The 288,358-nt window shown below is 33.1% G+C and overlaps 14 protein-coding genes across 17 annotated transcripts; 8 read left to right on the top strand and 6 right to left on the bottom strand.

Moving 5' to 3' along the window:
- Positions 1-18,362: 18,362 nt before the first annotated feature.
- On the bottom strand, positions 18,363-19,981 carry LOC131853416 (large ribosomal subunit protein bL27). The gene is made up of 3 exons (XM_059204299.1): positions 19,796-19,981; positions 19,549-19,712; positions 18,363-18,706 (listed from the first exon to the last, which is right to left on the bottom strand). The coding sequence occupies exons 1-3, from the start codon at positions 19,845-19,847 to the stop codon at positions 18,503-18,505; spliced, it is 420 nt and encodes a 139-aa protein (XP_059060282.1). The 5' UTR covers positions 19,848-19,981; the 3' UTR covers positions 18,363-18,502.
- A 1,007-nt stretch (positions 19,982-20,988) lies between these two features.
- LOC131853408 (cytochrome P450 4d2-like) lies at positions 20,989-35,454 on the top strand. The gene is made up of 11 exons (XM_059204289.1): positions 20,989-21,170; positions 21,631-21,737; positions 22,169-22,259; positions 25,774-25,959; positions 28,767-28,836; positions 31,020-31,216; positions 32,089-32,198; positions 32,907-33,040; positions 33,713-33,813; positions 34,341-34,520; positions 35,241-35,454. Exons 1-11 carry the CDS (start codon positions 21,020-21,022, stop codon positions 35,393-35,395), a joined length of 1,482 nt encoding a protein of 493 aa, XP_059060272.1. The 5' UTR covers positions 20,989-21,019; the 3' UTR covers positions 35,396-35,454.
- A 1,472-nt stretch (positions 35,455-36,926) lies between these two features.
- Positions 36,927-39,203, top strand: LOC131853409 (transcriptional adapter 1-like). The gene is made up of 3 exons (XM_059204290.1): positions 36,927-37,441; positions 38,002-38,366; positions 38,736-39,203. The coding sequence occupies exons 1-3, from the start codon at positions 37,046-37,048 to the stop codon at positions 38,884-38,886; spliced, it is 912 nt and encodes a 303-aa protein (XP_059060273.1). The 5' UTR covers positions 36,927-37,045; the 3' UTR covers positions 38,887-39,203.
- Positions 39,204-39,337: 134 nt separating this feature from the next.
- LOC131853419 (ATP-dependent RNA helicase SUV3 homolog, mitochondrial) lies at positions 39,338-54,253 on the bottom strand. Its single transcript, XM_059204302.1, is given in 19 exon segments — positions 39,338-39,755; positions 40,310-40,476; positions 40,910-41,212; positions 41,732-41,864; positions 44,095-44,218; positions 45,179-45,317; positions 46,066-46,164; positions 46,772-46,920; positions 47,116-47,295; positions 48,271-48,464; positions 49,119-49,225; positions 49,897-50,031; positions 50,771-50,910; positions 51,320-51,411; positions 51,875-51,952; positions 52,635-52,827; positions 53,209-53,377; positions 53,495-53,615; positions 53,762-54,253. Coding segments are annotated over 19 exon segments (3,219 nt in total). The 5' UTR covers positions 54,183-54,253; the 3' UTR covers positions 39,338-39,480.
- Positions 54,254-54,773: 520 nt separating this feature from the next.
- On the top strand, positions 54,774-79,796 carry LOC131853418 (eukaryotic translation initiation factor 5B). Its single transcript, XM_059204301.1, has 18 exons — positions 54,774-54,983; positions 55,070-55,129; positions 55,848-56,005; positions 56,522-57,693; positions 57,774-57,941; positions 58,416-58,550; positions 58,916-59,134; positions 59,422-59,535; positions 60,081-60,308; positions 60,875-61,057; positions 61,682-61,843; positions 62,091-62,221; positions 62,771-62,903; positions 63,171-63,278; positions 64,103-64,267; positions 64,939-65,046; positions 66,481-66,642; positions 78,256-79,796. Exons 1-18 carry the CDS (start codon positions 54,937-54,939, stop codon positions 78,361-78,363), a joined length of 3,561 nt encoding a protein of 1,186 aa, XP_059060284.1. The 5' UTR covers positions 54,774-54,936; the 3' UTR covers positions 78,364-79,796.
- A 50,519-nt stretch (positions 79,797-130,315) lies between these two features.
- On the top strand, positions 130,316-137,534 carry LOC131853411 (protein sprouty). 2 transcript variants are annotated; one of them, XM_059204291.1, is made up of 2 exons: positions 130,316-130,519; positions 136,351-137,534. In XM_059204291.1, the coding sequence occupies exon 2, from the start codon at positions 136,408-136,410 to the stop codon at positions 137,053-137,055; it is 648 nt and encodes a 215-aa protein (XP_059060274.1). In that variant the 5' UTR covers positions 130,316-130,519; positions 136,351-136,407; the 3' UTR covers positions 137,056-137,534. The 2 variants fall into 2 exon arrangements, with proteins under 2 accessions (XP_059060274.1, XP_059060275.1); XM_059204292.1 differs by lacking the exon at positions 130,316-130,519 and adding an exon at positions 130,528-130,846.
- A 35,500-nt stretch (positions 137,535-173,034) lies between these two features.
- LOC131853412 (retinal rod rhodopsin-sensitive cGMP 3',5'-cyclic phosphodiesterase subunit delta) lies at positions 173,035-177,059 on the bottom strand. The gene is made up of 5 exons (XM_059204293.1): positions 176,781-177,059; positions 176,067-176,098; positions 175,379-175,530; positions 174,173-174,309; positions 173,035-173,527 (listed from the first exon to the last, which is right to left on the bottom strand). The coding sequence occupies exons 1-5, from the start codon at positions 176,849-176,851 to the stop codon at positions 173,446-173,448; spliced, it is 474 nt and encodes a 157-aa protein (XP_059060276.1). The 5' UTR covers positions 176,852-177,059; the 3' UTR covers positions 173,035-173,445.
- A 606-nt stretch (positions 177,060-177,665) lies between these two features.
- On the top strand, positions 177,666-190,689 carry LOC131853421 (ubiquitin-protein ligase E3A). Its single transcript, XM_059204303.1, has 16 exons — positions 177,666-177,932; positions 178,138-178,354; positions 178,903-179,033; positions 180,741-180,913; positions 181,634-181,819; positions 182,389-182,504; positions 182,867-183,083; positions 183,895-184,064; positions 184,642-184,804; positions 185,386-185,520; positions 185,832-186,034; positions 186,699-186,880; positions 187,259-187,427; positions 187,911-188,078; positions 188,333-188,488; positions 190,264-190,689. Exons 1-16 carry the CDS (start codon positions 177,898-177,900, stop codon positions 190,600-190,602), a joined length of 2,760 nt encoding a protein of 919 aa, XP_059060286.1. The 5' UTR covers positions 177,666-177,897; the 3' UTR covers positions 190,603-190,689.
- A 700-nt stretch (positions 190,690-191,389) lies between these two features.
- LOC131853407 (uncharacterized) lies at positions 191,390-204,561 on the bottom strand. 2 transcript variants are annotated; one of them, XM_059204288.1, is made up of 17 exons: positions 204,316-204,561; positions 203,978-204,128; positions 202,952-203,057; positions 200,893-200,951; positions 199,303-199,514; positions 198,519-198,617; positions 197,942-198,046; positions 197,594-197,672; positions 196,793-197,010; positions 196,248-196,482; positions 195,938-196,039; positions 195,181-195,321; positions 194,153-194,452; positions 193,766-193,879; positions 193,190-193,339; positions 192,489-192,718; positions 191,390-192,105 (listed from the first exon to the last, which is right to left on the bottom strand). In XM_059204288.1, exons 1-17 carry the CDS (start codon positions 204,345-204,347, stop codon positions 191,970-191,972), a joined length of 2,469 nt encoding a protein of 822 aa, XP_059060271.1. In that variant the 5' UTR covers positions 204,348-204,561; the 3' UTR covers positions 191,390-191,969. The 2 variants fall into 2 exon arrangements, with proteins under 2 accessions (XP_059060271.1, XP_059060270.1); XM_059204287.1 differs by lacking the exons at positions 191,390-192,105; positions 192,489-192,718 and having other exon boundaries at positions 193,220-193,350.
- Positions 204,562-210,453: 5,892 nt separating this feature from the next.
- Positions 210,454-212,060, top strand: LOC131853370 (uncharacterized). Of its 2 annotated transcripts, none has more exons than XM_059204236.1 (3): positions 210,454-210,772; positions 211,101-211,239; positions 211,582-212,060. In XM_059204236.1, exons 1-3 carry the CDS (start codon positions 210,645-210,647, stop codon positions 212,005-212,007), a joined length of 693 nt encoding a protein of 230 aa, XP_059060219.1. In that variant the 5' UTR covers positions 210,454-210,644; the 3' UTR covers positions 212,008-212,060. The 2 variants fall into 2 exon arrangements, with proteins under 2 accessions (XP_059060219.1, XP_059060220.1); XM_059204237.1 differs by having other exon boundaries at positions 210,683-210,937.
- A 611-nt stretch (positions 212,061-212,671) lies between these two features.
- Positions 212,672-251,014, top strand: LOC131853215 (phosphatidylinositol 4-phosphate 3-kinase C2 domain-containing subunit alpha). The gene is made up of 34 exons (XM_059204047.1): positions 212,672-212,823; positions 212,959-213,091; positions 216,665-216,794; positions 219,844-219,969; positions 222,757-223,388; positions 224,600-224,773; positions 226,298-226,482; positions 226,851-226,941; positions 227,426-227,566; positions 227,922-228,016; positions 229,597-229,831; positions 230,235-230,407; positions 230,719-230,841; positions 231,044-231,143; positions 231,660-231,864; positions 232,145-232,357; positions 232,764-232,879; positions 233,769-233,947; positions 234,443-234,609; positions 235,321-235,454; positions 236,568-236,656; positions 236,997-237,170; positions 237,488-237,645; positions 239,561-239,648; positions 240,051-240,180; positions 240,861-241,016; positions 241,372-241,522; positions 242,005-242,161; positions 242,398-242,531; positions 243,010-243,117; positions 244,378-244,578; positions 248,497-248,690; positions 249,283-249,428; positions 250,279-251,014. The coding sequence occupies exons 2-34, from the start codon at positions 212,977-212,979 to the stop codon at positions 250,540-250,542; spliced, it is 5,484 nt and encodes a 1,827-aa protein (XP_059060030.1). The 5' UTR covers positions 212,672-212,823; positions 212,959-212,976; the 3' UTR covers positions 250,543-251,014.
- On the bottom strand, positions 245,151-257,839 carry LOC131853213 (DNA ligase 1-like). Its single transcript, XM_059204046.1, has 3 exons — positions 257,719-257,839; positions 247,563-247,739; positions 245,151-247,132 (listed from the first exon to the last, which is right to left on the bottom strand). The coding sequence occupies exons 1-3, from the start codon at positions 257,807-257,809 to the stop codon at positions 246,204-246,206; spliced, it is 1,197 nt and encodes a 398-aa protein (XP_059060029.1). The 5' UTR covers positions 257,810-257,839; the 3' UTR covers positions 245,151-246,203.
- A 2-nt stretch (positions 257,840-257,841) lies between these two features.
- Positions 257,842-287,697, top strand: LOC131853216 (heparan-alpha-glucosaminide N-acetyltransferase). Its single transcript, XM_059204048.1, has 10 exons — positions 257,842-258,242; positions 262,546-262,676; positions 264,245-264,360; positions 278,027-278,183; positions 281,661-281,865; positions 284,244-284,411; positions 285,310-285,431; positions 285,611-285,780; positions 286,232-286,418; positions 287,104-287,697. The coding sequence occupies exons 1-10, from the start codon at positions 258,048-258,050 to the stop codon at positions 287,396-287,398; spliced, it is 1,746 nt and encodes a 581-aa protein (XP_059060031.1). The 5' UTR covers positions 257,842-258,047; the 3' UTR covers positions 287,399-287,697.
- On the bottom strand, positions 272,150-274,324 carry LOC131853212 (juvenile hormone esterase-like). The gene is made up of 3 exons (XM_059204045.1): positions 274,142-274,324; positions 272,655-273,862; positions 272,150-272,345 (listed from the first exon to the last, which is right to left on the bottom strand). Exons 1-3 carry the CDS (start codon positions 274,322-274,324, stop codon positions 272,150-272,152), a joined length of 1,587 nt encoding a protein of 528 aa, XP_059060028.1.
- Positions 287,698-288,358: the final 661 nt, after the last annotated feature.

The following is a 288,358-nucleotide window of genomic DNA, read 5'->3' as shown; positions in this document are numbered from 1 at the left end:
GGCTCTAATCACTTCTATTGGCAATTTATGTTTCTTATTACCGTTATTCACTTTTTTATTATATTCGTCAACACTATCAAGAACCTTAAAAATTAACCCTCATACAGAATTGTCTAAGTGAGAACTAAACACTTATTTGCTACAACATTTCGCTACACCTTTCAAAATGTATTAGGAGAATACAAAATTACGTTGGGGGTTGCCAAGTATTTGGGTACTTGAAAGAGAATTGCTTAGAGGGTTGTGTAAAGTCTAGCGTTATAATACAAATATTAGGGTTCCGTCCTCGTATTCATGTAAACCACAACAGCACATATCTCTTAATGAACGTGATTATAAATATAATATACCTACATAAATATAGGATACAAGCAAATAAATATAAAGTACCGTATTAAAAATTAAACCTTGTAATCCGTATATAATGTAGACATATGAATGTGTTACGACCAAACGGCTGAACGAATATCACTGAAATTTGTGGAGAATAGATTATAAATAATGAATAAATGCTATACTTTATATAAAAAAACAGACAAAGTCGCTATAAACACCTAAGTATTATAAATGCGGCGTATCGTATCTTTGCTGTTCAACTGTTTATTCGTGTAAAAGAAACAAACGTTATTTTTAAATGCCTATTCCTTGTCATTAATTATAATGAATAGAATAGAATAAAAAATCATTTATTCAAATAAATTTACATTGAAGCACTTTTGAATAGTCTTCACATTATTTTTTAATCTTATTTAACCAGCGCTCGACCATATTTTAGGGAGCCCAATGATCCGGCCCACCACGCCGCCACATGTCTGGACATTTTAGTGAGCATGACTACTCAAGACACTAGACCACATCATAGCTACTTACAATTGCCATCTGATAGGTGTAGTATTCTTTTTAGATAAGAATGCATGCGGCAATCAATACAAAAACCGTTACGCTTTCATATGTCTAAAACAATTAAATCAAGAAAGCAATGAAATTAATAAATTATAACGTGCTAATAAACTAATTATATACTTGATATGTTGTCATCTATGAATTCGTCTATCCTGTAATAGGCTTTCTTACACAAAAATTGTTTAATATAAGATTTGAATTACCTCTCTGTCAGATTTAGAGCAGATTCTGGCAGTTAATTACCAAATCTTACGCAATTATCACAGAATGAATTACTGACTTTGTGCAGACCGCATTTGGAAAAAAAGCTTATTTTTATTGCGTAAGTTTCTACTTGCACAGTTTTTAAGTTTTTTAAAACTCTCTGAATTCTTCCGTGTATACATGATATTAAATACAAAAACATAATATACATGAAATGTAAATAGTTTATTCGTTTTTTTAAATAAAACATTTAGAATAGCAGCCCTAATAAAGCTATCTAGTAGGTATAAGAACAATGTATAGAATGTAAGAGACAGACATCGTGTTTACAGCAGTAATTGGATTTAGTATCCATTGACAGAATAAATGCAGTCAACATAGAGTACAGTGTGACTTATTTTTACATGAAATAACAAGGTATGGAGAAATTACATCTTAGACTTCAGTGGTTGTACCGTATGAGGAGTAACTACGGACGCTAATAATTGTTATTTTATAGGCTAAAGATTGATAGTTACATAAAAATAAACATTACATTATGATTTGTCGAGCACATAAGCTTTTTCATGTAATGTGGATTTTCATTTGTATATATGGAGTGAGGTGCCCTTTGTCAGCTTCAGGTCAGTTTTTGACATTATGTTTTTACTGCATGATGGCCTGTGGTTCTATTAAAGATCACTTGGGGGAATTTAGTAGGTATTTCATACATACGCCCGTATATTTATTTATTAGTTGTAAATATATTAAAACCACAGATAAAATGATATTATATAATTAAAACCCACCTGATGAAGCCTATTTATAAGTTTCACTAATGATCATACAATAAATATAAATAATAATAATAATAATAATTTATTCAGCATCATAGTATGTACAGAGTAAAAATATAGAAAACTTAAAAACTAATAATTCGCTATGAGCTGTAAGGGCCTGAATAATACAATAAATATATTCATTCATTCATGAATATCTTGTTTATATTAGATAATAAATTACAAACAGGAAATGTTAGATTATTTTGTATATTTGGATTAAATGGATAAACTAAAAAATTCATTATCATCGCGTATTAATAAATCTATGTACGCAATATTTAAATATTCTCAATATGTAAGCAAAACCGCTGATTACAAAAAGTTTCAGTGTAAGGTCTAAAAGAATAAATTTCACAGTTTAATTGTATGGATTGTACAATTAAACTGTGTAAATTTATTCTTTTAGAACTTATACTGAAATATACTGGACATATTATTTGCCATAAGTGCATGGTGCATAAGTGCAATTTTCACTTTATTGGACGTATGAAAAAGGTCAGTCAGAAATAGAATCGCCGGCAGGCAATAACGAAACGATCTGAGTTAAATATGCTAAAAAAGTTTATAACAGAATTTTATAAGGGTATAAATTGTAAGAACTTAATTAAATTTCTATTCCCAATCTACACTACTATTATATTTATTTAACAAAGTGAATTCAGTTTAAATGATAAATCAATTTATGAAACATTATACTGGGAGTTGGTTTTATTAAATATAGTATAATAATATATCTATACAAATTCAAATTAAAAAATCATGTATCATGATTTATCAGTCATGTAGGACATTTTAGCCGCTTATGATCGTCAAGTTTTTACATTATAATTTTTTTTCCCTACCGTCCAGTTCGGTAGATAGATCCAATTGAGAAGAACTGGCATGAAACTCAATTGATTTACTTTTTTTTTTAAATCCAGTTTATTTACAATGCATAAGTATTTATATAGGTGTCTATGTCTAACATTAAATGAAAATCCCGAACATGAAAACTATTGCCATGCACGCTCGTCATTCAAATAATCGTTTAGTGAGTAATAGGCCTTGCTTAGTAAATATGATTTAACAGATACTTAATTTATAATATTATCTACGACACTTTTACTCTAATTTCATGTCCTAAGCTTAAAGAAAGTTAAGACAATCGTTGATAACGACAACGGAAAACAGTTTTTTCTATATGTACCTTTATGGATGTGTATTGTAAATCTGCTGAAAGTTAATAACAACCTTGGGGAAAGCCTCTTTATATTATACTAGTTGTAATTTCTTTAGTCTAGTCTCACGACAATCCCGACTTATCGTTGTTCCTTGACAACACTTTCCCCTGGGCTTACATATGACAAACATTACAGTTCATCTGTTATAGACCTTGTTATAAAAGCTATTAGGTTTAATTTTCTATACTTCTGTCACGAATAGGCTCTTGTGAAAATGCAGCACTGGATTTATAGCACAGCTTCACAACTTTTGTAGTCGTTTTCATTTCACACACTACTAAGTTGACTGCTTTGTTTTCGCTTTTATTATTATTTTTCTAATTACGCCACTACAACGGGATATTTACGATCTGTTTATTTCTTTACTGTGTAATCTTATTTTGTGGGCATATAACACTACAATGTACGACAGTACAAATTAGGGCAGAATCGCTTTACAAATCAAACTTTTTAATTATCTATATATTTTTCTTCTATAACATTCTTGTTACCAACCAACATTTATATTCATGAGATGATTTTTCTATGATCTGGTCTGCCTAGTATTTACAACAAAATTTCTGCTTAGCTTGGGACTAGTTGGAGCTGTGTAAATTATCCAGGGTTATTATTATTGTTATTAGAGGCATGTGCATTATTTCATGATCTTCCATTAAATATATCTAATGTGACTATAAAGGTCGTACCCATGTGAATTATTTATCTATTTTTAAGTAATACTCTGGTGGAATCGCGCGAATTCACATTAGCCGTTGCTATCGCGGTGTTTCTAATGCCCGTAACGTATGGGCGGCTCCCGCTGAGAGAGACATATAAATTGCATACAAATGCCGTTCCTGAACGTAAGCTCGCTGTTCTAGATAGTTTGTTGATGGCTACACCAGTTTTACAGCTGATACTAGGTTTTCACTATTGATTGGAACATCTACCTATGTCACTAAAATGTATGCATGCGATTTTAAAACTTCACTTACCTATGTTTTTGTAAACGTAAATTGGATTAAATGAGAAACAAAACTCTATCATTTCATTAATTCTTTGTATCATTACCAAATTATATATAATATAGATAACAAATTGTATCATTTCAAATTTAATTTAGATGTAAACTGAATACAATATTTGAAATTATAAATATTGATATATGTACATATTTGATAATATGGCTACGATTTCCAGAAACTATTTTGATTATTTTGCTACGGTTATCAAGTATTTAAATTGTTTTGTGATAAATTAACGAAACATACTTTTTTCAAATTTTCACAATTATAATTAAGTTTCATTTGAATGGAATGAAATGGAATTTTAATTCGAGTTTTCCTTCTCTTGTATGGCTGTGAATGTGATTTTTCTTTATTATCATCTTATAACATTATTGAGATTAATATAATTGATGACACATTGCATACATTTTGTCACCACAGACAGGACATAAAGTATTAAGTATAAATCAACCGTCTGCTAGGTAAAATTTTTTATTGTCCGCCCACTAAAACAAAGACATCACGTGCCAAGAGATGATAAAATAAATTTTGAACATCCCCCATTACAAAGCTAATGGGCTGTATCTCGAAAGCTAGGGAATAAAAGATCCGTCGATTAGAAACTTTATGTTTGCAATTTTCCGCAGTCTCCCCCCGGAGTCTTAAAGATGTTCGTACAGATTATAGAAATTTACTTTAACAAATAAATAAGAAACTTCTATAATACTCATAACTCTTTGCAAATGCATCGCTCCCTCAAACCCAACGACTTCATAAAAAAAGTTGATATAAAAAAGTCTTCTACTATGAACATAGACAATGGACAGGGGAATAAATACTACCCACATTAATGTGGCGGGAAAGTTAGGAAATAGACTCAATTTTCAATAGATTGGTAGGTTAATCTGTAACTGGAATCTAAAGACTATATATTAACTAAATGGACCTAGGTGAGTAATATATTATTGTACCCACTCGATTTTCCATTGCGTTGAACTTGATCAGCTGCAGTAATACGGTATTGTCGACTGATTTAACCGCAGATCAAAGGATGAATTCCAATTGATTTAATACCTGGAACGTACCTGTATGGGTTTGCTAATTAGCCACATAGCTTTTTGCTACTATTAGGTATAATATTATAGACATAGCTGCACTACTTGTTATCTGGCATTGTTTATGAACTACTTAAATATTATTTGTCAAATATTTTGAAATAGAAATAGAAATAATCTTTATTCAAATAAACTCATTACAAGCACTTTTGAATAGTCATATTTTGATTCTACCACTCATTCGGAATGCAGATTCATCACAAGAAGAATGAGCAAGAAACTTGTGTGTTGCTCTTTTCAATAGATGTTTTTTTTTTTATATAAATAATTACAGTGTAACAAGTAAGAGGCATGCGACAATCAACATAATATTGTCAGTGCTATGTATTTAAAATTTTTCTACAGAAACATTATTATCGTTAACGAATTCTTCAATTTTATAGTAAGCCTTTTTGCAAAGGAAGTGTTTTATTTGACATTTAAATCTTTTTTCTGGCAGATTTATAACAGACTCTGGTATTTTATTGTAAAACCTTACGCAATTGCCATAAAACGAGTTACTAACTTTAGCCAAACGACATTTAGGTAAAATCAGTTTGTTATTGTTACGTAAGCTTTTATTAGTGCAATCACTAACTCTTTTGAAACTGTCTATATTCTTCCTGGCATACATGATATTTTCATAAATATATTGAGAAGCAACGGTGAGGATATTTGATTCCTTAAAGCACTCTCGCAAAGACTCCCTGGAACCCATGCTATAAATGGAGCGAATGGCCCTCTTTTGTAAAATAAATATTGTATTTATATCAGCTGCTTTGCCCCATAACAAAATACCATACGACATAATGCTATGGAAATAGCTAAAGTACACAAGTTTAACGTCTGTTAATTGTTTAATTCTTCTTACCGCATAAGCGGCGGAACTAAGTCGACTCGCTAATTTAGTAATATGAGCGCCCCATTGCAACTTGGAATCTAATGTGATACCTAGAAATACAGTATCATCCACAAAATTAATAGGTTTATTGTCCAACGTGATTTTTGAATCTACCGGCCTTACATTGGGGAGAGTAAATTTGATACATTTAGTTTTATTTGCATTTAGTAACATATTATTAGCTGTAAACCATTTTAAAACATAAGAAAGAGCACCGTTTACTTCGTCCAAATCATCAATATGTCGATTGACTTTGAATACTAATGAAGTATCATCAGCAAACAGAACTATGTCAGCTATCTTTTCTACCATATAAGGAAGATCATTTATGTAAACTAAAAATAAGAAAGGACCTAAAATAGAGCCCTGAGGAACACCCATTTTAATACTAGTTCCCTCAGACTTTACACCATTTATTTCGACAACTTGCATTCTATTATTTAGATAGGATTTCATCATGCTTTGTGCTTCATATCTAATACCGTAATGTTCAAGTTTGAGCAAAAGTGTTTCATGTTCAACGCAATCAAATGCTTTTGAAAGATCACAAAATACACCGACTGCATCCTGAGACCTCTCCCAAGAATCAAATATATATTTAATGAGAGCTACACCGGCATCAGTAGTTGATTTACCGGCCGTGAAACCAAATTGTCGACTGTGAAGCAGTTTATTTACTTTAAAGTGTTGCAGCATTTGATTGAGCATAATTTTTTCAAACACTTTACTCAATACTGGTAAGATAGATATAGGCCTATAATTACCTACCACAGTTTTTTCTCCTGACTTAAAGAGTGGAGTTATTTTGCTATGTTTCATTAAATTGGGAAAAACACCATCAGAAATACATTTATTGAAAATAATTACTAAATATGGAGCAATAACATCTATAGCGGTGTTAATAAATTTAACAGACATGACCCAATGGTCTTCAGTATTTTTTAAATTTAATTGTTTAAATGTTTTAGTAATTGTAGCAATGTCAATAAATGTAAATTTAAATGTAACCGGACAAGAAACAACATTGTCAATAAGGAATGATTTAGCTGTACTAGGAGAAGAGTCCAAAGAGGAAGTAATATCAGTTGGAATATTAGCGAAAAAATTTTCAAAAATATTGACTATTTCTTTTGTGGACGTTACTAGTTTATCATTATAATTTAACGTAAAATCGTTATATGGACTTTTAACTTTGCCAGTTTCTTTGTTAATAATATTCCACACTGTCCTTATCTTATCCTTGGACTCTTTAATTTTTTTATTTAGATAATTAGACTTTGCTACATTACATACCTTTTTAAAAGTTTTTGAGTATCTTTTTACATAATTTACGAATGTACTATCGAAACGGTATTTTTTTTGAGCATATAAATCAAATAATATATTTCTACTTTTAAGAATTCCCTTTGTAGCCCATTCTGAAAATATTGTTTTGTTAATAATACTGATAGTTTTTTTGTTAAAAGCCTTATTATATTCGTTAGAAACAATATTGAAGAAATCTGTATAAAGTTTGTTAGGTTCATTAGATGGAAGATAAAAATCTAATTTACTACGAACTGATATTTTAAATTTATTTATCTTATAACTAGTCAAGTCTCTTTTTAATAAATTAATTTTCCCAATTTTGTTTTAAATATGATCCAAAAAATAATTATCAAAAAGATCTCGAACTCTTGGAATTTCTTATAGATATTAGATACATATATGCCTAAATATATATTCTGTATATAAATAACTTATATATCAATGTATATATATTACCTTGAAATAAAGACGCTTTCAGACGAGTTTTAAGTGTCTGTGAACATCTTACACGTATATTAGGATTAAAAGCAGCCTTATTTTAAAAATTATAATGTAGATATAACTAAGATTTTTGTATTTAATTGTTTCAGTTGGTAATTAAATTATAATTCACAAGTTTAAAGATAAAGCAAAACCACACAGCCTAATCTTGTGTATTATTTCTTTAGAAAAATACTAAATTTTATAAACCCTGACTACCTATGTTAGTTTTATCTTCAGAACAATAAGTTACTTTTTTTAGTTTCAACATTGTATGAGTTGATTTCCTCATTCATAATTAATGGACTTGCCATAATGCAAATAGTCTTTATAGAAAAATGAAGTTTTTAAGTGAAACGACAGCCTTTTCGGGATCAACGTAGCGATCAAATTAAAAACGATGGAAATTGACGTTCGCCCTGAAAACATATAAATCTGAAGGCTAGCGGAAAATTAAAAAGCCTCCCGAGGCGGGCGCCGTTTGGCACGGCGTCGAACCAACAATAATCAAGCAATTACTCATTAGGTACCTACCAGGTATATCTATAAACAATTAGATCTTTTATATATTTTTTTTAAACATATAACAACTCATTAAATAGTTTGGCATGATAATATAGACGTAATGACTATTTTCTTTTTACAGATGTAATTATTTTTATTATTATGCTATTATATAGCTTTATTGACGGCATATTTTCAACACACATTTTTTCACACTCCTGAAGGAAACCGATATGTAAACATTGAATTAAAATAAATAAAAGTAGTTTTTTTATGTAACTGTAAAAGTTAACAAGTTGTTTAATAATATATAACATACATCGCTGTACATATATACATGAATAGCACTACAGATATCATATCGTCATGATGACGCTCATGATCCAATGCAATGCTTTTTCGGAGAACTAAAGTGTTATGCCTCCACATATCGGCTATAACTCATACATGTAACAAAAACACATGCCTTATTAAACAGATTACAAATCAAGTTTCTTGGCTGCTGAAATCGATACAGAGCTAATCACGCAGACCACTTTTATACAAACTGTACCTCATTAAAGATATGTACTTAAATCGTTATTTTCGCAGCCTACTATTATTTATTTCATCGAAATTCGATATCGAACTTATTATATCGTTTTGGTTAATGATGCACTAATGCGTTTGTACTGTAGCCATTACTACGAACTATTATTATATATTCTGTACTATTACGCAGGGTGCCTACTCTTTATAGGTCTGTAGTACAGGTCGGGTTATTTTATCACAATATAAGTATAAATGTATACGTTATATACCTAATTGCTTATAGATATTTACCTCAATTCTATGCTATTAAATGGTGTTTATTTAATTAATTGTTATTATTTTCATGTAACCTATTATTATTAGAACTCCAAATAACCTACCTATTTTTAAATACCAATTTGTGAAGGTGGGTCTATGATGAATACTTGTTATTTAATTCATAAAAATAATTTCTAAAGTCTACTCAATAAAATGAAACCTTAATTTTACGAACATGTTAATTCGATTAAAAAAATACAGTATTTATTAAAGCATAAATCATAATCGCTACCAAAAACAGACATATTCGAATCGGTTTAGAAGTTACTTGCGAAACATAAGCAAGAATTGATAATCTGTTTTTTTTTAAATGGATGCAAATAACACAAAAACAACAATGAAATACTACAATACACCACACTATAATACTTAAGTATACCTATATATAACTTAAAGCTGCCTTCCCTTCATAAAGAATTCCAGCCGGAGTTTCTCGACTACCATCTTTAGATTTATGGGAACCCGCTGTCCACCATATTGTTCCAAATTTAAAAATATCTATCTCTCCCGCCAAATACAACAACACTATCTGAATGCACATTCGGCCTGGCATTGAGTGGGCTTAAGGGACTTACCATTCCAGATTTTATGTTTTCGGGTCGAACAATGGGATGTTACCTTGATCGCGTTTGCAAAAATAACTTCATGATAATTTAATTTTATATTTTACACACAGAGCGAATTAATTTAATGAATAAAATAATTGAATAATCCTTCATATTAAATGGACATGTACCTACATTTCAATTATCAATATTACGTTTAGGAATAAAAAGAACGTTCAATACTGGATGTAGTTTTACTTACAAATTCTGTTCGTAAATAATTAAGAATGATTTAGAACAAGCAGAGAGAGGTATCTGTCGCTTTAAACGCTACCAAAAGTAAGTTAAATTTATACACTTTTTGAAGTTGGTTATAAATTACCTCTAAAATGCACGAATAACCGAATGTGAACGAGTTTAATTAATCGCCACAAAAAATAGACGATTCAATTCGAAACGTATAAATTTAAAAGATGGCGGAAAATTAAAACAGCACCCGCGGTGCTTCCGCCTGAAAATAATTTAATATCAAATATACAATGTTACGTACAACGCAACGCACAACAGGAAAATATGGAATAATGTTCGTGTTGATGCCAAAAAAAATGTTACAAAAAGGGAAATCTATATTTTTAAACTAGAGTAATAAAACTACAGTAAAAAAAAGGTATAGCGTTACGCTATTATACAGTTCATTATTTCATATACTTACTATTTATTTATTATTAAATACTATTCACTTTTAACTTCTTTTAAGTAGTTGCCGATAGCTAGTAGATCCACCCCAGCTTCGTGCAAGCGTGAGTCATTCAGAAAACTCTTTTTATAAGAAAAAAACAACAGAAACCAAGTCATTAACCGATAATGTAACTTTTCGTAAATAGAAGAATTTAATTACATACAATAAATAAACATATAGTATAGCTTAAAATTGAGTATTTTCTCTTCATTTGTTAGTTTAATAATAGTATCAGTTAGGTTATTGCATGATTTAAATAAATTATAATAATGTTTACTATATTCATTATAAATAATTAAAGGAATAATATCTAAAAAATAACTGTTGTAATGTTATGTCACAGAGTAACTCAGTGATTTTACATACACATGAAACAATGTTGCGTTCCACTGAAACGTGGCGGAAGATTAAAGACTTCAACGTGCCGGCAATAAAGAAATTAAACGGAGAAGCCAGCAAACAACTTAATTGAGTTAACCTGTAAATGTCATGTCGCAGTCAACCCTTTTTTAACTCGTGCGATTTTCACACGTTTGTTTTCGTTTCGTTATAAATAAACCTTTCATACTTATTCTATCCCGTATTTTATGATAATGATTTATATACTGTAATTATGCATACATATATGAAACTAATGTTAAATTTTTTTGTCTATGGTTTACATGTAACTTACACCCTTAATCACAATGAATTAGAACTACATAAAATTTTGATTTTCTAAATATAATGGATCAATGATCAATGATAACAACAAAAAATAATACAAGTATTTTTTATTTTTTTTATTAACTGTAATGGCAAGCAAGCTTACGTGATGGTAAATGGCAACCAATAACTACATTCTTAAAAAAGATACATGTGATAGTACCGAACTGATGTACTGCTATCCTGGTGAACTAAAATGTTATTTATGCCTATTAGTACCGAAAATGCCGTACTCTGTAATATCACTGCCATATCTCAACACCGAAACGCGCTTTCAAAAAAGGAAGCTTGCTAAAATGGGTGTACTATGGTAAACGACAGACAACTCTTCAAGTTCTCTCTCTTTTAACTCCAGTACAAAATCTTCCTTTGATAAATGAGGAACAAATCATTTAGTTGTTATTCTTGTACGTATACTACTATACTATTATTTTTATTATGTTTAAAACTACAAAACGCAAATTAACTTTAGACATACGACAATACGACAATAAACACGGGGCATATCTATATGTTTACATTTGGCTAAACATAAACATGAGAACTTGCATTTGGCTGTAATAAATGAGGAAATATCTTCCGCAACTCCATAATTTTACATTTTGTGAGCATTTTTCCTTCATTACACATTTTTCAAGACAAGAGTCTAATCTCCAGCCTGCTGAGGCACGCCCTGACTGTCTCAGAGAATTAAATTATGCCTTTCCATGAATATTAGACTCGATGTCGTAATCTTTTTGCGTTATTTAACCGAGCCTCCCCAGTTACACCCAATGAATCTTGATGTATAATATACAATGAATATAAATGGTTTAAGGTAAACAAATATCAATCAGAATCTGATGGTTGTAATATTCGTAGTAGAAATTAATAAATACGTTACTACATGGCCATATTTATAAAATTAGACTATTTCATATTTACGTATTAATAACTACCGAAAAGTTCACATAACATTTGTGTACAAGAAACTTATACACAATTTTTTTATTTTTATTTAAGGAGAAGCTTAAACTGTACACAATATTTTTTTTGTGTAGAGGGCAAGCAAGCACTTAGGAACCTCTATGAAAACTTAGAAACTAGAGAAATCACAAAAGTTGTCACACTTTTTGGAAGGAAAAATTTATGATAGACAGGGCCGCCCCTATGTGTAAAGTACACGATACACACCGGTGTCTTAAAGTTAATGCCTTATAGTTAAGTAATAAAAAGTATATAGGTATACAAGTCTTCCAAGGCCACATTAACGTCGCCGATTTAATTTTATACTATTTGAATTCAACATATTTCAGTCAAATTTTGAAAAATACATGAAACCAACGACAAAAGAAAAGAGTCTTCATATATTTCACACACAAGCGCATCCTGAGGTCGGCGCGACCCTCACAGTAGAGGATCACTATTCATTCAGATGATCCGAATTGAGTGTAGAATAATGTTTATTAAAATTTCTGTCATATATTCTAACTCTGTGATATTTGTACTTTGGCGGGGTATATATTTATCGTATTGTGTTTTTGATGAACTATTCTGTGCTTTTTGTTTGAAATGGTACAGGATAGGTTGTATTTTTTTTCTTCAATCTTGTATAAGTTTCTGACACAAAATTTTTTGTGTGTAATTTTATATTACATAAGTATATCTCAATGTTAGTTTTAATTAACTATCCACTGAACGCATCTTATAAAACTAAAGATTTTTATTCTGTAACTTTAACAAATATCACCCACAGGGAAAGTAAATAATCACGCCAATGCATCCATTCAGGCATGCAACGCTTCAGCCCTTAGGTAGAGAAGTTTTTTATCGTACAGTCGAGATAAATGTCCGGTTAGCGGGGGTCCAACGTTGATTTATACGTGGATGTCCATCAGAGCAACGAATTACGAAGGCACCGATGTAAATCACTAACGTTGGGCCGAGCCGATACGGCCCTAATACGTTTTCGATATAAATACGAATTCGAAATTGCGTGGGATTCAATCCTTTTTATTCTAGACGTTTTTAGAGATTCGTGCATTCTCACTTATTTACGTTGCGTTTTAGTAGCGCATTATATTTAAGGCCTTACTAAAAACACAGATAAGATTTTCATGAAATATTAGATACACAAATAGTTAATATTTGCATGATAACGTTCGTTACATACCCTGAAATTATATATTCAGTTACTTGAAATTAATAAAGTATACTGTACGTAGGCAGGTTTCTAAGAAGTAGTACTATAATTTTAAATTTAATAAAAAAATCTGTTTATAAAAAAGTTAAATGTACAATTTGTTCGGAATCTAATTTGAGCAGAGAAAAATAAACTCGACTCTAGCTCTTTTTAAATGTGATTATACATGGAAATACCTAATACAGACAGATTATATTATCTGTACCTATGTAATAAAAAAAGTTGCCATGAATATTTATAATAGGTACTTATATCCCATACAGTTTTAAGATATAGGTATATTGTATAAGAACTATATATCAAATATTAGGAATACGTACCTACCTGTTCAAATGATGTCAATGTCTCACTCTACTATAAATATTGAGGATTAAAACATTAAGTCAATCAAAATGTTATATAAGTACTCCCCTTGAGTCCGATGTTTATTGTAACAGCCGATGGTAGAGGCAGTTAATTGTTATCGTATCTTTCAAACTTTCTTGTAAAAATTATGACTACAATATAACAAAATAAATAACTAACGTAATATATGAATAAATAACACTATATGTTGTCAATCATAACATTGTTTATATTTTGTTTAGAATTATATAACTGAGTCAAGTTTTGAAGTAAGTATATATGAAAAATTCTACCGTTTAAAACTTCAAAACTTGCTTTCAATGCTAGTTGCAACACAGTTTAGGTATATACATATATGTAAATGTAAACAAGTTTACAGAGTTGAAATATTTCATTTTCAAAATATACCAAGCGTTCCATATGAATAAATATTTTTTGATTGGATTTATTTGTAATCAATAGGAACTCAAGAAATATCCCACTACTTTTTAAAGTACATTCCACCTACAGATAGGTAAGTCACCTACATTATCTGTGTGTGATATGTATTATATTTCAAGCGAACAGCCCTGCTTAATACACAAGTATTAAATAAAATTGCAAAGAATTATATATGTTTCCTATAATTGTAAAAGTGATAATGATAATTACAAGAATAGTGACATCACTCGAGACTTTCATTACGGAAACACAGCGAGTGTTCGGCTTACGCTGTAATTGGAACGGAACGTCTACACGTCTCGTTTGCACGTAATAACGACTTTATTTTAATATGCATATAGTCGTTATTTGAGTGAGATATCTGATGCACAAATGTTTTGCTTTTAAAAGTGCTTTGGAAGCCGAGTGGAGGCTCGAGCGCTTTACAATCGGAATAGGGGTGAAAAATGGAACGTCAGACTTGTCTTTCAGGTATAAATGTCTGTTTTGATATGGAAACTTTATACAATGAAATTGCAGATTGACTGAATAGGTACTATTAGCTAATTTTCTGACAACTGTGATTATACAGTTATAAATTTCAAATATCCTACTAATACTTGATATAAAGAAACGATGCATTTTATCAGTTTTTGTGTATGTAGTGGGTAACTGTGGTGTGGGGTCCATTGTTGAAAATTCAACATTTAATATCAAATCAATCATTATTTACCTATACATGTGGGAAGTTTTAGACGCCTATACCTGCACGTATTTTTTTTGTATTAATATTTTTCCCTAATGTCCAGTTCAATATACAGATTCAATTGAGAATAATTGCCAAAAAACTCAATAGAATTTCTTTTTTTAAAGCCATTCTATTTTTATTGTTATGCACTAACACATTATGTACAAAATACTTCATATTCCAAAAATTAATCAAATAAATCATCCGTAGAATACATGACCGTGAGCCATGATGACATTTTCAAGCAAAAAGTTTAATTTAGCACTTGAGTTATACTCAACAGCGGGTGTGGGCGTTATTGGGCAAACAGTACAATATGGCTGCCGAGAAAAATTACTAGTGGGAAATCTTGAGCACCCTTCGACTGCACCGAGGGGAATGGCGCGAAACTACGTGATCATGTGTCATATTTGTTATTTTTCATGTGGTACAATACTGATATTGTTATGGATTTATCATTGTATATAGTCTTTATATGTATACTAAATGATTAGTCGGAGTAAATTAATGAATCTATAATTTAGCAGTATATGACTAGTTTTATAGTATTTTATTTTGCTTGATTAAAATATATACTTATTGATCTTCTTGATTATTGTTGTGTTGACCCTTCTTTGGTTATAATTATCTTATCTGTGGTTATATACAATACAAATCTTGCAATCTACGGTTAAAAATAATAAATAGAACATGCGTCTTCAAATAAATAGCGTAGTAGTTGCAAGTCAAAATATGTATTTCTCTTATTACTATGGGGTCGGCGTAGCAATCATAAAAATGATGAAAACTCAACCCAGCGCCTTCTAAACAAACAAACGGCACGTAGTGTTGAAGTCAGTGCGTTAGTATAAATTATCACCCTCCTAACGTTTTCGTCTAATATGATAAATGTCATAGGGGAAGTTAGAAAGCTAATATTAAGTAGGTACAATAATTTTCAATAGTGCTTTTCATATTTTCATTTTGTTGCCATTCTCCACCAGGCGGGCCGTCAATTGGTCATTCGAAATCCTTGGTAAAAATAACCTACGTGTATATAATAAAATATTTAAATATATACAGAATTCAATAGCTCAAACAGTGACATATACCTAATTCCATGCTAACACGTAAATAGTATTTTTTGTACTCATAATACACATTAGATACCAATGGAGACATACTCGTTTTCATATTGATAAATATTTAAATTGAACGGGGACCGAACTCGCGAACATTGAAAATGAAGGCTAGACTATCATGTTAATCGTAGACAGCCCGTGAATCTTAATACGATTGTCTAAAAAATCCGTCACCGCTCTCATCTACCATCTCGCAGCATTTGCTAAAACTATTAAAAATAAAAATTGTCTCTGATAATTTCTAGACGTAACCCGTTTTTACATTTCAAATTCACAAGCGTACTGATAAGCTTCTGACTCTAGGCTGGTCCGGTCAACATCCGGACCGGCCGGACGTCATTACAACTCCGGAAAATCGGCAATCTCCTCTCCCTACCTGCCATTTTTTATGCTCCCTGTTACTTACATGTGGCGTCAAATGCAGCTATAACTGTACGTACCAGTTATTCGTACCTTATTTTGTGTTCCTATATAAATTAGTAGTTAATATACTTTTCGCTAAGAAATAATTCAAACCTAAGTGGTCTAGTCATTTTGTACCCCGCTTTCCGATGGTCACAAGTTCGATTCCTCGGAAGATGCAAACATTTGTATTCATTAGTATGATTGTTTGAGCCGCTCTGGGTATTTTCTACGGATATTAAGTAAATATTTACAAAAAAAAATAATGTTTATATCAGTTATCTAGTACTGATAACACAAGCTCTACGTGGGACAAAATGCATTAATGTATTTGTTTGGCATTTCACATAAAAAAAGACACTTAAAAAACGTTTGTAGTAAAACTCGAACAGCTGCGAACTCTACTAATACCTAGTGAAAATAGTAATGCCATAAATTACATAACAATAGAAACCGGCATAAAGACAAATCAGCTGAACCCAGCTGAAGAGAATATTTTCTAAAGCCATACAACATCCTAGTCGGCAATATTTTGCGATTTATACCCACGGGATATTTATTAGACCAATAAAATCTGTCCTTAACTCACGGTTAGCTTCCCATTTTCTTCATATATCATGACAGCGAGTTTACATTGTACGAGTGTAAAATGCACGATTTAGTACCCATATACTCATACGTACCCATTACATAAACAAACATATTATAGGAAAACTTTCTGCGACCTCTTAGGTTTAACGGTTTAGCACACCGCTTTGCTTCCAATTGTCGCGAGTTCGATTTCTCATACGATGATCATTTGTATTTTTCTTATCTAGATGCATTCTATATCTATATTAACCATCTACGAAAATATATTTAATTATTACTGAGAGTAATCAGTATTATTATATATTATGCACAATATTATACCTATATCTTACTAATTCATCATATGATAATAAATTCAGTCTAACTCTCTCTTTCTCTCTCTTACTAGCTACACGGTGGTGGGGTCAGCTTTCTTTATTCTTCTCCGCCACTTTACCCTGTCCCAGATATCGCCCTCAGAGACCTCGCACTCTATCATGTCTATTTGCTAGGGACATGATAGTACTTGGCACATGTAGGCCCCTAAGTAGATTTAGCCCGGGGGGAAGTGGATTGTTAGTAATGTGGATTGATAACCCCATTGCTAGCAATGTACCATGTAAGGTCGACCTCCACGCGGTTCCCCCTGGAAACCACCGTGTTAAATTCCTGGTGAATTTGTCACGATGGGCCAACTGACCTGACCTCAAGCTCATCTTATCATCCTGCACTGGTGCCCCGCCAGCGTAAACTGTTAGCGCAAGCGGGTGCACCATTCCATTATCATCCACAAAAAAAAAAGTATATTTAGCCCAGGTCCCCACATATTCACGATCCGCCCCTGTCCTTAACAAAGATATGGCTTCACGATTCTTATTCGCTTTCTTCACAATTACGATATAGTAATTGCCATTACTTACTCGTTACTTAAATTTATTTAAGTAATGAAATCTCTTAGAAATAGCAATACACAAAGCTATGTAACTCCCACTTGCCACTGTGTCACTAAAGTCATGATATAAGCACGATATAGATAATATCAGCAAACAGTACTGTTAGGTATCTTGCAAAATTCATAAAACAAAATTATTTATAGCGCCCTCTCTTAACATTACAGTAAAGCTAATATTAAACTTTTCAACATCTGCTGTTTTGACATGCAATTTCTGTTAATGCAAAGTTCCTAAAACATTGGTTAGATGTAGTTGCATTATATTTAAATGATGTAGAAATATATGACTAAAAACTTCTGTATACTCTTCTCTCTTCTCTTGCAGTGATAGAATTACGAAAATAAAAAACACAAGAACTAAGTTAACTATATATTGCAAAATTATGACTATTATATTAATTATTTACAGATCAACTAAACTATTGTAATGAACACTGATTACTTTACTTAGTAAATTCAACATAAATTGTTACTAAATAATAAATTTGTATCCATTACACTGTTTACACTTCATCGATAAGCTTGAATCTCTGATGCTGAGGTTCTGGTATAACATTGAAATATTTCTTCAATATTGTCTGTTGTCCACGGCCACCATAGATTCTCTGTACCCATGTATGCTCCCAATTGGGATCAAACTTCTCACATGTCACCACTACTCTACCTGGCACCATAGCAAAGAGAGTCCCATTGCGACCAAACCCAACCTGTGTAACAGAAACCAAATAAATTAATAGTTTTTTTAACATGTTACAAACCGCACCCTCACTGATGGGTCACTCTGCAATGAAAGTAAATTTACACATTGGCACTTTGAATTATACCCATGGCCACTTTAATTGAAATAAATCTAGGAGTTAAATAATGTCCACTTCAAATTATTGTACACTAAAAAGATATTTAATAATAGTATACTAAAAAGATATTTAAAATATTTAACAATAAAAAATGCCAGTCCCTATGCGAAAAATAAGATTTTTCAATGTGGTGTCCAACATGTTAATGATTTACTTTGTTGTCTCACAGTCGCTTTCCCCCCAGGAAACCATTATTAAACATAACTGTATATTCACCATGATGCACTGACTGATCTAACTTTAAACTCAGGGGAAAGGGAGTTGTTAGTAATGAGAATTGATGACCCCATTGCTATCAATGTCATATTAAATTGACCTCGAAAAACCCCATCCTGGAAAGCATCTTGGTTAATTCCTAGTGACTTGACCATGATGGGTCTAACCAGACTTCATAGTCATCCTATCATCCTCCAAATGTATACCAATAGTGCAGATGGGTGCACCATACCAAATTCATCAAAAAACATTACATCCTCATCATATCACTCTAAACTCATGCCCACCAGCATAAACCATGAGCGTAGATGGACAAAACATTCCATTATCGTCTTTAAAAAAAACTTATGTTGTCCCACTTCTAGGCAAAGGTAGCTACTATTTATCTCCATATTACATTATATGAATAGCAACAAAAGCTAACCTAAATTTTGTATTAATTTATTTAAAAAATAAGGTTATTAATTTTCACTCACATTCAATCCTGGGTGAAAGCGAGTCGTTCTCTGTGTAGCCAGCATGTGTCCTTCTTGAACAAAGTGGCCATCCTGCACTTTCCAACCTCTACGCTTTGGTTTTACTTTGCAGCTGGTATTTTTTGTACTGCCACCCGTCTTCTTACTTGCATTCCGTACAAATTCTGTAAATTTTAATTTATATTACCAAAATAAACATGTTAAAATGTAAAAGTATGTATTTACATTTATATTCTTAATAATATACCTTTAAGAACAGAAGCACTTTTATTTACACCTACAAGAAAATTGAATGACATTTTAGGCGACAAAAATATTGAATCCGACAACAACAATGTATTATATTAATTAAAATATAATTAATTTCGATTATTCAATAAATTTTGCCGACAAACTAAAATTTAAGTAGTCTTTGACAACTGCTGACTACTGTGTTGACATTTACTGTCTTGCTTTAGAATAGTCGTAATGTCAGATTCACAGAGCACATTACATTCCTAAAAATATATACAATCTATGGCCTTTTTAGCGGGAAGTGAAATAGAGCGGGAATTTTAAATCTGTGACATATTGTTACATTTCTGTATTTTTGTATTAAACATAAAATTTAATTTCAACTTACCCTGAAAAACTGTCCGACTCTGAGAATCTTTGGTTTCTCAATGGACGATGATAAGTGCAACGTTTATAAAATGAATAATTAATTTCTGCAATATCTTGAGGATAGAGGAAATTTAAGTAGGACTAATTTTCACGGGGCCTAGATTAGCTAATATAGCACTGTATAATAAATACTAAAATTAAAGAAATACTGAAATCTAAATGTAGGTATGTAACGTGACCATACGTCCCGTTTTGGACGGAACCCTCCCTTTTGTGGGTTCACCCCTGTTAAACCTGGGACTGGTTGTTAATAATGCGGACTACATTTTTAACAATGTATCATGTCATGTTGACATCCACGCGGTCCTCTATGAAAATTCTCGTTGTCAATTCCTGGTAAAGTTACCACCCTACTGACTTCACTTAATGCTCATTCGATCATCCTACACTATTATTTCACCTTATACCTACCGTCAGCGTAGGCGGATGCACCATTTTATAATCACCCATAAAAATCCTGTAACCATGAAATTGTCCTAGGTAAGAAAAATAATTAGGTCACATCGGTCAATTAAAAAGGATCTCGTCATCTTTCATCATAGTTAACTATTGATGAAATCGTCCCAATTGACAGACAGTTTAGTAACTTATATCGTATTTCATTTTTCTTCCGTCACGGTACCCCGTCATCGTTTATCAATGCAGGCGTGATTACCAATCTAGTATTATTAACAAAAAAAACTACTTATATACATAACTAGATTCTACAATGTAAATATGCAATGCTACAACTCGTTTACATTGTGAAAAACAATTAGTGTTATTTTTGCCAACATATCACACAGACGTGCGCAAGCGCCGATCAGAAATGATCACATTAATATTATTGTTTACAGTGTTATTCGTAGCCTTGATATCATTGATTAATTTACTTATAGACAGATATAAATTGAAAGTAAAAGGACCGTTCCCTTTACCGATAATTGGGAATGCTCACTTGTTTATGGTAAATGCATCAGGTAAATTTATTCTAATTATCTTTGAGTACTTACGTACAGACTTAATTCAAAAACAGACTTACAATATCATTTTATTTAAATTTGGAATACAGAACGGTTAATCGTTTTCTAACATTTTTTAAGTGTGTAAAATTAAATAAATATATTTATGTGAAATTATTAAGAACTATCTTATACATATAAGCAATAAGAAATCGACAATTTTAAGTATTTTAGGTTCTAACGGTATAATATAAGAAATTCATCCATATAATTCTTGAAACTAAGAACTTTAGACCAATTGTGATAACTTTTGAACCTTTCATCTTAAATTAGATCACATGACTTCGTTTTATTCCTATAATGATACAAACTATTCTCTCTAGTCAAGGCACATCTATAAAAAAGGAGAGTGATCGTTATGAAGACAATTTATGTGAAAGAACTTCTTACCTTATTTTTATGACTACTATTGTTTCAGAGTTCTTGAACTTATTTGTGACATATTCGAAAAAATATGGAGACGTTGTATCTATTTATCTTTTATCTGAAAGATACATCATGATGCTGGACCCTAAAAAAATTGAGGTATCTAAACTATTAGCCATAGACAGCCATCTGTAAAGTAGTAATAAATAATAATTAACTTTTATGCATTATTGAAATTATAGATATTAACAATTTTATGCCCGTAAACCGATTTAAGTATAATACCTAAAATATTTGTATACTTTTTCCAAATTTAAACGCATGCTACAAGACTAATACCCTTTCAAATAAAAATCAATCATAAAAAGCCAAATTTACATGTAGGCTTATACCCACATGACTTTATTACCTACAAGATTTTTTTTATTAAAAAAGATATAATTATTTAAAGAATGGTATAATCAGTTTCTCAAATAAAAATCAATCATCAATAGATTTAAATAATTAGCATAAAACGTTACTCCTTTACGTTATTCAACATTTTGTTTTATTATAGATGTATAATTAAGAATTTCAATTTATTTCTGTAGCCTCTACTCGCTAGCACCGACTTAATAACAAAAGGCAGATCATATGAATTCCTAAAGCCGTGGCTGGGTGAAGGTCTTCTCACTGCTAGTGGTAAATATGTCACATAAATACAATTATCATATAATATATTCCTATAATAATAACATTGGCGGCATTAATGGTCTTCATGGTCGTTGGTTCGATTCCTCACACGATACAAACATTTAAACATTTAAATTTATGTACCTATTATAAGCGAAAGTTTAAAAATAAGTACATACATTTGTATTCATTGTATTATTGTTTATTTTGGTCTGACCGTTACTATATATGTACAAAAAATCATATTGAAGTTATTATATAAATTTTTAGTGCCCATAACACAAGCTTTGCTGTTATTTATAGCACTACAGAAGTAGCTAGCATAAAACATAGGCCTTGCATGCTCATGATGATACATTTACATTACAACATTACCGTACTAGGTACACTTATTTATATGTACGTGCACTAATAGGTACCTACTGCAGAATCCGTACCGTTGCAGTAGGAAATACGGCATGATATTGTACGATTTTACTATCGCGTTATAATAAAGAAGACATTCGAATGTCTTTATACGTTTTCTGAATTCCATAATGTATTCTATTATATCCCCCAAGCATATTATACCAATACACAATAGCACGATCTACATCGTATCAAAACATAGGTCAAACGAGACTAAATAAAATTTGTCATATTTTTCACCAATTTTTTAGCAGGATTTTGTAATATCAGTATCCTGGTCACGAGCAGCCCCGTGACCTTGATTTTGATTACGTAACACTATTATTAAACTTTAAAATACACTTTTGCTGTATACGAAGGACTTAGTTATTCTGACGGCTACGATAGTCTATCAATTTAGCATACAGCCTTCATTCCGGTGGTCGCGGGTTCCATGCTTCGAATGGTAGGTACAAAAATTTGTATTCATGAGTATTTAGTCTGGATTTTTCTATGTATACATATTATGTTTGTATTCATAAAAAAATTTCACATTACCATATATTTGCCACACGCGAATGGTATAAGAACCTTAACAATGTTCAATAGTTAGTTTATCTCAGCGCGTTATCAAATTAATATAACTGAATTGTACTTTTCAGACATTATAGTGCCCAATTAGCATAATATTTATAACTTATCTATATACCTATGTATGGTTGTTTTCATTATTATTAATAGGCAAATTAAACTTAGGGCATCCAACTTAATGATATTGAGAAACAATATGTACAAATATATATGAAATATTACAAATTAATAGATAGAATATTTTTATTTGCAATATACAGTAAAGAAAAGACAAATAATGTATTATATTGTACAAGTGTGTAACTACAATAATATGTATATAAGATATCTGAAACATATATAAGATTGATATATATATATATATCAATCTTCCATCTTATATGTTTCAGATATCTAGCAAGCCTTCTAACATACTGGAGGGATGGGGAGGAAGTAGTTTTAGTACTGTAAGCCGAGACCCTAGTAGCACTATCAATGATAGAGTGTGCACGCTGTTCTCCCTGAAAACCATCATAGTTAATTCCTGGTGAATTCCCTACGAACTTCGTCTTCCTCTGATGCTTTGGCAACACTAAAAAAATAACATAGGTACTTACGTCATAGTCAGACATCAAAGTTAACCTTTGACCGACCTCTCTTTCCTGATAAAAAATGTAGAGTAGGTACCTAGTTTCATTTCTGAATTAAAATATATAAGTACTTACTGGTTTTGATAACATTATTGGTCATCATTAAATTGCAATTGGCCTACATGCACCGCTGGAATCCAGCTCGTTAACTGATAGCTTGTGCTTGCTAGTTAATGATATAATTCAACATCGAACCTCGCTTCGAGGGGCACGTCAGGAGTTGGTTAGGTAAACCAATTAGGTTAAGGGATGTTATTTTAAGATTATGTTCTTCCATGTGAATACAACCCATAGATATCAAAAGAAGACATTGAATGCTGAATAGGCAAATAATATTATAGCAGCACCATAGGTACCAAAATATCATTATATTTACTTGAAGCAAAAAATTTGTACCCCATTTTACGAAAAGTATACGTTACGTTTATAAAGTTACAGCGGTGTACATAGTTTATATAGAGATGGAATGCAGAGTGCTAATAATTTTTAAATTCTGCAAAAAAACACATGAAATCAATAAAATCTTTACATTTCACACACAACAATGTATTTTACACACACGCGTATATACTCTTTTCTTTAATTGTTATTACTGGTTCAAAGTTCTTTTCATATTACTTACTAGCTGTTCCCGCGACTTCGTCCGCGTGGGATTTAACTTTATTTTTCTAAAATAAAAGGAGCCTAAGTTACTCCTTATTACACCAGCTATCTGCCAAAAAAAGTCCCCTGAAAATCGGTCCAGCCATTTCAGAGATTAGCCGGAACAAACAGACAAACAGATACACAAAAATTATAAAAAATGTTATTTTAGTGTATGTGCCGTATTTGTATTCATGCATATCGTAAAAAACGGTTATTTTAATATTACAAACTCCAATTTTATTTGTATATATAGATTATAGTCGAATTACGACCACTGGGCAACTACTACCTAATACATAATTGTTTTCTAAATACATTTCATTTAATGATTTATATTTTACAATCGTGTTTACATAATTAATATTTATCTGTTAAAATATTATTGTGCACACACACAGTTTATATAAGTAAATATAAAAACATGGTTGAAGTAGTCATAATGACGACAATTAGTATAAACCTGTTAAATTGACATTGTATAATTGTTATACACATTTGCTTTGGTCGATATTTATAACTTACTCAAATATTATTCTTGTTTAAAATTGCACACGTTTTAATACGTGTAACTATTTATAAAATAAAATAAATTAACTGTATTAAGTACCTATATTCAAGTTGCCGGTAAGAGATTGCTTTAAGTGATAAGGCTGTCCTTTGTTTAGCGCATTTATGTTTCTCATAAAATTAATATAAATCTGTAATTGAATATGACAATAATATATTATTGTCATTATTAAATTTTAATTAAATAATTAATCTTTAAAATGACATAGAAGAGTGCAGTCCCAAACTAGAGTTTTGTACTAGACAACTGTCAAATACGAGGCCAAATGCTGAAAATAGAGTGTAACATATAATACAACACAAGGTCTAATAAAGACAACTGATAGACACATACATTAATTTTAATTTTAAATAATTATGACATCTAATAAATGCCAGACAAAAATAAACAGGCTTACCTATTTACTTATTAATACAAATGTTTGTATCGTACGGTTGTCTAAATATTTATATATGATAAATTCTTTAATCACCAATTACAGACACATATCCAAATGACAGAAGAAACTTACATCAAGCTCGTCGATGAATTTATTTATTAATTTCTCATATATGTTTAAAAGTGGTAAGTAATTGTAGCGTGTATAACAACTGTAAATACAAATCAGGGAATAAACAACTGAAAATCCTTTCAGGAAATATGAAGGTAATTTAGACGAAGCCGCGGGTAACAGCTAGTAAATAATAAAGCTTATATTGTCCAGGTGAGAGATGGAAAACACATCGAAAATTCCTGACACCAACATTGCACTTCAACATCCTGCAGAACTTCTTGCCGGTGTTTTGCAAAAACGAGCGGATCCTGCGCAACAAAGTTAGCAAGCTGGCGGACGGAAGGCACGTTGACTTGTTCCCATTGATTGCTTTGGCTGCCCTCGATAATGTTACTGGTAAGATCATTTGGTTTATAATATTAGTTATAGACAGTATAGGAATACGATTTTATTTACATGGTCGTGCTATTAGCTGACACCATGTTATACCCATCGCAGCTATTTTTTATCTTCAATGTACAAGTATAGGTTTAACTAAGACTTGAAATCAATTTGAACCAGAACGAAGATAATTTTTACATGTTTGCCAGTGTGCTTCTCCTCAACCCACCCTCCGAACTGCAGCTGACTTTCTCTAAGCTTTATACTACTATAAACTTCATACTACAACTTTCTTAACCATCTTAGAAGTATTTGACTGGGAGAATAAAAGCCACTAGCTCGCGGATTATACAATAGGTCTCTTTTAATGTCTCACACAAAACTATTTGAATATTATCTTTGAAACAGATATTGTTTTTTAATGCAATTGTTTTCCTTACAAAATAGGTTAAAAAAATTATTCAGGTTCTGAACACCACTTGAAATTGCATTTGCAATTTAATAAGTTTTATTTTTCTTATTGTTTTCTAATTCTTATATTTTAGGAATTATGTGTCATACTTTAATAATAATTTATCAATTAGATACTAATATAATTATTTAAATTAACATATAATTGCCATTTGATGTACGTTACGTAATATTTTCGATAATTCTAAACCGATTAAGATAATGTTTTTGAATCGACATCGGGATTACCGCCGCTATATTAGTCTTCCTTAATTAGTATCCTTAAACCTACATTATCTTAGTCATTTTATGAAATTAACATTAAGAATACCTATGTTTTATACCGATTGACATTTTCACCATACTAAGTATTTTTATTTATCGCAGGTAGAGTGACTGAGAAGAATTGTATCATATTTTTCGGTTAATAACCTTTATTTACCAAAGAGTATTAGTGTTAAAATCCGTTAATATAGTTATTAATTTTGGTTAATTGTAAAAAAATTAATAGTCTGAAATTTATATATTTCATACTAACTATTATGCTATATTTTTTCCCACGATAATTATTAACCAAAGTCATCCGATATGAATCTACAGGATTTTCTATAACTATGTAATTTGCCAGGCAGATGTCATGCAGTATGACAATTACGTACAGTAATTGCAGTACATTATTCAATGATTACCTACAAAGTATAAAAAAATGTTAATCAATAGACAAGATTATCTACAACATGGCTTTATTAGTTACAATGTCATATGTTTGGTATAACCAGTTTATTGTAAACAAGGTTTTTATAAACCAGAGAGGCAGAGAGGTCAACTGGTGACTTAATTAAACCTTTTGAAAGTGTTATTACAATCTCAGCTAATAGATGATATAAATCCACTGTATTGTACATAAGGAGCGTTACGGTTATAGTTGAGAGTAGGCAGAGTAATTACAAAATAAGAGGCATATCTTAGTCGTCCGAAATGATAACACCTGAGTGGTACACGGGCGTCACGAGATAACGTGATGTACATGGTGCTATTCATAAATATGATAGTCTATGGTTACCACTTACCATCTATGGGAAGATTCCCTTCTTTGCCATACCAATTACGAAATCAGACAGATGAAAAAACATACTAATGCACTTATAATTCGATTCTAATATCATAAAAAACATAATGATAAACATTTATAAATAATCTCAATAATTATAGTTCGTGCGTTATAGAAGTTGCAGATGACAACTGATATTTTATAGTATAAAAGTACTGTATTAAATGTATTTTGTTATGTATCTTATATATAAAATTCGCGTGTCACAAAGTTAGTTAACATACGTTAACTAACATTGTGACCGGCGAATATATATATACTTTTTCGAAAAGTATATACTCCTATATTTTTTATTTTTTATATGCATATTCCGTATGTCTGAGAATCGGCTACTATCTATTTTTCATACCCCTGAGTGATAAGGGTTGTCCCTCCATAACATTTTTTTTAATTTTTTCGTCAATTTTTTTTCTTTGTATAGTATCGTATTAAAAGTACAAACAACGCTAAAAGTTTCATGCTTCTATCTCCAAGCCCTTTTTTAAAGCTATTAAAATTATTAGTACTTATATGCCATAGCAACTTTATCAGGGCAGCTAGTAAGTTTATAATGTAATGTTATCTGTGGTATAAGTTTCCCAGACTCTATTGTTATGTTGAATAAAGGTAAACTTCGTAGATCACCCACGTTTTAGTCATTTGTATGCATGTATACATTCACATTATAATTCTATAATACCTACTACGCGCTGTCTGTATGTAGACATAGGTACCTAATATATATGTATGTATATATAACATCTTGTAGGTCTGCTTGTCCGTATATAGACCTTACCTTAAAAACATCTTATCAATTATAAGTAAGGTAGGATGTTGAGGAAAATATATTTTTTGTGCCCGAGGTTTCACCCGCATGAATGAATTCTCTTTTATAATCTATATATAGCAAATATTGACGTTAGAAATCTAAATTCTTCTTAGCAATTACAAATAATTCGAGGCTGTTATTTATTTCATTTTTCACATCTTTGACATTATATTAATCTTTGATATCATACACATACATACATATATATTCTCATTACATGATTGATTAACTTTTGTAGCAGAGAAAAAGTATAACCAACATCCATTCATCGCGGTTATAATTAGTAAGATTCATTAAAAAAATATTTTTTTACTAAATAATTATGAAATATTATGTTGGAATTGCCAAAGAGATAACAAGTTCAATCCTATACTGTATCTACTAGAGATGATGATAAAATTAATAAATTACGTATGTACCTATATTATTTGTTTGTTATTCATTTATTTACAGAATCAATCATGGCAGTGGCTGTTAATGCGCAGACCGATACGGAATCTAAATATGTTAAAGCTATAGAGAAGTAAGTAGCAGTCATTTATAAAATGAGACCCCATGTTAAACAAATAATAATAATATATATCTGGTATATGTCACAAAGCGTAACAAACCATCAAAAGATGAAAGCAAAATAATAATATTGTAACCCAGAAGAGTTCACACAGCGCCATGTTGTCCGAAGTTAAGCGTAGCTTGTGTTATGTGTACTTGACATCTTATATAAATATTTAAATATTTTTTTGTAAATACAAACATTATACATAGAACCACCCAGACCGATACAAACATTCATACATATAAATACAAATGTTTGTACCGTGCTAGAAATCGAACGCGCGACCGTAAAAAGTAAGACGGTGTGCAAAACCGCTACACCAGGCCGCCTTCCTCGGTGAATGATCTATCGAAAACTTAATGAATTTTCAATACCGGAGATTGCCCCTAACATCCTTCCAGAAACTTTACCTAATACCATATTAGTATTTCTGAAATAAGTAGATTCATGAAGGTCACAACACCACAATGTATTTACATTGTCACTGCTCATTATACCCGCCTGATAATTATGCTGTATTATGAACAATTTGCAATTTACGTCGTCTTTGTCTATATTATCTACTAAACGTTTAATTAAGTCAATTAACACTCTGGCGATTAATGTACTTTTCATTTTGTAAGAACAGGTCTGATTATGTAAAGAAATATTTATTACTAGTTATTCCCGCGACTTCGTCCGCGTGCAATTTAACTTTATTTTTCTAAAATAAAAGATTTTATCTAAAATAAAAGTAGCCTAAGTTACTCCTTCTTACATTAGCTACATGCCAATAAAAGTCCCGTCAAAATCGGTTCAGCCATTTCAGAGATTAGCCTGAACAAACAGACAGACGGACACACAGACATATTCATATGCATGTAGTAAAAAACGGTTATTTCAATATTACAAACAGACACTCCAATTTTATTGATATGTATAGATGTATAGATAAAGTATATAGTGAATATAAAAATCTATTATCGCATGAATATTACAAATAAAGTGTTTTATATGAATGTGAATGGCTATAAAGGCAGAGGATGGCCTATGTACAAGATGATATGGTAAGAAAAGGAGTGAATAACGAGGTGACTGCGAACAGATCTCTGAATGAAAAACAAAAACATATTACGCTGACTTTAAATGGAATGAGGAAAAGGAGATGATTATGATAATTATGATATGAGATCATTGATTTACAAAAAAATAATTAGGCAGGTAGTTTATAAATCCTTTACGGAAATATAAACAAAATAAATATTAGTTTTTCTGAATATATTTCCATATAAAAAATATTTATAATCGTATGGCAAAATACCGTCAAAATCTTAATCAGTAAAAATATTATATCTAATCAGGTAAAAAACTTAGATTCAAAATAGAATTAGTCATAGGTTCTTTACATGAAAGTTAAGTAAATGAGAATCCTTCCTACGCCATAAATATAGGCTACTATGGTACTAGTAAAAAATGATTGAACAATTAATCGATTGAAAAAGGTTAACGTGGTGATTTCACAAAATATAATCAAGATTGTTTCGGCCAATAGAATCGAGAGCCAGCCAATAATTTGGTATCTAGAAAGAAGTAAGTCAGTAATATTTTTATGCCATTAAAATAACTAATTCACTGACATCTTATGTAAAAGTATAGGTAAATCATAGATAAAAGAAATGACTACGTACATATTATCTTAAATAAAAATTGGTTTTTCCAATCTTATTTCTAATTGCATAATGTGAACCTTAATGTGATAGTTAATAGTATATCATCGTTACATAGTATAAAATGAAGTGGCTTCCGCTGTTTGTTCTCTTATATAATTTAAACTGCGCAACAGCCTTTAATGCAGTTTTAGCAATAGATAGAGTTATTGATAAGGGAGGTTCATATGTATAATAGCTGTGTCCGCCATTTCACTTGCATAAAATTTATAGCCTATGTATTATTCTGATATATAACTTGAAAGAGTAACAAACATCCTTCCATCCATCTATCCATTCATACTCACAATCTTTCGTATTAATAATATTAGTAAGGTGTGCACCCGAAGAACGAAGTCAAGGCGGGTAGTTAGTTTTATATATACGTTTTACAACTAGAGAGAAATTTTACAAGTTAAGTAGCTAAGATTAAGTTGTAATAGATTATATTCAAATATTTTTCAGGGTCTCTCAAATAGCATCTACGAGGATGCGAAATGTATTAGCCGGAATTGAGTTCACATTCAAATTGTTACCTATGAAAAAAGAACAAGACAAAGCATTGGGGACACTCCATAAACAGTCAAATAATGTAATTGAGGCCAGACGTCGAGAATTAGAAAAATTAAACACAGTTCGATTGAGCGACTCCTCGGAATTTGGTAAGAAAACAATAGAAACACTAATTTAAATGCCACTGATTGAAGTATTCCTCTCAAATTTTTGAGGTTTTTGTGTATATGAGGGAACATAATAAAATGTGTCTGAGGATTTGTAGGGCAAAAAAAATGAGGTTTGGTACTCATCTATATAACCCTAAAAAATATTTATAATGCAAACCTTTTATTTATGTAATAATAAAGGGACATGTATATATATAGATATGACACGAACAATAATTTTTCAATTGAGCAGCCTAAATGAAAGCCATCGCTTTCGTAACACCAACGAAATATAACAAAATCAAAAACTGTTATAGATCAAACGGCCTAAAAAGGATTATTAGTGGCTTTTTGAGATAATTTGAGGTAATACTTAGAAAGTCATCTGCAAACACTGTTCATTGCATATCAATTTTTGTTTTCTATTATTTTTAATACTTACTGTTACATACAATTAAATTCAAATGATAATGAGACTATGTACATTGTACGATATCTCTAGAAACTCTCCGTTAATTCTTTATACAATTGCTTCATTTAGAACATAATCCTACATAATCCTTTAATCAAAATGACAGTGTATAAAAGAATCAAATAAGTCGAATAAAACAGATTAATTGATTATGTATTGTAATTATCTATGTCTGTCTTATTTTTAGACTATTAATGTCTATAAAAAGGTATGACAAGATTGTTTACAAAAAGGAAATGAAAAACAAAAAGTTACAAAAACAACGAGGCCGATGAAACTAGTTTAAAGTATATTTTAAAATATAATTGATATATCAAAAAATATTAGTTCTATATACATAAAATATGAAACAATGCGCTATCTGGACATGAAAAATATAGGAGAATAACTATTGTTGTAGGTATCAAAAATAAACATGCTTTCTTGGACCTACTACTGCTAGCAGAAGTTAATGGTAAAAGCATAGAAGATGAACATGTCAGAGAGGAGGTTGACACTTTCATGTTTGAGGTACCTATTAAATTATATTAAAATACTTTATTTTTATTAAAATGGAATGGAAAGCAAGCTGACTAGATAAACACCAAAATAATTCATGTGTATCTATATATATATATATAAATAATACGCATATTTATTGCTAATAGTATCAAGCTATCAAGTATCTCTGCTCTTCCCAGGTTGACTGCGAGAGAAATATAAATATAATTTGTATGTATATATATATTTGCTTTATAAAATATGTCTATTGATATATCACTAACTTTGCAGCGATGGGAACACCGATAACAAACAAAATTAATCCAGTGTTAACATTGCTTCGATGTTTCAGACTACTCCCCAATGGGTTCTAGAAGAATAGGTCAACACGCCACCATACCTAAATCAAAATTGCCTCATTGCCTTAAACTAATCATTCTGAGTACCAGTAATTACGATATTAATTCATTCATTCATAAATTTAAGAGCAACTCTTTTGTTGGTGGAGCTCTTGCCACTTTCTACGATCTTCCATCTGCTCTTTAAACCTTGATACGTCACAACTCCAATTCTCTTTCATTTGCTTGAAGTAGCTGTGCCTTGCCTTTCCTCTCCCCCTCTTTTCCTCTATCTTTCCCTTATAATTACTTTCATAAATTCATCGTACCGTATCAAGTATACTAACGTTTTTCCTCGTCTAATTTTATATATTATTAATAAACAGTATAATCTTTTTAGGGACACGATACTACAACGTCTGGTATAGTATTCACCCTCTTCTGTCTATCTAAGTACGCTGACATACAAGACAAACTGTTTGAGGAACAGAAAGAAGTTCTTGGTGGCGATTTGGAGAGGGATCCAACTTATTCGTGAGTGGGAAATGTTACAGTTAAATAATTTAAATTTTGATTCATTGATTAAGTAATAATAAAAATAACCCAGAATAATTCATATAGCGCCATCTAGTGCCAAGCTAAGCATAGCTAATGTTATGGGTACAAATAACTGATATATATAAATACATAAATACCTTTTTCTTGTAAATACATAATATACATATGAAATGACCAGACTAAGACAAATATTCATACTTTTGAATACAAATATTGGTAGGTACTGTGCGAGGAATCGAACCCGTGACCATTGGAAATAAGAATAGAATAGAAAATCATTTATTCAAATAAACTTAATTTAAACACTTTTATATAATATATGTAATAATATATAATAGTCAACATTTTTTTTAAATCTACCGCTTATTCGGAAAGCTCGTCTCGTCACAAGAAGAATAAGCAAGAAACTTGTGTACTAAACCACTGGACCATCAACCAATTATCATCGCTTATTTGACTCAGTTTCAAATTAATGTTTGAAAAAGATAGAATATGTGATAACACGTGATTCCACTATCTTCCTGTTAAATTTCGTAAGATCCTTTCAGCGTTTAGTTTTCAAAAAGGTAGCAAACAGTCAGTCAGATTGACATGTTATCGCATTTATAACATTAGTGTGACTAAGCTCAACCTTATTTTGTTTTACAGGGAACTTCAACAAATGAAATATTTAGAAATGGTCATAAAGGAATCCCTACGGCTGTATCCGCCAGTTCCATTGATTGAAAGATCTATAACTCAAGATAGTGGTAAGTATACGCAAATTATGTATCCAACATTTTTTTTATATCACAATTGTGCCAAAACTATACGGCCCATCTGATGGTAAACGGTTATCGAAACCTATAGATAACTGAAACTCTGAAATATAGACGGAACGAAATATAATTCACCAAGAAACTGTCAAGCGATTTGGCGATAACTGTATATATATAAACGGTACATGTAAAAAACTACATTTTGTTTATTGGTATCTGCCAGATTTGAGCCCATAACCTCTTGGACATTATTCAGGGTAATAAACCACTAGGCATGATGCAATACTATATATAACGAAAATTGTATTGTGTAATTTTAATTGTATTTATTACTTCAAGGAATTATATTTTATTTTGTTTAACTACCATTAGCACATGAGAGACAGAATTAAAGAAAATAAAATCTATAAAATCAATTTAGTAATGAAAATGGACTTAATATACATATTATAGACATAATATACGTAAAATAACACCTAAATCCATAAAATAAAAGTTGTGTCTTTCTTCTTTTACAGATTTAGATGGCCTCAAGTTACCAGCCAATACAGCGGTGATTATAGATATTTTCCATATGCACCGACATCCAGACTTGTACGACGACCCGCTAGAATTCAGACCGGAACGTTTCCACCCTTCAGTACCGAGAAGTGCCTTCAGTTGGTTGCCATTCAGCGCTGGTCCAAGAAATTGTATTGGTAAGCCTCTGCTTCTTCCTTATATATTTATTTGGGGTCGGCGTAATATGTTTTTCTCTTCCGTTTATCCCTGTTCGCAGTCATCTCATTATTTACTCCCTTTATTGGTAACTACTATACCTAATTAGTTACCTTAACATTCATATACTATGAAACGAGATAAGGCCCTCCCTTAACTTTTGACGTTTAAGAACAATTCACGTAGCGCCATCTAGTCCCAAGCTAAGTGAAACTTGTGTTCTGAACACTAAACAACTGATGACTTTATGTAGTCATACATTTCGTATATACATTCGAAACATTCAAAAATAGGTACATAGAAATAAAAAAATCAACAAAGTTTGTCTTTGTATTAAAAAAGTCTTAGAGGGGTCACTAAAATAAAAACAAAATGGATTTTAGGATCTCGTCCACCCTTCATGTTGTGACATCTATTTCACTTTTAGTATTAAAACACGAAACTTTTATTATTAAAATACGACCAGATGAGACAATAAGCGAGGAGGGTAAAAATTACTAAAATCGATGTTATTTAAGTTATGCATTTTTTATATTTTATGTAGTCGCTAGTAGTAATTTTTTGAGGTAATTGATAGTTTATCAAATACCTCAAGAATATATTTAGATTAAAAGTATTGACTTATAATAATAAATGCTTAGGTGTTGTCTATGTCTTCTAAATATTAGATGATATTCTTAATAATTATTTAATATTTACAGGACAAAGATTCGCCATGTTGGAATTGAAAATTACCGTGGCTGGAATAATAAAACATTTCAAGCTGTTGCCCACCGACGAAGAACCGAAATTAACAGCCGACCTTATTCTACGATCAAGCAATGGAGTGAAAATTAAATTTAGTCCAAGAACTTGAGTATTTTATAAACAAAGAGCAATGTACAAATGTACATTAAAAAATGTTAAGATACACATTAATTAATATAATATATAATAAATAAGGGATATATTTTTTATTTTGACCTTAACTTGTCGCTGTACGTGCTGTAAGTATTGTATTCTGTCATAGCATACCAGAATATGCTAAATTAACACGAACTTACTATCATAACTAGACTAGCCAATACATTTCGTTGGTTAACGTTTTCTTCCATAATAAATATTTATATAGTCATTTGCGTGGTACGGAATGGCGGCGAAAATAGGTTCATAGCGGGGGGAAGAGGATTGTTAGTAATGTGGACTGATGATCCCATTGCTAACAATGTACCTCCACGCGGTTCACCCTGGAAACAACACAACAAACGGCTGCATCATTCCATTATCATCCACTAAAAGAAAAAAAAAATAGGTTCACAGCTCGCTATGTAAGTTGTAATCAAATAAAATGTAAAAAGCAATGTACACTGTTAGAGGACGTAGGCAAGGCTTTCAAATCTTCCTAAATGGCAAGGTATGAGAAGTACCATGGGAGTCACATGATGACGTGATGTTTGTGGTGCTGTTGATGTACACAGGCAATGGTAGCCATTTACCATCAGGTGAACTTCAGATATTAGCACTTAAAAAAAAGTGTTTTTTTATGAGTGATTCAATCCATATAGTATTTAAGCAGATTGAACAAAACATCTACCCTTCATGGTTTTACGACATCACTCAATAATCGTATCTAATAGCTTATAAACAGCACATATATTAGGGGCAATGTTATATGAATGTTTAAGCTTCTTCCCTTAATATTTGAAAATATTAAGGGAAGAAGCATCTAAATTATCATCATCATCATCATTACATGGTAAAAAAAAACTGCTGTCGCTATCTGTCCCTATGTATGCTTAAATCTTTAAAACTACGCAACGGATTATGAATCGGTTTTTTAATAGATAGTGTGATTTAAAAGGAAGGTTTATATACATATATAAACCTTCCTCCTTCCTTCCTTACTATATAATAATACATGTACACCCGTGCGAAGCCGGGGCGAGTAGCTAGTTAACAATAAAAAAAACATGTTAGTGACATGACACAGGTCATTCGCAATCCCTAAGGGGGGAAGTTTGAGATATCGGGACAACCTTTGTTTTTACTATATTTTTTTGTATATACATTATATTTTGTGATTTAACTTTTTTTTGGTATTTTATATCATTAACAATATTTTTATTCCTCCAAGTTTAATTTCATGTTATTGAACCCACACTTAAAAAAGTAGATGACACGGTCAATATTTGACATTTTGATTGATATATTGACATTTCGTTGACAATACATCAATTAATATGTCAAATTACTTGAATTGTTAGTAATATGTCAAAATAGGTACATAATATTTTATTACAATCAGTATAACACAGCAAATAATAAATAATACCACGCGGGCACGCAGGCTTTTCTTAAGTTGACAATGTTAAAAAATCACCATTATACACACAAATATTAGTGTACAAATATTACGAATAAAAGAAGCAAATAAACAACGACAAATAAAATCAATTATTACTTTTCTCAAGTGCTGTGCGATATTTAGATTTTGTCGTTTAGAGTAAAAGTAAAATTACTTAAAGAAATGTCGTCGGATACACTGAATGTCGTCAGAAGAAAGCTCAACGAAGCATTAGGTGAAACTTCATCGAAATATTTCAACAATATGAAGCAGTGGTTTCGAATGAAACTCACGAAAGAAGAGTTTGATTCCGAAGCCCGTGCGATGCTGAGTTCAGATCAAGTGCATTACCACAATGAGTTTTTACTCGCTCTTTTGAACAAAGTCGAGGGATTAGCCGAAGCTTCTCTAACGATAGCTCAAGAAAAAGCGAGCTCACATAATAGAAATAGCAGAAGGCATAAAAGAAGTTCTAGAACATCTGAGAAAACTAACTTTGAACAAGCTGATTTATTGGAGTACTTACCGCCTAATTCTCCTCCTGGTGCTGGCAGTGATGGTGTTAAATATGCTTCACAGGTACGCATATAAATATCTATTGTAATGTATACTAGCATTTAGTCTATTGTATTAAGTATACATTGCATGTTATATTACACTGTGTAACATTTAAGGATGGATAGTTTGTACATTGAATATTTTTCGTTTGAACTATCTTGTCTATTTTGTCATACATGGTAATATTTCTGCCATTATAGTCAGGAATATTCTCCACATATTTTCTAGCTGATTGTTACTAAATTTTGTCATTGTTTTAGTGTGTTTGAGTATACATATTGTATCGAGCAATAAACTATAATTCTATATGCTATACAGTCTGGCATTGAGTTACTATGAATCTATGATTATAAAGTGACTATACTACATTTATTATGTACATTGTCATAGGCCTCTACTTTTGAATCAATTTAAATTATTTAAAATTAAGTTTCTGTATGATCATTTTCCCACAAATTCTCTTATGGCATAAACAGAAATAATTAAGTGCCAATATGTCTTCATTAATCCACACATACTTCTTTTACTTGATCAACTGTTAAAACTTTTTAGTTAAATAATTATTTCATTTTCGTTTACAGGAGGTATTCTTACCAGACCATGCCCTCGTAGTTGGCCGTTTCATGCTTGCAGCATGGGAACTAGGTCTTGAAGGAGCTGATGACGAAGCAGCAGATATTATTGTTGTTGCTGTTCAAAACTTTCTTAAAAATGTCATAAGTGCTGTTGTATCACAACGGAAAGGCTACAAGATACGTCATAGACATTTTATGTACGATATTGGTTGTGATATGCCAAATATGTGGCTACGTAATTCTTCAAAGTTGTATGATCCCCAGTTTGAAGGGCGAGTGAATGTTGATGATGGTGCTGATGCACTGGGACCAAGATGTCCCCCTACAATAGATGAAGTAGAACAATCAGCTGCCTTTGAAATTGCTTGCAGGTAAGTACTTTATTTTATTTATGTTCTGATTTTTTTCTTTCTAATTTGTATATTAGGCAACCAAGCTTTCTTCGTCATCTTATTTTTATTATATCATCACTTCTACTAAAGAATATACCTATATATATTTTAGCCCAAATGTGAAGTTAGGTTAAATTTCAGAAACAAATCCTTCTACCCTTTCCAATACCAAAACCCAACTCATTGTCTGGGTAGTACTGCAATGTTGCACGTTTGTATTACAACATAGCAAGTAAGTAATATCTCTAAGTTAAGAAATGAATACATTCATCGTCAGCTCTGACCAAAATTTTCAATTATCTAATGGGTGGTAAAAAGTATATTAATGATTGGTATTTTTTGTTTCAGCGTACCAAACACAGAACCTAATGATGATAGGTTAACTATAGATGAATTATATAATACATTACTAACCCATAAGAATACAATAGCATGTCATTCTGTGTATGCAGTCAATATGGAAAGGTTGGCTCTGATGCTGAATCATCCGAGCTATTGATTTAATAATTAAAATAGTATTATTATAAAGCAAACGTAAACACATGCCATTAGACTTAATTTTAATTAAATAATTGCCTTATTCAATAAAGTCAAATACTGAAAAATCCTATTCTTATAGTATTTGTCCTCTTTTATTCTTTTCTCTGAACTATTTTACTATTTATATTTAAAAAGTGAAAGTTATAATAAACCTGTATTAATCTATTGAAGTGTTCATATTTTTCTTCAAACTGAAATAATTAAAATGACTTTGTAAGATGTTTTAATTTTAATAAAGAAGGTGGTAACTGAATTTGTAATAACTAGGAATTCTCTTCATTATTATGTAAATACAATTTTTTATATAAATGTTTGTATTTTTTATTAATCATTAATAGACTCACTGAAATGTATTTTAAAAATGGTTATTCTATTATAATAATAACAATAAAAATAGTATTGTACTGATTTATAAGCTCCATTTATCTAAATTAAAACATAATAATATACATACATTAATTAAAAAACCACACAACATTCAATAAGTCAATTATTCAGTGGGTTCATATACTGTGGTTGTATTTACACTATACTTCAGGTATTTGAATACTTTTTAATCCTGTGACGGTGACGACGCAGGCTCAGAAGGTGACTGGACAGTAACACGAGGTAATCTCTGTACCGACTGCGGAGACCGTTGCGGTGTTCTCTGCGGGGACACCCGTCTCGAGCCAATCTCCTGCACCTCAATCGACTCTTCGCGGGGAGGGCTGCCCAAGAACCTCCTCTTCTTCCACGCGAGGATTCCAAGCAAGCAGAGAATCACGGCGATCACTACAGCTCCAAATACGATGCCAGTCACCGATGCTGTTGACAGTGTATACAGTCCTAGGAAGATTTATGGTTCAATATACGTTTTACACAAAATATTCCATAACCAATATTAGTACTAAACATGCTTACTGTACTATATTAATTAACAAAATCCAACGGCGCGTTTGTTTGTATGTTCGCTATTAGAAGTGTAGTGCAGGTTAAATTTTGGAATACTGATCAATGAAGTGACAGTATCGAGAACAAAGTATAGCAGATATAATACTCTGACAATAAATAAAAGTGAAGGTTGGTTTATTGAAAAACAGACTTAAAATTTTACTTCTAAATTTTATTATGAACTTTGTGATATATATAATGTTTAAGCGATTTTATATATTAAGGAATCGCCGTTTATCATTAAAGTCGTATAAACAACTTTCATCAAAAAACAAAATGAAAATATATTTCGATCTTTACATACTAATTAGATCCCGAAAATGCGCAGTTTAAATAGAAAATGTTCATCTTTTAAATCCGTCAAAACAATGTTATTCCTATAAAATGTTCATAGCATTATGTACGAGAATGTCTGTACCATATTTTGTTGGTCAGTAAAACGTAAATACCTTTCACCTCGAGCGTGATGGTGTCAATGTACTCTTTGCCATCGTCAAGCCCGGCTCCACAGGTCCACGGACCCACATCCTCATACTTCACTTTTCGTATAGTTACTGCGCAGTCTCCACGGTCGATACTTCTGTTTAGTGGATAGTAATATTTACCCAGAATTGCACTGAAAATAATTAAATAAAAAATGTTAAAGTATATATACATATAATAAACAATTTTTCATATATCATCTATTTAAAAAGTTACTAGGATACTGAACATACCTAGGTACTTGAGAATGTTTGTATTATCATAAATAAATGTAATACCTAAGCAATGCTCTATGTATATCGGAATGGGATAAAATATAGAAAGTACATATCTATAATATGTATACAATTCAGTTACAAAAGAATAACACTATAAACAGTATCATTTTAAAAGTATTTATCTACTTCCTACTGTTTGGTACAAATCCATCTATTTTATGCATTATACATGAAACTACAATATTTACCGAATATAGGTAAGCAGTAAAATCCTCTATTTTTCCAGTCGACTAAAATAAGTAAAAAAATTCAACAGAGAGAAGAATTGAAGAATAAATACGTACGTACTTAGAAATATTAACAGCTGAATTAATACTGAAGGCAACCCCATTCGGAGGCTCGAAGCGGCAATATACCAATGATCTCATTCCCTCAGTTGTAGCACATTGCAAGGTTACTTCTCTTCCGTGGAACACTGTTATATTTTGCTTTATGGCGGCCACTCGGTTCACTATTCTTACTAATATCTTCTTCGTCATTTCCACGCCAATGGCTGTTTTGCCTATATGACATTTCCATTCGCCAATATCTTTATTAGTTACACTTATTTTAGTTGAGCAACGTCCCAATTGAAGTTCAGCGCCTTTAAAGCTAAAAATAATGAATATTTTACTAGCAGAGCCTTTTCAAAACCGACTAAATAGATATAAAAATATTTCTAGAACTGTACCACCTGTAAGATTTAATAGTGAATAACCTATGAATCTACTTACAAAAAAATATCAAAATCGGTCGAGCTGTATCAGAGCCACCTACAAACATTTTATTACAAAGTAATCCGAAGCATCCGGGCTGGGGAAGCTAGTATACTTTGCAATAAGACGATAGATGTGAGATAATAAGATATATCATAGGAATAAGAAATTATTTTTTGGTAGGTCAATTTATTATTAGTTTTATATATAATTGACCCCATTACTATCAATGAACTCTGAAGTCGAATTCCGAATAGTTCCTCTTTAATTCATAATACCTGCTAAATTTATTATGATAAGCTAACTAACTTGATTTTATATCAATTCATCCGTTACAAAGAAGAAACTGAATCACAATAAAAAAACCTAATACCTATTAACCAGGCGTTTATTATGCTAAAAAAAGGCTACTTACGAATATCTTGTACCACTAGGATGCACAAATCCACAATACGATATGGGCACATTGGTCTTGCATTCAATATTAACCTTCTCGTTTTCTAATGCAAGTATAGTTTCTACACCATCCACATCGAATACCCTGTATGCTTTAAAGATGTTAAAAATTAAAATCCTTATTTACTTATTCACAATAACTGTACAAACCAAAATAAAAAGCACGTACCGTAAACATTTAATGTGTTATCACATAATATATGTATTAATGTAAATGCAATCAAATTTCGGTAATACATTGTATTTATTATCTTACAGTGGACCGGTGACACCAGTATAACACTGCCGGCCGCAACAAACTACCCTCTAATAACGGCGATAACAGCAGTGTCAATAGGTCCTTATTTTACGGTGGGTTCTCGATAAGAACGAGACATGCTTACCTATCAAACTACAAAATAAATAGTATAATTGCACTTAATGTGTTCCATATCTAATAAAACAACATGTTATTATTTATGGCCTGTATGGTATAGCGGTCGCTATTCCTGTCACAGTACAAACATTTGTATTTGGGTGTATGATTGTATGTATTGGTCTCGGCGTTTTCTATCTAGTTATATATTTACAAACAAAAATGTATCTAAATATTTTCAGTGGTCTAGTACCCATAAGACAAGTTCTGTTTATCTTGAGACTAGATTGCGCTTTGTGAATGGTCTTGGGATTATTGTTATTATTATTATGTGTGTATTTTTTTACGAATGATAAAAATATTCAATATTTTTTGTATATAAAAAAACTATCAGGGTTGAATAAAACAATACGAATCACTTAAATCAGTAGCAATGTAGAAATGCAGTACCTAGTTGCGATCGCTTATTGTTAGTCAGTCAGTTGATAAATATTCCTCCTGATTTTGTGTCTAAACATTACAGTTTTGGAATAATTTTCGGACAATATTTAACAAAAGTGTTGTTGTATCTATTATTAGTACAATTGAATGTAAATAATCTAAATGAATTAACGTTTGTTACTATAGATAGATACATAAGCTCGTTTAGATAAGTACCCACAAGTTCCGGCGTCAAGTAATTGGTTAACAATTAAACTTGTAACAAATATTGACTATAGATAGCGATCATGAAAAATAAAAAATAACTTTTATGTAATCTTTTCTTTTATACCTAGTTACGCTTACGTGCATTGCCCAAGTTTCACCTTCGAAGACCGTTTAACCACGTTTAGCAGGAGACCTGAACCACATTACTTCCAGTTCCAAAACTACTTTGTAGATAAAATCTGCAATGTTACGTATGCATTTTTAAGGATTTGGACCTTGAGGTTAGAATTGGAAATATAAGCATTTTACTCTAGATTTTTAGCTTATTACGCTAATAATGTATCCATGTCTAGGTGAATTATAGACTTTTAGATATACCTAAGTATTTGTCCAGAGTCATGTATATATAAGCGCTAGAAAACAAACGGACATAAATCATTTTTCCGCTTTATATTATTAGTAGGAAGATACATTTTCAGACCCAATTAAAGACCTTAGAAAAACTTTGCTGTTGGTTCTAATTGTCTCTGTGTTAATGTGAATTCAACCTAAGTATCAAGGAGTAAATAGACAACTAAAAATTGTTTCGTCTGTTCTTAGCCTAAAATGGTTAGGAAATATTGTAACTATTATATGACCGGCAATTTGATGACCTTTGATCTGTACGTAAGCAGTTCCAAATGGTACTATTCTCATTATAACGTAATAATAATCATAAAAAGGTCAAGACTGATAAAACATTTTTTGTTCGAAAAGTAATTATCATAGGTACTTTATTATATTGATAAGCACCAAAATCTATATTTAAATATTCTAATTCAGATTCATTGTAACATAATAATATATTGTAAAATTGTTGCTTTCTATATTGTAGAAAAGCCGTCTGAGTAATTTCGTCTGACAATTTTAGTAGTATATAAGTGGTTAGCGCAACTACTAGCGAATATTTTTATAACTGTATAGCAAACAAGCTGTCGATCTGATGACGCGGTAACCGTCGCCTATACACATGAATAGCTCTGTGGTCACATTACGATGTGACAGATAAAATATCGCACACTTATAGTTTGTATAGAGGTGTAGATTACTATTTTTTTTTAATTATACATTACATCAATAAAAATAATTACATACACTACCTTTTGTTTGACAAACACGCATATGTACTCTTTTTTTATTGTTAAAGTCTGGGCGACACACTAATACATATTGTATCTGTTGTTCCGTTTTATACTAATATCTGAATTAAACGCTCTTTATAACGAGTTGAGACAATTTATTTCACATTCATACATCTTTCATAATTATAACTATACAACATAATTTACACTATTTATATCATTTCCTTCTATTTCTATTGATTTTCTTTTTACTTCTGTCTGCTTTTGTGTCCGTGGACAGTTCTTGTTGTAATTTCTTCAACATTTGTGGTGTTATTAAGCCCTGGAGACAAATATTTTAATTTTAACAAAATGTTTGACTATTCATGATATGAGCTATAGTTGTAAATTATTCCATGTTATTTATAGTAATAAAATTAATTTCTTATTGTAGTAAAACGATAGTTATTCCTGTGGCCTGGAGCGGGAATGCAACAACTATATATTAAAAGTCTAATAACCAAGAGTCACAAACAAGTCAAAGTAACATATACAAAAAGAGGTATCAATATAAAAAAAATGGCAAATAATCTGCCCAACAACCCCAAATGGAATAATCAAAGACATTTTTTAGTTGTTAATGGAATAATGCATCCTCCTGCGCTAATGGTACACAGTGTCAGATTATAAAATGATCATGAAGTCAAGTCTGTTAGGCCATTGTGGCGAATTCAATATAGTAACCAAGTTGGTTTCTAGGGGAAACCGCGAAGTCAAATTGAAATGGTTTGCTAACAATAAGGCCTTTTAAAACATATTTAAGCACTGCTGAGTTCAATACTAGATGACGCTGTGTGAAATATCTATTTTCTATTTTTTCTAGAAATTATACAGCTTATTTAGTATTACATTATTAATAACTAGCTACTCGCCCCGGTTTCGCCCGGGGGTACGTATTATATATATAAACCTCCCTCTAAGATCACTCTATCTATTTTAAAAAACTCGCTTCAAAATCCGTTGCGTAGTTTTAAAGATTTAAACATACATAGGAACAAACAGCGACAGCGACTTTGTTTTATACTATGTAAGCCAATAATAGATACTTCATAAATTTTTCAATACGTGTGAGCAGAGTGACATTATCAGTTACATTAAATTTTACAATATAAAATATAACAATGTTATGTGTAACAAAAAACAAACTAGATCATTTCATTATACAGTTAATGCAGTTAAACAGGTATGCATTACTACTATTACATATTTATTATTATTTTTATTCATTATTATTATTACATACCCTGGCAACGAGCATTTCGGACAATTTGCCCTTAGAGTCATCACCTCTGGTCTGCATATATTTTAGAGTCTTCTTATTCACACTTGACTCTGCAGTATCGGGATCTTCTCGGAATGCTTGTTCTGAATTACGCAATAACCTGTGAAAGAAACAAAAACTATTATATTTCTATCCATATATAAATAAATGCTACCCCACGGGAACTTCGCCTTTGTTTTTCGTTGATGATATGCTCCTATTGGTAACGGCTTTAAATGCACTATATATAGCCTTTAGCCTTTAACGTTTAACATATAGGTAGCCTTTTTCGATGAATGAGCTATGCAACATTAAAATAATATTTCAATTCGCACCGCTAGTCTGAGAATAGTGCGTTTAAAAAAAACAAACTTTTCAGCTTTATAATATTAGCATAGACGTCTAGTAATGCGTAATGCTATTTAATTAAATAATTTAATAACCCAGAACAACAAATTAATATGACTAAAGGATAAGAATAGAGTAGTAGCAGTAGTGTAGCAAGAAAGAGAAAAAAGATTATATGGCTCATCGCAGCTTGCCTATAGTATTGACACTACTTGACGAATATGTACAGAAATTATAACAAAAAATAAGTATATAAAACTACAATATATTGTAAGTAAATCGTTAATTTTCGATACAATATAGGATATATGTATAATTATTGAGCGGCACCAATTCCTATAAGAGAAAAACAGAATGAAAATACATAAAATCTTATATTACCGAAGATTACTTGTCTGGCAGAGGAAGGAAGCAGCACTCCTTTTTCTAGGTTGTGTGTATTACATAACCTAAAAAAGGAGTGCTGCTTCCTTCTCAATACTCATTTGTAATACTTTTTAAAAAAATATAAAAATAATTACCTGGTTATTTGGAATATTCCTTGTTGAATGATAGCATCTAATTCAGTCTCCATATCGCGCACCAACTTTATATCCGGGAACATATCCGAAAACCGGTAACTGCAAAAATTAAAACAATATGTTAAATGACTGAGTATCACCGAGTTTCTACAATAGAATTCGTTACTAAAGTTTTAAAAAAATAACTACTTTCAAATCATATTGACGGCCACGTTGGTCTAGCCGTTTAGCACACCGCTTTACTTCGCTGATACGATTACTCGCATGGTACAAACATTTGTATACACATGAATGTTTTCATCTGGGTGTTTTCTATATATATTATGTATATATGTATTTACAAAAAAAAATATCTATGTATTTATATCAGTTGTATCAATAACACAAGATGGCGTTCTGTGACTTCTACTTAGATATTATTATTAAATTACAACACGTCATTAAAAAGTTATTTAATATCTCTGTACTAATTTCGTCGTCATATATTATATATTTATGCTTATTGTTCATGTCAATGTTTTTTCAAGCTTTTCTCTTATGATTTAAACCATATCACACCTTATAAATCAAATTAACACAAAATTTAATTATTTTAGAAAATACACTTTACATGATTAAATTTAAGAGTAAATTTTACAAAATTTATAATCTTATAGATAATAATAATCATGCAACATGAATAAAATAAGACACATATAACAATTACCTCAACCACAAATACAACTCGAGCACGTCGAACACTGACTCGAGATGTACCAGATCCATGATAGTCTTCGGCGCAGGCATCGGCCACTCCACCGCGTTACTTATCCAATTCTTAGTGATTGGCTCGTTACGACTGTACTGTCGCACCATCTATAGAAATAAGACAAAAATAATTGTTGATTGTTCAGTACAGAATTTTACTAATATTATAAACGCCAAAGTATGGATGGATGGAAAGATGTTCGTTACTCTTTCATATCATAAGTCTGTAATAGACCTACATGAATAAAGGTATTTTGATGTGATTTCATTTGATTTCTACATGCAAAGAATTTCTGAACTTGCCTTAAGGAAGGTCGCGCAAACGAACGGCAGCTTGTTATTGATGGGTGCGCAACAGAATACGTAACGGGCCCGCAACGGCAACGGCACGTGCTGAATCATCTCGGCCAGAAATTTGAATGCTTCGGTATTACACATGAAGTATAGCGAGTCATCCACTGTGCATAAGTGAACAAATATATCCTGAAATAAAATGGGCTTTATCAGGCTCTTGTTTGTCTTATGGCTAATTGTCGTTTACTTTGAGAGTAGTGAAATTTTATGTAGAAATTTAAATAAAATTACGATGTCTCTTGTCGACGATAGTTATGACGACTAATTGAAATATAATAATAACAATAATCTCAGGACAATTCACACAGCGCCATCTAGACCCAAGTTAAACTAGTTAAAGCATGTGTTATGGGCACTAGACAAATGATACAAATACATGTTTTATATTTCGTTAATACATACATATTACACATAGAAACTCAATACAAACAATCATACTCATGTATACAAAAGTTTGTGCCGTGCGAGGAATCAAACTCGCGACCATCGAAAATAAGGCGGTGTGCTACACCGTTAAACCACCTAGGCATACATACCCAGATATAGCTATGTTCTCGTATAAATCATCCAGAAGTATTACATTTAAACAGTATGTCAATCTTTTAATTAAAAAAAAATCGAAACTAATAATATATTTAAAATTTTGCTTATAATTATTTGTAAAGTTCTTTTCTATGAAATTGGAGTGTCAAACAAATAAGCGGTCCGCCTGATTGTAAATAGTAACCGTTACTTATATACGTGACAACAACCGAGGAAAATCATCGTGTCACAGGTTTCGTGTTTATATTCCTCCGAGTTTTATGAAATTTTATATGTATACTCAGGTCTGAGAATAGGTTAATAACTATTTTTTATACCCCTAAGTTTTCCCCTGAGGAGGCCTCACCTCAAAATATGTTTTTCACTTTTTCGAAAAAATTTTACTTTCTTTTTTCTTATGTGGCATTAGAAAATACATACAACCCTATGTTTTCACCCTTCTACCATCAACCACTATTTTTTAATAGCGATTTAATTTTATGTAGCAAAACTACGTTTGTGGGTATAATATATTAATCACATTTCTTTTTTTGCCAAATGTTTATTATATGTCACACTTACCATAAGGCTACTAAGACTAGCGTGTGGCAAATGGTATGCATACAACTCCATTTGTTCTGCTGTGGGATGCAAACCAGCTTGTAACACAGGGTCAGGTGATTTTGACAGCAATGTCTTGAGGGTTGCCAGATCTTCAGATTTAAAGGTTGTAACATAGCCAGTCTCCCAAGCGCTGCCGTATCGGCCCGCTCGACCTGTTCAATATATTGAATACTAGATGAGTTAACGATTTCATTTGTCTTTTTCCTCTATAAACTGATAAAACAAAACAAAATTTAAGAAGAGAAGCTTATAACCAATATATTAGTAATCTCTTTACTTTAGCTGGTCGCGAGTTCAATTACTCGGACGATGCAAACATTTGTATTCAGATGAGTATGATCTGGGTGTTTTCTATGTATATTAAGTGCGTATTTACAAAAAGAAAATATTGAAGTTTTTCCATCAATTGTCTAATAGCCATAACACAAGCTCTACTTATATTAGGGCTAGATGGCGCTGTGCGAATTGTTCTGGGTTATTATATTATAAAGTCGCACAGAAATCGGATAAGCTGTTTTTATTAAGTTGTATGCAAACAACTAACAGATAATAGACATAATAGACAAAGATCTATAGAAAATGCGCAAGAATATAGAATAAGAGGCCTGTTACAAATTGATACATTCTTTCTGGGATTGGTATAACCACATTGTGAGTAATATTACCATGTCCAACAGGTTTTCATTGTCCAATTCTTCACTGATGCCCCGCGAGCATATACCATTAGGGCAGGTGGGTTCTTATTCCGTATTTATACTTTGAATAAAAAACATATTATGCTGCTTTTTCTAAAACTATTCAATTACCTGCAATTTGTAAAGCTTGCGATATACTAATGACATCCATTTCTTTGTCACCATCCTCATTAACTATAGGTTTAATCAATGAGTAGAAAATTACTCTGCGGATGCTCCTGTAATTGTAATTTTAAATAATTAAGATAATAATTGAACTTGATTCACACAGCATCATCTGGTAGACCATTAGAAGTAATGAGATGGCAAAAACTAAAAAAGTATACCCAAGTCTAACAGTACTTCTTAAGTTAGGTTAAAGTATTTTAATTTTATTACTGTTAATTTTTTTAAGTATCCCGCCCTAGGAGGTTTAAATCCAGCGGCCCAGGGTTATTGCCTCCAAAGATGATATCGGGGCAAGGGGTTCGCCCCTAGATCCCAACCTTCACCCCTAAGGGTTGACGTTGATCAGTGTGTGTGTGTGCAGGTAATTTATACCTGATAAATAGAGTTAAGTGATGACATTTCCGTATATAAGATGAGAATATACAGGATTGAACGGATCTTAATTAAATTAGACATAAAGATACATTGAATAATAAGGACGGACATAGGCTATTACTTATTTTTAATAAAGAGCAGACAAAATCAGAAATAACAGATAGTACACAATAAAGTTGAAAAATTTGTTTAAAACAGCGATAGGCAAATTTCTAGCTCTTCTAAACTTGAATTAATCCATTTCAAATGAGTGGTTAATAAAAACAAATTATTGAAAGATGCTTATTTTAAAGTTAATGAAATGAAAAAGACTATTTTTATTCTAATAAATAGATTTTTTACTTACAAATTAATACCAAGACCAATGGCATCTGTAGCAACCATCACTTTGCAGGAACTTTCAGGGTCATTAAACTTATTGGCCTGTGCTAATTTAGTTCCAGGCGGTAAACTACCATATATAACAGCTACTTCGTGACCCCTAAAACAATTATCTTCATTGGGAAGTGCATCTATATAAAATGGTATTGTAAGAACAAATTGCTTGGTTTTTAGAACGGTACAAAAGCTTTACTAAATTCTTTATCGGCAGGTCATTTGTTTATATTCATTGTGTTAGACAATTCATAATATACAATGAGGCAAGAAATTTATGTAGACCAAATATCCTTACACGGAAAGACTTTGTATACTGTGCAAAAAATACAGGGCGCAATAAATTAAATTCAATAGATTTATATGAATGAAACTTTTTTCTTTATTTTTTTTTAATTCAAAGATAGGTACAATGATGAATAACTATTTCATATACAATTCTCAGAATTAGTTTTATTAAAAAATGCTATGACATTTTATTACCAATTAACAAAAAATATGTAATAATTTTCCGTATGTTTTAAAGCCACAATCGCCATACTTGCGATAACAAATTCATTTGTGTATAGAGCGATATTGGAAGATACATACGCGTTATACACAACATGGAAAGTGGAACTATTTACTGTATTTTTAGAGAAAATTCAAATCATTTAGTATTACATAACTACTACTACATATAGTGAAACGACGATTATTAGATTATAATTATAGTTTAATTATGTGTAGTTTCAGTACTAGAATTTTCTCCCGATGGTAAAAAAGTCATTCCGTATATTGAAACACTGCCCAAAATATATCATTACATTTCTAACATTGGATACCTGCCTCAAGATAAGACTGACCTCTGTTCTATAGCTCGACTTACACTGTAAATGTCATTTTTATTAAAACAAACTATACAATCTCCGGGCTTTACATTATCTAGGGAACCAAGTGCAGAATCTTCAACTTTCAGTTGCGTCAGTCTTTTGTATGTTTTTACCTGAAATAGAAGCAATAACATAATATGAATACTATTAAATACTATTATTAATTACATAAGAAGACTGTATTACTACTAGCTTGGTTAAGACATTTACCTTGGTAAATATTCGGTAAAGGTACAAAACACATATTTTTATATTATAAAGAGGTAAAATTTGTATAGAAGAAAAAAAAAAGAAGAAAGCTATATGCTATAGAACATAATCAAACAGAGCATGCATATGATGAAAATGTTGCAAAAAAAAGTGGCGTAGACCAAATTCTACTAATACCATAGAAATGAAAATGAGTTTGTTAGTTACTAATATACATATTATACCATATCTATATATTCATGTGGAATAAAAAATATGTTTGTTTATATAGGTACCTAAAATATATAATGTCAAACTGTATGAATGATTTACCTCCATTTCTACGCCTGTGGTGTTACAAATTTCTTCTACAAGGTTTATAGCTCCAGCTTCACCACATAAATGAATTTCTTCCGCTTGAAGACCTAATTGAAAATACTAATAACAGTATAACCAGTATCAACATTTTCATAATCTTAAATATAATACCCACATATTGCTAAATTGTCTTATTTTTGTATACAGTATCAAACTTATAAATTCTGTTAATGTTTCTATATAATTTTAAATTACACAGTTAATCAGGAACAGGTAGGCGTTTTTTTACAACTTTTAAAGCCACCAGCAATTTTTTAACAATAAAATATTAACAGTTGGGTGTAAACATGGAATATTAGTATATTTAACAGAAATGCATATCACAAAGTATTATTTTAGTTAAAACTTGTTTTTAAATCTCAATTGTTTTCTTACTACCAGTGTTATCATTATCATTATCTATTGCTGAGTAGTCACATGCATTGCAACTAAGTAATGTTTTAATGATATAAATTAAATTACAAATAAATTAAGAAAAAATTACACCTATAAGATAGACTTAAGTGTTACCTAATATAGCTCTTGTCCAAGCCCACCCTCTGCCTCTGTCACCAATCATTTGAATTTCATCTATAATAGCAACCTCATCTGTAAAAAATGCATTAACAATATAGATTATTAAATATGTTGGACTAATAGATTTATGATGAGTATCAGATAAACTCTTAAGGTCCTTACTAATTGGCAAGTTTGTCATATATTACTATACTATATATAAAGACCTAACACACACTTTTAATTCAAAGAATTTCTATTTATGTATTTTACACACTAAAATGTTATGAAGATTAATTATCAATCCCGGCTCTGATCTAACAATGAATAACCTTTTAAAAATAATATTAACATTTATCATTCACATTATCTTGCTTCAGGATACACAGAACTAAGGGTTAACAATATGTCCTATTACATTTACTCAAACAAGCAATGTAATGTAAGTAGTAAGAATAAGGAAATATTTGTTTCATTATGTAAAACTGATAATAGCATGATAAAATGTGACATTCTAAAACAACTGCTACACATTTCTATTATCCATAATAATTATCATACATTAATACATTCATTTAAGTATATTTCTGTTACATTTCCTCTCTTTGTTACCTTTACATAACTAAACAGAGGTATAAATCATAATAATAAATTAGATATAAAGATGGATTGTATGAAAAGGCCAAAATATATTTTTAATGCTAATAGATATATTAGTTAACAAAAAGGCAGATTTACTGCAGTATAAATATTTTCCTATAGAATTCTTACTCACAAATATGATTGAGTGATGTCATTTCAACTGTACAGGCAGTGTGACTAGACGGTGTTAATTCAGATTCATCCTGAATTAAAGATTTATTCTCATCATTCTCATGTATATTGTTTGTATCTTCTAAATTGTCAATCATATTATATTGAGATGCATGCCTTCTCTCCTCTCCTGTGATTAGATCACATGGGGTACCCTGAAAATTCATTACAAATTGATTGTGTATAAAACAACATATTAGTATAAAATAACATAGTAAGATAAATGATGAGTGATTAGTTTCCCTGATGTGATCTCTCCTCAAATGTTCTTAAAATAATAATTATGGTCATAATTTTTAAAAATAAAGCTATATAAACAATTCAAATGTAATACAACAACAACTAGTAAAAATGTATGAGATAGAACTATTAATGAATGTTTTCATTATATACAAATATACATCTCATTACATTAATTATTAATGGACTACATTAACAGTAAATATTAAGTTAAATTTACATGTAATTTGAATATATAAAGCAGTGCTTTTGAACTTCTTGGACTAATTATATACTTGAAAAGTTTTAAATATTACCTTTTTATTCGATTTATGATAAATTTCAGTTGCTAATAATTTCAAAGGGCCACAATAAACTCCTGATTTGGCAGTTAAAAACCTTTCCATAGCATGGTATGTTTTTCCAGAATTTGTAGGCCCTGCATGGAATATAATTTTTCTGTTCATACTACGAGCCTGAGTATACCTAAAATAAAAAGTTAATGAAGTATGCTATTCTAGAGTTTTATTGAATTAAATACAAAAATATAAAATAACATTTTACATTTTCTTGTAAGAAAATTATATCTACATTCACACTCACCAATTGGCTGGTGTTCTTAAATCTGATATTTTCTTTAAGTCATCCAAACAATCTAAATGAGGGAATGCTAATCTTGCATGACGGAGAAAATATGGAAACAAGTCGTCAACATGTCCAGCACCTGAAATTAGAGTTTATAACTAAACTATGACAAACAACAATAAAAGTTCCATAGAAATTAATTATTTAATTAATTAATTAAAAAATTTTAGGCTGTCTTAATAAGCGTAAGCATTTAAATGTTTAGCATTATAAATACGATTGTACCTTGTAAAATATCGCTAATAGTTATATGTAAATCTGGGGGCAAATCGTGTTCTAAACAATGTCTTCTAAAGGACAAAAATGCCTGATGTAACAACTGGTCGTCTAATCCGTTATCAGATGCCAATACACGTATCTCCGGTTTCTGGTAAAATCTGTTTAAAATCTTTAGCAAGTCCTGCTTCTTCAAACGGCCTGTAAATTCTTCTCCTATATTTATGTCATCAGGATTCGGCTTAACGGGTACTGGAGTAAAAAGGGCAGACGGATTCCCTCGATCATGTTTCTTGGTTCTCATAAAAATATAACCTATACCACCTAATTCATTTTTACGGGCACACAGAACGTTATTTCTAAGAAAAGGAGAAACACAATTTTGTAAACGTTCAGTGTTAGTGAATATTCGTGTAAATCCTTTATACATTTTGAAAAATTGTAAATAAAGGAAACTGAAATTTTACTTCACATTGCATTTCATTGCAATTTGCCCTTAAAAAATTGACAATGACAATTTTGACAACTAGAAAATGTGTTAAAAGTCCAACTGCAAAGTAAATGACATTTCGGGGTTGACAGTAAACCTATGAGAATCTCTTACACATATTTTTAATTTTTATGTATATTTGCTAACTACAGTATAAATACATGTTTGAATTATCTGCAATCCAAAATATTATTAATTGATGTACAAAGGTCAAAAATATTAATGGAATATGTTGGGTAACAAAAATAATTCGAATAATTGGGACTTGCAATTCATCCGGGGCACATTTTACCTTGGTGCATTTTATTCTTAAAACTTTTGACTGTTTCTGTGTGCTGAGACGGCCTTATAAAGTATTTTCTAATGAAACCGTTTTTCTATTGTAAAACTTTTCATACCATTATATTTACTTTTTATGACGCTAATACTTGTCACAGTGAAAATTAGACTTACTAAACTTGACATATTTGACAAATCAATTTGACATAAGTGACTTCAAGTCTTGGATTTAACTTCAATTTTCCCTTTCTGTGACGTGCCGAATGTGAAATAAGGACGAACACGAATACTTGATCGTTTTCGGCTCTTTTATTACAGTGAATTGATTACGTTTCACATGATAGAAATTACTAAATATACCGAAACTGAACACTATATTATAGGAATTGTGACTTAATATCGATTCGTAGATAACATGGGAAAAGCTAAAAAGGGTAAGAAAAATCCCAGTGCGGATGATGGGTAAGTTTGAGTGTTACATATGTTTCCAGAGTTCATTGCTAATGTGTATGATTTGTCTGTGTGTAATAAAGATATATATATTTCAGCGATAGTGATGTAGAAACAACAAACATTGACAGCGTGAAGCCGGCCCAAAAGGGTAAAAAGTGGGTACTTTTTTTACTCAATTTTAGGTTAACTGTCTACTGCATTTTTACCAATCTATATTTATGAATCCACATTAAAATATAATATGATTCATATCAACATTATTGTTGCATCACACTGTGTAATTAATTGTACCATGTTGCACCTGCATTCATTAAAATGAATTTGTCAAAATCTGTTTGTTATAAATACACCTTTACCTTTCACATTACTTTGCTACAAATGTACTTAAAAAGTTTATAGTATGTTGGAGGGAACGGGCCTTTGTTGCATATGCAGATTTACTTAATTCGAAAGCCAGGGCTAAATGTATTAAATTGTACTGTATATTTATGAATAAAAAGACTATTATTATTATTATTAATTTGTTGTATAGCAAATCCTCATATTAGTACAAAAGCAATTACTTTGTGTATGGCATTGGCAATGATTATCTTTATTTTTCATATAGTTTTTTAAGTGACTAAATGAAAATACCTTTTAATGTACATATTGATTGTAATATATTCAAACAATAATAATAAATTATATTCAGTAAACAATATAGGTAATATTTTAAACTTAAATTCAAGTTATCAAACTCATTTAATTTTTTAGTAGTTTATTATTACCCATGCAAAATTATTTATATATCATTGATTAAATATAAGCTGCACCAATTATATAAACATGAAAACTATTGAAGCTGTCAACCCATAATGTTATTTAAATTTTTAGAATTCCTGTAGAATCAGATGAGAGTGAAAGTGAGAAACCAAAAGCAAAAGCGAAACATAAGAAATCCATAGATGAGGATGTTAAGGAAGTCACAAAGAATATTAAGAATGTGTCAATTTCAAATAAGTCTCAAAAGAAGAAAGATATTAGTAGTGAAGGTACATTCTCATATATTTTGATTTCATTGAATTACATGTTATTTTGTGGAAGTCCATTTCACTACTTAATGAAATTATGTTATTGTATTTAATTCCACTCACCGCCTTCATTCACTCACTTCACTGACCGAATGGTCAGAATTTTATCACTATTAGAGAAGGTCAATACAGAAGTCAAGTTTCCGGAAAGTTTAATGGAATTAAACAAAATGATATAAATTCATTAAGTAAATAGAAATATTTCTTTCACAACTTATAAATGAATATATTATTATACTGGTTGTAAATAATAATTAAATTGTTTTTTGAAACAATTATAATTTAAGATGTATTAATTGTTAACAAAGTTTGTTAACATTAAATAAATTTTAATTTTAATTCCCACACCATATAAATTGTTTAAATAAGTGTGGATATTGGTAAATGTGTTTATAAAAGTAATTAACATTCTTAGACAATATTAATTATTATAATGACATGTCATAATAATGTGCCAATCAATTGTTACTTTGATAGATGAGTCTGATGAAGAACCAGAGCAAAAGACAAAAAAAAACAAGAAAAAGGATGAAAAGAGAAGTACTTTTGCTCTTCTAGAAATAGAAGATGCAGATGTTTCCCCACCTGAGGCACCACCTTCCTCAGATGATGAAGAAACAGTTAAAAAACCAAAACAAAAATCTTCCCAAGAAAAAAAGGAACCTGCTGGTAAAAAGGGTAAAAAATCAAAAAGAAAGAAGGATGATAGTGATGACGATATAGAAAAAGTACTGGCTGAACTGGAAATGGAATATGCTGGTGTTAAAAAAGAACCTAGTGTTGTTCCTGATGCTGATAAACCAGTAGAGGCAACTGAAGAAAAGTCAAAATCCAAAAAGAAAGGTAAAAAAGACGAGCCGAAGACAGAACCAGAAAAAGATGCTGAAGAGGACCATGCTAGTGATAATGAAAATGATGTAACTATCAAAACAGCAGCTCAAAAGAAAAAAGAAAAAAAAGAGAGGGAAAAATTGAAAAAGCAGGAAGCTAAAAAGAAAGAGAAAGAACAAGAAAATAAACAAGAATTAACTGAGAAGAAACAAGCACCAAAAACAACTGAAAAAATAGAGGATGAAACTTCTAAGGCAGATATTAGTCAAATTAAAGTAGATTCGGAGGAAAAAGATGGAGAAGGCGATACACCAGTCACAACGGAGGGAAGTAAAAAGAAGAAAAAGGGTGATAAGGGAGAAAAAGAAGATAAGACCAAAAAAGGAGGTCCAACTAAGAAAACTATTGCTGCTATGCAAGAGGCTCTGAAAAAAGTCAAAGAAGAGGAAGAGCGTTTACAAAAAGAAGAAGAAGAACGGATTAAACAAGAAGAGGAACGTGAACGTCAGCGATTAGAAGCTATTAGGTTAGAAAAAGAAAAGAAAGATCGAAAAAAACAAAAAGAGAAGGAGAGAAAAGAAAGACTTAAAGCTGAAGGCAAATTACTCACTCCAAAACAAAAGGCTGAAAAGGCTAGAGCTCAAGCATTGTTAGAGTCTCTGAAAGCACAGGGTGTTGAAATTGGATCTGCAGAGAAGAAACCTCCAAGGCCAGGTACAAGAATAAAGCCACAAAGACTTAAAAGTCAGTTGTCACAAGATGCCCCAACAACTCCTATTGAGGATAAGAAAATGCAAGTAGAACTAGAGGATAAGAAGGTATGGAAATCTGTATTAAAAATTTGTGTTATTTTAATATGACAAAATAAGAAACTCAAGTTTTATTTTTTTATTAATAGGAAGAATCACCAAAATTAGAGGAAAAGAAAAAGGAATCTGAAGATGAATCTGTGAAAGATGCATGGGATGCTGAATCTTCAGAAGAAGAAGCTGAACCATCAAAGCCTGAACCAGTGCCATCACCAACAAAGGAAGAAAAGAAATCTGAGCAAGATAAGGCTAAAGAGGTATTGTTCTACCACTTTCATGGTTTTTATCTATATAATTTATGCTATTTTTCATAATGTATTAGATGATAATAGCCATTTAAAAAAATACTGCTGTGGCAACCTCAAACAATAGGATGAATACAAAAGAATTCCAACTCATGTTTCTTAAACTTAAGTCATTACTTATTTCAAGTTAAAAATACTGGGTGTATTTTTAACTTGAAATAACAACTAATAATAAAGAGTTACAATCTATTTTGATAGAATTTCATAGTACTTTGTACTTAATATCTCCTGTGTTGAGCAGACATAGTGATGTGAGTATGATAAAAAAATGAAGAATAATTTCTAAAGTTGTTATGATTTAAAACCTTTAATTTAATAAATGAGGCCGATGAGGAATGATACTGCACATAAGCTTATTTGAATAAAACTTTAGTTTTAAGCAATTATTTCGTCATTTGATAGTAATCATGTAATATCAATGTTTAGAATGAAGATGATGAAAGTTCTGAAGATGACGATGAAGAAACCTCTGATGAGGATTCTAGTTCCGACGAGGATTCTGATGACGATCAAATGACTGATGTACAGAAAAAGAGGGAGCTTATTCTGAAGAGACTGGAGGTAAATAAGTATTTTTTTTTCTCACATATTGAATTATTACTTAGGAATTTTAGCTCTTTTGTTAGGACAAAAAGCGACATTTTTAACTGTCGTCATTCTATACAAATGACGATATCATAAATGATTATACTGAAAGATGTTTACTAAATTGTTGTAAACAATGATAATTACGATATTTGTCCCATCTTTTAGGCATTCCATGTATTATTTATGTATCTGGGTGGATGCTGTGTTCATCGCCCGATAGGGTGAGAAATTTAGTGTAAATTTTAAGACTTTGGCACACTACAATATTGACCATTACTTCTCGTGTTGCTTCTCCTGCCCAATCAAAACTAATATGAACCTGCAAATGTATCTTATAGAAACGTCGCGAAGAGAATGAAGCCAATAAGGGCAACAATCCCCTCCGCGCAGCGGTGGTATGCGTGCTTGGTCATGTCGATACTGGTAAGACCAAGATTCTGGACAAGTTGCGTCGTACCAACGTACAAGACGGGGAGGCAGGTGGTATCACACAGCAAATTGGTGCTACTAATGTACCAATTGAGAACATCAAGGAACAAACTAAACATGTTAAAGGGGTATGCTTTTTCATTTCTACATTATTAAATTTATTATTTTGTTTAAACCCTACTTTGAAATAATAAAAATAACTTGAGAGTTATTTTAGTTCAATACTGTTAAATTTTATTTGTATTTTATAAAGAAACTTTAATTATTCTCGTACGTTTTAAATCAAATGTATACATCAATGATACATTGACTTGATTAATGCTTTTATAACTAAATACGGGAACTAAACGAACTTCTACTGTGTTCTCTTACGCAACTATTTTTCCTACTTCATGTGATTTTAATTTAATTACAGGTCAGCGAGATACTATTCAAACTACCTGGTCTGCTTATTATCGATACTCCTGGCCACGAGTCCTTTAGCAATTTGCGTAATAGAGGTTCTTCTCTTTGCGATATTGCCATTCTTGTAAGTAGATTATTTTGTACATATTAATAACTTATATTAATTAGTAATTTATCATTCCTAAACAATAACAATTTTCGTTTCTTTACTGTCTAGTGATAGAATGATATTGTATTTGACAACTTTCTTACCCAGGATGTTCTAACAACTGACTAACTTTTGTATTACGAAAAGATGACGACTTCATACTGGCAATAGATTAATAGATTAGTCCTAAATTAAGTATGCTAAGGAAAAAAATAAATTGCGCAATATTTCTAATACTACCTCAAACATTTGAAGTAATAGCCATGGATTGCCTTTATGTAATTGTTGTACTTATTTAAATTGTGTTATTACACATACTTTTTCTTTATTACCCTTGTTTATAAAGCTTTTTACTTTTAAAAATTGTAGAAATAATCAATTATGTAATTTAAAAAAAAAACAAAATAATACGAATACCATTAGAGCAGTCGGGTACCTACATCAATTCATCTATTTAAAAATAGCTTGTTACGATAAACAAATCAAAAATATGTTTCACTAAACTTCATTTTTTCCTGTAGGTAGTAGATATTATGCACGGGCTGGAGCCCCAAACAATTGAGTCGATTAATATGCTGAAACAAAAGAAGACACCGTTCATCGTGGCGTTAAATAAGATCGACCGTCTGTACGACTGGCAGAGCGCGCAAAGGAAGGACGTTAGGGATATACTGAAGATGCAACAGGCTAACACTCAGCTGGAGTTTGATAAGCGGAGCAAGGATGTTATCCTCCAGTTTGCAGAACAGGTATGCTTGGATGACCAATATTGCATTGAATTTTTATTATAACTTGAAATGTAGAATCTAAATCTCAAGATTAATTTTCTGTGATTGGGACGGCAACAATATGACGGGCCACGTAATGGTTAACCACACACCCTTGTTTGATACTAAGATATACAGAGATGAAAAGGTAACATTTCATGAAATAACATTCAAGCGTTTTATTTAAAACTAGCTGTAGGACTTCATCTGCGTGGAATTTAACTTTATTTTTTTAAAATAAAAGTAGCCTAAGTTACTCCTTGTTACATTAGCTACCTGCCAAAAAAAGTCCCGTCAAAATCGGTCCAGCCATTTCAGAGATTAACCGGAACAAACAGACAGACAAAAAATATAAAAAATGGTTTTTTGGTATATGTACCGTATTTATATTCATATGCATGTATTAAAAAACGGTTATTTCAATATTACAAACACACACTCCAATTTTATTTATATGTATAGATTGTATATGAGACGTCTGTATAATAAAACTGTAATATGTATTATAATCAAAGAGCACATAAAACTGACAAATATACCTTGGGCAGGGTCTGAACGCAGCATTATTCTACGAGAACCCAGACCCGCGTACGTATGTGTCGCTGGTGCCGACATCCGCTGTGACAGGCGAGGGTATGGGCAACCTGCTGGCGATGATCGTGCAGGCCTGTGAGGGACCACTGCACAAGCGGCTCGTCTTCTCGCAACAACTTCTCGCTACCGTACTCGAGGTATGTTTATGGTTTTTTGTCACAGGAATAGCCAAGAAATAAGTGGTCCACCTGATAGAAAACAAATGATGTGTACCATAGGTAGTGAAAGGGAATTAAAGATGCAACATCGTCTTTGTATCTTTAGCTATATACCCTTCCTAAAGTGGAGATATGAGAATGAGAATGTTTTCAGGGTAAATCAGGTAAAAACTGGATTTTACGGCACCAATGTTGTTATAAGAAGAATATCTAAAAAAATGAATTATAAAATTAAATAGAAGAATCGAGAAGAAATTAAAGAGAAGATCGCTCCACTTTCTATTTCCCATTAATTTGCTGTTTCCTTTTCTATTGTTTATGTCTGTCCACAGATATCTCGTTTTTCGTTTCCAATTTCGTCATACATGCATAAAATTGTTTCTCATTACAATATCAGAATTGAACCAATGGATATCCTATATAATTCACAAATATAATAGACTTGCCATTATTTAATTTACATATAGATATAAATTTATATATCTATAGAGATCTTTTAATTATATTCATCCAATAATATTCTTTTTTACAATGAAATATTAATTGAAAGTTCAACTATCAATAAAAATCATTATTAATGGTTTATTTATTGTCAACAACCAGGTGAAAGCCATCCCAGGTCTAGGTACTACAATTGATACAATCCTGATCAACGGCACGCTCCGTGAGGGTGACACCATGGTGCTGGCGGGCACTGAAGGTCCCATTGTTACACAAATCAGATCCTTGCTCATGCCGCAGCCCATGAAGGAGCTCAGGGTTAAGGTAAATGTTATTTATCTGTATATTTGTATAAGCAAAAACATTACGTACTTGTAGCTTATATAGAGAAGGATTGCATAATGCTAATATTAATCCGCTATACCACCAATCTATTACACCAGCAACCCTTTACGACTGCAAATATTTCAAATAATGTTTATATTAATATTAAAGTTTTAAAGTGGTGAACAAATTGCCGTATGTGTAAATTGCCGAAACATGTTTTTTATATTTTTTTTGTGTATTACAGAACGCATACATTGAGCACAAAGAAGTAATTGGTGCACAGGGTGTTAAAATCGCCGCGAAGGAGTTAGAAAAATCTATTGCCGGTCTCAATCTACTTGTGGCACAGAAGCCGGATGAAGTTGATGTATTGAAGTGAGTTGAATCTATAGATAAAACAAAATATTAAAATATTTGTCTGGTTGTTTTTGCTAAACTCGGAAACGACTGGATCGATTTTGACAGAACCTTCACTTGCAGATAGCTAATGTTATGTGAATGTATGTATACACATAACATTATTTAGTATGTATGTAACTTAGGCTACTTTTATTTATTTGAATAATATACAAGTAAAATTCCATTACGAGAGGAAATCGCGAGTAAAAGCAATTTTATATTGACCGTCATAGCAACCTCGATGATCTTAGTTGTTTAGCATACCAATGGTCTTACTTCCGATGGTCGCAAGTTTGTGGACTCGCACGTTGCAAAATATTTCATGTCATCAACATATAAATAGAAATGTGTTTATTCAAATAAACTTAATATAAGCATGTTTTAATATTTATATAATTTTATTAATTCTACCGCTCATTCGGTAAGCAGGCTCTTCACAGAAGAACGAGCAAGAAACTTAAGTGTTTCTCTATTAAGTTGTAACTTGTTTGCTATGCTGATATATTTAAAAAAATATCTTTGCAGGGAGGAAGTGGCGCGCGAGCTGAAGACTGCGCTGTCGTCCATTAAACTGTCGGAGCGCGGAGTATACGTACAGGCCTCCACGCTAGGTTCGCTCGAAGCGCTCTTGGAGTTCCTTAGGACTAGTAAAATTCCTGTAAGTTACTTTAAGAAAATTTCGTTTTTTTTTTAATTTCGAAATAGCTGCAGCAATGTTTCGTATAGCCTTGGAAAATTACATTATTGGTTTTTGTATTCTTGTATTTTTGTATTCAACAACGAATAAGACTATATCAAATGACAAACAAGTACAGATGTATTTTATTTGTCATTTTTTCTATTAGTTCTTGTCAGTGAAACTTTTTTAGAAATATGTAATTTAATGTGAATATAAAACGCGTATTACATTTATGTATGTTCACAGTACTCCGCCATCAGGATAGGACCGGTTGTAAAGCGAGACGTAATGAAAGCGTCCGCCATGTTGGAACATGATTCTCAGTACGCTACCATTCTAGCTTTCGATGTTAAGGTAAGTTGTATATATTTAATTATTATAGTGAAAAATGAACATAATTGTTATAATATTTTAAGTTTTTCGCCATGTTCCCGAGGAATTTCTAACGCGAAATTCTGTTGCCGCGACTTAGCACGCGTGGAAACGAACTTTATTTTTCTAAAATAAAAGTAGCCTAAAAAAATTGTTACTCCTTACTACATCAGCTACCTGCCATAAAAAGTCCCGTCAAAATCGGTCCAGCCATTTCAGAGATTATATTTCTGACCTGGAACAAACAGACAGTCAGACAAAAATTGTAAAAAATGTTATATTACACCAATATAACATTTTTTGTACCGTATTTATAGGCATAGATTACACTTATCTTTTAAATACTACAACATATAGTTTCTACAGAATTCCTTTTAACCGTATCATATAATACTGCTTGTAATATGCATAGCTGTAAGTAATTGTAAGTGGAATCATTTAGACCGTTCATGTGTTAAAAATCTCATTTATTATATTTAGCAAGATGTATGTAGAGGGCCTTCTACATACAATTTGTATTAGATCCCAAACACTATCTCTCCTACATTAATGGCATATTTTTCTGATATAAATATTCTAACATTGTCTTTTACAATATCACTTCTTATTTTATTATCAACTATCTGTGGCCGCTGTTTCACCCGAGTCTAATATATAGCCTCTGTATAAGGTATATTATTGCAAAGTTTAATTAAAATCCATTGAGTAGTTTTTGCGTGAAAGCATCCATCCACACTCACAAACTTTCGCGTATATAATTTTAGTAAGAAGAATAATTGTAAATTTTAAATGGTACACCATAATAGATCGAACGCGATGCTCAAGAGATGGCGGACCAGCTCGGCGTGAAGATATTCGCGGCGGACATAATTTACCATTTGTTCGACAAGTTCACCGCATACCGCGAGGAACTGAAACAGAAAAAACGTGAAGAATTCAAACACATTGCTGTCTTCCCGTGCAAACTGAAGGTAATTTGTCTGAACTAATATTTGGTTGTAATATCCTAATAAACACAAAAAACTTAAACTATTTTAAACATTCTTTCACCTATAGATAAAACATGTTTATAATGGATGATAATGCAATGTTGCATCCGTCTGTGGTAACAGTATACGCTAGAGGGAGAGGGGGATTGTTAGAAATTTGGACCCAATAGCTTGTGGTGTACCATGTCAGGTTTCACCTGGAAACCATCCTGGTAAATTGTCATTTGCCTAGATGGGCTAGCTAACCTGGCTTCATGCTCATTTATCATTAGAATAACAAATAGAATTAATGACCCATCTGATAGTTGCAATCGTGGTCTATATACAGGAAAAGCACATGAAACAACATCAAGTAACGCCCAATTCACACGTTATGTGATATCATAATATGTTTAAACTTAACTTTTCAACATGTATTTTGTTGGTTAAAATATAATTAATCACAATTACCACATCGACGCGATTTTAATTTTTAAGCGTGTTAGACGTTAGCTTCGTTTTAAAAAATAAGTGACATTTCTTTTCAAAACAATCGTTAACATTTGAAATGTTTACTGAACTGATTGAAATGGTAATAAAAGTGTGTTTCTAGTGCCTTTTTGCTTTTTATTTTACAACCGACACAAATCTTGAATAAATATTGTTATATGCAGGTGCTACCTCAATTCGTCTTCAACTCTCGTGATCCCATCGTCGCTGGTGTTATGGTGGAAGCTGGAATTGTGAAAGAAGGCACGCCCATCTGTGTACCTAGTAAAGAGGTAATTTTTCTTTTTTATTGCAATTTGAATCATGTTCATATAATTATTGTAACACTCCTGAACAAATAATATATTGAGTATATTGTCTGTTCAGTATCAGTATCAGTTTTATAATAATTACATGAATATTAATCTATTATCTTGTACAATACATAAGTGTTAAATATACTTGATGTAATTATTATAGTGAAAAATGAACATAATTGTTATAATATTTTAAGTTTTTCGCCATTATTATACATGAATATGTGTAGATTAGTTTCGAGGAATTTCTAACGCGAAATTCCTTCCTTTCGTTAATTTCCACGTTTTATAAACCATTTTTATTTATTTATTTATTCTTTTGCGCACAAAATTGTATACATGGCGGCCTTTAAGTCTAATGGCATTCTCTACCACTCTACTGTCGCGCTGATGAGAGATAGGGCGGCGCAATTTAATAATTGATTGTAAATATAAACATATTTTCTATAAATAAAAAGTTTATTGGTGAAAATTTTGAATAGAATTTTTTTAAATGTTAATTAAGGGCAACATTGATAAGTACTTACGTATAGTTATGAAATCTGTATATATGTAGGATATGAATAAAGTATCTAAATTGTAACATGCCACCGCTCGTATCATACCTAATCTGTCAATCGACTAAGAAACAGTTTGAATGAAATACTATCATTGTCCAAACATTGTAATTGTCTAAATGTTATTTCGTCTATAATCGAAATGCCTATAACCAGCGAGAACTAGCGCTTACATCTTACCAATGCCTAAAGCGCAAGTTTGTATGTATTTTTATAACTCAATATTGGTATTTGAATATAGAAAGGTAAATTACTATTATTTATTTTAGTATGCTCCCTTTGATGGGGTCTCTATCACCCTCTATCTATCTAAATCTATCACCCCATCCAAACCTTTGCAAGTGAAAATTACATCATTATTATTATATAGATTATTATTAAATCTTAATTACAAAAGTAACAATATGAATTAACATAAGTATATATTATTTTAAAAGTCACTAACAAAAAATGTTAGGCATGTACTTACACATACACAAATTGGGTGAATGCTTCTATCTATGTATTTCTTATCAACAAACTTCAATATTCAAGTTGAAAGTTAAAGTATTTTTTTAATAAATACAATGTATATAGTAACTCAAAAGGATCTACAGCGTATATAGAATACGATTCAACATCCTCATATACTTCAGGAAACCTCGACTCGAATTACAAACACAATTTCAATTTATTATACGATCAAAAATAATTGTATAAATAGATCTCTAGGAAAGTTCTAGATGATAACAATGTTCCAGTTTTCAACTGTACTTAATATGGCACGCCATCGAGAAGTGTATTAACAATTTCATCGTTATTGTGATAACCACTAGGGTGAATATGAATTGATGAGAATTGTGTTGTTGTACAGTTTGTGGAGCTGGGTATAGTGACATCAATTGAAGTGAACCACAAACAAGTGGAGTCGGCACGCAAGGGACAAGAGGTCTGCATCAAAATAGACCCGATACCCGGCGAGTCGCCGAAGATGTTCGGCAGACATTTCGACGAGACTGATATGCTAATCAGCAAGGTAACTATTTATAATTATCATTATAGTAATCAGGTTTACCGGACTGCTGAAAAACAAATAGTGTCACTTTTTATACCATCTGATGGTAAATGGTTAACGTAGCCTATGGATGCCTGAAACACTACGGATGTCATGTGCGCGTTGCCGAATATGATTAATATACATATTTACATTTTATTTTCTCTTCTATGAAGTATGGAAAATTACAGATATGATATTAAAAAATATATCACATACTTAAAAATCGAGTTTTCAGCTTTATTATTTCAGCAATGTTTTTGATTTGAAACTAAAGTATTTGAGTAATGTTAAGTTAACTCTATCTTACTACTTATAATTCTGCAAAGTTTGAAGAAAATTGGTATTGGTCGTTACGATAATGAGTGTCATACAAAAGCTACCCCTTACTCACCGCGCCGCGAAAAATTATGAGTTTTTCCTTTCATATAAATTTTCTATTTTATGCCGAATACATTTATCCTCGTTTTGAAAACATGTACACGCTGAATATATACTATGTAAATATACTTCTTTATTTATTATAGGAAAACCAAGGCTATACTGTATATATATTGAAATAATTTATAATACAAACTAAATCACTAACAGGCTTTCACAAATAGCAACAGAATAATAGTTTTAAATACGACATCACTATACATAAAGGGAACACAAATCGATATTACAAAGTGTTAGGAAAAAAACAAGATTACAGCAACAAATATTTAATGAGTTTATATTAATATATATTCATACCTGAATATGCCTGGGTTAGATATATTCTTTTTTTTATATATATTTCAAAGAAGGGGTTTATAAAATTGGTGTCTCGTTGATTTAATATTATTAGAAAATAGACCCAAGTCAACAGTTTTAAATGGTCTGTTAATATTTATAATATGGGTCATTAGTAGACTGAAATAAATAAATAAAATAAAATTGTTGCTAGCTCGCCGAATATTTTTTTTAGTTTATAATTCGTTGACACTAAGGGAACAGTGGGCTAATTATGTAACTTCGTTCGCAACGATTTTCGTATGTAACGTAGTGAAAATGACGTCATCTGTCAATAATGCGATCATATAGACGCCATTTGACGCTGTCAACTAGCATTGCAACGTAAACGCAACTTTACATATCGATAAAAATTATTTCTATCGAATGTCGATTTAGTAACCTCGTTGCAACGTCACGTAATCGCTATTTTGCCGAAATGACAGCGTGGAATTGAAACGGTTTTTACATTATGAGAAACAATTTAGAAGGTGTTTCTTTTGGTTACAATCTTTAAAATATCAGCATTAGCAGCATTATTTATCTTGTTTTGGTAATTTTCAGTATTACATATATTTTTATTATATTAAATATTACGTAGAAAGTCGTGAAAAGGTTTTAAATTTATTAAAATGGGAAAATTGTCACGACTCACAACACGACATCAGTGTTGCCAATTCGATATTTTATTTTCGTCCCAAATCACATAGAATGTTGTATTAACTAGAGTAAATGTTTAATATAAAATTAGGGTTGATTATGATATTAATATAATTAAAAAACTATTTCAATGAATACTGTGCTCTGTGAACGGAATACAACGTTTATGATGCTCTGTGATTTGTTTAAAGTAAATAAATTTATTTGTTTAAAGTTTTTACAATTATGTACAACTTTAAAAAGATGTGCCCATATCATTTTAAATTTATATGGATACCTACGTACTTACCTAGGTATCTATAGCAGAAAAGAAAATTTAATTTGTAGGTTAGATTAATATTATTAATGATTATAAATAGTTTGTATAAAATATGCTTTTATATTCAAAATTATTAACCTTATTTTTTCATTAGAATAGAATAGACTTTCTTTATTTTATTTTATTAAATGTCTATTAATAAAATTAAAATAAAAGAACAAGTGAACGCTGCAGTATATTTTGTAATTTTTGAACGCAATAAAAATTGTTTCAAATCAACCAACTAGTGTAACAACCCAATAAATTAAAATGTATCCCTCTAAAGGTATAAGCTATCTAATGTACTGACTTTTTAAATTGGTCGGATTAACAATATTCCGCTGCAACTTCATAGTAGTGTTTTATCGATAGAAATGATTTATGTTGCGGTCATTCGACCTTACTTGATCGCATTTTTTAAATTGAAATGATTTCATATTGCATCACAACTTCAACAGAAACAATTTCATATCGTGTTACATAATTAGCCCACAGATAGAAGGAGACTATGTCTTGTAATATGAGTCAGTTTTCGGCGCCTACAGCGACATTGTTCCCATGGCAGTTCACACAGCGCCATCTATTACCAAGATATATACATCTTGTCTTATGGGTACTAGGCAACTGATATAAATATTATTTATATTGTTAACCGTGTCTTAACACGAAGAATTTTATGGTAAACTAGCTATCCAGGCAAACTTTGCTTTGATATATACATTAAAATCGCTATTAAAAAATAGGGGTTGATGCTAGAAGTGTGAAAATTTAGGGTTGTATGTATTTTTTAATTACACATAATAAAAATATACAAATAAAAAATTTTGCCAAAAAAATAATGTTAGGGGTGGACAACCCTTATCACTTAGGGGTATGAAAAACATGAGAAACAGACAGTAGCCAATTCTCAGACCTACTAATTATGCAAATAATTTCATAAAAATCGGTCAAGACGTTTCAGAGGAGTATGGTAATTAACATTGTGACATGAGAATTTTATATATAAGATAAAGCTATTTTGCTCGACGACGAACATTTGAATCATAAATACATTTTATTTATGTAAATACTTACATTATATACATAGTACACACCCAGACCGATACAAACAATCATACTCATGAATACAAATGAGTTACTGTGTGAGGAATCAAACCCGCGACGATCTGACGGCGGTGTGTTAAACCACTAGATCACCGAAGCCGTCAAATATATGGCACTTCTATTTGTGTGTCGTCGTGTTTCGAAATGAATACATTCTTTTAAATTGGTTGATATATTCAATTCAAGTGTAATGTTTAATCAATCGTGAATGTTGTCGGGAGACTTGTACCTACTATTGATGCTCGACTATAACAAATATCTTGTGTAAAAAAATAATTTCAATAATTGTCGTTGCCATTTAATTTGGCGCCCCTATTGCCATGGCGCCTGTGTAGGGCAGACACTTCGCACACAAGGGCGGCGCGGCCCTGGGTTCAATTATACATTGATCCCTTCTTTGCGATAGGTTATTTATTTAAATAACATTAATGCCCATAATTTCAAAGTACTTGTGGTGGACCTAACACCATGCGGCATCATCTACCAGTCAACCGTAGGTGGTGCAGAGAATAATTGTTGGCGGTGCAAATATAAATAAAAATGATGTAATGGACAAATATGTATATGAATACATAGCTACATATATGTATACACACATATACATATATGTAGCTATTACTATACATAAACAATAAATAAATACATATCTAATAATCTGACAATGGAATATCATTCACGGCCACAAATTATGGAAGAAGAAAAAATATTTTAAAAAAAGTACATCAGGTGGTGAACTGATAACCACTTCAAATCGTACAAAAAAGACAGTATTGTTTTCCCATTTGTAACATTTTTTCCAACTGCTTAATCGGACGATAGGAGGGACGGAAGGACTCATGGGGCAGCTTAGGCCAACTCCCGACTGACGGATACGACTTTAGTCTGAACTCTGAAGGCACCGCTGGGGATTCGAAGTTCAGTTCAGGCCGTCATAATTTCGATCCCTGTTTGAATCGTACGGGGGACCGAAGGTGCCCATTCGTAAAATTGTATATCGTATGCATTGTTACTAACAAATGTCCTTCTATACTGAGAACAATTATGTACGTTTATAATCAAACTATGATATCACTCTGTTTTCGTTTCGGAAGCACTACGCTTGGAATTTCTTCTCGGAAAACTTTTATTTATATAATAGTGCATGTAACTAGGCAGATAGTTGATACCAGTCTCGCGGCAATGACTGGCGATTGCGAGTTCCGATCGCGCATCTCGATCGCTTTCTAGACTTTCAGGCGATATGCACTACAAAATATTTTGCATTCTTTGTGTATGTGAATAGAATTCAGAATAGTCTACAAGTTTAAGTGTGAGGTATACCAGTGAAATTACATAGTACGGAGGCACGATCTGTATGTGTCATCACATAATATACATAGGAAACACCCAGACCAATATAAACAATCATAGAAATGTTTATACTGTGCGAGGAATCGAATCCACGATCATCGTAAGGCGTGGGTGTGGTATAACCTCTGGACCACCGAGGCCGGCCGATCCTATACTCGGCAACATTATCTGGCAAACCCAAAAATTATTTTTTCTAAATTGAATGTTTGAGGTATGTTTTTCTTTTTATTATTAAATGTCTGTTTGATGTTTTCTAATAAGTGATGGTATCACGATGGGATAACTGACCTGACTCATGCTCATCGTATCATCCTCCACTGGTGCTCCGCCAGTGTAAACCGATAGCGCAGGCGGACGCTCCATTCCATTATCATCCATAAAAGAAAAAAGTGATGGTGATTTTGTACAGAATCGTCTCATGGATGTCTCGCCCATAGTGTTTTGTAGGCTGTGATTCGGTAGCAGGGTGGCATACGGTAGTGAAACTGTGTATGAAGTAGTTTTCCAGAATTTGTAACTCAGGAGAAGTACTAGCATCACATGATGACGTAATGCCAGTAGTGATGTTCATAAATATATGCTACAGTTACTCCTTACCACAGAAGTTATGGCAGTTTGATATCAATTCCAGTTACATAAAAAATGAATTGAAAAGTGTTTTTAACCAACTACAAAGAAGGAGGAAGAGGTTCTCTATTCGGTATTTTTTTTTAATTAGTATTTAGTCCTATTTTATTTTAGTTTTCGGATTCAGTTTTTTTAGAAAATTGTTAAGACAGAATGTAATAGAGAACATATAATAGAGAAATAAACAATTATTAGTATGAAGTATTTTACTTTGCCGGGTTAGTTTTACTCTTGTGTGTAGATTTACTTCGTCTATAAATACCTATTGTTCTGTCACTGTTCATTCTTGATTTTATCTGTATATCGAATTAGTTGACGCGGGGGCGGCGGTCTGTGGCCTATGACTGATGTCGAACGCATCACTGAACGGGAGTGTTGCCAGATGACTATCTAATTATCGCCTCAAAATGTTTGCCTCCCCAAAAAGTAGGTTTTGAAGAAAATCATCAGAGAAAGTTGTCTAATCTGACGACCTATTTTTTTGTCAGCTTGTCTTTGGTTATTGAATACTTCGATGGGTTTGTGAAACTGAGGAATTTTCTTTACTTAGTTTCTTGTTTAAAATTATGTGTTCTTATTTTTGTAGGTCAGTTACTGGTATTAATAGTTAGTAGTACAGTCATTTCTTTTTTTGGGGGCGCCACACAGTATTATAATTCAATTTCCACCTCACAATTCCGTAAACATTTCTTCCCAGCGTCGTCATAAAATTCCCCAAATACGGAGAGAAACAACCAAGTTGGCAGCATTCTTGAATGGTGTCCTCAGCGTGTGATATTGATACTATTTCTGGTGCTAGACAAATGTCACTGATTGACACGCTATTATTGGAACACATTCATATAGGATTATTTACTTGTCCGCCGCAATACCTAAACAGTATGTTTGCAATCGAGAATAGAACGGAAATGTGTGTCGCAGTTTGTTTTGTGCTGTTGCATCTCGGTTTACATTCTCCATGTTATATTTGTGTGTAAAATAACTATAGAGTTTGTTACAATCCATTTAATAATAAAAATATATTAATATATAAACAACTAACAAATTATATAGTTTTTTCCTTGAATACATATGACCTTCCACCCAATCCATCCATTGTTTTGGTTGTCCTCTCTTTTTCAATCCACGTGTTAAATACTCTTGTACTCTACATAACATGGCTCTCCTCCGAGCCTGTGTAAAATTCAATTTCTGTTATTTACGATAAATTTGAACACAATATTCTACATGCAGCTGTATGTTTGGAGCGGTTAAAATATCCGATTTATACTAATCAAACCTGCATCAGCGAACATTAATGATTAATTCATAATTTCATGAAGTCCAACCCTTCATTAGATATGTTATGAACTTTTTTTTTATACTGCGGTCTAAGAAATTTTATATTGAATATAGTGTTCAGACTATATTTCTATATTTATAAGGCTGTTGATAAAAAGTTTCTAAAATAAAAATTACTCGGTTTATTCATTTCATTTTCCACTTCACTTATTTATCTAATGTGTATTTTATTATTTTTTATTGACTGAACACATAATGAACAGTTCTCAGAATAATAAAGAATACTGTTTCTAAGTGCTCGCAAATTCGTAATCGCAGTTACTTCGAATTGAAGCTTTCTCACTCTCACTTACAGCGCTAAACGCTTCACTGCGCTCCATCTCCAGATTCTCTCGGTCTCGCAGATCAAATGACGTCATATTTTGGTTTTGCTATGGTCCAAATATATTAGGTGTCATATTAAAACCGATTTAACAATTATGACAAAATTATAATATAATCAAACACCTATTGCAATATAAAAATAATCGAAACACATTTAATTTTAACCTAGACGTAGCCTGATATGGGTACTTTTCTTTCTTTGTAATAGTTTGTTGAAAACAAAAACACAAAGACGAACATGCTTCTACGTCACTAAACTAGCCAGTAATGGGCAGCTTTATTTTATGTTGGACTCGCGCATTACAGTTCCCTACAAAGACATTATAAGAAAAAAATACAATGTATTGAATACATTAGATATACAGAATCATACAGAGAATGATTACGAGAATTATTGAATCATTACGAGAGTGATCATGCTACTACTAAAATCTTGGTTTTTGAAACTCTTAAATTGTAGCAATAATAGAATAATTGTTATTGCCATTTCCATCATTGGATAACTAATCTGCGATCTGTGCAAAAGGTATTATCATAACGTGGTAATTTTTTTTTGTAAATACAGTGCAAACTTTCAAATTACCTGGATACAATCCAATTAAATATTTTGTTACATCGATGTAGGTTGAAAATAGTGAAATGATTGTAATATCTCAAAGTCGTGCAGTCCGGATGTTTATAATGTTTTATTGATATGCAGTGAAAGAATGATATGTTGGATAAAAGAAATACATTATATTTGCGCCTAAACCCAATTGAGGAATTTTCATTCATGGTTGCAACTCTACAATATCAATGCAAACAGCGGTTTGCATCAATGGATCCCCTCCCCACACATCCATTGATCGCATGCAGCAGGGTGAACGAAGTGCAGGGGAGGGGGACGGTACAGGTCACTAGGTCGAGGGGAAGTTGACATCGCGGGACGAGGGACACTCGGTGCAGCTTGAGATATTGCTAATAATAGTATTGTATGTACTTATTGATGTATGTATTCGATATCGATGCTGGTGACATTATAAAACATACATTTGGGTATTACGCTGTAACTAGTGAAATAGCTAATATAAATGCAGTATTGTGTGTAGATGATCAGGATATCTATTATTTAATAATGACTGAATTGTTATGGATATAAATGCATTTAGGATTGACTTATTTGATACGATTAAAGATACATTATAAAGCGATGATTTGCAATGAAATTCAAACAAATTAATAGTATATTAGCTTTATATTTAGTTGTTTCTTTACTTTGTGTGATCGCTATTTTGAAGGTCACGGTAACACATTTTAGCACGGTACGAAATGAAGTTTCAGATTAGATGATTCGTCGGTCAATTGAAAGCGGTCAGTTTTGGTCTTGTTTAGAAATTTCTCTCCAGAATCTTTGGTACTTGATTCACAAGAGTTTATCGCATCAAATATTTTAAATCAAATTAATATTATTTTGTTATTGTCATTGTTCATATTCGTAACACATTACATATTAGTAATGGTACTTTTACAGTAACATTACATTTATAACTAATATATTAGTGATCATTAAAATATTATTACTACATATACCATTTTTTATAATTACCTTTGAGATGAGTTTGATGATGAGTTTATAAATCCTTAATTTTATTCTAAAAAATTGGAATCAGGCTATTTACTTAATCGTCCAATTTAATATTGCAATTACATTACTTTTACAATCCAAACATCAATATAGGTACACTTAGGGTTGCCCGACCACCTTCTACCGAGTCACAGAGCTATACCTTTTTTGGCCGAATATGCTATAATTATCCCACTGTATGTATTTCTGTACATATAATAGTCGCCCTTGTCTTGTCTCCGATATTTTTGTTAATAACGTGTATGTAATGTTCGCGTGAACAACATAAAAGCCGATTGAACTCGGATGTTCCCCGTCACCCGTGCGAAGGCCGCAGTATTTTTGGATCGTGACGTCACAGCTTTCCATGCGTTAGGTGAGTGTTTGTTCACGGCTTGATCATGTCCACATTCACTCCCAAAAGAGTTTCATTATCCAACTACTTCATGAACAAGTGATTAATGAGCAAAGTTATATACATTATTAGTTTTACCAGAAAGCTCCCGCTTTCGAGGCTCGTTTTGGAATTGGCGAACTCGTTTTGCGAACATCTCTATTGCAACACTAGTTTCCTAATTTGTTTAATCCATCATAATGTTTGGTGAGAGTGGACGGGTTTATATATTTGCTGTATCTATGGCGTTGAGATCGATCCGAACCTTTCTTTTTGCCAAAGTATACTTTGTAAAGTCGTCTGTATGAGTATCTAAGTTCTATTTCAGCCGCAGCTTGTTTTATGACACGTATTTTAGTGAAGTAAGACAAATAAATTACAGGATAAAAAGGTTTTAGTCTTCCGGAATGGCAACAGATGAGTGGTATCACGGGCGTCACATGATAACTTGATGTTCATTGTACTGTTCATGCAAAAATTTGATAGATAGTGGTAACTGTGACCTATATCCACAGTTACCACTATCTATCATTTTTGCCATTTCAGTTACATTAAAAAAATTGTCTTTGGTTGGATTTAGAGTGTTTCGATAACTCGTACTCGGTGACACAGAGCCGGTTATGTACGTTTCTAGTATTCCTTACTTACATAGCTACTTATATATTAGTTTTAATAATAAGATAATCGATTAATTCCGTGCGTTCGCTAAGTTTAGCATGTGGGCGGCTATGATTGATGGCTGCTTTTGACGTCCTTGTAGCCACCATTGCTAAATATATAAGAAAATTACTTATTCATAAAGCTCTATCATTTGATGACATCTAAGCCATCGTAGGCTATACATTGTTTTATGACTCTTGTAGCTAAGTATTTAAGGGTGGGATTGCTATGTTATCGGTAGAAAACGCAAGGAGGCACACATGCGAACAGTTGCGTGTCGCCGCATTCTCTGCACACACGCTCAATGACCGGGTCAAACTCATTCTAGGTGATCCATTGATATTTCGCAGTACGGTTTCATTGATGAAGTGCCTACTTATACATTTATTATAGTTATAGAACACTATATCGCTGTAAAGTAAATTGTTTTTATGACAATTTTGCTTTGTCTCTCATTATGAAAGATTAAAATGGGTAGACTTGAAATAGAAATGCAGTTATAAATGTTACTAGTTCGGTATAGTTATTTTGAAAATATTAATATAGAAATTACAATATAATAAAAAAATAAATGAATATTGAATAAGAAATACTTTACCTTCCGGATATCAGTTAGAATGGGAATGGGAATGTATTTCAATAATTTCCAGAATACCTAAAGTAAGGCTTAGTATTATGTGCGTAGGCTTACATGTTAATATTGCATTCAGTCCAATAGTTTTTATGAACCTAAAATATAAAAGATCGATATTTATTCATCTGCAGCCCCACATGAGAAATTATATAAATTAATTGTTTCTATACTACACAAGTAATATCGTAAGTTGCTTCTTACTGTTTTATTGTAATAGAACCAGCCGTCCATGCAGTGGTTGACACATACATAAATTACGTTATTTATAGTTTAAATTCTTCTCTACTCAATCCTATTACTACGATGTTATGGATCATAAAATCGAACTTAAACAAATAAACACATATATAATTGTAATGTCCTTGATTTTTATTATTATCCTGTATCAAGATAATTTTCCTTATACTATAATTTTAAAATAAAATCATTCTACATGTATGTACATACATTATTGATTGATTATCACCTAATATTATGTCTTTTTCACTATATTTACTTAATATGGTACCATATTTATACCTGCGTCGAATGCACAGCCTTCATTCACTGTTCTAAAAATAGACATTCAATATTCCACTGTAATGTGGTTCCTGGGCTCGGCCCAATGCCGTTGCCGAGGGCCCCTGGAGCGGCTGCAGCGAGGTCGCAGCGGCGCGAGGGGTGCTTCTGACCTAGTTCGCTGCTTGCACAACCTGTCCTATTTTCTCTATGACGTCATAGCCCCATTCACCTCCAAGAGCTGAATCGATGCGCCCCAAAGTGGGTCGACCTGAATGAACCACTTGTACATTCAACGCGAGTCGCTATTTTTGGCGTGTCAGCCTCCGGAACCAGTTTTTGCGGATGTCTCAGTAGGCTGCAATTAAATTTTGTCATATAACATATAGTTATGGCGATAAGTTTACAATTTTTACTATATTTATGTTTTATTTATGTAAATTGTATTCAATATACAACTTCTCCTAGATGAAAATGTCTCATGCTCCAGTTATATTTAGTGGTACAAGTGACACATCCGGAATATTTTTAGATTAATGCGTTTGTAGTTTTCAACCGATTTAAATAAGATGGTGATTCAAGGAGGCTGTATGTTTTTCTGTATATTTCTTCGGTTATTCCTCTTGAAATTGTGTGGACCTTATTTATTGTATCATTACTGTGTGAGGATTTTAAATGATTTTCTAATGAAATAAAACTATAATAATTGTCTAATACAGACATTTATGGAAAGTCAAATCTACCGAAGAACTGACTAGAAACTTTGTTTTCAAATGAGATTGTACATAATTATAAGAATACAGATTGGAGTTTAAATTTAGGATATTTATTAATACAACGGCGGTCTGTAGTAATTATTTATACAACGTTTCTGAATGACAAATGCGCTCGTTGGTTGGATTCGATTATTTATATGTAAACATAAGAAATTTATTGGTAACATTGCTGTAACAATATTTATTTCACCGTATGCCTCGTTTGTGTTAACAATAATGGCAATGTTATAATTCTTTTGTAAATTAATTAAGCAATGATGTGGATACTTAGTGTCGACATTCCTTGAACTGACATAAAACATACATAACATATAACCTGTGTTCATTTTCATAACGTATTTTTCAACAAATGGTTTAATTTGAAAACTATTTAAAATGATACATAAAATATGTTTTGTATTGTTTAATTAGTACATAATTTCTTGTGGTTAGCCCATTTATATGCACGCGCACACACTCGCATACCTGGTGTATGCATGTGTATTATACACAGCATATACAAAAATATCGTACAAATCATAGGTATATTAAACATTTTGTTTAATGAGTAATGTTTGTTTTTTGATACAGATATCGCGTGCAAGTATCGACGCCTGCAAGGACTACTTCCGCGACGACCTCATCAAGACGGATTGGCAACTCATGGTGGAACTGAAGAAACTCTTCCAGATCCTCTAAACATAGCCTAGTGTTGAGTAGCCCGAAACGTTCTAGAACGTTCGCAGAAATAAGGATGGGTCGGCTCCTTTAAAATAACGACTGTGTTACCCACAAAATTATTTGTTTATGTCCAACAAAACCTCTCTACTAGTTTCTATTCTGTTTAAAATGATGAAATATACCTAGTTGTTCTAGCTTTTGTCTATTCCATCTAACCTCAAATTATACGGCGTCATCACAGAGGTTACTTCTTTTACAATGTCCTAACTTGTTTTCCTAACGTTGTCGTGAAATATTAAAAAAATGTACCGCCATGTGTTGTAAAATCTCGAAATATTAGCTAGAAAATGTAATGAGAGTCACATTGTACATATAGTATTATACACATTTTATTTATTTATTGTCGTTGTCAACCTTAAGTATCTTGATGTTTGGACCCGATGTATGTTTTAGTGCGGAAACGAATATCTCAAAATTATGGTTCCATTATTTTATACAAAACTGTCATCTGTACATATTCATTATGAATTTATCTACAAAAATGTAATGCATGCCAATAAAATAATGTACCTTGAAGACTGTTACCCCACATGGGGGTAGTCGGAAATTATTAATGATTATAGTGCAATAAACGATCTCGTTGGTAATTAAATGTGTCTTTTGTAGGGCAATATCTGTTTCTTCAGGGTGCTTTCTTTCAGAATTTTATATGATGTATATCGAATTTTATTATTCCTTTCAGTAGTTTTATAATATCTTTCAAACTTGAGATGAAACGTTCATAAGACCTATAGATACCGCATGCGAGGCAACAGATGCTAATTACGCATTGCAATATGCGTTAAACCATTTTTATTAAAATTATTTTCCAAGTATAGTTATACTCTTGTTGCTTCATGAAGTATTATGTAGGATATCTTCTCAATGTTAGGTGTTTAACTAATACTATTTTTGTAAATGTTTGTTCATGTATTTTTTACCCAACACCTATAAAGTTACTTCTATTGGGACATTATTACATTATCCAAATTAGTTAAAAAATATCTCAATAATGTGTTCCGTGGATTTGCAATCATAAACATCCCTAACATTTGCAAGTATTGTCCCTTTTGTACTAACACCTAAATGCGGTATTCTTGGGTGGAAATCTGATGGAAATTGAATGCACTGGTGTGAATGTTGTGAATATGAGTTGTAGTAGGTCGTATATTGTACAAAATTGCGGTTGAACAAGATGAACGGGTAAGTATTTCTTGTAAAGCATATGATACAAGCTGGTCTTGAGTGTAGAACGCAGGACACGAGTCCATTGTGAAGGTACAGAAGGTTGTATTTTATACGTAGGTATTTTCCCTTTTTGAAATGCTTTGTATTATATAGATGGAATCGGACATATTCTTATATTGAAGAAATTTTATTAAACTACTTAATATATTTTCGTCTTTTTTTGTCTCTCCTCATTTCCTACCATTTTGGTGTTGACATTCTGTTGACAACCTTTGCATCATTAGAGATGAGTAACGCAATATCAATACAATAAAAAAAATATGGATATATAAATATATAGATCGAACAACTCGGGTACAATTTCTAGGGTAATGGTATGGTAATTAAAATACCAATACAATGTTTTCTCAATATGCAAGTACAGAATCTAACCTGAAATATATATCAAGAACTAATAGAAAATAATTGTCTAATAATAAAACTAGTATTACAGAATAATATATACTATAAGAATTGAACATGAACTACGCTTACATATGTAACAAGTGAAATTTGATGTACCATAGAACTGTTTTGGACTACATCACAGTTCTATTATTGCGATAAATATAGGATGTAAAAGAATAGAATAGAACAAAATAGCTATAATATATATAAAATATATATATATATATATAATATAATATAAAAAAAATGTTATGACTATTCAAAAGTGCTTCAATGTAAGTTTATTTGAATAAATGATTTTCTATTCTATTCTATAAATATGAAAGCACAGCATACAACATGCCATTCGCGAACAATATCTTTATATTTTTCTTAGTATAAAACTAAGAAGAGCCTTGATATATTGGCCGACTTCATGATCAAGCAATAGTGGAAGGCTCTTAGAGCATGCGAGTACCTCTTCACGAATCACTGGTTATAATATTGAGGGACAGCATCACAATGCGACAGTAAAGTATTTATTGGTTTATACGTTTACTCGTAGGTTTTTAACTACACAGTAATTTCAGTAATAATATAATTAAATCATTTAACCAAACCATTTTTCGTGATGATTACATAATTTAATTTTTATAACGACTTCTTTGACGTCAAGCAAATTGTTAAAGTGAGTTAAGGCATAGGAGCAACTAGCTATGTATTTGGTAATATTTTCGGTTTTATTGGTCATAAATATATATAGCTGACGGTTAACTATATACCTTAGATTGACCGTCAACATATTTACCATTCTACTTGTATAACTGTTTTTTTTCTGCCTATCATAACGTTAGCTTTTGTATAACGTCAGGACAAAGAACACTGTTCTACCAATTTCAACCCTAAAATAACAGATGACTCTATGTTATTTTAAAGTTGAAATTGGTACTACATTAATATGTTTTAATTATAAGCATACACCAAATAACACGACACGACGATAGCGCCTTAGTTCTTACTCGCAACATATGAGTGATGCAATAAAACTTCTGATACTTACTAATTATTATGGTCCAGTTGTCATTGTCCATCAGATACATAAAATGTATAAATATACATATGTGAGTGGAACTTGATCCAAGTTTCAAGTTGCACTATATAATATATGCATACCTACTCACTGAAGTAGGCGACTCTATATGTGTACTTAGGCAATGACGACGTAATAGGTTCGAAACCTAGCTGGATGTTGTTTGTCGTCAATAATGTTTCGCCCGGAAGGCCAGCAGTCCTCATTCCATTCCTGGGGAAGACCAATGCCGTGCAAGCTACATCGTTGGTTGGGTGGAGCAAGCACTAGCCGCTCCACTTTCCTGATTGCGCTTCCGCGTGACATATATTATGCAATATCAAATTTTCTGAATAATTTGATAGGAACAATCCATCTAGTTACCATGATCTATACATTTCAGGAACTTCTTCAAAATATGCACAAGAAAAATGTGTTCTTGACACAAATGCAATTTGAATTGGTTGCTATGGTAACGAGCTTTGCGTGGGCAAGAGGGTGGCGTTTTCAGGGTCTAGGTCACGCCCCGGGCTGGAGGGCGCGTGCGCGGGCTACAGAGCTCGCTACAGGAACCAGTTCAGTTCAAACCTCGCCGCACACTTCCTCATGGAAGGAACTTTCCATGCATATGTTGGAAGTCGAGTGATAGAAAAATATTTCTCTTCGATCATCGAAAAAGTGTTTTGTGCCTGTGATTGTTACAGTGAAGTGATTCAAAATATTACACCATTTTTCCTATCAGTGGTAAATATTATATTTATGATATTTTAGAAATTAATATTATATAAAATTACTCAGTGTATATCAAGGTATATCAAGTAGATTTGTTTCCATTTTATCTAATCTAAGATCTTACCATAATATAAATTATTGTGTCACAAGTTCAATGTCGATTAAAACTGTATATTTTTTTTTAATTATTATGTTTTTTTTATTTTAAGTAGAACAAGAAAAGTTAAAATTATTTTCTTAATGAATAACTAAACCTCTTTCTTGATGTGGTACTAACCCAAATTAGCCTACCTTTAAGTTTTGAGCTCTTCCGTAATCACAAAGAAGGGAAGTCAAAGGTGTTTTTTTAAATTCTCATAGATATATTTTAAAATAAATGCATATTCAATTCAAAAATAGTCGATTTAAAATGCTGTTCTCTTTATAATCGGTTAAAAATATTTTTTAAACTTCATGACTGATATCCCTTGATGTTGTTTAACAAATTAACAATAAAATATTAGATAATTATGATTAATAATTTGGTTTATATATAATTCGACATTAAATATTTGGCCTAATATTTACCTTAAACTATAAATAATTCATGAAAATGGATAGAAATAAACCATTTTATTGCTTACCAGACTATATAAATTGTGATGATCAGAATATTAGGTATTTAAAACAATGTTGAAACAAATAAATTATCTATAGCTTTATAGATACACATATGTAGGTAGCATTTACTATTCAACACCATCAGATGGTGAGCCCCATCAGATGGTGGCGTTCATCTTTACATATAATAAAATAGTAAAGGCATTATATCTCCGTGAAAACCATTTGTTTATCTGTCTGTGTGATAGATAAGATATCACATAATACTAGAGGAATTAAGATGAAATTTTCACTGAATATGTTTCTAAAGAAAGATAAGAAAAGCTTTCCTGAGCTTGCATAGTTTTGTGAATACTTTGAATATGCCATCAAAAATTTTATTAATTAAATTATATATTAATATAATTAAATAATTATACTAAACAAGTTGCTTTAAATATTTTATTTGTCCTTTGATTATCATTAATAGATCGTGATTTACAAATTCGATGCATACTAAGTTGCAAGCACTACTAGTTAGCCTTATTAGTTTAATATAAAAACAGTTAATTCCCGTTATTACCAAATTTCTATTCAAATTAGCCGTATCATTCCTGATGAGTCCGTATCACTTCTATCAAAACTGATACCAAACGCATCAAGTCCCTTGAAATAGATATCTATAATATTATATTATTCTAGCGACCCATCACGGTTTTTCACGACTAATTAATTTAACTCTATTCTTTCTTATTTATGACATAGACAAATACATAGATTCGTACGTACGTACAAAATAATACAAAGGCTGAAGAAACAAATAGCTGTAACTTCAAATATGTTCTTATTTCTACATATGTATGTCTGTTCAGGTTGCGAACACCGATTAGATTTTTTGATTTTTTTTCAATAGAATATGCTGGTTGTCACTGTATTCTCCTATATTTGAATTTAAATGAAATTGTATTATTGTAAATATGTACAACATTTAAAAAACGAGCTGAGTTTCTTGTCAGTTCTTCTCATCTCGAAATCATTCCGAACTGACGGTAGATTTAACATATCATAAGAGTCTGTAATAGACCTATATGAATAAAGATATTTTGAATTTGAAAATTTCAATTATTTAACTGCTGAGTTAATGTTCGAACAGTGCACCGTAAAGTCAAACACAGTGTAAAGCAACGTGATCAATGACCAGAGTTTCCAAACATATGTAACAATTTAGTATTGCTAGATTTATAGTAGATATCTACCCAGTGTGATTAAGTCAAATATATATCAATTTTGGTAAGAATAAATAAATTAATGAAACGATAATAGGAAAGTACAAAAGTAACAATAATAACAACAAAGTCCTAAATAAATGCGCTTGCAACTTCGATGAAGATATAATTAATTATCTGTGTTTGGTCCCCTTGTAATTACACAAATACAATATATACATTAATGATAAAGAACCGCTCGTAGCGTGCCGATAATAAAGGCACAAGTACAAAAGTGGAATGAAGAGACAAGGCCAAATCATCACTTCATCTGTCGTCATGAGTTAGGCGAAGTTTCAGTAGATTTTCGGCCACGTGCTAAACGTCGTTCATTCATACGCACAAATGAATGGAGCTCTGTGCGGCGACGTGATGTCGCAGAAACAGTCGGCCGCGCCCGCGCCGCTTGCCCGCGCGCACTCGCGTAGCGCACTCGTCACAGAACAGAGCCACGGCCGCGAACCACCTTCCTCTACAGACAACGACACTGTGCTACACCACAAGTGCCTACACACCATCAGTAACCACTTCCCTGTGTGCCACGGAACCTCGCAATCTCTCTCGGTGCGTCCATCACCTTTCTTTTACAACGAACTTTGCTGACCTTGAACATGTGATATGCATTTCAATTATCATATCGGGCTAGTCTCTTAACGTTTAACGTGATGGACAATTCACTAATTGAAGATAATTTATTGGATCCATAACCGCTGTAAGATGCTATTAATTGAATGACTAGCACCCAATTCATCGTGTTAACTGGTGTTGGTTGTTACACAAATTACCTCTCTGTCTTTATTACTCACTTCTGTTAAGATATACGTAGTTGTAGCACACATTAAAATAATAAGCGGAGTTTCAAAGAAAATGTAATACCTAACAGGAAATTAAAAGCTGTCCGCGTGGTAATTGGGTAGCAATAGCGGTTTCGTGTTGCAATTAGATACAACGCACACCAGAGAACGCTCGGGGCAGTCAGGGCGTACAGTCGCAAGCCGACACCCTACACCGGCTCGTCGACATTGCGGCAGTGCAGGAAGTAGATCTCATCTTGCACTACGATTGCTATTGAGACAGAACGACCCGATGCATATCTGTACAGACGTATAATAAAAAGAAAACGCGTGCCAAATGTGTTTGGCAAAAAATGGCGTCCGGGTACTGTTGCGATGATAAGAATCACTTTAAGGGCTACCAGGAAGATACCGCTGTTCGAAAGAATAAATCCGTTATCTCGTTAAAATAAAAGCCGATGCGACGGACCTTTTAAAAACTTTAAGACGTTTACCAACGTGGCGCCAGTTGTTTTTTGCCAGATAATGTCGGATGTGGAATTGTAGTGATTTTTAAACAGCTAGTCCCGTCGATATCAGTCACTTAGCACGGTTTATGTACCGATATCTTAAGTAGCGCGGTTGTTTTGTCCTTTAAGAATAATAATAACGAACAATCGGTTTGTTGGAAGACTACATTTTTTGTTGACACTGAATGGTAGTCGCATTACTTTCGCGGAAATCACAACAAGATACTGTTTGTTTCTACAGCAGTATTCACTATTTATAAATATAATGGAACATACAATCGACCAATTTTCTAGAAATAAGAAGTCATTACCTACTTTAACATAACAAGTACAATGGATTGGATAATATGTAGATATTAATTTGTATGATTTGTTGGAACGACTTCTATGTGTTCAAATTAAACGGTAAGATATTGTAATTTTTGCACACAAAACATATTCCGATACACTTTATGTTATCCATTACCGCTTTCAAGCTGCTCGCTTTATTTCGGTTTGAAAATTACGAAATTACAGAGTATATGGAGATATAACTAGTTAGTCTTTACTCTTTAAAGGCCAATGCGTAAGGAGTAGCGCGGGCGTTACATACGAGTAGTTAATGTATTGTCCATATTTCGTATATACCTAGGAAACGGTTGCCACTTTTTATCACATAACAGTCATATAAAAAAAAACAAGTCTTTAGAAGTGGCAAAGCAGCTACATAATTTACATATACAACATATAAATCTATGGTTTTCGCGTGTACATGGTGTTCTTTAATACTAATGTCCATACAATGGACTTTTCGACGATTAGTCGTCATACTGGCGACTAGTTTGATTTCAATTAAATAAAATATGTTTTTTAACAAAACGTAGAAAAATTTGACAAAATTAGGTATTTCCATAATTTTGTATTAGGGTAACGCTTAATGGTACGTAGATAAACTTTAATATATTATTTTGTACGTAATAAAGAATGAAGTGTAAATGTTTAAAAATATATTTTCATAAGTGGCTTATACAGTTACAAATATTACAATAATATTTAGTAACACATTAATAGCTCTATATAGTTTTGTCTATTAACATGAATAATTTTCTACGACTCTATCCTAGTTTAAATACAACTGACAATGTGATATTTCGCTGTATAGGATACATTTTGTTTTAAAAGAGCGTTATCAAAATTTCTTATCTACTATTATTAGCTGAGTTTGCGTAATAAAAATATTTCAATTCAAAAGTTTATCTGAAATTTATTTTAATAAAGATTATTTGTATTCTTATTTATGAGTATTTAATATCATTCATAAGGCATTACTTCAATGATCAGATAAGTAATAATGAAGATATTAAAATCCAGTGGAATCAAATGTTTGATTTAAGAATTAAAAAAAATACTTCATTAGAAGAAATAATGCTGAAACAAACAGCAAAGTTTGACCAAAGTGGACCTTGTTATTCATATGCCATAATCAGGGTTTCAACAACATTAACTTGTCACTCGTCAAGATATATCAAACATGCTTTAATATTTGATTTGCATTGTTTTATTACAAAAACATGTTATGTTATTATGACAGAAAGGATTTAAAAAGACAAACGCATAAAATATAAAAAATGGTCGTTTCAATTTTATAATGAAAAATAACTGTATTACTTACTGACATTACTGTATCTTAATCTCTAACTTCACAAATAGTTTTAGTTTAGTTTCAGTATAAGAAAGACTACAAATAAGCCAGTTTTTACTAAATATTATATGTTCTCCAAATTGTATATTTACCTAATTATAACACTAGTTATATAAATTACTAAAATATATGTTAATGTTGAATGAATAGTTGTATTTGGCTTCTAAAATGAATACTTATAATATTTTGTACAAAATGTAGTAATTGTATTCTTACTAGATAAATAAGTAATAGACTAAGCAGGCGAATATTTAATGATATCTAGTGTAATAGACCTCCTATAAAACAAAACAACTTTCCCAAATGATCAGACCTGTTCAAATCCCAAACAAAATTTTTATTCATTCATATTACATTAAAGGATAACATTGCTAGTTAGTGATGTGGATTAGTAGCACTATTTTTTTATTGTATGATAATACTCTGGTGCACCCGCCTGAGCTAACGGTTTACGCTGGTGGTGCACCAGGGGAGAATGAGACGATGAACATGATGTCATGTCAGTTAGCCTATCGCAACAAATTCACCAATCACTTATCATAATGGTTTCCAGTAAGAACAGCGTCGAGGATAACCCGACAAGGTAATTGCTTGCAATGGGTTTATTAGTTCACTTTACTGACAATCCTCTTTCCCCCTTAGTCGCCCTGCTAATAGTGTATACTGTAAGGTTGACCACGCGGCTGGAAACCATCGTTGTTAATTCCCAGTGGATTTGTCACGATGGTCTAATCGATCTCACCGCATGCGCATCTTATTATCCTCCTCTCGCGCTCCGCCAGCGAATGGCATTACTGCACGTAGTCATTTATTATTAATTAAATAAAAGTTTCTATAAATATATCTTCATTTCTGAGCGATTTGAGCGGTGAAAACAAATGATTCTGCGACCACTAATAGGCACATTTAAAAGCTGAAATATAGAGTTGTAAAACTATTCAACACGTTATAAAAGTTACGTTAGTAAAGTGCAATTTAAAACATTTGTTACAGAGCAGAGCATGAAGATGCGAAAAATATTTTTATTTAATTATTTGTTTAAGGTAACTTAATATTATTTAACTCCAAAATAAGAAAAGCTTGTGTTATGGGTACTGACAATGAAAAAAAATAGAAACGAATACAAACAATCATACTCTTTAATACAAAAGGTAGTATCGTATGAGGAATCGAACTCCCAACTATCGGTAATAAGGTGATGTGCTAAACCACCAGGCCATTTAGGCTGTCATTATTATTACTCGAACCCATATGCGCGCGTGACTCGGGAGCCGTAGAGTGCGAGGCGAGCGGCGAACGTCGCGCGGCCGGACAACGCGACCTCGTCAGATAAATCTATCAATGAATATGATAAGGGGGCTCGTGTCACGCAACCGGAGGAAGTGGCCCTGTTCGCCTCCTGCACTCTGACTGAACTGAACGCATCCCTATCGCTCACAACACACGCGAATATACACAATGCTGTCTGTCGAAAGCATGAACTCACCGAAAACAACCACGAAACACGGTTTCACGAGATCTGCTTAATTTGTTATCTTTGTCGGGAAATTGATGCCAAAACAAACATGCTCATATTAGCTAACGCGATTTTATTTAGGTAAATCTATTAGTATAGTGAAGTATGAATTAATAGTCTTGTAAATTTATCGGACTCATTTGCCTGGTTATTCTGAATCTACCTGAGCTTTGAATGTAAATAAACCATGGTATGTAGATAAGTCTGTGTGTAAATATTTAGCGCATAATGCAGATAGGTCTGCCAGTCTGTTATATAAGTACGCAAAACTGAGACTAAGAGTCACGTAGCCAACGCCCCAGATTGAACGCATTATCTCGTTTATTCATCGGGTTCTTCGATATTAACAATATCTTATTATTTATTGCATGTGAACACAACAAAATACGTACATAACTATCACATCGTTTTATGTCATAACTCTATCCAAGTTGTTGTTATGAAATTGTAATAACTTGCAAAGATAATCCCATTGCATCGTGCATATGCGCGTCTTTTCAAATTAGATTTGCTTCCATCGTATCTAGTATGTAATCTATCTATCTGGTCTCTGTGTTCAGAGTCACAGCCATGCGCTTTTGATATAATTAGACTGATCTTAAAAAAATAGAAAACCATTAAATTGTTTAATATATATAATATTTTGTATAACCATATTTTTCAGAAAAGAAACAAAATGTTTACGTACTCGTAGGTACTCTACCCACATACAAATAAAAAGTTATAACTATAAAACGAACTGTCTCGTGACATACATATTAACGATATGCAAAACAGAGTGTAGGCTGCATTGCCGTTTATGTAGTGTCCACTCCATCCATTTGCAACAAAAATACCTAAACGTAAACAAATCGTTATTGGTTATACTCAATTCTAGATGTGGTGATAACTAAACACTGGTAGGCGTTACAAAATTGACACGATGAAGGACAATGTCTGAATGCATGAACTCTATTGTCCTTTGATAATTTATGAATGAGTCAGTTGAATGAACAAGTATTTTGACCGAGGTAGACTTTGTGCGAAGGCATCTGCGTGGTTGCCTCTGTTATACCTTCATTTCATCCACTAAGTAGCTCGTTTTGTGAGATGTGTTTAAATTGAAGGTTACTACATAACATATTAGTTCTCCGGAAAGTCAGTGGTACCACGGACGTTATATGTTAAAGTATATAAAAGACAGTCACCACTTACCAGCACTGAGAGTTTTTTGCTATTAATCAAATAACAAATATTTAACTAAATATATAACGTCATAATTTCTGGCGAAAAATACAATATTCATGATTTTTTTTAAAGTTTACCGGAATATATATATATATTACAGGGAATGGAATGCCATCAGTGATTCATTCATTTCCACTAAAAGTGATAACTATCTATTGTCTACTAATGTTACTAGACGATAGACGGTTATTTTCAATAGAATAGAATAGCTATTTTTATAGACATAGATTCAATAGAAGAGAATAGACAACTTTCAATGCGTAGTGCTCATGACGCCTTACCTCAGTTACGACTTTTAAGGACGAAATGCCTTTCGTAAGGTTCTAAGATTGCATGAATGGTTTATCTTTTACATATAACGGTACAACGCATCCATTGTTACTTGTCGGCAAGAATTGAGATTTCCTAAACTCTACCTACAGGAAACAATCCTACCTAGTATAGATAACAGGTTTGAATAGTCTTTTTTACGACAAAACTAACAACCCAGCAAGAAATAGCACACAGCATCTGCTTTAAGAAATTATAACCGATTAGCGTATGCTTTGAATTTCTGCTATATAAGATGGATTACCACTATTATTGTTACCGTGCTGAAACAGTTACCTCTTAGGATTTCCTGTAGTCTTTCTAAACATAGCAATATGGTGACTCAATGGACTAGGTTAAAGTGTTTTCTAGAGTCAAAAACACTATCGGGGATATATAACAAAGTAGGAACTATCGGGGAACTAACTTAACTAACTTCTATCGGGGATAGACACATCATACTATTACTATAACAATATATCCTATGCCTAAAATTTATATATTCAGTGCAACAGTAATAATGTACATTTTGAAACATGCTTCAACTTAGATTACTTAACAGTTTTGGATGCAAAACAATGTACTTATAGTATTTAATTATATACATATATCACAAACCAGTAGTACAACATTATATTTGATCCAAAAATCTGCTGTTTTATTAATAATAAGAATCAACGACACTAACGAAATATATATTAAAAAAAAAAACAAGAAGAATACTTAAAAATTCGGCAAATACGTTAACTGAAAATTAACTATGTGGTAGTTTGGTCCAGACATGAAAAAAATATTATGTGAGCATTTCAGAATATATGATTAAATATTTTCTTAACATATTTTCGAAACAAAAGTCTCCAGCTGGCGTGTTAATATGGTGTATAACACACGGAACGATTACATAACTATCAGGTGCGTTGGTCCACTTTCCACCTGCCCACGACTCCAAGTCTGTGGGCTAAGAATTTGGTGCTAGTCAGATAGTGCCGAGTGCATCGCTTGCGAAACGAACCTGGAGGTGGAACCAGTAGAACTCTTTACGTAGGCTGCCAATACCATGCTACCCACGGTCGGATTTAATAAGCTAAACCACATAATATTAATATCACCAGTTTCGTCGTTGAATAGACGCTATTGAATTTAGCCTTTTATGTTTTTTATGGATCGAGTTGGTTGCATGTATGAAATGAAAGTGTAAATTCTTTAATATTAATCGTGACATATTATATGGCGTAACAATAATATTGTGATTGTATTTTACATTTTTTATGCATTTTTGTTTTCTTTTTTTTCTAACTATATTCTTCTATCTATTTCTTGGTAGAAATCATAGATAAGATAATATTATACAGTGGAAATTTATACCTACGAGTTTTTGATCCCCAATGTCCTGGCGCAAATTGTGCTAAAGTTATGTACCTTGTAATACTATAAACAGTGATAGTTTGATGAAAAATTATGTCTTTTAAACACATCTAATGAAAATGTTCCTAAAATATTAAGGTCTAAGCGGGGTGGAGATATTATTGGTGACTATACTAACATGTCAGGTTAATCTCTAACGGTTCACTCAGTAAACATTGTGGTAAACTCCTGATGAACTCACCATGATAGGCTAACCGACTCGAATTCATCCTCTTCCTATTATTCCCTACCTGTGACCCGGCGAATACACATTCCATTTAAATAAATATATAGGTATATGAATGCATTTAAGCTGCGCTTGCGCTAGTCAATTTGCCAGAAAAAAATTCAAATGTGTCATAAAATATTTTCTTTGTAAAAAAGATTATTATAAAATTGAAGAATTTATAAATGATAATAATGCTATTGTAGAAAATATTTAACTTAAAATTCATAGCGCTGACAATGTTATCTGATTGAACAGAGATTAAGTGCGTAGCGGTTTCTATGTTGATTGTCGCATGCCTAATCCTTGTTGTTAATTAAATATAAGTAAATCAATATTTATTTAATAGAGCAACACACAAGTTTCTTGCTTATTCTTCTTGTGATGAATGCGCATTCCGAATAAGCGGTAGAATAAAAAAACTTGACTATTCAAAAGTGCTTATATTAAGTTTATTTGAATAAAGATTGTTTCTATTTCTATTTTTATTTCCTATCGCACTATTTCCATATTCTTGAGGTATCATTTTATGTAGATATACTTTTTGATATATCATTTTTATAATAACATTTCATTTAGAGTTTTTTTCAAGTGTGCAATACTAAAATACAATATCTTGGTATATATAAATTAAAAATACTAATTTGAGGAAAACTATTAAGTCACGGGGAAGGATTAGCACTATATAAAATTCTTACAGAGTAATTTCTTGCAATGAGGCTATGTCCCTACATAATGGCCTGCAAATTGAATATCAATGCTTGTGTAACTGTCAGTAGGTGGAGCTACATTCTCTAAATAAGGGTATGCATTATAGCTATTATGAGTTGGTCGTGGTCACAGATATCGATTTGAATAAATGTCGCAACGTACTTTGTGTGTCAATTTTTGGTCTTGTACCATATTCAAGAGCCCATTTCATATAATTATTATTTGTCTTATAAAAACGTTAAAGGTTTTAGAAAAAAAATATTTCTAATTAAAACAAATATCATGGTATGATGACTGTTATCAGTTATCACAGTTGACGTGGTCAGAGACATTGGATGACCACAACACACGGTTCACACGTGACACGGTAACATTTCCAAATTTACTGGCAACAAAAGTGGCAAGGTCACTGGCATTTCTTCGAATTTATTTTGATGTACGTTTACTCCCTTAGAGTACTTACTGAATCTTGTTTGACTGTAACCCTACAGTTGTTAAACTGCACCATTTCACTGTGGCACACAAATTTGTGATGTCAAGAAACTAAAAAAATAAGGAGTTACTAAGTATAAATTTCATTCTCAAGTCCAATACAAAGCTTAAGGACTGTCGTTTGTATGGTAAATAGAAAAAAAATCATTAATACAGGTTTTATTTCTAAAAATAATAAACTTTATAATATTTATATTACTACACTATTTCCACTTGACCCTACTATTACACTCGTATAGTGACATATTTTTACAGGTTTTTTACAAGCTGTAATCTCCACCTCCTCCACTCCTCTCCACTTTAAAATTCGAATGCAAATTGAGAACATGGTTCTACCAGAAGAATAGAGTCATTCAAATTTTTTTTATTAATAAATAGCTTGTTCACTGTTAATAGCTTGACGATAAGCTTAGTCTTCATATAAATTTAGCTATTTGTGCCGTCTATCTTCATTAATTAATGTGGTTATGGTAGATATAGGTGCGGCCCGCTCGTTTGTTGCTTTACCCGTAATGGTACAAATATTAATGCATTCATTAATTAATTTACCTATTCATAGTGATAGCTTTATAGTATCTGTCGTCTAACAATGTATTGTTTTACGAGTATTATCTGTTATTACTTTAGAATTGTTCCATATATAACTGTATTAATTATTAATAATTTTATAAATTATTTACATATACTAGCAGTCGCCTAGAGGACGAGATTCGACTATAATTTGTTTAAATTTTATTGTGGTTCTATTACTAAACACTCCTTCTGCATATACACTTTAATCAAACCAATTTCATACTATTAATCCACGTAATTTTTAGAACATGGTATCGCTTTTTTAAAATAGGGATACACAGTTTTTGCTCTACGTAATATAATGATACCTAATAATTATAAAATACTACATAACATACGTATAGGCGTTTTGTTTTCCTATGAAGGTTACTTCTTCATGGATGATAATATATTCGTGCCTCCGTCTTCTCTGATGAGTATAGGTAGAGCCTGATAGGGTTAACATTTAGTTAAGGCAACATCACCGTGTTATCCTGACATGGTACATAGCTAGCAATAAGGTCAGTATTCCCCATAATTTACAATCTCTAAATTCTATGTATCTATACTCACGCTTGCATTAACAGTGTGGCGAGACACCAATGAAGGAAAGATGACGATAAAATGAAATCATTCAGTACATCGTGATGAATCCATTACTCTGTCTATCAATTATTATGGTTAACGTGATGGTTGCCAGGAAGGTCAGACAGAGTAAATTGCTAACATGAAGCGAATCGTCTCCATTGCTAACAATATCCTTCTCCTGTAATAAATATTTGCATTTCTAGTATTACAATGGCCGCCAATTATAAAGTTTCAAAGTAGCAAAAGTTCAGTTGTAGCTACTAATAAATAAAATCATAGCATACAGCCAGACAAGCACTGGAATCTTATGTTAACGATAACATATATTTTCAAACTTATGGTTATCATAGGATTTAAGTTATAAAACTTCATAATAAAATTTGCTGAGAAAAAAGATGTAGTCATTAGCATAGTATTGCAAAAGATTTTGTTATTATTTTTAATTGAAGTTCGGAACTTTAGTATCACCACGTATCTCTACGAATAATCGAATATTTAAATACAGACTTTCTTAAGTCCGCTAAAAATAACATATTCATATTTGATTTACATAGGTATAATTTTATTGTAGTACTTTCTCTTATACCATATTATAAGGCTATCTAGAACAGAACAGAAAAATACATATGGAATGAGCTTAAGTTCAAAATATTTCACAGAGATTACAATATTATAGGTCTTCAAAATGCGAATATCTATATAATCTCTGTATTGTGAACTGCTTAAGCAAGCAAGTCAACTCCCCGTTCTTTATTGTTTTTTTAATATATAAATAAATAATGGAAATAGTACGTCATTTTTATTCAATTAAATTCAATATAGGTAACCTAATCAGTTTCAAATAGATATTTTGGCTTATATTATCACATTTAGAATGGAGATTTGAGTGAGATGGTCATAGAGAGAGAAAATAGTCTTATTCGTATGGTCTTCTTTTAAACACAAGTTATACAAATTTAGATACTTACTATTTTATGTGAAAATCCACTACAATACAGACGGTAATGATAAATACATAAAACAATATTAAAACACCACTTTCCCTGCTTTTTTAATGTTTAGTAGGTATAATCTATATAATATAATTTTAACAATTTCCTATCGTTATGCAAGATGCATCGCGAAAACGTCGTAGGTTATTTTGTTATTCTAAACAGCTAGCCGTAGATTGTAACTCCTACTCTGCTTTAGTCAAAATTGCAAATATTAGTCAAATGACTAACATAATATCAAAACAAAAAACTATAAACATGCGATAAATTGAAACGCATTCATATTCGGAACATAAAACTCGATAAATACCTACTTGATTATAAAATTACACAAATATTTATTCGATATAGGTAGGTTGTGACCCTTGTATCACTTTTACAGCGCTAGGCCAGCCCAGTTGTCTCCTTCTTTCCATATCAGTATTGTTAATGATGTAGTCCTACTCATTTATGAATACTCAATAAGTATGAGTCATTTACTTTAAATACATGATAGCTGTTTCTTGAGTATTATAGTGCACGTGAGTTTGTTTTAGACGTTTAGACTCAAACGCAAAATAAACTGTAGGTAATGAGAGACATATAGAGGAGGTGTCGTTGAATCTTCTTAAATGCAACCGGAAATGGTAGACATGTTTTTTATTAGATAATAACCACATTTACTGCGGACACAAGCGGCAAGTGAAAACGCATTAAATTAGAAGTAATGTTATAGATTTTTTTATAATTCTTCTATTTCTTCTGAGTGTTTAGCAATATTTAGTTTACATGTTATTATAACTTGCCTTTCAACTACCTACACCACGGATATGTGAATATTACGCCACAGCGTGTCTTCTTCGTATTAGTATGTATCTAAAATACGACATTGGTAACTGGACTTGTAAGTTTATTTATCAAAATTTGTGCGACTTTCATGTAATGTCTAGGAAATTCCATAAACGGATGGCCTTTGAGTATATATAAAATATAAAGTCTGTTGCAATTCAGATTTAATAGAGTATATTTTCGTTAATTATATTATATTATACATATGTATTTTAAAATGCCTAAGACTAAGTTTTAGTCTAAATAAATGTTATGAGGAAGAAATATTTCATTTTTTAATTGTAATGGTTGTATTAAAAATTATTCAGAATCAGAAAGGTTTAAAAATTATTTCAACTGTGGATCTTTATTTTCCCCTAGAGATCTCTACAATTATTGCACCTAAGTGAGGCAGTGTGCGTATAAGTTTTCTGAATAATTTATATACATATTATAAAATAAAAAGATTTTTCTCATCCAAGAACAGCTGGTGTATGACGTCATCCCGGCATTTAGAAATCGTATAGGTATCATACCCCGTAGATAGTGTATTCACGCGCTCTCTTAACTCATAAATAAAACGTAATTCACGGGAAGGAGTCAATTAGACGTGGTTTTGCGTCAGTCAATTCTATCAGTCATTAATTGCAAATAATTGATGGAGTGTTGAAAGTAGGCAATCCACTTCTTGCACCCACCAGCCATCATATTAGATGTTCAGATCAGATGTCCGGGAATAATACGTCAAGTGTAAATAAGTAGGTGCGTTACATTTTGAAACATTTAACACTATTGTAAAATTTAGGCAATTCATTTTAAGTTTTGCAACTGTACTTTTAGAGAATTGAATCGGATTTTATATCATTTTTGAATTTTATAATTATATTTTTGTAACATTTTATTATATGTCGCTGTCAAATACGTCGCATTTTCTTTTATCTCCGCATTTTTCCTCATAAAACCTTCGACTCCATCATCAGGTACATCAGATACCTCCTCTTCAGTACCCATAGCAAGATTCACGTATATTATATACAATCCATCTAGGAACCCAAAGGGCCGCTATAAATATTAGTGATGACATGTTTCAAATATGTTGAAATCACTAATATTTGAAAAATCTTAATAGGTATTGGTGCATGTCGATACATATAAATATTCTATTGAGCGTACGAACTGGAAAGTTATTATTTAGACCACGTTCAGGTTTGCAATAATCATCCTAAATAGACCTTTGAGGATACGGTTTAGACATCATCATCATCATTTCTGCTCGGAAGACATCCACTGCTGAATAAAGACCTCCTCCATAAATCTCCACGACGCGACGATCGCTCCTGCGCTGCTCGCATCCAACGCTTTCCAGTGATCTTGGCCAGATCGTCGGCCCATTCCATTCGTCGGTTATTTTTTAATATTAAACCATACTTTCTTTAGCTATACACGTACTTGTAGAATTGTACTACAACTCTCAATCTCAATACTCACAGACATCTAATAATGTGAGGCAAAGTATGCCATTAGTCATTCACCACATAAATCGATTGGATAGGTCAATCGCATAAAACTCTATCAGTTAGTTTTAAATCCGGATTTGAAAATAAACACGACAATGTGATATTGATATCATGATTATTGGACGTGTGATATCATTGGTAGGCAAGCATAACAAGTAATATATACGTACATAATTAAGCTGTTAATATATCTACTGCCATATTAGTCGTTAAAAGCAGATTACATAATGACAGTTATAGATAATACCAATACTTTATTAGCATTTTGTGAAACGAAAGCAACGAGGCCGCTTGAAGCACCGTAAATGAGTTGGTAGTACAGGGGTTCGGACACCAGAGGGAATTTCTAGTCGCTTAAGAAATGTAAATTGTTAATTTGTTCTGTGGAGTCTACCTGGTACCTACTTGATTTGAAATTGCATTTTACTTGTTTAATATAAATACGTTGCATCTACTTAAAACAACTGTTTATGAACGAACGTTTCTCATTTGTTACTTAATAATATTGTACACATTTCACACATACCTAATCTCTTCATAAAACTAATAGTTTATTATTATTCTAATGTTTATTAAAAATATAAAACAAATTTGTTGTACACACGTGGTTGTGAGGAGTTTTTCAGTTTAGTTGTAAGTAGGACACGTACAACGTTCATGAAATACACGTCGAGGAGGATAATGATTACTAGTGACCCGTATCATAATCAGAGAAAGGATTGAGCCGAAGTGGAGTTCCAATATTTCGTGGCAGGGCACAGGGTCGTCGACCGCACTGTTCAACGTGAGTGCTATTTCGAGGCGCGCGAGCGTCGACGAGCACGCCCGACTCCGACCGATTGAACCGATCGCGCGGTACCCGTGGACGCGTAAACAAACAACATGGCCGAACTGTCATTCATTAATTCATTCATAAATGATCATTGTATTTGACAAACTAACTCAAAACTCATTATCTACCAAGTCCTTGAGAACACTGTGCTGTTGTTTACCAGTGGTAGTTATTTTTGCTGTGAAAATAGCGTCATTCTAACATAAGAGAAGCAAAACAATTCGATTAACAAATTATACATTACATTACGCGTACATACCTACTTCCTTGTTACGTATTATAATCATAAAAATACTCATAACCGGACGTAACTTCAGTTGTGTGGATAAGTAAAATTTGTTTTGTTGGTTAAATTATTTTATGTAGTTAGTTTTGTCCGAGCATGTCCACACTTAGGCACGTGATTGGACTATTTTCTATATGAGTATGGTTAAGTCAGTCAATAAAGACTGATACCGAAGGCCAGATGACAACATAGATTATACAGACCACACAAAACGCATCCTGCTACTCCTAAAAGTTGTTATTCAATATTTTTGACATTTCGTTCCATAGGCACAAGAAAGATCTTTAGCTTCTTTACAACCATTGTTTAGTTGTGCCTTTGGTAAGGTGTTAGAACTAGTTTAAATATCTAATTAGTAAATATTAGCCAATCAGTTCTGATTGGATAGCCCAACAGGCGGTCTACTCTGGAAACTAATTTCGATTCAACGACATTATATTGCGTCGTTACGCACCTTTTTATAATTTTAAATTATACTCGAACAACATAATTCTACGTTGTCAATTATAGAACTCACTGACATTGTCTGAATTTATTTGGTTTTGTCTAGTTTATAAAAGAACATTACTAAAATGGATTGAATAAAATCGATATTAGTCATCTCAATATCGATTTTATTCAATCCATTTTAGTGCAGTTTATTAATGTTGCCACTGTTTTGTCTGAGTAGGATGCGTGAGAGTTTACCGTAAATTGTAGCCTACCGGAACCCCCACTTTATTCTGTGCGCAGCCTGCACTGTTGGTAATAAATAAGTATAATCATTCTACTTAATTATTTATATAATTTGGCCCTAACAATAACTTATTTTTGATTAACTTAACATTTGATTAACTTACAGATTCTTCAAATCAGTGATACAAAATCTTATATTATATTTATCTTTATGATTAGTCATTAACTACAACTTTCAAAAAGTGCCAAAACTAGTTATGTATTTATTCCTATAATTTCTGTTCGTATCATTTTATAGCAGAGCAATATGACCAGCTTCTATCTGTGTTATCCAGGTATACTGAAACGATTGTTACTAAGTATTTGTTAACTATTCGTTAACTGTTAGGTACTAATTTTGTCTGCTTTTATGTGAGATAAAAATTGTATATGTCCATTTTTATGTGAAACATTAAGATTCGTTCAAACAGACATACTTTTGTATATATAATATTAATATTAATTTTAACAAAATATTTAATAGCGAATATCGCTTCTAGAAACTTCATAAACCATTGACATAGTGCATGTGAGCTGCTTTTTTTTAATTTATTCAACATTATTCGTAATAGTCATAACAATATTTTATAATGTCATAGATAGCATTTATAAACAGGGTAAAATTTTACGAGTTCAAGAATATGTTCAATTATATTCCACAACAATAAAAAAAGTATATAAACATGTTTTATATACTCTTTTTATCGTTTTAGTCGAATCTTGAGAAAATAATCTAAATACCTTAAAAAATAACAGTTATAAATACTAATATTTAATCGTTCGATCGATCGTCTTTTCCCAATAAGTATATGTATTTAATAAGTACTACTTGTATCGATAGAACGAAATGGTTGCATGGTACAGGATGTTTTGAAATAAATTGGAAGCTAGGATCGTTATTCATATTAGTTTCGTTAAGATACAGTGATACAACTATGTTTTGCGTTCCCAAATAGTAAAGGAAAATATATAATGAACATAAATTCTTATAGGAGATACGACATAAGAAACAGTAACTCTCATCAGTTATTTTATAATGACGTATATTAGATATATTAGATAATATCTGGTTTCATAAATCGCACATGGGTTGGCTAAGCATCCTAAGACATTATTCAATACACCATTCACACATATGTACACAATTTATTGTGTTATATTTTAAAAACAAAAAAAAACTCATTAGACTTGCCAGTAAGTACAATAAGAACTAAAAATTAATGATAGTTAAATATATAATTATTACATACGCAGTAAAGCAAGTTGCGTATAAAACTAATGACTTTTCCATGTTACTAAACACTAGTAAGCGATACTGACAAATAGGGATGTTAATGTAGTTTTAAAAAGTAAAATTATTATGTGCTAGCTTCCAATACGAAGCCCCGGCTGCTCACGGGTGAGCATGTATTATTATATATTTAAACCTTCCCCTTTCTACTCTATCTACTGCTAAAACTGCTAAAATCTGTTACGTAGTTTAAAAGATCTAAGTGAACAGACAGCAGAAGTGACTTCAACTATGTAAAAATATCTTGTTTGGCCAATATTTTTTTTATTACCACTACATTTCTGTAGGTCTGCAATAATTGTTCCATTTTCATAGATTTTACAATATTTTTTCAAGTTATTCTTAATTTTTATGCAACAACTGATGGAATATAACAAAAAACATTTAAAATTAAAAAAAAAATCATTTAACACTTTAGACCTAGATTTGTCCAGTCAACCCATGTGCGATTTACAAATCTCCATATAGGCCAACATTGTCATTATCAAACAATAGTTGACAGTATACATTTCTTATACTGTATCTTAGACTACTGTTATAAAATCAGAAAATTCATTGACTAGAAATTATGACACAGCGAGTACTGTTGCTTTATATGTGATGTGAGTTATATTTACTTATCATGTTTTCGTGAACCAGCGCCATGTTCACGTACCTAACTAAATTAAAGATAAACTTGTAACCTTTAAATTTTGTCTCGTAGGTATTAAATTAAAATTGTTAATAGTATGTTTATCTATATTGTTGTTTTACTAAAGAATTATTAACTAAAATTCCTTTCGTAAAAACGTGCGGTGATTTGTTAAACGATAACACACGCAAAATGAAACTTTTCTAGGATATGCAAAGAACTTTTCTGTTGATATTTGTACTAACTTTATTAATAAATTAAGATAATTATCTAAAATTGTAGTAAGGGAAACTATTTTCTCGGCTTTTATGATAGTACCTCCACTATCTACAGCGTCAAGGTATGTCATTTACGGCTTACCTTTCATCTCGTCGTGGAAGTATGGTATACTATTAGTTATTATATTTAACATCAATATGAATTCAATAGGACAAACGAACGATATTTTGTAACTGGCTGTTACATGTGACTTGGTCTAATTACATTAAAATCCGTTCAGTCGTTACATTGTGAATGGACCTATATGTAATATTAGCGTGTAATGCTGTTGGCCTCAGCTGGCCTTTACAGCTTCACGGGACGATAGGAGGCGAGTGCAGATGGCACTCTAAACCCGCGGAAGGACTTATGGAACAGGTGAAGGCCATCTCCCGCCTGACGGATAGGATTTTAATCTGAGGGCATCGCTAGGAGTTCAAACCTTGGTTCAAACCGTTGTAATTTCGATCCCCGTTTGAATTCGATGGGGGATTGATCGGAAAGTGACGGACAGTGTGGTAACCAAAGTATAGTCTGAAAGCAGGTAGTAATTAGCAGGGGTTCAATTTTATAAACGGTAGAATATTTTAAAATATAGTCCAACCAATTTATGTCATCAGGATGGACTTGAACGAGATGCTGGAGACATTCGTTAAGATCGAGTCGAACTCGCTTACAAAGCATTCCTTACATAATTTATTGTTATTATTAGCGGATTTCAAGATTACATTATTAAGTTACGTTAAGTTTTTTTTTTAATTATTAAAAAATATTTGTTTTATTGATATTAAATACAATTTAATTATAGCTATATACATATATTTAATAAATAACGTATCACCTATTTATAACGATTCAAATAATTAAGTCAAGCTTTGAAATTTTGCCGTCTGCTATAGAAACTAATTCCGATTCAATGAGATTGGATTGCACTTACTAGTATATAGTCTTGAATTTTACATAATACAACAACATATTATGTAATTCCATATATTGTTGTCAATGCAAGGAATTGCCTGACATAGAGCTAGGAAAATGCAAAGCAATAAGCAAATAGCAAAATACGTACTTATCATTAATTTAAATGCAAATTATATTATATAAAATACTTTAATGTGTATATTTAAAATACTTAATACAAAATATTTTAAATTCGAAATGTAAAGCACAAAATACAAAACATCTAGCGTTAGGCCAAAATAAATCAGATCAACGAATAAAAACTATCATCAAAAATATCTAAATATACGTTAAAATTATTCTGTAGTACAACGCTGGGATGTAAGTTTGGCTTTAAGTTTTTCTTAGTAGAATTTGTTTTGTAGTTTTATTTTATATATATAGGTAAAAAGGAAACTATCGAAAAATAATAAACCAAAAAAAATAAACCAAAATAATAAACCGAAAAATAATAAACTATCGCATGTAGGAATAAGAAATACAAATAAAACGGAACTAGATAGAATGATGACTAACACTGTAGAAACGCTGCATGAGTGGTTTCAATCGAATGGTATTGTATTAAATGCCGCTAAAAGTATTTTAATGTCTTACTCCACCAGACGTAAGAAGCAAAATTCTGTCTGTTCTGACAACACATATAGTCAAAGTACCACATTTTTAGGATACACTATTGATAGTACAGTAAGTCATGCATCACATATCGAAAGATTATGTAATAAATTAGCATCAGCCAATTATGCTTTGAATAAACTGAAGCAAGTATTATCAAAAAAAGTACTGAAAACTGTGTACTTCGCATATTTTCAGTCTTCATTGTCATATGGTATTACAGTCTGGGGTAATGCAAGTCTCATAGCAAAAGTCCTGAGGCAACAAAAAATAGCTATCAGAATTATATGCGGAATCCATAGACGCACCTCTGTGAGACCGTATTTCATTGAACAGCGTATAATTGACAGTTACATCATTGTTCATATACTATTCCTTGTTAGACATACACGAAAAGAGCAAAACACTGCGTAAAAAGGCGGATAACCATAATTACATGACACGAAATGGACATAAATTAGAATTACCAAGATTACGACTTACAAAAACAATAAAACGAGGTATTTACTTAAAAATAAAAATGTACAATAAACTATCAAATAAAACAATGCAATTAACATCAACAGAATTTAAGAACAAAATAAAATCATATTTCGAACAACATCCTTTTTACAATGTGACGGAATATCTGAATTCCAATGTACAATTATGACATTTTCCATTAAGTGACTTTTATTACTATGTTATATATTATTTAATTTATTATTTTGAATACTTAAAATTGTAATTGTGACATAATTATCTTGAAAATGTAATTACTATTGACATGCTGTTGTGTAACGAGATTTGTTACATTTGTGAATAAAGTAATATGAAATATGAAATACATTTAATACGAATATATGTATATCAGGAAAACGATTGACAAAGCAGTGTAGTACAACAATGTTCTATTAAAGAACTATAAATACAATAAAAAATACAGTTCCGATTAGCCAGACATTTGCTTTAGATTTGCCTACAAAATGCTTTTATCATTACCCAATATGGGTATTGTATAAAATCAAAATAAAGTTTTTAAAATTTATAATATTAATAATTAATTATATTTTTATAATATCGTTATAAATTCCGACCTGTTTCCATTGTAATCAATTAGCTTAATCTACAGGAACAAGAAATATATATTATTAGGTACTTTTTACAAATAGATTTGATTAAAAAAAATATTTGTTGTCGTTAAATACAGAGAGTATGGAGTAGTTGTATATGAACACACAGAACGCAAATTATTCAGATGATGCCTCTTCATTCAATAAAATAAAAAGTTATACTTTGATACGTAAAAGAAAAATATATTGTGGATTGTTGAGAACATTGTCAACCTTAGTATTATAAAATAGAAAAAAAAATCTTCTCTATTTTAGAAACTAACAATTAAAAATATTTTCCAATTTGAACTGAAAAAGAATTTTATCTTTTTCAGTGAACTACAGTTGTCCATTAATAGGAGAGTGAAATATCTTTTTTTTTCTATTTTATAATACTAAGGTTGATAATGTTCTCAACAATCCACAATATATTTTTCTAAATGCTTTATATATAAATAAATTTTATCAAGATACTCAATGCTTCGATTATAATCATTTAAACAGGCCATACCTAAGCAAGCGTGGCGTGGTGTTACTGAAGGCGACCATTGTTCTTGACATGTGGACCCCATGGCATCGTCTGTAGCCTGTAGCCAGGGATGCCAACCGTACGAGAATCCTCGAACAAATACGTGATTTTTAGCCTTAGATACGAGGATATATTCATCCGCTTACTAGCTTATGTACGAGATTTTGATCTATGAAAATGGTTCAAAATATTAAGATATACAAGATTAGAGAGCCAATACGAGGTTTTATCACTTTTTTTATTTCTACGTACGAAGCTAAATGTTTTAATGTTGGCAACCCTGCGTGTAGCGCACATATGTAGCGCATATTAGAACACGCTTTTGTGTCGTTTATACCATGTGGCTGCCGGACGGAACGCGCTGCTTTTTGTACCATTTTTTTTAACAACAAAAACATATTGTTAAAGAGAAAACCAGATTTTACATTTGGCTATTATTGTAATACATAATACAATGCCGACAGTGACCATCGAGTAGTAAATTGAAAACAACAATCGTAAATTGTACGCCTAATGAATCCCTAGGACAATCAACAATTTATTTATACAGGGTAGGCAGAAATACTGGTGCCTTTTATATCTTTCACTGCTACAATTGCACATAAGCTTGCAAGTTTCAATGGTCCTATATGATGGTTTCATCTAAATTCATATTATTATTTTTTTTAACATGATTTTTATTGAATGAATCAATGAATAGTACTACGAAAATATGGAAAGTTAATTTTATTTAACGCTAACAAAGTATACATATTTGTCAATTCAAGATAGGTACATTTTAAGAAAGGCGAAGACGTGATGCTTACTACATATTGGAATAACACAGACATTAGACAAATTACTAAAATAACAATAGTATTTACCTAATACACAATAAGCAGTCATACTATAGAAGATAACAAACACACATACCTATAATACTCACATACTAGTACCTCATATAACATATTAATCATAATCGTAAAACCTAGTATTGTCCCACTGATGACCCACGGTAGACTGGCTCACCCTTACTATACTGACTAGGCAAAGAAGCTATAGCTCACCGAATAGACTTTGTCCCGACTTAATGTTGAAAAACGCGGATCTTCACTACAATTTTCTTAATTTTTCTTTCCGTAAGAACGATCTACAAATTATTGGAAAAAAAGATAAATATAATCGGTTGTCGTTGAAATAAATGTAAGTCGTTATTAAATGTTAGTCGATATTAAAGTTAGTACCAACCCAATAAAAAAAATAAAATGTTTAGCCACAGATATGTGACTAGACAACATGCGAGATCGACACGCTCTTGGTCGATTTTATGAAATTCCATTATAATCTTTTACAATATCAATTATTAACATGAGTTTGGCTGCTAGAGAGGGAATACCACAGAATTGTAATTATGTTAGTAGTAGTATGATACGATTTTCAATGTAACTCACATTGAGAATTATATGATACTACTTAAAATTATTTCGAAGAAAGTTGGTTAACACTAATATTCTCGTATTTATCAATTAATATGATGACGTGATGATATTAAAGAGAGGCGAACACTATTTACAAGTAGCGGCTAGCCACGTCTCAGCGCCGCCGGCCGCGCTGTACGAGCGACGTGGCAGTTGAAGTGTTGCCAAAGATCGCTTATCCGCCACAACGCTTCCTGTTTACCGCGCCGTCTGACCACTACGCATCAATGGGACTTACCAACACCAAAATCTCTTACGTCGCAATTTGCGTCTGCTTCGTACTGGTACTGAGAAATAATGACGCCATCAGGCCTGGTAACTATAATTCACATATTAGAGTATAATAATCGGTAGTTGAATTCGTAAAATAGTTAGACAGATAGATAATTCCAATGTATCATTTTTTACACTTATAAAATTTGCAATTAATAAAATGTATTGCGTACCCGGCGTTACACGTGGTGACTTATTGTAAAAATCACTACATCTCTCTTCAGAATTAATTACTCGCTGATAATACATATATCATGAGTGAAATATTTTTTTAAGTAGTAGTATATTTTTGAAATTATATTATATAATATATATAAAAGAAAATCTACTTTATAATATTAATTTGAATAATTAAAAAAACATGTAATATATACATAATTTTACAAGAATTCAGCATGCAAGAATTCATCTATAAACACTTTTATAACTACCGACTTAATTATTTTATACCGTACTACAGAGGGTCTTAAATTAAAATCTAAAGACAATTACACATATTATATAAGTAACGTCCGGTCACTATCGATCCGTGAACAGGACGTTTGTCAGCGTCGAAATATCAGTAGTCCATAGATAATATTATCATAGTAAATATGTATACCATTTATATAATGTGTATAATTGTAAACGACACTGAAAAAACTTTTAAACATTGTAAATCTATAGACATTCATTCCATTAATTCGTTTTTGCCCCACTTTGCATTTGATATTCTGATATATAAATGTATTTCATGTATATAAATTTGTAATATCGAAAAATATTACAGGCCAATGGTAGGTTATCTCTAACCTATTGGTCTGTAATATTTTTCGACAATCAGGTAAAAATAATGTATAAAAAAAGAATGATTTCGATCAAGAAAGCACGAAAGACCTAGCTCGCAGCGGGGGTGACTGCATGATTCGTATTACGTCGTGACTCTATCTTGGAAGACTGGCGCAATACAAAATCCTTTTTCCCGACCATGCTGCACGTATACGTCTTGTAACTGAGCTTAACTGTATTAGTGATGAATATAGGTACAATATTCCTAAAATATTAATTAAAGGTATTGCTTAAAAAATGTGTACTCAATTTGAATGATTTTTTATAATAGGTACGTATAAAACAGCTTATTTATGAAACTTATCTTTGACAATTTGTTTCCAAAGTTCATAGTTTCAGAAATTCTTTTCTTTATTTATTTATTTCTCCTCACAAACATAGATGGCAACAAATACAAGTAGTATTTTTGATAATTTATTGGAGCTGGTATCTGAAATAGGTATAACCTGTAATACAGATCATCAGGTCCCCAACCGAATGTACAATTAAATAAATTATAATGCTTATACTACAACGCTAATACTACACGAAATCTGTTCTTAAATTTAGGTTTTTAAGAAAAACGACACTTACACCAGTCTTTTACGCACATATAGGTCTTGCGTAATTAACTTACGACAGATAAATATAAACACAAGTAAGGAACTCATCTTATTTTATGCAAACAAATTTATTGTGAGTATATTGCAAGACATACGTAAGATTTTATAACTGTAAAGAACACTTTATATTATTTAATTAATGCAATGCATGTCAGATACACCAATATTTTCATTAATAAAAAAGAAGTTAATTGACACCACTTAAAACGGCAAATAATATCTTGTTTCATACAAACAAGCTGACGGCCCAACAAGGAAATTATCGTCAATATACTCAAACAGCACCAATCAAATGTATTTCTAACAACTTGGTGGTGGTCTTGGTATTTGTTAAAATGCAATGCTATAATAAAATACCAAACTAAATACAAACAAATTGTATGGTTGTCATATCCAAACTAAGAGATCAATTAACAAAATAGTCCGGTTATTTTACCACAATGTGCCAATTTACGAATTATAAAAATATATACATATATATATTAAAATGGATCTCCATACCCAGTTTGCGCGAATAAACGTATCGTAACTACAACACACAATATGAAAGATCAATCGTGCCCATTGCGATTTGATTTGTTATTAGTAAACATTTCACGAATATACATATTCGACGGGACTTTAGTAATGTTATTTCATATGTTGACGTCGTGTAAACATTTTGTCATAAAATCATAAGTGGCGAATATCCTTAGAATGTCCTCGGTAACTTATTTGACATTGGGCTGTAAAGTCCAATATCTATCTATATAAATAAATAAATTGCCGAATGTTACATATATTCGGCAGTTTACTTAGTACACCACTTTAAAACTGCACCTATTTGGCTAAACCTGGGCTCACATTATTAGGTTCAGTCCGGACGACCCGTGCTGACGACACCGATTACAAATTTTCAAAGAGAATAAAGCGTAGAATGATATGTTTCCGACTCTTATTAGGAAATGTGTAGGACTTTTAGTCTTCCCATTTTGTTTGTAATTGTCAGGATTAACCTCATCCTGACAATTACAAACAAAATGAAAGAACAAAATGTTAAAAAATTATATAGAAAAGTTACAGATTTAGTTTGGAACATCTTCATGTAAAAAAGTACTTACATTGCTTTAACTATTAAACATTGCGTAGTTATACTGTAAATAGAAGATTTCGTTTCTTTGATTATTTAATTGATTGACGATTGATTTAAACACGAGAGCGATGTCTGGACATGCAACTAGTTTGGAATAACTGCTATAAAAACTCATATTCCGATCGAGAGTTCCGCGTAACGGATGGCCTTGGTGGATGTTGATCAAATATTTTTTCTCGAAGTGGCGACCGCGGCCGACACATACAGATAACACACGGTGGCGCGTTATCAGAACGACTACCCAAAGACGTTATTACACCACTACGCACTACCATCACTCTTGCTTTGCAAAATTTCCGCGATTTGTACCTCGATCAGATTATTTCTCATATGTTAAGATTTATAAAACATCATAAATACCTGTACAATTATTTTTATAGGCCTATTTATATATTAGTAGATATTGTATATCAATAGGTGTCTATAAATACTTATATAATTATATGGTTATATTTATGTCCCTATAAGAGAATGAATGTTGCAATAAAGATGGAGGAATGTTGATGCGGTTAAATATCTATAATCTATTTATTTTTTATATAGATTATATACTTAGTCTATACATATAAATAAAATTGGAGTGTCTGTTTGTAATATTGAAATAACCGTTTTTTATTACATGCATATGAATATATATACGGTACATATACCAAAATAATATTTTTTATCATTTTTGTCTGTCTGTCGGTCTATTTGTTCCGGATAATCTCTGAAATGGTTGGACCGATTTTGACGGTACTTTTTTGGCAAGTAGCTGATGTAATAAGGAGTAACTTATTTTACTTTTATTTTAGAAAAATAAAGTGAAATTCCACGCGGACGAAGTCGCGGGAACAGCTAGTATAATCTATATATACAAGATTTAGAACGTATAAAAGAATGTTGTATATATCAATAGTAATACCAACAATATTTAAGTCGTCATTTTGAAGAAAACCATCCGAACGAAGTCTAACCGAATAGACACTGCCATGGTAAGAAACGAGCATGTGTGCTCACAACCACAAGCATGGGATAGGCTTAACGGAGGACGCAATTATGATGATTAAATGAAACTGGTTCTACGGCGACCGTCTCGCTGCCGGGACGTCGACGTGTAGAAGTCATTCTACTTAGCTTTAGTGAACATGGAATATATTGCACCAAGGCTTTCAATACATTGGTTTAAATAATGGTAGGTAGTCAATTATACTTAAATGGAACGTAATTTCGAGTATATAGATGATTTTAAATCAGCCGAATGTAGTCCGGTCTATGCATCTACATCCAAAGCCAGCTTCCTTGATTTGTTAATCATATTGAAATCAAAATGATATTGTAGAAATTGGAACCTTAGATACTTACTTAGGGATTTTTAAAACAATTTATTTACTAAATAAAATAAACATTAATTTAAAAAAATACCCGACATCGCGTCACCTCTACAAATCCATTACTACAAACATATATTATAGTGTTTGAAAGAAAAAAAATAAATGGAAACTAAGTAAAAATATGAGGGGCGGCAGCTTCAAAGCGACGCACTAACACACATCAACAGAAACATGCTAGCGAGTAAAATAAACTCCAATTACTTCAATAAATAATTCGTATATTAGTATATTTACATTATGGAAAGAAGTCAGGGAACATCTGTCTTTCTGCTCCAATAGGACAGTACAAAAATTGATGTAGACACTGTTTCTAACGTAAAACGTGCATTTCTGAGGAAGTTTCATTAACAAATGTAAACATTTATATTTAAACCTATAGAAAACTTTCGGCAGTATGCTATTAATAAATGCATATGCACGGACTGATATTCTAAATTATTATAATAGCTCGCATACTGACAAAACCTAAACACACAAAGTATCTTATTGAGTAAGAAACAGGAATGAAGTTTGTCTGATTTAGATGTCTGTTGAAGACGTTACTTTGAATATTAAAATGTCACCTTTATACCAATAGAAGCGATAAGTAAATATATATTTATCTGCTACAAATCACTGATAATGTAGAGGCTACATATCGACGACCGTAACTGTTTATATGACCACTATTTGGCATCCTTTATCGCGTTATCCTTGAAGTTTTTCTCAGCAGATTATAACAGTACAATTTGTTCTTTTATATCAATACACGTTTATAAATATTTCATGCCCTTAATTCTATATTTAAAATCACGTTCACCGTAAATATTTATTATTATTTATCGTGACATGTAAGATTAAAAGTTTGTAGGTTTATACCTGCATGAAATGCTTATTATCTAGCCATTTATGTAGGAAGATATAATAAATAGCATTTGGCCAATTATGTAGACTTCAAACAAATATGTTTTTATACAAAGAAACTTGTACGGAAAAATTTACTATCTATCACACACATCACTAAAGCTAATGACTTGTCTCTAATCTAACTACTACTCGGATCTGATTTGAATTTCTAGAAACTCACGGCATCAGCACAAACAGAAACGCGTGATAGAAGTACCGGTAACCTATCGTATGATTAAAGCGTAAAAAAGGCTACTTTACGAAACAATTTCTATAAAATTATTGTGTATTAGATCGAAGGTTCATGAAAAGGAACAGCTTTGCCTGAGAAACAGATCTATTTATTAATCGAATATAACACACAATAAAAAATATTTATATTCTATATAAAATGATTCACACTCGGCAAATCTTTAAATGCATCTTGGAGAACGACATTATAAAATTATATGGATGAATGCACATAATATACAGCACTCATAATAAAATTGTTCTTTGTATTATGTACGTAGGGGTTAAGTTGTAACTCGTGTTAAAATATTTCTCTGGAAAAAATGTAAGAACACCGAAAACAAGCGAAAGTTCCGCATAACATAGACAAATAGTAATAAATATACACCATAGTACTAAACTGATAAACAGGGTTCTAGAAATGACATAGACATCAGTTTCCTGGGGTGATTTGTATTTCACCATTGTAAAAAAATCAGTATAGGAATATTCTTGATGGTAAGGGTGGGCGTTCGGAACTAAAAACGCGATATTTCGGGCCATTATCACGCGCCCACGCCGCGCTATGGCGCTATTGGCAGAAAAATGTTATAAAAATACATCGTCGCAGTTCACACTGTTTCATAGACGGGGTCAGCCACTGACATTGATACTGACTAGTAATGAATGAAAATAAAATAATGTTTCAAGTCTTTATTACCTCAACTGATGTCTTAAACGATGTTTTGTTTCATACTGTATCTTGCTTTCTACCAAAATAGAGTTTACGTTTCTGACCTCTCGAAGTAGTTTCAAAATACTAGACCTACTTACGCTGTTCATTATACATAGTTTTTTGTGTACTACACAGGTGGCAAACAAGAATACAGCCCATCTTATGGTAAACGGTTACCGTAGCCTATGGACGCCTGAAACACCAGAAATGTCACGTGCACGTTTCCGACCCTTAAGAAATCTTAATATACCATTCTTGAAAAACCCTATGCTGTCTCTTGAGAAAACCTTGTTTTGCTGCAGTTCTCCGAATGCAATGTATAGTTTTAGAGTTTGCAGAAGCTATTATATAAGCGAGAACTAAAGCCACTGCATTCTATTAAGTCTATATGTAAGCAGTACTTCTTCAATTTTATAATAGAATCTCTGTTAGGCAGGCTAATGAGACCAAGACTAATTAAATATATTTTTAATGAACTAAAATTTAGTCAGACTTCAACTAATTGCCACATTGGCAATTTGTTGAAGTCTCTATATTAGTAGTAGTAATAGTAGATATATATTAGTATCTGAGCAGTACTATTTATTTATCTTTATAATTTCATTTTCTTAGACAAGAGACAGATTGATCGTAATCATACTAAAATATACTATTTTCCCAAATCCTGGAGTGGATTCTATGAAGACGCAATAGCTTTTTCCTTGTTCAACATTATTATTTTAACAACAGCTTTGTTTTTTATTCCACCTGGACAAAACTTTTTTACCACCGTGATTGTTTGTAATGCTTTTTAATTGCCGTGTATGGTCATAAGTTCTTATTTATTAAGAATTTACGTTTAATATCGTAAAAAACTACAGTCAACACTCTACACTATAACAACATTTTGAATTCAAATATGAAACTAAGATGAGAAAAAAGTGTATACTGAAGTAATATAATGTTGAATGTCGTTGTATATTCAGTATCATTCACTAGAGTTATTATTAAGATAATAACTAGTTTCATTACTATCCTACAAAACAAAAAAACTGCTAGAGGACTTTGTGGTTATATGTAACTACAATATTTTGAAAATCGAGTCTTTATTACCCATTAACTTTTTACTAAGAGATTTTCTATCATTTCTTTTTAATAAGCGACGGCCGAATACCTTTTAAATTCATACAAGTTAATTAAAAATACATTTAATATGTGAAAATTTGCTGGTATGGTAGGAATAACTTATCTGGTTGTTCTAAACGACCCCTATAACTCGTAGATCTTTTTAAACAATCGTTTTATCTGTATTTCTTATCATTATGACTGAGAACTGAGAGACAAACGTAATGGAAGATATGTGTTCCAGGGCAGTACGTTCTCTCGCCCGTTTCCGGTGGTTGTTTACAAAAAATATATATATACTCGTTGTCCAAAGCGAACGAACCGACCGGCCGAGATACTTGCTACGATTAAAAATCGTTACAACTTCCGTTCGGGTCCGAGACTCTGAGCGGAGCCCCAGATAAAAAAGATAAATAAGAAAAATAACATAAAGATCGATACGGTGGAACGCGCTACCTGTTTTTTCACCGTACTAGAGCTTGCGTTCACTGCGCCACTGTTGTGTGCTGTCCGGTCTTACTAGTTACAATGTCACCATTTTTTAAATCCAATATCTAATATTTGGTAGTTTTTATTGGTTATTACATACTGTTAATTCGATATATACACGAGTATATATATAATAACTATGGAAACTGTTGAAATATCTAAATAGAATGGAATTAGGTATTACATGCTTGTAAAATGTATTTGTAGCTATATCAATATAAATACACTTTTATGTAATAATTTTTCGTTTAAATCAAACAAACGAAATTAATAATAACTTGAATCTGGCATTAAAAAAGCTTCCGAAGATCTATGTTCGGCGATGATTAAACTAACGTTTTATGTCATCTATGAAGCATATTTCTAATAAAATGTTATCATTAATGAAAATTCTTTTACGATTTATCACTTTCTGAGGCGAACTCCGAATAATCCATTAGACTTCTTAAAAAATAACGGTCAAGCGTGAATTTCTCTTATTCGGATCTAATCTCTTTCCGTCATTTTTCATTTTATTATCTGGTTGAATGAGACTCATTTGATTTTCCAATACAAGCATTAATTATATTCGAAATATCTATACGTATACACGATATTTTTATAGCGATTGGTTGAGTGTATTAATAACGAATTAATATCAGAGTATCACACCGGTTAACAGATTTTATCAAAGCATAATATGTGCTACTGATTGAAGTACTTGATAACATATATTAACATACATACTTCATATGGGTATTTCAAAAAAGATTTCTCTATCTAACTAGAGTAGATAGGAGCAAAAAATCCGAAGTAGAGATAAGTCGCCAGTTGTTAAACATAATAAATAGTAGTACGTGCGTTAATTCATAACACTTTAATATTGGAACTGTCGCACTTTAATTTACAAAATACTTCTAGCATTTAACGACAAAGTAGGTATTACCAATAACCAACTCATGTATTGAGTTGATTGTTATAAAATAATGTACCTGGAAATAATGATAATTCGTGCAGGGGTAAATAAAAAATAGCAACGAAATTGATTATTACCCTCTCCTGAATTGTCATTTTTATGCGTAGACGATGCCATCATAATAATTACGACGATTATATTGAATTAATTACATTCAAGAATGCGGTACCCTAATGAAATGGTCACCGTAATGATGACCGATTCTTTAAAAGATTTATAATACTATATGATAGCGCCGCCGGAGTGAATTAGCATCACCATGATGTCATGTATCCGGCTGCATCCATAAGAGGGGCTATAAATCGAACGGGTTAGTTGTTTTACTTTACTGCAACCGGTAATGGAAGATATCAGATTAATAAAAGATGTCGATGAGAGCAGACGAGATGCACAGCAATTTCACGAGTGGTGCGCCATAATAATTAAGTGTTCGAACGGCGTGTCGTGGTGTGCGTGGGCCAACGCTGAGTGGATGCGGCGCGGGCGCAGAGCAGGCATATCAAGTCTGGTAACTATGCGGCGTAACTCCGGTAGCGGCGCAACAGGTCTGCGGCAGGAGAGGGCGCGGGCGCGGGAGCGGGGCGGTAGGAAATCCTTTGCGCACGAACACACACTACCACACAGCGGCCGAGTGTGTGCCGTCCGGTTTTCTTTGCGCGTGAGCGGTAATGCGGACACGGCTTACCTGTAGTGGTGTCTATCGAGTTATCGATCAATGAGCTCGACATCGGCTCGAACTCTTGCCTGCATGCAACTCATTGATTAACGCTATGAACGTGGAATTGTTTATTCATTCATGATGAATATTTTTATTTCCAATAAGCTTTTTTTGTAGTTGATATGTTGAAACTACATGTTGACCTTCTTTTGGCAGTCCTGCATTGTTGTTATAATTACAAACGGTCTGCTTCACAGCTCTTGTTATTAAAGTGTACTACTGCCTTACGAAGAAGTAAAATAAAAATTGGGTAGATTAAAATATATTTTTGTTTCTCTTCATCCGATCACACACACCGTTTGTTAGTGGAGATTTACCTCATTACATATACAATATGACAACTCCAACTTACTTCTTAACCTTCCTTCCTAATACCTAAATATCTTCGTTCAGTTAATATTTTCATTCTCGTATTTCCTTCCTGTTTATACTTCTATGGTAATGCTCATGAATTGGTGCCGTAACAAGAGTTGTTGGCTGTCAAGTCGTTAGTTATTATTCTGTTAAATTCACTCTTATTTTTAGAAAGTTTTATATCAGGGAAAACTGACTTCTAAATTTCGATACAATTAGATAACCAAGGTACTAAATTATATTATTACTACACATACTACGAGACTTGGAATTAATGAAAATAAAGTTAAATTTTCCGCAGCCTCAGTATTTATAACTCTATGAACATGAAATAAAAAAAAAATCTCTTATTAAATGATGAACACATTTGCTATGACTGAATATGAATACACTCGCTATGTGTTAATATATATATGGAACATCCTTCCGAGAACTACAATGAAATCCATACAACCAACCGTTTTGCGTGATTGACCAAGAAAGATCCAAAAGTCTACATAAATTATTACATTCAATATAATTAATATCAAATGCAAGCAGAAATACATATTTTTTTTTATTAATACATTTTGTAATGTGGTATATATTTAAGTCATTGTTAAATAAAACAATAGTAACTGTAATGATTATTTTCATATAAGACAAACTAAAAAAACAGCTGTATAACACAGTACCTTTGTGTACAAACAATATTATGTTTTGGTTTATGGTTTGGTCAGTTTGGTTAGTAAGTTAATATAATAAAGTATCATACTTCACTGTAAAATAGTTTTTATTTTACAGTGAAGTATGATTCTTCCTAAAAACTAATAAGTTTTTGATATCATATGTCGGTAAATAAACAAGATTCATTTCAGTCCTAAGATTGCTTATTGCACAGAAACGAGTAATAATAATATTTTTTATTTTTTTCAGGTTAATGTTGCTTGTCCCCATGTAATAATGTAGGTGAGTGGCAGTAACTTTACAAAGTTTTCGATTTAATTCCATTGATTAGTTAGTTGCATTAAGTGATGTAGATATTATCAGAAGCCACCAAGCAGCTCGCTTTGTAATATTGTTACGGTGGTAGGGTGAGATTGGGCAGTGAAATTACAGAATAAGAGGCATGGTATCCTAGTATTCCGGAACGTTGATAAAACTATATTCATGATAAAATTATATTCATTGTGTTCTTACATAGGCGATGGTTACCACTTACGATCAGGTGAGCCGTTAGCTTGTTTGCCTCCATTCCAATTATATTAATAAAACTTAACTGCATATCTTCATGCGATGAAAATTCTATGCCCTTAACAATTCCAATTCTTCTCTGTGGATTTTATGATAACAAGTTGAATAGTTTTTAAGGAGTGAAAGCATAAAAAACATACTGACTTTCACATTTAAAATATTAGTGAAGAAAATATTCATCATATTATCTTTTTCATGATGGATTACTTAATAAATTACTAATTTTTTTAAAATTTTGTAGTCTTTATTTTATTTAATTGTAAAACTTAAATGTTACTATACATAACATTTTTTTTTCATTAGTAATATAATACACACACAAAGTAGGTCTACCATAAACAACAACTAGGTACTAACTTAGTAGGTAATTAATTGTTTATGGTAGACCTACCTTCTCTTCTGACTACAGTAGGTGTAATTAATTTCATAAATTCAGGTATTGTTTTTACTAACACTACATTAATAATTTTTATTACAAACGACGTAACCTTCAGTATTTAGATATACGATTTTAAAATAACCATGAGAACCAATGATTGCCACCAATGATTCAAATAAGTGAAGCGACGAAAGATAGGAGGTTAGCGCATGTGCCAAGTGAAAGTAGTTTGAATCAGATCAGAGCTTTTATGTTATGGTAGTTCATGAGAATTAAACCAGGGAGTTATTTTAAGGGATTTTTATAACGAGAATAGAATACAAACAATCTTTACTCCAATAAAATAAATTTTAGGCATTTTTGTATATCAAATTTTGACTGCCAGCCACTCTTTATACATATAATTAGTAAAAAACACAAGATTTTACCATTTTTATTTTTATCTTCTAAATAAAAAGTGGTTTGGATCCCGCGATTTTGACTAAAAATAAATCGTGTTAAGATGCCATGATTATTACTAATTTTACGTATAAATAATTACCGCGTAAAATTTAAAATAGTAAGCCAAAAAAAGGGTATTTTAATTATGACAAATTTTGGAAAAAGCCGTAATCAGATATAGGTATAGATTTCATTTGAATAACATTATATAATTTCAGATATTAAGATTCTTAGATCTGTAGTCACTAACCTAATATAACACGAACATTGTCGTCTACAAGTTCGCACTTTGCAATTACTCAATGAGAACTGAAAAACTCTAATCAGACTACAAAATTAGTGTATTTGAATAAAGATCACAATGGCGATGGTAGCGGCTCGATTGACAACTGAAAGCAATTATTGCGAAGGCCAGACAGAGCAAATTCGGTTGAATGTGTGCTACCACGTGTATGGTATAAGTTTGGTAGCTGTAGAGGGCAGGTGTGGGTCGAAGAGTAGTGGTGGGTTTGGAATTTGCGTCGTCGACGTCGCCCGACGCGTGGGCGGCAGCCTGCCCGTTCGCCCACGGCACCACACCTATGTCGTACTAACACTGATGGTGTAAATCACTATTCCATAATCTATTGTAAGTTCCCACCAGGTACTAATCACTACTGTTAGATTTTACGCGTTGCATGAAATAATAATCCATTGAAAATCAAGTGATTTAAATAGCAGAGGGTTCTTTATTTAACCTTTAAGCAATATCATTTTCATCGTATAAGGATAGAAAACAATAGCACACGATGCTCTTCTCCTTCACATTCTGGATGTGGCGTGATGAGCTGTGATGAATGTATATTTAGATAGACATAATATACATTGATGATGATGAGATCAACACGAGTAAAACGTATGTATTAAACAAGACAGAAAGTAAGTACATCACTGTCTTCATTTGTTCATTACAGGCGTATAAATGAGTTCGTCAGTCAAGAATTTCGAAATTGAAATATACCTGTAGTGGTTAGGCTAAACAGCCTTAGCCTTTTTAATCACGATAGTGAATACTCTATATAGAGATGTACTCGCTTAAAAATCTGAAAGATTACGCAAAATCTAAGGAACAATTGATAAAAAAAGAAACGCTTTAAACGGCTTACAAAATTATCCTAAATTATAGGATTGATTGTAAAAGGTTATCCTTTCCCAGAAGCACATTCCTGCGAAACCTGTGGGAACAGAGAACATTTTTTTTATTAAATTAGTAACAGGCATGAATAATAACAGGTTATTATTATACTACAGGATATATTTATAGGAGATAGGAGTTAGCATTATAAGTATTTGTAGGCCTATTAGGCCTATAAAATAAAAATAAACCCTTCTCTATTAATACCGATCAATTAATTATGAATAATAAAATACATAAATAAAGTCAGAAAATTTTAGATAAGCGATGACTCTCGGGAGATTAATAAATTAATTTAAGGTCTACATAAGGTGTGCCCGCGTATTTATCTGCGATCATACACTGCTCTATGTTTTACGAAATTACCGCTTGATCTTGAACTCTCGATAGATTCTGATTTAATAAGTTTGTACACTAGCTTAGACTATAGTTCGTACATTTTACCCTGATGAGATATTTTTTCTAGAATGGGTCATTTAGTTTCAATTATATCGCTTATTGTACAAAAACTATTTCTATTACTGTAAGTTAATACACAATTTAAATAGCATGTGATGTGTTGATTACATGTAATAAGATTTATAGATTGTTCATTTTTTGTCTGTTTACTAGCAAATATCGATGACTACTGTTTCCATTGGCCTGTTTATAACGTATTATAATAAGTACACCACTTACAGTTATTCTCAGAATTATTATGAGAAAACAACGCGGTTTAAAAATAAGGAAATTCGTTTTTATAAAAACAGTAGTTTATTCCGGAAAGTAGCACTGTTGCAAAAATAGTAAAAATGCAAAACATAATCTGTAAAAGCATGTGTATGGAGTTGCATCTATATGTAGTTAAATACTATATATTCAGTTAAGAATAATATCATCTAGCGTACAATTCCTGACCGTAAAGAAAGTTATTTTGTGCACGGAAATAAAAAGAGTACTGTACTACTATACCAATTTCAAATCTTCAACTCGGCGAGTACCTAAAACCACTGTGGAAACTATTATGGTATTCTACAGCGACGTAGCTGATAGTAGTACCTAACGATTCAAAATTTCACTATTCATTTACGAAATTGTGATCTATTTCGGACTGAAATAAAGTAGGTTATTGAACAACATTGTACGGGCGGTTCCGGCATACACTGATGACGGAAAGTGATGTCATTGGCCCGACTGGGTACTGTAAACGTTCCACTCGTTCTGTCACTGCTACTTTTGCTTTTAGAGTGAACATTGTCCGTCCTGGACACACGTCATTACTTTGGTATTTTCTAATCACAGGCAACTTTAGTGGAATGTAGAAAAGTGTCACGGTAAAATGATGGTTTCTAAGAAGTTTGAAATTCTTTTTATAAGATTTATTGTTTGATCAATTAGAGTGTGGTATGTGGCGGACTGGCGGATCTGTTCTATGGGAAGTACCCGTTAGCGGTTGCCATGGGATGTTATCTATCTTATTCCATTAACAACAAGACTTTTTGGACTGTCATAGATTAGGATCGGTACAGTGAACGTCAAATCCGAATCCATAAATGATTTATTACATTTTATTTAAATAATCATAACCAGGCCGATTATGATAATATTGATATCCTTTAGGTTATTTATCGTCTATACATGTTAGGTGTTAGTGACATAATTGATGAGATTTTCAAAACTGATAATATGTATTTTTAAAAATAGACAAATTAACCTAACTAACGTAGGCAATATATACGTTTGCAATGGTCTATGACATTATAGGTACAAAGTAAATAAGACCAACTATCGGCCGCTATTTAACAACTATAGGATAGAAAATATTGTACTTTTCTGATAAATTCATTTAAACACATCAGTACAATGTTTATATCAGTCAGGCTTTCCCGAACGAGGTATCTGAACGAAATTAAAAATATATGGTCACATTCGTAACAATTTATTTTATTGATTCTCTATTATTATCTTAGACTACTGAATCGAAATAAGGAAATAAACAATGTAATGAAATAAAATATACGCTATCTTCGTCATTAAGATGGCTAAAAAGAATTTGAAATCTTTTTAAAATTTTGCAGGCTCATCGAATTAAGTATGTTTAAAAAACAAACAAACACTAGACTGTTGCAATTTTTTTCTAAATGCAATTTACACAAAAATATCAAAATCAATATTACCTATTAAAATTAGATAATATTATATTTATAAGGTACTAATTACGGCTAAAATTATCTGTGAACATACATCTTGCATATGGGAAAACTTTATAAATAAATTTGCAGAGAAAATTGTTCTACTAATTGATCAAGGCCTTACAGAACGTATGATCCTAAACTCTGGGTTGCTTTTTGAGTAATCGTCATGGTCCAAAATTGCTGAGTCGTATTAGCAAAGTTCTTTAAAGTTGTACTACTACCTATTACCACTAGATCAGGAGGAAACACGTACAGTTGCTAATTCTATAATTATTGGTAACGACTAATTTTGGATGCTACAAAGTAGTTTAGTTAGTGATGTGCCAATGTGAATAGTTCATTCAAATAAATATAAAATTTTGTATGATTGTAAAATGAGATCTTTGAATAATTATAAAAATCTTTTATCGTGTCAATAATTTGAATGATTCATTCGAATGTTTTCATTTATGAAACGGATAGGTACTGATCAAACGAAAGAGGAAACAATCAAATACCTACTACTTTACATTTACGATGAGAATTGTTATTCCAACAATGAGTAATCGTTTGAACTGATTAGGAAATAGTTGGAATGTATAATTCATATATAATTTCTGGAACAATCGGCCATCTCTAGTCGCAATGGCAAGCAGTGGAGTGGCACGGCGATGGAGCAGAGGGCCGGCGGCGGAGCGGCGGCGCGGCGGCAATCGGCGTGGACGCGGACGGACGGCCTCGTGGAAGGTCGACCGCCTCCCCGCACCATCCGCACCTCCCCCTATACAGTCTCCACACGCCCTGCTCCGACCGCTACGTGGAATTTATGTAATTGCCGTCAATTAAAACAAGAATATGAACGCACCATCTTCGGCGCACATGACATCGTACCTCCGGCACTAAACAAAAAGCAAATTCTCAATATTGCAATATATACAAGAATTTAGACAAATAGTAGATACGTTTTCAACAGTTATTTGATTTAAATTATCTTATAATAATTGCTACAGACCAATGAGGAACAAATCAATGCTCCTTTCCACCGTATCCAACGGCGATAATAGGACACAGTAACCCTACAGGATATACTATATAACATGTATTACTGTTCGTTATAATATTAATTTTGAAACTACATTTAATGAGCGGTCTATTCGTTTACATTTAATCATTTTCGTCACCAGTATCATTTAGGCTCAAGGCTCCTAATTTTTACTTGTGAGTACCAAACTGTCAAATAATTGTAGAGACGCGTCTTTTTCATTCTAATTACACGAGTGGCGAATATTCGCAACTACACACCCGCCGGCGCGGCGCGGCGCGACTCGTTGCTTTACACCACATGGGATGGGTTAAGTTCTAAGGTCATCGAGTGCGCGTGCTATGAATGGATCGACCCCGACAAACATTCATTCAGCAAGTTACCTCATTGTCTGCTTTGTTTTTTACACAACATATTTTTTACTTCGTATAAATATATTAATTCCGGCTAACCAAACGTTAAGGAAAATTAAAATCACCAATGCTGGACATGTTACGATATTTTACAGTAGAACAGATTAAGGTTAGTATGTCTGATAAAAAAGTAACATCAAGTTTTGTTTTATTCCAACACTCTCAATACAGATAAAAAGTAGTCTACGTATTAATTAGATAGAACTAATAATGTTTCTAGCAATTCTTGTGGACAATGTCTGTAAAAACATCTTAGTAGGCCAGAGTTCAGTTAAGTTCTGTTGCAATAGTTTCCATTTCCACGGATGTATTTTGTGGCTATCTTAGTTTTATAATGAAACTATTAACTAACCAAGAATACTTATTATTAGTAACTATTATTTCACTGCACTGCATGAGAATGCGTGATATTTAATAGACTTTAAATTACCGATACGTAGACTCAGGTATATATATACATAATTGTATGTATATGATAACTACAGCAAGAATAATACTACAAAAGTCATCCTTATTTAAATTAGACACTGATTTTTTTATATGAACTGTTAACTGAAAGCGGTTTATTTTATGATTGTTTTTAACCATATCGTTTTTCTGTTATGTCTGATTTCAAAGTCGAAACACAATTCGATTTGTATACTCAATTGTCAAATGTTCTAGTACAGAATCACAAGTACATATGTCAATATTAACATCTTTCAAATAAATGGTCTCAACTGCAGTAGTTACCTAAAAAAACCTTTTGGTAAAACGAAAGTTTCATCAGTAAGATCATATTTAATCCTACATGGTTCATGATCCATAAATTATCTGATGTTACCGACATTAAGTACTGCATCCAACAAAACTTATCCTACATTAATACCATAACTAATCCAAAACAAAAACAAAATTCGAAATTAAAACAAAAATCCTAAAAATCAACTAGCGAAATCATGATTATTTGTTCATGAATTTTTATTGCAACTAATATGGAATTTTATGGCTTTTGAATTAAAAATATAGCGTAGCTTAATGACCAATAAAAATAAGGCTGCCAAATGGAGCTTCCTAAATCAGGGGTAGGTAGGTAGGTATATAGGTGGGGGAGTATATTTTTACGTTACAAAATTACGTTAAATAATTGCTAACTGTAAACGTTTTGCTATTATTATTCAGTTTATTAACTCTATCGAGTTACTTCTATGTTGTTTTCTTACAAATAATGTCACGATTCGAGATAATTAAATTCCTGAATTTTTGTGATGTTTAAACATTACTTCAAACAGTGAGATGACTTGTCTTATATTAATTGAGGATTGTAATTACAGATTTTAATACCCTTTTCACAGTAGCATGTGGTCAAATTTGCATGCATTCGTTAGCAATCAAATCATTAAAGATCCTAAAATTATTAATAATATAATAACCAACTATAAGCAATATATTTTCATTTATATGATATCACAGCAGGTGTCGATCATAACGAATATAAACATTAAGTTGACTACTTAATAATATATAGAAAAACAAATTTTATATTTTACAATGGATAAATTCAACATTACTTAATATTATGTAAATATTTATAATTTATAATACGGGCTATATTTTATTTAAAAAATAGAGCCTTATACAAATAAGTTCGCATGCAAAGCCGGGACGGGACGAATATAAGACGTGAAAACAGTCTATACACGATATGATAGAAGTTTTAAAAGTTATGTATATTTAAACAGATATAAATACTATTTTGTTGTAAGTTATCTTATAAAAAATACAATTTATAATATCACGTTGCTAACATATTGACAATGATAATTATACAATAATAACCATGACATCAAAAGTCAATCCTAATAGTGTTGCGTCATCAAAAAAAGTTCCGTAAAGATATAATTCTCTCCAAATTTGACACACAATATTCGCGCGTTAGAGCACTAAGACTAATAATTATGTAAATATTTAATTATACACGAGTAAAACCTGTTTAAATATTTTATTTCCATGTCCAAAGTTATGATGTCAAAGGTTAAAATGATTAGCATTAAAATATTTTATCACGGGACAGGATATCGTTCATTTGTAACGACTTCCTGAATTATTTATCTCAATCTGAAGTATTCATACCGATAGTATCCATTACTACTCTCCATTTACGTTTTATAAATTGTAATTTAAATTATTGAGACTACTCTTTCTTTTTGCGTCTTTGCCAGAATCACAATCATTCAGATAAAGTGATTCGTCTGGCGTATTGTTTTTATTTAAATCTTTATTAACGACATTTTTATGTATTTATGTGGTTACACAGTAAATGAAAAAATAAAATAGAATGGTGACACCATTATTTTTCATGACTTGAATGTCGTAGGAGAATAGAAAGAGAAGACAGAGAACAGAGCATAAAAACATTGCCAGAAAAGTACCTTTTCCTATGGAAAAGGTAAGCTTGGGATAAAACCCTGATCAGCGTGGTTATAACAGGCTAAACACTCTTGTGAGATACTAAACAATGGAATGATTGTACTGTCATGATGATAATGATGATTATTTTTAATATTTTGATGATTTTGTACAATTTTTAGCATTTATAAACGAACACTTGAGTTTTGTTAACTCATTTTATGACTTAGGCTGGGTTTATTTGATGACAACGTTCTTATTCTTTATTGAAATTTTGAATCTAAAACTGCTTTGCAAAGGGCAATTTCTTTAGTCACATTGGTGGTTCAGTTTTAGTGTTTAAGCATAGAGCAATTATTACTACCTAGGTTTTATAAATTGGCACTGCCCTTATGACAATTGAACCAAAATTAAATCTACCTATCTAATAACTAGTAATGATTTTAAAAAAAATCATCAGTTTATTCCCAATAAAAAAAAGTTGAGGGCAGTTAGTGGGGCACTGAATGTACGCAAACAACTATTGGCAAATATATAGAAATAAAAAAACTGTGTTGTCACAAATAACTATACATTTTGTTCCTAGTCACTAGTTTTTTTAGTTTCAGCATTTTATGGTTTGTGGTAATTATTAAGACGGTAACGTTCGTCTTCTTTCTTTAAATTTTAAAACAAAAACAAACTTTAAATTACAACACCTTTTAATACCTTGTCGTTGGCCAGTATTAATTATTGGGACAATATATCCAGTTCGTTCAATCGCTCTTTTTATTCACGAATATTTTATCTGTGGCCAACATCCGGTATTGTGTTCCAACGCGCCCACAACTCGAGTACTCGGGCGTAGTTATCAAATGATTTGGGTACACAATACGATAATAAATTTAGACAAACAACTCTCATAAATGAACTATTTATCAACTCTTAAGCTCGCAAAAGATAATTAATGTTGAAAACAAACTACTTATCGTTTTAAATGACTGAACGTGTTAAGTGTGAATGAATTTTATAATCGTAAGTATTTTTACAAATATTTTATAGCCAATTAATTAAAATTACAAAAATCTTAGTTTCATACAGAATTTAAATTTGCTTATGAACTTTGCACTAAACAGATATAGACTTTAGATAATTGTGTGACACCTTGATATTTAAGCTCATAGATTTATTTAAGGCACTTATAGTAATATATAATCAAATTAAATCTTTTACGATTTCGGAAATACGAGACTTTGCAACAATGCTAACAGACCACCCGTAATATAAGATACTGATTGTTGTTCAAACTATTATTGACTTTCTGTATATCTCTGTCTATAATTAAACATATATTACATTTGTAACCCTGATGCAAAATAATGAATCCAATTTATACTATACAAAACACTACACTGTAATTAATACCAAAAGGTAGTGATGTATGCAAAAAGGTAATGATGTAAAACTCAATATTACTGTAATAGAGTGTAAATAGTAAGTACCTAAAACAAAAATTGCTACAAGCTAAAGATCAAAATACATATTTTTAGAAAACTCTTCTAATAAGGACAAAATAGATTCCTATCAATTTTGTTAATAATATAAATATTTAGTTATTACATTCCAATGTACAGTATACAGTTCTAAAGTATATCTATAAAACATATGGAATCAATTTAACTGCATAGGTGCAACCAATAGCGGATGGAAAGTGCGGGCGGAGGCGGCTTCCGCTTTAGTCGAGTCGCGCCGCCTTCAGAATATCAAACGAAACCTGATTTCTATCGAGTGGGCCTGAGATTATAACGCCTACTCTACTCGTACTAACAGTGTATTTTCTTTCAGTTGTAATTATAGTTGTTATAAAACAGCCTAAATTAGAATGTTCTATTATATGTTATGTGTAGTGCTTATATCATACCGAGCCATTAATTAAATTTCATATTTATCAAAATAACAAAATGTCTAATATATTGAGATGCTAGTTAATTTCAATCAGTTGAAAGTAGCTTTCATTATTTTCTTATACATAGCTATATTTCAATGAGAAAAATATCTATGAACTAATAAACTAATGTGAATTTTGTGACTTTGCTTGAATATAGAGTTCTGCACACATTTGAAAAAATATCTTGAATGTAATGATAATAAATGAAATGTACTCCATCGCATTTCAGTTATGGACCGTTATCACTAGTATATCAATATAAGGACATAGACAATAGTAAATAATAAATTAATTGAAATTATAATGTATGTGATTTATATTAAACCTGTACAATAACTAGAGTATACATAACTGTTTATAAATATGATTATATATTTTTCAAGTTTGTTTATAACTTTATAAATGAGGAAAACAAAAAGAAGTAGCTAATGGTTGCTCATTTCCTTGTAATACAATGAGAAGGCTAAGGTGTCGTTTTCACTATAGATGCCCATTTAGGACACCCATTGTCACTTCCATTGTTCGTCCATAATTGGTCTCATATTTCGCAACAAGTTGAGTGATGGTGCTCGCAATTACTGGAAGCATATAATGCATTGAGGTTGCATTACATTACAATGTTTAGCATAAACAATCTATAATTACTCTGGCATTTACATCAATGGGTCTCAACTTCTACGCAGATGTTTCTGCGCCTCAGGTAGGCACACAATCTTCTCGCAAATCTTTCAATGGGTACTCAACGGAAGTTAAAAAACCGTTAAGATGAGAACAAAAAATGGAGCAACTCCAATGCTGAGAACAAACCGGAACACGTTTACACTAGTTTTTATTTATATACTTTCAGAAAAATATTTTTCACTAATAAGATCATCGAATTTAGGGTCGTATATGTATGAATTATAAATATAACAGAATCATGAAATTAAGATGTAACAGAATTATTTATATTGATTTTTATGTGTTATATACATGGTAATTATCGTTCAAAATTATAGACAAAGTTTATCTGTTTGTTTTTTACAGTCTCACAGCAAAGGTACAACTTTATAAGGCTTATTATTGACCTAAGAATCCACTTGTTATGATATTGGTAGATATTACTCATGAAACATAGTAGGTATAGTAATTTTTTTGAAGAATTACTAGTCAAATAATGTAGGTATATACTAGCATGTTCATTGCTTCCATTTCACAAAATTTGATATTAGGGTTTTACAGTACTAGGATGTGCCATCATAAACCTTTGAATGTCATCAATGTCTGTGTTTAAAATCATTCAATTTCTCCTGCCTCAGTTTAATGTTTTTGGGTAACATATCTACACAATATATAAAAACGTTTCAACATGTGACTTGTTACGTGTGGCTACATTTTTACAATAGAATTAAGACGAATGAACAGTTCAGGTAGATATTTTTTGTTAAGAAATAGTTATTCTATCTCACTATCCATTCACGATTACAGTGACCGCTACCCTTTTTGTTCTAAGTTAATAACAAAGATTTCAATCAATGGGGGGTGTATATTTAAATCTTTGGTTAATATTCACAATATATTCTCCCCTCTTGATTTTCTCTTCACTGACATTAATTCTGTTTAGTCTTACTTAAATAAAGATACTGAACGGATTTTGATGAAGCTTTACAGTATTATACCTTATACACCAGAAAAGCAGAGACTATAGTTTAATAGGATTAAAAGGATATTACGTTGAGCGAAATATGAAAAATGATAAATGTCAAGTGAGTGTGATGCAGAAGAAGTAATAGCGCAGGTCAATTAATATTATAATAAAATCATTATTATAATAATAATGGCTTTTATTTGTATACAAAGGTGTAAGTAACATTAAACTTATGTAAGAATAGGTATTTATGACGCAGTTTGATCATCGTCATAGCGAATGACTAATTTGCGAGTACAGCTGCTCTAAAAAGTACCAATTTAATACAGATGACAATGTCAGTCATATTTGATGTCGATTGCGTGACGCATTCTTGAGCAGATATGGCACCAAGTATGGGAGATCAAACTAAGAGAACAACGCAAGAACAACATACAACAAATTTAGATAGAAACAATTAGATTTTGGTTACATGGTAGTTTTTAATGTGCAGCGGATTATGTATATTATTATAAATCCCAGAGATTATATATTTATATCAATTATCACGTTAGATCCTTTATATCACCAGTCTGGAATAATTGGGAAACCTTGTTCTGGGAGCATACTGCTATAAAAGATTTGGGGATCTTAGAAAAGTAAATTAGCCCGAAAGCTTTCCCATTGAAACGTTATTGAAGTTGTTTTGCGACGTAAACAATCGATGTTGGAAATGCATCAACAAATGCCTTGATAGTATAGTAGTAGCCTATCTTAAGATTATCCAAGAAGAATAGTCAATATATGTCTTGTTCGGCAAGTTAATTTGGGTGAGGTATAGTAAAAAATGAATGAAGTCGAATAATGCTGAAGACATTTGAGCAAGTATAAGGGTACTGACAATACCTGAGAAGATTACATCAAAGAGAAGACTACGAAAATTAATAAAAACACAATTAGGTATTAAAATATTCAAGCATGTGGAGTACTTAGTTTTAACGTATTCGATACGCACATACAGCTGCCAATAGCCGGTTTCATTACATAATCGTAATTTATAATTAACATTAGTTTATGTAGGTACTAAAATGTTTAACCAATACTTTAAACAGTCACAATTATAACGCTGTATCCATGAGTTTCTTACTTGTAACATTCTTAATCAAATTATCGAAAAAACATTATCATGTATGTCTGTTGAATTGAGACATTTTATAGAAGATAAAACTAAGGTTTAAGTTCAAAAGTCAACTGATTTAGGTATAGTATATAGCGTGGAATATGTAGGTATTATCTAACTTGTGTGTGAAACGTTATCAAATCGCAAAATTTACTGTACCTCAAGAAAACTCTGATTGATTCTCTCAACGTATAGGTTTATACCCGGGCGACGTAAATTGAAAGCAAAGAAACGGCTACCCAAATACTAATCAAGGCAGGAAAACAAGAAACGATGCAATATCAAGGTTTAATAATAAAATATGATTTTAATGACAGTAGTTTGTAGTGTAAATTAGAACCACAACCGTGTGGTGGTGTGTGGCGTGGCGTGGCGTTATCGTTCGTCCTTGACACAGAGACACCGCGTGTACAACGCGCCTTATTGTCGTTGCAACCTTGCGAAAATTACCGCCCGCGATAACAGACGCCGTCGTCGTCGTCGTCGGTTCGTCGGCACGACGCCGCGCTAGTCTTTTTAACACGCGTATGCCAAAATTTATTTGTGAATGAATGAGAGCGTTACGTGTCCATGAATTAAAACATTGCCAACCTAGAATGCCCTGACTTTGAATACTTACAATGATTAATGAAATAATAATCATTCAAGCTTTTTTGTTAATCATACGTATGTTATATCTATACGGTTCTTGCAATCTAGGGAAATATCAGTTGCGTGACCAGACAATCTGATCAGCTATGAAATGCCAGTACATAGCTGATGCACCACGAAAGTGGGCGGTATCCCGGTGGCGCGACTCTCGCCGAAACGGAAACCCAATTCCCGGATGCGGCTGCGCGGGGGGATCTCGCCGGAAGCTTGGTAAACGAGCACATCCGTTGCCGCCGCCCGCGCCGCAAAATTTGGCACCGCGAGCGCTCGCAGCCCGCTTCCGGCCTCCGCCCCCCGGACCGCTAACGTCGCTCGCCCGCGAAAATAGCGGCCAACCGCTCCGTGTACGCGGTTCATTCAGTATGGCCGCCTTCCATTCATAAAAAGGCGAGCCGCGGGTGGCATGAAGAGCGGCGGAGGGAACGCGGCCTCTCCCGCCGACCCGCACCCGCGGCCGACGCCAGTGCGGAATGTGCCTGCGAACGGAACGGTCGTTTCGTCGGAGCGTAGCGCTAGCGCTCCCGGTTTTCCTTTAAAATGTGTATAAGAATAAGTGCAGTGAATCCGCACGAGTTCGGAACGGTTACAAAAAACGTCGTCGTCGAGATCAGGAGTAGAAATCAACGAAGAACTTCAGCGAGGAAGTGAGTAGCGGCCATATTGCAGTGATAACCGCGCGGCGGGCGGACGAGAATCGAGGCCGGTGCGTGGGCCGCCCCCCGCCCGCGCCAGGTGCCGCTCCGGACCGCGCCGGTCTTATGAACCTTCCCGTGGATTTGCGCGACCGAAATTCGGTGGTTCTGTCGTATTTTTGTGTGTCAGTGAATCTTCCGGCGCGGTTTTGGTACGGCACAATCGTCCGCCCGTCGGCGGTAACAAGGAGCTCAGTGCTGTGTGTGGGACCAGTCGGTCCAAGTGCCCTTGTGTAACGAATGTGTGTAGGAGACGTGTGACCGTGGAACGTCTGTTTCGTAAGTACTTATGACATCCTGACGTGGGACACCTCGCCCACCGAACGATATCGTGAAACTACAAGAGAATACGTCTCGAATCTGATTTGAGCTGGCCAAGAGTCATTACTATTGGGGATACGTAGCTAGGAGTAGGTAGTGATTACCAGGATTGCAAGGAAATCATTCTAACATGAATGACAGAGGCAGCGACGCCTCGCCGCGCCGCCTGCCGACCGCCGACCGTCACACGTGCAACGATCAGCGCCCGCTGCGTGCTAAGAGACAGTCTTTAACTAACGAGTTAATAATAATGCTTTCATTTATACTTTACTTCTATTGAAACGTCGTTTGTAATTTACACTCAACTAACAAAGCGCTATTCATAATCCTAAACAGGCGAAGGACTAATGAAGCCAAACATCGTTAATTAATATCAAACATCAATTCACCAATGTAAGTTCAGTTAAAACTTTATTGAAAGTATGTCATTTGAATAATAACTGATATTGTTCAGCGTGTACACGAATATATAAATTTTCAAGTTATTATAGCAACAATTGGATGAATTTCGACAAAAAAACTTTGATAACTGCGAAGGCAGATAAAGTATAAATTGTAAACAATTGCAGTAAACTGTTAATATCTTGTAACGAACTCGACTGATAACGCCTATATTTAGACAAAACATAATATGAACGTTATATTTAAATTAAATAACATCGAAATTCCTCTTTTTGAATTGTCAAACGTATTGACAACCCAGAAAAAATCTGAATGTGAATATCTTCAAAAAATACAAATAAACTGCATCCACATTATAAAGAATCAAATAAATATAACCTCAAAAATAACTACCTAGGTTTAATGCAATAATAAATATTATTGACGAATATCATAGGAATAGTATTCCTAGTTATTTATAATAAGTAGTCAGGTATACAAAAATTCAAAATTTAGTAGGTACGGTAATATTACCCTTAATGATAGACATGTTTAAATCAACACTTACCTACGGTTGCTCTACAAATAAAATATGAATAGAAAAAGTGAAATCATAACATGCTTCATAATTTACATTAAATTAAAATGTATACAAAAATTATGCTTAATTACAAATTATACGAGTGCTAAGAAAGAAGGTTTAACAATCAAAGAAGGTTTATCATATTTAGAAATTTTAATATGAAATTATATCATACAGTCTTTAATTGACACCAGCTTATACTACTCATAGTATTCGAATATTATGATAACAATCAAGGAAATGGAAAAGAAGATATTTAATAAAAATCGCAACTAAATCAACACTGTTCTATAATAATTTGTGAATAGGATCCCTTCTATTTCTTTATGTAGTTGAAATGGCAAAAAACAATTGACAACCGGTACACCCGTACACAATTGAATGTTAACACACAAGCTGTCGTGTATTGCCATTCAGGATCAGGAGGATTAAGACTGAGATTATGCCTACGCCTCCTTACTCTGATATTTCCCTGGCATATCATATTCTTCAATCGAAGCAGTTTACAATACGAACTGCTTGGGTACTGAGGCTCCACGTAGTGGATTTACAGAGTACCTCGTTAATAATACTTACAAACTAGTGGAAGCATAAGTAATTATATTAAACGTCAATTAAATAGTTGACAGTAAGTAATTAACCTGAACATCGAAACGCCAAAAGCTCGTGATGGAAAAAGTATATCTAATACGGAAAGAATAGCAATCACAATAGATTGAAATGAATAATATAATTTAGAAAAAGAATGGGTAAACTTAGCAAACATAATATTTACAAACACTGTTTGCCTTGAGTACCAACCAAACCCATTTAAATTTAATTTGGAAAGTAATAATGATGTAATGGGAGCATTCCACATCGTTGAAAAATAACTACATTGTCTATAACGATTTGCCAACAACAATAACACCATACGATACTCAATGTAAACTTTCACCGAAACAACTCACTCGGAATGTAATTGCATATACGTATCTATATATCTATCTTTTAACAACTACATTTGTTTTTATATGTGGCTAGCAATAACTAAACCATAAAATAGAATCAACTAAACTCTACTGCTAAGAATATTTTCAGCATGGCAGGAAAACTAAAAAGTAATAGTAATATATCTTCAAGATTGTCTTTACAAACGGGGGTAGTCAGAGACAATATCATCTGACCACGTTGTAATGAACGCTTATTATATTTCGCTCTGTATATTTGAATGCAACATGGCAGGGATCGAGGTTAACGCCGTATCTCTGACTGTACTTTCGTTTGTATCGGTGTTTCCATCAGTGAAGATTCTCTCATAAATGTGAAGTTTTTTGGTATCTGGCAGATTTGAACTTTGAACGAACAAACGTGGTTTAAATCGGGATATTAACCACTAGGCGACAATGTCAAATGTGCTCTTGGAAGAAGAAAAAATCTAATATTACCACGATACATTATTGTCAAATTATCAAGCAAATTAAAGAAAGACAGCAGACAGAAAGCGTCGCTCTTAAATTATGAATGAATGACATTATTATAAGGAATACAGGGACTAATATGACAATATTAGAAGATATAAAAAAATAATAGAAGTATATATATATATATATATTATCAACAGATCGGATAATTAATATTCAAGTTACAGATGTCATACTCATCATGATACAGCTGTCAACATTGTCCAGTGTATAATCTCGAGACGATTATAACTAATAATTACATCGCTATATACCACTATATAATTTTCCTACGATCTACTCACGACAAATATGTACTTATAATTTTCCAGTTAAATCAATATTACGCTGAATTGAATACTATACAATATATACTAAGGTTATAAAGAGAACGGATGTTTTTATATGGAAAGTAAACCACTGCGCTGATAAATTCTATTACCATTTGAATGACATTATGATTTAAGCTGATTTAAGCTATATTTTATGTTTGTATATACAAAACTCATAAGGTTTGAGCATCTGGGAGAAGTCAGGGGCGGGAAAGTAGTTTGTAATAAAAGGAAATGTCTAAAAACGGTAGTAGCTCAAATTTCTGACAGGAAAGTAAACGCATCTGTGTTAATTTATAGTTTTTTTTTGTAATCAATGTGATAACTAAGAATGTATACTTTATACATTCTTACATTCTTTTTATAATACTTAGAACATAATAAAAGTGCTAAATACGATAATAAATATACTTACATTATATCAAGACATATTAAAAATCTAGAGTACATTTAATCTATAATAGACTTTAAAAACTGACTAACAAACAACCCATACAGAAATTGTAAAGTACGTAATAGATATACAGTAACTCTATGTTAAAATATATACTCAATTCCAAAACGAATTCTTTAAATAAATTGGCAACGATATTGCGTACAGACAATAAAAAATGCCGTCGAACTCTGAACTTCCTTTAGCAATCGGTTGACAAAAAACTGTGTTAGGTTGTGGTTTTTTTATGGATATCTAGAATAGATATATAGAAAATATTTACATTTTAATGTCACGCATTACAAGTTTAAAAAACCGCAAAAGTACGTATATGTAAAATCAGGAAAGTCTTTGTTATTAAAAGTACCAATAGTCTCTTCGATTAATCTAGAAACAATTGTACTTTTTGACTGACAGTTCCCCGTGATTCCACCTACATGTTAAAATAATTAGCCAAAGGTAGTGTCCGCGTGATAATCTATCCTCACACCTACTTTTATTAAGATCAAGTACAAACAGACAGACTTTTGCATTAATAATATTAGTATCAAAAGCGAAAGAAAACTGTTTAGATGTTTACTCAGGCGTTGTTTTAGGTAATCTTTAGTTAAGCAAACTAACATACTCGTAAAGAGCACTATTACATTACCTTGCGATAGGATGTCAAAATTGGATTACATTTCATTCTATATTTTTTATTCATAAATAAATTATTAGAAGTTAATTTCACTTACTTTAGTCGAATAATTCTCATAATATAATCGGCTCAAATTCGTTGTTTACTTAAAAAGTGTGCGTGTATGTTTGTACACGTATACTTTACTGTTACAATGGATGTTTTTAAAGTCTATTAATTAAATAACTTAAATATTTGTAATTTAGGCATCCTGTGATACTATTCGTTTAGGACTCATTATAATAGTAATAATAATTTAATTATAGTAAGCCCAAGTACCATTGCTGTGCACATTTCTCTCCCCATAAACGATAGATATTAGCCCATTAAATGTTAATCAGGCGACTGGGTACAAGATAAATATCAGGATTTCCTTCTTCTGCACTTTTGAATTAATCTCGAATATTCTAATAGTCACTTAGGACAACCTTGAAACGAAATGAGTTAGTTATATTATGTCTATACTGCCACCATATTGAGAGTTAGCTTATTATATTATCCTTAAAACTAAAAAGTCAGTATATACCCAGACAGAACTAATTTTTCTGATTTGGAAATAATTTTGTTTTAATCAAAGGATCCTAAACCCACGGATAGCCGATTTGAATGATTGTTGACATTCTAAGTAATAATCACATTTGATATTTTATTACAATAAAATTGTTCTGTCGAGTATTGTAATGAGTTATTTACAAAAGAAATGTGCAGTTCATAAATCATGCATCATACGATAGCGGGAGAAAACATACCTTATATGTTTCATAAAATTAAAAACCAGTGACTTTAGTTGGGTAGAGATGAGTTACTGAATGGTTTTATATATTTAACTAATTTTTAAAATAATATTTTTAAGGTTAGCATTAACAGCGTTAAACATACTGGCCTTTATTTCCTTTTATGTTAGTTACCCTACACTACCTAACACTTATTGTGTTCTGCAAATTAAATAAATTTGACTAATAAACATTCATAAAATATATCTTTTCAAAATGAAAGAAATTGTGAAATTTAAATTATAGTTCATACGTTTATTTTTGGTATTTTGGGCTATTTCTATTTCGGGCTGTTTGGGTTGTGATCAGAGAATTATAAGGCTCTGTAACAGTAAATTATGTACAAGTACAACCCATAAATAATTATAAAATAACGGCGTTACTTACATTACCAATACGTATCAAAATCTTAATAAAACGTTAAAAGAGCTGATCTTTATACAATCTTTCTACAATTTACATGCTTACATGCATGCAAGATCTTTATACAATTTACATGCCGATAGCCACTTGCATCTATTGACTTCCCGGTCCTACAACACTTGATGGTGTTACTCCATCTAGTAGCGGCATATCTATATACTGCGTCTGCTTGTACGCGGTTGCTATCGTTATTTCAAATAATTTGACGTTATATTTTACGGACTAAATTAGTTATTTTAGTCCTGCGAATTGTATTCTATATTTACCGCGTAGCGAAAAGCATGGCACTTTCCACGCCTCCCTTAGTGATTTGACCGTATGGCCGGTATGGGATGAATGATAATGTATGAATGTGATTAATGTAAATTAGAAATCCCATTGTATTACATATTTATTAACTGAACTGTATTTATTTACAGGTGGGGACGATGAGGGAACAGGAAGGCGACGGCCCGGAGAGCCGTTAGCCGGACTCGATGGATGAGTATGGCGGGCCGGCGGCGCCGCCCCGGCCGCCCAAGCCGGCGGCGCGCGTCCACAGGCCGACGGGCGCGCGCCAGCCCACCGTGTCGCTGCTGCGGCCGCGGCCCGAGGCCGAGCGCGAGCGCAACGCCTACGTGGAGGCTCCACGGCGAACTCATACTGCGCCGGTACCCCACACGGCTCATGCGGCTGCTCACCAGCCGCTCAAGCCGGTGACGACGCAGCCGGCCGCCGCGGCCGATAAGCGGCGCGCCGGCGCCCTTCCGGCCGATTCTATTGTGTGCGAGACGTGCGGCCTTTGCCGCTGTGAACAATGTGCACGCCCACGGCCACTTCCCTCCCGCTGGCTGTGCGGCTCGTGTCTATGCAGCGCTGAAGCGTGTGTTGACTACGCGTCGTGTATGTGCTGCGTGAAGGCGCTATTCTACCACTGCGGGAGTGGCGAGGAGGAGGCTGGCGAGCCGTGCGCGTGCGGGCCGCGGCTGGCGTGCGTGGGCGCGTTGACAGTGCCACTGCCGTGCCTGTGGCTGTACTGGCCGCTGCGTGCGTGCGCAGCTGCGGGAGCGGCGGTGTACGCGCGCTGTCGTCGTTCCGGCTGCCGCTGCCCTGAACCTCCGCCGCAGCTCTCCAGTATTATCTAGTCCCGCCGCGTGCCGCCCGCGCCCTCCGAAGCGCCGAATCGAGCGGCGCGAGTCGCGACCGCGTTGTACAAATATTTATTGGCGAACGGAGAGCTTCGGACCGCGCGGGAGTGGACTCAGTGATCGCTGTGCCTGGTCCGAGTGGTGTGTGGTGGCGCGGGGCCGGCGTCGGACGAGAGCCCCGCGCTCACTGAGTGAATCGTCTACGAGTACCTTGTAAATATAGTCGTATAGTGTGAATGTACGTGAACGTGTCGCCCGAACGTCGAAAGTCTCAAATTTTCTTGAGACCGTAACGTGTCATAGAAAACGTTAACGTTAGTATTTTGGGTTCCACACAAATCCAGAGAAGATTAAGAAATGAGATATAAAACATACTTATAAGATGTAGATAATTTACCATTTATTTATTAACTGAATTTGTATTTATTTGTAAATAAAACGACAACATTATATTATAAATACGAATGTTTACTACATCATGCTTGTTTTTTCTATCCCTTTTTTGTATCAATGCTGATTCTGAGACCACCTAAATGATGACAAATCACTAAATTATATAATGAGGTAATGAGATGAATAAATAAATAATAGAAATGACATAATATCTAACAATCATATAACATAGTCTAAAATATTAGACTTTAGTTGTGTGCTCTATCTTAAACTATTTATTGATAGAGCATATTACTCTTTTTAACCTTATCATAGTACAGATGCAATATGCAATGTGATGTCATTTAATTATTTTTTAATCTAGGGATAAAATAATATCCTTCCTATCACTACGATGACATCTTTGACAATCGGAATTCCAATAAAATAATTTATATATTTATATAAATAGATTCCGTTAATGTAAAAAAATCATAAAAAAGTTCCTGATTATATCAAAATGTCTCTATGAAGTCACAAGGTTACTCTTAAAGAGTGAGTATAATTAAATATCTGAACTATATTTTAAAGATTCCCATTGACAATATATTCAGGATAGTTGGCAAATATCTTGATTAAATATACCTGTGCCATCCAATGTAATGAACAATCTGATATATTGATAGATCATGAATATTTATTTTATATATTGTAGCACAAAAATAAAATTTTACCTACTATGTATACAGTAATGGCAGAATTAACTAAAACTGCCCTCTTATGATTTATATGTGATTGGTATTTTGACCAAGTACTTTTGCTAGCCATCACATTCTATTGAACAAACAATATTCATGTTAATTGATAAAGTATGATCTTTTTTTATTAAGTGAAGCTTTAATGTGCAGAAAAGTAATAAGTTATATATTATTTACTAGTCAACCATAGAACAAATATAGAAAAAGCGCACATATTAATTTTTTGCAATATATTCTGTAAATAAATAACTCATGTCTATAAAAAAGACACTAATGCTCTAAAATGTCTTAAAATAGATAGCCAGAAATCTATAACAACGAAAACTATACAGTACTATCTCATCTTTTAATTCTGTCACCAAGAAGCACGCTTGCATGACAGTGCAAATGTTGGGTAACCTAACATATAACAAAGGCTAAGCTTAGGCCTCTTATACCATTTACATAGAACTTTTTGAGGCAAGACCAAATGGTTATCAACTTTCTACATGTAAGTTACGTTTCATGCGATTTCAACTTGTTCAATATTATTTTACACAGTTTACAGAGGCTCTGTTTGATTATTCAACAAGTTTTTATAATGTAAAATAACTAAACATGCTTAACGAATTCAGTTAAACTAGATACTAACCTGACGGCGGCTGCAGCATTTCATAATAATCCATTACAAGAAATGAGCATGTGGCAAGTAAAAAATAATGAATTCGAACCTCCTCCTTTTTTGAAGATGGTTATTTTTAAGAATGGAGAGAGTTGTTATAGGTACTTACCATTATTTTAATACTGCAGTGAACGTAAACAAAAGAAAAACACGCAACTGGCAACGTAGTTAATTATATTACGTAGCTAATTATCATCTTCTAGTTTGCTAATTAATGTGGTAATATATAGCACAACATAGTAAGGATGAGAGAAAAATAGCTGTACATATTATAATTAACTAGCTACCCACCCTGGCTTAAACTAAATTATCTATTGCTAAAAACTGCATTAAAATCCGTTGCTTAGTATAAAAAATCTATGCGAACAGACAGCGAAAGCGACTTCATTTTGTATATTGTAAAGATTATGCGAAAATTAAATATATAATTTTAAATAATAACACACTAAAAATTGTTTTAGTTAAATGTCAAATGTCAAAATGGCGTAAAAATACTTTCATTGGGATATTTTCTCAAGTATTTTTAATTTGAAGAAAGTATTTACTTTTTAATTTTAGAAGAATAAAAAGAATCAATAATCGATGATAGGATATCATCTATTACTAATTATTTATCTAATTAATTATCGATTACTGATTTTTTTATTTATTGATATTACTGATTTTTTAAGACAGAAATTCAGCTCAATGTTCATTGAAGCAATTTGCCAGATAGGAACTCACGTTTTTTTAATTATTTTTATAGTAATATCCGCCTCTTCCTTTGTGACGACATCCTTTTGGCCTATCTTTTTTCTTTTTTAATTATCCTGTACATGTATCCATTGCATTTTTTTAAAATTAGGAACTCGTAAGTTTAACCCCACCCAACTACTCTAATGATTTACGCACTCGTGAAGGATGTAAAGATGAGCAAGAGGTCAGTTCAGTTAGCCCATCATGGCAAATTCACCAGTAATTTATCACGATGGTTTCCAGGAAGAACCACGTAGCCGTCAACCTGATATGGTACATTGATGGCATGTGATCAGTCCACATTACTAACAATACTTCACCTTACACCTAGGAACTCAGTGCAGTTCGTGGTGTTGCATGTATATATATAGGCGCCGATTACTACTTACCGTCAAGAAGATCGCCTGTCTCATTACATAAAAAATTATAACATAATTTCCAAATATGTTGCATAAGTTAACTAAACAGCTTCAAATAATATTTAAAAAATCAGTATCTGTATGGTATAAAAAGCTTGGAACATATATTCGAATTAAAATTTGTCCAAACATTTGTACTACAGTTCCGAGAGTCCAAATGTCAAATGATTGTTTGAATAAAACTTTGAAGATATGCCTGGCGCCAGAGGTAAGGACAACAAGTTTAATGTCGCCAAAAACTGCAGTTCCTGTACTAATAACTAATTTCTGTAGTACCTAATCACGTTTATCATACTAGTGTGTGGCACGAGCTTTATTTGCGGTATCGAATCGCACCCTCCCCACAAGTATCCCATCATTTCTCAGCGCAAGTATACATTGCTCAACTAAAGTCAACTATATGTATTAGGTATATCGAGCTATGTGGCGCGTAGCGGCTCGCCTCTTCCTCTCGCGTTGTCGCTATCCGGCCGATAAATGCCCGGAATGTTACTTCATGATTACAAACATGATAATATAAAGAAAGACGAAACATTACGTTATTATATGAGAGTTATTAAAATATATATCATCATCATCAGCCCACTGCGGTCCACTGTTGGACATAGGTCTCTCCCAAGGCACGCCACTGGGCAAAATATATATATTATTATATGAGAAATATTGTTTAGGTATATTTAATAGGTATTTTAGGATGGAGTTTCGTAAAAGATAATTGGAGCAATATTTTCAATAAATTCAAAACTTTAATGTGAAATATGTAGTACCTACATTTTTATAACTTAGCGTTGTCATATGTGGTATTAGGTACTGCCTATTAAGTATACCACAGATGACATATTAGTTATTAACTTAACTAATATATTGCACACACAAACATAAGCCTGAAGGAAACGTGCATGTAGTTAGGTGTTCAGGCACACGCTTTTGAATATACTTATATGTTTAATTTGTTAGACATAAATACTCAATTAAGTATTTAATAATTAAAAAAAAACATTTTTTCCAGTACTTACTATTTGACAACTGAAGCTGCTATTATTTTCGAAATGTACTAACTCAATAATTAATCGATTTTTAATATTTATAGTTTGTTAAATTGTTCACAGGATTATTCATTCATTCTACATGTATCAGAAAAGGTGTTTATTTTAAAAATATATAAATATACTGTCCACCAGGGTCTACACACTGTTTTAAAAATCGGTCACGATATCGAAGCAATAATGAGGAATGCCATAGATCATTTTCTAAATCCTCTTAGATCCATATCTAGGGGAGAATAATGAAAATAAAAATTATTATTGGTCCATACCAATAATAATTTTTATTTTCATTATTCTCCCCGGCAATTTGCCTACACACTAGGAAGTAACAGTTACTTGGGGGGGAAGGGGATTGTTAGTAATATGGACTCATGACCCAGGACCATATTACTAGCAATGTACCAGGTTGACCTCCACGCGGTTCTCCCTGGAAACCATCGTGATAAATTCCTGGTTAAATTGTCACGATGGGCTAACTGATCTGACCTCATGTTCATCTTATCATCCTCCACTGGGGCCCCGCCAGCGTAAACCGTTAGCGCAGACGGGTGCACCAATCCATTATCATCTATAAAAAAAAAATTGAGGCCATGTGTGGATGCCTTTACATTGTTCATGGGTTAGGTACTTTTATGACCAGTTGAGTAGGTAGGTTCGACAATGTTAGGTCGTTTAAATTGGGACAACAGATGTTGACAAGCTGTCGACGGTGATGTTTGATTGCCGGATGGGCCTGGTAATGTGATAAAAGGATATTATTGGTTATCGGACTTCATAGTAGGGATGTGATAAAATCATTGATTAAGGAAAACATCTATTACGAGTATTATTAATATAATGTTTTTATCGATTTTAATATATAAAGTTGACTATTAAATTTCTGTTTTTTCGCAGACGATTTTTAATCAGTTTTATTCATCCAAATAGCCTTAAAAAAATACCAAGGTGGTTTTTAGACACCGAGTTTCTAAGCAAAAATGGGGTTGTGAAAAAAATTTTGAATATTGGATACTTGATTTATTACTTTAGTATTTACTAATTACCTATATATTATATTACACATTGTTCTCTATATATTCTATTATTATATTATCAAAACAATCGAGTAATCAATAATGGAATTTTTTGCACAAAATCTCACACCCCTATTTCATAGAAACGCTAAGTACCATATCGTTAGGAAAGGGATAGGCAATATATGCTGTCAAATAATGACGTTATTTTTCTGCTATATTTGGTAGAGTGGTACCAAATTATCTGCGTTGCAAACAGGGGTTAATATTAAATGCATACATTATTATATACATGAAATATGATACAATTTTATTATGTTTTTCATGAAAAAAAGATCTTAAGTAATCATTTATTTTAATTTGTGTAAATTGTCCTTTAAGTTAAGCTGTTGCCGCTTCAGCCTTCTTTAAGGATATAGTACTATCCTTATTACAGAAATTACAGGATACAGACTTTTTAGTCCTTTGGAATGTCAAACCCAAAGGAAGGGTAGCACATCAGTGATCATATATGTACGCGACAGTTGCCAATAACTTCAATCGGGCAGATATCTTATTTGGCATTTCAGTTAAATAAAAAAAAACAGAATATTTTATTTGCAATACAGTAAAGAAACAAATAATATACATATTACACATGTATAGTTACAATAAAGATTAAGCAAATTAAGAAATTTTAGAGAGAGAATTGAATTAGAATGAATGTAACAAAAGCCTTTTTTTGTTTTAAGCACAGCTATTAGAAAACTTTTTATTTTAGCTGTTTGTTCTTTTTATACTTATCGTCAGACAAAACCCCTTACGTAGTTTAAATGCCGAGTGGCATTGGCTTCTATCATTTGATCATGCACAGTTATTTCATTTAAAAGATTTTTGTGAGATATTCCACGTTATAGAAGGTCATACATATTATATCTATATTTAGTTGTATAATTTGATTCTATATTTATTAGAAGGAAAACTGAATTTTGTATATCTACATAATTATCATCACGAACAAACTAGACTAAACAAACGTTGGGCAGACGTGTAATACGAAGACATTAGCACTTTTTGTTTTGCGTAGGCGGCACATACATATATTCATTCATTAAATAGGTACATGTATGGGTGCGTACCTACAAAACTTCTTGTGCTATCATTCACGATCGTATGTAATCAGATTTCATCGTCTCCCCGTAATCCTTAATGAGGGTTTAGTACAGCATTTCAAGAAGGGTTTACTTCTATTTTCGCTGTTGACCGCAGGCGGTCTTTACAGTATACTGGCATAATTCCTTCCGCGAGTTTGTCGCCTTTCATCTTGAAGTCGCTCCATTTTCGTCTGATGAAAGGCGACATACTCGCGGATGAAATTATGATTGAATATCAAGTCCTCCAACCTTACGGATACGACGTTAGTCTGAGGGCACCTCAAGGGGTTCGAGATTCGAACTTAGGTAATAAGCGAAGTTTAGATAATAGTAATTAAATTTCAATACTTATTATTCCCAAAATAATTTTGGTAGGACCGTAATTTAAATTTGAAAAAGTTTTGTTTGTTCAAGCAAAAAGTGTAAATATTTAGAATAGAAGTTTATTTATGTGAAATATTTTGGAAAGTATCTAGGTATTATTAAACCTACTTTCCAAAATGATCCACCTATCTATCTGGTCTATCTAAATAAATTTAGACGCATGTAACAGATAGACAAGTAAGTAATTTGCCTACAATTCAATATATCTCTACGTAATATAAGAAGGTACCTACTTACATATGTAAACTTATAATCATACATACCTGTCAAATTCTACAATCTGATGTTATTTTGAAATAAAAAAAATGTTTGAAAGTGTTCCAGCTCAGCGGGCCTGTCGACCTGTGCTACGGGAAGATAGATCATTGTGCCATTGTAAGTTTGATTTGTGTGTAGGGCTGCCATTTGTGAGACGTGATTCACACTAGTAGACAAGGCATCGCTATTTCACTGTCAAATATCGCTATTTATCGGCCGCATTCCTTGACCTATGGCCTGAGATGCATCAAACGATGGCAGCTGATTTCGTTCGACGTAAAGTTAATATTTCTTGTATATTGTTATAACAAGAACGAATCGAGTTTAAAGTTCACAAGCCATAACATACGCTATAAAGTCATCCTTCAAAAAAAATGTTGCAGAAAAATTATGTACATTGTACATTCTTTCCATATAAATTAGTCGTAAAATCGTTAAAGTTTCACGTAAAAACTGCTGGAGATATTAGGAAAGAAATTTTCATAGGTTGTAATAGGTTGTAATAAGGGTGTACTTACTTCTAACGGTGAAAAAAATTTGAACGGCTCTTGATTTTGAAAGATACCACTAAAAAAATATTAGTTATAGTATCCATATATGTGTATATATGACCTCCCTCGCATACACAATGAACACTTATGTTTTGTTCTGATCAGTGAATATTCGGATTCTTTATAAGGACGACAATGTATGTATACTTACAATTGTCTGGGCTGGACAGCTTTCATACATTCCGATCCCCTGACACGCCCCATTGTATTTAAAGGAGTCAAAATACAAGCAATCAATATAGTAAAATATACAATTTATATGAAGGTTATATGTTAAACATACTTATAGACTACAGCAAATCGCCATATTTTTTAATCTTATCCTTTTTGAAGCGTCTACATATACACCGTTTTAAAGAGGTACAATTGACTCATTGTAGTTTTATTACTTAAAAATTTTACAACATATGGCCGGTACATTGAAATCAGAGAAATATTTCACATAAAATGTCATAATTATTATGATGTCAAACTTTAGACCAATATATTGGATGCATAGCTGCAGCGACGCAGGCGCACGTAGCGATAACGCGGCGGGTCATCGCGCAGGAAGTGGCGGCGCTTCAAACGGAACATTCTGCTGAGTGCCGACCTACTCGAACACTCAGATAACATGTATTGGGTAATCGTTACATCGACCACCGCCTGTTGCCGACACAATCGTAACGCGACGGTCAAAAGTTGCGCAACACGTTACCAACCGCGGATTCTGTCCTGAAATGGATGTTTAACTGCCAGGCATAAGTACACAGAACAGAAGTTAATGATCTATTTTATTACTCTGTGCCAGGGACTGTGTAAATGTTACAGATTCAGGTGACAAATATATTCTTCTCCGCATAAAGATGCCTGACGTCAAGCGATCACGTAAACAGTGTCCTCTCAACGAAACCATAAATCGATTCATTCATATACGACGTTTCGCATCATCAATCAATTGTCTATAAATAAAAGATGGAGTCGCAGCACGGAGAAGCGGCTTCCACTTCGGATTCTGACGTCAGTTACAATGGTAGGGGACTTTTTATTCAATTTCTCGTCACAAAAATATTTATAATATTATATTCTTAATCACTATACGTTGTACCTGTTTAAAAGCCGGATCCTTACGCTACCTACCTATCTAAAAATATGTCGCCGCTGAGGAAATCAAGTCATTGAATATAAATGTGATTGTAGTAGAATCTCTGGTGAATGGTTGTTCATTTATACCAAAATTTAAGAAATTGTAATAACAGTTAATTTGCTATAATTGAGCCATTACGTATGCATATGCCTAAAATACACATAGATATATACGATCCTACATTAAATGACATTTTTAATAAACAAATACGCCCTTTAGCCTTTAAATAACTGTCTAAAGACACGAAAATTTCTTTAAAAACAAACCATGACATCATCCCTCACACGACGCGCAAATCACTGCACTGCTGCTTTTGTGATAATAGGTTTTTTTGTGTCAAATCGACTCTAGTATGTGGGCAGCGAGTTTATCTGGCGGCAAGAGTTGAGCTTGATATCTCGTACAAATTGGCGACGCTGCAAACTGCGGTCAAGAGGTCATCCGTCGACTCGGTGCCGATAAAAAATAGCCCCCTTTGCCGGCGCTAGAATACTTACGCTCGTCACACAGTTATAACTGATTAACTTATAGTTGTAATGACATACCATTATGTTAATCATTTCGTTGCATTTGACGTTTAGCTCAGTTGTCCAGTTTTACTGACACATGCTACGATTTAATTGAACAGAACTCGGCAATTACTAGAGCTGTTAAAGTAACGTTAAGTAGATGGAGTAGTGTGTACTAGTTACTAAATCAATTGGTACTTGTTACTACAGTATCGTTGAGTACGTAACTAGTTACTTTTGATACAATTGATATCGCACTACTTGAGACTCGGAACTAGACTCAAAGTCAATCGCCTTAATGCTCATATACCATTTTTGGGGCACATATTATACCTGACATTTTCTAATGCACAGTTTTCTTACCCTACCTCGTACTTTACACTACTTTACACTAACTTAAAGGAGGCAGCTTATATTTCCAAGTAACGTAACGGTAGTCACCAGAGTCAGTATCTAACTAATACTAACTACAGTAGCTAAGCAACTACAATCATTGAGTCTGAGTTAATCAGGTACCTACTTCGTTACAACTGCCGTACTAATAACTCAATACGGTTTGCAACAGCTCTGAGTACAGTTGTTACTCAGAGCATAACATAAATTACCTACGTACATCAGGCAACTCTATCTCGTGTGTTGTGTTGTCACGCTCTATTCACTCTCGTTCTTCATCCATTGATATTATCAATGAATTTGATATACCTACAGGTCTGTGGTAAGGTCCAAACGTCCAAACGATGTTGCTAATAGATATTACTAAATAAATATATATATATACTGCTTTATCTCGAATTCCCACTGTTAATAATAATTGTATAAAACTCATATAAAAGGTCAGTCACTGTTTCGTAGTGGTAATTAGAAAAACTATTAATAATTTAGTATTATATTTATATTATAATATAATTATACTGAAAGTGTAAGCAGGATTACTACCTATCATTATCTATATACGTACTCGTATATAAAAATGACTCCATATTTCCTTTGGTCACAACGTTTTAATTGATTTTCTATATATAATACATACTTTGTAGGTGTGTATTTAGTAAGGAATAATTAATATTTTAGCCCTGGTAAGTGGATTTTTTAGAAAAACTGAACTAATTATCTTCCCGCGTTAACAGTGCACGTATTCATACAAAGTCGACTAGTTTATCAATAATATACTCGTATATACACGTGGTTTAGCCCACGCTTTACTTCCAATGGTGGCGGCAAGTTTGATTCCTCGCCATTGTACCCCAAACATTGGTATTCATTAGTATGATTGTCTGTATCGGTCTGGTTCTTGTCTGGTTTTTGTATATTGTGTTTGTATTTAGAAAAACACAAGCTCTGCTTACCTTGGGACTAGACGGCTATGTGAATTGTCCAAGGGTATTATTATTAATATACATGGGCATCTGTAAAGATATGGACACCTCTTAATTAGCAGCACGTTTTTATTACAAAGACATGGACCCACTGTTTCTTTATTACACCCTCATTCTGCAAACAAGGTTCACTTTGTTCAGGGGACGGATGCGGGAGCGCTGTTCGTATTATCACGTGTCCGGCTGGACGCCGCGCGCCGGACGGCGACCGGACGCGCGTCCGGTGCGCGGTCACATCCTATTACGATGGAATTTACACTGTATTGTACTCTAAATTACACACGATGGTGACACAATAACGTGTATGCAAGTGTACAGGTGCACCGAAATAAACATTACATACATAGATCATATAATATAAATATCCAATGACAATCTATCTAGTGCCAAGTAGTGCTTGTATTCTTTTTAATGATGATAATGGAATGGTGTACCTGCCTGCGCTAACGGTCTACGGCGAGTCACCAGTGGAGGATGATAAGATGAACATTAGGTCAAGTCTGTTAGCTCATTATGGCAAATTCATTAGGAATTTATCAATGGTTTCAAGGGGGAATCGCGTGGAGGTCAACCTGACATGGTACATACATTGATAACAATTTTAGAATAAAATAAAAACATAAATATGTATACATAATACGTATATAAACTTCTGTAAACATTTACGCATGCCGTGGCAACCAGTAATTAAGTCAACACTATATACCTGAACTTTTTGCAAGTTATAATAATTGTAACCTCATAGTGTATGTCTTGTTGGTCGCTCAAATAAATAAATAAAGAATAGAGTTATTAGTCTACATTACTAATAATACCCTAACGGGATTCCGGGTGGAATATTATCTTAATAATATTATAAACGAGAAAATTTGTGAGTATGGATGTTTGTTACTCTTTCACGCAAAAACTACTGAACGGATTTTTATGAAACTTTACAGTAATATAGCTTATGCATCAGAATAATATATTGTCTATATTTTTTATTTAAATTTATATATTGAAATTTAACGCGAGTGGAACCGCGGGCACAATCAGTGTTTTATATTTTTACTAGATATTCACTGGGCCTTCGTCTGCTTTTTTTTAACATCAGTCCTTGTGATAACGCAAATTTCATTGCGATCCGTTCAGCTGTTTAGTATTAAAAAGGTATACACACATAGACAGATAGACACACACACATTAGCATTTCTAATATTAGTATGGATTAAGTGTCTCATTACTGACTTTATTTATCAGCTACACATTATCGTATACGTAGCGCGGATGTCGCAACACAAGCTCTTCCTGTAAACACGACACTACTCTACCACGCCATGTACATTGACATGTGTAATACAATCGCTTCATTCACGAATTACACAACCTTACATACCTACAATAGTATATACTGAGGCACCAATGAATAATACGAGATGATAGGATGAATAAGTCGCGTCAGCTAGCCCATCGTAGCGAATTCACCAGGAAATAATAACTATGGTTTCTATGGGGTACCGTCGAGGTTGATCAGATGTGGTACTGCTACCAATGGAGTCATTGCTAGTATGTAATGGGGACTCCATTACTTAAACCAGACCAATCGTGATGACAGCATTTGAGATAAAAAAAAATAGTCTATTGTGATTCATAATACACTGTATTGGGGGGGGAAGAGGATTATTAGTAACTAGCTGTTCCCGCGACTTTGTCCGAATTCACCATTATTAACTTTATTTTTCTAAAATAAAAGTTGCCTAAGTTACTCCTTAGTACATCAGCTACCTGCCAAAAAAAGTCCAACTATTTCAGATATTAGCCGGAACATACAGACCGACAGTATATACAGACTATTACAGACTGAGATAGACAGAGATACTATAAAAAAATATTTTGGTATATGTACCGTATATATATTTATATACATGTAGTAAAAAACGGTTATATCAATATTACAAACAGACACTCCAATTTTATTTATATGTATAGATGTGACTAACAATCAACAACGGGGTACTTTCTTCCAAAAATATATAACAATTTAGATGTTATACAACAAAATACAAATTTCAGCAGACCAGTACTGAACTCAAAATTAAAGATAGCACTGTTAGGTAATGTTAAATAATAAATTGTAAATTAATTTTATTGTTAAATATCTGTATACATGGGTATATATGTATCTAGATGTGTAAGTATTAAGAAATTTGAGCTATATTTTGCTAACAAACTGTTCTGCAGTTTAGCGAGTCATTGAATAATAATAAATGTGCTTATGTGTATTAAGTAAATAAATAAAAAAGTATAAACCGTTAGCGCAGGCGGGTATACCGTACCATGATTATACATTAAAAAAATCACTGTATCTTTATATGGAAATACTCCGTTCAGATACAACTTCACATTAATAATATTCATTCATATTATATTTGTTTGGAAACTACCTATTTTAGGTATATGAATTTCCTACAGTAGTATGTTATAATTTGGAATGTTATAATTTACGTTGCGTGTTTGTTATCGTTAAGGAGGATGGAGTCATTCATTCATAGCCCAATCCATGTGCTACCCCCCACCAGCACCCCTGACGCAGCGGAGTTAGCTATACTTATATATAGCAAGTTTACCACCCCTCGGCTGACTACCTAAAAAACAGCCATCCTAACGGATATTATAAATGGTAGAGGCAGTTTGTTTGTCACTGTTTCACGCCTAAACGGCTTAATCGATTATAATGAATTAGGTATAGAGATAGAAGATATAGAGAAAACGATAAAAGTTTCAGTTAATGGTAATAGTTAATTACCCCCAGTTATGAGAAAAGGTAATTTTTGTACGATTTTTTATACCGTCATTCGATTTGCCTCACATCATGTAAAATTGTATTGTTCTTTACTAATTACTATCTATACTAATATTATAAATGCAAAAGTGTGTCTGTTTGTTACCTTTTCACTACTAAACGGCTGAAAGGGTTTTAATGGTGTTTAGCGTGCTCATATGGTAACTTTCAACTAAAAGAAAAAGAGACAAAATAATTTACATCAACATCAACGCAAGCGAAGTCGCGGGTACAAGTTAGTACAATTTAGAATACCTGTGTGTACACTCCTACACGTTTGCTATTATTACATTTGTAATTACAAATGTAATAATAGTGAAAGTGACGTAATAAACCCGACTCCTAAAAGTTCATAAGTTCAACAATGTGTAGCCACCATTCTCTATATTACATTACACTATTGAGTAGCCCCGACATTACATCTCATGATATCTTGGAGTTTTTGTGCTTGCAAGGTCCAATTAATTAAAAATATTTTTTATAATTGTATTTAATTATGGACCCTGTTATATATCCTGACATGATATTCTTGATTTAATTAATTTAATCTAATTGGTCATGTAAACTTTCGACTGCTGTGTTCTAGCTGAATGCAATAGGTAAATAAAGAATTAAACACCATCGTTAATGTATGGTTTTAAATATAGTTTATATTATAAGATATAATTCTAATTAATAAATGATCATAGCAACGTTACATGACATCCCTGGTTTCAGGCGTCCATGGGCTACGATAACCATTTACGATCAGATAACCCGTATACTTGATAGCGATTATCTTAGTATAAAAAATCGTTATTATCATTGCGTGGGGTTACCAACCAAGGGATTCGTTAAGTAATCATTAGACGACTCTAACAGAAACAGAAGGTAAATGTGAATTTTGCGATTCGGCTAGAAGGGCGAGTATAAGATACAAAATTCTTGTATCTTCGCGGATTTTCCGGGTATTTGGCAACCCTAAGTATAACCGCAATTGAATCGACTTGTCAGTGCCACCCGCTACACGCAACCAGATAGAACCATAAAGTACTTAGCAAAGAATAGAAAGATACCAGATGCGGTAAAAGTGCGTCTGTTTAATAACTTTTCACGACTAAACTGCTGTAAAGATCCTAATAAAACTTGATAGTGGATTGTATCACGACGAGGTAAGTTCAAAACGATCTCTGTGGTCTAGTAGTTTAGCACACCGCCTTACTTCCGATGGTCGCGGATTTGATTTCTTGCAGAGTACAAACTTTTGAATTCATGAGTAAGATTATTTGTATCGGTTTCAATGATTTCTATGTATATTATTTATGTATTTAAAAAATATACATCTATGTATCTCTAACAGTTATATGTAATATTATATTGTCTGTGCCAGTATCCATAACACAAGCTTTAATTAGCTTCAAAGTCGTAAAATTTATACAAAGTCTACCTGGCTGTAAAAATAAAGTATTGTCTAACTTTAGGATATTTAGGTTTATTTATAAAAATGGATACATTCTAGATAATGTGTCAGTTCTGTGATGTAGTTAATCTCGTAGTCGTGGTACGATCCTACGCTACTACTACGTCGCAGGCAGCCGGAGAGATCAAGCGGAGGATGAGGGAGGACGGGAGCGTCGCGCCGGCCGCGTGGGTGATTCGTACGTAGGCGTTTTGCGTAGGCGATTCGGCAGCTATACCTATGTTTTTAAATTTGGGCAATTATTGTGCGTGTGACGATAAGCCATGACGTCACCAACTACTTTTACGACTTATAAGTAATGAAATAATTTGTTAAATTCGTTTCATTTGTTATGTACATAAAACAAAAATAAACCTAGGCTACTTTTTATTTCTGAATGGGGAAACTTACGTAGGTGTTTTAGGTGTTAAGTCATGCAAGTATGAGGTTCGACCAATATACAACAAAGATATTTTTAACAAAGGCTAGCTGTGCCCGCGGCTTCACCCGTTTATAATATTATTATTTACAAACTTTTGCGTTTATAATATTATTAAGATTTGTACAATAAACTTCGCCAAATGTAATTAAGAAATAAAAAAATTATCCATCTGTACTTCTGGTCTAACCATGACTTGTCGGGCTATACAAAATGTCGAAGAAAAATAAATATATTCCACAAACTGGTACCCACGTATCTACGCAAATCATCTTAATATCTAATAGCTTATTTGAAAGTCGATAATATGTGAATACGCTGGCATCCTACGACATTTTCCATATTAAATAGAACCGATCGTGTAAAATTCAAGCTTGGACAGTATTCGAATTTCGGAGCGAGTCGACGGTGCTCGAGTATGTACTACTCAGTGTTGACAGATAACCCAACTTTCCCCCCAAACTATGTCTAAAATCCCCCAAAATTTAGCTTATAAAGAAAAATTCTTACCCAAACTTTTGAAAAGACTATATGAGCAGTTTACCTAACCATCTTACTATGTACGCGAAAGTTTGTGAGTATGGATGGATGGATGTTTGTTACTCTTTCATGCAAATACTACTGAACAGATTTTAAAACTTTACAGTAATATAGCTTACGTGAGAGAAACCACGGACACAGATAGTTTCCCAATGTATTAATGTTGTTTTCCTTTTTTTTTCGTACCTAATTCAATTTGTTCGCAGGCCGGTTGCTCCATTTACTCTAAAAACGAATTCCACAACTACAACATTGTATGAATATATTATATGAAACATTTAAATTGTATTTAATTATGTATTTGCAATGAAAATTAATTATTATTTCGTGATCAATGAAAGAACTAACAGACTGTGTTTAAGATTTATTCAGATTTCAGTCTTGATTAGGTGTCAAAAAGATAGTACAAACTTTTTAAGCCACAACATAAGATATGTTAAGATATTTGTTTTTGGATATCAAACTCTAAACAGCTCCCCCCCCCCCCCACACACAAATTCCGTAAAATTCCTAAGTTGCCAAAAAATTGCCTAAATTTAGGGAGACAATGCCCAATATGGCAGCACTGATACTAGTACGGTGGCGGTCGGATCTAATCGGGTGAGTTCGGCTGCGCGTACGACGCTCTCAGCCCTGCAGGAAACAGGAAGTGGACTAACCGCGGGCTTCCGCTCCCATTCGCGCCGCTCGCTGCTGCCGGACGCGCACTGTTTCATTCACAACTTTTGTATTTTGTGCAGTTCAAGTAATATTACCTCGTTGTAACTTGTAATGCCTCTCCACTAGCTATTGGTAAGCTACATCGCTAATTACTACCGCATGGAAATATACATACCCAGCGATATTACAAAGTGAAAGGATTCAGCCAGTACTTATTTTGCAATATTTTTTTATAGGGAAAGGTAAGAGATTGCTTGTAATCTAAACTATCGATGGCTACCGGTCTTATCAATAGGAATATATAATGTCATGTTAACTTCCGCGCGGGTCCCCTTGTAAACCATCAAGAATTTGTGATGACTTCGTCACGATGAACTAACTGACTTGACCTGCAATTCTCATCATAACACTGTAACTAAAAAGTTAGTAAGTAGTTCAACGACATATTTTATTGGATAAATTTATATTTTATTCATTATGAAATCTTATTACTACAGGTATAGGCCTAATGCTGTAGTGTATCTGGTATTACAATACCTTTTTGGGTGTCGTAAGTTTCGTAACTATTATGGAAAGTACATATCTGTAAGAAAGTTGTTTATAGTATTTATAAATTATATGTAAATATGGAAATGACTATATCACATATAATTACGTTATAATTATTTTAAAAAGCAATCAAAAATACAATAAGTATTAATAAGCTAGAGTGCTCGTAAAATTTTATTTATAATGACAAATTGTGAATGACGTCACGGAACCCGGTGGGTGGGGGAGTGATTAACATGGATTAACAACATAAGGGAGGAGAGGAGTAGAGGGGTTAGTGGAGACATCAGAGCTCAATGAAAGTCGGGATATTCGGTTACGTCACATCCAAACAATTACCATTTGATATCGCTAGAAATCACATTGACCTCTTAGTACTGGAGCCGAAGATTGATAATCGAATGTAAATATATTTGACAACGGCAAATCATGAAGTAAGTATTCGTACATTTGTAACTTGTGGAAATTTGATGAATCGTGACTTTTACGAATTCAAAAAAAGTATTTTAATGTTAGGTACAATTAACCAATTGAATATTTTTAAATATTATTTTTTGCAAAAGGAATAAGGCCATCCACTTATTTCTAAGTTTTAGACATTTTTTCATTGAATTTTAATTTTTATACTAGCTGTTCCCGCGACTTCGTCCGCGTGGAATTTAACCTTATTTTTCTAAAATAAAAGTAGCATAAGGTACTTCCTTATTACATCAGTTACCTGTCAATAAAATCCCGTCAAAATCGGTCCAGCCATTTCAGAGATTAGCCGGAACAAACAGACAGACAGACAAAAATTGAAAAAAATTCATATGCATGTAGTAAAAACGGTTATTTCAATATGACAAACATATAAATAAAATTAGAGTGTCTAATTTTATTTATATGTATAGATGTATAGATGTTGCACGTAATTATAGCAATTATTGCCCATTCTTTTTCATTTTGTTTTTCGTATTCATTTAGTATTGGTTGGAATAAGTTATATTGAAATAAGATTTAAATACTTCTATTTATCTACTTATACAATCTTTAATAAATAAATTTTCTACTTTAGTTTAAATGCTTAGATACCTATTTAATAATATTTAAAAAGATAATTTCTAACTACCGGATTATATAAAATAATAATACAGGTAATTTAATGTTTCAAACGTTCTAACATCTCAACAAGACTGAAATTAAAAAATATTTTTAACTAAAATATTGATTGGTAAGTATTTTATGTAAAAGATATAATATTATCTTATGTGAGGTAAAAATAAGGAAATCATTCAACAACAATCGACATCATCATTTATAAATTAACGAAAGCTACTTTTTGTGTGAAATGTGAAATTTCTATTCGAATTTCAGACAGGTCACATGATTAAGAAATTTAAATGTACACTAACATAATAAACTTGAAATTTACGCACGAACAAAATAATGTAATTGCCACAGGCGAAAATAGAACTCAAGTATTTGTTGGCCTACTGCGAAACTGCTATAAGTCACGAATACTGTCAGAACTTGCTTGATCGTATACATTCGCTTAGTTTGCAATTGCCATTGATGACATTGAAACACCAATGAATGAACCCCAAGTCCATTCTTGTTTTACTTCCGCTAGCTGTCCTTATCGCACTTACGAATTTAGATAATATGTAGCTCTTTCTAATACAAGAGCGAGTAACGTATCCACGGTAGTGCCGCGATTGTGAAAGCAACTGACGGCGGCTAAAGTGCAGTGGTTTAGAACAAATTATAATTATACAGACTTAGATCTACCTAAGTCTGTATAATTAAGTGTAATTATCGTTAGAACTAGTACTACTCCTTCATTTTGTAGACAATATTCAACTGAAAACTCCTCAAAATGAAAATGATTATAAATTAATATAATATTTTTTCAAAAATACTACGCCACCTACCTGTGTAAGGCAATTCTTGATTATACAGCCGGCGGTTGTTTTCTGATGTTGTGTTATATATCTCCTATCTACAACTCTATTTCAGCACCGGATTACTAACATCATACACAGGCACATTCCGGAAATGACGGGCCCCTTTCTTCCCCTTTGAAACGTCAACAGTCGATGCGTAAGCGCAGTTGCGACTTGCAACTATGAGTTCATTCACAGACCGTGGGAGAATTACCAACGGAACTCCCCATAACGTCTAATTCATGAATGAAAATAAAACTAACAAATTACATAGACACGCGGTGTTATATTAAAAATAATCCCAACTAACGTTATTCTATTTGGGCGGGTAACCTCAAACGTGAATGAAATAGAGGGGTGATATTTTTATATGGCATTAGCGACGTTCTTGTGCTATTTTTAATTGTTAGACGAGTCAATGATTAATTAGTAATATTATGTATTTATTAATAATTTAGGTACGTATATTTATACATACAGGCCACGTGTGATGATGTAAAGATACCTACTTATGATAACGCTAATATAGAAATGTGTTTAGTGAATTATTACTGAATTGGCTTATAGATATTACAAACTGCATGTAATGAACTTTTTCTTAAATAAAATTTACGGCGAAACAATTTCAGAGAGGTTGATGAAAAATGTGTTGCAGGTTGTATAGTACTTTACTGTATAATAGATTGCTGTAATAGCTTTTGTAATATCACAGAGAATATTACAGTAATATCAAGGGAAGTAGTTCAGTAATGTAGCGCAGTTTTCATATTAAAATGAGATACTAGTAACTAACTACGTTGTCTATAGCTTTATATCTCTGTGCAATAAGCTACTTCTAGTGCAGCTTCATTATAAACAAGGGAGAATTATTAAAATGTTCATACAGCTTATGGCAAACATTATCTAAAAAATAATTCTTTGTTTCTTAAAAATGTTAGATATGGTTTACTAAGATATATACTATTGTTTGGATTTATTTTATAAGTCTTAGTTACATAAGAGACGGTGCAAAAAGTTGTAGATACGAAAGGTGGCAATATTGATACTGAGCTTGATTGATGACTGATGTGACAGATAGTTTTATTACACTATAAACAAAACTAGACATATCCGACATTACAGTAGGCATTGCAAGCTATATAAATAAATAAAAAAGAAGTGTTTGTAATGTCAAATTAACTAATTAACAGTTTTTCACTCTTTAGTGCATATGCAAGTATATACAGTACTCATAATATCAATAAATACACCTATTTACATATGGAAGATCATTTTTCATTAAAAATATAATATATTATGAACAGAGTTCTTTATTCAATTGCGTGATAAAATAATTAAATAACAACACATGAACCTAAACTCTTAATATTAAAATTAACTTTCAGAACAATAAAGTAGAGTACATTTTTCCATGCCAAGTAATGGTTTTAGTATTAAAGTATTCATTGTTTGTGAGGTGGTTGATATGATAGGTTTACCAATAGTTATGTAAGTTCAGTTAAAGGTAAGAAACCAATGCTTGCACTGCTGCACTAGCGTATTCATTCAAAAAGAAAATACAACAATACTTTTTTTGCAGAATTTTACTCTCAAATTATCGTTTGTATAAAGAAATAATAAATAAATAACCCTGGACAATTAACACAGAGTCATCTAGTCACGGTAATCAGAACTTGTGTTATAGATACTAGACAACTGATATAAATACTTTTTTTTAAAGACATACATAATATACATAGAAAGCACCTCGACCGATACAAACAATACTCATAAATACAAATGTTTGCACCATGCTTGGAACCGAACCAGCGACTATCTGAAGTAAAGCGGTGTGCTTAACCGATAGACCACCGAGGCCGTCGTATCGTCAGTCAATTTGCATTCAAATATAAAATACAATAAATCAGACTAAATCAGGTATGTATACTACGTAAAGCCACGAATACAACAAGCAACTGCCGGAATTCAATCAATTTAAAAAATACTACATATAGCTACCCAAGAGTTGTTTTTATAGGGCAATCCAACTTTTCCATACGACACACGTTCTTAAACATATGTTTAAAATGAAAAGATGAATGGGAGCGCAGTGCGTCCGCAATTGATAAAATTCAGCCGGGAATGAATGGAGGCCGGCATCTGGCGCGCCAGGTGTGTTGCCATCTTGCAACGGCCCGGCCTGAGAACGAAACCGAAACAAAGGGCGAAACATTGGATGAAAACTTAGAACAACTTCATACTATATATTTTGACACGGGATCTTTAAAGTTTTGCTTAGTGCGTACAAAATATTGCAATATTTCGAAAGCTATTTAATAAAGAGTTGTTGATTTGTGGTGACATTTTTTTTGTTATTTAATATATAACTTTGTACAAGAAGGGAATAGAATATATGCAATTCCATGTCAATTTGCAGCGTAACTGTAAAAAATGAGTAGAAATTAATTTTCTACCTGGAAACCCATTCTGTCCAAATGGAGTACAGGTGCAATTTTTTCATTCACATGTAATCAACTTCACGGAATACGCTATTCAATCAAATGGAACCATTAAGATAGGACCGCTGTGTAAAAACTTCGTGTCGTTATTCATCTTTTAAATCTATCATTATTGTGAGATTTTATTTATTATGCCCTAATATTTAGTGAAATATCCATATAATGTCATTTTAACTAGGTATATTAAAATTCTTATTGCTTAACATATGCTGCAAATAAATCTATGGGCCGTTTAATAGTAAGTTATATTCTATTATTGAGTAAGTTGGACTGCCTATAAGGACCTCTTTTGAAAGTGAATTAACTTGTGTGTTTAGTTTCAAAGATATTTTTACTTTTTAAGTTTTTATTAATTTTCATAGATTTTTTTAATTTCTGATTAATTAGCACAGTTATATTATTAAGAATGAAATGGAATAAGAAAACTGTGTACTATACCTATCTTAAATATAGGTTGATAGTTTTGTTAATGAAATTATATTAAAGGGATGTTCAGCCATATAAGATAAATATCCCTTTCATTTGGACTACTACACTTCACTGAATGAAGTACTTTATTTTTATAAGAAACAAATTTAAATTAATTAGTCGCCGTCATTTCTGTGGAGCAGTCTCGTAGGTGGGTGCGCACGTTCCCACGCTGCGCCCGCGCCGCCGGAAACCGTCCCCCCCTGTCGCCCCCTCCACCCGTGGCGGCCCTGCACAGCTAAGCCCCGCATCGATCCAGTGCTCACGAACACCGCACCTCCCTACAAACACTAAAAACTGCCCGATTTACTACTACAGCTGCAAAACGAACAGAAAGACACGTATGGCAAATATCCATTCATCGAACGCCCGCTGCTGCCTTTGTTATTGTAACTCAATTGCACTTCCTTCCGTTTCTTAGGCCCCGTTTCCGTTCGGCTTATGTTTGTTCACAAGAAAAACAGTTTGACAATACGCCCCTTTCAATCTTTAAGCACAAAAGGTCCGGAAGGAAATATATCGGCAATATTTGATTACAAAGCAGTTTAGTTTTAAAGATACTTCCGGTGGATACTATAATTTTACAACTTTACCTGATAACACCAAAGTTACTTCTCTGACTTGAAATCTATTCAAAAATAAACAATGCTTTTATTATTACTAGTGTCTTGATAGTTTTATTACTTGCAAACTGCTTCGGAGTGAATTCTATGAAATTTTGTTTTCCCAGGGATGGTTGGTTCCAGCAAAGGGAGCCCTAAGACTTGCATGTGTAAATAATAAAGGGCTGGAGGCCGTCGGGTCGACCTTAAAGGTTGCGCCGCGGACGACGAACCTCGTAACTCGTTATATAATGTGAAACGCAAACTAACACGTTGTTTACGAGCGTCGCTGCTGAAACTGTGGCTCGAATAATAATTTTTAATATTTCGTACAATAATGTTGTAAAGAGTATTATTTAAATTATTTATTAAAAGAGATACCATTTATTGCAATAATTCTTTATCATATACAGAGCTAAATTAGCAGCGAGTAGCGAGGCTGTTTTATTGTACATTGAAGTTTTCTGTAATAATTGCACCCGTGCTAAGTTAGTAGTAATTGTAACCTAATGACTCTAATATATCACTTGCTTATGAACTTTGTGAATGAATGAAGACGTAAACAAGTACACGTATTATCGTAGATATTATAATAATTCGTTTTCATAGAATTGTGATGTAAATATATATATAGATACAGTACCTACATACACGTCATATGAAACATCGTGAGACCGTATTTATTTACTGGGCGGATGTCCGCTGTCCGCTGCCACTTCTTTACAAGTTACCTGTCAAAATGTAATGTGTAGGAAAGAAACTATATATACATAGCTATATTAAAGAATCTATGAAATACTTTCTTCATTATGTAAGTAGTAAGAATGGTTAAGGAGAAATTCCTAGGTTTTGAGTTTACGAGTGTCTCCATAATCAGATTAAGAATACAAACGTTAGAAGAGTAATTGATTAATGGGAATCCATACCTACTAATATTATAAATACGAAAGTGTCTCCATCTGTCTGTTAGTAAACTTTTCATAACTATATGGCTGAAAGTATTTTTTTTTAATGAATGAATGTTGGTACTTTCAATGTTCAACAAAATTTACCTTTCAATTATCTTTACTATTTAAAATTTAATTGACATGAAGATAGAGTGCAACACGACACGAGGGACGTAGGGCATCATATATTTACAAAAATGCAAACGAAGTCGTGATTAACAGCTAATACCTACATTGTTGTCATAGAAAAAAGCAGCTGTTTTAATTTTGGCTGCTAATGCAACATTATCTTGAATATTTTTATTTAAATATATAGCAATAATTTAAAATGAACAATTTAAATTCATATACCTCTGTAATAAATTAAAACTTTTAGAAATCAATCATACAATGTAAGGAAGTAGATTTTCTAAGAAATAGTAATTTACATGAGAAAACAATTATGAAATGAAAAAAAATCACGATGGTATTTAAAGATTGACCATCCCTTGCGCAAGAGCACGACTCGGAGCGCGCGTGCCCGCAAACAAAGAGGCTGCCCCCCCGCGGCCCGCGGGCTATACTCGCGCCCACAAATAATAAGTAAATATACTTTGTTCCCTCACCACTCTTTTATTTTTTACATGCCTCCTATTGTAACAGAAACCTGAAACTCCAACTACAGTGTGTTTTGTGGAGCCAGAACAATTTATTTATGGCACAGCTACGAGTATAACTTAACTTCAAAACTTAAAACATTTGTTAAAATATATCCAAACAAGATCAATCTATTGTTATTTAATTTGTATTAATGTTCAACCATCTTAAAAAAAAAAGTGATTCTTAATTCGACTGTATTATTTTGAGTTCAGAAGGTTTCGCTGTGAATCGATTTTGACGGATCTTTTTTTATGTCGAAACTATTGCTTTTATTGTATTTACATTTAGTCAAGATCTGATTAATAGCCTTTGAGTTATTCTTAATAATAGGTTAGTGAGCTAGACTGTTGCGAATTTATCAATAATTATCCAAAATGAATAATTAATGGTTTCCATAAGAGACCTAATGGATTCCATAAGAGACTTAAACGACCTTACATTGCTAAAATTAATTTATTAATCCTCATTAGGTACAATCCCCTCCCCCTTTACAATATGTGTGAGGACGGTGATGGAGAAGTAAACTGGTGAACAATGTGATATAGCTATTCATGATGATGTATTTCAAACCAATCATTTATTTCACCATGATGAGCTAGTAACATGATTTCATGCTAAATTCCATCTTCCTTAGGCCTTACCAATTTAAGCTTGCGGCTCATCTGATGGCATACGATTACCGTCGCCCATGAGCCCGCAACATCAGAGGAATCACAAGTGCGTTTAACAATTGTCCAGGGTCATTATTATTATTATTACTAGGCCGCAGAAATGTTAATTATATTTTAATAGTAATATTAGGTATTAATGTTAATTTATATCTCGAATCAGATAAGGGTAAGTTAAGTATATACATATCTAAATTACAACATAATTTATTTCAATGTTAGTAAAAAAATAAATCACGCATTACCTGTGAATTATCTGTATAAGATTTCTATGACACTCATCTAACAGCATAGAATATAGATAGTTCTTTTCGTTTATTGAACAGCCGAAGCCCGAAGCCCCGTCGGGGACGGAATGCGCTTGGCAGGTGTGCACGACACACCCACTGGTGTATAAGTGTACGTTTATTGTGGATGAGACGAGGTATAGACGATGACAAAACAGACCTACGTTACGGAGAACACACCAGTATTCCCTTGTACACTCTAAATACTTACAAAATGCTTATATCATATTGTAGATTTATGAAAGTTTTTTTTTCATTATTACGTATAATGAATTTATTTTACAAGTAAACTATTGCAAGCAGACTATTCCGTCACGAGATAGTATAGAGTCTGGTCACAGCACGTGTGTGTATGTACGAACAAACACACATGAACACATGCGCGTGCGTCTAAGCACATATTTTTTGTTATTCACTACTATTATACAAACGTAATAATATTGTCATCATCATAAGCATAGCTAAGTTTTAACATTATAAAAGTTATTCTTATTACATTTCTTAACTAGACGAGTTACGTCCGGTAAAGCTATGGCAGCTAATACAGTTTAAAAAATCGCGGTAATTATAATCTAACACATTCATTTAAAGTATTACCACGTCCTTTAAAATTTAGAAGACTAGAATTACAGCAAAATGTCTATTATCTTGAGTGGTGGGGTGAAGAGTAGATATGTTTTATTTTGTTGTAAAATGTCACCACAGAATAAAATATGGAAGAAATTGTACCCATGCCGCAGCGGAACATAATGATCTTGATACTATATATATAAAGTATAGTATTGCCATGCAAATAAATAAAATGATATGATCATATGATCATATGATCATATCCATCCAATTCTCACGCGGGTCGAATTCGGGAACCACATGTCACTTCCTCTATGGTCCTCGTCGAGGGGTCGGGTTGGGACGGCAGAGATTTCAATATTATCTTAACACAAAGGGTTATTTTGCGAATCATAATACCAAGTAGGTACTTGGTGTTGCCTTAGCTTTCATAAATCTAAATTCTTATTAACAAAAAAAATGGCCTACAACGCCTTGTCTTAGTACCTACTTGATAATAAATGTTTAAAAACCTACAAAGCCAATTTTTTTATTTAGTCACGCTTAGAGAAATGCATATTTCTCTTGTCAGGTAAATTCATTGCTTAGATGTTTTACTGGCCGATATAACAATAAACATACTTACGTAACCACTGAAAACACTATTTTTATTTACATCGGAATTAACCAGCTTTAATAACAAAGCCAGCAAGAATATTTACCGTTCTCTTCTTTATACAAAGTGGGAGACAAAATATTTTATTATCAACAGAATCTGCATCTAACTGCAACAGGAAGGAGAGTTGGGCTGTATATTCGGCGTACGACCTTTGCAGTCTCCAGTTCCACCTTCTCTTCTCTTGTAGCTAAAGTAGTTGATATTTGAGCGAAAATATTAATAAATTTTCCCACAAATATCGGCATCGCGTCATCCCAAATAGCGAGGAAGATATGCCTAAATACTGTGCCCCTAACTTAAGGGGTTACATGGGTTTCCTCGGGCAAAAAACGGCCTTTTTTCAATAATTTTTTTTTACATATAAAAAATGAAATATTTTAATGAATTTTTTTTTTATTTAAAAGATACATATTTAATAAACATTTTGCAAAATTGTCAAAAAAAAATATCAAAATGGCGGTCATTACGACGCCATTTCCGGCAGTCCCTCGGAAAAAAGGTGCCTCCGCGTTGTCAGCAGAACTTCTTTCAGGATCATCTGAAATAAAAATAAAAAATACGTGTTTTAGTAAAGACAATAAACTAGGTATTGGACGAAGGAAAAAAAAAATAAATGAAAATTGGATTTTTGGCAGACGTTTTTATAAAAAAAATGCAAATTTCGATGAAAATTGCTAGGCTTTTTTTTTTTAAAATAGTTGTAATTAAAATAAAAAAAAATCCTTCGTTCAAGACCTTGTAAATGATATCTCGAAGACCTGTGTAAAATTTCATCAAGATCGGTTGAGCAGTTCGCGAGAAATCTTGACAACCGTCTTTGAAAACATAGTTTTGAGAAAAACGCGTTTAAAGTTTTAAGAGACAATAAAAGAGGGTATTTTTTTTTTTAACTTACATTGAATCGTCGATTCCTGGGCCATAAAGTAGAGAACCTGCTGCACCTGCATTGTCCAGGGCATCCTTTTGCTCCAGTCTATGACGAATCCTGGCTTCACGAGTTTCGCTGGTAGATTTCTTTTCGGCTGCGGTCACCCGGTTTTCATCCATATTTCGGGCATATTCATGGCAATTTGGGCCAAGTTTTAGGTCCATACCGTGCATAATTAATAATAATGCTGATACGAACACCTTCCGTTATCTGGGTTCTAGACACTTTAAACGGCATTTTTTATCGAATAAAATTCACAACAAACACTTATAACCTCAAAATGAACTTCGTAGTTTAACGAGAAATCACCAAATGATATATTTTCCAGTAGTTTACCTTATATAAAGAAAAAAAGGGACAAGAATTACAGCTAACAATAGATGAGCTGCAGCTGCGTTTTACCTACTGCGCCCTCAGCCTATACCTGACCTCGACCGTCCACCTTTTCAAGGCTGTATCTCCGAAACTATTAGTCGGTTCAACTTGAATATTTAGGACAATATTCTAGAGATGTTATAGAATTTAATAAGACAAAAAAAAAATTTTTCGATTTTTTGAAACCGTGAAACCCATGTAACCCCTTAACAAAAAGTATTATAATGTCAAATGTAACTGCTTGTAGCTATTATTGTTGTGTCTATGCAAATAAACATCTACCAATATAGACAATTTGAATAGAACATCTTGTATGTACATTGATATATGTAATTTGCAAACACAGGCATTGAATGAGTATTATCGCGAGTCAATTGTGAGTTATTACGATTATGTTATGAACAGGACGAAACGTCGCCGCGGCTCGTAAAGTGTTGCCACCTTACTGGTTCTACCACTAGAAATGGTACATTTGACCTCTCCGCCCTCACTCTATTCCTTTTGGACGATAACATATATTTTATTGAATAGCGGATAATTTTGATATGAATTTTTTTTTTTACTATTGCATGTTAGTTCATTTAAAGTACGTGTGTTCATGTACGCAAATTAAACATATATTGATAAATTATTATTGTAAAAATTTTGTGATTACATAACTGTTTTTTAAAGTGTTTTTCTATGCCATGAAACTAAACTTTAATCGTTTTCAAATTTCCATATATTAAACATAATTTCAGGACCTTAAAAATAATTTGATGTTCTGAATTATAAATAATTATTAATTTAATATACTTTCCAATAATTGGTGGTTTTATGAGATACAGCTAGTGGGTTTGTTTGCAAATTTGTTGGCAACATTGGTCGCGTCGCAGCCGAGCTGTCTCTGTTGCCCATCACTCGTGACAAGAATAACCGCCTATCGTGGTACCTACTTGATTGAAACCAAAAAAACGCTATTGTGCGTATTGCCACAGATTTATGACTGTAGAGATAAATGTATACGACGTACGTGCCGGCGTATGAAGCCTGTAGCCTCGCTGGCTACGATAATGCTTACTTCAGATTAAAATGTACCTACTTGAATATTACAATACTATTAGTTACTTATTACATGATAAGTAATTCCTATGAGAATATAGGTAAAGTATATAGACTATAGACATAAAAAATATAAGTAATCGCTTTAAAAACATACTCCTTCGGTGGTAATATTGTAGGAATACCTGTAGTTGGGATTTAAAGTTTACTCATATGAATACCCAATTAGCACTTTGTGTATAGCTATTTCTACATTAGATACATATAACAAAATTTAATTAAAACATGCCGATTATTGTTCCTGGTAATGCAAATAAGCTCAATATGCAAAACTAGAATACACATGGAAATACATAACAAAAACCGAATTTAGATATACTACAAAGACCACAACTGTCACAAAGTACAATCGTCACATGCCTTAAGTACACAACTGAAAAGAGAGAAAGGAGGAAATGGCATTAATCCATCCAGCCGCTAGTTTTGTGTCTAGTTATTTTGTTGGTTGGTTAAAAGTACTGGTATAGAAAAAAATAAAACTAAAACATTTCAAACCAAAATAAATTTACCAACTATGTAGATAGTATGACGAAAATATAGTTTTGTACTTTGAATAGAACTACGATAAGCATGGGACGGTATCGTCTTCGAAGTAGAACACACATGCGGCGAGCAGGACACAACGCATACGCGAACATTAGCATGCAGCAGCACGCGCAGGCCGGAAGCCGCGCGCGGGAACATGGCCGCGCTTACATCCAAGATGGCGACGTACTGGCGATGAATCGATAATTAACGATAACCGATTTCAAATTTCAAATCCATCACACCTTAACAAACAAGATGTGATGTAACTTGGACCAAAGAAGGTTCGCGGCGGCCATCAGAGTACGCTATGGTTACATTATGGTAGATCCTTGAAGCCTCCTATAACTGACAAGTCGAATCGATATCCTTTTGCAATACATTGCATCATAAAAGGATATCTTTTTATGGAAGTTTGTGTGTTCTTAGTTCTGATACTACCTGTCATGCTATTTATTTTATTGTTTATGGTTTTGTTGATGATGTTATATAAGTATCAATGCTTTATTTTACAAGCTCATTATGATATTGATTCTTCTAGGTACTACCCAATATAAAATACTTCGTCTACAAAAACATATGATACCAATAGTAACTTAACGGTTTTGATAATAGTTACAAAGTTGCACTTCAACCGTAGATTGTATCTCACGTAACACATCTTGCTGTCTATAATCTCTGTGAAGGTATTACTGTATTCCGCATGGACGGGTTCATAATAATGTTTGATCGACAATTACAGCTTATAAGAAACAGACGAAAGAAAGTTGTGTCGTTCGATTGGATGTAACAGTTATAGTCGAGTGCACATAGTTTTTTACAGCTACCCTCAGTAACGCTTCACTGAGCCATGCTCCTGGGATGTCACGACGACCGCAATGCAACCGAATCTCGAAAACTTCTTGTTCAAATACTTTTATTATTTGGAACGCCTGCGCATTGGAGTTATGCAGGCCTTATTATAGGTACATAATTATTATCTTATCATCGGATCAGTTTAATTTGTGGTTCTTAATTTTTTTATTTGGACAGTTTTGTTAAGAAATAGAACAGAATTAAGAAGGAAACTAGGTATAAAAAACTTTATAGGAATCATCTAGTACTTGTATAGTTTATTTGTGTTATCAAACGAATTGCTTCTATGACATCCGGCATTAAAATTATTACATCTATGGTACATTTCATGTTTATAGGTATCAGTTAATTATAAGATTCTAAAATACAGTCGTCAGTTCATTGGATAAATCTGTGATGAGACTCCCATATATTTTGTTCTATAGTTCCACGTTATATTACAGCCGCATTTCATAGTATTGATTAAATCTATTAAATCTATCTTACATTCTAGCATGGATAACTCTATGAAATAATTTACTTGTAAAATATTTCCATTTCGATATATGCATATTGTCATTATGACTATATTCATTTTTTTTATTTATGGTATATCGCACCTGCCCGCGGTGACGGTTTCCGTTGGCGGGATGATAAGATGAGCAAGAGCATGAGGCCAGGTCAGTTAGTCTATCGTGATGGTTTCTTATGGGAACCACTTGGAGGCCATCCTGACTTGGAAGATTGCAAGCGATCAAGTCCATATATATAACTAAAAACATTACTTAATGGTAAATATAAAAACTGTTAATTAAGATACATTCATGAATGCTTTTTCTGATTGGACGGTCTTATTTAACTTTTAGATTATGTAAAAACATTGGACAGTGTCGCTACTTGGGTGTGACGTAAGTCGTGACGTGTCCGGGTGGACGGGGGCGCGAGGACGCTGACCCGCGGTCGCTGTGCCCGCTTTCTCGTCCCTGCATCCAGGCTTGCATCACTGACCTATAGTTTTTTTTTGATACTGTGTAACTAATTTTGTAAACTACATATATTTCACACTACGTACTGTATTAATATAATAAAGAGGAAACTTAGAAGGAGAACTTTAGGAATTTGAATTTTTGCTTCAATTTTAATAAATGTTATATTAGGTAGCCAACACGCATGTGCGACCCCTGGTGTTTCAGGCTACGGAAACTGTTTACCATCAGATGTGCCGTAAGATTGTTTGCCACCATCATACTGTAAAAAAATGAAGTAATTGCAAACAAACAGCGACAGCCCACCTGTTGGAATATATATACGAACAGTTCTACGGATATCACTTTAACATATAGGGTCGGCAATAAGCACGTGACACCCCTGGTGTTTCAGGCGTCCATAGGCTACGATAAACATTTACCATCCGATAGGCCGTACACTTGTTTAGTACCACCATAGTAGTATAAAAAAAACATGTGATACCCGTGATACCACTCATTGCCATCCCAGAGAACTTAGATATCATGCTACTTATAGTGTAATTTCTTTGCCTAATCTGTACCCCACAACCGCAAATTTTAAAGTCAGTTGCCTGGCAGCTGAAAATTTGTAAGTGAGTTAACTCCATGCAGATGATTTTTACAGTCGAACTCTAGTAAACCAATGAAAAACGTTGCAAAACGAGGAATATGTGACGCAGACGAAATTGCGATTGTCATCTAGTCTTTATCGTTTTAAATTACAGTCGATTTGTCAAAATTAGATTTTTCTTAGAGCCAATAACTTAAATTGTTATTTAAACAAAACTAAAACATTTTCAGCACGAAATTATGAACTCCTCGGTAAATGGAAGTAACTTGTAAGCACTTAGATATTTTGGCAAATCCAATTCGTACTCGTATAATATAAGTAGGTCAATAATTTGTGTTTTTAAACAATTTGTACACATACACGTACACACAATTTGTACCCGTATATAGGTAAGCCTAATGGCGTACCAACACGGATCACAGATCTCATCTGTTTAGGAAACCATCCTCATGCGATTTACCTACATGCATCAACAAGCTCTACCAAAATTAATTATTTATCACTAATTAGCAGTTTTGTATCGGACCAAGCAGTCGGCAGATCAGAGCGCCTCGTCGTGCCGGAAACAGGAAAAGGGCAATCAACATTCCTAAAAATATCACACATTTGGTGTTCATCCGGCAAGCGACGCGACGCGGAGCGTCATACTGACGCTTGCGGCGTATACCAGTATTACGAATATAAACCCGCTATAAACTAATTTGAGGCCTGCCTTAATTATCCTCAATCCTAGGGAGTCTAAAGACATTACTTTAAATGGACAGTTATATTATTCCTAGCAACCCATCCCCCGGGGTCTGCACGGGTGCATATTACAATTTTCCTGATTTCTGTACTAGGAATGTATTATACATAAAAAAAAACTTCCTTTTTAATCTTTCTATATCTTTATCTCTTGCTGAAAAGTGCATTAGCATCTAAGAGATCTAAGGGTCCAAGACAGCAGGTGCTACTTTTTATACTATGTAAAGGTATTTATTTACCAGAAGTAAACTCTACAAAGTCGTTATTTTGTTATCATGGGCACCTGTCTTACCTATACCAACAACCCAGCAGCTTGTTTTATAAGAAATGTTTCCGTTAAAATATGCAAGAAAGTGGTAAAATTCCAAGGTACGGAAGTACGTCATGTATGATGCCACGTGGCATTGCATGATAATGTTGTATCGGAGATAAATTCGTGTATTATATATATATTTGCGTTATATAGCTGACGGTAACCGCGTACCATCAATAATCTATCAAGAGAACCGAGCATATTGTTTTATATAAAACGCGGTTTATATAAAACAAGTTCTATTATATTTCGACCATTAAAAAATAAGGATGTGTGTTATAAATGGCATTGTAACATCATACAGTCAGTTTCGAATTAGCCTAGCAGCATGAGTAGCAAATGCTGTGTCCTGGCAATAAGGAGGCCCGCGCACTCACAACTTTCTGAACATAATATACATGAATAAAATAATCATTAAGTTTTTTATTTGTCAAATTCTAAATAAAGTATTATTACAATAATAATAATAATCTCAGGACAATTCACACAGCGCCATCTAGACCCAAGTTAAGCTAGCTAAAGCTTGTATTGGGGGTTACTAGATAACTGATACAAATACGTAAATACATACATATTATACATAGAAAATATCCAGACCAATACAAACAATCATACTAATGAATACAAATGTTTGAGCCGTGCGAGGAATCGAAGCCGCGATCATCGGAAGTAAGGCGGTGTACGAAACCGCTAGACCTCCGAGGCCGTAATCGTCGTGTTATAAGATTTGTTACACTTAAGCGAAAGTTGTTTTTTTTAAGTTAAAATTAAGAACCGATACCAAACCATGAATCTTTTAAAAGAAATACCTATAGGCCCCGCCCTGACTTAAACCGACATACATACCGCCGAGACATATACTGCGAACATTTATTAAACATAACCTAGCGTCTCAAGTTTCTTATATACTACGATGGTGGCAAACAAGCACACGGCCCATCTGATGGCAAGCGGTTACCGTCTCATATGTACGCCTGAAACATCAGGGGTGTCACGTGCGCGTTGCAAAAGTGATCTAGAGTTTAAATCTGCATTTTTAATGTTGCGTTTACCACAATATAAACCGTTAACAATACCTTTATCCACCCCATCTGGGATAACAGTTGTGGCAGTATATATGTTTGTCTATTTTTTTATTAATATATATCAGGAGTTAAACGATGGTTCATGTGAAGGTTGACCTAACAGACTATAAACCAATAATGATTAGCAATGGATGGCCATGTTTACTAGTCATTACTCATAATCCCCTATTATATATAGTACGCTATTAATGAACACTCGGTAAAGTTTTCGTAACTAATACCTACTCTAACATGTTAACACACAAATTAGGCAGCTTATCGCGCTATTACAATATGTAATAGCTGTTAACCGATAACATCGACCTTACCTATCGACAAAAAACGTTCAATATACTTATAATTTTATCGAAATGTCATCGTAATTATTATTTATTGTTGGCCATCGCCACTGATATTACGATTCCCGACAAGTGCGTCTAGTACACTACACCGGCACATAATTAGATAATTTCTATTATTTATATGCGGAGTGGGTTGTGTGCTTCGCATCAAAACGACGTGGCTTCCTTCGACTGTGCCCTACGTAGAAATACAACTATGAGTTCCCGCTAAAGAGGATGTAGGCATCGGCAGCAATGATTTAATTTACAAAAAGTTCCCGTCGTGACGCTTTCCTGCAGGTGACGCCAGCATATAGCTCCCGTTTCCTCGATGCTATGAGGACGTCCATAGCGTTAGCGTACTAATGAGATACGTTATGTACTTACTCGTTATTTATCTTCGTGAATTTAATGATCACGAATCCATACACGTGGACACTATGGATCTAGCATATAAATAAACATAGGCAGGTAAAAACATAGATTGTATTGATATATCTATGTAATTTATATATCAATGTTGATTTTAATATCGACTTTACTAAATTGTATTTCGGCGCTAGGCTGGACCATTTAAAATATTAATTTTGATTATGAATTTTCCGTTCGATTTCCAATTGCAACAATGATGTCATAGGTCTCAAAAATGACATTATTTGTTCCAAACTAGAGTTGAGAGCAATTGAGTTATAGAGACGCATTGGTCAATTTTCATTTGCAACCTAACCTAAATCTAATGTAGATTCTCGTGATATCGAGATCTTGTATTACCTTTCGGTTGTGACTGGTTGTGAATGCCCAGGATCTATCTGATCAAATACATTTCTTTTACAATTCGACATATATACATTTATTTGAAATGACCAGCTGACTAGCCACTTTATGTGGTACATGGTCTAACAAATATATGAATACTGGACATAGAAACTGGTCACTTCTAATGCTAAGCTTTATATACACTACAGCTCTTGAGGAAAATCCTATATTTTTTCATTATTCTTCTCATCTTTTCATTGTAAACATAAACAATTATGTGTTACTGTAATGAAGTATGTACAATCGCATTAGATAAGTGTGAGGGCAGTTTCTTCTAAGTTCTTCTTGAGTCGCCTTATTTTCGAAACTAACGGTAGACTAACTTAGAAATTATTTTGATTTGATTTGTGTCAGAGATTGGACTGGCATTGTAATCCTTCAGGCCAAATGAACCGACCTATTACGTTTTTTAACTTACTTTTGGAACTACTAACGCCATCTAGTCAACACAGCAAGGAATGACACATAAATAATTTGATTAATTCATACTTAAATTCAGGGTTAGTGTGGACAGTATGTCAGTTTCACCATTTCAGTTCAGATAAGGAGGCATCTGGTTCTATTAATACAATGTATTCAAAACAAATACAATATTACGTGAGCGGAATACATAAATTCTTATTGATTGCAAATGTATTGTATTGCCATATTTGTTTACAATGGGCATTCAAAAATAAATCTTCTACAAACGTTTAGGTTTGCTTTATCTATTAGGGTGTAAATAAAACTAAAACTATATAATAAATTGTAGTTTAATCTTTGTATTCAATTTTTTACACAAGTATAATATAATATAATTATTCAAAATTAAATCAGTTATATTGTCTTAGTAAAAGAAGGGTGATTTTTGTTAATATTAATTTTTATGGAATGTATTTTATTAAAATTTAAGTAATGTATATAGTGTGTAAACAGTGGTATCGAAAAATTAATTGTATGGTTTATTCGTTAATTCATTGTATAGTATAGTCATAACACGCAAATGTAAAAACTTTTATTTAGGAATAATATTTATGCATGTCGGAATTTTTAAAGCATAAAGTGCTTAATTATGATGTATTGATACCATATGCTAGCTACACAATTAATTCAATAAGAAATAAATTAATACAATTTCGGTAAAAATAAAAATATAACGATTTACACAACACTAAAATGTTGTTACAACTATGATTAATCTATTTATGCAAATACCGATAACACTTTACAGTTATAACTTATTTAATTATATCATTAGTATTTTTAATACCATGTGACATACAGTACTCATCTAAACATATATTAAATATAAATTATATAATATTATATTATATAATTCATCGGAGATGTGCACACATTCTTTTAAATACTTATACTAGAAGTGGTATTGAAGCTAGACAAAAAGTACAAACTTTTGTGTAATTATTGTTAGGGAAACATAAGAATGAAATCATATATTTAGGGGCAAAGGAACACAAATAAATCTAAACTATTTACTTAAGTTACAATTTATACAATAAAAATTTCGTATAAAATTAATAATTAGATACAGTACATGGCAATAATTATATATTGAAATTATACGTCTTAAAATACCAGTATCATTGGTAGACGGACTTTGTGGATATTTTTTTAACAAAATAACAATATCTCTAAAGTAAATTAAACTTGTCACATATTAAGTGTGTAGAAATGCATTAAAAGCAAATGACTAGGAAATGCGTCGCTCCTGTGCAGATACCTTAGACGTAGAAGAGTCTCACTCGTGATGTAGTGATCAACAAATCACCATCAAAAAATTTTGTTTCTATTATAACATTGCCACTGAAAAAAAGAGTGTTAAATTAAAATGTATAATTCATAGTTTGAATTGTGAAAAAATATTATATTCTTAATATAATATTTTTCAATTTTTAACAATAGCATTCTATACTAAAATAATTTGATGGCTAATGTACTGTAAGAATTGTCGAGAATTGCTGTTATGTTATTTAATTTTATGTTAAAACTATAAAAATCCTATAATATTATTTCTTGATGATGAAATTCAATAAATCATATAGAGATGTAACTTATTATTATACATCTCTATAATGTAATCATCATTGTAACAATCATCTCTCTTAATGTAAATTACATAAAAAATCTTAATTTTTTATGTAATTTACATTAAAGAAGGAATATCAATATTAGTTTTGAGCAGATGATTACAGCTTTTATATTAATTGAACAGCAGATTAATCTTTTGAGCCCAGTAGTATGACTTGGCTCCAATAGTAGTTATAATTTAACTCTTCCTAGAGTGACTCTCGATTATCTCATGTCTGGTTATTAAATTGTCATTGACATCCTTGTCTGAGCTACCACTTTTCTTATATAGGCGACAGCTACCACCACCCATAGAGTGTATGTAAGTGACAGATTATTAATACTACTCTCTTTAATATAAATATGTATTAATTAACTTACTTCAGTACATTAGCGGGCATCATTTGAGACTCTGGTGCAGATTCAATAACAGATTGCCACGTATTTGTAGAATTTTGGATTACAAAGCCAAACTCAAAAAACCACTCTTCTAGACAACGGCCTTTAAATAATACTTTCTGAAAAATATAGATATTATTTAAGGTTAAGGTTTACTCTTTTTTTTTTAAATCATATATGTTGTTAAGATGATTAAGATAGGAACACATGGAAAACGCTGGAGGAGGCCTTTGTGTCTAAAGGACACATTGACTCAAAGACTGATGTGCAGAATTAAAAGTAACATAAAACGTTTAAAAGATTAAAGTAATATATAAGTTATATATATTACTTTAATCTTTTACTTTTATCTTTTAAACTTTTAATTAAACATTTTTGATAGATTGTATATGTTTGTGTCCATTAATAAAGGCTTTGAATATGTTGATACAAGTAAAGCAGAAGACAGTTTGAAAATAGCCTTTGATAGAGATTATATTCAGAACAAAATCAAATCATAGGAGCATTACTATTTCGAAATATGCATAGTCCATGATATCTATTTGGAAGGAATAGCAAACATAAAAACTTTTTCCTTCTGTTGTTTGCTATTGTATCTACCATTATGTTATTTATTTATTTTGACAATATTTATTTATATAATGCCATCTATTACTTTAATAAGTTGCTAAGTACAATAATTTGAAATATATTTGACAGCCTCTGTGGTCTAGTGTTTTAGCACACCGCTTTACTATCCGATGGTTGTGGGTTTGATTCCTAGCATGGTACAAACATTTGTATTCATGAGTTGTTTGTTTCGGTCTGGGTGTTTTCTATGTATAATATGTATTTCTATACAAAAAAAAATGTATGCATGTATTTATATCAGTTGTCTAAAAAGCTCTGCTTAACTAGATAGTGCTGTGTAAATTGTCCTGAGATATTATATTAAAATGATTCAGTAGTCTATGGTAACCATCAGATGGGCAAACAAGCATACAACTTGTTTGCCACCACTACAGTATGAAAAATAATACATTTCTCATTTTTCCCAAACTTCCTTAGTTTATCTGTTTATCCATATTTTACATCATATCAGGTGAACATTTAATCATCATTGCCCAAGCCAATTCTACCTGAAACCTTAGCAGACAAACAGAAAGTTTTAGTCCATGATTTTACTAGATTTAAGCATTATATACCAACCTGTTCTAGCCGGAACTTATCCATAGATTCAATAGAACTGAAGTTCATTTCCCGGGAGACAACACGGCACTTCAGTATGCGCTTTGGAACTCGTGCCTCATGTTCCACATGAGGATTAGACATGTCTTCATTATGTTGCCATAGTATTTTACCTAGAACATAAACATAGTCTAAAATAGAGATGTCCAACTCAATTTGCAAAAGGCCATATATTAAATTTTGAATGTGTAGGCAGGCCAGATTCAAATTGAAAAATGAACTTTAACATTTCATTTATTTAATTATTATATTTTTTTTTAAATAAATAAAATGGTAAAATAATTCAGTTCAGTTTTATATGGTTATATGGTTCTTAAATATATATGCGATAGTGGGTCTTATTAATATAGCCCAATGGCCGGATGCAGCTCAAATGGTCTAAAGTAAGGTAATGGAGATAGATCATCAGTAATGTTAAGAGAAAACATGGGATTCAAAACTTTAAAAAATAGCATTTGAGTATTATAGTGTCTTGATGGTCCAAGTAGAGTCTGAGATTTTTGATGATTGCTAAAGATTCAACAGCACATAGTAATGCTGTTCATATTTTATTAGAAGATTATTTTATCATTTCACTTTAGCAAAGTAAGATACATTTCTGAATAAGTGATAGAAAATATCAGGTAAAAAAAAATAAAACAGTACTGACCTGTATCTGCATCTCGCAAATTCATCCAATTTCTATATTTTGAATTAGATATTGAGGAAATTAATGAGGTAGACTTTGTACAGAGTTGTCAAAATGAGTACCTCCGTGTCACCTACTTCAGTTACTGAACAGCTTGATTTGTAAGCTGGTTTCTAGTTGGAGGCCTTGATTAGTGTAGTGACATTACACACTACAGAGGCATTGTCTTATTTTTCCGGAAAGGCAATACATGAGGACTAGCAACAACATCACATAATAAAATGTCCACATTAATTTGATGTGTCCATGTTCATGTAAAGTGGCTATGGTGCCCACTTACCATCAGATGGTCATTAGCTTTTTTGGAAAACCGGTTACACAACAAATATCTAAATAATAGTATTATAAACGCGAAAGTTTAAAAGGTTAGAAGAACGAGTAGAAGAATAAGACCTATAGTTTATAGATAAATGTAGGTATACCATTTATAATCTACTGTAGTCTGAATTAGAAAACATTGTAATTAATATTAGAAATAGAAGACTTTGTTACGGTATGAAGGGTCAAATAATAATAATAATGAAATTTGGCATACACGTATCATTTCGGATCTACCATCCGAAATGATACGTGTACATATGCACTTTTATCCCGGTCAAACAAAGTAATGCTGACAAAGCAAAAGTTAGAAACATAATAAAACTGAATAGAAATGACACCAAATGAAAAGGATACACTTGAAAACCATTGAGAATATCTTTAATACGATTTTGTTTTACTTCTTCTGCAGCCATAACTTCCGTCATATTGGATGATATATAGCAAGTCTTTTTAAGTATGATAAAATTTAAATGTAAGGTAAACTATCAGGAATATTATACTTGTGACGATTTATATTGTAAACAATTAAAATTTTATGAAACAACTAAAAATCAGTTGTCTGTCAATAGACCATAATGGTACAGTATGGTATGGTAATTTTTCTTTTTCTTTTGTGTTGTTGTTTTTTTAAGTATATTTATGGTTTGGTTACTTTGGTTACAAAGTTTTTAACTCAAACCCAAAGTGCAGCACTGTACTTTTACAGTCAGGGTTGCCAACCTTAAATCTTTGTCAGCACAAAGAGGTCATAAAAGGCAGAGACTAAATTTATTAAGTGTATTTTTTGACATTTTCTGCTCAACATAAAAACATATACGGAGACGCAGGTCGCACAAGCGACAGTTTAGCTTTTAATACAACTCAGTTTTTTGTAAACATCATGTTTATAAATTGAAAATTCGAATACAACGGTAAGGCCACGTCCGGGCGTCCCTCCCAAAGGCATATTTTTTCAGAGAGAGTGGTAAATTTTGGAGAGAGCGGATCCGTTTTGAAGATTATTTTAATTTTAAATAGTACTAAAGTTATTTCCATGTAAATGTTAATTTTTTGAAAATCTAATCTTATTTTTTATTTACAAGTTAATATCCTCAATATATGTATTATACAGTTCACTTGTTTTCTACCAGAAATTAAATTAGCACAAGAGAAACACTATAAAAAAAATATATTTTGCCGATGCCGATGCTAGTATGCTAAAGCCGTAACGCCTAAAAAATTAAAAACAATAGAATCAAAATGGATGGCTGGTTCGTTTCGTTTGACAGATGATATAGAATAAATTGATAGGAAAATACTTATTAATAATTGTTACAATTGATATTTTTTTGTGGAGCAGTTATTTATGTTTGTTATTAAAATATTGGAACAATATTATAATAACTGATGAATGAGTTCTCATGTATTCAATTTTAGCTTATTTGTGTTGTTTGTGGCGAGAAGTTATTCGTATTGAAAATCATTAATTTCTATGAACTCAAAAAGCAAAACTGACGAAGCTTCAAGGTAATAATATCTATATTTTTAAGCAATTTGTGTGTTGTATTTATACCAATTAATATATTGTATTTCGTTAATTCTGTAGGAAATATTTACATGTACCTAGTTATTAACAACTGCGTAATCGCGACGATGTTTAGGTTAGGCATTACTTGCTATTTTCGTTCTTTGTTTTCCTGTAGTCACGTGTAGTTTAATTGCGACATTTTAGGGGGAACGAAGCGTCATCGTCAAAGAGTATTCCAACCCCAAACAATTCGGAAGATCAGCCTGCATCGAGTTTATGTGGTACTACAGGATCGAACAATACCGAGGACATTATGAAGCGAGCCGCTGCTAAGCAGTTAATTGAGAGATATTTCTACCAGTTGCTAGATGGTTGTGGAAATCCCGATTGTGATAATCAATATTGTGCATCAAGTGGGGAGGTTCTGTATATTTATTATCTAATTAATCTTGACAATATGTGTTCTGATAAAACTAAAAACATGAAGTTGTATTATCTTGAAATTTTTATCCAGTCAGATGAAAAATCTCCATAAACTTATTAGAAAATCTGATAGTATATATACTTAGTGCAAAAGAAATCAACTAAGATTGTACTTGTTGCAATAGGTTGATAATGTGGGTGATATCCATGTTACTAATGTACCCTTATCATATTTATACATATACATATATTAGAAAATCATTACATTATTATTATTATTTTTTAGAAAGGTAAACAATTGGTTATCATACTTTTTAGCTTAATTTTATGTTATATCATATCTATAGAATGGTATCACTTTTATGAGATTAAATATGAAATATTACAACCATATCTATATATACCTAATCTCATCACTCATAAAACAAATTAAATGTAAGTGTAACAATGTAGGTGTAAATTCATAATATTATCTTATCATAATATTGCAGTATATATCATCACAAAATTATTTTAATGATAAATTGACATATATTTGATTTTTAGGCAAGGAATTTGACTCCTAATGAAGCAGCAGCGGAGGCCATAAAACTGTTCTACAAAGAGGCACGCTTGTGTGACTCACTACCAAATAAAGTACCTCGCACTGAAGCCAGCACTTGTGACTCTAGTGCCAGGTGAGAAACAATCATTTTTATTACATACACTTTTTCAAATAGTAACTTTTTATTCTACCTCTCATTTGGAATACAGGTTCAGCACAAGAAGAATCACAAAGTAACTTGTTTGTAGTACATTAAAAAAAATATAGTCCAATGTTACTTTCAAGAGTTTTACACACAAAAATGAGTACAAATACCAAATAGCAACAATTTACAAAAAAATAATATATAAATAGCTAATTGAGTAATAAAATAAATCAATCATAGGATCACAGTAGTAAGAAAGACAATAAATAATTCTATGTCACACCAACACTCAAATAGTATAGGCACCACAACAACAATAACTAATTTCACAATGAAAAAGTTAGTTCATATTTATTCTACTTATTTTTTTATATTTCAGATTAAGATCAGATTACTAAGGTATATAATCATCACTGAATATACCCAATAAATTTAAAATAGTACAATAATTAGGTATTTTTATCAAGGAATATTTTTTATTATTATTTTATAATTTAGGTAAGGATTGACAGGAATTTATTGTCAACTAATAACACACATGTACAAAATTACATTATTACATTATTAGTTGCCAACAATGGTTTACTGTCACAGTGCTGATATTCTGTGTAGGCCATAAGTGACAGCTGACAAAATAATAAAATAAATATCCTGCCAAACATATGTACATAATATAAGTGATTTTATACTGGTTAATTAAATGAAATTCCTAAATAAATAAATTGACACTGTCTACAAGTATAATAGATATAAATTCAATTAAAATGTATCCTAATACTATAGAGAAAGACAGTAGCTTTGTTTTTTTTTATTCATTGAATTCATAGAATAATAAACTTACAAGGAATTCAACACATTCACAGTTAAGGGCAACACATTTATATCTTAAAAATGTTATATGTATACTATTATTTTTACACATTATTTAAAGATAGGTATATTTTTTATTATTTTAAACTTTGATTTTGTTTCTGAAAGAAGACAAGGCTTTTGTGTAGATGACAACATGTTATAACTTATCAACTTGTTATGGGGAAAGTAAACTCTGAAACATAGCTTTGCACCTCTGGACAATTTGTGCCAATATCAAACTGCAAAATATTTACCTTCTAAGGGATATAATCAGGCTAGGTTAAAAAGTTCCTTTATTTTTATCATATTTGTTCTCCAAGTAAAGCCAATGATAATCCTATAGTGTTTTAAATTTAATTACACATTTTCTGACTGTAGGTGTCTGTAGGTACCATGTGACATAATTAAAAATGTTTTTGTCCATTAATTACTTTGGTGTTCCATCTATGATATTTATGTTAATGAGCCATGGACTATGATATTTTTTTTAGGTAACTGAAATTGCAAACAGGCTGACAGTTCATGTAATGGTTGGTGGCGAGTGTTCCTTATATTACAAAAACAGTAACAAAGACATTACTTCATCATGTGATGCCCGTGATACTCCATATTCATAGATTATACTATATATTCATAGCAATTTTATCGTCGTTCCGTGCATTATTATTGATATATCTAACATCATCTTCATGAAATGAAACACAACACAAAGCAATGTACTTGGCGACTGAAGGTGGTACAAGGTTAACTTTTAGGCAGGCAGCTAGGCAAATTTTCTTTACAAAGTGCATCTAAGTAATGAATAATTTATTTCTGTAATAATCATGATTAATAATATTGCAGCACAACATGTATGGTATCAAATACAGAAGACAAAGTAGATAACAAAGATTGTAAGATTGGAACTCCTTCATCAAGCACAACATCACAACAAGAGACCCCTACAAATGAGGCAAAACCAGAAACTAGTCATAAAATATCTCAACAAGAGGAATACAAAATATTTAGTCATAATAGTAAGAAAAAATATATTTATTTGCAATGATATTTTGGCTTAACTTATGTAAAATATGATTTATATAGGCATTTATATTACTATCAGTATTTTCTATTTTTGTCGTCCTCGATGTTTTAGTCTACCAATTAGTATAGCGGCTTATTTCCGATGGTCGCAGCTTCGATTCCTCTTACTCGTACGGTTTAAACACTTGTATTCATAAGCATGATTGTTTTATATCGGTCCTGGTATTGTATTAGTTATCTAGTACCCATAACACAAGCAGTGCTTAGCTTGGGTCTAGATGAAGCTGTGTGAGTTATCCACACTTATTATTATTACATTATCGGAATTTCCTATAACTACAACTAATATGGTTAATATAGATTCCACTATATTAAATGTGTATTCATTAATTTGCAGTATTCATTTACTTATAAGTACTTAATAGTTTAATTATTTCCATATAATCCTTTTTATTAACATAATCATCATTAGCAAATATATCTGAATCCATTATACATTTCTATAAAGCAATTAGCTTATGATGTAAGTATTCTACCATCATTATGAAATGACCTAATTTGCAATGATTTTAAAAACAAAATTTAACTTCAAACTGCTCAAAATCACTATCAGTTTCGCTTCACAAGTGCAATCAGCTCTATCCACATGGATGTCCAAAAGAAGTATTCGATTTTGATTGATATGATTGACGATTTACTGTTGAAATTGTTAGATGGTGCACCACTGACTGAGGAGCGTATATGCCAACTTTGTGATGAGTGCCTTGAAACGTCGAAGCCGCAGCCCCTTGTGAGGGCCTTAGGGGAAGCGTTCACACAACCTGTAATACTAGCTAGGTGTTTCCAGAGTAAAATTTCGGAAAATGTTAGTAGTAATGATGATGGCGGGAAAAATACAGGTAATACAAACCATTATATTATTTAATTTTACTTAATTTTAGACAATCACTTCATTTAATGTAAATTATCTTTAAACTAAACATTTATAATATTACAGATTAATAAGCATAGATCCATATAATATCTTCCCGTTTAATGTCATAGTTTACTATTTGATTTAACTTCCTATTTAATTTTTCTAGCACACTAATGGAATTGTTGTCTTCATAAAATAATTCTCTCTAAGGTTCTTTCCAAATATTCTACACATTGGTGTTAAATAGTTGGAAAAATTAGAAGTTATAAAATTTTTAAGCTGTCTTTCTACTTGCTACAAGACAAATGATTATTTTAATTTTAATCTTATATATAAAATTCCCGTGTCACAGTTTTCGTTCCCATACACCTCCGAAACGGCATGAAATTTTGTGAGCGTAGTGAGTAGGTCTGAGAATCGGCCAACATCTATTATTCATCCCCCTAAATGTTAGGGGTAGTCCACCCGTAAATTTTTATTTTTTATTTTAAGGCAAAACAACGTTTGCCGGGACAGCTAGTTATATATATAATATTTGCCTTTTTTGTTCAGATAAAGAATCAAAAGCAATGTGTTCATCTAGTGACCCGGACAAAGATGTAGATAGCGTTGTAGGACCTGGCTTAGATGTCGCATCGTGTCGCAGAGCGTTTCAGTACCTAACTAAAGTAAGTTTCAATAATATACCAAATGTAGTTTTCTGTTAATCAAGTGTTAAGTGTTCTGTGTGTATACAACGGTGAATTTATTTTCAAAGAAAATATTGTTATTAAGATTAACTGATTCCGAAGCTATTGAATTAAATACACGCTACAAAAATACTGTTGAATTTATACCATCGGCTTCTGGCTGAGAAAAGTGTAGATGTTTCATATGAATTCATATGTGAAACACCAAATGTGAGTGTTTGGTGTTTCAGAAGAATTGCAATTGCATAGAGTCTGTTAATTAAAATAACTGTATATTGATTTTAAATGGTTGAAAAAATATATTTCTATAGCTTTCGAGTAAAAAGAAATGTTATCAACAGGTGCCATCAGATTACTACAGTTCAGCTTTGGTGACGGCATTAATAACGCTTGCCGAAAATCTAGAAATAGATCTAAGGATAACAAAGAAGATGAGTATGGAGGATGCGGTCAACTGTTTTGTGATCGCATTCGAAGTTCCCGATCTTGGTTGCAGTGATTACTTGGAGATCGCTCTGCCAGCGCTCTGCCATGCAGCTGAGCATTTGTCAGTCAAAGGTAAGGATTTTTTTTATTAAAATAAATCAAATCAAGTCATAAATCATTTATGTCATGTTTTTTGTCCTTATAGTTTCCCCTATCGTCCAATTCTGTACACAGATTAAGAAGGATTGGCAAGAAACTCGACTAAATTTCTTGACATAAGCAAATAAATAGTTCCTTGAATAAAAAAATATTATAAATAAGTCATCACATCAGACCAGTCCCTACAAAACAACATATAAATAATTCTTAAACCCAGCACATGTGGCTCCAAAAGTATCCACGTGGCTGCATTTCGATCTGATTTCTTTTAAGTTTTATCATTATCGCAATTCGTGTTTCTCAACCGAAATTTATGTACGCAATTGTGTTTACGTACAATGCACTATGCCACGTGATATCGATTTGTAATTAATTTTCTATTTTAGACACACATTCCTGCTACTAATAGAATAATCTTAATTTGTTTTTTATTTATCTTTACCTAGTATAAAACAAAGACGCCACCGCTATCCGTTCGCTTATATCTTTTAAATTACGCAACGGATTTGAGTGCAATTTTCAGCAATAGATAAAGTGTGTATATTTGTATACAATATTAAAATGGATGTATATTTTTCTTAAAATAGCTTTTGAATGCTAAACGACATCAAAAAAAGTAAGTCCTAATTTGGACTGCGTTTTTTGTGTGTTATTTCAGAAGTTTTTTCTCCGTAAACCGAAAAAAATTTGATCAATATCAGATCAATTGGTTTTTTGTGTTCCCTTTTAGATCGGTTTTTTCGGGGCCTAATTACGGGATTATATAACATTTTAATTTTGGCAGCGCAAGCGAGGCTGGCACGAATATGGGCGCAGCACTGTAAGGAGAGCTTACGGCACATATTAGAAACGTTACAACAGTTAATAACGTTGCGTGTTATTTCTACTAATTATACCAACCATTTTACGGTGCAGGATGATGAGAGCGTCACCATGGCAACGAAACTAATGAAAGTAAGTGTTATGATAGTCGTATTTTTTTTTTTGTTAAGTTTAATTTTTCCTTTATTTTGGTGATATATATGTATAATGCTTTTTTGTTATTAGTATTGCTGGAAAAATTTGGACTTGTTATATATATTTTAACATAAATTAAAATATTACCTGTTCAATGCTTACGATCTTTCTAACACTTTATATTCAGAAGGTATTGCCTGTTGCCACTACTATATCCTGGTATATATATGTTGTCATTCAGTAATAAACGATCATTATATTACAACGGATATTTTAATTAATAAATATGTATTGGACTTCAATTTAATTTCGTAATAAAATAATTCACGTATGAATAAAATACGTTTTAAATATTTCTCTTCCATTACTTTTTACAAGCATTTTTTTAATAATAATTTAAATAGCAACTCGTTTTATATATATTTTTAAAACCTTTGGTGAGTCGTATGTACGTATGTTTGTGGCATCGGAGCTCCTAATGGACCGATTATTTGTTTTGTTTGAAAGCTGACGACTTGGACAATTTTTTTTATTAGTTGTTTTTTTATTTTTCAAAAACCACTCATCCTTACAGATATTATACTACGCAAATATGTTAGCGGGAGTTATGGAGTCCAATACGTTGCGCGAAGAGCCCATAGTGATAGCAAACCAATTGGACCCATTAAGTGATGTTATAGAACATTTGTTCCCGCCCATGAAGAGCTCGAAACACTCGCAACCTGATGATCCTTTAGGTAAGAAAATACACACGTTTTCATAATAATTTAAACGTCTTACAAACAATATCATCCTGATTAACTGGTATGAATGTTTTACATGTTGTATTTTATATCCCTCACTGTCATATGATAGAACCGGCTCCTGCACGGTGAATCCAAGGAATGCTAAGATTTCATCTCTATATATGATATTGTTTTAATCTGCTCAACTCTACATTTTTAAAGTATTTATTTTGTTCATATCTTTTTTCTTGATGTATTCTTGTAAATATACTACTTTTCGTTTTCTTGTACATATTTTTCTGTATAATACAATGACAAAAGTGAACGAAGGAACATCATATTAAATATAACAAAAATGTATCATAAATACCACATAATAAGCATATCTTCACTACTGTTATCCTAAATGGGATGGCATTGTCAACTATTGACGCAACTCTTTACATACTGACATTTTAAAAAATATATTTTAATTCAATGTCACAAAAATTGAATTGAATGTTTAACTGTATTGTAATATTTAACTGTACTTATTATTATATTTACTTAATATTTCTGTTTTTAATATTCTAATGAATATGTATTTTTTACAGCTATTGAATTAGGTATAAATGTATTAGATGCTAGAAGACCGTACTTGCCATTTGAGGAATTCTACAACGAACCTCTTAGTGATACTATAGAAATGGAAATAGATTTTGCGAATTATAAATCTGAAATAAATAGTGGTAAGTGGTAATTTAACATTAACATAGAATGTATAATGATATCGGATATATTCTATCTTTGACTCAAAAAATAATCTGTAAGGATGTGACACAGGGATGGAAGTTTAAAACATCGAGGAGTGCTTTTTCGTTGTTACGTACCCACTAATCAAGAACGTCTGCTGTTTTTGAATGATTACAATAGAAAGAATAATGTTGTCGATTATTTGTAATAAATAATACATAGTATGGAATAGAAATAAAAATTTAATCGCATTCAGAAATAGTGCTAGTGGCCCTTTCCAACTAACCCTGTATATTGTTAAACACAGGTAAGAAGTTCACGTTCCTAAAATACCCGTTCATACTGACGACGGCCAGTAAGTCGCTGGGTCTGTACTACGAGAACCGCATCCGTATGCATTCTGAGCGGCGCGTGTCGATGTTCCACGCCGTGGTGGGCGCGGTGCCTCCGATGCCGTTCCTGCGATTGAAGGTCCGCCGCTCGCACATCATCGACGATGCACTCGTTGAGGTCAGTGTTCGAATTTATAGAATTAAGGCGCCAACATACGACTCTGAGCAGCGCGTGTCGATGTTCCACGTTGTGATGGGCGTGGCGCCTTCGAAAGTGCGTGCTCACACATCACCGACGATGCACTTGTTGAGGTGAGGTGAGGTGTACAAATTTACAGAATTAGGGTGCCACCACACCACTATAAGCGGCGCGAGTCCATGTTCCACGTATTAATGGTCGTGGTGTCTTCGAAACTCCGCCGCTTGAACATCATCAACGAAACACTCGTTGAGGTCAGTGTTAAAATCTACAGAATTAGGACGCCACCATATGACAACGGCAGTAAACGTGGTGCCGATAGGGGCATCCTTACACGAATTTCATGATTTTATGACCCCTCCCCCGTTATTGTTAAAGCTAGTCACATGCAAAACTCCAACCCCAATCCCTTTCTGATGTTGTGAACTCACATATTTAGCAATGACCCCATTGGTAGCTAGTCAGGTTGGCCTCTACATGGTTCTCTCTGGAAACCATCGTGATAAGTTCCTGGTGAATTTGTTATGATCCCATGTTTATTCTGTCACTCTTGTATTATAATATTAGATTTTAAAATATGTCAAACTTTATTTCGTTTATAATATTAGTAAGATTATTATCTTCATTGTTACTTATTTTACAGCTAGAAATGGTTGCAATGGAACGTGTGTTGGACCTAAAGAAACAGTTAGTGGTCGAATTCGAAGGCGAACAAGGCGTCGACGAAGGCGGCGTGAGTAAAGAATTCTTCCAACTTATTGTGGAGGAGATATTCAATCCAGACTATGGCATGTTCACGCATCATCAAGATTCCAATAATGTGTGGTAAGAGAATCTACTTTATATAAGTTATATCGCTGCTATTTAAAATCGGGAAATACACATTACTAGCAAACATAAAATACTGTATAGAAACTAAGTAAAAATTATATAAAGGCGGTAACAACCTCCGACATCGTTTATTTTTTGGGATTGAGATTTTCGGTCCAATTCTCATTAATATCAGCTATTTAGTCATGAAAAAGTTAAGTAATTATTAATAAAGATATTAATTAACTAACAGAACGCGCGTTTTTAATAATATGAGCATAAGGTCAGGTACACTTAGCCCTACGTAACTTAATCACCAGGAATTTATGACGCGACCTTCAAATATCTTTAAGATTTAAGACCTACATGGGTGGAATTTCTTTTTTTTTTCAGGTTTAACCCCACATCATTTGAAACGGAGGCTCAGTTTACACTAATAGGCATAGTTCTAGGTCTAGCAATATATAATAATATTATTCTAGCTGTAGATTTTCCTATGGTTGTATATAGGAAACTTATGGGGAAGAAGGGATCCTTTGAGGACTTAGCAGATTGGAATTCAGTAAGTCTAAAATATTTATTATATATTATTGTTATTCAAAAAGCTGTTACAATTGAGATTCGTTAATAACATCGTTATATATATAATAAGGCCTAGGATGTTTGTTATAATTATTATTATATAAATATAACTTGATGATTCTTATTCCGCTATGGGATACGTATATGTATACATTACAATGGTTATATTTGAATGAATCAGTATCTATCACCGGATCTATCACGGAAACTCGGTCTGAAATATATATAAACACACGATTTTTTTAACTATTAGTGTATATGTAGTATGTTTTACAAATGTTGTTGCCATTCCTGAAATAGCCTAAAATCACTGCCCTACTAATGTTTTTAAATGGAGTACAGCTTACTAAGTTGCTTAGTAGTAGAATTAAGCGAGATAATTGGTACCAACATACTAGTGAGTTTAAGCAAAGTCTACTTTGATGAAATATATGAAGACTACAACAAGGTATTGCACTTTCAGACGTTGTACAGAGGTTTAAAAGATATGCTGGATTACACAGGTGATGACTTACAAGAAGTATATTACCAAACATTTAGGATATGCCAACAAGATGTCTTTGGTAATAATATATTCTACGACTTAAAGAAGGATGGTGATAGCATATTTGTAACTCAAGAAAACAAACGGGTGAGTATCTTTTTCTGTGGGAAACGGTTTAATGTTATATTTTTATATTGTTATTTAAAAGCTAAAGCTAAAGCATCTCATTTGAACTTGTGTACTTTTGTGTGTATGAATAGTAAATTTCTTGTTAATATAAAAATTCTGTGATGTCACTAACGTCTAGGTACAATTTGTTAACGGCAAGATGTAGTAATGTCCTCTGCTACAATTTAGTTCCATTATTTACAAATATATGAGAATACATTTTATTTTTTTAGGAATTCATAGATTTATATGCAGACTTCCTACTAAATAAGTCGGTGGAGACACAGTTTAAAGCGTTCCGGCGCGGTTTTGTTATGGTCACCGACGAGAGTCCTCTGTCGGCGCTCTTCAGGCCGGAAGAAGTTGAGACTCTTGTTTGTGGCAGTAAGGTCAGTAAAATTGTCTTTTTTTAATTAGCATCAAGTATAGCAAATTTTTCAATGAATGTCTCTCTGAAAATTTATTTTGGAACCCATCTCTGGGTTCTAATTTAACATGACGTAAAAATAAATGTGACTAACCTTTGCAATAACCGTATAGTTTCGTCAAGAATTGAAGATTTCCATTTGTAACTAATATTTTTTTTAGCTTTGTCTCTACATTTATCATCATCATCATCACATCATGGGTATGTGGTCTCCCGTCTTTTACCATGACCACGCCTCACGATATCGAGGTATGGTCATGGTTATGGACGTGTGTTCACTCTCAGCACTCCAAGTTTCAAGAAGCGAAGATTATTATTTGGAACCTAACCTTTTTTAAACTTGTCTCTAGATCTATTATCATCATCATCACATGGTGGGAAAGTGGTCTCCCGTCTTTTACCATGTCCCAAGCCACACAATAACGTGGTTTGTATCATGGTTATGGACGTGAGTCCTCTCACAGCACTCCAGACTTGAAGAAGTGAAGATTTATATTCGTGACTAACAGCCGTTTTTAGTTTTAACTCTGCATCTATTATCATTATCATCACATCATGGGAATGTGGTCTCCCGTCTTGTACCATGACTACGCCTCACGATATCGTGGTTTAGTCATGGTTGTGGACGTGAGCCCGCTCTCGGCACTCAAGACTTCAAGAAGCGAAGATTATTTTTTGGAACCTAATCTTTTTAGCCTATGCTCTAGAATTCTAGATCTATCATCATCATTATCACATGGTGGGAAAGTGGTCTCCCGTCTTTTACCATGTCCCAAGCCACAAATAACGTGGTTTGTGTCATGGTTATGGGCGTGAGTCCTCTCACAGCGCTCCAGACTTCAAGAAGTGAAGATTTATATTAGTGATTAACAGCCGTTTTTAGCTTTGGCTTTACATCTATCATCATTATCATCACATCATGGGAATGTGGTCTCCCGTCTTGTACCATGACTACGCCTCACAATATCGTGGTTTAGTCATGGTTATGGACGTGAATCCTCGCACAGCACTCCAGATTTCAAGAAGTGAAGATTCCTATTTGTGAATAACAACCGTATTTAGTTTTGTGTCTAGATCTATCATCATCACATCGTGGGAAAGTGGTCTCCCGTCTTTTACCATCTCCCAAGCCACATAACGTGGTTTGTGTCATGGTTATGGACGTGAGTCCTCGCACAGCATTCCAGACTTCCAAGAAGTGAAGATCCTTGTATGTAGTACACAGTTGATGTTTCTGTATTTAATATCTATACGATAACCTAACAATAGTCATTCCATAGTAAGTTAAAATTATTATTGTCCATATATATATATATCCTTACTATAATTACATTGCAGTGTGTACATTTTTTTTGATAACTAATTTCAAAGGTTAGAACTCGTAACCAATCATTATCACATTACAAGAAATGGTCTCCCGTCTTTTACCATGACTACGCCTCACGGTAACGTGGCTTGGTCATGGTTATAGACGTGGGTCCTCTCTCAGCATTCAAGACTGCAAGAAGTGAAGATGCTGGATTGTTATCAACAGCCTTTTTTTAACTTTTACTCTCTACAACTGTCATCACTATCACATCATAGCAATGTGATCGCACGTGTTTTACTATGACCATGCCTCACGATAATAACGTGGACGTGATTCCTCTGTCCGCAATGTTCTAACTAAAAGAACAGAAACTTGTTCTTCTATAATTATAGTTATTGGTGAATAACTTAATTTATATTATTCCACAGAACTTCGACTTCAAAGAGCTGGAGAAGTCTACGGAGTACGATGGCGGGTATACAGCGGACTCGCGCGTAATCAAACAGTTTTGGAATATTGTCCATGGTCTCCCGCGTGAACACAAGCGCAAGCTGCTCGAATTCACGACCGGTTCAGACCGAGTGCCCGTCGGCGGGCTCAGTTATCTCAAGCTGGTAATCGCCCGCAATGGTCCCGATTGCGACCGCCTTCCCACCGCTCATACCTGCTTTAATGTACTACTGCTGCCGGAGTATGACTCCGAGGAGAAGCTACAGGACAGACTCATGAAGGCGATCAGCTATTCTAAGGGCTTCGGCATGCTCTAAACACTACAGCGGTACCCCCGCAATTGTATAAAGCCATGACATCCACGGTGTCTTTGTAACATTAATAAAAGTTTGTTCTATTTATACTATCAGCTTTTCTTTTCATAGACTACCCCAAATTTCGTTTAATTTTTTCTTATTTATCCACATTATATAGACAGGATATGTAGCAAGATTATAACATTTACGAGCCCCCGAGACGCTGTTACAAACGTCCTGGTCACAAGTGCCGTGACCAGGATGTTTGCTAAATTTATAATGTATACTCGTAAACAATGGTGAAAAAAGGTTAAAAATACCAAAAATAATCAAGTTCCACACCGATTTAAATACATAGGTCCGCATGAAAATTATTGTCTTTTGAATCTTATTCTCATTCTGGGCCACAACTTTAATGGAAATATACCTACATATTTTTCTTCGAAATTTTGTCTGTTGAAATATTTCTTGTCTTATCGAAATACTTCTAGGTTGGTCGAATGAATAACTTTTTATTAAAACAAAGATATTTATTTATATTATAATTTAATATGATATTAAAAGAGAATAGAAATATCTATAAAGTAATAATCAAACAGGAACTTTTACCGCTAGATATTACTAGATGAACATAGGTAATGGCTAAAATCTTAGAAATATATTTTTTTTAATTAGCAGTGTACCCAATTGTTCTCTTACTAGATTGATGAATATTAAAAGTACCACTTAACCATCGTTTTCTGACAGAACTAAGTCCAAGATAGACAATGGTATAATTTAACAAATACGAATAATATTACACAGAAATCTTGTCTGAAGATATTTCATCGCATAATATTAAAATACAATAGTTCATTTATTTTTTTTAAAACAAGATAAAGGACGTCATAGAAAATAGAATACGGGCAAATTAACGACTGTAGTAACGACGTAAGTTATCATGAAAAACTAATTTTATTGTGTTATTTAACTTCTGTACGAAAAAACTGTGGCTATTTGCTAGTATAAATATTAGATACTATTAATATAATATAAAAAAGGGTAATTGACATAACTATAAAAATACGTCCTACGACTTATTTACAAAACACTGCTAACTTTTCTGTGTCTAAGTTAGAAATGAAATTCCAAAAACAAAATTGAGGAAAAAGCCAACAGTCTATTATATTCATTTTAAAATCAGTATAACCTATATTACGATTTTTTTAATAGACTAATAATCTGTCGCGGTATCTATCCGGTTACATTCATGCTTGGCTTGGCTTTTACAATGATGATGAATTTTCGATTTTTTTATTAGACTAAAACGAAGCCGATTTTTGTGGATACATCAATTAGCCTTTCTCTTGATGATCAATTTTCTATGCTTGATATATGAGCGTGATGCGTCAGGCGAGGACCTTGTAGGGCGCGACAGCCTTCAGCCTCAGGTCGTGGACCACTAGAGGGAAGGGCCGACGACACGGCGGTGACGGCGCTCGCGGGGGAGACGACGCAGACGCAGACGCGCGCCGCTTCTGCACTCTGCATATGCACGCATAATTTATTTATGCCTTAATATTGAATGCTGTTAAAAAATATTTAGAAAGGTGCTCCTGTCTGGGCAGAACAAATACGCGGACGCAGGTGTTGAACGGAGTGGAGGCCAGGACGAGGAGAAGTCAGATTAGTTAATGATTTTAACCCTGCAAAAATCACAGCGCATTCGCCTAGATTAGGGTTTTTAATAAGTAGTCTCACAGTACTCGTACGTCCAACCCATAGTATACTTATTTTACTCTGGTCCAACTCCTGAGACGGTAGTGTCTCTACGAGGGATATCCTTCACGTAAAATAAGACGAAGCGTGCCCATGTAGTGTAGACCAGATTTGTGTCTATGTGCGTAAACTATTTCATTATGCTTTACCTGTGTCTTGCGTCGCAAGTGCAAATGGCAGCGGAGAATGCGGCGGCGGCGGCTTGGCGACGAGTGTGTCGCGAGCACACGGGTTGTACTTCGTCCAAATTTTGCTCGAGACAATGCTCGTGCTCGTGATCATGTTCGAGCGCGCAGTCACGACCGATGCAAGCAGGCGCGCTGCCACGCCTCGAAGACCGCGACATCGACGCGTACGTAGGCGCCGCTATGCGCTCCACCTTTATACAGTTATTACGCTACATTTACATTCAGCCGCTTCCCCTGCCACTCGCGCTGCCGGAAATATTTCCCGGCGACAACTGAGCGAGAGGGCGGAATGTAAACAAACGCTGCCAGTTCTTTGACTCGCGCACTAAAAACCGACAAATGAAGGAGCGCCGGGCAGCGCAAGTGGCAGCGCCATAGGCATGGGAAGTATTGTGTTTACACTCTCGCGCTGCTCACTTCCCAACCCACTCGGGCTGAGGGTAAATTGGGCTTTAGCTTTATTTAACCCTTGCTTACTTTAATTTAGTTTTAAGTAACCCGGCAATACTTTATAATATTTCTTTTACAAGAGCATAGAAACCAACGTGGTATTTTCCAAGATGGGCTAACTGACCTAATTTCATGCTCATTATATCACCCTACTCTGATATGCCATGGCAGTGTTAAACCGTTAGTTCCATTAGTATCCATAAAAAAACTACCTCAAAGCCATTTGCTTTTCGCCGCCGTTGTTTGGGGGTGGACACGGCCTCGCGTTTGCGTCGCGTCGACGGCGGCTGCTGTGAGGGCCCAAAGAGGCCGCGCTCCTCTGCCACACGTATCATATACTTAGCGTCGAGCCGGGTGATCTCCTGCGGTCAACCTACCGTTGTGTTATGCAACTAAGCACGATTACATATAAATGATATTTTTGTAGCATTATCCGATTATTGAAGGTCAGTATGTCCTCTTCTTCTACTGATCCCTATCATCCGTAACATCTGAGCATACTCTCCTTTTATACACATCATCTTTCCCATAATCCATCCATCTTTTTTGGAACGTTCTGATCCTTTTCATCCATCCACATTCATGTTAAACACTTTTTCTGATTTTGTTGTGAAGAAAGTTAACTCCGGATTTTATAGTATCTTTCACTATTAGAAAGTTATATTATTCCAGAGCGGCATAGGCTATATCTTCTTATACCTACCTACCTACCTACCGTACCTACTCGGGCCAGCAGGGCGCCGTTAGTATAAAATATATTTAGTAGTGATAACATTATTCAGACTAACCTTTCTTTGGATTAGACCAAGGTAGCAGCCGTCTCTGTCCAGGATGTAATTAATGTCCAGCCCGTTTCCCAGATTTGGCAAATTTCTTAGTTCAAATAAATCACAACTTGGCACCTGGTCATTTAGACAGATAATAAGTAAATAATCACAGTATTATTTTATTCGCGCCTTTGACGGATCGTTTTAAGAATAGTGCGTAGTAATTCTATCTCAACTGTGTTGTTTGTGAACTGATTGGTTGTAATAAAACAAGGGCTAAATATTACCTGCTTGCTGCAATAAATTGGTAAAAACTGTATTCAAAGTTGTAAAGTCGTTCCAAAGTAATTAAATTTTTATGATTGAAAGACTAGGAGACAACGTGTAAATCTTAAAATAGAAACTTACATATATATTAGGGTTATCCTTGTCTGGATCTCTTGGGAAGTGATCTTTGTCGAGCATCTCTGGAATGGGTCTTGCTTTAGTCGTACCCGGCCGAGCGGCTATATCTAGACTGTTTGCTTGTTTCTTCAGAGCCGAATCTTCACTCGGAGGCCTTGTTCTATTTGTGGAGGGGGGAGAACCTGACGGAGGTCTTTTGGAGGTTGGAGTGCTGATAGAATCATCTTGGCTATCTTTGTCTAAGTCCGATCGAGTTATTGTATTTTCCAAAGTACTCGAAGAGTCTACGGCTTCAGTCTCTTTCTGAAAAGAATAAATCACAGAATAAGTATAATTTACAAATTATACGACAAATTAATATTTTGTATGGGTCCCACATAAAACAATGATTGTATTATAGGTACATATATATTCCAGTAAACAACTAAGATCACCTAAAATAAAAAGAGTAATAAGATAAGGCCTTCTTGCACTTTTCGACGACTATTTACGATTATATACGGTGTTTGTTGTATTAGAACTTACAGACATAGTCAAATATCATAGAATGTCTATATGGTAGGGAGATCAACTCGCCACCGCCACAATTAAACAGTTTAACCACAAAAACTGGTAAGGTACACATGTGATTGCTTGTTGGCTAATGTAAAAACGACTTCATATTCAGGCACTACATTGTTTTTAAAACCCACAAATATGTTTAAAATTTTACAACAATAGACAGAGTGAACAATTTCGATTTCTAAACAAAGGTAATAAGAGGATTATTAAAGGTATTAATAATCATATCAACACAATATTATTTTTGTCGTTGTAAAAAAAGTGGAAAGGCACAAACACACAACAGAACACGAATCTAATAAACTAATACGTTGATACTTGAATCGGTACGAGGCGAGCGTTACCAGTGTATCGTACTTATCTTTCGGAAGACTACTGCATGAAGTTGATACGATTGTCGCGAAAGACGAAAAAATAGTAGTAATTAAATTCCCCATATACAGTTCTAAAAACTACCTAAATACACTTACATGCGGCCGTTCTTTGTGTTTCTTTTTGAGTAATGCATGCCGTTCTCTGGCCAGGCGATTTGCTTCTGCGACAGCTCGTGTCACTTGTGCTTGGTTCTCCGCCTCCAGAGCTGAATGCGTTTCGTACAATATTAACTGAATCTAAAATAAAATGCAATAGACAACCCATTGAGATCTTACTAATATCACAGATAAGATAATATTATATGTTAGTATTATAAACACGAAAGTTTGTGAGTGTGAATGGATGGACGCATGTTTGTTACTCTTTAACGCAAAAACTACTAAACGGATGGAACTTTACAGTAGGTAAAATAGAAATAGAAATAATCTTTATTCAAATAAACTCAATACAATACTTTTGAATAGTCATTTTTTATTCTACCCCTCATTCGGAACGCAGATTCATCACAAGAAGAATGAGCAAGAAACTTGTGGCTTATACATCAGAATAAGACAAGAAATATAGTGATAAATGTCAAGTAAGTGCGATGAAGACGAAGTAGTCAGTAGTGAAGTAGTCAGCTAGTGGTCCATAAAGCGTCTAAAATTTCGACGACAGAGAAAAGTCATTACTGATATGGATGGCAAAGAACACACAAAGGTTACGAGTACGTAATAACGTGATTTCCGTGTGCTGTTCATGGATGTAGGCTTTAGTTACCTCTTATCATCAGATGACCCGTCGGCTTCTTTGCCATTCCAGTTACATAAAAAATTTAGATTATATCTAGCAATAGTTAAAACTGATATTTACCTGTGGTTTAGACAAAAGAACTTTTAAAGTTCTTTTCTGTTCCTCCAGAATAGATTGTACTCGAGCCTTGCCTTGAGCGTCTATCTCCGATTCCGTCAAGACCTGCAAAGTAAAATTTAAATGTATTAAACTATTAAGAAACTAGCTGTTCAATTTCGTACAGGCACAAATAACATAATATTACATAGTACAGGTACTTAACAAAATTTTCAAAATTATTAAAATACGAATAAAGTGTCCTATTTTGTACCCGCGTGTAGTATATGCACAATTTAACCTGCAAAATTAGTTAATACTAACTAGAACCCACCTCAAGCATAGCCAAATCTCCACCTCGGCCGCAGACTAGATCAATAGGATCAGTAACTGCAGAATAAGAGTTGGGTGGAGTTGCGAGTACAGCGACGACTCCGTCGAGAGCACTCGCCACTGTGGGTGTATCACAGTGCACCTGCTCCTTTAGCACGCACACTGGTGCACCAGAGTGTAGCAACTCAGATGCTTCTATGCCGAGCTCCCGAAGCGCATATACGTAACTCTCCACTCTGTACATGTTGCTATATGTATATAAAGTAATAATAATAATAATACTATCTCCCGATAATTCACACAGGGACATATAGACTTACGCTAAGCAGAGTCTGTGTTATAAGTACTAGACAACTGAAATAAATACATAGAATACATTTTTTGTAAATTCTTACATAATATACATAGAAAAAATCCAGACTGATACAAACAATCATACTCATGAATACAAAATTTTGTTTTAAACAAGAAGTTTTAAATCAGGTAAATAAGATGAATAATGAATGAATAGATAAATGCCATAAGAGAATAGGTTTCTTTATTTACTTGTCTCCAGCACCGAACACCACCAACTTGCCCAACTCAGGAGTAGCTGGTGCTGTCGGCAACTTGGCTTTGAATACAGCAGCTAGCTCCCGAAGCTGCGCCGCCAAGTAAGCTGAACAGCGCGGAGATGACGCGTGAGTTTGTGCCACAACCCCTCGCAATGAATTCGCTCGTAAAACTTTGCATAGCGTTGATGCACCCTCGCAGAATTCGCGTTCCTAATGAAAATCACCTAATTTTATTTACATCGGACGGATTCCGCCTGCGATTTTGTCCGATTGATCATCATGAATTAATTTAAGCACATTTGTATAGTCATAACAATTTTTTTTAATCTACCGCTTATTCGGAAAGCTATCTCATCACAAGAAGAACGAGCAAGAAACTTGTGTGCAAACTATTTGAAATGCTACGTTTATGCTAAAATTGGGTATCCCGTAATATTTTGTGAAACTGGAACAAACAAATTCACTTTCGCCTTCATTTATTTATATAATACTAGTTAGGATATGGCAAAACTGGTTAGTTTATTGAAACATAATAAGGTAATTTTATTAGACGACAGGAATAATGCAAATATAGGGGAAGGCCAAAGTGAATAAAGTAGTAGTATTAGAAGTCTTTGGCACACGATTATCTATATATCTACATAGTAAGTCACTTGATGTTAAAATATACTTGTACCAGCATACTAATCTGTTGAGGATGTTCCCGAGTCTTAATGAACACACTAGAATGTAAATATACATTTATACTGTTAATAATGTAGGACTTTGTAAGTAATAAAAACATTCAACTGACCTGTAGTACTATAACTCCATCTTTGACCAAATCCAGCTGACCAATGCCTGTATTTTCTGGTGGACGTAGCGTAATGAACCTGTTCAAATATATATACCGTATTGTATGTCTACAATGTAATCTATGGAAAATATTGATATACCAATTATTCATAGTATTTTCATAGTATTGTGGTTAACTTTGTAGTTATTTTACAACTGGAGATCGAATAGATCATAATTTACTTAGGAAGAACTTTTAATTTGATATTTTTGTATATTCATGATAGAAGTACTTAGATATCCCTATGTAGTAAATAAAAATACAATTCAAATATGTACAAATTGATACTACCGCCATAATATTCACCTTGGACACACGCGATCAAATCTGTACTCCCCGGCACAGAGCTGACGAGAGTTGCTGTAGGAATATCCTAATTCGTGAAGTTTTTTTACAAGTAACGCTACTTTTCTGAAACAATAGAACAACATACGCTAAACAATATATAAATTAACTGACTACTGGTCTGTTACTAAGCTCTAATAAAGATGTGTAATTTTGTTTTACAGGTATGTTGCAAACTCTTTGCACATTTTTAGATATTTATCATATTTTTTATTGACACTTTTGTCTTTCTACTGTTTGTACCTTAAGTATTTATCATTTTCTATCCATTGTTTGATTTATATCACGCATACAGTCCATTCATACTATCGCTCACATTTTGGTAATAAGGCATCAGGAATAAAAACGCTGTATTATGTCTTGTTTCAATTAAGCTGGTTCAATTCAGTTATACAAAATAAATATACAGATTTCTGTAGGTCGCAGGGCTACATGTATAAATACCTAAGTAAGTACACAAAATAAATAAGCAAATGAGCGATAACAGTTACAAACGCTCATCGCACGCTGTTATCAAGTTGTGATCTATCAAACTTACTTGGCCTTGAAGGTGTTCACCCAACCCGTGACAGTTTCTTTATTAACGCACGCCGATATACGTTCCTCACGCAAATGAAGTGGCAGTAGATCGGATAATCTAAAATAGTAAATAATGAAAACATTAATATCCTATAACGTTCCCAACGTTCCCCATAAAGAAAGACATATTTACATAAAAACTAGAACATTATATAGACAATATAATTGTAGAAGCAAGCAATAGAGAGAAAAAGTACTTTATGAGCATTCAACAGCCGAGATTACAAATACGATTTTATTTCTTGAACAGAAATTTTTATGCAATATAAATTAAATTTTTGATTGAAGAAATTGGCTTTAGATAGGTATAAAGTTTTTACTATTTTAGTTAAAGAACTCTAACCTATATTTAGAAACTTAACAAAGTTACATTTCTAATTTGACTATCAAAATCCAAATAGGTATTTATATTTATTCATATAGGTCTATTTATTACAGACTCTTATGATATGTCAAATCTACAGTCAGTTCGGAGTGCTTTCGACCTAAGAATACTCATCATGGACAATCTCTTATTCTTTTCAAAAGAGCTTGTACATTATTACTTAAATACAGATTCGGTTTCTATTAATTTAGGAAGAATATAGTGACCACCAGCATATGCTTTTGCATCTTTGTGAAACGGAAATAATGTAATCAGCGGCCGTAGCCCGACCATACCAGTCCCCACAAGCGTAGTTTGTATAAACCTAAATTGCATCGCCTTTGTAAAGTGCTGAGAAGTAATTAATGTAATTACTTACGAAAATGCTTTATTCTTGATCCGTATCCTCGCGATGGCAGCGGCAAAGTGCACTCTTTGGTTCCAAATGGTACGTTCGATTTCTATATATGGCGATCCAAATTTATTCAATAGATGCGTAGCTCTTTCCATTTCTGCCCTTGTTCGGGCGCCCCAACGTCTTCTGGCGAGTTCCATTAGAAATAACCATACCATGTGTCGATAGTTTACCAACTGAAAAAAAAATTTCGTATAAAGTAATTTTATGTACAACGAAGTTGAATGTTGATATTAATTGGCTATCCTTACACTGAATTTTCTCGCTTGCAACACTAATGCTTTTAGAATTATTATAACATTAACTTCTTGATTCACAAATACAATAATTTCAGAGGCATTACCTTACGCCTTTCTAACCAGAATACAGCAATAAAATTTTGAAACAGATATAACTCTTGTCTTCCTCAGAGATATTAGATTATCTATTACAAATTTTAGAAAATTAGTAATTATACTTGCCGTATTGCATTAATAATTGTCCAATCCGACTACTCTTTAGTAAATTACTTAACACCTTACTTGAAATGACTAGAGTTTTGAATCGTGAACCTTATCATTCCACGCTAACATATAAGGCGCCTCAGTTGAAGGCTTCGGCGCTACGATTGGTGGTGGATTATAATGATTAATCGGATCCACTTTAACGACCCCGAAAGCTACGAATTCCGATTCCTTTCGTTCACCGAAATAGCCTGTCATAAATATAAAGCTTATTTTTCGTGAGCTGAGCATCTTTAACATTTGAAAAAGAAATGGTTTCGGTCACGAGATTGGTATAATGCGAGTTAGATAGGGCCATATTTTATTTTTATCTTGTCGAACCTACCCTAACTGAATGTTATAGCGATTTCATTAGCTTTCTAATCATATGCAACCTTGATACCGGTTCAAGAATAAAAATACCATCAATTTTACAAGTTCAAGAACGTAATTACAATGGCTTAAAAGATACCTTTGTTAGTTTTCAAAGTTTCGATAGCTATTACTTTTTATAGCAATAACTCAAAATATCTTTAAAAGTTTATAAATATTTGGGAAATAAAATATCCTTTCTTGCTAATCATGTATACGAATTTGAATGATTTGATTTTTGTAATCCTTATTAATATTATAAATGCGAAATTAACTCTGTCTCACTTTCACGGCAAAACTACTATACCGATTTCAATTAAATTTGGTACACCATATAGTCTAGACCCTGAGAAAAGACAAGCTTCTTTTGCCAAAAAACGGTTGTAAGGGATTGAAAGGAGAGATGAAGGGTGGTACAGCAACATCATTTTTAAAGCTAGAGACTTGAAATTTATTTTTTAGACTATTGATTACATACATCACAATATTATCTAATATAATAAATGTGAAAGTAATGTCTGTCGGTCAGTCTCGCCTTCACGGCAAAACTACTGAACCAATTTAAATGAAGTTCGGTACACAGATAGTCTAGACTCAGTGATCATAAGGTTAGTTATTATATCATAAATGTGTATGAAAACATTTCTTAAAATGGGTCATGTTATTGTAATTAATCTCTCAGCTCTGTGTATACACTTACCTCTGGAAAGTTACCGAAGAAATCAACATCTTCAATTGCCTGTTCTAATATTGTTTTATCTGAAAATAAGATAGAATATATATAAAACACTCGTCATAAAATGATGATTATATATATTGACAAGTGTTTATGTTTGTTTATTCACAAGTGTGTAAACTTATGAGTTAAGCTCAGAATAAATAAATCACTATTATTTATTTGGGAAATTTTCATGATACGATCATGAAAATTTTATTGTTTTTTTAACATGCGTAGGTTTTTTTAGGTAGGCACAGTACGTAAACAAAGGCACTAGGTATACTTTACATTGCGTGATAAAAAAGATCACATGAAAAAAAACAGACACGACTGAAGTGCTGAATATAATGAATAGTAAACAGGTCACAAATAAAAATAAGGCACGTTTCTATTGCAGTATTCTGTCGATGACAGACAAGTTATGGAGACAATTTTTATAATATATTATCAACATGCAAGTGGGTGTATCATTCTTGTTTCATGTTGATATTACCAATATTACCTACAGTTATAGATTCATCTGTACTTACATAATATTCCTACTCATAGTGTAACAAACATATACTTCGCAATAAATGATTTGAGAGAAACATTAATTAAAATCTTTCAGATGACAGTATTTACAGACAAATAACCAAAAAAAAAACTACTAAAATAAAATTAAGTAACAAAAGAGAATAAAATTACCCGCAAGTGCAACATTATTACAATAACCGCGTGGAGGTCAACCTGAAACGGTACATTGCTAGCAATAAGATCATCAGTCCACATTACTAACAATCCCCTTTTCCCCACACAAAGTTGTGATGGTGTATTATTATAATTCGGAAGTGATTTGAAATTTAGACAGACATTACTGATCTACCATGAATCAACATGAGTTATCGTTATTAGTTAGGGAATGGTAAAAGTTTTCGGGTGTTCATTTATCGCGACAAATAATCGCGTAGGCTTCGTGAAAGCTTAAGTTAAACACTGCCGTAGAACGATAGTAAACTAGTTTCGGTAGTGGCGTGAGGTAATTTACAGCTTGTGGTACAACACTAGGGTTACCATACGCACATGAATATAGGACATGTATGAAAATTAAAAGTATAATAAATCAAATCACATGAATGTAGCTATAATCTTACAGTTTAATTTTTCACTTAGTTTAATTACTAAATTTTATAACCACCAACGAATGGTCGAAAAAATATTTAAAATATTACAGATACTAAATGCCCGTTATACATATGTAACATAAATTAAAAGATGAATCTATAAAAGAACACTGCATCTATTAGGTACAGATATATAATTGGTTTCTTGATTGTGATATTAATATTAAGACGTAACGGTAAGTATTGAAATTCATTTTACACTAGTAAACACCTACGAATTAGACTGATGGTAACCCTATTGGCAGCTCTACTTTTGTATCAGTTTCGTGACCGGCTTCATATAAAATGAGTTTTTAGGAGACACCTATTAAATATATCGTTCTTTGATACTTCACGATTTATAGTACAAAAATATATTCACACGTACTTGTAAAATAGTATCGAAATCGTTAAAACAAACTGTTTTGGTCCTTTGGATGGGATTGTTTTATGGAAAGAATTTATATGATGATTCCCTGAGTTTTCATTGTTCAAACCATTGATAGAAGATATAATAAGCTTCATCTTTAGACATTATCTGTATATAATAAAATCATGGCGAGGCGAAAACTGTCTGTTGGTGTTATAAGTGAAAAGGGCTAGTGGAATTATGATATTTTTTTACAGAACCTACCTAAAATATACCCCAATCTATTTCTATTTCTATTTCTATGGCTATGCTATAAAAAATATAGATGTGTAAGAAGTAGCTAGTAGCAATAGTTAAAATATCGTTGAAATGGTTTACTTACATTACATATTTTTAAATAAATCCGGCTGTTTATGTAATGAAATCAAGTGTAGTTCTACATACGCGTATAGTAATATATCTATGTAGAATTAGTCCCTATGTGAAAAATTAGAATTCCTGATAATTCAAATAAAAATTTAAAACTTACATCGAAAAACATCGTAGATGACAGAGTAGACGCATCTCATTTCCTGTTCATCCACAAAGTCCACCTTTACCGGCGGTTTGCGCAGCAGATGACCTGCTTTCAGAACCTAAAGAATTTCATAGTATTGTATATAAATTTAATAGGTATTACCATATATTATATATAGGTACATATTTAGGTAACAGCTTAACGTGTGTAAATTTAGTGTTACAATACATCCAAAAATATTTGGTTGCTTTAACAAAAACTGAGATCTGTAAGACTGTGTAATCTTTTTATTCTAGTAGAAACATATACTATAATAATATAAACGATAACGCTTTATGAAAATACTTACTCTACAAAGGGCGATAAGGTATCCCTTTACGATTTTATCACAAGAAGTTAAACGTGTTAAGCGAAAAATATCTAACTGTTGAGCTTTTTCGTACGATTAAGATAAGTGAAAACTTATATTTCTGGGGCACATGCAGTGATGGTAGATATAAAGTTTTGCAATTTATACTGATGAAGGCGGCGAGGTAAATAGGTTAGCGTTCCTATAACCTGGGCTATGGTATGTTATCTGTGGCCATACCATACACCTAGAATGTGCGTCCATTACATTTTCGCTTTGTGTAACTTTCTTTTTTTATTAACTACAAGATTATAAAAATAATAAAATAATTTTATAAATAATAAAATAATTATAAAATATAAAATGATAATATTAGAATTAAGTTTAAAAGTATACCTACCAACATAATTATAGCAGTTATAATTACAGTCAATAGTTATACACACTCAATTCATCTTTTATAAACGTATAAAAAATTACAATAAATAGGAAAATCTATAATTAAATCCATAATAAATATATCTGTATATGGTTCGGTAATAGATATACCTACATAATACAGTGATGAACTGTTTGGTAAGTCTGTTCAAAGAACTAATTACCAATTTAATAGAACCAGTGTTGCATATGTGATTAAATTTCGATCACGGATAGAAAAGAAAAAAAGTAACGGAATGTAGGACGATTACCTGCCCGATGTCCCACGCTGGTCCTGGAGTAGTTTTGACAGCGACCGGTGGTGGCGCATTGGGATTCTTGATAGAAGCCACCAGGTTCCACGGTGCCCACTCCTCCGGAGGTTCTTCCATAGGTTTTTGGGGTTTATCATCATTCTCCTCCCTGGGAATTAAAATTTTAAAAAAGGTAGAGCAGGTTTGACTAACAAATTGCAACTATTACTTCGTGCAATAAAATTATTAAAACTACTTGATTATCATTTTATTATAGGGAAGAATATTGAAATAAAAATGTAGGAAGGTTATTTTATGATTACTTCTAATAATAATAAATTAGATAAAAAATAAACCTTAAATCGTATTCTTTATTTTGGATATACATTCCATCCAATCAAGTAATTAATAAATCCATCGTAAATCAAACGTAATCAATATTTATATTGTACCCATTTAATTTGTTTTAAATATCTATCGATTGAATACAATAATAGTCAGTCAATAATTGTTAAAAACAGTTAAGAAAGTCAAATATGTACATAAAACTTGCGTAAAATAATTAATTGTTTATGTGATAAGTGACATTTTGCACTCTTGGCTGAAATTGACCGTACAAAAACGAAATATTATTCTATACAAAAACGAAATATTAAAAAATATTCTATAAAAATGTTAATGTATTTTGGCCAGTATCGATATATTATTCGGAACGTTTTGTATTTATAACCATAGACTTGTGTGTCTGTTAATAAAATCTCTTGAAGTTTGAGTAATTTATACTCGTATATTAATATGCAAAGCGAAAACTTTGTACCCCGTTTTACGAAAATTGCATGAGTGAGCATGGAGTTCGCACATAGTTCATATATAAAAAAGTGAAGATGAAATATTTTTTAAAATTATGCATAAAAATACACTAAATCTATTACTAGCACGTATTTGATACAGACACGCATATATACCTATTAGATTTTTTTTGTTATTGCTAGTACAAAGATCATTAGATAATGTATTTTTATTATGGTCGAATAGCGACCACTAGTTAAACATAAATACTTATATTTATGTTTAACTAGTGGTATCAATTTTCATTAAAAAGGTGGCTCTACAATAAGTTTCTATTAATGAGCAAGATAAATAAACAAAAAGTTTCTATACTAAGTAATATTTTCAACCTTGAATAAGATATTATTTTAACTGGGAATCGATTCAAGTGAAATATCTTCAAGTCACATTTCAAGGCGAAAGCTATTGTAACAGAGAAAAATGACAAGATCAACCTGATCCATTGACATTGGCATGCTTAGTAAGTAGGTATAATAAAATTGACTACTATAATTATGTTGTGGTAGAATTACTACTTTATTGGAGTTCCTTCTAGGGTCCCAGCTTCTACTACATTTGCCACATGGGCTAAATGATCTACCATCCCTACCTCCTTCACGGGTGGGGAATGCATTCTCGGTATGTATTCCACTTCATATTCATTATTTTTCTTGTGCTTCTAGGGAAGTGGGTTATTATGAATAAATAATTTGAACTTATGGTTGCATTCCTAAAAAAGTATCGTAGTTAGAAATTGATTGTATACCATCTTCTTATCTATACTCTATACTAGGGTTCATTCCCGGGAATTCTCGGTTCGAGAATTCCCGGGAAATTCATGGGTTTTGTTCCCGGGAAATCAAGCTCGAGAAAAGTCGAGAACTCGAGAAATCATGTACCTATATAGATATTAAATTGCCCTTTGTTTTGTTGCGTGGCGGCGCAATAATTTAAGATATTAACGTTTTTGTTTTCTTTCATGTTATTTTTTTATTTTGTAGTCACTATTTTTGTTTACGTTGTTTTTATTTTCTAAATAAGCAGCCAAAAATGGTGCTGTCATTATAAATATATAATATATGTCATTATAAATAAGTCTAATTATAAGAACAATTAGGTCCTGAAAAATTTAAATTGGCGTTTTGTAAGGGAATAAATAACCTGAAGTATTTTTTTTTCAAAATATAATATATTTATTTAATCTAGGTACATAGGTACCATTTCTATTTATGCACTTTTGCCTTTTGTTTTTGCACTTTGGACTGCCCCATCGGAGTTTAATTTTTTCCCCTTGCAAGAAGTTATTAAAATTACTTAGTAAATTTTGAAAAAAATGGTAATCTGTTGGAGCAAGGTCCGGGAAGTACGGTGGTTGTCTTAGACATTCCAACTGAAGCTCTTCTAATTTGGTAACTGTCTGTTGTGCAGTATGTGGTCAAGCGTTCTTGGCGTTTGACCAGCCTCGGTTGTTTAGCAGCTAGCTTTTCCATCATGGTTTCTCAATTGCTGACAATACACATTGCCGAAGTGAACAACACCGGAAATAGTCCACCAAACGTTCACAAGTAACATTTGTTGAGCCAATTTTCGCTTGGGGCAGGATTTTGATGATTTTATGATGATTTTATTTAAAATCCCTTCATTATTATGCCGGTTGACTAATGTAACGCAGCAAGCTACGCGCGTTTGTCGATTTACTCCATTGAATTCTTGAGGGACCCACTTTTCAAGCTTTCTCACCTTCCCAATTTGCTAAAGGATTAAAACAGTTTTGTCACTAACACCGCAGCCTGCAGCTAACTCGGACGGGTTTGCGATGAATCCGCTTCCACAATAGCCTTCAATTCTTCATTATCAACCTTGGATTCCGGCCGACCACCGAGATTGCTTTGCATTTTTTTTTTTCGGACTACTCCGATGGTGTTGCCCGTAGCTGGCCTTTACAGCTTCACCGGACGTTAGGAGGCGAGTGCAGATGATACTCCAAACCCGCGGAAGGACTTGCGCGCACAGCCGCGGAAGCGGCTGAAGGCCAACTCTTGCCTGACGGATACGACTTTAGTCTGAGGGCACCACTAGGGGTTCGAATCTCGGCTCGGGCCGTTGTAATTTCGATCCCCGTTTGAATTGGGGATCGATCGAAGGGGCGCCGGTGTGGAGCGCACAGGCGCCCGGTATGCGCGATATTGTGTCTTTGAGGTCGTCGTCTTCGCCGGTGAGGACGGTGTCGTGTGTATGTGTAAGTGTGGTCGGAGTAGAACGGGTGGGCCCGTGGAGAAGTTACCTGCCGTTATGGGGTCGTCGGAGTCAATGAGAACGTGCCTCGGGCGACGTTGTCGCGTATGTCTGATATTACTCCTTGGTGCGTAGTTGACCGCACTGACTATAAGCGGGTTAGGGTGGGATTGGGCAGAGTCGCTTCCTTCATAAACTGCTTGATGGAGGGCAGATTAAGATCGCGGTGGAGGTCTACGCTGCGAACGAACCACGGCGCACCGGTGGCTCGACGCAGAAACCTATTCTGTATGATTTGTAGTCGGTTGATTAAACAGTAGGGTATGTGGGCGAATACGAGACTAGCGTAAGTCATGATGGGACGGATGCAAGCCTTGTATAGTGTCAGCTTGTTGCGAAGCGACATTTTACTGTGCTTGTTAGGCGGCTCGGTCGCGGACATGCTTGATGTGAGGACGAAACGTTAGTTTCCTATCTAGGGTGACGCCGAGGTATTTCGTTTTCGAAACCCTCGGGATGTTTTGGCCGAATAGTTCGATCGGGTGATTCATAGAGTCGAATTCCCTGCTAAAGTACACTGCTGCACTTTTTTCGGGATTGACTTCTATGCGCCACCGACGGAACCATTCGCCCAGTATCGTTATGGCTTTCTGAAGCCGTCTGGCTATTGTCGCACGGGACTTGGCGGATGTAAAGAGAGCCGGTGTCATCGGCAAACAGCGATATTTCGACTTTTAAGTCGGAGAATTTAGGGATGTCGTTGGTGTACAACGAGTAGATGAGTGACCCAAAGTGAATAGCTGTATAAATTTGGAAATGGAATTCCTAAAAAAGAGGAGATATTTGAGATCAAAGTGGCCAGTACGACAAAACGCCAATTTCATATGTAAGGACCTAATATTATATCTCTATTTAAAAAAAAAATAATTTATTCATAATATTAATGTTTTTAAATATACTCAATAAAAGTTTAATTTGATACTTTTATTTGAGAGGAAAATCACTGAATTTTTTGACGTTATTGGAACCAAATAATATGAGAAAACGTACGTAAATGTAAATTTCTCGACAACCCGAGAAGACCCGAGAAATTGACCTCGAGAATTCTCGAGACCCGAGAAATTGAAAAGCTCGAGAAATCATGAACCCTACTCTATACATATAAATAAACTTGGAGTGTCTGTTTGTAATATTGAAATAACCGTCTTTTACTATATGCATATGAATATAAATACGATACATAAACCAAAATACCATTTTTTACAATTTTTGTCTGTCTGTCTGTCCGTCTGATCTTTGAAATGGCTGGATTTTGACGGGATTTTTTTTTGGTAGGTAGCTAATGTAATATGGAGTAACTTAGGCTACTTTTATTTTAGAAAAAATAATGTTAAATTCCACACGGACGGAGTCGCGGGAACAGCTAGTTGTACAATAAAGATGCTTAGATATATTTTACTTTATTTGTTACGGAACCATGATTTTAGTCCAGACAACCAAACCTAGGAATTTGTATTTAATCAGTAATTTTGTATGTAATCACACATTAACATTTATGTCTAGTGTATTTATGCTTAGATAAATATTACCTACGTTATATGCTCGGAACCCTCTCTGGGAGAGTTCAAATCAAACATTTCTTTTATTGTACAACAACCTGGCTCGGCTTCGCATGGGAATATATTATAAACCTTCCTCTTGAATTCCTCTATTTATTGCTAAAAACTGCATTAAAATCCGTTGTGTAGTTTAAAAGATCTATGCTAACAGACAGCGGAAGCGAATTCATTTTATACTACGTAAAGATTATAAATAGGAAATTTAAAAGGACTCTTTTATTTTCTTGCCTTTGTGAACAGAAGAGGCGTTACATAAAAGCAGAGAGGTTTATATATTGATTATATGTATGTAATGACGTGAGCACAAAATGTGTTGTGTATATAAGTATTCAGTAATAGGCGGGTCACGGTCGTCCCAATGTTTCCACATGTTACGTAGGCTTACAGGTCAGACTATCTATCATACATTATTTTTAGGTAGACGTACGTCGTGTGCTACGTAAATTAAGTTTAGGTATTGGTTTAACGGAACTTTTTATGTAGTATGTATTTATATGACGAAGCAGATATTTTCAATATTCATTGCGGTTTTAAATGCCAAGGTACCTTCTAGGCACTTAACGAATAATCATGAAATTTGGCATATAACTACGTAGCATCTATAATGAAGAAGGATATATTTACATTTTATCCCAGTAAATTGTTATAGTGCGGATGAAGCTATGTGAAAAGCTAAGAGACCAACATTTACTAATAAAATCTATTGATTGAAAATCTTTTCAAACTTGTGTAAGACATCGTGGGACACGGTAAAAATTATTTTGGTCTTTTTCAATTACTAACATTTCCAATTCCAATGTTTTCTGCATTTCGACGAGAAGAAAGTATTGGTGTAGTCTCCATTCTCTGTCGCTTGGCAGCACCAGTTTTTCCGCTTCACTGGTATCACCTTCTTGTCTCCCTGCTTCCTCTTGCAGCAACAGCTGTGCCAGCACCTTGGGATAAACGTTGAAGAGGTTTCCATCGCTGCATTCACTGAGCGCCACCCATAAAGTGTTAGGGTCGTATTTATATGACATATTTTGAACATTTCAAAGATATAGTGAATATTTCGTCGGTGTTATTGTAATTGTGAAGATTCCATTGGTTATATTAAATATATTATTAATTGGTAGATATACTTTTTATGTACTTATGATACAAAATAGTCGTTAGTATTCTCATATCTTTATCTTTGTGTTTGTATACGTTTATCCGAGAAATGTCTAAATTTGAAGGAGGTGAAGTCCAAATTAAAATGATGAATTTTAGCTAATTTCCCTAACGTTTAATATTAGCTTTACTCCATTCTGTCCACAAACAAAACAGTTAATATTTCTAAAATGTACGAAGTCGCGGGCTTAGTTAGTGTATTTCTAAGTTACTGGTGTACGGCCGCACTAGGAGGCGTTTCATTGAGAGACACCCGCCAACTGAGCGATTCCGCGAACTTCAAACTCGAATAAGCCATGACTTGTTGCTGTGTCAGCTGTTTTATTTTATTCTGTAAATAGGTTCCTGAAAGTGCCTGCTTGAACTTATAAAACTGTTTTATTGCTTTTCGTGTTAGCTGATCAAAGTAGCAAATAGCCTTGATATAAAATATTGATACGAATAAATATTAGTAATTTATTCGTTCTATATCTTTAATACTTTCAATATCTTTGATTTTATTATGCGAATATAACTGGTCCATATTTTCATATTCCATAATGATCCTATAAAAAACGTACATACCTTTATTATATCATTGTCTTTTGCTAACACCACGTGAAACAAAAACTGAAATAGTTTTAATTAAAACAAAGACAAAGTAAAATAAAAAAGTTTTAGACAATTTTTTGACATTCCCCTACAAATCAATGGTAGCCCTAAAATCAATAACAAAATAATTACAACAAAAATGTCAGATTAATAATAATCTTTAGAAAAATAATGTCCATACAATAAGCAAATAGTACCTAAGTCTACTTATAGAAATTGTAATATCTCATACTATGGAGATTTGGTACTAAAACAGGAAGATGGAACAACTGATGACAGTACAGGAGAGTTACGTGGAACGAAGGCGACTGTTCAAAGACATTTGGGATACGGCCATGAACATTGATGTGAAGGAAGAGGAGTTTCTGAATAAACCGAAAGTTATCAAGTAATAGTTTTTAAACTTCCGAGTCCAGTACACATCTTTTAATATTTGAGAAGTCTCGCTCCTCAACCAACCCTAGCAACCTCAATGTTTTGAGTTATCTAACTAATCAATAATAGTGATTTGGGATCCCATTTATAATGTAAGAAAGTTCTTAACTATTATGGGGTAAGTATTTGAAAATAGACCTCACATAAAACACTGCTAAATAGGGATCTGAGGGGAATATGAGGTCTACTATGTTTGATAGTTTGAATTCACAAAAACAATGGATTATAAAATTACAGATTATTTCAATAGGTACTGTTCTAATAAAGTATATCGGTTTTAGAACACTTCGCTTGGATGAGGTGGACCGTTGCGTCGCAGGAAAAAAGAAGACACAGAAAATAAAGAATTTAAGAACTGTTTGTAATAAGATCCTTGACTTTTGTGACCGGCAGGACGCTGATGACATATTCTATGAACAGGTAACAATTTATCATATAAAAGTTAGTATCTCATTATAGTTTATGTACCTGTACATTTCTTGGTAATATTTCATATTAGTAATAACAATCATTTTAGGATTTTATTTTCTAGACTGCCCGAATTATTGTAATATTTCTGCTTCGCTCCTAACTTATTTATGTGTACTCAGCTCGTAAAGATGTCTCAGCGTGATATTAAATAGCTGATAACTTTAGAAAGTTTAACGCCATCCTATGGAACCAGATATTTCACATCCAAGTGGTAGTATCGAAGATTTAGTTTAAATAATAATGAAAAAAGTCGGATAGATTCATTTGCATTTAATCAGTGTTTCATTTTAGATGGCAGCAGAGCATAATAATGTTCCAGCACAACATAAAATAGAAAACAAACTTAAAAAAAATAAACCTACTCGTATAAGGAAGAAGGTAAAAATAACAAAAAGTTTGTTTTCATCTGGTAAAAACTTAACGCAACCAAGAGCCGCGACATCGGAAAGAAAAGAAGAATTTAGCGCTGACTACGGCAATAAAACTTCTAGAAATACGTCACCTATCAAATTTCGACATGCGATAGTCTTCAAAAAGCCGCTTCTGCCAGCGAAAAATGTTCCTAAATCAATAACGGGCCCTGCGAATAAAAACACAACATTACTTTACCCGTTTGGAGATACAAGTAGTCTTAATAAAGCAGGAAATAAAAAAAATAGCAGACATAAAAAGATATTGAATATCAAATTATCAACTCCTACAGGAAAATTACAATAGTTATGTTTATTCGTAGCAACCAATTTAACTAACAAATTAATAAATGCTATATCTCCTCAATCCCAATCCCAATTTTATATTTTTTTATTTGTACATCGACGAGTAAAAATAAGTATGTGGAGCTTATGCAGCTGTATTATTATAGTGATAAAAATTTTGGGATTTATTTATTATTACGTATAATTTATTCTTAGAAGCAACAATTTTTTTAAATGCTGCCGCCTATACTCGGTCTTGTAATTAAAAAAAAAAACAGGAAGTGACGCGTGGTATAGAACAAAAATAGTAGCCAAGTTCTATCATTTGATTGGTTTTGCTTTTTACAAGACAAACTTAATATTGAGAATGTAATAGACATTAATTGTAGGAAATAAATTTATGAAAACATTTCAAAATAAATTATTTTTTTATTAATATTATTAAACCTGATAAAAGGCTAAATACAAGATGTAACAACAAATATAATATAAGTTGATGTGTTATATCGAACTTGAAGAATGTTTTAGATTTAATCGTAGTGGTTACTTGCTTAGTGCATTTAGTGACATTCTATTGGGTAAATAATAAATCTGGTGCTGTCATGTTGACGTTGTCAGCTGACATTGACAGAACATATGTGCTATTTTTTATTTATCTGTACTAAATCATATGCTGACATTTTGATTTTGATATTTGTTAATTAAAATATTCTGATTACGATGACTCCATAAAGTCCCTATGGGGATTGAATCAGATAATATAAAACCCCAATTTAAAAGAATCTTAGAATGTGAAATACTCAGAGTAATAAGTTTAATCGGAAGTATTGTGTTGTAGGTAAGGTTTTGTTTGAATAGCGTTTGTTTTGTATTTTGCTGCATATCAAAGAAAGTTTTTGTGTATTACGTTATGTGTATTTTATATGAGTGTGTTTACTGTTTTAATTCCCACGATCATTTACGCTCGTTGTAGACGGATATTAAGGAGCAAATGATGTCGGAATACGATCTGCAGTTCCAAGCTGATTTGGAGAAGGCACAAGCTCTGAGTTTAGAAAGTCTAGCTTTGGAACAGTTTCGTCGGCAGAAGCAACTATCGAACGCAGGTAACTGACGTAACTTTGTTTAATGAGAGATAACAAGTGGCTCACTCTTCAAATATTCCATAACTACGCTTCTTTGTTTGATGAGCATACAAAATATATCTACACATGCTTTAAGATCAACATTAAATTCAGATCTACAATATACTTTAGTACCAATGAGTGCACAATATAAAATATTAAAAATAAGTTACATATTTCTAATTATACTGTTTACTTAATAATATGAATTTTATGTGTTAATGTCAGTCGGAGCATATATCCACCCTCAGTCTATGTTTGTGCCTGTTTCTATTGGTTTAACTGCATTTCTAAATTTAATTATGAATTTTAAAGACCATAAAAATGTTATTATACAATATTTTAAAACAAATTCTGTCCATTAATATACCTTAAGAATACTCATTAACTTTATTTGGTAATTAATAATGATGTAAATACCATTAAATGTATTATTACAATAAAAATATTGCGAGTAACAATAAATGGACATGATTAAACAACGTAATAACTCTGTTTCACTACCACATTAAGCTCAATTGATATGTATCAACAGAAATTAGGGAGCATCATCATTTTAACGATACATATTGAATGATGCTATCAAAGTGGAAGGAAGCAGAGGTTGTTAACCTGTTACAACAAAATAGAGCATTGGTTAATGAAACTGCAATCAGTTTGGGTTCTATATCTGTTTTGTTGTGGACAGTTATGTCATTGAAATGTAATTTATTGTAATTATTCTATTTTCTACTAATGTTTTAAATGTGAAAGTTTGATATAATTACTTACTTTGATATAAGTTGTAATAAATGTAGTACAGGTGGCAACAGCAGAATGTCTTTTCTAGTTAAAATAAGCCACCTATCAATCTTTTATGTATTGCTTAGTGTATAGTTGTCACCAACTTAATAGAATAAACAAAAAATATAACAGTCAAAAATGTATATAAAAAAATGTGTCAAATTAAGATAATATTACAAAAAGAGGTTTGTCACCAACAAAATGATTATGGAATCATGCTGTCCTGATGGTGCTACATACACCACATTGACCACATGCTAGCAGGCAGTGGAGGATGACATGATGAAAATGAGGTTAGCTCAGTTAGTACATCATGATAAAGTCACAAAGAATATATCATGGTAGTTTCCAAGGGGAACCATGTGGACATGGTAACAAATAACTTTTGTTCTACAACTTTCCTTGAAACCATATAATTTTCTGAGATATTTGGTTCAAAGTTCTTATATTAAAATATAATGACAACAAAAATCACAGCTCTAACATCAGCTGTTAGCCCTATCATAATACGAAAATTTATAATGATATTATGAATATAAAATTTTTATTTATGAAAATTGTAGGCATGCTTTTTTTTGTTAGTATTGGCACCATACTTACCATTCCCCGAAATAAGAAGTCAGATGTTTTTGATTGAATGCTAAAGGTTTGTAATACTTAAATAAAAATTAATCTTTACTTTTTGTATGAAAAAAAAAAGTTATAGTGCTAGCAGCTTAGTATGCCCTTTCTGACTAATCCTATATATATAGAAAATACAATATAAATAATTCATAGTCATGAATACAATTATTTGCATCAGGTGAAAATAAAATACACTACCATGACTATTAAAATAGCATTATAAACTTTTACACCATGGATTTCATCATGGAAATTATGAAAACTTAAAAGATTCAAGAAACCATTAAATTATAATATGACTATCATAAATTTAATCTATGCATATCAATTACTAACAATGTCAACAGTAACAGCAACAATAAATAAAAATAACTAAATATTTTTTTACTGCATAGTTCACTCCAATGGATAAAATACAATATTGAAATATAAAACTTTGGAGCGGTGATAGGGGTCATAATGTGGTCATTAGTCTCAATTACTAAATACTAGCAATGTATCATGTTAGGTTGAATTTGTGATAAACCATTGTGTTAATTCGTGGTGAATTTGTCAAGATGGGCTAACCGACCTGATCTCATAGCTCATATTATTATCCTCTACTGTTACCCACTAACGTAAACCGTTACTGCAGACAGGAGCACCATTTCATTATCATCAGTAAAAAAGAAACAAACAAACATGCATACATTTTTAAAGAACTCTCGAGAGAATAAATAAAATAATTAATCATTATAATAACAAACTACTTAAGTACATAAGAGACATAATTTATATAGCAATCAATATATTGATGTACTTGCTGTGCACTGTGTGAAATTTATTGCCTATCTTTTATTCTGATGTATAAGGTATATTATTGTAAAGTATCATTAAAATTCATTCAGTCAGTTGCGTGAAAGAGTAACAAACGTCCATCCATCCATCCATCCATCCATCCATCCATCCAACCACACTTATAAACTTTCACGTTTATAGTATTAGTAAGATTTTATTATAATAATAATTGTCATATTTTTTGAACTCATTCTATTGCTCTCAAATTTTTCAATATAACAGCGATAATAATGAGGATTTACACATGCACTGTGTAGGCTAGCTAAATGAAGTATAATAGCTCTACAAAGACTGAGGGCGTAAAAAATATAATAGAGTACTTTAAACTGCGAAAAAACACCCGTACTAAAAACAACCGTGAGAAATCACGGTTGTTTTCAATTGTACATTTATATAAGTGCAATAGTAATCGGAAAATATCGGTAACTCATAATCGCGGTAAATATCCCATTTATATTGGATGACTATGTTTATCGTACGAAAAAATATGGCATAATAGGTAGTTATATGAGACGAGGAAATTGAGATTAAAACTTAAAAATGTTTTTCGTTACTTTGTTGATTTGACGGAAGGTTTATTCATTATTTAATGAGTACTCAGTGCCTAATAAATATGTAAAAATAATAATTTAACTTATTTTTTTCGCTATTAATCGATAAAAAGTCTATACCTTTCGTCTCTAGTCGCCCTATTCGACTAAATTATTATTATTATTAATATTTATATATAATATATTATTATATTTAAACGTTATTTGTAAGTGTATAGCATAGCGTAATTAGATAAAGTACGCCATTCCATACTAATGATGTGGAGGGTTGAACTTTTTACTACATTTTCAGAGATAATTAAAATCTTAGGACGTTTAGGATTTATTGTTAATAGTAGTTTGACCATATATACTTTATTTAGCTTATATACCCATATTTAGCTTATACAACTACTATTAATCAATCAAGTCATCCGGTATATTGTGTACAATTATAACTATGACAGACATAAATCTTTATAAATATGTAAAATTGAAGTGTCTGGTTGGTAAATGAAAATTAACAGCGTTTCACTAAATGCGTATGAAAATATATAAGGTACTTCTACCTACTTACATAAAAAAAATCTCTCTGTAAGCTAATGTTATAAAGAGTAAATTATATCTATTTTTATTTTAGAAATTTAATTTTATAATCCACGTAATTAATAAACGCTAGTAAATTAAATGTCAAACAACTTTGTTAGTCATAAGATAGTCTTTATTTTTAGTCTTTATTTGTTGAGTAAAATCTATCACTAACTTATCAATTCCTTATCAGTAGATAATGCCCATGAGATTGGAGCGACTAGTGCGCAACGACGTGACGAGAGCGAAGGACCGCCGCCAGCACTTCCGCCGCCGCCTAGGAAGACGTCCAGAGGACGCACGCCTTCGCATGATACCTCCAGGTAATAATTATTACTAATGGTCGATATTCGACCATATTTATTTAAATTATAAGTTTCATTATTAATGTTCTATTGTCAAAGACTATGACTTCTATAGTTACAGGCACTGGTAGTCTGGTAGACAGTAGTGTGTGTATCAAATACTCGTATTGTGTGTAATTTTGTTTATTGATAGTTGTATTTATAATTTAGAAATGCTTAATTAATAACTAGCATTATTCACTCATTTAAATTTCGTAATTAAGGGTACAACGTTTTTGTTTCACGTATCAATATAATGATTAATATGAACGAATATTGTCATAAATTCTTTGTGTGTAAAATCATGGTAGTGTAATGTTTTTTTTTATTATTTATTCAGCATTATTATAAATAGAAATAGTTTTCTGTGGTCCTTCAAATAAAACATTAAATGTACGAAATTTCAACTACATTAAAATATTATAATAAGTGATACATAATAATAATTAATATTATATATACACGAAATGTTTAATAATGCTTCATGTTTTATATTTAATAAATATCGTTTTCTCAGTTAATATGTTTTTATATACAATAAGTTCACGTCACATATGATCGTCGTTATAAACATAAACCCGTACACCATAAAAGAACTAATTAACAACCCAACAAATCTATTATAGTTGGTCTATTGAAGTTTAAATATATATTAATGACCTTATAATATTAAGTGTGATAACTACTACAATAAAATTTTAAAATATAAATAAAATGATGTACATAGTTGGTTATCTCTGAGTATATGTTTATATTACAATCTTTTCATTATCTTATAAATAAATTGTAATAGATAAATTAGGTTTCATTTAAACTCTGCTATCATTTCACATTTATGTTTTTGATGGGATATCATTACTTTTTGTACACAAATTATACGAGGTACTTATTTATAACTAAATTAATACCAAATTATTTTTGATAAACTACTGTATTTTCGTATGTTTTCGGGGTATATGATATTTCGACTATACTCTTAGTTATAAGTACGAGTATATTTTAGACAGAATCTAAATTATAGCAACTTGTGTTTACCGCTCAATGCAATATTTGAAGTTTGCTAGTTATCCACACTGATATGAAGGGGTTAACGTAAATTGGTAAAGATCGACGTTTTCATACAATATTACTTTCCGTCCAGTACAAGATGAGCTATATCTGCCAGGGATCAATGTTCATTGGTGGCTATCGATGTTTTCATAGAATTTTAGTATTCGTCCAATATAAGTAGAAATAGAATCAATTAAAATGAAAAATTATAATCAAATGATAACAATTTACCAGTTTCATTTTTTCCTTTATATTCACCTAATTACCTGTCTCCATGCCAAATTTGAACTTCCTAGGTCATCTGGAAGTGGGTTATAATTTTGATCTATAGTTGATCAGTGATAAAAATGACAATATTTGGACGTTAATATCTAAATAACCGTTTGAGATATGTTTATGAAATTTGGAACACATATTTATCTCGCAAGTTTCAATATATGAACCAAATTTGACAGGTTTATGTGAAAGAGTTTTTGAGTTATGAGGGGGTCAAAAGTGGCTCCAAATGGTTCGTGTAAATATACACACGGTGCTGCTCGTCAGTTTTCTTACTTGAAACTCGGCTTGACACGTTACCGCGTGTCTAGATAGTTTGATTCTCGTCAATTTACATTTCTGAGTGACTCACGAGGAGGAAACTTCGATAACAAACCAAAATCAATCCGAGTTGCCGGTAGGTTTGTGTCACATTGGATTGAAGTCGATATTGAGTAAAATGTAAAGTATTTACCTTCACAATTAAGTGTATAGTTGACTATGCCCCTGACTACTTTGAATATCAGTCGTGTTATTGGTATAACAACATTCGCTAGTAACAAATAGGCTACAACATATTTTTTTATACTGTGTATAATAGTTTAGTACTTGAATAGCGATTAATTACCTAGATAGACTTTGTACAAAGTGGTGTAACATCTAAGTCTGTCTCACCTATTGCGTCAGACTAACTGCTTTAACACGTTAAAGACCGCATGCCCACCGGTGGGTCACTCCGCAACGACAGTAAATTTACACGTTGGGACCGGGTGATCTCCCGGGGGCACTTTAATTGAAATAAATCTGAAATAATATAATGTATAACTCAAATTATTGTATACTAAAAAATGATAAAAAAATAATATAATGTAATTTCTTATTGTTTAATAAGAAATGCCGTCCCTATGAGATATAAGATTTTTCAATGCGGTCTTCAACGTGTTACGTAATACATGTTTCAGTTGAATGGCGTGAAATTACAGGATGCAGAGAGATGTCATTTCAGTTTTCATAATGGTGACGCATGAGTGGTACTAGGGTCGTCAGATTTGAAGTGATCTCTGGGATGCTATTTGTATATATAACCGTTGCCACTTATCATCTTGTGGGCAACTTGATTACCAGTCTATTAATATTAGTCTATATAACACGACAGAATAAAATACAATAATTATATAAACAATTAATAGTTTAATACTTAAAGGTATGCACGCTTATTTTTTTTTTTGGGTAATAAATTAGTTGTAGCAGGGGCACACTTAATTTGCATTTGTTGCAAGGGTGCCAACTTAGTTTGCATTTGTCCAGAACATCATTGCGAAGTTAAACTAACTCGTACTTTAACATGTTTTTTTTGTATGAAGGTCTATTTCATATTATAAGTATGTATGTATAATAATAATTACTCTGGACAGTTAACACAGTGCCATCTAGTCCCAGTAAGCAGAGCTTGTGTTGTGGGTACTAGACAACTGATATAAATACTTAGATGTTTTTAAATGCATACATGATATAAAAATGTTTATTCCGTGCGAGGAATCGATCCTGCGACCATACGAAGTAAAGCGGTGTGCTAAACCGCTAGACCACCGTTGACGTCGTGCGTTTCCACTAGCATCCTATATGTGATGTATCCAAAATCTTCTACAAATAAAACTATTATTATTGTTATTATAAAAAAAGATGAAGTTATAAATAAATATTGTATGAATGCAATGTCCAGATCTACGGGAGCCAGCCCAACAAGAAGTGAAAGCAGTGATCTGATATCGTTCTCCAGTCCTACTAGCAAATCAGCGCCCAAAGATGCACACGCCTTACTAAAGGAATACATTGATCAGATTAACAAGTGAGTATGAGTAAGGTTCATATATCTATCTAAACAATAACATGTATTATATGCACTATGTACAGTATACTCCAAAACGGTGTACTTAATGCAGTGATAATATTCATGAAGCTCAAATATATTGTTAAAGAAGCAAAGTAGTAAATTGAAAATATTTTTCATGATTATCTTCCCCCACTGGCACCCCTCTTGTATTATATAGTTAGCACAAGCATGACTACCATTCCATTATCGTCCATAAAATGAATAATCATACAAACAGAACGTCATCTGGTCAATTTACTATGAAAAATACTTTTCATAGTAAATTGATCAGATGACGTTCTGAAAATATTTTTCCGATTTGCACTTTATATCTTTGTTCACTTTCCTGAGTATTTTTTCTTTTGGCTTTACGACTGACCCTTTATAAGTTTAAGGTGAATTCTAGAACAAACTATAAGTCAATAATAGTCATAATTTAATTTTCTCATTACTCATGACTCATCTGTTTCTTCATGTTTTATGCCGAATTTAATATTGTCACCGTCTTTTTTAAATGTTACGACATTGTTTAGCTATTTTTAGTAGGGCATGGGGAAGTAGTGAAATAGGATTTTATTAACTAAAAATTACATGATAATCCTCAAAACGGCAGAGACGCGTTTGCATTCTTCTACCATAACTGCGACGCCTGTGGTATGGCTCCCCGTAACTATGGGGCAGGCCTTTTCTTGTCATTATAAATCATCTATACATCAATACATATAAATAAAATTGGAGTATCTGTTGTAATACTGATATAACCGTTTTTTACGACATGCATATGAATATAAATACGGTTCATACACCAAAAAACCACTTTTTACAATTTTTGTCTGTCTGTCTGTCTGTTTGTTCCGGTTAATCTCTGAAATGTCTCCGATTTTAACGGGACTTTTTTTGGTAAGTAGCTGATGTAATAGGGAGTAACTTAGGATACTTTTATTTTGAAAAATTCTTTTATTTTAGAAAAATACAGTTAAATTCCACGCGGACGAAGTCGCAGGGACGGCTAGTCTTAAGTATTACGTAGAGACATGTGTCATGTGTGTGTATAGGTATAGGCGTTTATTATTCCGTGTTATAAAGGTTGAATTTGAATATAACCAAAAATCTTGTGTCAATGCAAATTCAAATTATACAAGGAATATAAAGTATAAATGATATACTGTTGGAAGGAATAAGTAATAATGCGAAGAAGGGTTGAAAGAGAAGGTTCTTGTGATAAATGATTTGTTCAGTTTCTTGATAAATTATTAATAACTTTATTAAAATTTGTGTTTAGTTTTCAAAAATATTCGATGTACCACTAATACGATTCAGATATAATAATGATGGTCGTTATGAATATTTTGTGGTGAGTTCGGCGTTCGCACTTTAGTGATATAGATAATGTGCTGATAAATTATTATTTTGATAAAAGACGTGTTTTGTTCTGATAGTATATGATATGCTCAGCTATTTCTAATTGCAACGAAACAATTTGTTTGAATAGGTTAGTGATTGTTGTTGTAATAAAGACTTATATATTATAAAAGACTTATAAAGGTTTCTTATTATTTGTGATGGTAATGGTTAGCAAGCCAAGTAACTTATTACATAAATTTTTCCTTTGTTTATAATTTAGACTTTATTATTTACTTTTACACTTGTCAGATATGACTTTTTAAGTGTTATATTTCAATCAGTTTTTTAAGTTAAAAGGCAATGAATGAACTGAAAAGCGTAATAAAATTTGACTTCGTTTTTTGAAGTCTAGTCTCTTAAATTGTTTTATAAGAAATTTCAAATTTATTTAAAGTGTTATCATACTTATCAGAGTGTATTTGTTTTTCCTATCATTTAATTGTATTGAATTAATTGCATGATATACAAAAATAAATAAAATGAAGTTAGTGATATATGTTACTATATATGCTTAAATTAGTTACCTAACTTAGATATAATTTGATAATGTTTTATTAAATACTAATAACTTTAGCCGGGTGCTCATATTTTTTCTAGTTTTGTTTATATTAACATAATATATGCATTCTGATATAATATACCATTCAACTGCGAAAGAATTTTACAAATCAGTGCAGTGGTTCTGGAGTTTATTTTTTCTTCTTACAATCACTCTCTCTATAATACTAGTATAAATGTTCTATTAAGTCTAATCTATCATTGAATTTAAAGTAGGTAGTAATTAAACAACTCTAATCTTCAACTAAAAGCTGCTGATAACTTGAATAAATATATAAATGTTTAGTATCATATGTTTGCTGTACAATCAATAGCGTAACATAACAATGTAATGCAGTTGTAAATGTTTATCGTTTGAAAGACATTGTTTAAAGTCCATTGTAAACATTGTTTAGTTTTTTTAGATGAATAACTAACCTATGTTTGCAGTAGAAATGTCCACCCGCTTGCGCTATCTGTTTGACTGAGAACAGTGGAGAATGATAGAATGAGAATGTAGTAGTACAGATACATTCATATGTAGATGAAGTAGTGAGAATTCACTAGGAATAAACTACTATAATTTCAAAGGGGACCTACTGATTCTCATCCAATATTCAAAATAATTTCCTCACCCCCAACATTGGGTAGTAGGGTTCGTAGTTCTGTCAAATGAATCATATCATAAGGGCAGTTATTCTCTCTTTATAATATTACTATTTTTTACATTGCACTGAATAAAATATTTTTCTTTCTTTCTTTCTTTCTTTCTTTCTAGTTTCGCCATAAGTACTAATATATATAATCGTTTCTTCAATGCAGTTTAGAACTACATACAGAAGAACTCTCATTGAAGTCTTCAGATCAGTCGTCTGGCACAATGAATAACCAAAACTACAATCAAGGACCGGGGTATCGATACCCTCCTCCCTATACGTACAACTACCAATATCCATACAATGCGATGCCTCCCTATCCCACCGTGCCGTATGGAATGCCAACACCTGGGCCAACGCCTGGGCCAACACCAGTGGCAACGCCAGTACCAACTCCAATCCCAACACCAATGCCCAATTACCAATATTATCCACCAACAATGGTAGTCCAACGCGAACCTCCACCTGCATATGCTCCCCCGAATACCCCGGCGTATTCGCCGTCATATTCATACGTGCAAACACGGATGTCTTCGCCGTCTTCGACCCCATACGTCGGCTATCCACCACCAGCTGCCAACACAACATATAACTATAACACGACGAATCTGGTAACGAGACCTGCGAAACCGAAACCGAATTTGTACCCATCATTGGCCCAGAACCACTCGTACCCGCCGCTTCAGTCCACAGCACAGAAACCGACTACCACAAATAATAATAAAAATAAACAAGTGACGAGTGAACCTTCTAGAGACAATGTGGAGAGCAACAATTCTAAATCTGCCGAAGTAAGTAGTTTTATTATCAACTTCTTTAAATTTAATAATAAATTTACTAATTGCGTAAAATGTATTAACCCAGATATATCACATACTTAATAATGACCTACACTAAATAAAAAATATACTCATTTTGGGAAATCCACTTTAAATCGAATATGCTGTAAGTCGATTTTGCAATATTTTTTGAAATTTAGTTTAGTATGTTATATTTTAATGCTCGACTAGTTAACACAAAGAGATTTTGTTTTATGTCAATGCATAGTAGTTCATTATTCAAATTTACACCCAAATGATAGTGAGTTCAAATAGGTCCTTCATTCATTCATTCATTCATAATTTAAGCTTTAGAGCTACGCTCTTGTCGGTGGAGCTCTTGCCACTTTCCGCGATAGGTCCGAAAATAGGTCCTACACCAAAAAAAAACTGTCAATTGATATTTCTGTATGAATATCCGGTGAAGGAAATATCGATAACGAAACCAAAAATTAGTCGAGAAACTACCACGTTGGTTTCAAATATACCCATCAAAATGTAGTCATGATTAGTATTGCGTTCACAAGGTCTATTCGATATTGATACTGCTAGTTTAATGTCTTATGATTTTATTAAGTTCAATATTTTGAGATATATTTTCTAAGAGTACAAAATGGTATCCCGAACACTATAGTCAAAGACGCATGGTTTTCGAAAAATTATGAGATTAATAAGTACCTGAATGTGCTAACAATTCAAGACAAAATAAACCGATATAACTAGAAATATACAGACCAATATCTATGCATCGTAATTCATTGGCAACACAGCTCTTGGAACCTTTTCCTTGTGAGAAGGTTCTAGAGACTGAAGAAGAAGAGTTTTAATAAAAAGGCAGAAGAGGTGCTGACTCTTTGCCTACAATACAAGTAGCACTCAACACACCCGCTTATAGTCTTGCGGCTGAATTCCGATTTACAAGGAAATAAAAATATCCTATATATATACTATGGTATTATGCGGCAATGTTTATTTTCGTTTTATGTAAAAATAATAGTTCTATGACTACTCTACTACTACATAATCCAGATACGCAATCACCGTTTTTGCTGAAAATCGAACTATTTTAGATAAATATAAATTTGGTTTGTCCTATTGTTATATTATAACTGAAACATATGTTTATTATGTATTTAGCTTGTACTTTTATTCTGTTTGTTTTATTAACGCTAGTAACATCGTTGTGGAAAGGTGGTTCAAATTTAATATATTTTCTACAGGCAAACGAATCAAGCGATACAGTCGGAAGTCTGCCTAATTCTCCCAACCTGATAGACTTCGGCGGTAGAAACAGTGGCCCAGGTAGCGTAAGAGTCAGTGTGCTTGAGGCGTTTGATCCTCTACTAACTGAGCAAAACAATGTTGGTGAGTGGTTACTGTTTCATTTCATCACAGCAAATTTGTCATACGTTTGTACTACCAAATGCAATCTCATGACATTCTTAATAATATTCTGTATTACTAACAAAAAAAGAAGCAAAAAGAGATAATACATGAAAGTCGTATTTCAAAATTTTATTGTTTGTATTTATGAAGTTTAATTACACATATTATGGTCCCCAATATTTGGTAGTTCAAAAAAGGCATTAGAAAATGAGAGTGGATTCAGACAATATTTCTGATTAAGGTATGCACTTCAGTCATTGATACTGGCGGCTGAAGTTACACACTGATATTTGAGAACCCTCATTTTCAATACACATTCATTTTCATTACATTTTCACTTAGTCTAAGGGTACAGTTTGAAGAAAAATGATTTATTTTATATGGTTGTACAAGGATATAAGACTACTTATTTGTATTTAGAATTTATATCTATATTTTGCAGTATTTATTATAGGTATAAATATTAAAATATAATATATATATGACTATAATTTATTACTGCGAATGGCTGGCTGTAAATAAAATGTATTAAATAATATATTTTATTCAAAGTCAAAATGTTACGTAATAAAATATCAAGTGTCATTATTCTTCTATGTGTGGTTGCATACATAATATTAAACATTTTTTTAAATAACTTGGTCAATAGAAGCTTAAGTGTGAATGAAATCAAGGAGTTCCTTATATCCCAGCACTAGTTGCTGGGATATAAGGAACTCCTTGATTTTATAAGAAACCAAAATATTGGTATTTGCAACTGAAATATCAAATTTTTGGTTTACTTTCCTATGATATCAAAATAGCTACTATAATTCATGTTTTTTCATAATGTGATAACCTAATGTTATTAGTTATTATTTATATTCTTTTTGTTTTTATTTCAATTAATGGTTGTATGGGATTTAATATATTGTTTATGAACTTAATAGAGTTGTTTAAGTGCACATACAAAGCACAGTCATTGAATAAATCATACCATGGTTCACGAAATCATTTCTTTTGCATTTCTTTGTGTTGTGGCTAATTCAAGTAAATGTGTTTGTTGTGTGTTAAATGTGTGCATTTTGAGTTTCTGTTTATAATTGCAATAATGTATAAAAATCTTAATACTACTTAAATAATAATATAAACAATGAAGAAGAATGTATTTAAGGTAAAGGTGAACTGGTAGAGAATAATAGTAATATGAAGTTAACATATTTTATTTGGTAGAAAAAGTTAAATAAAACCCCTCGGAATGTTATAACGAAATCGGTCACCTCTAAGATTCCTTTTTTTACCTTCAATAACGCAACAATTCCCTGTCACACGGCATGAGTCTATTTCCATCATAAATGTTGTTCACCTACTCAATTATATTTTTTTATCGGCAGTGTATTTGCTTTTGTATCGATCAATTGGTAATTTAGTGGTACTGGATTTTCAGCGAAATTAAATGTTCTGTGTAATTATTAAAAAATATATTGAATGTTTTGTATAATAAATAATTATCTTTTTTTATAGAATATGAAGTAGTGAATGATGGCACTAATAGTGTGTATGACCCCCTCGATTTACTTTACGGTGAAACAGAGATGCGAGATACACCTATATACGCCACTATTAATAAAAAAGAGAAGGTCAAACTGCCGTCGCCACCGCCTAAATCAATACCTTCAATGCCTGCAGTTCCTAAACGGCCTACTACGGTAAGTTTCCTATATTTTGGTTGAAACAAAAACTTAAGATTTTTAATATAGGACCTTTCGGCTTCTTCTGCACGTCATATTACCTTTCCGATCGTCCCCTGTCTTTCTTCAGATCGAACCTCCGTCCAATTCAGACGGGGATCGAAATTACGACGGTCTGAACCGAGTGACACCTAGCGGTGACCTCAGACTAGAGTTGTGGGAGTTGGCCTTCAGCCGCTCCCTAAGTTCTTACGCGGGTTTGGACTGCCATCTGCACTCGCCTCCTATGGTCCAGAAAAGCTCAGCTACGGCCAACGGCATTAGTTAGTCCTCTAAATAATGTTATATAATGAGTTTTGTATTGCATCTGTTTTCGTTTGTTTCAGAATAAATTGTATGACTGCATTGTAAAGACTACAGATATAAATTACAGTAGTGAACACAAAGCATTTTTAAAAATGGTGCTAGATGTTAGAAGTAAGTTTTTTTATCTATCTATTATTTATTAATTATCTATATATGCATTTACAAAATATTTTTAAGTATTTGTATTGGTTATCTAGTAGCTATAGTATAATTATTCAGGATATTATAATATTAATTTCTGACTAATGACAAAGAGAGTAAAAAAATGTGGCTTTATTTTCATGTGGTAGTATTCTTACATAAATTACAGGATATAACATCTTGTCCTCCAAAATTGAAATTTATGGGTAGTGGTATCATGAACGTCACATGATAACGTGATATCCATGGTGCTGTTCATATGTATAGGCCGTTACAGATGGTAATATTGACGATTATGCATGGTCGTAAGCATTTTTGGCTATAATATACTGAAACATAATTATTATGAAATGGGACTCAAGCTGTACTGTTCTAGTAAAGTACTGTTCATACATATTTTTGTCGTATAGTGTAATGATTTTTATTATTAATACTGTAATGATTTTTATTACAGAAAAATTCGTCCATGATGACGTAACCAATCCTGGCCATGTAATAGCAGCGAGATCCGGTGGAAAATACCCAGAAAATACTAGCATAAAGATAATAGTCCATAACGAGCACACTGATGAACCAATCACTTTTACATCTGATGGTATATATGTCATTTATATACATATAGTTATTATACTAGTTGAACCAGCAAACGTTGATTTGGCCTATGCATAAAGTGCTAAAAATGCTATTAAGAAGTTGATGGTATTATATTAGGGTATAATTTAGCATTGTATGTATTTTATAATAGCGAATCATAAGAATATTTTAGCTACAAAATTTAATTTTTCGGAGCGGACAGATTGCATAACAACAAACGCAATAATTTTAATACTTGTTTTTTTGAATTTTGTGTATTTTCATTTAAAGACAGCATATTTTAGTATGAATTTAAAATTTGGCCATTGTTCATTAATTAAGTGAGATTGAATGATAACTCTTACTTTAATTTTCAGTGGAGTCTACGGTGGAACATGTGATACTAACAGTGTTATTAACATGTTCTATTGATGAGGATATGCAGGAAGATATGTCTGCCTACATGTTGCGGGTAAGTGTTTTATTTTTAACGTAGGAAAAGGCTAGAAATAATTAAGGCCGGACACGGTATCTCTGTTTGCAGATCAACTTGTACAATGTTTACATCGTCTTATGTTATATTATAGTATATATAGTCTTAATTGTTTTGACCATTGTTTTGTACTATAGCTTACTGTAGTTATCTTAAAAATAAAATCTCATCTCTTTCTATAGCTCAGTAACTGTTATATTATATATACTTAAACAAAGCGCCATATGCGCTTCAATACTCTGTTCCGTTTCTAATATATGTACATTCTGATCCGTGGGCTAATTATGTAGCTTCGTTCGCAACGATTTTCGTATGTAACAGTGAAAATGACGTCATCTGTCAATAATGCGATCATATAGACGCCATTTGACGCTGTCAACTAGCATTGCAACGTAAACGCAACTTTACATATCGATAAAAATTATTTCTATCGAATGTCGATTTAGTAACCTCGTTGCAACGTCACGTAATCGCTATTTTGCCGAAATGACAGCGTGGAATTGAAACGGTTTTTACATTATGAGAAACAATTTAGAAGGTGTTTCTTTTGGTTACAATCCTTAAAATATCAGCATTAGCAGCATTATTTATCTTGTTTTGGTAATTTTCAGTATTACATATATTTTTATTATATTAAATATTACGTAGAAAGTCGTGAAAAGGTTTTATTTTTATTAAAATGGGAAAATTGTCACAACACGACATCAGTGTTGCCAATTCGATATTTTATTTTCGTCCCAAATCACATAGAATGTTGTATTAACTAGAGTAAATGTTTAATATAAAATTAGGGTTGATTATGATATTAATATAATTAAAAAACTATTTCAATGAATATGGTGCTCTGTGAACGGAATACGTTTATGATGCTCTGTGATTTGTTTAAAGTAAATAAATTTATTTGTTTAAAGTTTTTACAATTATGTACAAATTTAAAAAGATGTGCCCATATCAATTCTAAATTTATATGGATACCTACGTACTTTACCTGTTATCTTATAGCATATATACTTTCTTTATTTTATTTTATTAAATGTCTATTAATAAAATTAAAATAAAAGAACAAGTTATATTTTGTAATTTTTGAACGCAATAAAAATTGTTTCAAATCAACCAACTAGTGTAACAACCCAATAAATTAAAATGTATCCCTCTAAAGGTATAAGCTATCTAATGTACTGACTTTTTAAATTGGTCGGATTAACAATATTCCGCTGCAACTTCATAGTAGTGTTTTATCGATAGAAATGATTTATGTTGCGGTCATTCGACCTTACTTGATCGCATTTTTTAAATTGAAATGATTTCATATTGCATCACAACTTCAACAGAAACAATTTCATATCGTGTTACATAATTAGCCCACCGTACTCTTTTGTTGTTGCGACGAATGTTTTTCTTTAATAAATTATATTTCTAAAATTGATTCATTTTTGTTATAAAATACAATATTTTGTAACATACTATTTTATTTTATTTGTTCTCACGTTTACCGTGCGCAGTAAAGAAATTATAGGCTGGTACCATAGCGGGTGTTAATAGAGTAAATGCGTTTGCAGGTGTGGGGAGCAAAGGAGTACCTGACGTCGGGTAGCACGCTGAGCTCGTACGCGTACGTGCGCGAGTGTGTCCGGCTCGAGAAGGACGTGCGGCTCGTGCTGCACGCGCGCGCTGCGGGAGAACTGGCGCGCTCACCGCGGGACGACGCGCGTGCGCTACACCTGCCGGCTGAGAGTCTTCTGCCCGCAGCTTCGTCCGCGCCGCTTACCTTCAATAACCTCTCCATCCTTCTCGGTAACTACCTTTTGTTTCTACATAAGCCACTACGTCTGGTGGATGCCTGTGCTTGTATCATTCAGACCTCTCGGATCACTCGCCGTCTCTGTACTACCCACTGGTCTAATGTCTAATATCTAAGTCTAAATAAATGTGCAGACATTTGCAGACGTATGTGCGCATATGTCCTGTTCAATCCGGAACTTATTCTTCTTGGCAATTAGTAATGATTATTATTTCGGTTAATAATAATTAGTAACGTGTATAGCACATGCATATAGGCATTGAAGCCTACAATAATAAGTTTGTTGTTAATTTATTGTTATGTTATTTTAATGGCCAACAATTTATGTCCAGTTATTTGACATAAATTTCACTATATATAATTTGATGGATTCAATTCTATTATTGATACTTATAGAGACATTAGAAGGCGAGTTATCCAAAGCGATTGGCGTGATTGGCGGTGAGGGTAGCTGCTCGCCGAAGGCGGTATTCCAGGCCGTAAAGGCAATATGTGCGCTCGCCGGTGGTGTTGAGACATTACACATCACTCACACACTCAACTCATTCGCTCAGGCGTGCGTGGGAAAGGTAAGCTCTTATGTACTATATGCAAATTAACTGATGTAAGAAAATCTGCTTTATCTAAGAAATGTATGTGGTTGGTCTCTAATAAAAAGATTTGACTTTACTTTAATTAATATAATACAATTTACATGATGTAATGATACTTTTAGGATGTCTTATTGCTTAATCGGATGTCGGATTGCTTAAGTAATTCACTAAAATATTTAATTTTAAGTACCTGATTTAGCTAAGATTTCTCAAATATGCCAAGTACACAAATATAATATGCGTTAATGGATTGTGATGATTAATGATGAAGCGTGTGGTGCGTTCAGGCCAGTAGCGACGTGGTGCTGCCAGAGATCCAGTCGGAGGCGGGCGCGTACTGCGCGGTGTCACTGCGTGCAGGATCAGCGCGAGAGACGGCGGTGCGGCACTGCGCGCGCGTTCGGGACGCCGTGCGCGCGCTGCTGGCGCTGTACGCGCGCGGCCGCCTGCTAAAATGCGCTAACGCGATGATGATGCCCGCATTAACGTCCATGGCGCGGCACTGCGCGCGCTGCTGGCGGTACGCGCGCGGCCGCCTGCTCGACTTCGCGCTCGCCGACGCGCACGTGCACGCCGCCTGCCCGCACAGTGCGTATAGCGTCCACTACACAGCTCGGCGCGGCACTGCGCGCGCTGCTGGCGCTGTACGCGCGCGGCCGCCTGCTCGACTTCGCGCTCGCCGACGCGCACGTGCACGCCGCCTGCCCGCACAGTGCGTATCGCGTCCACTACACAGCTCGGCGCGGCACTGCGCGCGCTGCTGGCGCTGTACGCGCGCGGCCGCCTGCTCGACTTCGCGCTCGCCGACGCGCACGTGCACGCCTGCCCGCACAGTGCGTATAGCGTCCACTACACAGCTCGGCGCGGCACTGCGCGCGCTGCTGGCGCTGTACGCGCGCGGCCGCCTGCTCGACTTCGCGCTCGCCGACGCGCACGTGCACGCCGCCTGCCCGCACAGTGCGTATAGCGTCCACTACACAGCTCGGCGCGGCACTGCGCGCGCTGCTGGCGCTGTACACACGCAGTAGTCTTCGTTATTTGTTTTACTTCCGCTCGACTTCGTCCACGTGCCCACGTAAAGTGTTACTAATTTTTTAATGCTTGATGCGAGTAAGTACAGTATATAGTATGTGTGGAAAGAAATAGAGAAACAATTAGTCTTGAGCCACCTGTGAATAATGACGTTGTAGACTACACTTAGTTACCTGTGGTGTATGTGTATCCATAGAAGCGGCGCCATCGCATAAGGTGGCAGAGTCGACGCTGTTCTGCATCGAGGCGTTGCATGGGTTGCTGGCGTGCTGGTCGCACGACGAGTACCAGGTGCACGCGCAGCTGTACTACGGCACGCGCGCACTGCACGCGCCCTACCTCACGCAGCCCTCCAGACTCGACTGTGCTGGCTTCTACCCGCGCATCATATTCGACACATGGTATGGCATCATCATCTTCTGCTTCACCTTATCTTATAATTCAACACAAAAAAATATAGTGTTAAACCAGTAGTTCCTGAGATTATCCCGTTTAATCTAACGAACCAAGAAATATATGTATGTATAGGTAGTGTGAGGGATATGAGGCTCATACCCCACTACATAATGACTCCGACCGTTCTGTTAAGAACGTATCGAATGAGAAGAAGAAACTACTATAACTAAAACTCACGCTTGTCTGTTATTAGAAACATTGTCATATACATCGTTATTTCTTCAGGTTGAGTTTAGAAAATGTACCAATAAACACCCTGCCGCGCGAGACCCGTTTGGTGTTAATACTGTACGGACGAACCCAGCGGGCGGTCGATAATCAAAACCAGAGCAGCGAGAACAACCAGCAAACTGCTCAGGAGGGTGAGGAGAACGGAGATGTGCAGTACGAACAGGTGGAGCTCGGATGGGCAGCCATTCAGATGTTCGATTATGACGGGTGAGTTGATCAAGAATATTGCAATGAAAAATGTATATTAGAAAGACTCGCGGGAGCACACACTATTTTATAGACGACGAAGCACACAGGGTGGTTGCGCGAGCTTTATGTCGTTTTCTTTTTCTACTTTTCCGTGTACCTACACTCTTTCACCCGTAAAAAATGTTTCCTGCATGAAAGAGTGTGCGTGTAAAGGCTGCTTTTGCCTATTTTTATACGTACACTGTTTGCCGCATAAGAGAGCGTATATTTAAAGGCAGTCATCTCTTCCTTGTTCCCAAAGTAATACATGTGGATATTATAACAATTGTGCAAATCGACATTTATTTCTCCGTTCTCTCCTATACCGTAAAACTACTTTATTCTAATAATTATTTTTTAAATTTATATGTGTTTGCCTATACAGGATGCTGGCCTCGGGCGCGTACGTGGTGCCGGTGTGGGCGGCGGGCTGCGACCGGCGCACCGGGCCCGCGCCGCCCGCCGCCCTCGCGCCCCCCGCCGCGCCCCTCCTCACCATCGGTACGTGTCCGCTGTGTGTGTGTGTGTGTGTGTGTGTGTCTGTGTACGTACGTGGTGCCGGTGTGGGCGGCGGGCTGCGACCGGCGCACCGGGCCCGCGCCGCCCGCCGCCCTCGCGCCCCCCGCCGCGCCCCTCCTCACCATCGGTACGTGTCCATTGTGTGTGTGTGTGTCTGTGTACGTACGTGGTGCCGGTGTGGGCGGCGGGCTGCGACCGGCGCACCGGGCCCGCGCCGCCCGCCGCCCTCGCGCCCCCCGCCGCGCCCCTCCTCACCATCGGTACGTGTCCGCTGTGTGTGTGTGTGTGTGTGTGTCTGTGTACGTACGTGGTGCCGGTGTGGGCGGCGGGCTGCGACCGGCGCACCGGGCCCGCGCCGCCCGCCGCCCTCGCGCCCCCCGCCGCGCCCCTCCTCACCATCGGTACGTGTCCATTGTGTGTGTGTGTGTCTGTGTACGTACGTGGTGCCGGTGTGGGCGGCGGGCTGCGCTCTTTACCATCGTATTGTGTGTGTGTGTGTCTGTGTACGTACGTGGTGCCGGTGTGCGGCGGGCTCACCTTCGGCAAGTGTCCTGCATCGGTACGTGTCCGCTGTGTGTGTGTGTCCCCGGTGTGGGTCGCTCTTTACGTACACGTGCTATGCCTCACCTTCGGTAAGTGTCTGCATTCTGTATGTACACGTGCTGCTGCTTACGCCTCACCGTCGAGACATGTCCACTCTGTAAATACACGTGCTGTTGCTTGGGCCTGATGTTTGGCACGTCTCCACTTTCTGTACGTACATGTGCTACTTGCTCACTATCGGTATGAACGCACATAGGCCTTAGCGTCCATCTAAATAAACTAACCCAGATCAAAGACGATATGTTAGTTAATAGATTTGTTGTTACAGAAATTCCGCTGTACGATCATAACGGCGTCAAGTGGACGAGCAGTGACGAAGGCGAAGAGAAAACGTTATCTCCTGAAGACCTCCCCAAGTTCAACTCCTTGGACAAACTCACACAGGCGCAGTTACTGCACCTCATAGAACAGGGTTCCTACAATATAATGCCCACTGAATGCCGAGAGGTATATAATAAAACATATGTATGAATTTGTAACTTACTTCAAATAATTCAACATTCATTCTATTAAGATTTTACTCCTGTAATGGAATATTTACTATAATTATGTTCTATATGACTTCTCGATTCATTCAAAATAATTACGATGCTGTAATGCTTAACGGTACCAGACCGGAGAAGACACTATTAATTGTAACAAGAATGATTAAATGCAATGAACTAGTTTATATAGTAATGATAATTGAATGATGTGCCTGCGCTAAACGCTGGCGGGGCACCAGTGAAGGATGATATGAGCGTAAAGTTAGGTGATTTTGCCCTTCATGACGAATTTACCAGATATAAACCACGATGGTTTCCAGGACTGCGTGGAGGTCGATCTGACATGGTATATTGCTAGCAATGGGGTAACTATTCTCATTATTTACAATCACCTACCCCCTCTCGTACATATCTTATCCATGGCCGGTAATGACATATTAATGGATTCGTATGACAGATGCTATGGGAGAAGCGGGAGTACTTGGTGGAGCTGGCGGGCGCACTGCCGCTGGTGTTACTGGCCGCTACCAACTGGTACGGTGGACATCGGGAACAGTTAGTCGCCTTACTACACATCTGGCAGAAACCGTCGCCGACGAACGCCATGCATCTCTTACTACCTTGGTTAGTATTTATTGAAATTTATAGAAAAGTGTTCACTCTTTCACGCCTGATTGCACGTATGTTCAATGGCATTTCACTTTCTTTTAAAAATGTATATTTTATTTCACAGATTTAATTTTTATAAAGTCACGTTTTACATTTATTATTATTAATAACTATAAGCAGGACAATTCATCATAGTCAGATGTTCGCGATTTTGCAGTGATAGTTAATTATTATAAAATGGCGTTACAGCACGTACGATTGAAGAATTCGGGATGCGCGAAATGGCGACGCGCGCTGTATCGTTCTCTTTTTCTACATTTCAATGCACATTCTTTCCTGCGTGAAAGCCTATTCGTATTTAAAAGAGCGTATGTATAAAGGCACCTATTGAAGAGTTAATTCAACTATATAACACTCTCGTTATATTATTTTATTTACCTTTAATACATTTAAGGAGACGGGCTCCTTAGTTTCACACAGGTGCAATTTTTGTAGGAACTTGAACGTAAAACACGGGTCATACTACTCGCTTATAACGTAGTTTTCTTAAGGGCAATTTCGTCTCATTTTTTACTAGCAGGGACTGCTTGCACATAAAATACAGTCGCCGATAATATAGTTTTATTTTTACTTTCGTCTCTATTATGTTGAATCAACTGGCTAATTTAATTAGTGGAAATAATATGCAGGTAAGATTACAGCGTATGTTTGTGTGTTCCTCGTCAGCTTCCCGGACGCGGCGGTGCGGGCGGTGGCCGCGGAACTGGTGGGCGGTCTGCCGGACGACGACCTGTGCCGCGTGCTGCCGCAGCTCGCGCAGGCGCTGCGGTACGACACCTACGACTGCAGCCCGCTCGCAGGTACCACACGCACCATACTCACCATCTCACTCACGCTCGCTGAATAATAATAATAATAATCTTTCTTTCATTCAGAAGGATCGTTACAATATTATTTGTACAACAGGTAGATACACTTTCGAGACAATATCAACCCTTTCAGTATTTCTGCGTAGTCCTGGCTTCTGAACTAGCATTAGCCGTATGACAGAAGCCAGTTCCTTCCCAATACGTGAACTTTTATTATAGATTGATGAAAACTATTATAACATGATACATATAAACGATATTTTACCTAAAGATACATATTTATTATTATTATTATATTTAAAAATCAAAGTTATAAGAATAACAAAGATATTGAAGTACACATAACATTTTGCACTATATTGTGTGTGTCTTATGTAGAAATATAATGTATGTGTGTTTATATGTATCTATGATGGATATGTAAGTGAGTGGTGTATGTATGCATTTGATGCGTGTGTGTTTGTAATAGAAAATTGAATGTGCAAATTAAACTTTGTGATGTTAATAAAGAATGTTACTGAACGAAAGAATAGGTACTCACAATCTCACTTACACACTCAGAATACGTACTCACAATCTGACTTACACAGTCAGAATACGTACTCATAATCTCATTTACACACTGAGAATATTTTTATCAATTATTTATGGATGATAATGGTGTTATGCACTCGTTTGCGCTAACGGTTTACGCTGGCGAGACATTAGTGGAGAATGTTAAGATGGGCACTAGGTGAGGTCAGTTAGAACATCGTGGACATCGTGAAAAGATGCCCAGGTGAAATGAGATAAATCTATCACTAGGGAGAACCCCGTCGAGACTAATCTGACTTGATAAATTTCTAGCAATGCAGTTTATAATCCACATTACTAAGTATTCCCTTCTCTTAAAACATTTCTAGTTTTTATTGTAAGTTTGAGATAATATGCACAAAATACTATTTTTAATTTGAAAAGGTTTTAAACAGAACTATTTTTAGTAGCAACATTATTTTTATTCATCTAGAAATGTATGCTCTGTATTAATTATTAAACAAATTTTTGTAAACATTGTATGTTATGATGTATGAGCTGTTGTAATTATTATTATGCGTATGTTTTCAGAGCTGTTATTGTCGCGTGCTTTGGCCTCTCCAACTGTGGCGCATCGACTGTTCTGGCTGTTGGTACATTCACTACCTAATTTACCGCAGGTAACTTAATTTTCTATGAAACATTTTCATTGCAATAATTATTAATTATCAAAAACCACCGTCAAAACACTGCTTGTAAACTAAATATCTCCTTTGAGTAAAGTAAACACTATTATGAGGAGATGAAAACCTTCGATCCTAAAAATATCCACCAATTCATCTTCTTGTCATTCATAAAAAAAATCATAAAAAATATACTGTCTAGCAGGAGTTTGTATTCGGCCCTATTTAACACCCCTTTTTCGAATGAACCTGTAAAGACCAGCTGCCTCTAATGCATTAGAATAGTCAGCAAAATCAAATACGTTCTGAAGGATAGTGACAATGAGTTTGTCATTAGATATCAAAGGAAGAATTCCTCGGGATTTCACTGGAGGAGAACGGCAGCGAACCGCCAGAGGTGGAAGAATGTATGGTGGCCACGTGGCGCTATGAGCTATTGTATCGCGCTTTGCTGGCCGTCTGTGGGGACAACCTCGGCCGCACTCTGCATCGACAGCAGGAGCTTGTCGCGGTGCGTATTACAACAAAATATCTTGCTATTTTACTTTTTTACTAATATAGTCGAACTTTGAATAATTATATTAAAATAACAATATGTAAACTTACGTTTACATTGCAGTGCTAGTTGACAGTGTCAGTATAATAGTATTATTGACAGATGACGTCATTTCCACTACGTTACACACTACAATCGTTGCGATAGAAGATACATAATTAGCTCATAGGTCTAAGAACCTAACAATAAACCAAATCCCTTAATAAAAAAAATACTAATTATTTCTTTTCCCCGATATTGCTTATGATGAACTTTATATGTATGTGGTGCAGAATCTGAGCGAGGTGGCGATGCTGGTGAAGATGTCGAAGGAGGGGCAGCGGGGTGCAGCCCTGCGGGGCGGCGCGGCGCGGCTGGCGGGCCGGCTGCGGGCCGCGCCCGCCGCGCTCCCGCTCGCGCTCGCCGCGCACGTGCACGACGTCGACGTCAAGTACGTACACACTAGAGTCGCAGCGCGGCGCGGCTGGCGGGCCGGCTGCGGGCCGCGCACGTGCACGACGTCGACGTCAAGTACGTACACACTAGAGTCGCAGCGCGGCGCGGCCGGCTGCGGGCCGGCTGCCGGGCCGCGCTCGCCGCGCACGTGCACGACGTCGACGTCAAGTACGTACACACTAGAGTCGCAGCGCGGCGCGGCTGGCGGGCCGGCTGCGGGCCGCGCACGTGCACGACGTCGACGTCAAGTACGTACACACTAGAGTCGCAGCGCGGCGCGGCTGGCGGGCCGGCTGCGGGCCGCGCACGTGCACGACGTCGACGTCAAGTACGTACACACTAGAGTCGCAGCGCGGCGCGGCTGGCGGGCCGGCTGCGGGCCGCGCACGTGCACGACGTCGACGTCAAGTACGTACACACTAGAGTCGCAGCGCGGCGCGGCTGGCGGGCCGGCTGCGGGCCGCGCACGTGCACGACGTCGACGTCAAGTACGTACACACTAGAGTCGCAGCGCGGCGCGGCCGGCGGGCCGGCTGCGGGCCGCGCCCGCCGCGCTCCCGCTCGCGCTCGCCGCGCACGTGCACGACGTCGACGTCAAGTACGTACACACTAGAGTCGCAGCGCGGCGGCGCGGCCGGCTGCGGCCGCGCCCGCCGCCGCGCTCGCCGCGCACGTGCACGACGTCGACGTCAAGTACGTACACACTAGAGTCGCAGCGCGGCGCGGCCGGCGGGCCGGCTGCGGGCCGCGCCCGCCGCGCTCCCGCTCGCGCTCGCCGCGCACGTGCACGACGTCGACGTCAAGTACGTACACACTAGAGTCGCAGCGCGGCGCGGCCGGCGGGCCGGCTGCGGGCCGCGCCGCGCTGCGCGCTCGCCGCGCACGTGCACGACGTCGACGTCAAGTACGTACACACTAGAGTCGCAGCGCGGCGCGGCCGGCGGGCCGGCTGCGGGCCGCGCCCGCCGCGCTCCCGCTCGCGCTAGCCGCGCACGTGCACGACGTCGACGTCAAGTACGTACACACTAGAGTCGCAGCGCGGCGCGGCCGGCGGGCCGGCTGCGGGCCGCGCCCGCCGCGCTCCCGCTCGCGCTCGCCGCGCACGTGCACGACGTCGACGTCAAGTACGTACACACTAGAGTCGCAGCGCGGCGCGGCTGGCGGGCCGGCTGCGGGCCGCGCACGTGCACAACATCGACGTCAAATATGTACCATACGTACTGTACGTACCATATGAATAATACGTATAGTACGTTTACGTATGTACTATACGTACTATTCGTATTCACGGCCCCCGGTTTACCATCGGTTTCGGTGTGAACATTTGCATTCATGATTTTTTTGTATTTGTTTTATTGTGTATCATACACAATAAAACCAATACAAATGAATTATCCTAGAATATTGTTATTATTATACCGGAAAACACTTTTTTCTTTGCCACACGGAAAAGTAAACTAATGAATAATATTTAAAATGTATAAAAATATTTTCTTATTACTATTACACAATTATAGTCTGTACACTTTGACGGATGTCTTGATAGTTAAAAAGTTTAGAAAAATAATAAATTTATATATTGTATGACTTTAGACTGTTTTTTAAAAAAAAATCTTATTGATGGCTTTTAATCATCAGAGTATTACTTTTCTCTTTTCCTTCACAACTAAAACCAATAATCATAAAATTAAAGATATAATATAATATATGGATCCGCATTGTAGTCATGTCTAATGTAATAATTAGTTATTAATTATTTACGTAATGGTTGAATGCTGTCCTTTAGTAATAATGAAAATTATGTAGAAGTAAAACACTGTTTCACGAAAAAAATCTACTTTAAAAAAGTTGTGTTGTGATTAAAAAATATATCCTAAATTATTGTCTCTAAAAACAGTATTTCTTTTCAGATCGTGTACATATTTCTCATCGAATACTCTACCTCTGAAAATAAATTTCATCGGTATAGACGACGCCGTCATTCCAGCAATGTTTAAGGTAGAATACATCTTATATAAATTCTCGTGTCACAATGTTAGTTACAACAGTCCTCTGAAACGGCTTGACCGATTTTTGTGAAATTATATATCCATATTCAGTAGGTCTCATACCTAGACGGCCTATTATATATTTTTCATATTCCTGTGTTGTTGGGTTGTCCACCCCTAACATATTTCTAAATTTTTTTGGACATCATTATATTTTTTATTTTTGAATATAATATATAGTATAGTAATATTATTGTGGATAAGAATGCTGATGTAATGCTGAATAAACGTTTTTAAAATTATTAACTTAATTGTCATTTATTCACTCAACATTGAGGGCTGTTTACAATTTTCACCAAAAATTTTATAAAATGTTTTCTACTCTGTTTAGTAATTTGTCTTGTTTCTGTAGGTGGGCGATGATCTTCGACAAGACTCCTTGGTGCTCCAAGTGATAAAGGTGATGGACAGTTTGTGGCTCAAAGAAGGCTTAGATCTCCGCATGGTCACTTTCCAAGCACTACCCACTAGTAATAAAAGAGGTGGGATATTATCACAAATATTTTATTGTTGGCAGTAACACTACTACACAGAACAATTATGTATAATAACTTAACGTGTTATGTCTTAACTGTGAAACTAACTATATAACATTTATAGAACAAGCAGAATATGAGCAAATTTCATATTGTGTGTATTAAATGTGTTTTGAATTATGATGATTGTGAGCCAGAGCTTGTTTGCCAACGTAGTGGTATGAAAATATATATAAAATATCCATGATATTCGTCTAGAAGGCTGTATGGTTTCAATAAGGCATATAATTAAAATAACTAATAAGAATTATGAGTGTTCGAGAGCTAGTTAAATTAAAGTAAAATAATTTCTCAGACCTTGACACTGGCTTCCACGTACCGCCAAATATCAAACTACAAACCGCACACCGAACTTAATAGCACATTAGATTTAAAACATTTTAATTAAATATAAACTTATACAATTTGAATTGTTTAATAAGTTTCCGTATAAGCTATACGAAAACTTCGTAAACTGTTCTAATTCTATGTTTAAATATTTAAAAATTTAACTCATCACGCATGCTAGCTGCATGTCACCATATACATGGATCACGTAGCAATTATTATAAATTTTCTTTCAATTAATATCATTACTTTTACTTTTATTTGAAAGAATAATATTAATATTTCATTGAATTATTTAGGTATGATTGAAATCGTGACGGAAGCCGAAACCCTCCGTGCCATTCAGACTGAATGGGGCCTGACTGGTTCCTTCAAAGACAAACCTATCGCCGAATGGCTGGCAAAGCACAACCCTTCAGAGCTAGAATATCAACGAGCTCGTGACAATTTTACTGGTAAGTCTAATTTGATACTTTTAGTATATTACGAAATAAGTGCAAACACATTTGATTTTAAATAAACTCAACCATAAAACTATGATGCGCACTGTTGCTTTCTCACCTTTTTACTGTTTTAAATCACCGCGCTGCTTATTGTCTGGCTACGCGTGGTCAGTTCGAAATTTTATAAAAAATAGCTATAGTATGTAGTAATTATGGAATATAACTTCACTTATTTTGATTATATTACACTTTACGAGCAAGTGTCTTGATAAATAAAATTTACTCGACTCTATGAGAATACAGTTTTTTTATTTATTTGTAGTATAACATAAGATTAGACTAATCTGCTTTAATTATATTTATATAGCATCGTGTGCGGGATACAGCGTCGCAACATATCTACTGGGAATTTGTGACAGACACAACGACAATATAATGTTGAAAACCTCCGGCCATTTGTTCCACATTGATTTCGGAAAATTCCTTGGTGACGCGCAGATGTTTGGAAATTTCAAAAGGTAAAAAATTGTGTAAATTTATTTTACAATATTATTATTTACTATTTTGTTTTCAAGTAATATAATATATAACTTTCATTTGCCCGTATATGATCCTGTACAATGTAAAAACCTATAATTTGTTCCATGTTTCTCTTTTTTCTGCCATATCTTTAATATCATTGACCCATCTCCATTTCTTACTCGTCTTTTGCCTGCCGTTCTTAGCTATTTTGTTAAGTGACGATTCTCAAGGAGGACCCTTTTATTTAACTGTACTTCCACTGGGAATAAACATTCTATTGCAATAATGACTACATCCTTTTGACATTTGTCTACTACGATCTCCTATTCGCTTTATACATTTTAATTAATTAATAGTTATAGTTAATAAAGTGTTCAATTCTATGTTCAGTGTCAATTAATCATTTCTGATGATTGATCAAAATACAATTTTAACAATCAATTATACGTCGATAAAAGATTGTATATGGTTCATTCAGGGATCGTGCACCATTTGTCTTGACTCATGACATGGTGTACGTGATAAACGGCGGCGAGCGACCTACGCAGCGCTTCCAGCATTTCGTGGAGTTGTGCTGTAAAGCGTTCAACATAGTGCGAGCGAACCACGACCATATATTAGACTTGTTTGCGCTGGTAAGTGTGTAATCTACCAATGTTTACATGACCGAGTATTGTCTTGAGATTCTGTTTCACTATTATTATCAATTTGCGTCCTCGATGTGTTAATGTTTTGTTTATTGTTAAAGTCTATGGTCAAATTGAGAATAGATTTATGTTGTTTATATTTAATATTATTTGTTTAGAGGTCGTCCAGTAGTCGAATATAAACCATTGGGCGACCACAAGTAATAAATAATTGTGTGTGACAGATGACGATGTCGGGCGTGTCGGGCGTGACGAGCGCGGCAGTGAGCTACGTACGCAGCGCCCTCATGCCTTCAGCCACCAATGCGGAGGCGGCCGCCGCCTTCTCTAGGCTCATCAACTCCTCTCTCAAGAGCAAGTTAGTACAAGTTTTTTTTAAGTAGTGGCCCGTAGTAGCGATTTCATCGCATCTGCAAACCAGAATATTTTTGCCACGCACAACTACATTCTGGAATCACCTTCTAGCTAGTACGACACGATAACGAAACCTTCAAGAAAAGAGCTTATTTCCTCTTAAAACGCCGGCAATGAACTTGTAATTCCCTTGGTGTTGCGGGTGATCATGGGCGGAGGTAATTACTTACCATCAAGTGAGCCACAAGTTGGCATCTACATAATCATGTTTAAACGGCTCGGCTGCACGGATTTCAATAAATTTGATCCACAAATAGATCCTAGTTTAATATATACAATACTTTTAATCCAAATTCTCACATTGTATCCCGTGGTATATAGCTAATATTTAAGTATTTTTTAGACCTATCATGCTAAATTAATTAAACATTATTCATGTGCCGAGTAATAAATGACACTGAAAGTTCCCATTTTGTTTGCAGATTCACACCGATAAACTTCTTCCTGCACAACATAGCTCAGATGATGGCTAGCGGCGACCAAAGCAACACTTCCACAGAACTGCTGTCGTTCATGCCACGGACTTACACGTAATGTTCTTTTTCTGAGCCCCTTTTTTTTTTTTGTTTATTTCTTTATTATTAGACGTTGCTTATATTGCTAAAAATGACCTGTATTTATTATGGGCTTAAAATTACAATGCAATACCAATTGCACTATTTGATGCAGAATTGACAAAGATATAGAGTAACATCAATTTACTTATAATTTACATAAATAAAAGATGTGATGTAATTCATAACCTCAGTCTTTGGAATTGGTTGAAAATGAAACTATTTCTTCACTCATATTGATTTGCTTTTGATTATAATCTGAATAACGATTTAAATTAAATCTAGTTGTACATCATTGTTTCGGAAAGAAAAAAAAGAATAGGCAGTAATAAATAATTTCTATAAATTCAAATTTATATCTATTGGTTTATATTAAAAAAAACATGTTAATTGAAATAATAAATAGAACCAAGAGTAGATCTGATGGTTGTATAATGAAAATAATGAATTTTTTGTAACTTAAAAAATGATTATTTTAAATTAACATTCAGTACTTATGAATTTGTTATTAATGCAGATTACTGTCGAAGATATACATCGTGTATATGTGTGATAAAGGTCTTATTCAAGATAATACATTAATTAGTATTGGAAAATATTTATAATTAAATATTTATGGTGTTTCATAAAATTAGTATTTTTAAGATTGTAAGGTAATAATCGATGCAGAAGGAATCTGATATCTTAATTATTTACAAATAATTAAAAAATAATAAATAAATAAAAACAGACCTGAAAGCCCAAACGAAGGGTTAACTTCAGACGACCGTAAAACGTTATGAGCCAAATGCTGGAGATATAATTAATAAGTGGGACAAACACAGAAACATGTTGATTAGAGACGCGTAAGCTTGTCTTTATATGTTTTACTAATATTATTATGTAAGTTTGTGACGTTCATTTCTCGAAGTTCATTTCTCCATTATTTATACAGGTTGTTCCAGTAAATAGTTACTATAGTACTAGTTTATTAGGACACTTCCTATAAAGATTTTATTATAATTATTTTTACATGTTCATTTATTTTTTTATTTTTAAAATGTATATCTGTTACTCATACTGTTATATGTTACACAGATAATGATAACTCAGAACAATAAAACCTAGATATATAGTTAGTAAAAATCGTCATTCGTATGCATCTTATATACCTACTGATAAGTTCTGTATCAGTTATTTAATTGTAAAGGTAATAAACCTTCTTATTATCCAATAAATTTTATTTTTGTTTTACAGAATGGCCCAAGAAGGGCGTTTAGTGAGTGTCGAATGTCTTGGCTACGAGAAGCGGTACGACCCTGAGAAGCACTATGTTTACTCACTACGCATCTGTCGGCAAGGTCAAGCCACACCCTCAGTGCTGTACCGTTCTTACAAACATTTCACTGAGCTCTATCAGAAGATATGCGTACTTTTCCCTTTGGCAAAGGTGCACAGGTACGAAAATATTAGAATATATAAAAATTTTATGTTTTTCAGAAATGGAAAACAAGTTGGCCACTTGAATGTGGGAATTGTAGTCAATGTATGACCAGAGGAATTGTGTGACTTGACAACCCTTATGTTTTGTCATTTTAAGATGACCATCAGGTTACGCTTCTGTCACTGCTATCTGTCTAAACAATTCGAAATAGTTCATGAAATATAAGTGTTTGAAAAATGCTTGATTAAAAAATTCGGTTTGATTTCACCACAACAATGGCAGTTGACAATGTAGCTTGCTACCATATAAGGAATAATAGTTGTGAATTAATAAATAATGTATAAAAAGTTACACTTGCGGCAGTAATTTGCGATACAGATTTATTTTATAACTTAAACATTAGGTAAGGTAGGATTTTATTATGATTGATGAATATTTTAGCAACCACGCCACGCAAATGGCAAAAGCTAGAATAAAATAATAATAAACAATAGTGAGTTACACGATATATCTATAATTTTACAGCATGGAAACCATTGTATATACTAGGTTTCCATGTAAGTAGTTATAATCTACTGTAAGAGTCATGAAATAAATTCAGTCCCAATAAAATAATTTTATGCATCTCTCTATGGGTTTTTACATTATATCTAGATTGTAGATTATTACACTTTAAACTTGTTTTCCTAAAAATATAAGTGCATACCTGAGCCCAATTAGACATAAGTTACTTTCACACATTAATTTACTTTAATAGGAACGTTTAACTATTTCTAAATTAAAAATGAACTGAAAATAACTTAACATCTGAGACTAAATATTTTAGAATATGAGTTTCTTACTTTGGCGCCATAAATAATATTTTTAAACAGAATATTATCATTTTGTCCCAATAGTATTGTATTACTGGCTATGTAAATATTAAGATAGAATATTAAGGGATTTATCTTTACGCTTTAGTATACATTCATAAGACTTTAAAAATAATAAGACGAATATATATAATTAAGACTAATTAAATAAGACTATAAAAATTGCCCGTCTGGGAAAATTTTACATCTTCTGTAGCCTAGTTAAATACTATGATTTTTCTCTTTAATCTTACGCATAACTCTTATGTAAACAATACGATTTAATATAACATTGGTGGCCAATGCATCAGTACATTCGTATAAAAAACATCCAATCAACGTGAACGTAAGAACCTGCAGGCGTAGGCTAGTTTTAATTGTCATTATCCTGCTATCTACCCATATAAGACTTTCCTTAATTATGTTCTGATAATCTTAATTTTGGTTTATATCTGGTATATCTAATCAAATTCCTTATTACAATAATAACCAATTTATTTAAAACAGAGTACGCCTATAAAATAACAGTAATTAATATACAACAGTATTACGTTCAAGGAAAAACACTACTCAGAATCACATCCTAAACTAGAGAGAAAATTCTGAATGTAAAGAGTGGTATTACTTATATCAAAAAATATAAGCATCTACTACTTATATTTTTTTGATATACGTAATATTTTAAAAGTCTGTACATACACGTGATAAGAACCCTTATTTATTAGGGCAAGATTCACTTAGCACTTCACCCTTAATGTTTTTCACAACTTGAATACAACAATTTAACTTCACGCTTCACTATTTTCAATTTCCTCTTCATTATCATTATTCTTATTATCATTACCAAAGTTATAATTTAAATCCATTACAACCTGCTTGCGGTTATTCGTACTCGGCCCAGGGCCCACAGGTCTAGTAATTTGCTCTCTATGTTGAGATATCATGTCCCAACTACTTACTGCATTATTTATGGGCTTGCTGAAACTTGTGTTGCCGGTATTATCCTGCTCATTTCTAATAACTGGCGGAGGGACTTCAGAATAAGGTGGTGGTCCGTCATGTATAAGTACGTCACTTACCACTCTATTACTAGTTGATGGCATTTCTTGTCTCCTCACATGTATATTTGGCTGAGGTTCGCTCTGATCAATTGATTCAGTTCTTTTCTCTTGATTGTTAGTATTTGATTTTTGCGCAGCTTGTTCAACTTTTGTCGTCGTTTTGTCTTGCTTTTGCGCTAGTTTTTCTCTTATTTTCTGTGCAGCTAGGTATTTCTTTTCAGCCTTCCTCTGTTCCTTTTGTTCCTTCTTCCTTTGTTTCATTTGTTTCCTCAATTCCTTTTCTTGCTTTTTTACTTCATCTTTTTGTAGTTTTATTGCAGCTTTTTCATCTTTCTTCACAGCCCTTACTTCTTTCCTGGTCTCACGATTTTTTTGTTTTTCCGCTGCTTTTTCTCCTTTCGCCACACGTTTGTCTTGTTTATGCACTTCTTTGGAAGTACTCGGGAGCGAGTTCTGTACTTGCACAATATTATTTGTTCCTCCTGGATTTAAAGACGCTTCAGATGAGCTTTTGACCACTTGAATGGAAATATCGATAGTATGTAAATCGCTGGTGCTTTTAGATGGTCTCATGGAAGGTGTGGGTTCAGTGCTCGTAGTGACATTTGCTATAGATGGCGTTGTTGTTTTAGGTGGATCTTGTAAGCTTCCATATCCTGTAAATAAAAAATATGCATATACATTACTTTGACGGCGTCGGTAGTCTAGCAGTTTAGCATACAGCCTTATTTCCAATAATCGCAAGTTCAAGGTCTCTCACGATACAAACATTTTGTATTCATGAGTGACATGAATGATCAATACAAATAGTATTGGTCTAAGTGTTTTCTATAAATATTGTAATATGTTTTTACAAGAAAAAAACACGTAAGTAATAAATTAGTTCAGTTATTCTATCAGTTAGTTTCCATGTTTAAGATCTGCTCAGAGTGGGACTAGAAAGCGCTGAATTTGTTAATTGTCCTGGGTCATTATAGTGCTATAACTGTAAAATATTTACAGTCGGCATATAAACTCACAATGCACTTCCCAGTTCTTCTTTTTTCTTGTCCAAATATAATATAGAAATTAATGTAACAAACTCACCAAAGAATTCTTCTCTATTTGATCTGTAGATTCCAGAGGAAACTCTCTGCGTATTTTCTTTATTCGGTGGATCAGATAGTTTCAGCGTCGCCTTGAACTTTAACTTAAGCATGAATATAGTGCAACATATTCCGCAGAAAAATGCGAGGGTCCCCACATAGTTTATTTGATTCTCCACTGAAAATATAATACATTATTGTTATTCATATCTTATTGCTCATAGGCTGATAGGTACATCCGGTGTAGGATATTCGAACTTGTGACGTACCTCGATGTCTCTTGCGTGTCCAGTGTATACAAACTTACTTAAATATGCATGATACATATGAACATCCTAAAAAGATGTTCTAGAAATGTTAATGAAAACCGTATCGAAATTCATAGCGGTGTTTAGAAGCGAAGATATAGATGGACAAACACATCGATTTTGCTTTATACTATGTATATATAGATATAATTGTACTTACAATCTGGGTTTCTCAGTACAGCCATATTTATATTTTAATTTACTTATATGTAAATAAGTTAATTAATGTTATGTTTCAATTGACAAGTGATCCGCCCAATACTGTATGAGTCCATACTAATAATAATAGATTAGATTGTAGTACCTCTACCACGTTATGAATAATAACAGCAATCTTATCTACGAGAAAATGATTCTATCAATCGTGTATCATATAAGAACCGTTTCTTATCTTACTACTAAATACTCACGGAATGCATTGGCATACCATTAATATTATTACGCTACTTGTATATAAACCAGATTAAGCAATGTATAGTTGACGGCCTCGGTGGTCTAGCGGTTTAACACACCGCTTTAGTTCCGACGGACGCAGGTTCGATTCTTTGTACGATGCAAACATTTGTTTTTACTATTATTTTTATATAATGACTCGTATCTGAAAAATTAACATATTTGTGTCTATAGTTTGCCATCAGGATTACACGTGGGCCGCACGAATACGCAGATCGTGGCCCAACGTCGGTTCAGCGACGTGCAAGCATTCCTCACGTCGCTTTTCAGTCTCGCGGATGAAATCGCCCACTCCGACCTCGTGTACACCTTCTTTCATCCTCTACTGAGGGACCAACAAGATATCGAGCCGCAACGGACCAAGAAGGGTATGTTATGGTTAATTACTAGTTTTTTTACTCATGACTCTTGTAGAAGTTGCCTATTTCTGTCTTTATCGCTTTTCTTTTTTAAATTATTGATATGAAATGGTGCCTGTGCTTGTAATAACGGTATACATTAATGGAATGAGAAGGACTGTGTTTTATCTGACTTCTAGCATCATTGCTAATAATCCCTTCCCTCTCGCTAACCCAAATAATATGTATATGCTAAATTTCATGAAAAAAATTGAGTTATTAAAATCGCCTCAGTTTACTTATCTTGGCAAATTTCTTACAATACTTCGTACAAACATTTTTTTTTATAAAAGGTAATGGTATAATATTCTTGGCTGCGCTAACGGTTTACACTGGGAGACCGAGGACTGGTCACTAGTGGAGAATGATAAGATGAGTATGAGGTTAAGTAGATTAACCCATCGTGACAAATTCATCAGGAATTTATCTCGACCCGTTAAGGTCTACCTGATATGGTATGGTACATTGCTAGCTATGGGGTCATCAGTTTACATTACTAACAATCTTCTTCCCTTCTCCCCATGTATTACATTAGGCAATAAAGAATGCAAACATATTGTAGGTGAGTCAGTCGAGACAGAAATCAGCGGGTCGGGCGCGCTGAAGCTGTCGGTGCAGTATGCGGGTGGCGTACTCTCGGTGCTTATATTGCACGCGCAGTCACTCGCCATCACGCCGCAGGGTCTGCCGCCTAATCCTTACGTCAAGGTAATAATGATTATATTACAATACCACTTGTACTTTGTACTAACCACTGATATAGTAACATATTTGCCATATTTTAATAGTTTTGATTGCAAATATCATATTTTTTATAACAGTCTGCATTTAAATTTATTCTCTAAATATATTATATTGGTATGAATAATGCTCATGCATCTGGCATAGTTACCTAAATTATGACATAAAATTATATTAATTATATATATATAATTAATTATAGATGCAATGTATCATTATCTAATAAATATTATAATAAAGATTTTATCTATCTATTATATATAATCTCTACGATGTGGTATCAGCTTCTATTAGTTCGCCGGTCACATAGTTTGTTAGAGGGTTTTCAGTTTTTTCTTTTATAGATTTCCTTTGCTCTCCTATTCATTATCTTTTATGATATCCAGGAGATGAAAAGGAATATCAATGAAAGTATACGCTCATTAATGCTTTTAAATTATTTCATATTCTCTGTTAACTTTATAATGTATTGTTGCCTTTAGACGTAGTGATGTAATTTTTTTAGAATCAGTCTGTTGTTATTGGTGAAAGCCTATCAGTAGCTTAGTATGACGTCTATATTGATTTTATTTAAGATATATATAGCCTTTGTTTTCCTTTAATAAATAAATTATTTAATTAAAGAAAATCATGGAATATTTTAATAGTCATAAAATTTAATTAATACTATTAAATACATTTGACTCAAAGGTATATTTTGAAAGTACACTCTTTATGTTAAGGAGATAAAAACCATCACTACCAAAATATCATTAAATTCCTGCCCGCGACTGAATTTAGTAGGAAACTATATGTATATTCTATTATATTGTTACAGGTATATTTAGTACCGGATCCAACCAAAGAAACGAAACGCAAGACGCGCGTATTAAAACGCAACTCGCATCCATCGTTCATGGAGATGCTGGAATACCGGCTGCCGATCGAAGTGGCGCAGACCAAGAGTTTGCAGGCCACCGTGTGGCACTACGACTCGCTCCAAGAGAACCAGTTCCTCGGAGGAGTGGTAATACCACTCAGCGCGTTATCACTAAGGGATGAGACGGTAGCGTGGTATCCATTAGAGTATATACCCCGGTAGCTAATATTAACCCGCTCCGCGATGTGGAGCACGGACCTTACCAACCTTTAGTTTTGTACTGACAAACGTGGAGTTATATACCAGAGAATACTAACTATAATATATACAGACGGAAAACTTGAGCACTAGCGCAATCTGGAAAGTGGTATTAGTCAAACAAAATAATGAGCATAACCAAATATATCGTGAACATCACTAGTCCAAGAACTTAATCTGTGATATCAATAGAATTGATCATAGTTATGTGGTTTCTTTTATAAAACCACCTTTTCCAGAATGTCTGAAATCTAGCTGAAATGCTGAAGTTTTTATTCTGTAATATATAATCTGTGGTTAAAGTTTGCGGCAAAAAAAAAACTTGAAAAAGACAATAGACAATTTACGCAGTAGTTTGAAGTTAAAATGGTATTAAATTTATTTGTCGGTGTCTATGACTAATGACTAAAATTATGTATGTATAAACGGCACTAAAGATTTAATCATAATTTCAGACAACATCTAATAAATCTATTTGAATTATTCAACTGTTTTGTCATTTTTTCTCAAGCAATATTCTGCTTATGAAAGAAATTGACAAACATTCCAATTAACACTAATTTAATGATATTATAGATAAATAAGGTAGTTAAAATATTCCACTGAAAACAATCATACGTTCATTGGTATCAGTGATTTTGTTCTTTTCATGTACGAGTACGCTATCGTCAAATAGTCGTAACAATTCATAAGCGTGCCTCTAACGTTTCAACGAATTTAACTTGCACATATCAACTTGTGTATTCATCGAAATTACATACATAAAGGGACGGAACATCTTAAATTTTATAACAAATAAATATATAACACAAAATGTTATACAATATTGTGCCAAATAATCGCGTAACATTCACTGAGTTATTAAATCGTTGCTATGTGTATAAGAATTCGATTGCGAATTTAAAACTGCATATCATTCAATATGGACGGGATTACGTTTCAGTATTGGTAATCAGGAATGTATCTTAAATACGGAATAGCAAAAATAAAAACTTACAGTATGGGGTTTAGAATGCATTAAAATTTCCAAGCGTCTCGAAATTAACAATATTTTTTTCATAATTAAATGGAAATCATGTTGGGGAAAAATAATTTGTCCATCATTAAACAGCATATTGGAAAGGGTAATTTGATTTGCCTTATTTTATTTAATATATTTAAAAGTTATAACTTGAATAATGGCAAAGAAAGCAATGTGAAACTGTATTAGCAAAAGGGAGTAAGCAGTGAGAGATAAAAAGACTAATGTGATAATTTCTTTGGGCCAATTATTACATCATAAAGACAATTGTAAAGACAGTTGGTAATACCAGCTATTAATTAAAATCAGCTGCTTGTTTTAGTTTAATAATCTATTATTTAATTTCAATAAGAAGAAATAAAAAATATCTTATTCTAATTTTGTCACTACATAGCTGCTGAATTTTACCTTCGCACCACCGCCTGAAACTAAAATGCCATCCTGATCATATGGATGAATGGCGGTCCTCCACAGTGCGTTTTTCCAGAAACTTTTTGCCACAACCACATTGTGAAATCACCTTTCAGCAATGGAACTGATACGATATTAAATCTTTAAATGAAGAGCTTTAAATCCTTCTTAAAAGGCCGGCAATACACTTGGAATTCCCCTATTTGCCTTTTCTCATGTGCAACAGTAATCACTTACCATCAGTCAGTCTCCAATGCTATAAAAAATTACCAATGATTTTTCCTTAACATTGAACTAGAAATATCTGATTGGAATAATAATCTCTTAAATTTTTATCGATTCAAATACAACCCGATAGCGGATTGTTTTGAATCGAATAATCATCGAGATAATTATGCAATTGTTTTATACAGCTTTATTTATTATCTTATGATAGAGGTTTGTGATAATGAAAGTCTACTTCAAATATTTAGTTTTTTTTAATGAAATATTAATGGACTTACACAACATATTTTATTAAAAGTGTATTAATAAAACATTTGAATTAAACTTATTTTGTATGAGATTGAAATTTTTAATCTGAGTATTTACTAATGAGATCGTTCTATAATCTACTATATTTATTCTTTTACAAACTACATTATAATATTTTTACCTAGAAAAACAAATTTACATATATTTTTTTCATCAATTATTATGTTATATATTTATTAACTTAAATTTACAAAATGTCTAAATAACTTACAGCTCCTGTAGGATGTATGTTATATATGGTTTCATCAACCTTATAAGTGTAACGTTATCTCATTAACCAGCATTACTCAATCGAATCAAAATCAAAATCAAAATTTAAATACAAATATGTTACCTATTCTTGAATATGGTAAGAAAACAAAGAGAAATGAAAATAAAATATACTGTATAATAAAAATCTTTTATATTGCCAAAAAGGTCAAATAAATTGCTTTGATTTTGCTTCGCTTACGTTAAAACTTAAGCATGCTGTTTAATATAAATACGTTTTTTCACTAGGAACATTTGTTCAAACTTTTCAATGCGGTAAAGTTATTCACTGTATCCATTGTAATCGCGTGACAAGTTTTTTGACATTCCAAATTAGCGTATTAACTATTTTTGTATTACTTTATAAACAAATCAGTATAGTTTGTGGTGCTTAACATTTATGATTGCTCGGTGGTGTTGTTTCAATATATTATTATATATAGTTACTTTCATAATATGAGAGTTTTGTATTTATTAAGATCTGAATGGATTACTATTTTGCCTACGAGTGGTTTAGGGTTGCCCATAAATTACGTGACACGAGATTAATTGTTTTTGGTCATTTCCTTGCCCTTCGCTAAGCTGGTGACAATTGTGAAACTCTACTTCTCTATTGTTAATATTACATATCTTACAATTGTATAATTAGAAACGATTCAATAGAAAATAAGCGACTGTCACGAAATTAGTTTAATTATTTTATGGCAAAATGTAGATGAAAAAATTTACGAAACTTATAACTTCCACCTCATGTCACACTTCGTCACTCCGCCCCACCCTTAACCTGTTACGTAATTTATGGATACCCCGTTTTGGTATTGTATTAAATTTTTTATAACTATTTACACGCGCTAGTACGTAAATATTTAATTGAGATTCTTAGTAAGTTTTAATTTCGTACAAATCTGTGTTATGTCGTCTGCTCTGAATTGATACTAGATATTTAATGTAGCCTAGACTATTATAATTATAATATTTATTGGAAATGAAATATATTATTTGGTCTATATTAATTGTAATGGTGTTTATATTATTTTAATTTAAGTTAAAATTCACAAGTATTTTTTATTTTTCATGGTCAATGTATTTACAACATAATCTCTAAATTAAACAGTAACGCTTATAATTATAAATAGCAAGTCTTGAATTGATTTGAATGTAGGCATTGTATTATAATGCTTCCAGAGTTTGCTCAAGCTACATTATGGCGGCGGGCTATAAATAAATCGATCAGGATATGTAATAATATGGACTGACTATTAGCAGCCTCTTGTATATATTATACAATAGTTTTTATATGATTATCAGTGTAACACAATCATAATAAATAATGTTGTTGTTTTGCATATTGTAATAAAATAATAAAGTTAATAGTGTCAACTCAGTACAGTGTGGTTTTCCTTTAATATTGTCTTTATAGGTACAGTATATAATAAATATACATAATAATACATAATCCTTCTGCACCTTCCTATCTCCGCGATATATACATCACATTCGATCCCAAAATAGATTAGTCTTAGCTGGAACCTATTAGATTGTGGAATTCAATAAAGCATTGGTATATTTAAAAGCCGCTTAAAAAAATATTATCTTTCACAATGCTGACGTATTATTATACATATATATGTATTACTTATATATTATTTATGTACAATTTATGTATGTCTATATATTTATATATTTGTGTATGTTTATTCCTTCTTATAGTGTGACTTATTAATATTTATATAATTTTAATGTCTTCCTTTCCCTTTTTTTCTTCTCTTTTCTCGTACACGTATGTATGGCTGATCTAATGACCAAATTATCCTATAACATTTTCTAGGTTTGCTGGAAGAAATCTCTTTTTAGAGATAAGCTCGCCCTTGTACATTACTTTTATTTTATTATTGCTATTTTTTTTTTCCTGTGTGTGTACAATAAAGAATAAAGAATAAATTTAGTCGAATATATACATCCCCACAAGCTGGAACCTACAATAAAGGAAATAACGCTGGAAATACTACTAGTCTCGTACAATGTTTTCTCGAGAGACTACGGCATGTTTTCTCGAGAGACTACGGCATGGGGTTTTTGAAGAAGGGTATATTAGGGTTTCTTAATTGTCGAATGAGCACGTTACACCCTTTTGTTTCAGGTTACGGGAACTGTTTATCATCCTATGCTTATTTGTCGCCATCGTAATAAAAAAAAAGTATATATGTATGTATATGTACACTTTGTGTGTCAAATTATATTTCAACAAAAAGAAAAATGCAGGCATCGGCGGTACGCTCGCCTCTCTGGCTCGTTCGATTCAAATATACCCAGCAATTTGTAACCTGTCAAGTATTGCATTCACCATGACAAAAATAATTAAAACTGGCTCCGTTGGCTAAATACCTACAAGAACATCGCTATTGCCAATACTTTATCAGGCGACTCCTGTGGTACTACACATGTGCTGCAATTCCGAAGTAATATAGATATTATGATATCTTAGTATCATATCATGGTATAGTGTAATTTCTTTGTCTTGAATGGTGAGAACCCATCAACTGAAACACCTCTAACAATGCAACCTGCTTGGCACGCAGACAATTTCGTACAAAGTATATCCTAGTCGATTTATCTATAGTGACAATCTGTGAGAAATAATAATTGATAACCTCTCTTAGTTTAAAACTCCGTTATAAAAGAACAATTTATTATTAGCTATTAAAAATAAATTCGTTACGCATTGTGATTCAACTAATATAGATATTGTAGTCTTGTCGACACGTCTGTTTCAGAGATAATAATAATGTAAATATATATTTTTAGCATATCCTTGGGTTCGATTATGCTAGTTTTTTTATTAAATGTATTTGGATCATGAGTTGCTATCGTCTGTGTTAATGCTATAATATAGTTGGTCATGGATGATAAGATGAGAATGATGTCAATAAGTCTATTGCGGCGATAGTTCCCATTATAACAGAAGACCCCTTTTTTGATCGTGATGAAAATCTTCAAAAGATCGTCCGCCTACCAGAGGAGTGACGAGAGTGTGTGGGAATCTTACTTAGTAAAAAACCACACAGTGTACCTACAAACACCAATGCCGTAATTACGAGGTCGCGTTAATATTCTACCACGGCTGGCGACGTTGGCCCGAGCAATAGATAGTGTAGGGCTGGCCCATCTCGTAAGAGCGACATATTTTTCTTTTTAGTTGGTCCGCTGCCTCCCTCAAGGCGAGCACATCAGCCTCCATGTGGGGAAGCCGTGGGCCGGAGTCGTGTACGACCTCTAGGATGGACTATTCTTCCGGGGATTAGTGAAGTGGAAGGATTAGACTCCCACTATTAGTCCGTTACCTTCTTCCACAAGATAACTTCCTCGCAGAAGGAGCTTACTGCCAGCTATGTATGACCACTCGCTACTCGTCCTACTCAGAGCTACATTCGGCAGTGAGAGATTGACCACCATCCACTATACGAGTGAGGACACGGCGCTCATTCATACAATTCCGCAAGCGTGGTCATCGGATCACTTCTCGTCTACGTACTAATGACTCTACCCGCCCCAATATTACAATTAATATAAAAAGAATCATAAGAAATAATAACATACCCTTCACTACGGTTATCCCAGATAATGTAATACAACTTTCGTTATTGTGGTGGACTTAACATTGACATTGGGAATATTTAAAATAAATGGCAAGGGACGACTCTACTACTGTCTTTCTCGGAATATTTTTGTTTGTTAATAAGGTTTCCATGGTCGGAGTTTTAATGAAAACAAAATTTGTTGTTATTCACATTTAACCTTACAACCTGAATGTGTTGGAGTAGTAAAACTGGACCACGACGTTCTCAAGAAATAAATTATTATTAACATATACTATATATGCATAATCTTACCTTGTTGGTCCAAACACTATAAACTACACTGCAATGTCAAACACTAGCAGTAACTTTTATTAGGGCCCAAGGAAAAAAACAAAAAAACTTATTATTTTTTGATATTTTTATGTTAACTTTAATCTACCTGGAATTTGGAGGTGTTTTTGATTACAACAGCAAAGTGACCAGTATGATTTCGAAAAGTAGATGCGATGGTCCAAGCAGTCCAAGCCGTTATATCCTACTGGAGGTCCATTTTTAACGAAATTGATTCTTATTGTATATAAAAAATGAGTTTCATAATAATAGTCGAATTCAGTAAGAACTAGGGATTCTTCGATCGCCGAGCCCGATATTAAGGTAAGGTTGCCAGATGGTCTCGATAAGTTACTTAGTTTTAGGCAATAGTTAAATTATGTAGCTTCCAATGTTTTGGGTTCGATCCCCGTACATTTCATATATTTTTGTATAGACGAAATTTTAATTTTCTATTGGTCTGGTTGTTTTATAATGTTGATACCTATGTTATTTTTAATTTACAGAAAAAACTATAATGTCCATTTCTTGTTTAGTATCAAATTAGATTTAAAACAATATTTACTTAGTTTACAATAAATGTTCCTGTAATATGTCGCAGGATATTTATTTATCTTGATCATTTTATGCACTTGTTTTATACCTACTTGCATCACAGTCATTGCATTTATGCATTAATGTATTTTTATCCTTTATTTTATATACAAGTAAGTGACAATAAACATATTATATTATTTATACATAACAACTACTATTATTTATGTATTTGGAATAAGAATTATTTCTTATGAGATTACGTTATCAAGAACAAAGTTATCAAAACAGCGGAGATAAATGTTCATTAAGTACAATTATATTTGTATTAAATTTAAAGTATTAAATACAATTAACTGTTGTAAGTAATAATAAAAATTTGTTACAATAAATTGGTAGTTAACTAATTGCTTTAGATATTTGTACAATCATATACCGATCCGATATTCTAGTTATGGTTGCAAATTAAAAACAATTACTTACTAATCTTGGGTTGCATGTATGACAGGCTTCGACTCAGGAGAACTCCGGTCCGGTTAAACTGGTAGATGTTGGGTGGCTCTTGGCAGAACATTGTGGTTAATATTCTCTTCGCTTGGCAGTACCACGCCGCACGGCCCGTCGTTCTGACGCACGGATCACGCAAATCACGCACGTTCGTTCACAAATAAAATTGTATCCGATTATAAAATGATCATCGATATGACATAAAATCTATTCTTATATTGTTATGGTATACGTGAATCATTAACTATTTCTAATTAAAGGGGTAACAAGTAAAATTTAGTCCGTTATCCTTAAATTAAGTGAAAATGAATGATACAACAGTGAAGTCTAATGATACTTGGCAGCGGATAAAAGAATTGGCACAGTCATGGCTGGAAGACCCCGGTGTGGAAGAGTACGAAGGTCTGAACATCACCGCGCTGCAGAGAGATGAAGCGTATATAGTTGGATCTGCTGATAGAGATATTGGAATCTACAGCGTCTCCGACGATTGTTTTAGAGTAAGTCTTCTTTTTTTATTATTTGTATACATTTGCATTCAGACTACTAAACAGGCAGCGGTTGTACGAGTATTATGTGATAACTATAGGGACTTAATATGTATGTTTTGGTTGAAAAACTGGTTTCACGGGAACATCGTTGTACCTTTGATTTGATGTTACCTGACTTCACATCATGGTGATACAACTCACGTTGAGTTGTTTTGTTTGCAATATGTTTTTTCTTATTGACAGACACAAGTCGCTCATATATCCACATATATTTTGATGTAATTTAGTTGATCATGTCATCTACTCAAGTATCTAACAGCTATTAGCTGGCTAAGATTTTTGATAAATATTTTTTATTACCTAACAAGCACCCAGATATGACTAAATATAATATATATATTATTAATTTATATTTTTTTTATAATGAATACATTGTCAATTGCAAAGAGTTGTACCTACGTTCGTAGAGTAGGTACCTGCGTTATAATTATATTTTAAAGTTAAATGACAGTCATTCCATTTAATTAAAAATCATCATCATCATTTAAGAACTACACATTTAATGAGACTTTCGCGCCGCGACCGTTACAATTTTCGTAGTGTCTCTACATTTTCATACTACCTACTTGATACCAATTTGTTCCCTAATCTATAATATTAGACAGAATTAAATATAATTTAATCTTCCTCCCCACTGTTATCCTTCTATACTAATTTGAATAAGGCCGTTATATAAATTTAAGGGTACTAAAACTTTGTATAAATAGTGATAACATGTAGAGTTGAACATTTTACAAAGTTATAAACAATTCTAAAGTTACTATATAATTTTCCTTACTTACTATATATAGTATTCGTTTTTTATCTTTATTGATAATTAATACAGTCAAAGCTTGACCAAGTCATTTACTAATCTACCAAGAAATTATTTATACAAACAACACTGAAACGTAAAGATGTTAACATATCTAGGTATAATATAGGCACTTACGAAGAAAGTAACTTACGGCAATGACCAGGAATATTGACGTCGTGTCATGGGAATTTCCGGGCAGTTTTCATTACCTATTTAATCGTATAGAACTTTAATTGCCTATTTAAATATAGAGAGAGTGAAAGAAAACACGCAATCTAACGATAGCCTGGGAATTTACGGGGAACAGAGTGCAAGTGAAACATTAACTTTTATGGTTGAGTAGACAAGAATTAATAGAGTATATTTATCAAGTGATTAAGTCGGATTTGGCAAAAAATTAACTATAATTTTGGGGGGTAGGTCAATTTGCCATAGCTTTGGCAAATTACTTAGTAATATTTTATTATTGGGTATCTATAATATTTTAGTTAGATTTAGTTATTCTTGATGAAACTCTAGCACTTGAAATTGATTGTGAATTTACAAGATTAATATCGGTTGACACTTATAATTATTTGATATTTATTAAAATAATTATAATTGTTGCGGTTATTTTAATTATTATATAGCTATTAGTCGATTTAAACTTTGTAGAAGCCTAAAATTCTATAAAGGAACTGTCTTAGTAAAAAAGAGAAAAGTAAAATTGAGTTTCAACTTCCTATATATATGTAGTTTGTTATATACTTACTAATATTTCTCTATTATTTTGCAAATGAAAGTATTAAAAACTTTCTGTATTCAATACTAAAACACAAAATATGCCGATTCAGTACTTGAAAGTGAATAATTAAAATTTGTTTGTAACCACTTAAGACAAAAAAGCAGTCATGTAGGTCCGCTCAAAGAATGTGACAAGTCAAAAAATGGTAGATATTTACGTCTATCTAAAATAGTGTGTTTATATGTTTCAAAATGGTTTTGTTCTAAAAAAATAACAATAAAAGTAGAATATTTATATTTCTCTTTAAAAGCTTTTGAAACTGAATTGTTAGACATTAGGTAGGTTGCGTTATGAGTTGTCATTAGTTTCTATTTCTAGACTGACTACTGTTTTTTATATCCGTTGTTATTATGAATATGACCTAAATACCTAACCGTAACATGGTCTCACACTTGCTGTATATGAAAGTACCATAGTGCTCAACGAGCTCTTGAGATGTCTTATATCACAGCAAATAATAGTATTCTCCGACACATTGAAAAAAGTTTAACAATTTTTTTTATAGACAAGAGGTTAAAAATAGGCGTAGGCGTCTACTGAGCCTGAGAGCGAGAGATAACATAAATAACACGAGATATTTTGGTGGGCGAATAGAAAGTATTTTCATCCCTTAAGATCCTAAGACTGATGTAAAATACTTTTTTGGACGTGGAACAATTTTGCATACGTATATAACATTTACATACGTAAATCGATGTGGCCCAAAAGTCCTGTAATAAGAGCATTAATCATCACATATCGATTTACGCATCTACGTAGCTTAGAAGAATAGATATCCAATAGATAACTGAGAACACTGATCTGGGATCCACAGAGCATTACTGTCTAAATGAGGGTTGTTCCAAGTCTTATTTAGCAGTGGATAATAAAATGTTGCTGATGATGTTATGAAACCATTTCCATATGGGCATAATATATTAGCCGCACTCAGCGGATCTTTTAACTTTTTTGATTTGCACAATTAATACCTCTGATTACGTGTTGTTTGACAGATTATAACATTACTCAAGCATTGGGCTATCTAATATAACTAGAAGTTTTGTAATACGACTGACATTCTCAGGTACCAGTGTATTTAAATAGACTCTTGTGCTTTATTAATTACATTACTATTTTTTTGCGTAATTAGAAGTGCAAATAAGCTGACGACTATAATGGTGGCGAGTCAGAAGTGTCGTCTATAAACATAAAGAGCCCTACGAACCTCATGCATTGCTATACCTGAGGACTGAGATGCAATTGTAATTTTACTGAAACTCTGTTAACGAAGCACAGCTTGCAAGGTTACTTTACGATTGGCTGAATCAGCAGAGACAGAGGTACCCATGAAGACGAGTATGTACAACGTTTTTCTCTGGTATATATACATGTATGGTCGGGGGAGAATGGAATAACCTTATGTAAAAAAACCAAACTATTAAAATATCTAGACGCCGCACTGCAGAATATAGTTTTTCCCCAATAAAGGTTTATATCTATGATTAACACACTGGTTAGTGGCCAACCGTCTTGGTAGGTATAGATTTATTTTTAGTTTTCCTTTTCTTGCATTATTAGCTTCAGTGGTCTAGCGGTTTAGCATGTCGCTTTACTTCTGATGGTCGTGGGTTCGATTCCTCGCGTGGTGCAAATATTTATATTCATGAGTATGATTGTTTGAGTCGGTAGGTGTTTGCTATATAAAAAAAATTATGTTTTTGTATCAGTTATGTAGTACCCAAAAGACAAGCTTAAGCTAGGTTAACATGGATCTAGATGGCGCTGTGTGAATTGTCCTGAAATTATTATTATTATATTCGGACTCTGAATTAGCATGTTCAATTTGGAAAAGTCAGGACACTATATTATTAAATCAAATGTAGAGCTGTGAGATTGTGAGTACATAAGTTTTACCTTGTCATCCCAATTTGTATTAGATATATTCATATGATATCAAGATTAACAAAACAATATGAACGAATAATATGAATAAATAACAAGGTTACATGTATCTGATATTAGATGACCTTAATTCAGACAGACATTTAAACTTATATCTAATTTAGTCGATGTGTTTAGTTTTTTAAATTATTTTTTTTTATATATAAAGGTCTTTGCTATAATATTTTTACTAGAGTTTTACCCTCGGCTTCCACTGCAGATACTATACACTATTTCTCTCCTAATTTGTCTGGTCAATCTAGACATTCGAAGGTTGTCCATTTTCGACATAACAGATAATCTGTGTCCGTCCTAGTAATTAATTTAAGCGTCGTAATGGACCGAGTTAATGTGTTCCCTATTATATGGTTGAGTGATGTCTGGCTCAACCGTCATACTTGTGAGCGGGTGCTGCTTTGGTTGGTGCTGGTGGTTACTGTATCCCAAATTTAAACATGTACAACCATTATAGAAAAGATTATGAGCTGAATTTCTTTTCAGTTCTTCTCATTCCGAACTGACGGTAGATTTGATATGTTATAAGAGTCTGTAGGTCACATGAATGACGGTAGATTTGATATGTTATAAGAGTCTGTAGGTCACATGAAAAGGCATTAAATTTCATTAAAACCCGTTCACTTAGACTTAAAAGGATAAAAAATAAAGAGACTTATACACATTCTCATTTATAATATTTGAATAGATTTTTAAAACGTCGCTAGCAATTGCATTATTATGTTTTATTATTGCAGTGTCCTTTCGAGCTACATAAAAAAATCGCCGCAGGAACGAAAGAGACATGGGTCAATAATACTGCACGCCGTGCCACGTGGCGGGTATATACAAATACTACAGAACAATATATTACTACTAGAAATACCACGTAAGTAAACATTTTGTTATTATTTGTATTGTTTAACTTAATTTTATCGGATATCCATCCATATTATGTTGGTGAACAACTTATAAACTATATTAGTAAACTACAATTTACATCCTTTCAATTCATGTATCTTTGTCTATGTCCAAGTCCAGAAGCACTGGGTCCGCAGCAGTGCAATGTCCAGTGTCTCTGGAGCAGACAATCCAACATATGTACAACTAGGTTTTATACTTAGGTTTTACATGTTGTTAGAATGACAGATAAGCTGACTTACTTGAAAATAGTAATAACTGTCGTATTGGTATATTTATGAAAAGTACCACAGATGTCAGATTATCCGGTATACAACACCTGAGTGTTACACTCATGCATGCGCGTAGTCACGGTGGAGCATTTACTCCACCCTAGCTCTGACCAGTAAGGTACCTAATCAAACCTATATAAAATACAAATTATCTATGCACTAACTACAATACTTAATATCAGTAAGAAAGTTCATACTCGACAGTCGACACAATAAATAACATGGGTGTAACACTATGGACACTATCGTGATAAACTCCAAGTGAATTTACCACGATGGGCTACCTGCCCTAACCTCATGCTCATCTTATCATCCTCCACTGGTGCTCCGCCAGCATAAATCATCAATGCAGGCGAGAGCATATTTCCGTTATCATCCATTAATAAAAGTGTCTGTGTTTTCTCTCATTTCACTGCCTTGTCACCTTTCAACCGAGACACATTTTATAAAGCAAGGTACTTGGCTGCTAAAGTCAGCAGGATACTGGTACCCACGTAAACGACTTTCACAAAGTCTGCCTCGCTTACTAATATGTATTTTCCCATAATATTATAACATTACTATATTTTTTATTTCATATCACATTTAGATTTACTATTGGATATTCCAGCATCATCATCAAATTAAATATTCTAAATATGCTAATAAAAAAAATATATTCTTTTATCAATTTATGCTCAAGGTTATTTGATTTTATCCTCAATTTAGCAAGATCGGTATTTATTTCGATACGAATATATAATTTTTGGCAAATAAATACAATGGGTATATAAGTATTAACTTAACTTCTAATAAGGTATACTTTGTACATAGTATTTGAGTATGATTATTGTATCCGTCTATTATAATATATGTAGGTGTTTATAATAAAAGTATTTATAATAAGGTCTGGATGGCATGCCCAGGGTTATTATCAATACTAACCTAATTACTATGCCCTTTAGCAGGAAATATACACAATTTAGTAGCGCATTATATATATATTCATATATTATAACTACGACGGTGTCTGTCTATTTGTCATATATTTTTTTACCTTTTCTCGAACAAACAGCTGAACGGATCTTAATGAAATTTGATATGAAAATAAAATTGTATCACAAAGACGACCACAGGTTATATTTTATCTAAAAAATGACGACAATCAGACGATGGCGCGGAAAAAAGCTTGTATGTACCTATATATAACATATATATATTAAAATGCTATACATACATTAAATAAAAATAATTATATGTAAATATTATATGTATTGTTCAATAGGAATATGATATGCCAACTGAGACCTGACTTGGGACAGTTCGGCGTGTACAGACTTAACGCCAGCGGCGAGGGTTGTAACTTTACTACCTCCAAGGAACCAGTCGTCATATATAAACGTAAGTACATTTATTTATACAGTACATAAATTGTATATACGTACTATTACGTACTTTATTCTCCACGCTTAGCCTGCCGTTTAGGTATTTGTTAATCCTGCTAATATTAGTATTATTACTCATATTACTCACATATCGTATAAGTTACAATATACTCATATTATATAATACATTATTGATATACTACGTATTAAAATTAGTATGTATAATTACTCTTTGACGCAGAAACTATTGCATAGATTTGAATGAAATTTGGAACACAGATTCATAATAGATCCTAAACCGTGCCATCAAACCATGTTCCATATCTTGTCGTACCCTTAGTATCCAGCATCTTACAGGAAGAAGACCTAGGCCACCGACTGTGTAATTGTAGCGTTGTAGTTGCCAACTTTTAGTTTACCATTAATACGAAAGAAGAAGATCCTAAATTGAAACATTGTATATTCTCTTACTGAATTTACGCGGGCAGGGTCCTGGAATATTCTGCTAGTGTTTGTATATAGAGTAAATCTGGCCTCACATTATTAGGTTCAGTCAGATCATTGTCGCGCCAATAGGATTGGCGTTCCTATTGGCGCATTTTAAAGAGGATGGAGCATAGGGCCAGACATGCCAATCGTATGATAATCGCATAGGATAATCATACGACTGAACCTAAGAATATTAAGCCAGATTAAAATGAAGCCATGTTTTTGTTAGAAGTGCAGAATTTTTGTAGTTTCTTTACTTGTTTCAACAAAACAACTGTTTTATGGATTTATGCATGTTTTATGACCACTATTATGAATTTGTTTGCATAAATAAATAATTGCTTCGAAGACAAAGCAGTCTGGCAATAAAAGGCCGTCTGTGTCATCTATTGTTATTTAATTTTGAATGATAATTGCGAATCAGTGTTTTCAAGATATGTAATCAAGAATTCAGTGTACGCTATAAGAAAGTGGCTACATAATAATATTGGGAAGTAAGACCATCACCCGTTTGTTTTGAGAGACTTCGCGGCCGTATTATAATGGATTCGATAAAATAGATGGATTATTATTTAATATTAACCGTTCTGACAGACAAAGGTGTTTAAAGTTTAATATATTGGAAATATGATCTTACTTAAATGGTAGGTGTGGGGTATGGGGTATAGGTATCTACGAATATTCAAAATACAAGAATAAAGCTTTGTAATAATTTTTACAGTATTATATGATAGCACACTAAATAATATACCACTAAGAAGTCAGAATTACTGAATAGTTATTAAAAAAGTATGGTACTTGAATTAATAATGAGCGTTTTTTTTTTTTCGAAGTTTACGGATTCTTTTTCAAATAATGGTTCCAAATATATTAATTGAAGTATTGTCCATCGCTGGCCACTACCTTTTTCCATCATTCTGGTAATTTTCGGATGCCAGCTCGAAAAAATTATTCATCATTTGAGGCAATCCAATCATGGACCCATTTTTTAATTGTTCATATGAACCAAATGATACTTCAGCTATTTCAGACCCATGTGTCATCGAATGGAATAAGTAATAGTCCGAAGGAGCAATGTCTGAAAAATACAGCGGTGGCGGCCTGTTGATCGAAACATTTCATTATTTTCTAGGTAGATATATTATCAATGGTTTTAAATTTTTTTCTAGAGTGTGTCAATTGCAAAATCACTTTGTTAGTAAAGTAAGAGCTTTCTTTTAGATTTTAGCCGATTTTGTTTCAGTATTTGAATGATATTAATTAAGTGTTTGAAACTTTAACATTGAAGGACTTTAATGTTAAAGTATCAAAGACGATTTCCAAAATTTTCCTTTTCTAAATTAATATATTTTTTGTTACGCATGCGACGTGTGTGACAAATTTCACTAATTGATTAATTAAAGTAAATGATTAAATTATAAACATTTGTAGCAGGAAAAGAAATTAAATTCAGGATTATTGTCGACGATAATAATTACTGCCAATTTAGAGTTATTTTTTGTATTTTTTTCATTTCATTTCATTTATTTTTACTAATGACCTACACTCACTGATAACTTAATTGATCAAGTTTTGTTACAATTAATTAAATTGAATTCGAAATGTGAAATATATTTAATAATGACTGGTAATTTAGAAAAGAACTGTATATTAAATTTCTATGGCTTTTACATATTAAATTAATATTATCTGAGATCCTTGACCCAAATACAACAGAGGCCTTCTGTAACAGCAGCCGGTACTTACCTGCTAAATATATCTGTGATATCATTGTATCAGTCGATGGTCATATTTATCTTCACACTTGTCCTCTTTCGTCATCTTGTTTACCTACATCGCGAGTTTTATTATTATCTCTTATTGCTTCAACAGTAACTTTTTTGTTATTGCATATACTGAAGTATTTTGATATATTATAGTTTTTTATGTCACATGGATACAAAGGTCCACTTGAGAGAAAGTGGCGACCGTCGTGTGTAACAATATCGTTATCACAATATATACATACATATATATATACTGCAACGTATTTTGGGAAATTCTGTAATAAGTACTTGCAATTCGCTTTATGTACAAAAATATAGCCATACGAGATCGCAAATATTTCGGTTAAAGCTAGCTAGTCGGTAGGAGAGTTAGTGATATTGAATTAAAACATCTTAAGGATATGTTGATTTATTTTGTTGCTATAAAAATATGTCAATAGAAACAGAAATAATCTTTATTCAAATAAACTATAAATAATATAAGCACTTGAATAGTTATATCTATTTATGCTACCTTCGGAAAGCAGTTTCATCATAAGAAGAATGAGCAAGAAACTTGCGTTCTGCTCTTTTATAGAATTGTTGTTCTAAGTACAATAGTCCAGGTATATTTTCAGTGAAATATACTAATACTATAAGGAAACCTGATTTTGTTATAAAGAAGATAAACTCCGGAACCACTGCACCGATTTGAGATATTCGTTGAATGTCTAAAAGGTAGGTACATAGATAGAGAGTTACTTAGCCGATAATATATTAAACTGAAAAAGTTATGAGCACCCGAACGAAGCCAGGACGAGTATCTGGTTTATTATAAATTCAGATTATTTTGACGATTTCAATCAGTACTGAACTAATTTATTCCAAAACATAAATGGATAGACACAGCTATTACTAAAATGTCACTGTGGCTGCAATGTCAATGGCATATTAGCAATGACATTGTTATTAGAATATTTTTAAGATTGAAACGGTACTGACTCGATCACAATTGATTTAGGTTGTTGGTTATACCCATTCGCATTGTTGGTATGCGATTGTGGAGTACCCATTCTTTGGACTTTATCCTTTTGAATGTATGCTAATGTTAACCATTGCATTGCAATTGTTGGAGGTTACTCGAACTTCTTTAAATTACAGTACACGTTTGTTATTAAAAAAAATATATGTAAAACCTGATGTAGTATATGTATGTTTAAATTATATGTATTTTTTATATTATACAATAGTGTATTTTATCTACAATTCATCTGGTGGAATTTCGTGTCTCTCATGTCATAATTTTTTTCATACAAATAAATAAAATAAATGCATACATTCCGTTTTGTGTAAATTGGTCTTTAATTTGTTGCCGCTTCAGTCACAGTTGCTTTGGTAGAAAATATAGGGGATTCAAATTTATTAGAAAATATAAGTATTTAAATCTAAAAGTTTTCGTGCGCGATTGTATTTTCGAACGCTTATGTACTAAATCAAATATTTTCGAAACTATTAACTTGATAGCATATTAGCATTATTTTATCTTTCATATTCAATTACATCTATTAAAACGTCACAATTTATGAGACGTACCTAGTTTGTTGTACATCCATTTGTTAGCTTACCTATTTTTGTTCAAATAATATTTTGTTTATTAATACACAATTTACAATTCTTTCACTGTAATTCTATACCATGCTCACAGACCTGTATTGTAGAAATTGGTAGATATATTACGGTTATGCTATCATTTGACATGATTACGTGATCTATTTAATATCGCATGCGTCTTCGTATCTGTAATACATCATAATATCGAATAACGATGAATTTACAATTAGATTTACAGGTCCTCTCTAAAGTGTAATTAGCCTTGTCATTAATCCGTCATAAAATTAATTAAAATACTTAGCTAGATATACTTCATTAACTAGCTTTTTCGCGCCAATTAATTTGACACGTTTATTAATAGAAAAACCGATAATTGTCGTAAGCGTAAACACTGACCGGTATCTGGATTTTCAGGTTCTATGGACACGTCCCACGGCACATTTCCTTTGATCGAAACCCCGATTATCTTATTTTAATATATATATGCATTACTTAAAATACATTTTCATTATACGTAATTTCTCCGTCTTAAATTTATCTTGATTTTTTACTTTTAAATAGTATGTTTTCTACGGATTTTTTATGACAAAAGTAAACCGGAAGCGCTGCACCACTTTGATTATTTGAACCCAAATTCTTTACCAGAGTGATTATATGCTATTGATTAATATCTATTAAATTCAAGCTTAAATCAACTTATTAGTTTTTATCATACTTTGTCGTTTTGTATTCAGTATAATTATACTCAAAGAAAAAAAATAGCGCAAATACTATAAAAATATTACTATCGTTGGTACTCATTCTGTCAAGTTATTATTTCATTCTATGGATACAATTCCTGATTACAACACTAGCATAAAGTGAAGTCATAAGCTGCGATAAATCTGTCCAATGAAACGAGGAGATAAATGGAGCGGTCACGCACTAAAGACGGTGAAAATTGTGAAAATCTGGCGGCACTAATATTTACCTACTGTGGCACACCGCGATGGGCTCGGAGAAAGTGATAACATAGCTTCACGACTGTTATCCTAGATGGGGTAATCAGAGGTATTTTCAACTCCCATCATCGGGGTGAATGCAACTGTTCCAAGCATGAGCATGCTTCGTTCAGTATATTGGAATCTAATATGGCGAGGTATGAATCTACCGCTGTCTTTCAGATTTATATCTTATTAAAGAAAGTTATATTCTATAGATTAAAAAAGACAGATTTTTGGTGTCGGCATCTGTAACACAGGGTTAGAAAGGGCAAAGTAAAGTGAATGAGAAAGTTATTATATATTATAGTGTATCTTCAAAATCCATTTCATTTATTGATACAGTTACATAAAAGAGAAAATATATTAAATTATTCTGTTAATATATGTGTTCTGTTCTTCGAATTTTATATCTCCGGAAAATATTTATGGATGGAAAATTGTTGATTTAATGAAATTAACGTAACTAGCGGCGCGACATCATTTACATAATATATCTTAATACAAAATTCCAATAATCTACGACTATAAAAATAGTTAAGTGCACAAGTGACATAATCAATACTAAATTGAACGAATTCTAATTGACTTCAACATTATCATAAAACTATTTTATTGGTTAGATATGTTTAACTTAAGAAGATAAATTAAATATAGAAAATATTCACAAAATTTAATATCATTTTTTATGTTGACAAATACCTACTTACCAACATTTTTTGTCAAAATTTAATCCTATTTCATTCAGCCATCATTTTTGTGAAACTTTAACACACATTAACAGACTAAAAGACAATATTCGCCACGTCAATATTTTAAAATTTGATTATACAAAAAATAAATACCTATAACTTACATTATCAAGTACCACATAAATAAATAATAATTTTATATGAAAATATAATTAGATTAGACGGGTTTTCATCGTGGATAATTTAGGTTTTATATGTAATAGCTGGTTATCTTGAATTATTTATCTCTTGTTTTTGTCGGCATTTCGGGAAATCCTCTTCCTCTCTTGGTGGATAAAAGGACCTAAATTGAATATTTCAACTCCAGCTATTTAGGAAATATACTAATATGATAGGATACGATCATCCCAATAAGATAAGGCTTCTTATACAGGTTAATATCAATACGAGTATATAGTATAGCTGACCCGCGCAACACACTTACATGACATTTATCTTTATATTACACGCAATTTACATAACATCTTTTAAAATTATAGCCTATGTGTTATTCTGATGTATAAGCTATATTACTGTAAAGTTTCATCAAAACCAGTTTAGTAGTTTTTGCATGAAAGGGTAACAAACATGGATGTTTGTTATCATGTCCATACTCACAAACTTTCACGTTTATAGTGTTATTTAGATTAAGATACTATTTCATTTCGTGTCAATAGGTAAATAATAAGTAGTTTAAGAGTATATAGGTATTAAGATTTAACCGTAGTTAGAACTTGTTTTAATAGATTAGAACTTATTTCAATCACCAAGCAGCTTGCTTTGTAAGCTGTGTTTCTGTTGAGGGGTACGATTAGTCTGTGGAATTACAGAGTATGATATCTTAGTCCGTGATGGCAATACATAAATGATATTACGGAAATCACATGATAACATGATATCCCTGGTACTAATTATGTATTACACATACATACATTATCTTATCTATAGCTATACTACAAACTACCAAGTAGACCATCAGCTCGTTTGACATTCCAATTACGTAATATAAACATATTAAAGAATTGAAGATGCAATAAACTAATTTGTACCTCTGTATCCAATATTTAGTGGGCGGGATATATGAGGATGCGACGAGAGCATAGATCTTACTGCTCCAAATCTTTTGTATCGTCTAATTGACTTGATGAGTCCCATCCGTTTGGTGGCACTCGATCCATAAGTTGGTCGTAAAAGTTCACAATAAAATAAGAAATTTTACTAACAAGTGATCTAATTTATTTAAACAGGCTTTTATTAATAATTATTAAAAACTGTTGCGATATATAATAATATGATAAACGATATCTACGAGTAGGTATATCTTATTTCTAATAGGTATAATGTATTCTGTACCTAAGAATTTATCAAATTGTATTTGTTATATAATCTTAAGTACTTAGGTATATTAAAAAGTTACGTAATACTTAGATACACGAACTTCGAAAGTGATATGCATAATTTTTCTGTAGAAACGAAATACTTATATATTAAACAATAATTATTTACCATTACCATCATTTATATCTAAATAAGAGGAGCAGAGGTACTTGCTTCTACTTACTCCATACTACTTCTTACACCATGCTCTTGTTTCATTTATCAATAGCAACTCGTTCCATACATACTAATTTTAATTAGAAATTATTATTTACTTAAATGACCGTACAAATCCTGGGATCTAACGAAAATTATGAATATGTTTCATTGTTGAAGCTATGCTATAGTTTAAGGTTGTGGCATCTTCCTTATAAGTTTTAGATTTTACAATCGATAAATATTTCCCGATATTAGTCACATATTAATTTAATAATTTTTTAGATAATCAGGTTTTTAGGACAGTATATTCGTGTTAACAACACGAATATATATTCTAGTTAATTTATTGGGTTTATCATGTGGTTGTTGTAGGTATAGGAACTGACTGGGGTATTTCCAGTAATCAATTACTAAAAAACTAGACAACTTGATGGTTATTCTGGTCTACAGGAATGTTGATGATGTCATTTAATAATAATAATAAAATAAAATAATTAGCATTATTTATATTAAATAATACATAATAATAGCGTTTTGGACATTATATTCACTCCAAAAAGAGATTACGACTTTTAGCAATACTTTGACATTGTATGTTATTGCTGGACATTTTACATATTAAGCATATAAATATAATATCATTGGTAACTAGGAAACAAATAAACATGAAATTTTATACATATATAATTCTAACGCAACCCATTTCTAAGCTTTTATATGTAACAAATTCTTAACAGTTTATTGTAATTCCCGTATATATTATAAAAGAGATCCCAGAAGGCCATCCTGTCGTTGTATATTCGGCTCTCAGTCCGAATGTTGGTGTCAATAACCACATACGGCCTTGTGTCTTCTGTTACCGGAGACCAAGTCACTGGCAAAAGGTCCGTAGCCTTTGGTGCGGGATTCCTTGAAACATACATTAAAAACATTTGTATTATTTTGAAAGATCACACTGAAAAACTGTCAGCTTTGTTAACATATATGTATTTATAGTACTCACTTAGTACAGGACTTTATCTACATATTTAAAATTGAAATGAAACGGTAAAGTACAAGTGTCAATCTTTAGATTTTGTACATATGCTCATAAACATCGCAACTTAGTAAGCATTTGTGTATAATGTCTGGCACCGCCATTGTAAATGACGACACATAAATCTGTTATTATTATTATTACAACGAACTTCACAATAACCATCGGATTTTTAGACTTACCCATATTTAACAAAGTTAGTCCATATAGTTGTTATTTGATCAATTATTAATTTATCATTATCAGTAACTGGTGCGTCGTTTGCTGAATTAAATAAATAAAATATATCATCTGAATGCCTTGCGCCTTCAGCGTCAGAATCACCGACATAACTAAATACATATTGGTAAACCTGAGCCTTCTCAGTCAATAAATTAGTAATTGTTCTTTGAACTGGATGATTAAACACAAAATCAGATTCGAAATCTGCCATTCTTGTAAGCAATTCTTCTGCGGGTGAATCCCCTATATAGAAGTGCCTGATACTCAATGCAGCCTTATTTAATTGTTCCTCATTCATATTAAAGCTATTGGCTAATTTTGTGTAAAAAGGATCACTATCAAAATAATCCTCATTGTCTGCACCTAATTCTTGGCTTGTATGGCCAATTAGAACCGGTGTGTTTCTTACTTTGTTTTCGTTAGATAGTGCAAAAGGATCAGTTTCTATGAAATTATCAACGCCACTGAATGATTTTTCTAGGCATGGTCTGAGTTGTAAATTTAAAACTGTAGCTGCTGCGGTCACCAAAGCATGCGGTGTGTTGGTTAAAAATTCTATAGCTTCCTCAGTATCGCTTGTATTTAACCCTAAATGTTGTGCTATTTTTGTAGCTGCATCTATATCTCCATTAACGAACATTCCGTAGCTTTGTGGTGTCCCACTTTCAGCTATAATTTTGTGGAACAATTTGTCTTTCGATGAATATAAATGTAACAGTGTTGAAGACGCACCAGCACTTTGTCCTGAAAGTGTAACATTGTAAGGGTTGCCACCAAACGACGCTATATTTCCTCGGATCCAAAGTAATGCTGCGTGCTGATCTTTAAGTCCCTGATTACCTGGTACTAAAGGAGTATCTAGACACATGAATCCGTAAGGCCCCAATCGATAATTAATTGTGACAACTATAATATCATGCTTTACTAAATTTTTAACTTGATATTCTCCAGCACTCCCAAAGCCAAACACTCCACCATGAATAAATACTAACACAGGAAGTGGATTAGTTGAACCAGCTTTATAGGGTACATAAATATTGAGTTTTAGGCAGTCTAATGTCTCTTCGCTATCTTGTCTACTTGGTAAAATGTAAGATTGAGGGCATTTCGTTGAACCATCGTAGGCATGGAATACCTCCTCTTCGAACTGAGAAACTTCTTGAGAAGGCTGAAAATTTAACATTTTCTCTTAGCGTGATATAAAATTACTAATCTTAATTAAATTTACTAATAATGTGGAAACTGTAGTCAAATAAATATTATATAAAACCATTTACTATTATATTATACTTGTAAAATTTTGCAATATGAATACTACAACCGTCTAGGAACACACAAATTCATATAAATTGGTTCAGCTAACAAACACACGTACTGAAATTATATAAAATATACATAAGTTAAAACAATAGCCTCAAGTTTTGAATACTGTAGCAAGATAACTTACCCCGAATGGCTTTTCCAAATCAACATTAGCATATGGAATTCCTAAAAATTCCGAATATTCACCATCAGTAACTCTTCGACCTCTCACCAGTCCCTGTTTAATTAACACTAGAGGATCTACCCGTATATCAGTACTCGCTACATAGCTTATAACAAATAAGCTTAATAACATAAACTCTCTCATAATTATTGAAATTTATTTTATTTTTACTTGATCAATATCTTTGAGTACTTAACATTACCAGTTCGGTTGCTAGATGTACAATGCACTTGAATGACATTTCTAATACATATAATACATTACTTTTATCTTGATCTCGATATGTTCATCTCGATGATTGATAATGTTGAAGTGGAGATACGGAGACAATAATGAGATGTCCGAGAATTTCATGTGATATTACGTTCTTTATGTAACCGGAATACTAAGGAAGCTGCTTGGCGGCTGAAATGCTCAAAATAAAGGTGACCATTCAAACGTCTTCGTATAAAATCTACCTCCGTAACTCAACATCTCTTTTAGTTAAAGAAGACTACAGAGAGAGAGAAGTATGATCAAAGTATATTTATAGATACTCCTGCTGCTTAAATTTTTTTTAACGACATAACTCATGAACCTATTATTAAATAATAGCACAATTACTACTGTTATAAATTTAAGTCGACCCATTTAAGGTTAGAAAATTTCTTTTACCATTCAAATCCTACATTACTAAACAAAAAAAAAATTTAACTGTAACAAAATAGTCTTCAAAATAATAATGTCCAAAGTTTCTTAATAATTTTCTCTTCTTTAGTAAACCACAACGCAAAAAGAAGGGTGTACATTTTCAATTTTGAATTATTTGTGAAGTACCTACGAATGTCGTTAATATTTAAATATTTTCCTTCATTTTTTAAAGATTTTTTAACTTTATTTGAAGCGCTGTACATTCTTGAAAATATGACTAGGTACATACTTTGTAACCTCTCTTTCTCTCACTAACTTTCCAAAATTGTCATAACCTAGTAATTTATACTTAAAAAGAAACGAATTTAATTGTGACAATAATGATAAAGAAAAGAACGGAAATAAATAAAAAAAAATGGTTCATAATTGGCGACAGTATTGGGTAACATGGACAAAGGAAACAAAAAATGCAGTCGTAATTAAAACTATGTCTTATTTAAAGTTGATTGGAGATTGGTTACGTAAAGTTACGTATGAACTGTCACTACAAATACTTAAAATAGTTTGTTTAAAACAAAAAAGTAATATTAATCCTCCTCAATCTTTATTTTAGTTATATAACGGGTGCAACTCTCAAGGAAATGTAGTTTCGCGATGAGATAACGAAAAAATAAAACCGGTATAATTTAAAGCGAAATGTCTCTGGTTAGATAAGTGCAATCACTGTAATGCAAGCCGTTCGACTGCATACATTTATCTCTTGCAGATGTTGGCTTTAAACTGTAGAAATCAGAAATATAATTCACTTTCTTATAATGCTCCTTTCTTATGTCTAGATCTACATTTAAATATTAGTATTAATATTATCTTATCGGTGGTACTACTATCTTGTGAACTTAGTATCTACTAGTAATGCCTTCACTAGTATTATGACAGGTGGGACAGACAGAGACATTGTCAGTATATATTAATCCGACGTAGTAGGAGGCACCATCAAGAATTAAAGAGCATGATGGAAGATCGCGGAAAGTGGCAAGAGCTCTACTGATAAGAGCGTAGCTCTTAAGTTATGAATGAATGAAGTAGGAGACACCGTTGTCGATGAATCAGTTAGAAAAGTCGACCAGAAGTATGTTTTGTTTAAATAATACTTTAGAATTATTTGTTTTAAATAAACGCAAAAGCAATGGATACTATATAAACAATGAGCAGATTACTACTATTTGTTTTATTATCATCTTCCTGCTTGTAGATACTGGTTTTTCGGGTATTTTTATAAATATAATTTTCACGCGTGTCGTAAATATCAACTGATTTCCTCAAAGGAGGAGAAAGGTTCTAAATTTAATACAATTTGTTTTATGATTTCATTATAATTTTTTTACCGATATTGAAGGTTTTTTTAAATTAAATAATTTGTATTTATAATGCAGTTCTATATAAATTATATCAAGATCAGTAGTTTCTGACATTTTCTTGGTGTCGGTTTTTCGGCCTAATGACCAGGGGTATAAATAATCGTTTTAATGAATACTTTAAATTATGTAGTTAATAGTCGTAATTGGCGTGCTGTCAGTCATGAATATAAAACTAATAACAATATAAACTTGCAAAATTTGGTAATAGTGCTATTAATACCGTTATTTTATCCGTTCTTGTTGCCCATTCAGTTGCAACGTTGCAATCCTGTTTTAATTTAATTGCTCATGAATTGATAACCATATTACCTAATACAGTGACGAACATTATTTCAGTTCGGCATAACATACATGAGACTATTATATAATTATCTGTTCTTCTAATCTCCTGCTGTATACTCATTCTCATCGTCCTAAATTCTCTATTCAATCATTGACTATTGCATCTTTGGAATACACTTCCTGTTGGTCTCAGAAGATGTCAAACCAAATTCACGTTGAAAAGAACCTTCCGTGAATATTTTCGAAATTTCTATAACGGTATTCAGACAAATTACTATCTGAAGATATATTCCATGAGACTATATGTATATTTATTATAGTTTAATTTATATTTAAACCATCAGCTTATATATTTTGTATGGGTATATACATATTATTTTTCTGTATTTTATATTTTAATATTAGTTCTTAAATTGCACCGCCTTATTATCTCTGATCAGCGCGACGGTTGACTGGTAGAGATTGCCATTTCGCATTAAGTCCGCCATTATACATGGCGATGGCAATTTTAGTGTGCGAAATTTTTATTTTTGTCTAATAAGTTAATAATAATTTCTGTGTAATAAATAATTATTTGTAATCGGACTTGAATTTTATTATAATGACTATTTACGTACCGTAAAAATCGGAGATTCTACACTCGAAATTGTCGATCACTACGTATACTTAGGGCAAACTATCCAGATTACCTATCCAATTTCGAGAAAGAGGTCAATCGTCGAATCCAACTCGGATGGGCAGCGTTCGGGAAGCTCAGATATATATTTTCGTCCAAATTTCCGCAGTGTCTCAAGACGAAGGTTTACGACCAATGTGTGTTGCCAGTGATGACTTACGGAACAGAGACGTGGTCGCTAACTACGGGCCCCATCGACAAGCTCAGAGTCACTCAGAGGGCAATGGTAGGGCTATGCTCGGAGTTACACTGCGTGATCGAATCAGAAATGAGGAGATCCGCAGAAGAACCAGAGTAACCGACATAGTCCGAAGAATTGCGACTCTAAAGTGGCAATGGGCAGGGCACATAGCTCGTAGGACAGATGGCCGTTGGGGCACTAAAGTCCTCGAGTGGCGACCACGGACCGGAAGACGCAGTGTGGAAAGGCCTCCAGCAAGGTGGACCGATGATCTGGTCAAGATCGTTGGAAGGCATTGGATGCGAGCAGCGCAGGACCGATCGTCGTGGAGATCTTTGGGGGAGGCCTATGTCCAGCAGTGGACGTCTTCCGGGCTGCGATGATGATGATGATGATGATTTACGTACAATAATTCTAACGAAACTACTATTATTGTAGCTGTACATTGTATTCTCATGATGAAACAGATTAATAGGTAGAATTTTTATAGAATGTAATATAAATAAAATCTTCATACAAATGCATTAACGTTTCTGACATTACAAAAAGTGTTTTTTTGGTGTTATAACTACAACGTACATATCGATTGTTTTTCAATAAATATTTAGTGTAAAATAACGATTCCTTTATTAGTGTTATATGTATGATTGTTTGTGCAGCATTGCTCCTTCTATTGGGAGTACTGATTGGAGCATGGTTGTTGTACGGAATTGTGAAGTTGATCATGTCTCGGATACGAGTAACTGGAAAACTGCGATATGGGGACAAGGAACTAGCGATACAGCAGCGACTGCGGGCACTAGACACCTTCAGAGGGTGAGTTTGTAACTATTATTTAGTATTCACTATGGCGTCATTATTTTATATCACCATATGATTAACAATTAAAAATACTACTACCGCCATATAGACTGCCTCGATAGTCGCGGGATAACATCCATCCCGTGCGAAGCCATGACGGGTCTTATTACAAATCTTTGAATTTTTCGGCTTGTTCTATATTATAACACGCATATACAATACATATATAAACCTTCCTCTTGAAATCTATGTATTTCTGATATAAGTGAACAGAGAGCGGCACCGACTTTGTTTTATAATATGCAAACATTCTGATTTGGCATAGAACTAATTTCTATCGTATAATATATGTTACAATATCGCCTAGTTAGAGACTAAATTGTCATCGAAATTGAAGACTAATATGACTTAAAGAAAATTGTCAAACATTATTTTTTAATATCGATATTAAAGTCATAAATTGTACGGCAGAGTGGCTATCGTAACTACTTAATTTACTCACGTAATTCAAAGTTTTCATATCCAATTGCTTATTTTCTATTTTCGAAAGTACCTAGTAGTGATAAGTATTATTTCTTTTTATTCATAAATATCTTGAATTTACCTATATTGGTAACCAGACTAATGTTATAAATACTAATGCATGTCTTAATATTTCTTTGGGTTGTTTACTGTTATTTTCTTTTTCTCTTATTTTTTATAGTTTTTTTTTACCGTTTTACAGTTTCTTTATACCGACTGTTTTTGTAATTTCATATTCTTTATATTACCTTACCAAGGATTGTGTCTTGTTTTAAACCAGCCTAAAACTGTCCTCTGTCCTCCGTCACAGTACATATACAATAACAACAAACTTAAATTATTGCGATACTAGCCAAAACACTAATTTGGCCTGTATATTGTCTACTGTGACGCCTCAACGAACGGCTGAAATTTGACGTGAAGTTAGAAGGCATTACGATTACAGATATAATAATAATAATTACATAATAAAACCCTGGTAAATCTCACAGCCCCATCTAACCTCAACCTAAGCAGAGCTTGTGTTATGTATTGTTAACAATTGGTACCTACCTACTCAGATATTTTTTTTGTTAATCTATACATAATATACATAAAAAATATATACCTAAATACAAATGTTTACACCGTCTGAGGAATCGGACCCGCTACGACTCGGTACAGTCTAGAACTCTAGACTATCGAGGCAGTCAAGGCGACCGTTACAATTCCAATTGTAGAAAAAATACAGGTCATTCAGACATTTATTAAAATAAATAATACCTACTTGTAGTATTAATATATATTGTACGGTGACAGACTATGTAACAACTGCAAACGTGTTTGGCGAACGTTTGTATTCAGTTGAAAAATTAACCGCATATGCTTGTCGGGTCACGGCTTCAATAGGCCTGCAGCGGTTTGCGAAACTCATTTGTTACAACACCGCATAAGAAGATTATTGAGAAATCGTTATCAGGGTATATATGCATTGTATTCGATCGATATAAATACTTAATTACTGTTTGCTATCCGGATTGGAATCATAATCCATATTTGAGTAGCTTTTAATAGCATTGAATTGTTGTGAATCGTATTCTATTTATAGGAAGGTTATTAGATTGAGATTTGTTATATAAACTAGCTGAGATGGCAAACGTTGTTCTGCTATATCAATTAATATCGCTATTAAAAAATAGACATTTATGGTAGGCTGAAAATTGAGGTTATATGTATTTTTAATGCCGAATAATTATCATTACATAGCATAAAATAAAGTCGCTGTCGCTGTCTATGTGTATGCTTAAATCTTTAAAACTAAGCAAAAGATTGTGAAGCGGTTTTTTTTTAAATAGATAGCTTGATTCTAGGGGAAGGTTTATATAATTATTATATAATGCATGTACACCCGTGCGAAGCCGGGGCGAGTAGCTGGTAAAAGAATAAGAAAATGCCCATAAAAAAAATTGGACTGTGCCATTCTTATCGCGTAGGGGTAAAACAAATAGATAACCGCCTTTTCTCAGACCTATCGAATATACTTATAAAATTTTATCAAAATCAGTTAAGCCCTTTGAAAACTAAAAGTATGGTAACTAACACGAGAATTTTATATGTATATGTATTAGATTTTTATTGTAATGATGCGGATATTCTTCTGCGCTAACAGTTTACGCTCGGGGGGACCAGTGAGGATGACAGGATGAACATAAAGTAAAGTTAGTGAGGCTGTCACGGCAATTTTACCAGGTGGTTTGCAGGAAGGTCAGCATGGAGGTCGATCTGACTTGCAATATTGCTCACAATAAGGCCTCTAATAGCAATAACAGTGCACTCCCGCTGATGAATATTTTAAAAGTTACTACTGAATCTCCTAAAATAAATTCAAACCACAACTGTGTGGTTTAAAGTATATATATACCATATATATACAATGTATGTCTGTCCTCGTTATAGCATTTATCTCCACCTCAGATGGCTTTAATATCAATGCATATACTTACTATAATACTAATATCAATAATAATACAGTGAAAATATAGTTTACCGTAAAAAACAAATGTTCGTATTTATCATATTAGTACGTAATAATATAGTTAGATTACTAATACAGTTTGTTGAGTATTAAATAAAATAATTTAATGATTTATAATTACTTAGAGTGCGTTAAACACTTTATTTACATATTATTATGTATATTATTCAAGTTGAGACATTATTAATTACGCAATTAGTATTAGTACTCTGTATGTTTATCTCTGACTCAAAGGCAAACAGCCTGAGTGTTATAAATTATATTGAATTGGGTTTTTAAATAAAATTAAATATTGATAAATATAATAAAATATTAGTCTCAGATGTTGACAGAATTCTAATATGTCTATACATATAAATAAAATTGAAGTGTCTGTTTGTAACATTGAAATAACTAGAATAATGAATATAAATACGGTACATACACCAAAATAGCATTTTTTACATTTTTTTCTGTCTGTCTGTCTGTTTATTCCGGCTAATCTCTGAAATGACTGGACCGATTTTGACGGGATTTTTTTTGGCAATAAGAAAAATAAAGTTAAATTCTATGCGGACGAAGTCGCGAGAACAGCTAGTTATATATAAATATATTTATATGGATATCAGACATCACGTTATTAACATTATGAGATTAAAATAAAACATTATGGGATTAAAATAAAATAAAAATACTTAACAGTGTTTTTATAAGCAGTGTTGCAGTGCGATTATTAATAAAGCAGAAAGGCTTTTTAACTCTTTGACCAACAGTTCAAAGTCCCTACACAATTGGATTTTTTTAAGGGCAGGTTGCGTTCTTTTCTGTTGGAACAGTGCTTTTATAGTATTAATAAATTTATTAGCAGCTCGGTATAATTTACAATGTGAAATATTACTGAATAATAATATAAATAAATAAATATTTTATTTTATTCTTGTCCCGTTAGCATTAATAATGGTTTTTTTAATCAACAGAATAGCCATAGTGTTTATGATCTTCGTGAACGACGGCGCCGGTGGTTACTGGTGGCTGGAGCATGCCACTTGGAACGGACTCCTGGCTGGTGACCTGGTATTCCCTGCCTTCCTCTGGATCATGGGCGTCTGTATACCGCTGTCTGTTAAAAGCTCATTCGCTAAAGGAGTTCCAAGGTGGAAGATAGTGCTACAGATTGTGAGGGTGAGTTGTGGCAATTCTAATTGCACATTAGAAATGTGTGTTTATTTGAATAACACTATGAGATTATTACATGAGATAATTGTAATATAGATATTTAATGAGATATCTATATCTATTACAATTATAAAAAGGTAAAGTTTATTAATGTCAACGTTTAGAGTAATCTTCGATACCACTAGTCATACTTTAAAATTTTTTTAGTTCTATTTCACATTATTATTTTAATAGCTCCTTGTCATTATAATAATAATATGAAATGAAAGAAAGAAAGATTATATGATGTATACAATATAGCGAAATAAATATCAAAGAGTAAAATTCTGCGCGCAACATTCCGTTCACTTTTAATTACACCGCTTTACTATAGGTAGGTAGGTACCTATAACTAGGACCTGATTATTTTAGCAGTTGTGATTTCTTTCGTCACGTAAACAACTATTTCTTCCTGAGAATCAAGGTTTTCCTAATAATAATAACTTAGGACAATGAAAACAACGCCATCTCACAGGTCACAAGCTAAGCAGAGCATGTGTTATGGGTACTAGACGTCTGATAGAAATAGTTTATATTTATAGATTTTTTATCTTTGTAAATATATACCGAAATTTCTTAGGTAGAATAATACAAACAATCATATTAGCGTATATAGTTGTATGATGCGAGGAATTGAATCCCTAATCACAATTAATGCGTTGTGCTAAATCTGGACCACGGAGTTTGTCTTATATTTATCATTATCTTGTGTTTATCATGCGCGTTTGTGTCAAAATATAAATTTAAAAGTTTTCAAATTATTAATCAAGAATAACTTAGGTAGATATAGCTATGATTCTCACGATCATATCATTTGTTACAAATTACTGTGTAAACTGTAGTATAACTAAGTTTTTTATAGTATTTCAATTTGAACTAAGTAGTCCTTCCTTCATTAGACTTCTGCAACGTTAGAAGTACCATGACACTTCTAACTAAACAAATTCAATTCACGTCCATCATACATTTTACCTATAAAGCCTAAACTTGCGTTTTTTATATATTTTATTTCAGTTCAGTATACAGTCTTTATTGAATACAATTAGGAAAACTCTACTGTTGTTCTTGTCAAACTTGAAATTTCAAGATAATTTATTCACTTAGTTATATATGCCTAAACATAACCTATATTGAGTACAAGGCTTTAAATGAATATTTAAAGCCATGTACTCGTACTTTTGTCAATTAAGTAATTATTACAGTAAAACTTATATTTTAAGACAACGCATAAATTTGTACATGAACTAACAAGGTTGTAAATATCTCTGTTCAATTACACACAAGACACAATCTCGATAAAATCCCGATATAATTTTACTCACACACGCGTCATTGCAGAATATCTCATTCGAAATTCTTTGCTCGCGTGACGAATAGCTCGATGCACACAGTACTTTCTCTATTACAAACATTTGATCGCTTTTATATGCGCATCGTTCATTACGTGGCGTATTCTATAGAGCTAATGATAATAGAGTAGTCAGCGTCAATGTATTCGCAATATGTTAAATTGGAATTTATGTCTTTATTTGTACGATATACTGACCTAGTGTGGACGCGGCATGGTTTACTTCGATCTCGAGTGAAGCTTACTATAATGTTGACAAGCAATATATGTATGTCTTAAGTTACTTTAATAGAGTATTTTTATATATGTATATAGACTATGTAGATAGGACTCAACCAGAACTATTGAGCCGTGTTAGTGGGCGTTATATTGGTAGAAACAATTACTGACTCATTCTGCATATTCCTAATATTTATAGAGATTTGTGTGGAGTTGTAGATACATATTATTATTATATACATATATTGTAAATCATTTTACAGTTTAATATTCTATATCAAGTATTTCTACATTATTCAATTCTAAGCCAAGCATCGCCAAACTGATAAATACGATTTATGAAGGACCCCTATTCTGTAAATTAATGCAAACATGTACAGTTGTATAAATATTGTGTGAAAAGTAACAATAATGGCATCTACTTAAAGTGCACAGGCATTTACTACCTGATAACATATATTTAACACTAGCAGCATTCCACGGTGATGCCCGTGTGCAATACGGATGCAGTATTGCCTATAATAGATGGAAGTATTTTTAAATTCGGTCCATATACATGAGATCTGATCGGTTAGCCCATCGTGACAAATTCACCAGGAATGCATCCAGGATCCATGGATTCGAGGGGGAACTGCTAGGAATGGGATCATCAGTCCACATTACTAATAACACCCTTCCTCCCCATATTTCCTTCCAACTCTAGGAAGGATGCTCGGACATAATTTAGGGAGCGAATGACTCGGCCGGAAATTGATATAAATCTTCTTCTGGTGTGCAGCGTTCCTGCATGATGTTCTTATTGGGCATGTCGCTGAATACAGTGTACGGCCGCAACATGCTGCAGCAACTGCGAATCTTTGGGGTCTTGCAAAGGCTGGCCGTTTCATACCTGATTGGGGCCGGGTTCTATGCACTGACGGCACCTAAATATTATACTCCACCGAGGGTAAGTACGGCACGTCTTAAGTTATATTTTCTCATGTATTTGGAATAGCAAACAAACTATGGGTATGTGATATCTGAAGTCATATTTATTATGTAATTTAAATGGTACAAGTTGACCGTCCATCTGATGGTAAGTGGTAACCGTCGTATATATGTCGCATAAGGAGTATCCTGATCCGTCAGTGTAGATAGGCGTTAAGCATAATGATGAAGATATCAAATAACAGGCGGAAATATAAATCAGATTTTCTCTGGATATTTATCAATAATCAATTATACCCAATTCTAAAAATAAAATCACTGAAAGTGTATAAACTGCGATAACTTTTATATTCGTCGCTCGGACTCAGTGCCATCCAGCAACACTTGCATTTTGTATTAATTATACTGTAGACAGCGCTGTCATAACGAGAAATTGTCATCTATATGTGAACAGTGCCACGGACATCACGATATGTGACGGCCATGATACTACTTATGCGTTATAGTTCCGCAGGACTATCATGTCTTATCCTGTAAATTCACTGCTATAAGGCAGCGAAATTACAAAATTACAGAGTTCTTTATTCGATCGTTGTCATTATGTAGTGGGCTAAGAGGCTGGTGTCATCCAGCTTACCATTTGTGTCTACTGGCTGCCATTCTAGTACATTCATGGAGTGGACCGTGCATAAGCGTAGATAAGAGCATAATCTCATCAACGTAATCACATTTTACTAAAGCATGCTGCTTGGTTGCTAAAACATTGATGCAGTGGCACAGATAGAACTTTTCCTTTTTCTTATGTTGATTAGGATTTCTGATTTGTTTGCCTTCCTGAATTGTACAGATATAGAAACTAAAATGTAACTGATTAATAAGTCATATAATATAAGTATAATAATATGAATGTCTTGCAGGGTTCATGTGGTCAGGCATTGAAGGATGTTCTGGCCTGTATGTGGTGTTGGGTCCTAGCAGTCATACTGGTGGCTGTACATAGTACTATCACCTTCACTGTGCACGACCCTAATTGTCCAATGTAAGTATACCTTTAGTAATAATAATATCTCAGGACAATTCACACAGCGCCATCTAGTCCCAAGCAAAGTAGTACTCGTGTAATGTGTACTACGAACAAAAATTAAAGGCCCTAGGCACCTATCTAGGCTTTAGTCCGCCCCTGTCTGCTTATGTGATTTATTCATTTTACATTTCCAGCGGTTACTTGGGCCCGGGTGGTAAGCATGACGACTGGGTCGCAGAGGATTGCGGCGGCGGCGCTGCCGGCTACATCGACAGACTTGTGTTGGGCGAGGCCCATATGTTCCAGAATAGTGACGCTAAAAGAATATACGGCGGACTTCGTACAGAGCCTGAGGGTTTGTTAGGTGAGAAGAATTTTAGTCCATCTATACTCTAGTTAGTCAGTTATCTATAGTTGCCACAACGCTGCTATAAGAGACCTTTCCTAGGGATAATATCCATCTTTGCTTAGATTGTCTCTAAATTATTTTAATAGAATATTTTCTAAGTGCATTAATTAGAAATCTATTTTTATTTATTATTGCATTTATTCATTTTAACAGTCCTTCATAATTTGAAATATAATCTTTCTTCAAATAAAATGATTAGATTCTTTGATTAAGGAATTTTGAAGAACTTTTATATGTCATAATTGTTTTTATTCTACCACTTATATATTAATAATATATTATTAATAGATATTTAATATAAGACATAAACTACGGTTATATAATACTCTTTTCTACATGTTGCTCTAGTAGTCTAATATTTATTTTAAAGTTATGGCTTTCAATAATTTTGTCCTGATACTGGTAGGATGCCTGACGTCAGCAGTGCAAGTTCTGCTCGGAGTGCAGGCCGGCGTGACAGTGCTGCTGCAGAGATCGCACAAGTCTCGCATCTCTCGCTGGCTCTCCTTTGGAGTGGTGTTCGCTCTCGTTGGAGCTCTCCTTGCTGGATTCTCCAGGGAGCATGGGATCGTGCCCATTAATAAAAACTTATGGTAAGCATTAGATAATTTGACAAGACTTTGTCTCCTAAAACATCTGTTTGTTTGTGTTGCCTTTTCGTGAGATGAGGATCTTGATTGTATAATAATATATATAAATAAAAATATGATATATATATACCTATATATGAACACATATATAGGTATATATATATATATACGATGAATACAGACTTCACACGATGACGTGATTGATATCCGTGGCTCTCTTCATGTATATAGACAACGGCTACTTGGTTGTTGTTGTTGGTAGTCAGCTTGTTTGATATTCTTGTTACATTAAAAATGCCATTCTAAATATAAAAAAAAAACTGTCAAATTCTACCTGCATTCCTTCAGCGGATAGTAAGGGACCATAGATACGTTTACCACTTTCCAGTAGACCTTCAACTTGCATAGTTTAACAGTAAAGATGTGGGGGAAGGGGATTATTAGTAATGGGGAGGAGTGACATCATTATCAGCAATGTACCAATGTACTATGTTAGGTCGACCTACACGTGATTCGCCCTGGAAACTATCTTGGTTAATTCCCGGTTATTTAATAACAATGGGCAAACTAACCTCTAACTTCATGCTCATCTTATCATTCTCCACTGATGCCTCGCTAGCGTATATTGTTAATGTACCATTCCATTATCATAAGATAAAAAAAAAGTTATGAAAATGTTCTTTTACAGGTCCATATCATTTGTACTGGTGACATCAGCGTGTTGCCTGGTGTTGTTGTGCGTCTGTTACACATTCACTGACGTGTGGCGCACTTGGGGTGGCGGGCCCTTCCGAGCCCCAGGCCTCAACGCCATCGTTCTCTACGTGGGACATTCTTTGGCCGCTCGCCTCTTCCCCTTCCACTGGCGCATCCCTATAATGAGGACTCATGGTATATACCTCGTCGAGGCTGTATGGGGAACTGCCCTTTGGGTCATCATCGCCCATGTAATGGCAAAGAAAAAAGTTTTTATCACACTTTAAGTTAGATATATAAATACATAGCATACTAAGCTTTTCGACACATAATTTTATACATGGTGTATAATAGAGTTGTAAAAAAACTTGTATACTTGTAGTGATATTTGTTTTAAATAATATCAGAAGCTATATCCACTTTATTGATATTAACAGGTCTACTCTAGCCTCATCTTAATGACTGTTTTCATTCAATCCATTATAGGACTGTTCTTTTGAAATGTAAATAAGACAAACGAATAAATCGATTATAATGTGTATACAAAGGTGCTAAACGGCTAGTTCAATGTCGAATTTATGAGAATTACTATTTACTATTATCCAGAGTAGATCGACAGATATTCGCACTGCTTTATTTGCAAAAACTTGATTTGAATGAGACAAGAATTTTTTTAACAATATACTCGTAGTAAAGATAAACAGTTTTTAAGATTTTGTTGCTAATTCTGCACTTCATATAAATAATTTCTTATTATGTATTTTGTATATGATGATTGCATATTGCTTGCCATGACTTCACAAAATCAGGTACCCAAGTATCTAATGATCTAGTTTATATTTGAATTTGTATATAAAGACTGAAAATTAATTTACATTTTTTCTTGAAATATTATTTTCTAGTCTTAAAATGATGTGTATAATATCTGTACTCCGAATCGTCTGTCTATGGTTATGTTTACTGTAAGATAGACGAGATGTAATCTTAATATTATTAATAAAATTGGTATTTGATGCCTGCAGATTTTTTTCATTTAATGCCTTTTTTCCTTTATTATTTTTTTTGGTTTACTGCTGCGACCTAGACCGCCGTTGATGGTTGTTAGTTCAAATATGGCCCGCACTAAAAACTTTGTGTAATTTTTCTCACTCACTCTACGGTGATGGAAGCACCGTTAACAGACAAACAAAGTGATATGATACATTTCGTCAAGTGTTGCTATGACCATGTCCTCGACAGTTAGCAAT

The sequence above is a fragment of the Achroia grisella genome, unplaced genomic scaffold, assembly GCF_030625045.1.
Source record: "Achroia grisella isolate CSIRO2021 unplaced genomic scaffold, CSIRO_AGI_Agris_v1 utg900, whole genome shotgun sequence".
NCBI classification, from domain to species: Eukaryota; Metazoa; Arthropoda; class Insecta; order Lepidoptera; family Pyralidae; genus Achroia; species Achroia grisella.
Note: the sequence above shows the minus strand (reverse complement) of the source record. Positions and strands in the feature narration are given on the sequence as shown.

Bases quoted from the DNA above. Each gene is read 5' to 3' on its own strand.
- LOC131853416 (XM_059204299.1), bottom strand. From the start codon at position 19,847: ATGTCATTCAATTTTCTTGTAGGTGTAAATAAAAGTGCTTCTGTTCTT. The intron at 19,713-19,795 runs GTATATTATTAA...TAAAATTTACAG, and splicing joins AAGTGCTTCTGTTCTTAAAG to AATTTGTACGGAATGCAAGT. The intron at 18,707-19,548 runs GTGAGTGAAAAT...TCTGTTACACAG, and splicing joins GCTTTCACCCAGGATTGAAT to GTTGGGTTTGGTCGCAATGG.
- LOC131853408 (XM_059204289.1), top strand. From the start codon at position 21,020: ATGATCACATTAATATTATTGTTTACAGTGTTATTCGTAGCCTTGATA. The intron at 31,217-32,088 runs GTAAGAAAACAA...CTATTGTTGTAG, and splicing joins GAGCGACTCCTCGGAATTTG to GTATCAAAAATAAACATGCT. The intron at 33,041-33,712 runs GTGAGTGGGAAA...TTTGTTTTACAG, and splicing joins GAGAGGGATCCAACTTATTC to GGAACTTCAACAAATGAAAT.
- LOC131853409 (XM_059204290.1), top strand. From the start codon at position 37,046: ATGTCGTCGGATACACTGAATGTCGTCAGAAGAAAGCTCAACGAAGCA. The intron at 37,442-38,001 runs GTACGCATATAA...TTTCGTTTACAG, and splicing joins GTGTTAAATATGCTTCACAG to GAGGTATTCTTACCAGACCA. The intron at 38,367-38,735 runs GTAAGTACTTTA...TTTTTGTTTCAG, and splicing joins GCCTTTGAAATTGCTTGCAG to CGTACCAAACACAGAACCTA.
- LOC131853418 (XM_059204301.1), top strand. From the start codon at position 54,937: ATGGGAAAAGCTAAAAAGGGTAAGAAAAATCCCAGTGCGGATGATGG. The intron at 55,130-55,847 runs GTGGGTACTTTT...TTAAATTTTTAG, and splicing joins CCGGCCCAAAAGGGTAAAAA to AATTCCTGTAGAATCAGATG. The intron at 61,058-61,681 runs GTATGTTTATGG...GTCAACAACCAG, and splicing joins TTCTCGCTACCGTACTCGAG to GTGAAAGCCATCCCAGGTCT.
- LOC131853411 (XM_059204291.1), top strand. From the start codon at position 136,408: ATGGATGAGTATGGCGGGCCGGCGGCGCCGCCCCGGCCGCCCAAGCCG.
- LOC131853412 (XM_059204293.1), bottom strand. From the start codon at position 176,851: ATGACGGAAGTTATGGCTGCAGAAGAAGTAAAACAAAATCGTATTAAA. The intron at 176,099-176,780 runs GTATCCTTTTCA...TTCAAAATATAG, and splicing joins ATTCTCAATGGTTTTCAAGT to AAATTGGATGAATTTGCGAG. The intron at 173,528-174,172 runs GTAAGTTAATTA...TCTTTTTTTCAG, and splicing joins ATGCCCGCTAATGTACTGAA to TGGCAATGTTATAATAGAAA.
- LOC131853421 (XM_059204303.1), top strand. From the start codon at position 177,898: ATGAACTCAAAAAGCAAAACTGACGAAGCTTCAAG. The intron at 181,820-182,388 runs GTAATACAAACC...TTTTTTGTTCAG, and splicing joins TGATGGCGGGAAAAATACAG to ATAAAGAATCAAAAGCAATG. The intron at 188,079-188,332 runs GTGAGTATCTTT...TTATTTTTTTAG, and splicing joins TAACTCAAGAAAACAAACGG to GAATTCATAGATTTATATGC.
- LOC131853407 (XM_059204288.1), bottom strand. From the start codon at position 204,347: ATGTATATCCAAAATAAAGAATACGATTTAAG. The intron at 204,129-204,315 runs GTTTATTTTTTA...TTTAATTCCCAG, and splicing joins AATAAAGAATACGATTTAAG to GGAGGAGAATGATGATAAAC. The intron at 198,047-198,518 runs GTAAGTTTGATA...CTATTGTTTCAG, and splicing joins GTGAACACCTTCAAGGCCAA to AAAAGTAGCGTTACTTGTAA.
- LOC131853370 (XM_059204236.1), top strand. From the start codon at position 210,645: ATGGAACAACTGATGACAGTACAGGAGAGTTACGTGGAACGAAGGCGA. The intron at 210,773-211,100 runs GTAATAGTTTTT...TATCGGTTTTAG, and splicing joins AATAAACCGAAAGTTATCAA to AACACTTCGCTTGGATGAGG. The intron at 211,240-211,581 runs GTAACAATTTAT...GTTTCATTTTAG, and splicing joins ATGACATATTCTATGAACAG to ATGGCAGCAGAGCATAATAA.
- LOC131853215 (XM_059204047.1), top strand. From the start codon at position 212,977: ATGATGTCGGAATACGATCTGCAGTTCCAAGCTGATTTGGAGAAGGCA. The intron at 236,657-236,996 runs GTAACTTAATTT...GTTTGTCATTAG, and splicing joins CACTACCTAATTTACCGCAG to ATATCAAAGGAAGAATTCCT. The intron at 244,579-248,496 runs GTACGAAAATAT...TTGTGTCTATAG, and splicing joins CCTTTGGCAAAGGTGCACAG to TTTGCCATCAGGATTACACG.
- LOC131853213 (XM_059204046.1), bottom strand. From the start codon at position 257,809: ATGTTCTGCCAAGAGCCACCCAACATCTACCAGTTTAACCGGACCGGA. The intron at 247,740-257,718 runs GTAAGTAATTGT...TTATATTTTCAG, and splicing joins ATACATGCAACCCAAGATTA to TGGAGAATCAAATAAACTAT. The intron at 247,133-247,562 runs GTGAGTTTGTTA...TTTTATTTACAG, and splicing joins AAATAGAGAAGAATTCTTTG to GATATGGAAGCTTACAAGAT.
- LOC131853216 (XM_059204048.1), top strand. From the start codon at position 258,048: ATGAATGATACAACAGTGAAGTCTAATGATACTTGGCAGCGGATAAAA. The intron at 262,677-264,244 runs GTAAGTAAACAT...ATTGTTCAATAG, and splicing joins ATTACTACTAGAAATACCAC to GAATATGATATGCCAACTGA. The intron at 278,184-281,660 runs GTGAGTTTGTAA...TTTAATCAACAG, and splicing joins GCACTAGACACCTTCAGAGG to AATAGCCATAGTGTTTATGA.
- LOC131853212 (XM_059204045.1), bottom strand. From the start codon at position 274,324: ATGAGAGAGTTTATGTTATTAAGCTTATTTGTTATAAGCTATGTAGCG. The intron at 273,863-274,141 runs GTAAGTTATCTT...TTAAATTTTCAG, and splicing joins ATTTGGAAAAGCCATTCGGG to CCTTCTCAAGAAGTTTCTCA. The intron at 272,346-272,654 runs GTAAGTCTAAAA...GTATGTTTCAAG, and splicing joins ACTAACTTTGTTAAATATGG to GAATCCCGCACCAAAGGCTA.